The sequence below is a fragment of the Lagopus leucura genome, unplaced genomic scaffold, assembly GCF_019238085.1.
Source record: "Lagopus leucura isolate 7727_CA_CO unplaced genomic scaffold, USGS_WTPT01 Super-Scaffold_100026, whole genome shotgun sequence".
NCBI classification, from domain to species: Eukaryota; Metazoa; Chordata; class Aves; order Galliformes; family Phasianidae; genus Lagopus; species Lagopus leucura.
Window position 1 is genome coordinate 5,572,176 of NW_024962277.1, and position 258,505 is coordinate 5,830,680.

Sequence of the window (258,505 nt, forward strand, 5' to 3'; positions counted from 1 at the left end):
CGACCAAAACCTGCACAGGCCTGAGCTGATGAGCACAAATGTGCTAAATACTTGAGCATGTGTCCAGCACTGGGCACCAGAAGGCCCTCAAAAAGAAGTAATGTTTTGCAGTTTTGCAGATGCCATAAGTGCCATAAAGCCATTGAGAAAAGGACTTCAGTATATCTCCAAACTTCTGAGAAAGAAAAGCCTCCACAAAAAAACTCACTACGTAGTAATTACTGAAAGATAAAGGGGTTATTACTTAAGATTTTATAATTAAGGTAAATTATGTCAAGATTTGTAACTCATCCTTTGTGTGTGTATGTATTATTAAAGCTTTAGCAGCAGAAACCATGCTTAAATCACCAGTGCCCAAAGCAAATCACTAGTCTGTTCTGTTCAGTCCTCAATATAGCTCACACTCGTCTTCCCAGATAAGACTCAGGCACTTCTATGGAAACATTCTAGAAAGAAATAATAATAAAACCACTGAAGAGCACAGGAATTTCTTGGTTATTTTCACTTTTGAAAATTTGTTAAGTTTGATCAAATTTTGAAAACTGAAAACAGAGTCCTAAGTTAAAGGCTGTGCCAGCTGTCAAGCAGCATCCCACTTCACTTCTAGAGAGGGTATTTCATAGAGAGAACTCACACTGTTCCTTACACAATTTAACTTTGCCATTCCACTACCTGAAAATTAGTAAATAGGCTAGAGAAATTTTTAGATTTTATTTTATATGAAGACATATGAAAAGGTTCAGTTTTTACTTCCTGTTCACAAAGAGGAAGGTGGGCAGGCACCCATCCCCTGCTGCAGCCGACTTACATTCCCTTCTGCACTAAAAGGAAAATCTTGCTATGAAAAACTGGTACAGAAAATTCAAGAGAATTTATATCAATATAAAGGCTAGTTGCTAGCATTAGATTAAATGTTTTTCTGCAAGCATGCTTTAATATATGCTGGGTTTGGCTTGCTATTTATTGTCACTTTCCAAGCAGGGCATTTTGTCATTTTTTTGACGTAATATTTAGTGGAATCTCTATTGCCTCTTTCACAGTTTGCTTTCTTACCATAAATGTGGCTGTTAAGTGCTTTTAGATTTTACTAGAAAGTGATTATTCAGACCAGAAAACATATTTATTTGCAATAGCGTTTGAAGAAATAGCTTTGAAAACACTGCTGAAACAAAGCTGATCGAATGCAAAAACATAATCAAAGTTCACCAAAGTGTAACAGTATTTTTATTTCCTATATAGTTCTATAAATACAGTCCATCATTATATGCTTCCTACACTGGGGGTTAGACTTTCAAAGCACTAGGTAGGGGATTTAGCCACACAGTTTCCATCAACATCAATGAGTCACTCAGCACCACTTTGAAAGGTTACCTGGGGCGGTTATCCTTCTCTTATTGCACAGGGGTTTTATACCCCCAGCTCCTCTTAATGTTAGGAAGAATTAAGTTTGTCTCTCTTCTGTTCCCTGATCAGAGAATAGATTTTTGTAACTTCTGACTGATAAATTTATAAGTCCCAAAACTAAATGGCTGTTTTGCTCTAGGGGAAGGAGGATCAACAGGCTCAAGGCTTTCCACCTATTAAATCCCTCTTCTTAATGCTAAAGTGTGCTGAGCATATATTTTCAATATTGCTGTTGCTAAAAGTTTAATTAAAGTAACTATATGCACATGCACACAAACCAATTCTGTTTCACAATCCTTAGCCAAAGCTGCATGTCAATCTAAGAATTAAATAATGGAAAACAGACATTTAGCTTAGTTTATATAACCTGACAGTGCTCCTATCCTTCCTCTGTCTCACCTAGTGTCATCTTTCAGTGTTCCTCTCTAATTTTATTTGGAACAAAATAAAAAGATTAAGATAAAATAATTCCCAAAAGATAATTGCAAAATGATTTATGTGCAGGTGTTAAATTATTTCTGGCATTGATGTTCCACGGAGTGCAACATTACAACATTATGGTATTCAACAGAGCATCTACATTTGATAATCCTGCTAATCATCAAAAGACGCTGGATTTGAATCCCGAAGGCAATGTAACATTTTGATTAAATTTTATCACCAGTGATTCTGTTTATGGTTCACTAAGGTATGAATTTCTTTCACATTCCATCGGGTTTACCACTTACTGTGTTTGACTTGGAACACAGTCAGTTTAAGCTTTCTATAAGTCACCAGTTTCTCAGCTACTGCTTTTGCACTCTTCAGACGTACCTAGTAATCCTGAACAGGAACAATTAATCAGTTTTTCAGTGTCTCAAGTTAATGACTCTGTTCTCATAATGATTAAAATCCTAGTCACAAGAGACAAGATGGCTCAGCAGGTGGCTCGGCAAGCACTCTGAGCTACATGAGGATCATTCCCAGCTGGCTCTGCAAGAGAGAGCTCAGTCAGTAAAACATGTTCCTGAAATTGTATTGCCAAATGGTAGAACAACTTGTATAGCAGCCTGCTAGCATGTATTAGTATTGTGTGCGTTGCTGCAAGTTGGGAAGTAATATGCTTGAGAGAGTTTGTAATTAAACTCTACTCCTTTGCAATCTGAATCCCGAGGCTTTCCAATTTGTAATTCCACCTTCATGGCTGCACAACCACTTTTCTGCTCTCCAGTTACCACACAATGACTCTCCAACCCAGCCATGCTTCAAGGAGAGCAAAAGACAGGAACCTCACTTGCAAACCACACACCCAGCTGGAAGAGCCACCACTTACAAAATCTTCTTGGAGCCTGCAGGTACTGCTCACATTTATTGCTGATCAAATCCCAGCAGTTTCACCAGGTTTCACTCCCTCTCTCCTTCCCTTTCATGCTGCATTTAGCTTGATGTCACACTTCACTCCTTCCACTGATTTTACTTGCATCTGTTCTATTTCTACAAGGTTCAGAATGTACCTGGAAATTCTATAGCAGACTTGAAAGATATTCTCCTAAATCCAGCTAAGAGTGGATTTAGGAGATTAAAGAAGAGGAAGCGACTTATTGGTATGCTATGGTGCACAACTAGATATGAGCACACACTCAGAGAATAATTGTCTGTCAACAATTAGCCACTTGCAGCAGCAGTTCTTGTAAGCAGAACCACATGAAAAAAAAGCCTGCCTTCCTGGGATTCTCCCATTTATTTGTGCTAATCATAATAACACAGATCCCATTGAGCTGGCTGCCAACTGTGGATACCAAAGCACTATCACTATTTAGAGTCAAGGTACTTAACTCTAATTGTTGTCCCATCATGTTTCTGCATTGGGCTACTGCTACTGTGAGGACACAGCTGGGGCTGCATTTGTGCCATGACAAGTAATGAGAGGTGGCTGGGCTCTGGTAAGGAAGATCTTTAAGTCTGAGCTTACATTTAATGTGTCATGAGGCAACAAGAAATCCTGTAGGTAGGGGAAAATGGGAAAAAAGCTGGTTCTGACATTTACACATCTCTTTCATTTTAAAAAATAATTTCTATTTTCTCTTTTGATACAAGGACAGTTTTGATATCAAACAAAAAGAATAAGAAGGAAGGAAAATGCTTAGAGAATGAAGAAAAATGCCTTCTAGCACTACAGCTTAAAAAAATGAAAATATGACTATGAACGTTAACTTTATTTTCAGCATTCCTCACATTTTTTTTGGTGATAAATGACTTCACGTGTAGTTGCCTTCAGGGTTATATCCACAGCATTGTTTCATGTTATTCTAAATAAAATTTAAGGTGGACATTGGAACATGCTTTCCTAAAATCTAATCTTCTAATTGATACCTGCATGCGACCTACAATTAATTCACGTGTGGAAGGAAAACAGAGTGTAAAGCATTTGCTGAAAAAAGTTTGTTACAAACAAAGCTGTCATTTCCCTCTTGCCTGCAAAAGTATTATTTACATGTTTAGCCTTTCTTGTGCAGTTAAGACAAACTTCCATAGCATACAGTGAAAAGGCGAACAGTGAAAGGAATTCAGCAATTATGGGAGGGCTAGAATTTGTGGAGTAGCCTTGATTCTTTCCTACTCACAAGTAAATAATGATTTCTTGTAATGATTGAGTAGCTTTGGTTACAAGAATTGGGCAGAACTGAGCAGGGGGAATGGTAAGAGATTCTCATATTTCATCGCAATTAATGAAAAATACCAACTTAACGCCTGTAACATTCTACAAGTCAATCAATGGGGGAACACAGCCAAGCAGCGTGGGGGACATGTCATTAGTCTTTGTTTTATGAACTTGTTCAGCTCCACTTAATTGTTTCAGAGGTTCAGTTTAAAATTCACACATATTTCTTTATTTATTTTCTTTTTCATGCAAACAAAAAGTTTGGCATTGGCAGAGCGTTGTAGCTGGCACCTGACAAGCTCCAGTACACCAGCAACTAATTATTTTACTTGCAGTTGTTTTGCTTGTAGTTGCTCATAAATGGAGGAGGGGCCGAAGGGAGGGAGAGGGCAAGCTTTAGATTACATTACCTCACAGTAAATGCTTTCACCTTTAAGAAGCACTGGGATGGCAAATGCAATAGCAGTTATTTTATTTTTTTTCCCTCTGCGGAAGGGCTGGAGATTTCTATTATAAATCATAACTCACTCTACCAACTTTCTTGTGAATAATATGAGAAAGTTGGTACCTACCCAATGATTAGATCTTACTTCCTGACCCCAGCCTGGGTTACAGATTGTTAACACCCTCAGCACAACCAAGGTTGTGATCTACAAACTTCAGAGGCCTGCAGTCCCCATCAGACCAGGAGCAAAGCTACCTCAGATATTTCTCAGTTTTCTCCACCTGCAATAGCAGCTGAATATTTAGAGAAAGCTCACAGAAGGAAACAGCAAGCCAACATCCAGATAGTTATAAATCCTAAAAAAAAAAACCAAAAGTACATAAAATGAGGACATCATTTGATCCTCCACGTTCTGCATAGGAATTTACTAGAATGACACCAAAGGCTAAAGGAGATGTGCCAGCTGAGCTCTAGGATGTGCTAACACAATGACAGTATTAATCAAAGGACAAGAGAAGAACAAATGTATAGTAGTAAAATAATCCTTATTTCACTGAACTGCAGCGAGCAAAACTAGTGTGAACTGCAGATAGCTAAAATGGTTTCAATTTTCTATTAGGTATCAGTAGACAGAAACAAAACAGGAATTTCAACTTGAGATTATAGGGAAATTCCAGTGTGATCTAAGAGCTTGCTTTCTTTTTATAGCTTCCTGGTATATCTGTGTTTATAAGTAATTATTCTTTTATTCACAAATGCCATCTAATAAAGCTACCCCCTAAGGTAGACTAACACACAAGCACTCATCATAAGGCAAGCTGCAATGCAAAGTGTATATAAGATGCAAACAAGAGACCAGCTTCTCAGCTTCTATATCCCTAGAAGCACATCTTGTTCCCTTAGAAGCTGCACAGATTAGTTTAAAAGCTAATAATGCAGATCAGAATCAGGAAAGGAGGCTGTATCTTCTAACTCCTATCAATAGCTAGGGATAGCTATGGATAGCTACAGGCTCTCTCTCATAGTAAAGCAGGAGGAGGGACATCTAACTCCCGAGGCTCACCACCTGTGAGCTCTGTAGGCTCTAGCATAAGGCAGTGCAAGCACCTGCACTCTGCTGCTCAGACCAGGAATGAATACCTGTGGCTCTTCTGCAGAGCAGGCAGCCACTGCTGGTGGGAGCTTCAAGATGTTACACCAGCTTATACACAAAAGCAACATTACACGAAAGTCTGAACTAGAAATGCCTGCAGTCTGGAAACCTTTCTTTCATCTCAGTAACTTTCTCCATAGCACACATCCACACTAATGCTTTGTTTCCCACTGCAAGCCATACCATCTTGCTCTAACTGCGGGTTGTTGACACACACAAAAAGATCAGTTCAAGCCCTAGGAAGATCTAAGATCAGGGTTCTTCTAGAGTTTGTCTTGGGATGCTGACTATTAAAAAAAAAGAGAGACAGATAGAAAAAAAAACCAAACATGAGTATGAGTGGAAGATTCCACAGAAGGTTCTGCAGTAGCAGAAAACCCCACACAGCCAAGGGCATTTTACGGATTCTCTCTGAAGGCTTTCAGCACTGCTTTGCACTAGCGCTCAATTTGAGAAAGTCAGCATTTTTCTCCTCTACTTCACCCTAGAAACTTTGAATAAACAAGAATACAGCCCACACAGCTCTGCTCAGCTGTGGAAATGCCTATATTGGTTGGAAGATGCTGTTCCTTGTCATGCTATGGCAAGATAGGGCACATGTGCTCCACTTCAAAGGGCAACCTTTATATTAGTTCATTTTCAGATGTAAAAATTAATTACCACAGCATGTTTTGTTTGGAGCAGTTTATTTGAAAGCCTTAAGAGCTGAAAGAAATGATGACATTAATTATTGATCAGATACTTATCAATGCATCTTCTCCATAAATACCTCTGCATTGTTTTCTGCACATAGTGCAGATTTTATATCAAAAACACAGAAAACAGAATAGGAAGAGAGTATACAATAGATGGTAACCAGAAGCAGAAAGACCAATCTGAATTTCAAGGAGTTGCAACCATGTTATTCTTTTTTTGAGCTCTGCTGGCTCATTCTACTCTGTTTCATCCTGTATGTGCTACCAAATGTTATTCCCAGAAAATCAGTGTCATTGCTAGGCAATGCAATCTGTGTGAGACCCTTCAGCCAATAAGAACCACTGGAACTAACATAGCAACTGGAATCCCAAAGTCAGAGAACAGAAGTTAAACGTGGATATACACAGGAAAGATCAATATGTCATTAGGTGGAATTGAGGCTGCAAGCAACTACAAAGCTATTAGTCTGGTTGGTTTTGTTGGTCAAAAATAATTAACAAGGAAAAAATGCAAAAGGAAAGTGAACGCACTTGAAAGTGCAGCATCTTTGTTGAATGCACTTGAAAAAGCAGATTCTTCGAATAAGCCATTTGCCTGTTTATAGAAACAAAGTATGAATTGTGAAGCAAGATGGCAAAATTTCATCTCTGCAGGCTGCAATGCTTCAGAGGAGAGCTTTACTGCTGACAGTAGGAGAGCAAGTATAGATTGTTATCTTTGTAGTAATGGAAGGAATTACATTCATAGCAAGAAGTTTGGGAATTCATAAGAATATTATTCTTGGCTTCCTTTTTTTTTGGTGACAGAAGGAAAAAAAAGGAGAAAATAGCCCTAGGAACAAAGATCCTGGTTCTCTCTGAAAAGATTTGAGTCAGTTATGGTTGTTTTTGCTTGGTTATCTATGAACACCGGAGGGACAAAGATTATGGGATGAAAGGTACACTATTATGCTGTTTATGTGATCTGTCTTCTAATTAACTATATTGAATTCTGTAGGTAATTTTCTGAAAGACGATGCTTACTTATTTGAACAAATTTAGGAAGTCCTAAACTGCTTTCAGGCAGCTAAAATCACCATGGCATATTAGGGAGTTCTGTTGAATCTCTGTTGCTATTCATATCTGAAATCACGTTTTGAAGACGCCCAAGACAACAAGGTACTGCTCTGGGAATGGATCCCCTGCCATGGAAAGTCCTAGCTTCTGGGTCCTGTGACAGGACATCTATGCCCCTTCTGAAAACAGCTGGCAGCTACTGGCTTCAAACTTGTAGCAGTCTGCTTGCTGATGTAAAGGTAAGCAAAGAGAGGGAAACTGCAAATTATCATGTGCATAGACTTTACATAGCTGGAAGTCTATCTTGTTCTTTATGTTTCAGGAGAGTTGATTTTTGTTTTAATGCCGGTGTAACTCTGCATCTTGTTCATCAAGCTTTCATATATTAGCATAGAAAAAGAACTGTTGGTTCTGTATAACACCAACAACAAAGAGCCAAAAACCTGCAGATGTTGACATATGACTCTTGTAATTAAAAGAACATACTGGAGTAAAACAACTCTATGTCAGATTAGAAAACTGAAAAGGTCTGTTTGCTTGCACAATATATATTATTTCCAGAATGTAAAAAAAAGGCAACACAGGTCATAATTAGGCACAGTGCTACAGATGGACTTTTCTGGAAGTAGCAGTAAGTTGTGATGCAGCTACAGCATCCAACAGGCAAACCTGCTGTCCATCAGGCTGGCAGAAGTTGCAGGTGCTACAACAAACAGCAAGTCTCAGCTCCTTAGCACAGCAGTAAATGCATGAAACATTTTGTTTGATCTCACTGATAGGCTGGAAAGTGTTGAAGATCCACTACATTCTGTGAAGAGACTGGAGTGCAGTGCCTCCTGAGGTCTCTTGCATTGACATCTGTCTGCAGATCTGCAAAGGTGAAAATTGACTTCTGCTCTAAATCTGATATTATTTGAGATTTTCAATTAATTGTAGACAGCTTTGTGTGTCAAAAATGAGATGCTGTTTCTGGAATAGAAAGAAGCTTGCTAGTGAAAGAAAGGCAGAGTCTCTTTTCCCTTCAAGTCAAATTTCTGGTTTATAGCATAAGGATTGCAGATTTTAGTTTCACTATCCTGGCTTTGCTTAGGAAAGCTACAAATGCCACATGGTAAACATTTTGGATACAGGCAAACAAGATGCACTCTCACAAAGCGCTCTAATATCTATAATAAATAAATATCTATGAAGTGGGAGTACTCCTTAAGAGTAGCCCTGCTGAGAAGGACTTAGGGGTCCTGGTTGATGAAAAACTTAACATGAGCCAGCAGTGTGTGCTTGCAGCCCAGGAGGCCAATGGTATCCTGGGTTCCATCAGAATAGGGGTGGCCAGCAGGGACAGGGAAGTGATTGTTCCTCTCTACTCTGTCCTTGTAAGGCCCCATCTGGAGGATTGCAATCCAGGTCTGGGGCCCCCAACATAGGAAATTCCTGTGTCTAAAATACACCTATGTATAGATACATTTTAAAGTTATAGTAATTAAATAATTAAAAGATTTCTTAAAATTATCAGAGGTTGTTTTTTTTTTTTAATGTCTTATCTCATACTACAAGACAGGAACTTCTCTTGGAGTTATATGACTAATGCTCTTTGTATTATTTTTTATTAGCTCACTGTATGCCATATATATGTTCAATAACTCTGACTAAAATATGATGAACCAAAAACAAGACTTGTTTAAAGAATCTGATAAGAGGGAAAAGAGGATGTAAAGAAGTGAAATACAGAGGAACCTGCAATTATCAGTAGGATGGATTTTCTTCCCTTTCTGACAGGGATAGAGTTACCAAACCTATTATTACATGGTTCTAATTACATATCTCTTCAATAGATCACTCAGTTAAGGAGAAATATCTATTGACTGGGGAACATCACTAATTGTTCCTGTTTGTTGGCATACTGTCTGATTGGGGTAATTATAGAGCTGTTTCCCCATTTTCTTTGGCTCTGAAGACATATTTCTTCACAGATTGCATAGAATTTAGCAACTTGGATCTCTTCATTTTAGCTTTTATGTTCCTCTTCCCTACCCTTTCTTCACTTGGGCAGTATATTGTCTGTATTACTCTCAAAATGACCTATACAACTGTAACTTGCACATGCATGTAAGGAGGCCTATTGCAACAGTTTCAGCATCCAATCAGGCTATGCACTGTTCATAGTACACAAAGTCTTTACTTTCAATAGTTAAAAAGTTCTTCCACTGATAATATAAAAGCCTTTGACTTGCAGAATTACCACACTTAGAAAAAGGTGGGGTAAAAAAGTTTGAACTTATTAAGTGGTTCATCCCCTTAATACAGGTATGTAGCCAGTTTGCTTTGATACACTGAGATCAAGTTTTAACTGTCTGGGAGACATCTGTGATAGGTCTGCAAGTGATTTAGCAAAAATCGGCAACCTGCTGCCGCAGCACACACTTCTAGATGGATCACACATCAACACAAAAAGCTGGAGCACATCAAAACACAAGTGTACAGTAATGTAATAAGACCCTTTATTAGCCAGGATTTACAGATTTTCACTAACTGGTTCTTGCACTGAGCCCAGTAGTTTACATTTGCCTTTCAGGGGCAAGTCGTAGAAAGTCTCTCCTCCTACCTAGCCTGACAGTTCCATGCTGACCATTTATTGCCAGCCTGAATCAAGATAAACTAAATCTTCTGGCATACAGACTACTCCAACTGCATCACTTCTCACCCTGATGTGCACAGGCCATTTTATTCCAGCTGCAGATATTGATCTTTATTAATACTCCTCAAGAAAAATCTGTTCTCCAGTCATGTTTTCAGCTTCCTTTCCCCTTTCTAAAGCTATCTAAGTGGGAAGAGGGTTTCATACTAAATTTCTGGATCTTGCTGCAGAAGCAAAACAAAATCTCCTCCACTGTCAGGAGATTAATTTGAGATTCAAGGTGTATCTCTGGAAACCACCATTCCTCTGTACAGCCAGATAAGATAGATACTGTGATTTTTACAAAGGCAAGTAACAAAAGTTTACTTTCATTATCTTCTATTACAAGAAAAAGCACCAGAAGTTACTCTCTCCTCATTCTGTGCCATGGGCATAATGAACTCAAAGCATCATCATCTCCTATTCTGACTCCATGATGTAGAGTTGTATCATCCTCAGGTGCTTCTAGTCAGATATACATGAATGGAAGCAGCATAAAAAAGTAAAAATAAAAATGAAGAACCTGATCTCATTAAACAGAACTTATAAACTAGATCTAAATCCAATCTAGCCAGTAGGAAGACTCAAGTACCTCCCACGGGGTTGTGAACAAACCTCAAACCTGGGACAGTCATGTTTATTTACTGGACCTATTGCCTCAGAAATGCTGTAAATTCTCCAAACCTCTATGTAACCTGATGAAATGAAGTTTCTCTAGGAAGATTTGTATCTTTGGAGTAGTGAACGTTACACGTGATGGAACTGTTACCCTGGTTACTACAGAAATTATTCAATAACAGAGCAAATTGGTATGTAAACAGTAACACTTATCTAACCTATTGGCACAAATACACCTGCTGACAAGTGCATTCCACACACTCCAAAGACCCTGTCCTATACAGATGTACTTCCTTTTCAGTCTTCTTTATTCAGAACCTATTCTATAGTATAGAGAATTACTTCTCATCATCCCGAAAGACCAATAATACCAGCATCAAGTCTATCAGCTGTCCAAGACATTTTTCCTTGGACCAGAGCTGAATACCCTGCACATGAAATTCATGGAAATAATATCAAAGTACTGCATCTCTTATCAATCTGCTGTCAGAAAAACACTATTTGGTATCAGATTTAATCTTAAAATGAGAAGACAATTGCTCAAAAGGTCAGGCAATCAAAGCTCATTGCCCCTCGAGTGGAAATTTTTAATACAGGATTCCTGGCATTGAAAGCAATTGTCAACAGAAACATAAATTCCTTCCCTCCTCCACATAAGACTTGAAGAGTTTCTACAGTAGAGACTGGACCCGTAGTTCCTTGAAATTAATATGGTAGCCCCACGGTTGGTGGGACAATAACCACCATAGGAAACAAACGTACAGCTGTGAATGTGCAAAACTCACAGAATAAGTTACACACAGAAACAACTCCCTAGTTTAAGAGCCATTTTTTTCCCACAACCCACTGAGGAAATAAATGCTAATGCATGCTCCTGGTGCTCTACACACTGGGTTGTTGAGCTGCAATTTTTACACCATGTTGAAAGAATGTGCTTTCTATTATTCCTTCTTCAATTGCTTAAAAACAACTGTACATAAAATCATGGCCAACTACTCTGAAACTACTGCATTCATCACAGTGTATTTTTTAGCTTTAGGACTTCCCTCCTATTCAGTAGAATTTACTTTTTTATGATGTTCTCTCTAAAAAGAATTCCTTTTTTTTTTTGGTGTATGCTAATTTAAAAAAAAAGTTTCATAAAAAATCCTGCCTCATGTGCTAGTGCAATGATGTCCTACAGAATAAAACAAGTTCTGTATTAATGGATTCTAAGAGAAATATTTCCTCAAAAATTACTTTTCTGAATTTCCAGCTTCTTTCCCATTTTGTCCCTTCTGGGGACTTCACTTCTAAGCTTCCTTCAAGCAAGATAGCTTCTCTTTTTTTGTCCATTTCTCAGTGTATGAACTAGAAGTACTGCTTAAACATGCAGAGAAGGTCACGTATTGCCATCACACCATTCACAGGCAGACACAGCCCCAGCTACCTGTGATGGGGAAGGACTCTCCTTGTGAACAGGACATGACACAACATCCCATGCCAGTGCTAAAGCACATGTCAGCTGCTCTTCTGTGCCTTCTCTGCTGAGAAGCTGCATTTGATTTACAAAGCAAAGGTACCCCAGCCAACAAAGCCCCCAGGCGAGTGAACAAATGACCGCCATTCAAGCAGGAGACCTGTCCTACCACACAGCATCAAAGATGCCATGAAATTCTCCAGCACGAGCTCCACAGGAAACAAAACAAAAAAAAAACCCTATGAAAACCTGCTACAGCTACATGTATATTCATAACAGGAATTTCTATCAGTGACTGCCTTGTAACAGCCATTTCTTTGCACTGACAACTACAGCTATGACCTAGTTATACATGTAGTTGAGAGCATTATTTCTGTGTGATTTTGATCCACAAAATAAAATAATTATGGAAGTGCAGGCCTTCATTATGTTTTAGTGCTGGGGAGCCTATTTGGTGGTTGTTCTTGTTGAAAACTGAGGCATCAAGAAAGTTGCTCTTTAATCTATCAGAGGACATGAGAAACTGTGTAACACAGCACGGAAAAGTTTATTAACTATTATCTTGTGCATGCAAAGGTAGCACAGAAAATTTAAAGGTGAAGCCCAAGTTCAGACTAAGTAAGATGTTTATTTCAACTGGATAAATTTAGACTGATGGGGTAATGAAAGGGGCATTGACAACCACTTGTGAGCTCCTTTAACATATCTATTTTCAGGAAATGTAACATCTGGTGTATACTACATCCATTATCCTATCTGTCCAACTTAAGTGCACACAAATAATATATGTGCATGACTGATTTCCCTGTTGATGTCTTTATTATTACTTTGAGCAGATGAAATCTAGACCAGTCTTTTACTGTTACATTTTGTTTTCTGCATTCCAATGTCAAATTGCTTAATTATGTGATATTTGGTCACACTCTCTAAACATTTCTTGCTGTCATTGTTGTGCCCAGTAATTAGCGCAAGTGGAAAAGCAGGACAAAGTGCAGAAACTGAAACAGTTCCAATTCAAAACTTATCAATCCATAATTTCGTTATTTACAAAACTAGAAGCAAATCATTAATGATTTATCAGGACACAGTAGCTGAGACTAGAAGCTGTTAAGAACAGAAGGGCCCACTCTGACTGTGTGTCCTGACCTCCCACACCCCCAGGCCCTGACCTCCAGCCACTCATCTCCTCCTGCAGCTCCCGACTTCTGGCTGCCTTCCTGCAATTCATTCCAAAGCTGCCTAAATGTAATTGAGTAATTTCACTTGCCATGGAAGCTCATACAGCCCAGCCCAATAGGCTGCTCTGATGATGTAATATCAGCACTGGGGAGCACAAACACTTTCTCATCAAACTTCAGTTGTTACAGAGATGTTTCTTTAATTAGTAATAGAGAACATAAGTTATCTTAACCTTGTCCTCATAGATAATTTCCTAGACTGGAAATAGACTAGCCATCTACATAAGAAATCACTGTTTTACCAGAGCTGAAAAGAGCACTTGTTCTGCGCTACGGATCTGTGTGTTCAGAGCATACTGACTTCTATAGGACAGCATTTTGTACACTATTAAAATCCTTAAGAGGTAGAAAACAGCCTCAGACTCATCTTGCCTTCCCCACTGGCTATGTTTCCATTTTGGCAGGAAAACAGCTCCTAAAACAACAACTGCTTTCATACTTTGTGATGAAAGTTGCGTTTATCTCAAGCTTTGCAAGGTGGTAAAACGCACATATTTATGGAGTATTATCTCTACCATAACTAAGTCAGAGAACCCTTTTCCTTGTTTAAGAAAAAAGCACTGCTGTAGATGATGTTTTAGAGTTGGTACAAACAGCTAACCAAAAAAAGCAGCATGCTCACTGGGATGCTGAGGACCTGGAGTCCTACATGGGCAACTCCAGGCTGCGAGCAGCACTGCTGGCAGCAAGAGGGGACAGCAGCCCCAACACCTCTGGCAGCTGACACAGGGCACTGAGCTCACACTGTGGCTTGCCTGCCTGCTCTAGCACTGCTAGGGCCTCATTTAGCAGCACTGTGCCTTCAAAAATCAGATTTATAGATTAAGACTACTACTTCAGAAGTGCTTCAGCGGCCACACACAAACCTAAAGGTGGTACAATGAGAAGGAAGTGAAAGGGAGATGAAAGATTTTAATCAGCATTGAGAGCAGTATAATTTTGAATCAGCCACAGCAGTCATTTCTTGGCCGTGGAATTGAGTGCCAGAAAAAGAAACTGGAGCTCAAATCCTGAATGTCTGTCAGAGCCCAACACTTGCAAGCAAATCTTTGGAAAAGAGCAAGACTGGTTAACAGCAGTGATAGTGCATGTAGCATGAAGTGTCAAAGGGCTGCTGCCTTCTTAATCTTCACTTCCTGGGGCTGTGCACTGCTATAACTGTAACACCACTGCTTCTGCAGGACCAAGGGAAAGAAAAGAGCACATGTGGAGGCAGTGAAATGGTGGATACAGAAGATGTGCCCTTTTATTTGAGATGTACCATATTGCTGCTCCTGTGGATATCCCTCTCTCTCCTCACATCCTCCACCCAACACTCAGCTTGCAGGAGTCGTCACAAACACAAAAGGAAACTTAACCTTAATCAAGAAGAGAGAGACTGGAGGCCAAATGGATGCAAGTAGAGAAAGAGAGCTGTGTGCTGAACCTCTTCTTTGATAGATATAGGCACTGCCATGGAACCAGTGGGAGCAGAGGGCTTAATTTGGTACAAAGCAAAAAACCAATACTCACCACAGTGTCCCAGTGGCCTGAATGAAAATTGTCCCCCAAATACTTAAAAAGTGAGATCCTACAGTCAAATTCATGGCAGTATAACTAAGGACCACGAATACTTGGCCTGTTTTCACTGTAGACTTTAGTGCTTCAGAAAAACCCTTCTAAAGCATTCCCTTCACTTATCAGCTGGTGAAGCCAAGAGTTACATACTCTTTTTTCTTTTTTTTCCTGAAACAGGCTATGAAATTCCATCCTGAAACAGGATACACTTGATCTCTTAGAGCAGACACACATATCACACCACATCTTTCTTTACAAGATAGAGTGAAGAAACCAGGCACAAAAGAAGAAAAGAAAGTAACTCCTGCAGTGCCAACAGTGCCAACCTAATTCATCCCTTAGAGGCATGCCTCAGCATAGCAAGTATATTCACTGTATCCAAATACAGTGATGCTTTGCAACAGGTCTCAGAAGCTCTGAATGACAACCTTCCTCTAGCTGAACTTATCAAGAGCAATCTACAAATGGTGCACTTTTAGAGACTGGGAATATCATCCATTACCAACCCACAAAGCTGAGAAGTAGCCTTTATATGGCACCAGTTTAACTTGGGACAGAGAGAAGATACATCTCAATACAAAAAAAGAGAAAGTCTTTCTCAGAGTGAGGGAGAAAAATCTCTTTCAGTCCCCCCAAGAAATCACTCCATGATGCAGTATTATTAAGAAAACTACAGAAAGCAGGTAAACATGTGGACCAGTTACTGAAGTTCACATTTTCAGAATGTCAAACATCTTCAACCCAGCCCTTCCTCACATGTAGTTACTTTGACAATGCTTGCAGTGAGCTAGTCCAACTGACTATGCCCTCAGGGATGGAAAGACAGCATAATATTGCAAACTTGCTGTATATCTCAAACCTTCTTCTAGTTTCTCCAAAATATTGGGTATGTGTTGCCTTAACTCTTGATATCAGCCATTTGGAAACGTCAGGAAAGATGTATCAATGCTTTGGAATGTCCTAAGTTCTCTTTATGAACTCATACAGCATAATCTTCACTCTAAGAATTATTTTGATTGTCTATTTAAACCACTGGCTGTTCTATGTTACATGTGATAAAGTTAGAGTGATTTTTGAAAAACAAATCATAAATATCTGGGTCACCTGATAGTCTTAAAAGTGTTATTTTTATATTTGAAATAGCCTGAAAAGTGCTTCTGGAACAGTATAATCTCTGAATAGGTGAAATGCTATTATAAGTAATGAGAAATCAACATACACTGAATGTTGCAAGAAATCATGAGGACAGAAGATTTTAAAAGAGCAAACACTGGCCAAATACAGAAAAATAAAATAAAATAAGTGTATGTCATTACCCAAGGATCTAGTTTAGATGCACAACAGGAAAAAGTCAGCTAAGTCTCCTCACCTTCCTCAATTATCAATATGCACAGATTTTCATTTTGCTTACTTCAATATCAGTACCTCATCAGTAAGAAGAAAGGCAGCACCTGCACAGAGAAGATGCAGTTCTTTGGATCTAGGAGCACTGGACTCTGTGCTTCTGACCTCTAAATGAACAAATAACCAGCATTAAAATTGAAGTGGCTCCACAGGAGTTGGATTAGTGTGCTGCTGCAGCACCCCCCACTTTCTTACTTGATATGGAAGCTAAAGGATGCACAGAGGATTAATATTAATATTTCAAGGCACACAAAACCTCACCAAGTGTGCGTGTTGAATGCTGCTCTCAAGGAACTGTTCTGCTCTAGCCCACCCCCAATCACTCTTTCTGTAGGAAGTTGCCATGGTAATGATAATTATTCTTGATCAGCAGGATACAGTAATTATTGCAGTAAAAATCATGTAAAACTTGTCACTACATGTGCGAGACAGGGATTGTCTCCTCAATTATCCATCCTTCTTTGCCCTTATAAGGTAGGTTAGGTTTTTTGGCCTTTTTGTTGTTGCAAATTGTGGTAAAAGATATTAAATCCAATTATTTTTTGCTAATATGAACTTTGCAAGAGGTGCTTGGCAGTTGCTAGCAGCTGTTTGGATGATTCCAAGAAAGCAGTATCTGATTATTTCCACAGTAAGGAAGGTAAACAGGATTTGAGTTGAGAGAATTTACTGTAATAATTAAATGGCTTAATATTTTGAAACACTTTCTGGAATTATTTAAACAGTGGCCTAAAGGTTTTCCAAGCTACAAGTCCCTCACATCTACTATCAGTACTGAAGTTCATGGGTGTGACAACTTAAATTCAAGAGAAAAAGGCCCTATATTGGAGACGTTTTCATGGGGGATGTGTTTGCCATCAGGACAGGGCTAATTGAGCAGAAACTGGTTCTACACCAGTCCTTGGGATCTTGAACTCAGCAACTGCTTTCTCTGCTAAGAAATACAGCAACTTCTTTTAATAACTGCGTACCCTCTTTTTGCCATTTTAATTGGTAGACCTTCATTTACAAACTAGTTGCAAAAAATGATGTGACTGATGGAGAGAGTATCAATATTCTGAAGACATCCATCATGAGTACTAATCTTATATGTAACTTTACGTGGAAGCCTTTCTAGAAATAAATCTTCTCCTCCATGCACCTGAGTGCATATACAGTGTTAACCGGCACATTTATACAAAAAAATTTTTCTGTAGGATATCTGCTATATTTTGAGGCAAAATAACTCTTGGTATGCTGAGTCACTCTTGACTAGCTTTTGGGTATCTGATACTTTGGATATTGCTTACAAGCTTTGTCATGCACACTGCCCAAATGTTTCTGTTTCTCTTGGGACCATAAACAGCATCCCTTTCATTACCCATGGATCAGGGTGAATCTATCTAGATTGCATTTTATGGTATCTTGTTTCATCTCTACATTTTGTAACTACTTCAAAAGAAGTAAAGGGAAAACAATATTACACAGTATTTTCCAAAGGTCTTATTTTGGACAATAGTACAGCAGAAATCAATCAGCATTTCAGTAATGCAAGCATTTTAAAGAACAGAAAAAAGTGTTTATGCTAGTGCAAGATCTGCTGAACCAACAGGTTTTGAAACTGCCTTAGGAAGTTAACCATGTTGTGTTTTTTTTTAGTACCTATATGACACAATCTTTTGTTATACCTCTATATGACATAATGTTCTGTAGTCATTAATATGGGACTAATCTTATAGGCATCTCATCTGCTCTCAATGGAGTGGGAACAGTGCCAGGTTCTTATGTACGCAAAAATCCAAGAAAAAGATTTATCTGTCTATCAGCATGTATTCATTACACCTAAATTATTATTTGCTCACTATCAGCATAACCAACACCTCAAAATGCATAGAAGTTAGACAGACTGTAAGACACAGTCACGGCAAGCTTAAGGGAAAAAAACACAAAACACAACCAAGAAGTCTGTTTGCCTCCTTCCTTTTTATAATAATGATCAGAAGCCAAGATTGAGAAGCTTGCAGGCTGGGGTCTGCAAAGAGAATGCAAACGTGGGTTTCTTTCCATATTACAGGAGACTATGGAAATGAGGGTTGGCAAATTGCCTGCCAAACGCTTTTGATGGGTCTGCTTGGTTCCTGCATTTGACCAGCTGTAATTTTAAGTATGATAATTACAAGCCTTTCTCAAAGGAGCTAAACCCAGCATTTTTTATGAGAATCCTGGAATCGGGATTCATGGTCCACCATCAACATACCATGAGCTTTCTCTATACCTTGACCATACCACTCAAGCTTAAATTCAAAGGCCAATAATACAAAGGTTTCTAATTTTTTGTGGTTTTGACAAGGTCCCAGATCCGAATGCTGTCAAATGGAACAATGTCTATGTCCTTCTTGTGCAGTCATACATCTTAAAAGATAAAACCCCCAAGTGTTGGAACTAATATACAAGCTATCACAGCATGAATTCACACAATCTGAACAACTAGGCCACTAGAAGCTAGTATTGCTTATTCAAGTAATGTTTCTCAATTAATTTCCTAAAAACCTAAACTCAGTACAGATAGCACATTCCAAAATGAAGCCAAATACTACCTGAAAGTGTAGCCTTTCCATTATTTTGCTCTTGATAGGTGTCTCAAATTGCACTCTGACTGTTGTGATAGACTAGTTCAAAACAACCCAACATTTTTCTTGTCAAATTCACACACACAGGCACGAAGATACCTCATATACACATACATGCCAGGAGCGGCTGGCCGATTAATTAACAGCAGCTTGGCTATTGTGCCCTTCTTCTCTCCACACCCACACCCCCTGCCCGCCCCCAGGACATCTCCTAAATTTTCCTTCCACTGTGGTGTATAGAAGGTGGTCAGTTTTCCTTTCTATGTGAAGTATGCAGACCTCTCTGCCCCAACAAGACAATATTTCACTTGTTCACCTTCCGAAAGGGATGGCTGGAAGATGCACCAGCCTTCCGCTGGGAGATCAAAGAGCTGCTGAGACATGCTGGTCAAGTATTTCCCTTTCATCTCAATATATTGTTTGTGACTGTATGCCATTCTTAAAGGGTGAAGGTTTCTAATCATTGCAGAAAGAGCAATTGGACATGATAGCAAGAGAAAAGTAAAGATTAAGAACTGCTTAAAAGCAGACTACTATGCAGAAATAGCAAGTTAGATATTTGGAAAAACTGGATATAGGCTTGAGCAGCACCAAATGTTAGAAATTCATGGAACATAAAAGAAATAATCATTAAGCATTGATACTTTCTGATGTCACAGGGGTTGCTTTATTCCCAGTATAAGTATTATACTGCTAGACATGCTATTTATTGACCATTTCCAAGAATGAACACTGCCCTACAACAAAAAGGACTTAAATTATTTGCAATGCATATAATAATTCTGCAGAATGAGAGACTTGCCAAATTCATACAGCAAAGCAATGCAAAAAAATCACCTATGTTCTGATAAATCGTAGATAAACTACAAATTAAGCAAAGCTTTCTAAGTTGCAGCAAAAAAAGAACGCAGGATTTAAAGTTTCTCCTGGTGTAGCTTTTCTTTTAGGTCAGCAATTCAGTTTTAAACCACTGAGCTGAATTTTATTTGTATTTCACTTTGTTAACTCATCCCTCATGAAAAAAACAGAACTCCAACTGCAACTCATTCATTAAAGATGCGTTCTTTATCCTTAGAAGATATCCAATAAGACTTTGGTAATTCAAACAGTCAAAAAGATAAAGACTTTTTTCCAATCTTCTGGAGCAGGGCAGCACTGAAGGAATGACCAGCCAGAAGAAGTCACCTATTTGGTATCTGGTAAGGCTGCACACCTGGGATCACTGTAGTAATGCTGGAGCAAAGAGCAACAGTAAAGCCCAGCATTGTACTCTTTGCAGGACAAGAATCCCAGAGCCCAAAGCAAGCTTGCCACTTCAGCAGGCATTCTGGATGGCCCAGCAGGTAAGTGTTTGCAGAGGTATGTGACATGGCAAGGTATCTGGACAGAAATATGTTTGACCTCCAAGAATTCAAACTCATTCAAACTCACTGAGTGGTTCAAGTGTAACAAATGTACTGAATGAGGGCATAGAGGAAGGGCTGCTGCGTGCCTGACCTCCCCAAAGGAAGAAGTAAAACCTTTGCTGTTCCCTAGGTCCCCTGAGGTCAGTCCCATCCCACAGTAATGCTGCCAGTAGCCTGCGGCTCCTGGCTTCAATGCTAGGGAAGCTCTTCAGTGACCTGCTAGTGAAACATGCTCACCTCAAGGAGCAGATTGACCTGCTATGTGTAGATGAGTTGCATCGTATTTCTGCCCTATTCTATTTTAACAGTAACATTTTCACTAAACCAAAATGAAAACAAGCAGTATTAAGTGCAAGTATCTCCTATGCAAATATTTATCTAAGGAAGAAAAAGTGTTCTTGTGTGCAACCACAGGTGCACAGACAAACACTCAACACCAAATTCAGTAAAATAGCCTTTGGACAAAAAGCTGAGCCGTGTTTGGACAGATGGCCAGTTTTCCATAAATGCTTCACTTCTATTGTTTTTCAGGGCAAGGTTCTGTACCAGAAGAAAAATATCTACAACACATTTAGTACTTCCCATGGATTACACAAATAAGAGTTTACCACTATCTGCAAATAAATTGTAAGGTCTCTAAAACACTCAAGGTACGTGTTTCTTCACAGAATATGTGTAGTTCTGAAAGTATTTCTATTTACTTCCATGGAAACAACAAGAGACTCAAAGAGCACAATAACCCTATTTGATAGAGCAAATTCTCAGCTACAAAAATCTGTTTTTCAACATGTTCACCACCATTAACTGTGGTGGCATTTTTCACCAGCCATGAACAAAAGCCTGTATGCTATGCTTGTGAAAATCTGTATGTCTGTCCAGAACATTGCTAGTCTTTCACATTACTGTTGCCACTGCTGAAACATATCACCTACCTCTCACATCAAGTTTGGTCTCCATAAATGTTCAGCAAGTGTTGAATGTCAAATAGTACAATGGTTTCTGCATGGAGGAATTAAATCCCACGCCTCTGTTTCATACACACTTCCACGTCAGCCACCATTCTGTCAGACCGCCCTTCTGCTGCCATCTACCACACAGCAACAACACTTCATGGAACACTGGTGGGAAGCTTCAACCACCACCATCTGCCTTTGACTTTACAAGCCAACATCATAAAATAGGAGGCATTACTTTCAGAGCAGTCCTTGTATCTAGCAACAGGCACAAGTCCTGCTCTCAAAGAAGCAAGTAGGATAGCTGAAAGTCTCAGAGGTCCAAAACAAAGACTAAAAACATCCCATAAAGATTGTTAGATGCATATTTAAAAAGAAAAAAAGGAAAAGGAAGAGACTTCAGTGAAAAGTGTAAGTGAAATCTAAATCTTAAAACAAAAAGAATAATCTTTCAACTAGTGCAACTAGCTGAGGCAAGTTGCCTGGTATTTCTTAACCAAGAAAGTTCTTTCCCTTGGCAGCGTAGCAACTTGTGCCTGCAAAGATGCTGATAACTAGGGTTAGGTGAACCGGTTTAGATAAAGAACCAACTTGAACCTCTGCCCATGTTTGAACCTGAGGCCTTTTTTTCAAACCAATATTAGGAGATATTTTTTCTCCTTTTGATTTATCCCTGTGCTTCCTTTCCAAAACTCGCTCTTCTCCATTCTTGGCAAGAATAAGAAGACAGGCTCGGACCTTGCATCTCCAAAGTCTTTTGACGGTCCTGTAAATCCTGTAGCTCACCAATTTCCAGATCTGAGAGATTTGGCTGAGAACAAACCAGCCAGGTGGCTTGAAATTGTGAGCACCAAATCACAATGCCGCCTTGATTTTATCTTTTACTTCTTCTGTAAGCAGCTAGTGATGCTTCAGAATGTATCACAAGGAATCTTTGGATAAGATTACCACATAATATAGAAGGTGGGAAGAAAGATTTCCAAAACATATTAAGCAGAAGATCCAGGTGGTATAAGATAAGAATTCATTTTGACATCAACTGCTACACATGCACACACACCCACTGCTCTTGCTCTCTAAGCAGCACACTGTGCAAGCCAGATAATGGATGAGTTTTCCTATTGCCACACAATTGTCAATGCCAGGTGTAGGGTCAATTTTTTTCCCTCCTTCCAATAATCCATATGAAGCTGGCAAACAGCCATCCTCAAAAGAAACAAAATGTTTATACATGTGAAAAATCCAACTGCTACCGATTTTGTTAAGTTATAGCACATGCTCTTGGCAAAGCATTAATGGCAAGTTTTTTCAGTACTTAAACCCCATAATTGTTCTGAGAATAACAAGAGTACTTGTCAGGATTATTTTTTTCCCCAATGAATTAGAAGAATATCATATTTCTGCAGCAAATCTATACTGTGACTTAACTCAGTGCCATCAACAGACAAAGTAGAGATGGGGCTCATGAGTCTCCACATACTCCTGTTACTTTCTGCCTGTATTGTCACACCAAGAGTCCACTTAGAACAGTATTCTACCTTTGAAAGTAGCCATACAGCTGTTAAGTAGTTTGGGGAGGAGATGTACCAGGAACAAAACAGTTAGTTTAGGATCATTATCTGGTAGATAGTAATATATGGAAACTCACATTTTGGATATCAAGGGTTTCATCAACATTTTCCTGTTTAAAACACCTGAAGCAAACCCACCATCCAGTAGTTTATCTACCAACTCTTCCCCACGTCTTCCCAAGATATAACCTGACTGCTAGCAAAATACTCTTATATCCTTTTCACCTCAGTTTTTCTGAGTGACAAGCTAGTCTATCATACAAATTCTGGTAACAAATCATCCAGCCCTCCCATGTACTCAGTAACTAGGGACTGGGTCAGGTGAATAAGTCTGCAGATAGTGCTACACGGTAGGGATGACAAGTATGCCACATCGCATGATGGATGCAAATGCAGTTTTGGGACAAGAGTGACACTGCAACATAAGGCAGATGGTAGGAAACTTCCTTTTATCTGTGTTTCTTTCAGCAGAAGGTCTCCTTCCCCACTGGCTCCCCAGCCTTCTCCTGCTCTTTACTCCACTGGCCAGAGACAAGAGGACACTGCACAGCTATAGAAGGGTTGTGGTCTGAGAAACAGAGCAGCTATTGGAGCTATCTGTGGGAGATGATAAGGCTGAGAGGAGCAGTGCAGAATCTTTGGTGGAGATATCGCAATGAATGATGAACATTCTTCCAGAGGAAAAGAATAAGAGCCCATTCAGTGGGGAAATAGTAATAGCACATGCTGATTTTCAAAGGTTTCTATCTCTGTTCTCCATATTGGCTTGGAGTCATCATGGCAAAACAATGTTTTATGGTTTCTGGAAAGGTATTTGGTGAATTTACTTCAAACACTGGCAAAGAAGCAGCCCACTAAGCCAAATTCATTCCCAAAGGTATTTTGTTTGAGTAACATTTGCAGGAAAACAGCAGAACATCTCCCCTCTGCCCCTCACGCACCTTAAAATGGCTCTGTTTGGAGGGAAATAAAACCCAGATCCTTCCATATGAAAAAGAGAATAGCTGCATTTGAAGAAGTTTCTAATGTACCTCAGATTTTTTTTTGGCAATTTTATAATGAGCGCTATTAACAAGACAGCAGCTTTATTTCAAAAGTACTGGGAGCAAAGGTTCAGCACTACAGTGAGAGGAGCAATTCCTTAAAAACATCTCCAACACATGCACTCAGTTTGAAGATTTAAGATGAATGAATGATAAATAAGTGGGAAAAGGATACGTATTGAAGTTATCTACCTGGTGAAACATGCCTCAGAATAACTTTCTTTTCAGTGATCTCAGAAAGATTAAGCAACTGAATGGGAGTAGAACATAGCGTTGACAGGACTTCATTTGGCCACCAAAAATCTTCACAAGCAGTTTAGATACTTTGCAGATATGCCAAATAGCTTACTAATACAGGAGTAAGAAAGTTAGTCCTCTATCATGGGTACGCAGATCTTCACAGCAGCATGGAAAGTTATTTGCAGCCAGCATGTTACACTTGTGCTCTCTGTGCGCTCCTTACACCACTGAGGAAGCTCTGGTATTTATAGATCCTTAAAATCATGGGGTCATGATATTTGATTCATCCAAAAATATTCAGTACTCTGATGCTTTCAGTAGCTTCTGTAGCCACAACTTTCTCTGGACTGCCTATCAAAGACATGCATGAAAGCTATTGCAAATCAAATGCTTTCAAGAAATGTTACAAATCAAACACTTAGGCCAAGGCCCTGCTGATAGACCCCAAGATCCCATGCTGAGTGCTCTTTTAACACTCCATTCTAAAGCTGCACAATGCATATTTTGAGAAGACAAAAACTTATTTTAGTGTGTGAACATACACTTACAAAAATCCATAGAGATACCACTTGGGCATCAACCATCTATTTACAGTCTCTTTGCTAAAGCCAAGTGGATGCATCAATAAACAAAAAAAACAGAATCCTAAAATGAAGTACTCAGCCATTCGTGCTCAGTTGTTCTTTAAATATTTAGCCGGCATGAGGGGAAAGGCAAGATCAAAATAACAGATTATCCATCTGAGCTAACACAAGGCCTAGATGTTGCTAACCTTCTCTTATTTCTGTTCCAGAATATTAGAAAATTAAATACGGCTAAAAAAATGAGCAAGGTTATTATACTCTCAAATGAAAACTAAACAGCTGAAAGAAGCCCTTCATCCCATTCTTTCAAATTGCAACTAATGTGTAATCCTTGTAGCTTAAGTCATTTGAATATGAAAAGACTTCAGACAAGAGGTGCTAATAAGAACACCCCACACTTCAGATTTCAACTGACATGGCAATTTGTATTTCAATAACACACACACAAAAAAATCACTGCTAAATCTTGAGGAAAGAAATACCTTCACTCCTACACTGCGTCCATTTACAATACTTATATGCATACATTTGAGCATCACTAATGAAAGCCACGCTTCAAGAAGACAATTTAAATTGCCCTTCAAAAGGCAGAGAAAGGAACGTATCATTAGCATGACACCTCCACTGCTCTTTAATGCAAAAAAGGTTGGTTGTGCTACTTGAAATTACAGGTAGGTGTAAATGAAAAAATACATTCTTTGCTTGGTGATAAGGAAAACGTGGAAACAGAAATGTCGAGGTGACAGACTGTCTTCTGCTTTTTCTCACTTTTGAGATCTGACAGCTTCAAAATGAAGCTGCATTATAATAAAAGTTGGGATCCTTTGCCTTTTGGGAATGTGATACACATCCGCTGGTGCTATAATAAGGAAAAAAAACATGGGCACCACTACATCTTGTTGTTTCATTTCTGGTGAGCCTCATGAACGTTATCTGTTTTGCCAAAAGTGAGTTTAATTGTGATATGATGAAAAGTTTTATGGTGTTACCATCTGGTCTTCGGCCAGATCTGACTTCAATTCCAGTATACAGAAGGTATTGTATAAAGTATGTTTTGAAAACAAAATCCTTGAGAAAATTCACTTTTGGCTGTCTTGATCTTTTAATCAGATTAACTGACTACCTGAGCTTATCTGTACATCAGCTGGGCACCCAAGTCAAGCAGTCACCTTTTTAAGCCCTGCTTCTGTCACTTTCGAACTCACCAAGTCAGTCCATTTTAATTTTAAAAATAGCTCCTTCAAAGAGCATTTTAGGAGATAAGCCTCAGCAAAATTGTGTGTTAGTAGTATATATGAACAATAGCTTTAAACAGAAATTCTGATTGCAGAATACTGGAAATTAGGGGTAGGGAGTGAGGGGGAGAAGAGCACAAACTGCAAAGAACATTTCAGCCTTCAGTTTTCTTATGATATAACCCAATTGATCTAGCTTAAGATGACTGCAGATTCAGGGCACATTTTTGCTGAGGCTGGTTGAGGAAATCACACATGCCATTGGCGTTCTTAGGAAAAGAGGATAGGACATCTGCTGTATTAAAATTAGCACAGGCTGCTATGAGAACATCTTAAGCAAAAACCTCTCATGCTGCCCAGTCAAGTTTCAGGCTGCAAAGGTGAACAATAAAGATTAGTAGTTCTGAGAATATGCTGCAGAAATAAAACAATACAATAAACTCTATACTTCTTCCTTCCAGGTAAAGTGAGGAAAGGCTGAGGCTTTTAAATTGATTCTAATATCAGCTTTGTTATGATACACGTGTTCCTAAATACTGATGTGATTATCTGCACAGACCTGGATATGAGAAGGAAGAAATGGCTTCTTTTTTTCCTCCTCTAAGTGAGCTTTTTTTTTTCCTGTGACTTTTATGCTTTTGCCATTGTTCAAAAATATCTTCTAAAATCTGATGTAATAAAGACAGAATTACATCCCTAAGCCCTCAGAAAGATCAATAAGTAAGTTAATTTCCTGAGTGGCCATACAGCTCCTGGTTTCTAAGAGAGGAAAATGACTAACGGATTCAGAAATATGGGCCTGGAGAGAGACATCTCCAACAGCATGTCAGTCCCTTGCAATGCAGTCACCTGTGATGTTCATTCTAGGTAGAGTCCCTTCTCCCTTCACACTAAGAAATATCCATACCTCTCAGAAATGAGAAGCAAGTGTGCTATGCTTAGATTACATCTTTTGAGACCTGTGGAGGAGGAAGAAGGGAAGGGCAGCAGGTAAGGAACAGACGCTCTTGGGGCTTTGCCTCCCATCTCCCCACAGCTTGTTCTAGTGCAACATCACCTCAGCTGTACCAGACTGCAGCCAGACCCCTCTTGCTTAGACCAAATGTTTCTGCCCTCCTGGGCACTTATTTTTACTCCTAGGAATAACAAGTCATGCAGGAAGCAAAAATAACCATATTGAAAGGAAAAGATAACTCTGGTAGGCACTCAATCCCATATCCTCCTGCTGGATTACAGACAGGTACACACGGGGACACTGCACAAGGAGGTGATTGTTATACTCTTTTAATCAAGATACTCCCAGGCTTTCCCTGCTCTACAAAGACAGCTCCCCTTCTTCATCCTCAGCCTGCTTATGCAACCCTTACACAGCAGACAACAGCTGAGTCAGTCTCACTTGAGAACTAGACTAGCAGCCAGCACATCCTGCGTGTGAATTCAGCCCTGTTCTCAAACAGAAGCAGGCACTTCCTCCTCTTTCAGGACTACCTGAGACCTCCTGCCCATCTGCTTAGTGACCCTCTTGAAACATGGGAAGGTACCTCAGATATTGCAGACACTACAGATTGCAGGAGCCACACAGAGAGCTTTTATAGCTAAAGTACTTTCACTGTCAGTCTCCATCACGCCCATGCTCTCACTGTTGTCTGGCACTTGTGACTATCACCAGAGAAAAGGCTTCAGCTATTAAGTGCTACTATGATGGACAGAGCTCTCATTCTAATTTCTCACAGGAAATTTCTGTAAGATATAATGTCACCGTCATATTTATCTTAAAATTCTCCACTGTGGAGAATCTGATGCAACTACCAGTGTTAGCTGCTTTCAGTTCGAGCTTGTCTCCACTTGGTTTAGAGGACTGTGAGCAACTGGCTATCCTCTGCATCAACCATTTCTTAGCGCTTTCCCTTTTCTTTCCAGAGTAATGACAAAAGCAAAATAGTATGGGTTAAACCTAGTAAGATCTTGGAAACACATTTATTCAATGATTATTACCCAGTTCACAGCCAGAGGTCACACGTAAGCAGATTTTAATCCAACTTGAATGTACAAATTCCTTCTGCATTGCTCCAGTTTAATCATGGACCACCCTACCCAAAATGAACAGGTATTTTCTACTCTATACCTGCTTAACAAACCTTGTTATGTCACACAAGAGTTATACCTAGGTGTTATTTTCTTTGAAGCCACATTTGTTGGCTGACACAGAAATATTCATTTACTCAAATGCATAAATCATGTATTTTTGTGTGTGACATGCTCCATCTAGCAAAAGTCTATGGTTCCTTCTGTCATTCATTTTTGCATGTATATAATATCATGTCTTGTTGCAACTCCACAATTTCCCAGTTTTCCCAAAGCTAGGGAGGGGGATTGGGAAATGGAAAACTACATTTCCCTACTCAGCAATAGGAGTCCACAAAATTCCTTGCTGAACACTTTGAAGGCACTTGAATGGCCTGCATCTAGAGATATTATAAAGTAATATCAGCTTTGTAGCATTGCTGGTACTCCCCATTAGAGGAGCAAGTACTTCACTGTCGCAATGCATGAATGTCATCAATTTTTTCCTGCTCAGGAATATGAGCAATTGGTCTGGATGGTCAATGGTTTGATGACGATGCCATGGCATCAGACTAACATATGGACAGAATCCATTTTGTTCCCACTGCTCTCAAGTAAAAGAGAAAGTTGCCTTGTTTCATTTCATCATTTGCAACCAGGAAGCACCTTGATCATTTGTCTCAGGCTGGCACCCTGCAGTACTGCAGCAAGCAAGGAAGTGTGGAAAGAGAATGCATTAGTAAAGAAAAGGTACTCTTGTGGATGCTGGATATTAGGAAAACTTTTTCATGCACTGTGATCAGTAGAATGCAATACTCAGATAATGACTCCAGGCTTCACATAGCTTACAAATCACCCAGAACCAATGAGACAAATACTAGTATGGAAAAGCCTTGTCTCTTGATAGTTATTTCACATTCAGCTTTACCAAAGTCCAGTTCTAGTCTGAGAGTTTCCTGGAGAACCCAAGAACTAATTTCCCATGTTTGCCTCTAGAATGGAAAGTTTTAGAAACTGCCATGAACTTATGTGCCATGGAGAGAATCTAAAGAGCGACAAAACAAGATTCTATTAAACTTAAGGCAACACATACAGCTCTACATCTTAGCCTTACTTTTCAGTTAAGGTTCAAACACAGCACAATTCAAAAGTTCTGAAAGTAATCAAAACCACTTTAACAGGCTGTTAATATAAAAGGTAGCATGTATAAGCTTTCCTAAAACAGCTTTAAAAAAGTCTGCATTAAAAGATGGAACAGATACACAATTATGCTCAAATATTTTTATTTGTGTAACATATGAAATAAAACAAGTTGCAGCAAAGCATGAAATCTGATGAGGATTCTACCTTAAGGAAAAAAAAAAAAAAAAGGCTGTCTTTTGTAATAACAAATAGTTGGAACCCGTGCATTGCTTTAGCGACATTGTTCCCTTCTAGACAAGTCTAAACCGTTCAGCATTATGAAAATGCTGCCTATTGCTTTGTACCAGAAAATTTATTACCCCCAAATCATTTACAACAGACAGCATGCATTCCAAAACTGATTTGTTACTTTAGGCCACAACAACTCACTTTCAAAGCTTAAAGAATCCATTATATAGTGCAAAGGAAAGAGCAGGAACAAGACACATTAGAGATGAGTTTAAGAGGAATTCCATTAAAAAAGTTCAGGTTGAGAAAGCCTGCAAACATGGCCACACAATTCATCCCAAGTACTCTTGGCACAGGCGACTGGGGAAAGAGGGGGAATACAATTTTCATTTCATTAAGTGAGCAAGCATTTGTCACAACTTCAGCAACCTGCCTTTTTAGTTGGGAGAAGCAAGCAAGTTAGAGAAGTCAAATATGATTAACAGGAACACTTCTGTTTGGGCGATGTTATTACTTGCTTACACAATGACCATCATTTATTTTGCTTTGGTGCAGTACAGAACATTGTACATATGTTCAGCATTGCCCTATTTTGTTACAAGCGACAGTGGGCACTTGAGTCAATAGGAGCTATTTGATTAAATTGCCTTATTCCCTTTCTATCTACGGAGGTCAGTGAAGTTTAAGAGCTACTTCCCTGGCCTAATCAGTTTTCCTAAGATCAGAGTGCATTGCACCTCCCGAGACAAGTGGAGTGAGCAGCCATGGAAATGGCACAGCACCCCAAAGCTGTGAGCACAGAACCTGCTCAGGTGGCTGTCTGGACAGAGCTGATGGGGCAGCTCTGGTGCCTGTCCTCCTGGTTGCAAGTGGCAGAGGGCACGGGGCTGGCTTCATAAGGGGACATGGGCTCCAGGGTCAGCCACTGCCAGTCCTGACTGTAGCACCAGCTGAACATCTGCACGTGGAGATCAAAGAACAAAAGCAGAAAGCCAAGATGTAGCAAGTTACCTCCATGCTTTGATTTATAGCCTCTTTAATCATGAGAGACAATTCTCAGGATTTTTTTTTTTTTTTTGCTTATTTTGATCACTGAAAATTCACATCAGGAAGAATCTTTTTCTACTAGGTTATCACAAAAAAAAAAAAAAAAAAAAAAAAGTATGAAAAGTAGCACAGAAATATAGAATACAGAAGTGAAACATCAGCATTTTTAAAGTCCTGTATTTCTTAGGACTGTGGCATATCCAAATAGCTAGCCTAGGCTTTAAATCATGTGTAATTCCATACGACCAAAACACATGGAGCTGCTTTGAAAAGGACACAAAACTACACAGCACAAACATGAGTAAATGTGAGGGTAACTGAGCCACTGTCAGGCGATAGTGCTCTTCCCAGTTCAACACGTGGGTATTCACAACCTGCTCCTGTGCCCACAGCCGCAGCACTGAATGCAGTCCCAGCACTGCAGACTGGTTTGTGGCCCTTGCAGAAAAATTTTTCATAACTCTTCTCAGGGACTGATAAAACCAAAAACCATCTGGCTTCCTTTATCTGCTGTCACTCTGCCTGGAGTCATGTTCCAGTGGTTCATTCTATAATTGCTACTGTGGGAAATGGCAGGTTCTTTTTCTTTTCTTTTCTTTTCTTTTTTTTTTTTTTTTTTTAAATAGTCATTAAAACGCCCTTCTTTTCCTTCAGCTCATGTAGTTGTCTCCTGTCTTTTGTTCTACTCTAAAACACACCTATTTTGTTTTGCAGTTTTCACATGAAAGATGGATTGCTAAAAACAAGCAAACAAAAACTGGTTGAAACCCAATCCAAGCTACTCTGGGAATATAAATTACAAAATGAAGTATCATGTAAAGAAAATCATTATTATCAAATACAAATTATTTTCTAAAAGCCACCATGTAAGACTCGGCTGTTCTATAGCCTTCACCCAAGGGAAGTCACCAGTGACTTTCATGCGATTTATTTAGGCACATTTTAGGTTAACTGGAGATTTTAAGATGTGGAACTGACCCTGTTACAGGTGAGCATTTACATTCAGCAACAGCCAGAGGGGTTATCAAATGAGCTTGTATCTAGATACTTAGTGAGTTTAAGCAGTATCCACTCTATACAAGCTGCTTTTTCCTTCTTCCAGTAATACTACTACTTAGTGAAGTTAATATATTCTCGAAGAAAATGCCTTGTTTGGCTAAAGTAATGTATTTGGATTTTTGTTTCTGGGTGAACTGCCCATGTATATGCTGTAAAAAACAACAGCTCTAAACAAAGGCAATATATTAATTGTAAACTGACAAGAACACAGCAAAGGAGAACATGTGTAACCCCAGAACACCAACTCCCTGAGCTCTGGGAATCAACACACTGCAATTCAGAAACATAATTCAACAACAGAAGCACCTAAAAACAAAGTAAGTCAATGCCCTGATTCCTGTTTCCTGCCAATCACTGCCTGAAAACCTCTGTGCATTCAGATAAAGAAAATGCAGCAGCACTCCCAGTAGGAATACAGCTTCCAGGTCTTGCAATTTGTAGCATCAAGGGCTCCATGTACCCCCCCCCCCCCCTCCTTAGCTCCACAGTTTGAGCCACAGTTTGTAAACTGAGAGTCGAAAGAACATGTTTCTGGTTTCAAAAACAAACAAATTTATAGAGCTTCTTTTTCTTTTATATAAGCAGTAGCTTGCTGACAGGTAGGTGGAGATCAGCACCACACAGTGCGAATGCACAGTGATCAGTCAGCAGCTTTTGTCACACCAAAGACTTACTAAAGGTAGGTGTTGAAAGTACAGGTGAAAAGGCCAACTCTTCAAGTCCTGGAAGACTTTTTTTTATCCCTGCACCCTGACTTTGGTTCTTATTTCTGGTCTCTTAGTGCTGCAGCAGAATGTCAAAAGCAAGAAGCCTTGAATATTACCTTGGAGAAATTATTTGACAAGATGAGTGAGAAACATCTGCCGTTCACACAGACAGCTCTACTACAACAGGCTCTTGGACCCCTCTGATAGTTCACAACCACTTTCAACTGTATGCGCTTGGGAGTGCTGCGGTAGTAAAAGGACCCAATTTAGAGGATACTGAAATATAATTACATCATATATCCATTACAAAGATGGTTTCGACATCTCCCAGATAATCTGACAGCATTAAGAGCCTGTAAAAGTTGACCACAAAGCAACTGAAGGGAAGAAGAGGAAAAAAATCCCAAACTCTAAACAGCTATTTCTAGCGTTTTCACATCATTTCTTTGATCTAAAATAGATCAAAGACATACTTCTGCAATATGACTACGACAAAACAGCCAGGAAGCATCCAATATACATCTACCTTTTCCCTTTTCTCTTCCTCCCTTTCCACAACAAAAAAAACCCACTGAGGTTCATGATAGAAAACCGTCATCTCTGAAGACATTCCTACTGTTACATGTTTGTCTAGAAGGTCAGAGGAAAAGGTTCACATTCAAAGCATAAGAATGGAAAAGCTCTGTAGAAGTGGTCCTTAAAACTCCTCCAGGGAAAGCCCGAAGTGACCATCCACTTTCCTTCATTTTGAGTCTGCATGTTACTTCAAACATTTGCTCAGAGATTCTTTCTGGGACAGGAAATATGATTTATTTATTTATTTATTTTTACCAGCTTTGACTGCAACTTAATAAACACGGATTTTGATTAACTCGTATCCAAGTTGAAAGACTGAATAAGTTGTAAAAAGAAAAACAAAACACCCTTCCCCTGCTCTTCCAGTTTCTATCCCTCTCAGTGATCTCCAGCCTAACCTTAGAAACCAGCACTCAGATGTGAAGATTTTTCCTTTGAGAAAAATCTCCTTGATAGAAAACCGTCTATCTTTCTTTCTATCAATTTCCTTTGAGAGAATCTCCTCACTCATGCAAGCCTGTTAGCACTAACAGGGTTGCCATAGTTCCTGTGGTCCATTTACAGTGATCTCCATTTTCAAAAGAAGCTTGTTTTCAATGTTGCTGGAGAAGAACAGATTAACTTGTATGGCCATCACAGTTTCCTTCTCAATGGTAATACCTCCCAGTTTCTGCTTGGAGAGCTTGCTTTCTGCTTTTTTCCTAAATACTATTCTTCCTGATCTTTCTCTTCAAATGATTTTTGGTGCAAGAAAGAATAGAGAATAAAAAGATTAAATGTAAAGCTCCCTGAGTATTCTAGAAAGATTTCTTCTGAAGTTTTCCTCCATGGAGCTGCATGTTTGATTGATTTGGGTTTCATAGCTTAATAAATTGAACACCGCTCTCATGCTGGAAAGCCAGCCCTTCCTGCTCAAGTTTTAGCTGGTGTTAGTTTGCATTGCTCAGTCAGTTCAGAACAAAGCAGGTTCATGCCACCATGGGCTCTGGCTCATGCTCTGCTTTTACTAAGGCTCACTCTAAGCCTTCCTAACCAGGTTTGACTCAGAGTATACTTTGACACTTTTTCACCCCTCATGGCTTTACACTGAACTTGAACAGATTTGATTTTCTAATCCCCTCTATTGATTTCTAGACATGTTTTTGAAACGTTAAATGATTTAAATCCTTCATTTGGAACAAAGGACTTGGCATAGGGCCTTCTCACAGTGCAACCAAGCTGCTGCAAACAGCAAGTAGACTAGAAGAAAGTTGCAATGGTTATGTCAAATCCATGAACTGAAGATGTCTCAATACCAGTATCTGCCAGGTATAGAAAGGCTTTCAACCAGATGCATTCGTGGCTGAGAGGCTTACAACTGTTTATCAACAGTTACCAGAGCTTCTAAGCCAACTTTTTTAAGGATTCCCAGGGACAAGAAAGTTGGAGTAAGGCTTGTTCTAAGGAAAATTTATTCCGCATTTTCCTGCCTGAAGAGAAGATATGTAATCTAGCACTGCCATCAGTCACTAGGACTTTTGTATGAGCAGGTAGCTACACTCAGAAGAACAGAAGTACTTAAAGAACTCAACACTAGCTTTGAAATGTTAATGAATGATTTGTCATAAGCATTAGAGAGAGAAAGTGCCAGATCCTGAAAGCAAGACGGCTACAGATGACAGGATTAAGCATCTTTTCCACCCTTTGATTTTTAATATTTACTGGGATGTGTTAAGTTCAGCCATGTTCAGTACTTCTGCGTGTCTTTTTATTAGAACTGCATCTCCAGTGAGCAAACTCTTCCAAGTGCAGTGGTAAATTTTATTTTGAAATACACTTTTAAATTGGAATTATTTTATGATGTACTACTGTCTGAGTAGTATTTGCATGTTCTTTGCTCTGTAAGTTGGTCTAAAGACTGTCTTCAAAAACATGGCATCTCAATGTTGTTATATACTTCTAAACACAGAAAATATTTGACATATGTGAAATAGAAGTAATTCCCTACAGTTTCTAAATTTGTCACAGGATGAGAACAAAGGTACGTCTTCGTTCTGTCTATAGTTGCTCTCTTTCAGCAATAGCTTAAAGAATAACAGGTACTGCCTATATCTCTGTTCCTCTTCTTGTAGGGAATTTGGATCTGAAGTACTGAACCTTCCATTCGAAAATTATTACATGAGTTTCCTATTTCAGTTGGTAACTCCCCTGCTTTCCTTGAGCAGAGGCTCATCCCCAGAATTACCACACCTTTCCTTTATTTATAGAACAGACTTTCTTAAACATGAACTAACTAACCAGAGGAAACATGCAGTAACAGCAACAGAACATTCTTAATTAATTTTGTCTTGGATAATTGATATCTCAGATTTTCTGCAACAATACAGCACTGAAACGCTGAGCAAATTCCTCATTGGTTCTTAAATATAAAACAAAGAAATATAAACCCAACAAACAAAAGACAGAAAAACCACCATGACCCAAATCAAAACTTCTGTTCAACTACAGGAACTTAGATTTGCCCTCTGTGAAGGAATAAAAGAAAGAGCACTCAAGCATTGTTACTCAAAGCTAACAAGGATACTAATTCAAGTACTACTATATGTTCTTGATTCCCACTAAAAACTGTGATGGAAGCTTGAGAGAATACATTTTTACATTGGAAATCTTGAGAAAGAAGAAGAAACTCATGTGTCTTCACAGAAATCAGGGATGTTTTATACAGAGAATAAAATCAGTGTGCTGTAAGTAAAAGTTAGCAAATGCACTACCAAGATATGTTTTCTTTCAGATTTTGCTTTAGAGCTGAAGTAAATTGGCATTGCACTGAACAGATGGGAAAAGAAAAAAATACATCTCAAAAAGCAAAGAAGTTTTTAACCCAGCCTTTTAAAACCAAACCCAAGAGCTGAGGCATGTTAGCAGAGGAACAACCTGCAGCAGCTCCACTAGATGGCAACACGCAGCGTGAGCATTCCCTGCCTTGCTCTGACACTGCTTTGCTGACTCTTTCCCCCTTCTCAGTGTCTAATCAGTATCGATCCTCAGCATGAAACACACAGACTTATTTAACTGTGTGCTTCTCACATCTGCAATCATGGCTTTATTTGATCTCACTCCATTCTAAACCTACAGTTCTGCTTGCTAGACCCTGAGGTTCACTGAGTGCACTCAGAGAGCTAGAAGAGCAGAGGAGGCTCCTACTTGGAGCAGGTAATTGTGCTAGAGTGGGTGCAGGTACACAGCAAACAACAGGAGAAGGTTGCCATGTTCCCACTCATCATGCATTGCTTCAAGGATAGTTATTTTGCCTACACTAGAATGCCATATCAGTACTACCTTACCCCTTAAATCAGTACTTTTATCGCCCTGCATCCAAAATGCACAGACTTGCCTCACTGTGTCAGCTGCAGTGCGATTCAGCCCTGAAGACCTTCACCAACACTCAAACCCATCATTCAGTCCCATTTTTTAACCATCAAGAATCTCAGACATATTCTGGGACCTGACTGTAGGAAAATCTCCGTCAAAAAGTTCAAAACTAGTCCTCCTTTGAAAAACAATCAATTGTTCTCCCCTTGTCACTCTAGAAAATCTAGCAATGAGATTAGGATATAGTACTGACAACAATTTAAAGTAATTCAATACAGTTCTCTTCTTTCCTATAAAACATTCTGTTCTACATGCAAGCAAAATAGCCTTATAGATTGTACTGCTTTTGATGTCATCTTTGATCAGATCTACTCCTTAACTTCAATCGAGCTATTTCAGAGCATCACCTGCCCAAACGACTTCAGAATCAAAACCAACACATTAACTTTTAAATTTGTGCATTGACAGAGAATGTTTGTCCCTGATTGCAACAATCATAAAGAGTAAATGTTTTCCTAAAAATAGACAAAGTGCAGCATTAGCTATATGATACATCCTTCCCACAAACTGCATTTCTACTTATTAAAAATTCACAAAGTACATAAACTCACACAGCATCGTATGAGACAAACTAAGGCCCCATCTCTGCCCTGAGGAGCCATCTTACAGGCTCTTTTGCAAGCAATAGCTGTGAGAATTCATTTCACATGCTCCATTTCCATGTCAGTTTTAAAGACAGAGGAACATTAACTGACATACAGAAACATGAAGGACCTGTGTAGAGCAAACATTTGACAGAACAACAAGGAGATCCAACAACTTTGGTCCTCATGCTGCAGTATTAGCCCTGTGATGTTCCAGAGAATATTTCGTCTTGGTATGAAATGTTATGCACAATGGCTGCCCAGAAAGTTATGCCCTCCTGTTTTATGATGTTGGCCCACAATGTCAGAGGCGGATGTTGATGGGATGGCAGTAGAGGATGAACCTTCTCAATGATATTCTATGACGTTGCCATGTGATAGATTGCAGCAGAGGGGCAGTCTGACAGAATGGTGTTTCATATGTAAGTATCATGTATATGAAGCAAAGGAGTGGAACTGAGTTCCTCCCCGCAGAAACAATTGCACTCATCGATATTGCTCAACGCTTGCCAAATGTTTATGGAGATCAAACAGCAGATGTTGCACAGCAAAAGACAGAGTGCACGGGTAACATTTTCCTAGTGATGATGCCATCAAAACAGCTGTAAAACAGTGCATACATAATGGCAGTGACTATTGAAAACAGTGTTCTATAGCTGAGAATTTTCTCTATCAAATAGTGACATTGTGCTCCTTGCATCTTTCGTAGTCTCCATAGCAATAAACAGGAGGTACTAATTTCAGAGCAACCTAGTTATAGATAGGTGACTTTGTTCCATTGTCTTTGAAAAGAGCATCTTGATCATGAACCCAGAACTGTAAAACATCATGAAAGAAACACACCCAGCACAAACATGACACTAAGATGCATTCAAACTATTTAAACTGCATTCTTGGTCAGCTGATTTGGTTATGTACCAGTGCATACTGTGGAACATTTATTTCAATATAAAGCCATGTCTCTGTTTAGTTGTTTTTGGTTTGTTTGTTTTCTTTCATGCTCCTTATTCTGAGAAGACTTACAACATCCAAAGGATGAAACAATGTTAGTTAATACAAGAGACATAAGAGCAGAAATTCGAATCTGGCAAAGATCCTACCACCACCAGCTCAAGGATTTCTTGCAAGCTTTTAGTCTGGGATGCATTGTCATTAGCAGTAAAATGCTTCCTGTGCAACCACCTCTCAATTCTGCGGAGTGTAAATTTATTAACAGTTGCATTTTGATTATGGCATTTTGCCATCATGTAACACTAAAAACATTTTCTGGTTTTGAAATATTTTTTAAGAGAAGCAAGATCATGCATTACATTTCAGGCTCTACTGGTCATTACACTTCTGTTTTCTTCACAATTCCAGCACTGTGGAAAATTAACTCAGCTGATAAAGTCCTGGGGTTAACTACCAGTAATAGAGAAATCTTGATTTCTTATTTTCAAACCAGATTCCCTTGAGCAAGTAAAACTTTGCTGGTTATAACTGCTTCCCTTCTGGACCAATTCAATGACAGCAGTCTTACGCAGAGCTGAGAACATGGTCAGAATTCAACAGCAAGAAAAAAGATGTTGTATACTGAAAACTGCTGTTTCTGAGGCAAAAAAAAAAAAAAAAAAACCAACACAAAAAAAACTGCATAGAAGGTGAGAAAGCCAAATGCCAAGCCCACCCCCAAATACAAACAATAAAAAAGAAGCTTTGCACATTCTACAGTAAGAAATTTGAGGAAGAATTTTAGCTAGCGTCATTGTTATCTACTTGTAAGTGAGAACAGCGATGAATGCTGCTTTATCTCCTAAGCATCCACATCCCCTGTGAAGAATCAGACTGTGAGGCAAAGATGCAGCCCTTTCATTAATTGCAGTAGCAGATTCTTAGGTCAAGATGCACCTTCTCCAAAGGTGGTAAGCAATAGCATGCTGTGATACATTGTTAAAGCACAGAAGAAAAAGCACAGAAGAAACTTCACTTCAAAATCACAGAATCATAGAATGGTTTGGGTTGGAAGGGACCTCAAGAATCATCAAGTTCCCACCCCCTGCCACAGGCAGCGTTACCAGCCACTAGATCAAGAACTAGATCAGATTGCCCAGGGCCACACATCCAACCTGGCCTCAAATACCCCCACGCACGGGGCATCCACAGCCTCTATGGGCAGCCTGTTCAGCACCTCATCACTCACTCAGTGAAGAACTTCCCCATCACTCAATCTAAATCTCCCTTCCTTTAGATTAAAACCATTCCCCCTTGTCCTATCATTATCTACCCACGTAAAAAGTTGATTTCATCACATTTATAAACTCCCTTTAAAAATTTGAAGGTTGAAATGAAGTCTCTCCACAGCCTTCTCTTCTTCAAGATGAACAAGCCCAGTTCCTTCAGCCTGCCTTCATGGGAAAGATGCTCCAGCCCTTGAATCACCTTTGTGGCCTTCTCCAAAAGCTCTGCATCTTTCCTGTTTTGGGGGCCCCAGACCTGGATGCAATACTCCAGATGGGGCCTCACAAGGGTAGAGCAGAGAGAGACAACGGCTTCCCTGTCCCTGCTACCACTCTTCTTCTGATGGAAGTCAGGATACCATTGGCCTCCCAGGCTGCAAGTGCACACTTCTGGCTCATGTTCAGTTTTTCATGAACCAGAACCTAAGCCCTTTTCAGCAAGGCAACTCCCAAGGAGTTCTTCTCCCAGTTTGTACTTGCACTCTGCTGTGTTGGACTTCATTAGGTTCACATGGGCCTACCTTTCTATTTTATCAAGATCCCTCTGGATGGCATCCCTTCTGCTTTATCAACCGCATCACTCAGCTTGGTGTCATCACCAAACTTGCTGAGGGTGCACTCAATCTCATCAATCTAATAAACAATAAAGATCTTAGAGAATACCAGTCCCAAGACAGACCTCTGGGGGACACTGCTCACTACCAGTCTCCACTTAGACAGAGCCGTTGACCCAACCTTCCAACCAACTCCTTAACCACAGAATAGTCCACTCTTCAAATCCAAAAATGAAGAAGTGTAACAGAAAAACAGCCTTTACATAACAGTTTCTGAAGTATCCTCGAAAGCAAGATGTAGGGGAAGGGCCAAGGTTTTCATCTGCATGAGTGACAGCACCCATTTGCCTTAATCACCTTGTACATGTAGAGCAAACTTTTTTTTTTTAAATCACAATTTTTATTTTTTCAAACATCTTTTGCTCCTATTACATCTGAAGGTGCATCTGTCACTGCTGTACTCAAAGTTCTGAGACATGCTTGTTTTAACGTCCTCTGGAGTCAGACAGAACAAAACCAAAAAGTCCTACAATTTCTAGATAAGGATAAATTTGTTTGCAGAAAGACTCTGTGGACATGTAAAAGGCATGGCCAAGGAGCACTGAGGCAGGACTTTGACTTGGGGCAGAACCTGCATTGGAGAGCTTTCTGGTACAAGATTATAGAAAAGATGAGAGAAAAAGCTAACACAAAATAAAAACCCAGGAAATTGTGCTTTATGACTAAACAGGAAAGATGTATTTCCTTATTGTTTTAAAATGAGGTGATGATACAGAAATTCAGAGAAGGAGAGAGAAAACACCCTATAAATGTCTTTGCAGGAGACAGCAAAATAACAATAAAACTACTTTACCATTGGGGTCCATATCCACAGCACCACAGATACAAGATACAGTCAACAAATACTTGAGTAATCTTAGGATGACTTTGAAGGAAGCTATCACCCCTACCTTACAAATATGTTTGGTGAATATGCCCATCTAAAAAATATGAGTGGTAAACTTTCCAGACACAGGTGATCTGGCTGGAGAGTCATCAGTGTGCCTCTGCCTGCACACACATGAGTTTGGATCGAAGAGCAAGAATGCCACAGCAGAACACACAATGCATCTGGCACTCCATTATTTCAGTGCATGCACAGGGAGGTGATAAATCATTTAGAGCTTCAGGGATCAGGGACTCTTGCCAAACCCTCAAAAATGTTTGAAACTTGATAAGAAAGAAACAAAGAAAAAGTCAATACTAAGTAAGCACTATTTCTCTAACATGGGCACTATAAATCCAGAAAAATTATCAGAGCATTTTATAGAGCTTATCCCATGCTTTATTTAGCACTTTTCAGGTTATGCATAAAAATAAAACTGATACAAAATTCTATGTTTGTGCATCCAATCATTTCACTGAAATCAGAAACTTATACATAGAGATCTCCCTTTATGTTTTTCCTACTGGTATCACAAGGCAAACAGGGTGCTTGTTACATATTCATGGTGGAAATTTTAATGCCACCATAGCCCTTTTCAAGATTGAAAAATTGAAAAAAAAAAAAAGCCAAAAATACACATGTACATAATCCTCACAGCACCAATAAATAAATAAATAAAAATGCCACAACCTCTAAACCTGCCAAAGCAGCACCAATTCTTTTCTGCAAAAGCTGAAGAATTATATTAGGTAATGCTCTACTACAGTTTACGAGAATTTAATGTGGACTCCCTGTTTGGTACCTGCTAATATCTTGTGTCCAGAAATAGCCAAGTCCTGTTCAGCCATATGCTTGACTGATCTATAGCATGAAAGTAACATTGCACTGCTTGTTATTCCTGGTTTCATCTTCTGGGTGGCAAAAGCCACAGAAATTCAGAGTTGAGCTCGGCAGTAAGATTCCCCAGTACAAGGTGTGATACGTAAGGTGGTCTGATTGCTGTTTTGTTTAGTAAAGAAGTGTTATTAGGACAAAACTCAGCCAGCCCAGTCACTTGGTGCAGGTTGTTCCCCCTGCACATCTCTGACACCCACTACTGCTGTATAAAGGCTGTTAAGGAGACATCCCTGCCTTGTCCTGGTGGCTCATGCATGAATTTCTCTCTGCGTTTTTAAGCTGCTTGTGCTCCTTGTCTGCACCTCTGCTTTGGGCTGAAGATCACTACCTGCTGTGTAAGGCATTATGTCCCTTTTCAATTATTTTAGGTTTGTCTGCTAGCAGTATTTTGTTCCCAAGTATTTCCTATATTAGTGTTGCAAGATTTGGTGAACAGCTCCATGCTTGGGTCATGTGCCATGATTCAGGATGTCCTTCTGGGGTGATCTACCCTTCCCAGAAGAACTCACAGAAAGAGCAACAGCACATACAAGTGCTGCTTACAGTCCTGATCCAGCTCATACACTATATTAATTCCATAGGACCTTTCAGCACAGGAAATACCTTCAATTTTGGCAACATGAAATGGAAGCTCTGATCACCATCTATAGATATTTGACCAGAAGACCAATTCTTGAATGTCCTGCTCTTGGGGAGGATGTAGTGAACACGCACACAAAGAAATCAGTTCCAACAGAAGTATTGTGTGATTATGCATATTCTAGAATTTAAAAAAAAAAAAAAAGACAAAGAAAGAAAAGGAAATCTAGTTCTGTAACATTAGCCCTCAACAAAGACTGAACTCGGCAACGCAGTATAAAGGAGCATCCTTTAACTATACCTTTAACATAACTTCCACATACACTAAATTACAAAGTAAAGAATTGGGACTCTTCTAGAAGAGTCCTAGAAGGTACAGCTGCATATCACAGTTGTCTGGGGTGTTTTTTTTCAGCCCATCAAGCAACCTGACAGAGGGACTTGTCAAATCTCTGAACTGCTGTGTCTTTTCAAAACAATGATTCTTCTCCATTCCAAAAAAGCACAGAGAAAGTAAAGATGAAAAACCATTTAAGTGGAAATTAAAACTGTAGTAAAGCAATTTCCTTTTGAAAACTTGACAATTGCTCAAGGCATTGGAACGAAGTGGCAAACCCTATTCACCAAAGTATTGGGATCACTAGTAAAACCAAAACAACGTTGCAGATCTGCATCTATGGAGCAGCTGCCTGGCAAGTAAAGGCAACCCCTATTCCATTAGTATCAAACACCACTCAGGCACTCATCAGCCCTGTTTTCACAAGTTTGAAAATGCAGAATTCTCTCAAACCCCACCGCTGTAATCCAGCAGTCCTTAGAGTGAAAGGCACTTTTTTAGGTAGTAATGAGGCATTAGATCTTGATATAAAACCTACCTATAAATACCTTGCCTTCCAATCTCCAAAGACACCTGGGTGGACAGAGCCACGACTCAGAGGGATAGTTTGTTCTGCCACCAAGAGATATGCTTTTTCTGTTCTTCCCACACCCACACATACTTTCAAATGAGTCAGTGTATAAGATCAGTAACCAAGCACTTATCTGGACTCTACTCTGACCACATGCATTTGAGCAACCAACAAATCCTTATTCCCACTTTATCTAATAATAAAAAAAAAAGCCCTAGATTTCCTTCAACTTTCTCCTCCTTAGGAGAGCACACTTCAACAGCCAATACACTAAAGCAGAGGTCTGTTTAGCCTCAGGAAAGTGCATACAATACCTGACTGCCTCCCAACTTGCTCAATCTTGTACTGTTTTCCTCTGTGGTCATGAAATAAAATTAAAGATCAATTTAACTGCCTGGAAGAAACAAACCTATAAATAAGTAATCATAAAACCTAGAAGACAAGACAGGAAGAAACAAAATGTAACAAGCAAGAATGGCGGCTGAAAATTCAATTCCAGAACTAACTCAAAAAACAGCAAAATTTCTGTTGAATAGCTCTGGTAACGCAAGTCATTTACACTTTTTCCTGGAAGCACTTGTAAGTCAGTCATACTTACGTCCTGAAAATGGCAGATTGGTGTGTCTTAGACTATGGTTTCTTCAGTTCTAGGAAACCAAAATGTCTCTACCATGGAACGTTTAGAGTCAGTGGTGCGTTAATGTTGCTGTGTGAAACTTTCTGATATAGGCTTCCAGACAAACAGTATTTCATGAGTCAATGTCTGCACACAACTAACCATTGTCCAAGAACTCTTGACTAAGGAATTTGCACAAACTCCATGAGAATATTTGCAAAGACACGTGTGACTGCTGAAAGACATTCTTATTTAACCTGCTTTAAATTGGATCACAAAGTCATCCCAGAAAAGGCACAAAGGAACTGACCTGTAACTCAAGCTTTTCTGGGGAGAAGGCTGAACAGGGTATGCTTACGTCATTTGTTCCACTGCATATTAGAAAAGATACATTGGAAATTTAAAAACCCTGCTTCATTAAGCCAGCGACAATGTTCATATTAACTTCATTAGAAGCAGATTTCATTGTAATTAAAATAACATGGAAATCTTGCCATGAATTCTGGTTATTAATAAACAGCAACAAACAAAGACAAAAAGGCAACTCATTGCTACCAGAGTGAAAATGCACAGTAGAACTCAAAGGCACCACATGCTTATCTTTCAGCATCACAGCAATCACAGCCTCACCATCGATTAAGCAATGAGTTCAAAGAGTGGAGAAGAGAGAAATGATAATATTAAACAAATCTTATGCATAGCAATTTCTGTTCTCTAGTAATCAATGTTTGTTTTAGAGATTTAATAACAGATTTATTAAATTCCAGTTCTGAAGCTTCTGTAGCTTCATGGATAACTTATTAACCTGCTAGATAGAAAAAAAATGAACCTAAAAAAAATCATTTCTTAATTGGCCGACTGCCTGCACTCCACATTAAACTTGTACACATAGACCCCGAAGTGTCTACACATTTTGGGTGGGGAATACTCTCTAGAGTACATATCCCAAAGGGTAAACATTTGTTGCTGTTTTTACAGCTTGCTGAGTGAGTTTTTTTCGCTGCTGATTTTCAACATGAAAAAAGACAAAGAATAACTCAGAATAAGAAGTACCAGGGACAGAAACAACTTCTTTCCTTGGGGCAAAAACTCTTGACTCTGCTGAACACCATGTCTATGAAGCATCAATATTTTTCATGTTACATGCTGTGCTAATTCAAGAGAATTTTTTTTTTTAAAGTCACTTCAAATCACACCAAAAATTTTACAAGACAAATGTTTAATAAACAGATGTTGGTTTTGTAACCCCAAAAGAAAAAAAATAACACAAATAGATCAGATTTTTCCTCCTTAAGTGTATTGCACTGGGGGAAAAATGCACAATTTTTACTTCATCTTCAAGCAAATCCATATCCTTAGGTACTGAGAGGGGGCAAGGAGATGCAATATATTAAGGTTCCTTCAAGGCTCTTTCTACAAGTGCTTGATTGCAGAAAAAAAAAAGAAAACCAAAACAGAAAAGATGAATTTCTCTTGCAGTTTTTCACATGGTTTGTCTTTCCTCCTGCTGTTCTTGTCCTATCACTTACCAGAGCTCTGCTGCTATTTGCAAAAATAACAAAAAGAAACATGAAACAGAGCACCTTTCAGTTTCTACATTTGTACACCCTCAACTGATTCCTGAATATTTTTTTCCATGTTAAACTCCTAAATCAGCACTAATACCACCTTATTCAACAGCATGTAGCCATAGAAAAAAATAGAAAAGTTGCGTGCTATCACCAAACTCCCTTTGCTGCAGATTGGAGAAAGGCCCTCAGAGAAAAGTATTCTTGTTCTATGAAACAAGGTAATAATTACATATAACAGAAAGAAGCAAAACTATGCATCTAATAGGAACCACCAAAACCAGCTTTTTATTTAGGATACACTGGGATGAATTTTTCACTTCTAGTTACTAGTTCTGAACAATTCAGTCAACATCTGAAATTTTATAAATAAATAGATATATGAGGATTCATCCATAGGTAATGCTACTATAAAATACTTCTCAAATCATGTCTAGATTTTTATATTTGAAGGACATTGGGAGCCTATATTACTTCAGCATAAGAAATCTCCATTGTTCCCCAGGTGAAGCCAGTGAAGAACAGGAGTCCTGGGAGACTCTTCTTCACTTGCAGCCCTGCTGGGTTTCTGCTGTATTGAAGACAGTCAGAAATGGCTTCATTTCTGAAAAACATGTTTTTCCTCTGCCCATCTGCTTCTTGCCCCATTTGAGACACATTTCTCTCCTCATCTTCCTTGCCCCTGAAGATAATTTCAATTTTTAAAACATCATTTTCTTCCCACTCCTTCACACCCTCAATACCCAGCCAGCCCTGCTGTGTCACCCCAATAACTCTCCTGAGGAGTGCACAGCAAATCAAACTGTACAAGGCTACTGAAGTACAGAAGAACAAGAATTTGAGGAACAGACCAATCTGTGCAAAACTGTAGTTTTACAATGGAACTTTAGTTTCTCTCATCTCAAACAACTTAATAAGCTTTTTCCTAGAATATTTGTTCAAGTATCTATTTATGAAAGCAGAGGTGAGACTGAGGAGAGGCGGGAGAACTTCAAAGAGCTGAGCTACAGGTCTCTCAGATTTTTGCAAAAAAGCACCTGAGGAAATATGTCAAGTGGTGGGTGTTATGCAATGATTTTTCATTAATTTTAATTACTGTCATTCAATAGGATAGTGAGCATCCTTAGTCCTTTGCCTTCAAATTGCACTGGGACTTACGCCAAATCTCTTCTCCTTCATTGGTTCCCTCAAGCAATATTTAATAATGGAAACGCTTTAACTTGTTTAAATAAGAAGCGTAAATGCCAAACACTTCTAAATGAGAAGGAACTTGTATCTTAAATGGCATATGAAGCCTTTATTCCTAATTCTATAAACTAAAAACATGGGCTATTTGGGATCAAATAAAAGGCTTGATCAGGCTTGAGAAGAGAGTAGACAGAGCATCCTCATTTAAAGCAAAAAGCCTTTTTATAATTATAAATACTGCATACTGATGGTGAAAGGGGAGGAAGAGGTCAAAAAAAAAAAAAAACAACCTTGATAGTATCCTTTTATTTTGCATAAAACCATTACATTCTGCACTAGATACAGGTGACTTGAAAATAACAACCAACAAATAACGACCTACAGAAAAGCCATCTGATGCCTGCTCTCTCTTCTCTCCTAACATTTAGTTAGTTTTCTGGAAACTAAATTTAGGTAATTTAAATTCAACTTGAACTTAGAAACCAGCATTGTATATTGGAAGGACGCAGAAAGCACACAGAACTATTGCTACACAGATATCATCTTTCCTTCTCACAGAGCAATCACTATTGCAGTCACTTCAGGTGGATTTGATCCTGAACCTCCTTCAATTTTTGGCTGACTCAGAGCAGTGATATGAAGCCAAGCTCCACCCTGTTCCACATAGGTCTAATATCTTGCAGCAGGGCCCCAGCTGCTCATCTTCTGAGATGGAAGAGAACAAACTGATTTTGTTTATTGACAGCATGGAATGGGAAGGTCTGTGTGCTGCCTGCAATTAAACATTGGTCTGGGGAAAGCAATTAATGCTATCAGAGAGACCCTTCTGTTATTTAAATTGAAATCTGAATTGAACGTGTCTTTAGGTGAAATACCACCCAAAGGCAGAACTTACATCACTTACAACACTCCACCACCTGCCAGTTTTTCTGATAGCTTTATTTTCATTTTTCTGGTTAAAAAAATGGCACGAAAAACAGGTTGAAATGCATCTGAAATGAAATATCTGTGTTTGGATGGTTCAACTGCCCCATTACAAATAATTGAGTAACATTATTTCGGAACAACAATTACATTAATTTCACTTAACAGCTCTGGAACTTTACATTTTGATTATTCCAGAAGTTTGGCTGGTGGCACTTCTTGGTTGAAATATTTACCACTTTTGATGTAAAGTCATAAGTCACTTACACTAACTGAAAACTACTGAATCTAGCTGTGCCCTGTGTGTTGAAGTGCCCCTTGGGGATTCACTTGGTGCTGTTCACACCAGAATTCCCGCTCTGCTACTTGCTTCAGTTTTTCAGACCATGATCAGACCTAGGATTTTAAGCACCAAAGAGAAAATAGGTAATAATATAGTCAGGAAATGGAAATTCTTATAGACCTTACCACAAAGGAAAGGAGCTCCATAAAGATCTGTAGTGTCACACGATAGCAACGTCTGAGATGCAACATATGAAACTATGAAATTTGCAATATACAGAAAAAAATCTAGATGTTTCAGGAGATACAGGGAGAACAACAGAAAGTATCTTCTGTGCTCTCTTTCAGTCATATTCAATAATGCAGAAATTAATTTTCTGTAGAGTGGAAATGCTTCACAATGCAAGTATTTCATGTGAATATATGGTAGTGTAATTTAAACTGCACAAGCTGGATCTGAAATGGTTCTGTATGCTTTGTCTATTTAAAAAAGTACTGCAGATGCAGCATAGAGAATATCATCAACTTCCCCTGTTTCCATGGTGTGTTCTCTCTTTTGTAACAGTTTCTACATAGATTCACAGATAAAATACAAGTGAGAATTTTTCATATCCTGCTTATCAACTTCCAAAATCCTTGCACTAATGATGAGCATGGAGCACTTTTATATCAAGTTGTGGTATTTGTTTACCTTTGCATGACATATTAGAGCACAGCCTCCAAGAGATGTAACAAGGTCATTCCTTCACTGGTACTCTTTGTAGCTGCTTGGCACAGGGATTTGGATATGTGAAGAAACACATCTTTCAGCATCAGCAGATTTAGAAAATACATACTCTGCTTTGAAAAATGGGAAAATCGATCCTGCAGGGCTGTTTACTTCATCAACACACCTCTAAGTGCTATCAGGGCACCTGCATGTTGCATAATTGCTATTTCTCTCTCAACCAAATGTTAGTGAAATTTGTAGTAGGTAAAGCTATAATCAGAGTGAGTGCTACAGCCAATTTTCACAGATCATATTTAAAGAAAGATAACATTAGTTATCAAGATCTATTCCGGAGTCTACCTGCTGTCTTCCTTTATTACACACCCTCTGTACTGGCATTGCTTAAGAATGGTAGCTCATTTGAGCATGTGAGTTCAGCTGGTACATACTAACCAAGTTTCCAAACAAATTTCCCTTGTGTTAAACTCTCTTACAAACTGTCACTAGAAATTATACAGAAAGATTCAGTCTTCCCTACTATTTTTTGGAAGACAGATTTGTTTGCTTAAAGAAAATAATAATGATAACAAAACAACCCTTTTTCCTCCCATTGAAGCAGCAGCAGCTGAACACATAATACCACCAGAGAGGAGGAATTTCTAAAGAGCCACATATTTATAAGGACATAAAAAAAAAAGTTTTGAGATAGCTTTACATCTACAATCACAGATTCTAAGAGGTTTTAAAAGAGAATTAAGCATCACTAGTCCAAATCTCCAAAGTTAAAACAGTCTACTTTCTTGACCTTCATGAAGATAATCATCTACTTTTCTTGATCTCTAAATTGATCCTTCTCAATGTCAAAAGTTACAGCCTCCTTTCCTCAAGGCACAAGTCAAAAGCTAACCTGGCAGCACTCACTCTACATGGAATGTTACCTTTGCATTAAATGATACGTTTTCGCAGCATGACCAAGATTCTAGATTCACAGGCACAAGGGGAACGTTCTTTTCTCTTTTAGTCTGTCCACCATTTCTCAGATTTCTTTCTTTAGATGTCTTTTTTTTTTAATTTAATTATCGACATATAATGGAAACTAGAAGAGCTAACTGAAGATAAATGTAATGAGATTTCATCAAGAATTTCTTCTATATGCTCCCCAAAGAATTATGAAAGCCTTAAAATTCTTCAAAAAGACTTCTCTTTCTTACTTTTCCCCTCACATTAAGACAGTTCCCATGATCTCCTCTTTACCAATGGCTCTTTGTAAAGTCCACCAAACTCCAGGCTGAATGTTATGACCTACCCCATCAGTCACAGACTGTCTGGCTTTGGGTGGATTTTCAATTGAACACTGATAAGATGCTGCCTAACAAAATGAGCACTGCTTAACTCTTTTCATAATATAATGGTGAAACTGTAGAACAATTGCCAGAACGAACGAATAAGGATGCTGAAGGGTATACAGTGGTAAATAGATATTTTTCATGTGACTGATCAGAGTGAAAACTATATTCCAGGTTATTGCATAGCCTGCAGCCATAAAATTGAATAGCAATTGTTTGAACTAGATTCAGCAATACCTACCACAATCCAATAATGAAAAAAGACCTGTGGTGTCTTGCATTTTTGGATTAAGATTGTCGAATGTTGTATTTTTAAAATAGCAATAAAAACCTTCTAGGTTGCTCATGAAACAATTGCCAAAAGTTTAACCAGGTAAAACAGTTAGTCTGGTTAGTAAAGAACTACAGCATTCAAAAAGCTAGGGCTAATTATACTTCTGTATGGTACTAGGTATAAATCTGGTCTCATGTAAGGCTACCTTGAGTCAGTAGAGGACTTGTGCTGTCTTCACTGGATTTTACTCAAATCTATTTTTTAGTCTGGGAAGAAAAGCTTCAAAATTAACCTTTCTTCTCAGAGATTACTTTTTGATCTGTTGCTGCTTTCCTGAAAGTAATTTTATGTTTATGTTATTTTCTTATACAAGAGGCAAATACAAAAAGTACAGATCCACCTCAGAAGTTTTCGGAATGTGTACAGGAAGTCTGTGCAACCTTAAACATCTACTAAAGGTGTACACAAAGTTGATTCTTCAGGAGTAGCTGATGCAGAAAAACACCTGATGTGGTTACTGCCTTCACAATCTGCTATTAACACTAAAGCACAGGAACGTAAGCGTACATGCCAACGCACATCAGCTTTATTATTTAGAGAAAGTAGAGTATACATTTATCATGGGCAGCACTGACACATCAAAGCATAGATTACATGCCGTAGTAAGGCTACCTGAATTTGATTGCTTTGTGGTTAACATCAATACTGTAAAAAAAAAAAAAAAAGTTGTGGGCAGATCCTTGATGATTCAAACAAGAGGACACAGCAGACTCATGCATCAGAGAGAAGACAGCAAGGAGAATAATAAAGAAAAAGGAGAGATTTGGATTGCTTTCCCTGCCTGTTCTGTGTAGGCCTTGTTTTGCTCCCAACTTTTTTTTTTTAAGACATTATCTACTAATAAGAACAAGTGCACAGTACAAGAAAGGCGTTATAGTGTGACTGTGGAGTACTTGCAATTAAACTCAAGCCTTCATAAGTGGTAGTAGAGGAGCTAGGTAAAAAAAGTCTGAGCTCCTGTATCATGCTGAGATGTTGCTTAGAATTAACAGTCACTGGTCAGAACACGTGCAGAACATGCTCTGCAGAAAAAGAAGAGAACAACAAAACAAAAATCCCAGAAAACACAAATGATGTACAAGATTCATACTTCTCCTGCCACTGTGAACAGCACGTATCCAGAAACCAGGAAGAGAACGCAAAATCTGAACAAAAGCAAGATAGTATCAACTGTTTTCTGACTATATCACTTCAGAAATCATGCATGGCTCCATAACCATAAAGCAGATGATCAAAGAAGCATTATAGCCTTCACATTCACCATTCCTAAGCACTGTAGTACGGCACAAGATCATAAGTATAAGAGAAAGCTCAGGAGAGATGCATCTCTCCCTTCACACGCACTGTGGAAGAGCTTCATCACTCCTGCTGATGGTCAACTACAAATCTCATAATTACATTTTTCCTTTTAAAGGAGAGGAGTTGTACATTGTACAGTCAGAACTTTTGATGTAACTAGAACAGAAAGCTCCTCAGAACTAGATACTATAAAAACCTGGAAAAACACTACTACAGCACTAAATAACTCAAGACCTCCACTATGTGGATGTAAGGGTTGAAATTCCATTAACGCTTGGGTTTCCCACAGCCAAGGGTACATAAGGATGGAGTAGACTGCAACCCTTTCTAATCCAAAACAATATCTGACACTGAAAACCCATTCTTTGGAACACAGAGCTCAGGGAGGAAAATCACCTGAAAGATTCATTTGCTCCACCACCACCAAAACAGGCTGGTTACACACCACAGGAAGAAATCAAGCTGTTAAACTGGGCCTGCCCAAAGCACTAGAAATGCCTGCCCAGCCCTGGAAACCCCCATGCTGAAGCTCAGCTGAGGCAGCAAAGAGCACTGATTTCACCCGCACCCAGCAGCACCTGTGCCAAGAACCCATTGACTCCAGGTGCCATATTTACATCCTCCCAGCTTTCAATTAAGGAGTCGGACAGAAAGGTAAAAAGTAAAAGAGAATAAAAAGGAGAATAAAAATTGTGGTGTACAGAGGTATCTTTTTTCTCCCTATATCATTGCCAGTGGCTTGATTATAGTCAATCCATTATTAGATCAGAACATTGAGGTTCTAATGATAACTATTAAGAAATATTTTAAAACTGATGCACAGCTCAGAGCTATTCAATATTGCCCTCATAGTCTTACAAGGCTGCTTGCATAGTATGTATTTTTGTGATACATGAAAAGAGCAGAAAATGCTTTGTGAGAATATTTAAAACTGTTTTTCATTATTGTGTATTTATAGTTCAGTCTAGAAGCTAAATTTAGATTTATCTGAATTTAGGCTGATAAAATTGTGGCATCTGTAAATGTACCAGATCTGAAATTAACAGGGAACACCTAACAACTGTGTGTGCCAATTATTTTTGGAAAAAACATTGTTAGGAATTAATATGCATGGGTATTTTCAAAAGAAGACAGGGGCTTCCAAATCTACCATTTTACTGCTACTTGCACATAACCTGCAGCAGGGCTCAAGCTGCAGAATAAAATAAAGCAAGGAAATAAATGAGATGATAACAACAGAATGCAGGGTGTGGTTGGATGCTCTCCTTCCTTACGTGTAAGGCACCTGAGCAGCACCTCACGTAGTATCCTTACACAATACAACATCACACCTGAACCAGAACCCCACATAGTGTTTTAGCTCTTTGCTATGGCTCCCAAGATGCAGCAGTTACTTATATTACTATCTGTAGTATGTTTGAAATACTTTAAGAACGTCTCATTACATTACATGTAATCTATACAAAACAGATAAATGACATATCTTAATTTCTAAAGGTTGTTTCAATCATGAGATGAACTAGACAAGATTAGGTATGCAAAGTCTTGGTAGCCAGGGCCATAAATGTTTTCTCTGAAGTACAGGACTGACATGTCTGGTAGGCACAAGCTGCAGGCATATAGTTTGGCTGTAATTGCTTTCATACATGTATCTAATAAAATAGGGTTAGGATAGCTGATAATGAAACGTGGGACTTGAAATATATTTTTGGCTGTTGAATAAATATTACTTAGTCAAACAATAACATGCGTTTTTGTAGAAAACCATTAAATATTTTTTGCAATGGCCAAGGAACATTTTACAAACTAGTTACCTCCCTGACTTTATTCATAAACACTTTGTAAGTGCACCAGAATGACCTTATCCACTCTGCTAAGAGCTGCCTTTGTGTATTCACTAGCTGATGGCTCTTTCCCCAATGAGTTCTGTCTATTGGCAACTACTGAGTCAAAGCAAGGAATGTCACCCCAGTCCTTTGCATGCAATTAGCTACAGATGCTGGTGTCTGAAGTCACCACATGCATGAAGTCAGCCTCCTACAAATATCCTGGGTTTTGACATTTGTCTATGTCAATTACAAGAGAAGGAAGAATGAAAGAACTCTTGCTTCCTATTTTCAGGAGCTGGATTTAGTCAGCTCTATTTACAGAAAAATCGATGGAAAATACTGACTTGAGATGTGATTTCTGAACTCAGTGCTCTACTGTGAGAATCTCATTCAGGATAACTGTATTTTTTTTCTTTCCAATTTCATTAGCTCTCTCTTAATTGCAAACACTGAGCCAAAGCTGTGCTGTTTACATCACTGCTTAAGAGCAGTGCTCACCTCAGAGCTCACTTAATAGTAACAACATTAGCAAAGAGATCTCCAAGGGAAAACACCCTTTTGATTGCAGCAGGGGCTGTGGGGAAGCTGATGAGCAGATGAAGAAGGCTGAGAAGGAAACACATTGAAGATGATATGGCTGAGGAAAAAAAAAAAAAAGGTTCCCATTCCTTTAGCACATTTGGATTTGCAATCATATCTCACTATTTGTAGGAAGCTAAAGAACTACACGCCCTGCTGTAAGCAGGGACATGAAACTCCCAGTGACACTGTATCAGAAGACATTTGTCAACAGAAACCAGAGTCTTTCCTAAGGAGAGAAGCAAGAGGTTAGTGTTAAAGGATGACTGCAGACTAGAAACAGGGCTAGAATAGTAGGAGAGTAGAAGCGGTGGGCTATCTTAAACTTCATTGTACTGGTGTCTTTAGGAAACAAAGACAGAACAGCACTCTTGACACCCCTACCTAGTTTTTAAACAGATGAACTCCTACCCAGTCTGGGAACAAGCAGGTCAGGAGCAGCACCACCCCAGTGGCAGCAGAAAGGAAACTCCTACAATCTCCCCAGGTATCTGCTGGGGAAAGCCAGCCTTGGCAGAGTCCCACAGAGAAAGCGCCTTGCAGGGCTTACACACAGGACTGCATCCCACAGCCCCGCTGGGGACATGTCTATCCTAAAGTAGAAAGGCAGTAAACTGAACAGAACCTAGGGTTGGATCCAGCTGGCTTGCATTCACTCACAGCTCTGTGACTGATCTCACAGAAAGGTTTGCTGCCACATGGCTACTCCATCGGAAAGCTGTGTACAATGGTATTCACCTTTGCAGCTGAGTTGAGGGGCGTAGTTTCATAATTTGCACTGGAATTTTCACATTAAAAGGGCTATTAGTACGTCAGCTACAATATTCCATTTACATCTGGTTGTGAAGTGAGATAGGGAAAAAAAAAAAGTGTTAATCAAGTGCTAATCTTGCTGTTAATTATTTTAACTGCCTTCACTTTGGATTTCTGTGTATGTTTCTTTTACTTTCCTCCCCTAAATGGGAGTAAAACGTACAAAAGGGCAGGTATTTCCTCCTTCCTGGTCCTACCCCACCTATTTATTGGGCCATACCACATGCCTGGGAGTTTCATAATGGGAACTGGAAATGGAATTAAAAAAAGGAAATTGCTACAAATGAAGCAATTTCCTGGGTGTAAACAGCGCTCGTAATTTTGAAGAACACGTTTAACATGAAAACATATTTTGTTCTGTCAAGCCCGTGTGATGATTTGTTGTTAGATCTTATTTAGCTGAGAACGTTAACAAATAACCTCATTATGATCACTGATGACATAAAAGACCAAGGGCTGAACACTGAAGTCCTAATTCGGGCAAAACTCCAGAACTTCAGTGATACTTTTGTCTGAGTAATCACATTAGGATCTGGTCTTGACAAGTTCCAGCTCTAATGGATAGCACTATACTCTGGACTAAGTAATCAAAAATCTGGTAGCACGCTTTAAAAAACAAAAACCACAAGCTGAGATTCTTGGAGCCAAAACCCATTGACTTCCAACAAACAAAACTTACTGCAGGGTACTACAACACCATTTAGACAGCTCAGTGGCCGTGCTAGGTATTTCCTGGGATCTCAAATGCATGGCTTCGATAGGCACTATGCACTTGCCTCATCCGGCTTCTGTGAAAGTAATGCTCTGGAGGAATCATGTAAAACAAGCAGAAGCAGCACCTTGCTGCTGTATCCACAACCTTCAAGTCTCTAAGTAGAGCTGCCTGCTAGTGAGCAGGCAACATGTGTCACTCAGTGTGTCTCTAGTTACCCAAACTCATTTGGAAATCCACTCCCAAGTTCTTCTGGAAATAGAAATTTAGGCTTCTACTCACATAAACTTGTTTAATTTCTCTCATTCTTACTGTATATGTGTATTTTTTTTATCTCCTTTTTTTTTTTTTAGAAATTCTTTGAAGACTTTAGGTTGCATTTAAAGGTATTCAATTCCATTTTTCCATTTGTCCTTTGCCCCTCTAATGCATGTGGCCTGATGAATATGTGCACCATACAGGCATAAAACATCAACATCAAAAGCTATCCAAGAACATGCACACAGCAAAGTTTAAATGACTTTCACTACCACAGACTGATGTATCAATGAGGCACAGTATATAGTAATTTGGCCATCATTGCACTAAAACTAAATTATATTTCAGCAGTCCTGGATGTACTAGAGGTAAGAAAAATCATTCATCCAAGAATAATCAACTTTTGGAAATCATTCACTGCTGCTATAACTGAGCACAATGCACTAGCAATTAGCTGTGCATCGCTGCTTTCAAATTGCACAAAGCTGACTGCAATGGGAGTGGTGACATTTGTTAAACTAGCTTTTGTATGAAGTAAGAGATCACCTGGAGGAGGAATATTACTGGAATTTATGTTTCAGGTCGTATCTCGGAATTTACGTTTCAGTTGCAGAATGTCTCCTCTTGGCTTTCACAACTAATGATGTCATAGATCAAAGATACAGGATATCTTAGAAAGCCCTGCTAGAGACATACAATGAATAATTCAACATTTGTGGATAAGTTCCTACTCTCATTTGTACATGGATTAATAAAATCTGATTTCATTGAATTCAAAAGGAGAATTTATTCTGGTGTGAAGGCTGTCTGAATGAGACAGAAACTGCAAACATGGATTTACTGTTTTCATATCAGGTGTCAGGTTTATATTCAGTCCACTCAAATGAAATACTATAAGACTATCTTCTACAGTCCATGAAGAGAGAGAAAGAGGTACTTTGAGCAGAAAGAGCATGGCAAACTACACCAAAGACCAAGCTACAATCTTAGCTCACAAATTACAGTGCAACATTAGATGATCAGATCAGATTAATTCATCACATACACATGAACACATAGGTCAGAACAGTAATGAAGTGCCTGTATTTGGATGAAGTACTCATGAGAATGCTGTGATTTTCTTTTTTGGGAGTATTTTGCAATGGCAGGAGAAAACAAGCCTGGTAATTTTTTATAATAGACTTTTATGTACATGTAGAAAACAAACATACTTTGAAAAAAATCAGTGAAGAAGTAGATATTAAAGGCTCAGTTACAGCCACTGCAGTTGGATTACATCTGGCACTCTCCAGAGAGTGTACACAATCTCCATGCCTGGATGTACATGTCAGTCTTTGTTGCCAAATTCATTAACCACTGTGTTCTACTACATTTGGATTCAGTCCCATAGGAAAGTTTTCAGTTGATCCCCTTTGCATGTTTTCCCAGTTAGATTTGTCTCATGAGTTTCCTGAAGAAGGGAGAAAAGAGCCAGCAAAACCTGAAAAACTATTGGATGAAAACAATCTCTAGCAATGGGTCTTGTTTGCTGACATATGCAATTAAAACGCAGTTATCTTCAAACATCAGAAATTGAATTAGTTGTTTCATATGAACCTAAAGCAATTTTTGATTATGTTTTTTAAAAGAGAGGGAATCCTATGACTCTTCTTTGTATGGGGAACAGTCAAATGCAAACATTCAATAACTTCATCAGTCTGGCAGGTGTACCTCTTACACTGAGATGCTTGGACTGCTAAAACCAGTATATACCAAAATAAATAAAGTCAATATGACCATTTTGGATAACAGAGGAAATCAAACTGGGACATGATGCACCTAAATACCTTCTTTTTTTGTATTGTAAAACTGGAAGCCTCTTATAACTAGGTTTACAATACTTATATAAAGACAGACTTCAGAGATTTTTAACACAATTCAAACACAATGTAATTCATGTAATTCCTTCGTTGTTTTTTTTTTTTTTTTAAATAAAAATGTGGGAGCAAATTAATAAATGTTAATAAATGGCAATATTTTCTGCTTAAACCCTGGAGTGCATATTTAATATTCAGATTTCTGTCTCCTCTAAAATTAATAAGAACAACTGGAAATTAAATATGAAATAATTGAACTGTTTGTAAAAATACACAGGCTTGATACAAAAACAACTTCTACTCAGCAAGCTAAAAAATGGAAAATAAAGTACATGGTTATTCTCCCAGCCTCAAGTGATTTGTGGCTCAAGGTTTTACAAGCTAAGATTCAAATTCAGATCAAATGTTTGGGAAGGAACTTTGCTCATTCTGACTCCTGAGCTGACTCATCCTGTCCTGACTCACTTTACCCTGGAAGGTTGATCTGTGAAAGGCTCTTATCAGGCCTGTTTCTGGAAAACAATACGTTCTCTCTCTTACAGACCTCTGATAGCATCAATAAAACAGCAGCTCCAAGGGAATTGCCATCTGTTACTTCGAAGTTCAGGATGTCTTCACAGCTCTTGCATAAGATTTTGTGAAAGAAGTTGAAAATCATTCCTGTTTCTATAGCCAAATGACTCTTCTCTCTGACTGCTCTGGTAGGTTTCTTTTGGTCTCTATATCAACTGCACTTTTCAAACCTCTGGTGATATAACTCAGTGGTTTCTCTATCAGTTTACATCTGCACAGATTCTAACCACTGCATCCAGGGCTCTCCTCCCTGCCTTCTCTCACTTTTTCTAACACGATCTTCTCTATATCTTTCATTTTCTGTCTCCTCCTGTTCTTGTCTTTATTTCTTTTAATCCTTCTGTTTATCCTGGAGACAACCTCCCCAGTTCCTAAGCCACAGTGAATTTTAAAATCTTATTCAAATTCTTCCTTCAAACACTCTCCTTCCCTAAAGTTATCTAAGAACACTTTACTGCAACTCCTGCAACCTCCAGATGATCCTGATCTTTCATTTGCTGTTCTGTATGTTGCTTTAAAAATGGCCCGTCCCTCCATCCTAGGAAATTCCTATGTATCCCTCCGTATTACTGTGCAAGACCCACTTCACTGACACTACACAAATAAGCAATACATTTGGTAAGTTAAAAGAAAAGCCTGAAATTACTGCAGACCATTTGGTAGAAGCAGTAAATAAGGAGCAATTAATACTATTATCATTTACAGTTAGAATATATACGCTATCCAGAAGTCTGGCAGTTCAAAGGAGAGCCAAGAACTATATCAGTAGGCTGTTTTGTCTTGAATAATTAGTTTTATACAAGAACATTGATCAAAGGCATTGGTAGCAAGTTTACTGAAGTGTTCATCATGTACAAAGACCCTGGGAAATTGCTCAGACCTGAACTCAGCTCAGCCAAAATCAGGTAAGCCATAAATAATCAGAGTTAAAGATGAACTGTCAGATCTGAACAAAGGAATTCCACACACAGGAAAGAATGGCTACAGTCTCAACAGCAATGGATGTTTTTTAATTAGGACCCTTGCCGGACTTAAGAACTTCAGTACGCAAGATAGAGAAGGAGCCATCATCATACATGTTCCAAACAGCCACTTACCTTGCGGCTGCAGCTACTAATAGATGTGCTGTAGAAAACAAAGTAGTCTGGCTTCCTCATTTCATTAATCAAAATCCATAATTTTGGAGGGAGAAAGAGCAGGTCATTCGTGTGAATGCTGTCCGATGCCAAAAAGAACCTACAATGACAGAAATGCAAGCTTTCTTAATATCATAAACAAAAATAAAGTGAAATACCAGAAGTTGTGGGGAGAAGTTCATAATGTTTTGTTGAAAACAGAGAAAACAATTCAGGCTTTCTGGAAGAAGTTCTTTCCTTCTTATCCTGCTGAAGTATGGGACAAGATTAGTAAATATTTATCTTCTGTATTTTTTGCACGTCTACAACTGGATAATAAAAGGTCATCCCAAGGGGAAATAAACATAATATATTTCCCATGGAATCTTCTCTATTTGTGAACAATCTGTCACAATATGCCTTTCTGTTTTTCTGAATTGCTGGCAGAAGATTCATTGAGGACAGTTTGTGATACCAGTTCATGCTCTTCAGACACGCTTGGTACGGAAGTGAATGGAAAGCACTAATTCGTTTAAATGAGCAACTGTCAGAGGCCAGTGACTTCTGACCCTCACTGATCAGGCTGAAAGTAAAGAGACTACATACCTCTGCCAAACTTTTGAGTCACTCTGAATTATGTTCAGCACTGCACTGTTTTAACCCTGTAGAATAGCTGATTTAATGTTGATGTAGCAGCTTATAGTACATACTTTTCATACTCCTGATTAAATTAATTCAATCCTAATTGAACTAGCTTTACAAGTCCATAAGACACATTTCCAATCTAAACTAAACCAAAATGTATGTTAGTTCAACATGCACCTGCTGAAGTCACTGGAAATATATTAAGTCATTATTTCTTTTTCTGGGGATCAGGGAGGGAACCACAGAAGTTAACATCAAAACTGTTCTCTAAAAACTGTTTTTTTCCTCATGATTAGCATAAGGAAAAATAAATTAAAGGACCAACTAGAAAACTAGATATTGCTTGAATTACTTACTAGTCCCTAGTAATAGTTACACTAAGAGCAGTAATCTTTCCCTTTCCAGAAATGGAGCAAATGGTAGCATTAGTCCTCTTGCTCTTTCATGCCACCAATCAACATACTAAGTAGTGTTTGTCACTAACAAAAAGTTACACTTTTTCATTCTTTGTTAAAGTTCAAATTCAAGACAAAACTCCAAGGAACTGAATTTGACCTTGAACTGATTCCAAATATTTGCGTGTGCACTCCTAGTTGAAAGAAAAATCAGGGATCCTGGCTCAGGGGTGAAATGGAAGCCTTGTTTGAACTACAGAATTAGAGCAGCTTGAGAAAAATGATCGCATAGTATAGGAACATAAATTAAAAGTAAATCATGAAAACAATGAAGTTTAAAAAAAAATCACTTTCTGTTAAAAGTCAATTATTTTGCTAGAAGGTCAAATATATTTTCAGTAATAACACTGTTCACCAGTAGACCATGAAGACCTGTGCATGTCTGAAATATGTAGATCTTTTAATACGTGCAGCAGAAACTGAATGTTGGAACGGTGTCAAACAGCCTCTGCAAAATTACAATGCAAGTTTGACCACATGAAGTAATCAAAGTCTCAGTTTATTAAAATGTGTTATTTATGACTTACAGAAAATATTTCTTGTCTGCAGAAGAAAAATGAGTTAAGAATTAACCCTTTTTAATATTAAAAGTTTCTTTTTTACATTAAATTTACAGATAACTATTCATAAAGTGGACAAAACAGAGATGCAAAGTCTCCCACATTACCATCAACTGGATTCACTCTCTAACGAATAAATCTTCTGATGCACATAGTCTTTTTATAGAACCATAACACCCTACCCTGCTGGCTAGGCTTGCTGACATTCTGTCTGTAACGATTCCCTTGGCTGCTGGCACTGTATGACACCGTACCATAACTGCAACTGAGCAAACAGTGATTTGCAGGGTTGCCTTAAAATGGTTAATGGTTGTCTTAGACCAATGCTCCTCACGATCTTTTGTCAAAAGTAAGACAAAGTACATTGAGTTCTCCTGGATCAAGTTATTCAGCACAAATACTGCTTTCCTCAACAGCAACAACAAAACAAACAGAAAAGAACAAAACTCAAAAAACATCAGGCTTTCGTATTCTTTAGTTTTTAGTTTTAGGGTTGAGTCTTTCTGTTTACAACTATATCTTAGTCAAAAAACTAAGGACCAGTGTAACACTTCTTCAGTCTCAATGCCCCCTAAAATCTGTAAAGTTGCAAAAGCAGCATTTTGAAAAGCTTGGTTTCATCTCACCTGACATGGAAAACTCATGGCCAAAATTTGCTTCTACAAATACTTAGCAGTAAACCACTACCATGGCAGCTTACGCTTCCAGCCTGAAGGGAATGCCAGGATTTCTAGATATACATCTGAGTCTCCAATGGCTGCTTGATTAATACAGACAGGAGAAATTGAGCAAACAGTCAGTGCTTGATATGCCTCTGCAGTCTTGGACTCCTACAGGGAGCCTTACTGCATGACAATACTGCCTGATCGAGGAAGATGTGCATTACTCACACATGGACACACTCACCTTCAGCTTTTCAGCAAAAGTGGAGAAATATATTTTTACATGAAAAAATAATATAGAAAAAAAACACATTTATACTTGAACGTAATTGACAGTGCAAATCATTACAGTCCAAGATCTCCTTACTGGGGTTTCCTAATAAGGACTGCTTGGTTCTATATCACATGATAAGGTCAAGTGACAGCCAGGTTACCAATTGCATTAATACAACCAACATGTCCCACGTTCATACAGAACAAATTGAGAAAAAGTGGGAGATATTCACTGCACTCCACATTCATGCATTCAATACACAGAAAGGAATAATTCTAACTATGGAAAGTAAGTGTTAACTTACATTGCAATAAAATGAAGTTTTAAACAATTTTTCTGTTCTTGCCCACGTTGACTAATAAGTATTAGAAAAGGGAATAGCTAGATTCAGGCAGGGTTAAAAAGGCACACAGATGGCCTTAACTAGGCCTAGCACAGCAGGGTCAATGTGGCAGTGTCAGTGGTATGAAAGAACAAGGCTCCGAGCCTCCACTCACAGTTGTAAAAAGTGTCTCAAGTTAGCGTTTAATTGAACTAGTTTGGTTGTATTAAAGGCTTACATAAGAGTACACAGTTAGGCAAGGAAATATCTTCAATATAGTGATCTTGTTAGAATACAGGAAGATGCTTTTTAACAAAAACACTTTGTATTGCATCTGTTCAGTGAGGTTTTTGGGGTTCTGTTTTCATTTCAAAGGCACAATATTGAAATGATAGTGGGTTTAACGCTTTCCAAATGCTTTCAAGTCTGAATATTTCAGACCTGATGTAAGTCTTCCCTTAGGGATTTAATGTATTTAATTATCTCTGAAGTTTTATCCATCATAATAGCTAAGTGAAATCATTGCTCTTGTATAGAACAAAGAGAAGCCAAATATATAAATCAATATTTGATTTTTTAAAGTTATTTACCAGAGCAACACACGACAGTCATTGAAGCAGTAAAAGAATTCCTAATAATTATTTTTAGAAAAAGATAACAAAAGGACATTTCTGAATAATGCTAATTCTTTCAGAGAGGCAGAAATACACTCAAGCAGCAAAGTGGGAGAGAGAAAGAGAGAGAGATGAATAATGATTACTTTTAATTATTCCTGCATTCATTCCAACCACAGGATCAGGTAGGACTTGAAAGGCTGCAGCTTATATGAAAGTGATCCTAAAGTTGCCCCAGCCACAAAAGACTTTTATAGTAATCCAAGGTAGCCAGTGTTTCATGAGTATTGCTCCACTAAAAACTTCATTCTCATCATTTTCCCTGTGGTTGCCTACTAACACAGTCTCTGAAGTTCTGAAAGGACACAGGCAGACTGATCATTTTCCACTTCTACTCCTTCAACCAGTCACAGCCCTCCATCACCAAGGTGCACAGAACTACAGATCCCGACGTAATCAGTCTGAAACTAGATTCAGAATCATCTTTTTTAGCAAAGGTGTGATTTTTCTTATCATTTCCCCTACAAGTATGAAGAGGCTGGAGGAAATAAGTTCTTTCCCAGAACTTCAGTGCAGCCTGGAGCTGCACTCCTCTCTGCCTCCTGCTCTCCAAAATCCAAACTCTGATCTGTCTTAAAGACCAGCCCAGGCTCCCTTATCTTCTGCTTCTCCAGTTGTAGTTGTCCCCATCCTGTGAAGTACGTTCATCTGTAGTCTCATCCTTCATTGCCTGAACATCAGGAAACTTGTAGACTTTACCTGTGATCTGTGTGGGTGATTGCCTCTACTTCAAAGGCAAAGACCCCAGCTGCACCCCGCTTCCACTTTCCCCTGATAAATGACCTGTGTATCCCTCTCCTTGTCTCTACCTTATGAGTAGAGGTGATCCCTTGACCTCTATACGACCTGATATAACCTGTCACCTCCGGACACATCAGATAAGATCAAATGAGCACTGAACTGGAATTTGCAGTTTGTAATTTTGCCACTTCTGCCTTATGCGTAAGGATAACTTGATTAAGCCACTCCATTTTTGCACTCCAGTTTAACACAAATATTATATCACGTCTCGTTAAGCAGTAGACTGCTGCAAGTGCACTTCTATAACATTTTAATCTAAACTGTGAACTGTAAATCCATGTGGAATTTGGGTACTGAGGCTGGAGAACACATCACTTTACCTTCTAAAACTTTGCTTTGCATTACGTGCATTTCCTATCGTATTACTAAATACGTAGACTACAAGGAGTACAATTTGAATCATTTCCCAGGCAGGCATAAGAAACTGGGTTAATTCTCAAGTACATTAATCAATGGTTTACCTCTTGGCGTTAATTCCTCATTCTCCCCCACTGAGTGGTGGTGCTTGGAGCAAGCTGTCACTGGCTGCCAGCTGTACTGTCATTGAAGCTGAGAGCTGGCAGAGTAGTCAGAAAAGGAACTATTATATTAGCATTTCATGCTGACATGTCATTATTGGAGTCAATACTGGCATAAAAGTGGACTGACAAAATGGAGAACGAGGACAGGAATTCTGCTTTAATGTGGCATCTTTTCTACAGTACCTGCAAATAGATGCATTTTCCCTCCAGGATTTGAGATGCTCACAGATTAGGAGGGCCACACCCTGCTTAGAGAGAGAAAGGCAATGCCACTCCTCTGATAAGCAAATTCAAAGCATTTCCTTGGATTTATGAACTCTGTGTTTCCTGACCCATGTAGTTTTTGCCCATGCAAGGTATGATCTGGACCTCATCTTCTGTTCCAATGCAAAACATGCAAAGGCAAACGTTATTGCAGAAATACAATATGAAGATATTCAATAGATATCAGCAATTGTTGTTTCATTCTACTCCATATTATTGCACACAACTGTGAAATAGCTACTTTTTAAAAGGAGATCGATACAGAATTCCCAATTTACAAGTAAGAAAACCAAAGCACACAAAAGAGAACAACTTGCCCAAATTCCCAAAGGGAACCAGGGCTCCTCAGGGAATAGAATCCAGGGGTCCATGTCACAGAATCACTGTTTGATGTCATGCATTTGGTAAATATCATGGACAACACCAAATGGTAAACAATCTACTTCAGATATGCATCGTGAAACATCCTGATAAGCAGACTTGTTGTTTACTGTGAAAAAGATACAGTGATGCACAGTGAGACTGTGCCACACACAGTGGATCAGCTGATCAGTTCCAAATGTAGAGGCCCAACTGAGGTAAAATAATTATCCCAACAAGATTGTTAGAATCTGAGTTACTGGGCTGGACTTTTTGTTTGGTTGTTGTTTTTTTTTTTTTTAAATCTCGTTTGTTTGAAGGTAACCCTGCAGCAATTAGATACCAATCACATCACCACCACAAAGTTATAAACAGGAAGGAGGAAGATACAGTCCAACACTGCACCCAGGTTTCTCTAATCCCTTTTTCCTTTCAGGCAAATTCCAGGCTATTCTCACCTGCCTGCTGTACCCTTGCTGATCAATTATCCTGTTGAACTGAAAGTGAACCTGCTGCAAAGGGTTAAGGTGGCTGCACTCTCCTATAGTCGGTTGCATTGAAAACAAGTTGTATAAACAGTACCAGAAAAGAGAAATAATAATACAGATGTCTTCCTTAGAAAAGTTCTAACGTAGACTGTTTGTTTCTTCTCATTGAGGAAAACGATCATAATGTAATTAAGCGTAAAAATTATGATAACTCTAGAAAGGATGAAGGTTTTCTGTAAGACTACCACTTTATCAGGCCTTAAAAGCATGCAGAAGCGTGCCATGAACACAAGAGCTTTCTGAGGCATCAATTCATCTGTTTAGGGTATTTAGGGGAAGACAATGGCCAATGGAAGTCTGAAGCTCCTTTCACTACACTTAAGGAGGGATATTGAGAGCAAAGGAGAGGAGAAATTTTCGAGGCTGAGTTTTGGCTGTCCCAGTGCAGAATCACAAGCACCAAGTGGACAGGACAGTGGTCACACTTCGGAAAGCATTCTCTACTTGCCTGCTTTGTTGAAGGTGTCAGTGCCGTTTACTGGTAAAAGTAATGGCTACGCTAGGACGACTATACTCTGCAAACAGCATCCTGCCTTACCAAACTCGCTGAATACCCTTTAGAACATAAATATTTTCTGTTACTAACAACCTGGACTAATCTTGAACTGTCTATTTTTATATATGACTCAGTCTTCTGAAAAAGCCTGCAATATACAGGTTAGGACACTGAATAATTCATGCTGTTCAAAGTTTTGCATCTTGTGTTTTGCATTCAGACTCTCTCCTCTGATTTAAATTTAACAGTTTATTCTCTCACTCCTCGTCTTCCAGAAGATGATTAAATTTTTGCTTTCCAGAAAAAGATAACATTTTATTTTTACGGCAGTGCTTTGTTTTCAAGAATTCTGTCACTGGAATTTGTGAGAATTATCTTGATCTGGAAAAGATTCCCCTTTCCTTCATTCATACCTCAGGCACGTAGTAACAAGACAAGGTATTTGACGAATGTCAGAGAACAAATCTCAGCAGCATGCTGATAGAGTACTGACATACAGTGGTGACATGTGTTATCTTCTGGGCCAGACTGATGCACCGTATGATTATGCATGCCATCCTGTACCAACTCAGCTTGAACTGGAGACAATGGCAACAGAAGATGTTAACACTCATGATCTCATGAGAAAATGAACCTGCCATTTCACAACCAGGTAAAGCACTAACAAGTATTTGCACTGTCCTAGCTATAAACCTAAAAACTCTTTTCAACAGATATGATTAATTTGCTGCTTCTGCAGTATTACCAGCCCCTCACTCTTTCAAAATTCGTGAGTCGAGCCCCAAAAGCTCATGTGACAGGCTTAAAGGAGGGGGTCTTTCTCTCTCTCCATATGTGCATAAAGACACATATGGACTACCATTTGCCTTTGGGATATCAAATCTCAAGGATATATGTTAAAATTTTCAAATTTTTAGAGAATTTAAGTAGGTGTTTTTAAAAAGCATATTAAATTATGAGATGAAAGATTACATTCAAATATCCAGTTCAAATGATATTCAGATAATGCACCAGTGAAGTTCATTGTGATCATTGTGAAGTGAAAGTTTTCATTGTGAAGTGAAAGTTTTCAGTTTGATTAAATTTTCTTCACTGGTTTCAAAGATTAAGTGACAGGTTTTCTTCCATAATCAGTTTGCTTAGTGGGGAGTCTATTCTAATAAAAGATTATTCTAACAAAAGGACATCTGATCATCTTTGTTATTAAATTAGTAAGTGAAAAACCTGAAGAAACTCAGAAGCTGAGTTTGGATTTTTCTTCATAATTTGCTCAGAAACATGTTACCCTCAACAAAGCAGTAACCAGACTGGGAACTTTCTAAAGTTAGATCCTCCTCATTTTGGTTAAGACAACATACAGTACTCAACTTTTCCTTAAAGAAACATTTTTCCTTTTAAAATGTTTATGAAAACCAACATATCAATAACCAAAGTGGTTAATTGAATCCTAACTCAAATACTTCCTAAAGTTGAGAGAAGTCTACCGATTTCAATCCAGTTGCAAATGACACTGAGTTGACAGCACTCAGGATGGCCATGCACCAATTTCTGAAGAGTCCACACAAACAAAAGTGTCATCGTGTGCTTTATTTGAATTACTTTTTTTCCCAAGAAAGTACATTACCAATTTGCACTGGGTTACTGCATCATAAAATACAGCTACTTGAAATGTCAGAAGGTATCAGTGCCCAGCCTAGCCATATGAAGTAGCTCAATTACTGTTACATCTATCTGCAAGGGAGACACAGAGATCAAGCAAGAGTCCAGGAGTTATCCTTGACTTGAGTCATCATTTAAGCTCTGCACAAACTTGGCACCTCCATTTTACAAGACGTCAGTGCTTTTTGCAGTGGAGCTGAGCTGTTGGAAGAAACACAGGGAGGTAGGCTGTATTAAATTGAACTACTTGCTTTGAACATACCTTCTACATTTGTTAAAGTACAATAAATGCCTCGATGAGACTCAGTTTTAGAAGTAAAAAGATGCTAATTCTGTGTAGGTGTTAATTCTGCTCACAGAGTTTACACTTTGAACACTGCCTAACTTTCATTTTCTCAGTTTGGACAAGCCAAAAGATTACTTTTGATTTTCAAGGTGCTGAGTGCTCTTATCTTGCTTTAATTTGCTACAGCCTCCCTTTTCAATGGGAGCTGAGGGTACTCAGCACCTTTCCAAATTCATTTGGTGTCTTACAAAATCAAGGAGGTATTGTTCAGATCCATGTAGTTCAGCACAGCAACAAACAGCGATGACTATTCCATAATAGGTGCTGTTCTGCCATACATATTGATACTAACACTCAAAGAAGCCTAAGTCAGATACTGGTTTTCCTTCTCATTTGCTCCACTGTGTATCTTTAATGAGTTTTATTTTTCTTAAGGCCAAGGAAATTTCATGTACAGTGCCACATTTGCACAGGAGATGTAGGAATTTCCTACATCCATTGTGTATAATAGATATTCTGGCACTGAGACATGGAACTCCCACACTACTACTATATTAGTCTAAAACAAGCACAGGCAGATCAGAAAGACAACAAGCTGTGATAATAGAACATAATGAATGCGTAACGCAGCTTCCAAGTATTTGGAAATGCTTTCCTACAACATCTTAACTACCATGCCAGAAATGTTGCTTCTCAGACCTGTGGGGGATAATTCTCCATGTCAAATTCTGTAGTGTCAGCTCATATGAACATAGGGAAGCAAGCAAACAAACAATCAAAAAGTCGATCCAGTTAGAAAAATCACTATCTTAAACAGGGACATCATGTGTCCCTATGCAGCACGGACACATCAGAAAAATATCCGTCTGTAAAAAGATGGGGAAATTGGGGAAACAAATGCACACTTTTAATTGATAGCAGTTGGGCATAAGAAATATTCCCCTAGAATGCTAATCCCATATGCCTACTTCCACTTTTTATTAAAGCAATCATAAAACCGCCATGGTAACTTTCATTCATTACTTTCTAGCACTAAAAACAGGATCTAGCCTATAAATAATAGCCTCTAGGCCCATAAAGAGTTTTTCCCTTAAGTTTGCCTTGATCACAACAGACTGTTGACTTTGCTCTTGCATTTTTGTTTTTGCTTACAAAATCACTACATTTACACGTTAAGACAACACATGAGATATTTTCCCTCTAAGTAGAAAATGGATTCGCAACTCAACAGTGCAATCTGGCTTTTCAATACTGCTCTATGTACGAAGAAGGCAAAAAAATCACACTGAAAATTTTCGTTCTAGCAGGTTCATTCCCTTGCCTGGGCAGAAACAAGATGCAATTTATGATATTTTCATGTGATTTATCAGAATAGATAAAACAGAAGTAAATCCCTGAGTAGCAGACCTAATGCAGTTTGATTGACCTCTGATCCTTGGCTTATGGTTGGACTTCCTGTCATCTCAAAATATAAAATTGTTTTCCTGTAGTTGAAGTGTTCAGACCATTTTTCACTTGTTTCTCTAGTAAGTGCTCAGCCTCTGCTGCTGTCTGTTCCCATACACTTGACCATCTGTTTTCATAGAACTTAAAGGAAGTACTGCCACTTCACCAAATCTAGCTGGAAATAAGCTCAGAACTGGAGAGTGATGGGAGAATCCCAACAGTTCCTTGGAAAATGAGCTGAAATATAATGGTTGGGGAAACAAGAAAAATGACAACAAAAAGCCTTCCTTAGCTATTTAACTTAATTGTCTACATAGACTCTAATAGCTCACTCTCTTTTTAAAACTTAGCATATGCTGTTGTAATCATTAAATAAAAACAGGGTTCAGGTATGCAAGATAAGCTTGTGGATAGTGTGAAAGAAAAATAACTTTCAGGAATACTATACTTGAGTATTTACATTCCTGTTTTTATAATTATCTTAATTAAAAAGTAATTATTTCACTTACAGATAAGCTTATCTCTAACATGAAACTACCTGTCTACAATTTAAAAAAAAAAAAAAAAAAAGCATAAATATTGCATTTTTTTACTGTCTTTAATGGCCTCTCTTCAAATACTGTCTTCACCAGAAGGAAAATGTACTGTTATACTGAATTGGTATTCATAGTTTGTAAAAAGAAGTCAGTTTTCTAATAACGGAAGCAGGATTTCCAGAAGAACAGAATGAGCAAACAAAAACATGCTTTCACTTCGTGACAAAAACGTAAACTGCTAATACAGGGTTAGACATGAATATTTTAACTTGACAACAGTAAAGTGAAGACCCCCTCATCAAAAATGAATTGTCTTCTCCTAAATGTCTTTCTCCATCGTTGCACTGTGCTTCAGGCCTGAGGCCTTCACCTTGTCAGTCCTGGAAATGTGGAGCCAGGTGCAAGCAGGATTGCTGTTTCTGCATCTGATTAGAGTTAGCAAGCAGGCACATTATAAATTTATCTGTTTTGGTTGGCATTCATGCTCCAGGGTCCCTTTTTCAAGATGGAACTGAGTATCTTAAGACCTCTTACATGTGTTGTAATGTGACATAAATGGCTGCTTCTATTTGTAGGGAAATAAAACCAGGCAAATATGACATAGAACATGTTTAGGATATGTACTTTCACAGGGAATGATTTGTCTTCCAGTCCCTTCACACCTGAACTGTGATAAACCATAAATCAAAGTAGGAGTGAGAAAGCAAAACAGTGTAATAACCTCACAGAAGTTGCTGGGTTATTGTTCTGGATGGAGAACTGGCAGGTAGGTGGGTCTACAAAATTGGTTACTGCACAGAACTTAGCTCACATATTTTGAATACCACTTAGAAATAAATTAAGCAAGGTCTCAGGAAGCTGTCAAAGCCACACTGAGCCTTTAGTACTACTGGTTGGGTCCAGAGGAAGTATACACCATTATGAACACTGTATCTAGTACATATGCTGTTAAAGTACATCAGCTATGGCATCTTCTAAACCACTTATTCTCCCAGTCTAGACTAATCTGTTTTTTCTCTCTCTTAAAAAAAAAAAAAGAAAAAAAAAAAAAACAAAAAACCAAGCAATTGATCAAACAAACAAATCAGCAACAACAAAAACCACAGGTAAAATGCTACCCTCAGTTATCCAAATGTTTTACTTCCTAGCTGAACCTGAGCTTGTTTCTACTTCAATCACAGTAACCTGGGAACAAGAACAGTAGCTGGATTTTTAGTAAAAACACACTGTCTTCACTGGCATCAGCTGCTAAACTGCTTGCAGAGAGGGTGATGAGGCACTGCCTCCTCATATCAACAGATTTCTGCTTTCTGTTTTACATCATAGGTCCAGCGGCAGCTGCTGCTTTATATGTCATGATGGAAGGCATTACATTTGTGGCATTAAAACAAGAAACTGTAATCACAAGAAATGTGGAAGTCCCTATGACAGGTGCAAAGCAGGATGCAGAGGAGTGGCCTTTCCTGCCTTAGGGGTGACAGAGGCACAGCACACTTTGCGTTAGTGGCACTTCACCCATCTGAAACACGCTCCCTGAATGCTAACTCACACCGCTTCTGCTGCTCCTGCTTGTTCCACCACAAGAACTTCTATGTTTACTTTTATGCTTCAAAGGTTATTGCTTCTATTAGTCACAGGGAGTAGGATCAATAGCATACATTAGGCGTTTGTACTAGCAGCTACCTCATTGCAGTGATACGAACATTCACTAATTTCTGTCATGTTATGTTACCAGACTGTTGGAAGAGTGATAGTGAGGTTTTGCTCTATGTTGTTAATCATGTTACTGCTACTCAGCAGAATATACTTCCCTTAAAAACAAAACGGACACAGAAAGATTACAGCACCACTGCACCTAAGTCTGTATAAATTACACTTGTAAACAACTGGAGCTATGAGACAGAACATGACAGCACTATTTAGGCAAAGCCTGTGGACAGGATACACCGCTGACAGGATTTTTTATTTCTGCAGCATGTTATGAGATGTAGCCTCGAGGAGGAGGGCACAGGGGCTCTTATTCCAGCAGACAAATAACAAGAATTTGCTAAATATTGGCAAAGTTTTGAATGATCAAAACAACTGGATTTTTCCCCGAATTCTTTTTGCCTGAATTCTTTTCACTTGTTCAGCCTTAATTACTGCTACTAGAAATGGAGCTGAAGAACATTGAAAATAAATTACATGCATACATAGATCTCTGCAACACGCAGAAAGCCCTTTTCAAAACAGGTTTCCTTTGTCTCTATTCTGCCCTCCAGTGGTTTAAGCATAGACAGGTCGGAATAGATGTAAAAGCAGCACCAACCAGAGCATACCAACTTATTTCTCAGGCTGGCTAATGTACTGATGGATGTAAGAAACAGGAATCATTGAATGCTAAAATTGTTATATATATATATAAAACAAAACAGCACCACCTTAAAAATTAGGGAGACAAAGTTCCATCTTCTGTCCCCAACGTTAACTTACCTCCTAAATCCATGAGCTGGTTTCCAAACTACAAAACAGGTGAGTTGAACTACGTAGTCATTTTTTAAACTTCTAAGTTACATTTTCATGCCTTTGTGGTACTATGAAATTTTAAGTTCTTAAAGTATCTGATTACTTAGGATTTAATAAAGAAAAAAGCACATGCCAAGACAGCATTTGTTCCTTGCCATTACGGATAGTCTAGCTGCTGAGGAGGAGGTTAAAAAGGGAAGAAAAAAAGTATATCCTTTCCTCAGCCACAGCAAGTAGATGAATAGTGGTCATTTCTGTGCTGGTGATACAGGGACTTTTGTTTCACTTTGAGAAAGCCTGGGGGTGGGAAAGCACCTTCCACTGAAAATTAAGGACAAAATCCCCCAGTGCTCATACCACCTAGCACCCTTAACAATAAAATACTACAGCACTGTTCAGCCCAGATAAGTACTTAAATGTGATGTTGACAGAAACTCATATTCTGCTGATCAGGGAGTGCACAAGTCTTAATAGGGAGACTGCATGCTCTGCTCTTCCTTCCAGATTTCGCCTCTCCGTTTCCATTCATAGCCTAAGCAAAAACCTTGGTAAGTTCTAGTGTCTATGGCTAAAACTGTTCCCTTCTCTTGCATATCACTTGCCTCAGTTCCACAGCTACTGCATTTTTTATGCTAAAGATCCCTAGAGGTTCCTATTTCTGTCTCTGCTTATACCCAGAAAATCCCCTGCATTGAGACCTGCACTTAAACAGGACCTAGACCTCAGACCTACCCTTACAGAAAGTTGTGGTGGTAGGCATTATTAAAGAGTGCATTACACAGAAACAAGACTGAACTCTTTAGAAAATAAGTACAAATTTGTTTTAAGCTCTGATAAGCAGTAGAGGATGTTATTTTTGTAGTAGCCCGAAGTTAAGAAGTAAGAGATATGAGCTCAGCTGCCTTCCAGAGGGAGGTAGAAGGCCATAACCCTCACCTTCCCCAACAAAACTGTTCATTTGGCTGTTGTCCTGTCTGTGGAATATACACAGAGCAGCATGTAATTCAACATTCACTGGGAAAAAAACTTGTAACATACTCATCTTGGAGAGGTTAGGGTTGTGAGTAAAGTGAGATTAGTCTAAGTCCTGTTCCTGGCTCCCATATTTCCCCTTACACATTTTAGATTTTAAAAGGGCTGAGACAGAGGCTTGAAGCTCACGTGCTGCTAGAAGGGACTGTGAGCTATGAGAGAGAAGACAAGACGACCACAAATTCTTTTGCCTGGACCTTGTTCTAAGGGAACAGGAAGTCACAGAATGGAATTGCACCTAATGTATGCTTTCACCAGGCTAGGTAATACTAAAAACATACATCTAGTTAATAACATAGCTTTCCCATTCAAAAGGGAATGGCTGAAACTTAGCCAGCCCTGTTTACGCTCAGGTTGTGACTACAGCTTTTTGATACATATTAATAATTGCACAGATGAAATAAGGACTTTTCATCAGAGACCACTGACAATTACTACCAACCTTATAAAGGGAGCTTGAAAAAGGAAGCACAAAGTCAACATGAAGCTTGACAGAGGCATTGCAGCATGTGTCTTAAAGGAGCTAGGTTCCTGAATTACTTTGCAGTCCGGAGCATAACTTTTGATACATGAAGAACACCCCAACACCCTGGTGATGAGTAGTATGAAAAACCTTATAAGAGGTAAAAATCTGTTCTTGTTTCACCTCCTGCTATTTCTGAATGCTTCACTTTCAATCAGTTACATCCACTATGCAAGGTTTCATCCATGAGAGCACATGGTCCAGTTTAAGTTCAGTTTAAACTGGTCCAGTTTAAGTGCTGGTGAGGCTGACAGCACAAAGATTTGAAATTTATGAGCTAAATTTTCCTTTCTATGTCACCAAAGTAACTGAAATAGGGAAGGGAGTTTCTCTGATCTCACCAAACTAACCATGAAGGGAGGGTAGTATTTGGCTCTAACTGAGAATGTTAAAACATTTTGATTGATCCTTGTGAGCTGTTAGGAAATGCCATCAGTACCTGAGTACCAACACAATTGTTGTTTTGGGTAAACTTCTGTTGTGTCCGGAACCAAGATTATACAAAACACAATAAGAAATGGAGAATGGGGCTCCAGCTTCCCATTCCTGTCCCACCACATGACACACATTTTTCCAAAGGGAACATTTAAACATTCTCTGCTTAATGCTTAATCGCAGATGTGCGGAAAAGGAGAAGGAAAAAAGAGAATTAATAATTGTATTACTAAAATTAGTTACAACCTCCTGCAAAATTATTCCCTTAATTTACAAAACTGAGAGCAGACGTAGAGAAAGAGATGGGAACAATTCTTACTAGTTTTTAATAATTGTTAATAATAATCTCCATTGTTATTGTTACAATAAATCCCCTAAAGCAGTGCTCCTTTCATTATTAGTTCCTCCAGTGATCAGGAGAACACTGGTTTTTGTGGGGTTTTTTGTTAGTGTAATGCTAAGAACTTGTACTTTGTATGATTTTCACAATCCATAAAAATCCTGCAAATGCCATCTATTCCACTGACTCTTTTCTAGTTCATTAGGAAGTCTTCTCAGCCATTCAAACAGAATGTCTCTGGTTCATTTCCCATCACTTGGTATTACGAAAAACAGCCTGGCATTTAGTCAAACTAGGACAGCTTTACTGATAAAGCCACTGGGGGAAGCAAATAATTTGTCAAATCTCACTGCTCCTAAACATAAAGAGCACTGCAAATCAATACAAGGAAGTGTTCTCAGTTTGATTCTGACTGTAGAGAGGAAAGGGCAGCACCGTGTTCACTGTCTCCATGCTAACTGAGCAAGAGTGCATTCTCCAACATATCTACTTCTTACCAGAAAGGAAATGTGCAAGATACCATGTAAAAGTCAAGGGGCAGAAAGGAGAATTAAGAAAAGTTTTCTTGAACTGTACCTTTTTTAGGTGAACACCCCCATCCCTTCCTTAAGTCAACACTGCTGACTGTATGTCATCTGACAGATTAAGAACTGAACAGCTTCTCACTTCAATGAATCTTGGCGAACTTAAATTTGATACCAGAGTATCTGTAAATGTATTACCAAAATATAAATCTACTGAGACCCTTAGATGCATTTGCCAGTATTACATTTTATCAGACACAACAGTTGTTGATGTTTTGTAAAGAAATTCAAAGCATTCATGCAGTCCATTTGCCAAAATAACATTCAAGTCTCCAAACTGTTACTTGTGTCATTCACCAAAATGTTTACATTTGTAAACAAATATTTGTATCTGTTACTATGATATCTGAACTTTTGCCAACTCATGCACTAATACTACAACCAGGAGTGTTTACCAACCTCCTAAAGCAGAAGTGGTCTCTTCAAATATGCCTGAAGACCTTGCTGAGAGCTCTCCTGCTTCTGAAAGGACAGTGAAGGAGGTAAGTTTTATGCCACTTAATCAGCAACGAATTGTCACAACTTGTTTAGGCTTGTTGGCAGCTTGGTAGTTATGTCAAAGAGGTCAATTTTATGCCTCCTATGAATACTAACTACGATAACATGATTGAAGTGTTGACAGTTCTATCTACATCATCTAAAACTATGCAGTGAAGAAATCCAACTTTCCTGCACTTCTGCTTCCTTTTGATGTCTCAAAGCTGATCCTTGCTATGAAAAAGGAATGCAAGTGCATTCATTATTTTTTTTTTGCGTGATGACGGCCTGCAGACAAAGAGTTCAACCAATTTATACATTATGTTGGTTTCCTGTTTTTCAGAAATACACGAACCCACAAACAGGGCCTCTGTATGGCTAAAGATTTAACATAGTAATTCCTCCTCTCTGTGTCTGCTACACCTTTCTACCAAAGGCACATTTCTCAACCTCTCTGAATAGTTTGCCTCTGTCCCCTTAAAGCCACTCAGTGCTACCCTACAGTCTGTTTTCAGATTGGGCTCATAGCCATCAGACTCTTGCTGGCCCAGTGTAGCTGAGGGCAGCACATTCCATCTCCAGAACACCCCTGCCCTAGCATAGGGGCTTCTACCCTGATCTACTTTGGAAGGTAGCAACAGAACAAAGCCAGTTCACGTTCCTTTGGCACAGGTTCACTGCCAGCAGCTGGTTCTGTGTGCAGGGTTATGTAACCAGCTGTGGGCAGCCTGCCACAGCAAGACAGCTCTCATCCAGGAGGTGCAGGCTCCTTGCAATCTTTCAGCACTGAGGATTAGCCAAATTAACATAAGCCCTTTAACTTTCCTGTTTGTGGGCTCCTCTGCTCCCCTAAAGCTTCAGTAATAACAGCATTAGATTTGTATGTTTTAGTAACGTTTACAACATTTACACAAGCCAAAAAACAACATGCATACGTAACAAACATTTCACTGGGTTGAGCGTTAAGAATACCATGCAAACCACCATTTATGTACCCCCAATCCTTTGTTGCAGCAGCATACAATATTTCAGAGCTCATTGTCTTCGACAAAATCTCCTAATGCCAGAACTCTCAACCAGCCAATTAATTCTAATTCTTCCACCAGGGCAAGTACTCCAGTTTACAACACACAAAGGAGCACATTCTTAAGGAAATTTTCCCCATCTGTCATGTTTACATTTGCATTCTGAGAGGAAAAGTAGGAAAAAAAACATATTTTTTTTTTTTGTAAAAGAGAGAGCATGAAATGATTATGAGAAGAATCAGATGTACGGTTTTGTTCTTAAAGTGAACACTAGAAATGTGAACTAGAATGATTCTTTAAGGAGTGTATGTTCTGCAGTAGCTGAATATCAGCTTCTACCTAGAAGATGCAGAAGTGCTGTAATGATGACAGAGCTGTTAAGTCATCCATCCCTGTGCCCAAGGCAACTGACTTTCAGTTTGTCTGAAGAACTGAGAAACAGCTGCCTGCATGCTCTTAGGTATACTGTGAAAACTGAAGGTCTGTTCTGGATTTCAGTTGTTTCTTATAGGTCATAACCGAGAACAAGGGGCAGCAGATGAGTCTCTCTGAGGCTAGCAACAACTCAACTGGGTGTAAAAGAGTTGAAAGTGGAGGTGGAAACAGGTGGTTAGACCATTCACCCCTGCAGCAGTCCTGCTCTGTGCTCCTGTTCTCTCTCCCAGTAACGGGTCCTAACCACCACATAGCAGCTTTACTGAGTGGTCATGTTCACTTCCCTTCTGCTGGACCCAGGGCATAATTCAAAAATGCTTTTACTGAAACAGCACAGTAATGAGTCCACACTGCTGAGATTACAGTGCTTGCCTGCAAGGGAACAGTTCTGTGATCTGAACTCTGTTTCCAAGATTGCTGCTATATTTGGAACACAGAATGTAGTGCTTTAAAGGCAAAGAGCTAGTCCTGGGAGAAGGAAACTGAAATCTTTCCTCCTAAATGATTTCCCTGAGTCATGCTCACTCTGTCCCCTCTATTTGGCCCAATAAGAATTATTTACTACAGAGCTCAGCAGGAGCTGGGAAGACTGCCTGTGCCCAGGCTAGTCTGCTGGTTTTGGCATTCTCCTTCAAGATGGGACCTGGGGATGTTAATACAACCAGACAGAGGAGGAAATTCTGTATATCTCATTTCCTGACAAATCCCTTAGGACACTGAACAGCATATTGCAGAAAAACAATCGTTATTTGCTTATTTATTTTAAATAATACCAATCACTCTTTTGCATTTCTGCAAAAAGCCTGACCCTGTCCGTGCCTCAGAATACAAATTTTCCAGGTCACATTTCCCATTTAGGATGATATTTTTTTTGAACCCAGTAATCATACTGGTAGTAGCACTGAAAATGATATTTTCTAGGACAGAAAAGGATTGTAAAAATCTTTTGTCTGAAAATGATTTTTGGAACACAAAATCACTCAGTTCCAGCTTTGTGAGACTAACCTCCAAGACTGAACGTTTTAAACCAAAGTAGATGAATTGGTAAAAAAAAAAATGAAATAATGCACCACAGTATCAATTTAACCAATGTATAACATACTGCAATATGGCATCAAGGCATTTACATACCTTAGGAAAAATGTCTCCTTACTAAAGCCATAGATAATATAGTATTCCAAACAGAGACTTTACAAAGAAAAATGATGCCCATTTACCTTGAGCCAGTAACATCATTCCCGTGTTATATTTAGCTAACAGACAAAAGTTACAGGGCGTGAACAGTCTTTAGCAGGAATATCCTTTGGCAGCAAATTCACTGGGAGACATTGGTTGTGGCCTTGGGAGGAGAAGGCTGCAAGATTAGCCTTTCCCTTCTGGCAGGAGGAATGCCCACTACCTTGCTGATTGCAACAGTCACAATTAACAGTGTTAGAAAAGGTTAGTGGAGGGGCATTAATATATGCTGGAAAGTTCATGTTCGTATACTAGAAGCAAATTGGATAAGAGTAATAAATGGCTCATCATCTCTCTTCAGGACTATAAACTGTGTCCCTCTTCTTCAGCCACTTCTCTCAGACTTTGCATTCAAATAGTAATGCACTCGATGCACCCATGCCCAGTGTGCAAAACGCATGCAGAAAAGAGCTTCTACAGCTTTGCTTTGGCAGCACAATCCTCAGTGCGACTGTTAGCATGACCTGCGCTATGCATGTCCATCTGGTCTGAAACATGCCAAGTAGAAAGAGGGAGGGGGGAGAGGATAGATGTGAGATGTAAAGAAGCATCAATGAATCAGCCATCCTAATCACCCAACTGAAAGATGCCATATTTTCCTATGCAGTTATAATTTAAAAACAAACAAATGAAAAAAAAACAGTATTGGTAGAGAAAAGATGAATCAAGTTTGCTGCATTTTTTTTTTCTTCCAGCTATTGTTTAAATAGAGAACTTAAAGGTCTTCCCAGTATCAGATTATTGCTGGATTAGCATAATCATATCCAATTGCATTCATCCCTGATAAAGTGAGATAATGTATCCACATCTCTATATTTCTTTTTCTGGAGTACTGTAATGCAGCCCTATGTCTTAATCAATAGATCACAAAGATGCACCACAGTTCCAAAGTTACTGAGGAGTAACAGGTGATGTTTTCCATCTACAGTTTATGTATTCAAGAGAGAACTAAATGACGCACACAACAGGCAGACTGACTAGCTGCTGCATACACACAGATTGATGATAGAACTGACTCATGGGTCTCTGCAGCACAGCCTTAAAGAGCACTTGCCAAGCAGACAAATCCCTAAATGAAAAATAATCACTCATGCAAAGAGCATTTCGTAAGTGCATGTGTGGCTGGATATATAAAGAGACATTGAATTAGGGAAATATAATTGTTGCTAAAAATAAAGAAATGTATCTGTGCTTCTGCAAAGCTATGTTACAGTGGTAAAGTTCCACATCTGCAAGAAAACTCCCTTCCTGTCCTTTTGCAACCAGCTGACAGGGTTGGTTTGTTGCTCTTTCAGTTAGTAACAGCCATGCACAGAAACACATAGCAGTCTTGGTGCTGTTGAAAATAATTTTTTGTTTGTTTTTTTAATAACAAAAAGAAGTGTATACATTAATCTTTATCAAAAAAGGAGAAACGAGTTCTATTCCCTGAGATCTCTGATCTCATGACATGTGCAGTTTCTCTCTTGGCTGTCAGGCTTAATACTATAATGCAGAGCATTGCTACAAAACCAGTTATTCATTCCCCTAGGCAGGTATCTGAAGCCCTGAAAATGGCTGAGTTAAGTAAAAGGACTGGGCAGCATCCCAGTATTCATACCTAGCTTCCCAAGAGCGCTTGGTTTCCTGCTGTTTCCTACTTGTAAATGCTTAGGAAGGAAATGGAAAATATATCTTTTGATGTACCCAGTGGACTCTTCAGGATACCCAGTGAAGAATGCAGGAAGAATCGAACCATGGTGAGTTAGGAACTACAATGGTTTTGAGGCACACACCAGCTTAATATAGGCAGTGTTCAATCAAGATACTAAACATGTCCACTCTTGAGAACTTAAGCTGCAACTGCCTGAGAAGTGCTGCCAAGATGAGAAACCTTAAAGGAAGATCCTGGATGGAACTGCTGCAGGTTAACGAGCAGAGATGAACAGCTGGAAAAGGGCTCCTTCACCTCACATTAAGTTATCTTGGATTAACCTAAATACACGTAGGGTATGCTCTCCTTTCTACATTTATATCCAGTGGTAAATACCTGGGAAATAATCTGAGATCTGAGTACACAGTCAAGAAAGGGAAGGATGAAGACTGCTCTTAAAATGCTCTCCGAGATTCTGAAAAGGACAAATGACACCACCTTTTTCTAGCCCCCAAAGGTCTTTTGTACTTCTGCGAGCCTTCCCCAGGGAGGATATGACTGTCCCTAGAGAACTGACAGAGAGAATTTGCAGCAGGAGCATATGATAGCAGCTTCCACAGCCAGGAGAGGTTATGTCAGGGGTGATGGCCAGGACCTGGGCAGAGGAAGGAAGCATTGACAACATAGCGGGTCTCCAAGAGTCTAGAAGACATAGAATCACAGAAAGGTTTGGGCTGGAAAGGACCTTAAAGATTATCTTGTTCCAATACTCACTGATCTTCACGATTCACCCAGGACAGGCAGTCAGGGAAGTCAAATACTACCTGCCTGTTGCTAATGCTCTGAGTGCCCCAGACTTGGAAGTTACTCCAGCAGGGTTATGCATGCAGAAAGGCACAGTGATCTGACTATACTGCCTACCATGTTCAACACATCTTATGTTGAATGAGCTGTAAAACAGAAAACTTTCATGAAGGAATAGATCTGTCAAAATTGACACCTGAAAATAGCACAGACTAAAGCACATGAAACGCTGTTTTCCACTGAGACAGTGTGACAGTGGGCAAGCTCTACCTGTAGGGCAGGTTTTGGCAGTAAGCCATTAACTGTTCTAATATTTGTAATGATGATCTGCAGTCTGATATTTCTACTGAGAGAAAACAGAAGGGGATCTTGTGGAGTGGTGAAGTAAAAACAATATATTATGATGAGAGAGCAAAAAATATAATGGAAACGCACGGCAAATAAAAATTAAATTACACAGTAATAAAGGAAATTGAATTAATCGTTTATAACCAGTTATAATTTATTTTTAGTGATTCAAAAGACAATGATATTTAATAGAACTTACAGTTCCATATATATCAATGTCCAAGTCCTTTTCACACCCTTTCCTATATTTATAATTAAGAAGGAAGTCTTCCGATGACGCGCCTCAGGAAGAATGAGAAATTACTTAGGTAAGTTAAATAGCAGTTTCAAGTCCTCCTGGAAAATAAATTATGATCAGAGGTCACATTCATCAGTAGGACTAAATAGAATGAGAGAAACTCTTTGGACGTACAATTTGCTTATAAATAAGCAATTTATATATTTGTCCAGTCTCCCCAATGTATGGCACAAATAAATATCTTCAAATGGTGAGCTTCCTATGAACTGCCAAGAATTTGCTTTCAAAGGGCTGTTTTTGTTACTTGGTGAGCAGAGATCCCACAGTAAAAATACAGCAGTACAAAATGGTGGCTTCAGTTATGTTAGTGAAATAGGAGAGCCTTCAGGCATTGGATAGCATTTTCAAATATAATCCAAAAATTGGTACTCATCTGACACCTGACCCTGGCCAGTGAAGTCAGCAGAATAGCTGGCTGAATGCTGTATGCAAGCAAAAAGCATAACTCCTCCTGCTCTAAGCACAACTACATTTACCTAGGAACATCCCCCAACAGCTCACATCTCCTCGTTAATAAGATCTGAATGTAAAGCATGCACATAACGATCAGGGCTGTGTACAAAGTGTAGGCAGGGAGAAGCCAAAAATGCAATTTAACTGAAACATTCTAAAGCAATTTAATGCTAAACAGTAGCATCTAAATTTCACAGTTTTTACTTCTGTGAATGAGTTTTAATGAGTCATTATAAACAAATACATTTGACTGTTTCAATCTCTGAACATCTTAAAAATGCTTGCAGTGCAAACTCTCACAGTCTGTTTCCATTGTACTTATTGGATCCTGAATCTTATCTGGATAGAGAATTTTCTTGTCTCCTCTTAATATATTTTGTACTTGCAAATTTGTTTGTCAGTTCTGTAAACCTCCAAGGCCTCTCTTTTTCTGGAGGAGAGCAAGCCTCTGAGGAAAGAGTTTTTCAACCTATAAGTATTTTAATTCTCTAAGTTAGTCTCCTCTTGGAAAACCTGACGAAAATGAAGTGATGATAAAGAGAAGATATGGGAAATGAACTCTCAACATCACTTCATTTTCTAACCTCCAAGATCTGCCTTCTTCCTGCAGTCACAAATTATATTTTGATACTATTTACCATTCTATATGGCATCCATATTATAAATTATGGATGACTTTCACATATTATGCTAATATTCAGTTCTGTATTTTTCTGGATTTATCCACCTGAGTTACTGTTTTTCATCTTTCAGCTTCTTGCCTCTGATTGCAAATAAATAAATAAAAAGTAAAAAGTAAGAAATGGGTGTTCTTTGGGTGGATGCTGGAAATAGTTCTTTATCTTGGCCCACGCAACTGAATTTGTGGCCCTCCTGGGCAAAATGGGAATAGAAAGGTCCAGAGGAAAAAAAAAAAAAAAAGACCTGAATAGTCTTTAAGCTGTCATCGTTCACCCAGTCCAGCCCAGATTTGATAATACCATTTTGCAAGATAAGTGCTAAGAGGGGAGGTTCATGCAGTAGGGCACCAGCATCTGGGAACAGTGCCCAGTACCTCTCCCAGGTCACTATGCTACTTGGGAGACTAAGCCAGTAGCATTAGAAAACAGAACAACACCAAGGAGTTGCTATTATTGATCAAATGAACCCTGTATCTAAAATCTGCAATAGCTTTGAACTTGTATAATTTTGAACAGGGGCATCTGGATGAGTAAAGCTTGCATAAACACTGAGGAAGTCAGTTCTACTGGTGTCAGAGAGGCTGTGCAGCGTGCCTGGGTTTGCCCTTCTCAGAGCAACCCCTGGAGCCTCTGACGTGCCTAGATGTAATCTAGCTTGTTTTGGTGACGCATGCTCACAGGTCACATCTTGTGCGTAACGTGAGGTGACAGACGTAAGGAAGTAGGGCACATCAGTTATCTTGAATCAGCAGATTTCATCTTTTAAAGTTTACAGTGAAAGTTTCCTTCAGAAATACCTCCTTTTCCCTATCACTATTTTCATTTGTTAATGAAAAAAAAGTGATGTGCCAGGGTCAGCAACGTACTTGGCACATGCCTTTCCACCTCCAGGAAAGAGGTGACGCAATGACACAGATGGCCCCACAGCACGGAAAGCTGCAGATCACAGCCTGGCTCTGGCATTTGTCTCTGTGGCCATGTCCCTCTGTTTGCACTCTCCAGCCCTCCCAACTCACAGCCCTGACCCCTCAGTTTCTTTTCCCCAACCCACCCATGTTTTGCCCTTACCTCCTGTGGCCCTGGAGGAAGCCTGTCCTGTCACATCCCAGCCTCCTGCAATGCTCTCCGCTGGCTCCATGCTTTCCCCTGTCCCAAGGATATCTTACCTGGCACCAAGCAGAGAGTCTGTGCTGACCAGCTGAGGGAATGCACCCCCAGTGAGGGGGGGAACACTGCCACACACTGAGCTGTGTCATGGGACGCCTGCTGAGGGAACACAATGTGCCCCTAAAACCAGCCCTTGCCTGCTCTGTGCCAACTGCTCCTTTCCAGGTGGCTGCTGACCCCACTGTATCTAGTGGGAAGAATACCCTCAACATCCCACCCTCTCAGCACATCCCACTCACTAGGCATACCTCATCCTTGCTCCTCCCTCTGTGTGGAGCTGCAGGTCAAGCCTGGCTATGGCTGCCTCCTCTCATGCCTCTGCCATGCCTCAGTCCTAGGTCTGCAGCTCCTCAGATCCAGCCCTGCCACAGGGGGAAAGTTTTTACTTCACTTTCCCCACAAAAGGAGGTTTAAAACACCCAGAAAAATCTCAATCCCCTTCTCCACATCCCCCTGCCCCCAATCTCCTAAGAAACCCTATTGCAGGAATAAACACCTTTTGAAGTTTTAAAATTGCTGGCTTAGGATAAATGCGATACTTTCTGTTCCTTTCTCTTAGAAAGAACAGAGAGAGGAAATTGCTGGGAAAACCCTGTAAGAACCTAATGACTTTGGTGGAAGGTGCAGGGAAAATTACTGCCAGGTAATGCAAGAGGATCAGAAACCACTAGATGTCATCATCGATGCATAAAAAGCAATGGACTGTTAAAATTTGAGCTGAAAATGCCTTATGGCTTTCAGCAAAGTTACTACCTATACATGACAGCATTTTTAAAAACAGTTGGCTTACCAAAGACATTTCTATATCCAAAAATCCCAAGCATACGTGGGATGGTGGAGAGATTTTAACTTCTCTGCAACCCTACCCAAGTTCTGGGAGTGAGGACAAAATGTTTTTGAGTAATTCTGGACAGTTTCAGCTACATGCATTCTGCCAAGACTGCAACTGTCACTCAAACTTCAGCTTGAGTTGGCCACCAGGTGAAATAGAAATCTGCCTTGTTGGCAGGGCCCTCTGCTGCTTTTGAGATACTGCTCTGCAATGCCTCCTAACCCTCTGTCTTGCAAACGCCATTAAACTCTTCTACTTTCTTTAAATGAGAGTAAGCTCATGTTCCCCAAGGATGCTGAGGCAGAGGACACTTGTAGAAGCAGGTTTTCAAGGAGAGGCCAAAACTAAATGGACTATGTGTGTGTGAAGAGGTGTCTGTTCCTCAAGCAGCACAGTGAAAAAATTGTATCAGGGATGACATAGAGAGGTGGATACTGCTGTGCAGAAGAGGCAGATGGAAGAGTGGAAGTAGACAAAGAAGTATGTGCTAGTAGCCCCTCTGATGTCTTGACGGTGGAAGCAAGGATAAGGTGGCACTTTGTGTACTTCATGATAATGAAATGAAGAAGTAAAAGATAAGACTGACATCAAAAACCCTCTGTAAGATAAGAATTTACCATGTGGGAAAGAAACCTGAAAGAATTTTACATATACACACACACACCTCCATTTATACCAGTAAATCACATTAGTGGGACTAAACTGATTTTAAAGAGAAAAATGCCTTTTTTTTTTTTCTCCCCTAAAGTTACCTGAATCATGAAAATCCCTAACTGTTCTGCTTCTTGTTCTTCCCTGAAGAACCTTGTCTGCACATTAATTTGCTGAAAGCCAGAAATCTAGTAAAAATATAAGTTTTCCTCACTAACAGCTGGGAAACCAACATTAGTTTCAGCAGCTTGCTGAGTAATGGAATTAGGGGACTTAAGGTTGACAGATATGTCACACAACTGAGTTGAAGGGCAGCACTATCACTTTTATTTAACTCCCTGATTCAAGTACCCTTCAGACACAGCTCAGAAGGCACCACTTGGTGTATCTCCTTAATCTGGAAGGATATTTCTATGAAAAGATGATCACAGAAACATTGCTTTAAACTAAACTATGAGCTAGCACTGTAATACTTGCACAACTAACAAGTTCCAGGAATAGGAAAACTTCACTAAGAGAAATAAATTTACTCACCAGCATCAGCCATTAACCCAGGAAGGAGCCAGAATCAAGTGAAATGCGATTAAGGTCAATGCCAACATTTTTACCCAAATACTTTTTGGAACAAATTGGACAACTTGAATCATCATGAGTCATCATTTTTATATATATATTATATATATATAATATATATATATATAATATATATATATATATTTCCTGGGGGTTCCTTTGCAGTTCTGACATCATCATCAATCTGGGCAGAAGTTAGTGGTCAGCTACACAGTTATGGTCTACTTCCATCCCTTTTCAGAATGGAAACTGCAACTCTAAAGTGAGGCTCTTCTCTAAGGCAACTGAATTGAGTGAAACAACGGTGATAGTCACCTTACCAGCTAGCATTAAACTTCCTACTGCTGCTGACCTATCACGCTCAATAAAGCTCATGATAAAGAAATACTGAATTTGCTACTCAGTAGGTATCGGGCTGACCGATAACCTGGTTAAAGTTTGTCCACAGTCATCCAGGGGCTGTCAACACACAGAGGATGAGAATGCCCACTGTCTGAAGACTGAACTGTCTACATCACTGACTGAAGAGCCATTTCTGAATAAAACAGACTCAAGTTCTGCAGAGTAGATTATTGCAACTATCCAAAAGCAATGAAATCAATTGTTCTGAAAGTAACAGAAGGCTGATATTTGAACTTGTAATGTCCATTTTGGACAACTACAAGCAGAGGCTCTTTTAAACATGTGGTCTAGAAAGTCAACAAGTATTTTTGGATTCATTATCGTACTGCTTGTATGTGGTGTAATCCTTTCATTCAAAGGTTCTAAAGACTTTGCAATAAACTCAGCAATACATCTCAGCTGTTTGATACACAAAGATACCTAACAAGCCTGGTGAGACCTCCAGGAGAAAGGATTGTGAAAGGAATCCAGAAATACTTTCAACTCACAGAGATACAAATTTGCTTTGTTTCTTTATTAATATATGACCTATTATTCAAAAAGGCAAGAGAACATAGGATTAGAGCCCTGAAGAAGCCCTGAAACTGCATTTTCTCCTCCTTTCTGAGGTTTCTCACTGCCCTTGGTGATGTCTCTGGCTCACAGATGGACAGCTGAAGATTGACTTGAAGCATCAGCCACAAGCACAATTGAAATAAGAGCAGAAAACGTGCAGAACAAAGGCCTGGTCTTGGCTCACACAGGACAGCTTCATGTCTTCAGAGTCTTTAAGGAAGTTCGTAGTTTTCAAGAACCATTCATTCTGGGTGCTTCAGGCTTTGGCACCCAAGATACCCTGACTCCATATCCCACTCCAGAAATCACACATAAATTGTGCTTCCAGTAAAATGTGATATTCTAGTTGGCAGACCTTGAGAAATAAGGAGGAAGAAACTGATCTTTGTAATGGAATGAACTGGTTTAAATGCAAAGGAACACTGAAATACAATGACTTTCCTTACTTTTATTCTTCTGGTTTTATAGTTCATGGACAGACTTACAAATTAGAAATTCTGATACTGAAAATTGGCTGATGAAAACACCTTTTTTTTTGGAGCGGATTTTGAGTTTGATTGCTCGATACAGCAGATTATTCATTTACAACCAACATCTAAGAACTTCCTTTTGTATTTGCAATTAGTGTTGTTGATTAAATGCATACTGGGGAAATGTGCTCTTTGTGGCATGAACATGTTTATAGCTTTTAAGAAATCCACCACTTTGCCAATGGACACTGGAACTGATGGGCAAAGGAGGGCAGGGCTGGCAAATTTAATTCCAGTCATGTGATTGACGTTGGCATGGTATGGCTCATTAAAATCCATAATGTTTATTTCCAATATACAGCTGGCAGGGATCCCAAGACCCCACTCTGTCAGCAAGTATAGTTTTCTGCTGGGTTAGACCTGTGGGCCATTAGCAGACTAAAACAAGTATTTTTCCTTGCAAATGAAAAGAAGGTAAGCAGTATCTTTAAACAGGGAGAAGATATTAAAAGATGTTGAACCTTGCATCTATATAGACCACATTTTGCTGCTACCCCTTTCCCTCAGTATTGAACTAAAAAGGCGTTGGCTAGAACCAAACTCCTGACTTAGAACGCAGACTTCAAGGTAATGCAAACTGGGATGTCTTCACAGCATGGCATTTGCAGTACAAGCATCCAAAAAGCAGAAATGCTACTCCTCCTTACCTGCTGGCCAGCCTACCTCTCTTGTGCTTTTACTTCTCCGAAATAAAGTCAAGGACAGCAGTCAGTGATGGAAATCACTTTACCGACCCATCTGCGTCTGAATTTCGTGCAGGTCTTAACTGTATGTTACTTTCTCCCGTCACTTCTATTATTCCTGCCTAAAGTACAGTTCTCCCCCTTCTGCAGAAGAAATCAATTTTTAAATCCTCTGAGCTCATCTTCTAGTGATAGTACACACCAGAGCAGTACAAGCTGCATGCTACTCAGAGTACTGTGCTCCGCAGGGACTCATTTTTCCCATAAAGACAGCTTCAGACACAAAATGCCTGAGGTTATTTAGCCAGGCACTGAGAGACTAGTCTGGAGCACTAACTATCTCCATGGTGAATGCTACAAGGCAGCAAGAGGCAGAAAGCAATCAAGTTGATATTTATGTAAGAAACTGCATGAAGTTTCATGAAGGTTGCATACAACCCACATATTCTTTTTAGAACATCATGAGTACAGACACGTATGACTCAACTGCATAGAGCTCCATGCTGCTGTGACTGCAAACTGCTCAGTTTGAAGCTGGCTCATGATTAGATGCACATGTGGCAGTCACATTTTTGATTGCCATTTAAATCTAACTGAACAGTCCACACAGCATCTAACATAACATCTGCCAAGTGCTTGAATTAGAAAAGTAATAGTTTATAAAGAAATAAAATGAAGTCCCCACCTCCAAACACACAAAACACTACCAACAAGAATTTGCTTTCACTGAAAGATGATGAACAGTTATAAAGGGACTCCTGAAATTTACTATCTCAGCCTCAGTTTATTCAGCCCATTTCCAGTTTGGCTTCTTATGGCAAGATTTTCACTCCTGCCACTATTTGTGGAAGGAGCGTGCTGCCTCCATTATCTAGCCTCCTGAATAAACACCTCTTGCTCTTCTTGGAGTTTGTCCTACTGTGGAGAATCCACCCGGCCAGTGCACCTGGCTTGGCCTCCCAAGGGGAAAAAAAAACAAACTATGTTTTAAATGGAAAAAAAAATATCAGGCATTAATCTAATATAGAAAAACACAGCAAAGCACTTTAACCCTTCAGTGAAAGCAAGGAACTTGGTGCAAAGCCAAATCCTAACCGAAAATCTCTGGCTTCAATGAGAGCATGGCTAAGCTTCTTTGAAGGTACTACAAAGCACCCCATAGAAGCATCAGAACAACCTTGCTGTGACAAGAGTTGTGATTCTTTCTTAGCTTCTGGGGTAACCAAAGAAACAACAACCCACCACCAACCTGCACCAACACCTGAAACAGACATATTGTAGCAGACAGTAGGATTAATTACACAAATGAACCACTTCAGGGGAAAAACAAAGTAGAAGCAAGCGATGAAGGCACAAGGAACACATAAGTGTTAATGACTTCTGAAGGGGTAATGATGCACTCAGATATTACTTTCACAGTCATCATTCTGTGCTATTTATTTTTATGAATTTTTTAAGTTCTTTTTTTTAAATAGGCAAGAGCACACTGCACAATATTTTCCCAGTCTAATCCAGTCCACCTCAGCATTTGTATTGTAAATGATTTTTTTGGGATTGACGTGTATATATATATATTCAAAAATATGTAGGTAGAAGCTTGACACATAGGCTCACAAGGAGCTCTTAGAAAATGTTTAAAAACAAGAATCCCTTGTCTCTGTAGCTTGTAAGAAAGTACAAGCACAAAAGTTGACAAAAATGAAAATGAAGAAGCCTTTCCTTGGAATGTGGTTTTTTTTTTCTTCCCTTCACAATAATGACTGAGCAAACAGAATGAAAGACTGCAGCTCTGCATAGGGTACATACACATCACCAAGGAGCTATGCTCACTTTGGGCTTTGAACAAGGGTAGCTGATTTGCCAAATCAGGTAAACAAGCTTTGCTCTCCTCTTTCTTTCCCATACTTAGATATAGTCCCAGAAATAAGCATCTAGAGGTACAGGAGCAGCAAACTTGGAACTCTTCAAGAGCATCAAGGCCTGTGAATAGCAAGGCAAAGCTGTGCTGCTGTTACAGAATATAACTGACCTTACTCATACAAATGAAGTAGTTATTAAGCTGTCCCTCCTTAAGGCCTGAATGAGTCTACCTCCTGCCCATCAGTGCAGATTCGACCTTTTAGCAAAGGGGCTTGTGAAAAGATATGAAGTAGAGTCCCTTCTCTGTAAATTCTCTTAGTTAATGTGGAGGTGGAACTGCAGGAGACTTGCAGACCTTGTAAAAGATGGATTTATGGGGCAAGTAGGTTGTAAATGAATGCTGTGTTTTGGTAAACATGAGCATTACATTCATTGTGATTTAAGCATATTTTAATATGCATATTTGAAATTGTTCCAAGAGGAAGTTGGATTTACGTTACTCTCTTTATGATCTTCTGTGCATCATTCACTCTAGCAGCCAGTGCTTGCCAAAATTTAATCTGCCTGGGATTTAAAAAAAATAAATATTACATAAATAAGTAACTCAATAATCAGCGTGGTTGGCTAACATCCCAAGGCATGATTAACCTGCCAAAGCCATGAAGCAGAGCTGAGTGCTGAGCTGCATTCTACATAGGCCTCATCTCTTTCGAGGTCGAAGGAAACAAAAAACCTTTCATAAAATATTTCAGTAATAAGATAATTTATGTGGCTCCTTTTTTAACGAGTTGCTATAATGCTTTTTTGCCATCTAAACACAAAACTAAGCTTAACTGGCATCTCCTTTGACCTCAGGGGAGCACATACCCCAGCCCATCCTCACACTTAAACTGCACCCTCAGGACAACTTCTCACTGGAAGCAAGTGACCAGGCATGCACTTCTACAGTTAAGCTTCACCTGGTTCATGCATCCTTGAAGCACACTATGATCAGTAGATTTCAGGCTTGTAGAACTGGCTTCCATATTTTGTTTTTGCTACTGCTTCACTAGGACTCCATGCAAGTCATTTCATCTCTCTGGCATTCCATCTGACTCATCTAGACAGATCTGCATCTAGGATCAGGAGAGTCTGTAACCAGCTTTGAAGTATCTGGCCTAATTAACAAATTTTAGTTGAGAAGGGATCTGTAATCCTAGTAAACAGAAATGTCACAGTACAAAAAATAGCCTTCCACTTGCCTCTAGGGAGGGGAAAAAAAAGTCTTCCCAAGCTACTCTAGAGCACCTGAATAAAATATTTTCACTCCAGTCTGATTTCAGAAGCCTTTCATATTGATTTGTCACAGCATTGCAGCAGTTGAACTCAATTCTGCTTTAGAAGTGATCTACAGCGTACCGTAGCTCTTTTCACTTCCTTTTCTCATTTTTCAACACTAACAATACCTGTAGGATTACTAGACAGATATTCCTTGCTAACTTGCTTCTGGTGTTAACATGCCGATTGAAGTCAAAAGCTGTTCTGTGTCTGATTCTGCTGGGAGCTGTGGAAATGACTGCAGCATACCCAGATATTCAGCGTTAAATGCAGCCACTCTAGAAGAAACTTCTTGTCTCTGTGTGAAAACATCAGATTGTCATGCACAGTGCTCAGGCTTATCTCTGTTTAGGGCAAGTGTTTGTCTAGGTTTCCCCTGGCCTCACAGCGGTCTTGTGGTCAGTGTGCATCACTGCCACATGGTTTTGGTTTCTGTTGCGAGGAGTTAGTCCAAAACATTTGAAACAACGTAATGCCCTTCTTACAGGCTGCACAGGTGATCATTTCCTGGCATGAATATAAGCATATGTGCTGTTTGCCCTGAAATGCTTGAAGGTTTGAGTCAGCCTGGGATGCAAGGAGGAAGGATAGAAGGTAATTCCTGCAGCAGGGCACCCCCAAGACTGCACAGAACCCATCTGTGAAAGAGCAGAATGGTTCACAGCACAGGCAGCATCCAAAAGATGACATGAGTGAACAGACAGGGACCTCAGAACAAACCAGAAGATAAAGTTATTGCTTGCATTGACAATCCCCATTTTTCACGTTGATAAGCCTCTGCTGCAGTACCACTCACTGTTTTTGTGTCACCTGTATGTGAACAAATGAAGGACAGAAACAAGCAAACAAAAATTCCTACATCCATGGGGGGAAAAAAAAAAAAAAAAAAAGAATTGTTATGATGTAAGTATTAATTAGAACACATTTCTACAGAGATAAAAACAGATTTACTGACACCTCATGAAAAATCCTAGTGTGTGCTTGCCCTCACACTTCTTAGTTATCCTGCAAGGCTGCTGCTGCTGCTGCACAGAGGACTGAGTATTTTTTCTTAGCCATTCATCACAACCTTACACTGCAAATCAAAGCAATTCCACCCTACCAAGCAAGAACGCTGAGCAGAGCACTAGGTGGTAGCCGTGAGCCGCTGTAGAGAGCAGGGCTGGCTTCACACTGAGACCCACAGCACAGTGAAGAGAAAAATGTGAAATATGTGAAGTAATAACATATCACTGATGTGCATAGACGTTTTGGTTTGGAACAGCCCTCTGGGTCAGGGAAGGTACGTCCCATAGGTAGGGGCAGGCAGCAGCCCAGGGCTCTGTGGGTGAGGGAGTTCCAGGCACAGCCCACAGTGGTGGGCATCTCCCAAGGTCTCTGAGGGCACTGCCCCAGCAATGGTGGTGATGGATTCAGGGAAGAGATCACCTTCACCAAATCACGGTTTGGAATCTACTAGACACCACGATGAAAGAAATACCAGTAGAGTCTGCAGCTGAAAGGGGTGAAAACCCTCCATCTCCTACAGCACCCTTACATAAACTGTGAATTCTTTTCCTAGAAGCCCTAGTTTAGGAGACAATAAGCTTGGATTTTCATTGCTACTTGGAATGAAATGAATCCGAACTCTGTTTCTCTGTCAGGTAGAAAGTGATTTTCCCATCTTTTTTTTTTTTTGCTTTGCTCTTGATCTGCATTCTTTTCAAGACTGCCATACAAAACTTCAAACCTTCAAAGAAATACTTCTCAGCAAATTTCTAAACTCCTTTATTGTCTTCCTATTTCTAGAAGATATTTTGTATTAACATTATACATACATATAAATGGATACTCCCCCTAATTCATCCAAGCTATCAGTCCAAGATGAAAAAAATGAAGGTAGAAGTTGGAGCAATGCAGTGAGACTGCAGCATAAAGTTAAGTGGAAGAAAAGAAAAGGCATTAAAGGCAACAATAAACTGAAGGTCAAGAGCTGATATGCATTGTTGATGGGCAACGCATCCCCTGCCTGCTGTACACCAGCTGGGTTAGAACAGCAAGCTGATTGAGCTGCTGTACCAGCCTGCTTTGGTAACTGCAGTAACACCAGAACAGGAGATTCCAGCATTATTCTGAATCACCCACAGTTATTTATTTCTGCCCAATCCTTCTGTGGTGGTTTTCCCCACCAATCCTTCACACAGCTGATGCATTGCCTTTCAGCCCTATTGAGTGCGCCCTGTTCTACAGAGATGTACTCTTCCCAGCCACTTGACTAACGAAGCCAACTGAGAAGCCAGCAGGAGTCTAGATGTCTCAAAGCCCAACAAATATTTTCAGCAAAACAGTCTTCTGATGAACAAAATTCTGCAACAGAGCCCGCTTAGCAGCAGAAGCAGTAATGGGAGTAATAGGGTAGCACAGTGCTAACTGTGGTGCATACTGACTGTGGCTCTGCCTGACATTGATTGATTAAGAGACTGAAACTCTGACTGTGGCACTAGGCTGTTAAGAATAAAACAAACTTTCGCTTCTCATTTGCACACATCCATCACGAGCAGACAAGTGTTAGCTTCTGTAGCAAGAACTGCAGGATTTTTGGTTTTACTTTTTGGGATATGTGTAAATGATATTACTGATTTTTCTTGCTTGTTTCCTGAAGTTTTTTTTAGTTCAATTTTTTTTTTTTTCAAGGATCCTTAAAGAAGAAATGTAGAACTTGGTAACCCAGCTCAGCTATCAAGGATTCATCACCTAGTTGAGAACTTGGCAAGAGATCTGGAAGGGAGTGGCTGTCATTCCCTGGGGATGCAGTAGTCAGTCCCCACCCCAGGACAGCCATCAGCACCTACCAACGTGCCAGAATCTTGTTTGCATCACAAGACTCTGAAGCCCTGCCCTAAATGGACAACATATATGAATTCTATGAAGGGCATCTCTATGGAATCAGTATGTGTGTTTTAGGATGCTGCCAACTTCAGCTACTGCCCAGTGCATACACTTCCATCTGTGTTAGCTTTGAGATTCACAGTGGTTGTAGCTATTGTAGCTTGGTTATTGAGCATGATAGCAAGCAAAGTCTGTATTTTAGACAATGACAGCTTATAAGAGAAAAAAGAAAAAAAGACAGAAGGGTCCACCTTACTTTGGCCTCCGCTTTTGTCACTGAATATAATGCAAGCACTTCATTCAGTGACACTAGTATGAGCAGTTGTGGAAACATGACTTAGAACTTCATCAAGACATCAAACCACAAAAAATGAATCAATAGGATCAAGCAAAGTTTCTACAGTGTCAGGATTATCCTCAGGAATAACCACAATGCCACAAATTTCTGAAGAGGTAATGGCTCTCAGCAGAGGCTCAAGAATTCAATATTAAAAAGCATTTAATACTGCAATTTGAAAATGTCATCATAAGTAGAGACTGAGCATGAAAACAAGAACAACTCAGCTAAGCATTTAAGCAAGTGAATTATTATCAGTTGAATTATATCTTATCCTACACACGGCTCACCTGGGAGTGGTTTGCTAAACCCAAACTCTCAGGACCACCGACATTACCATTTAAGTATCAGATCACAATTCCAATGTAATCAGATCGTGAAGAGAGCCCATGGTTTTTTGAGAATTGAACACCACCCTCACATATATTTGGATCCAGTGTACTTCTCCTCCTTCTTTCCTAACCTTCATTTGTCTTTGAAAACAATATGGATTTCCATTACGATCAAATTGAAGTCCATTCAGAAGCTTTCCATTTTGAGATATGGCCTATTTGCCTTTCCCAAAACAGCAAAAAACTTCCACAGAAGTTTCAGGAGAACTTTACCCAACCAGGACATTTCAGTTATTTGAAACATGACAATCATCCAAAGTCTTCACCATCCTCACAGTGCTACTGCAGCACCAGTGTAAGGAGATAGCTATTGGAAAAACTCTCAGAGACTTCATCCAACAGCAGCACCTCTTGCTTTGTTCACTGTTCACTTTGTTCACTGTCTCATCCACTTACAGTATATTGTCATAACCTTGCTGCTTGGCAAACAGACAGCCCCTTTATCACATCATTGTGCATCTTTCAATGTTATGATGATCCAAAATGCTGCAGCTTTACACAGGAGCACATAATCTCCACTGCAAATGAGAAATGGAAGCTCCCAAAGGTTAAACACTGCCGTCTTTACACCTTTATTGACCTCAGAAAAAAATACTATGTAAATTTAGATATCGGTTAACAGCATTAAAATAATAAATTTAATTGCCATTGTACTGATGAGCTACCCAAATAGGTAACAGCAGCTTTGATTATTTTCAGGCTTGTGAACTATTGCAGTTCCCTAGCAGCATAAACATAATGTGTTACATTCTTGACTAAAACAGACCTCAAAAGTAAGACTAAAAGTCATCACTTGCTGGTGTCTGCACTTCCAAGTTAAAATTAGCCTGCCGCAAGCATTCTCATTGCAAAAAAAGGAGGAGAAAGAAAAAGCCTATATGTTCATGCAAGAGAAAAATACAAAAGAGTGCGAGTGTAGCCAAAGCTAATCCATTCACGAAGTCGAGCAGCTATCTGCAGAATGCTTTTTTGGAGTACTCAATCAGCTCAGACAGCTAGGATGCTTTCCTCTTCAAAGCACGCCAGCCTTTCATCTACGATGGCTTTGTGCATAAGTAAAGTATTTTTAGCAATGCATTGACTGATTTGACATTGAGAGAACTGAGGACTTTGTCAAACTGGGAAAACTTGGATTGCTAGTAGTTGTCCTGTACCAAAGACTTCCTGGGCCTGGTTTCTCCTCTGAGAGCAGCCTGGAAGCATTCATAGGCTCTATAATAATTTACATTTTTAGATCATGCATTAAAAGCAAACAACAGAAACCCAGGAAGAACAGGCTTTTATCCTTCCTTGCCCTGTTCTCCTAGAGAATATTAAAGCATTCATGCTTGGATCTCTCTCTTCCTATTGCAAATTCAGGAGTTTGACAGAGACAAGTCCAAAGACACTGCAACAGGAAAGCTGCCTGGTACTTGAGGTGATATAAAAAAAACCAAAAAGAACAAAATCTGTCCATCAATATAACCCAGCTGTCCAGTGAACACAGAACCATTGGAGCAGACGAATCCTAGCAGCATTTGCAATAGCAAAGGTAGTTTTCACAGATTTCGGATTTCTTGGCTATTCCTACTGCAGAAAACAGCTCTTTGCAGCCACAGCACTCAGGCAGCTTGGCAAGCCTGGGCAAGAAATTGTTTCAACCCAGCAGTCTTGTGATGTATAATTGAGGAAAGTGGCTGGATGGTATCCTTCTCTCACTGTCCCTGCTAACTTCCCTGTACCAGAGATACTTTATCAGCGCCTTGAACAAAGCTGATATAGGAAAGATACACTGCATACTGATATTGCACTCTACAAGAAATACCAGGATCAACATCCACACTTACAAAGTGATATTTTCACCTTCATAACCAAGGGAAGCAAGAGCTAAAGTCTTTAAGATATTATATTAGTATTCTGCAACTGCAAACCCTGAATTCAGTACCCAGCTAATTAGATGTTGAGTATTATCTACATCACATAGAAAAGATCTGCACCATTTTTTGCTATTAAGAACTGTAGGTTTTCATCATGCAAAGTACTACTGAAAGCATGACATTCTTAATGTCTAGCTGAGAAATGAGAGCTAATCAATATGCAAAGCCTTTAGTAAACCAGAAGTCTTAAATTATGACTGTTATTAACTACATATAATTGAAACAATAAACTCCCTGAGATAAATCATATGTCAGTTGTAAATCTTACAAACATTTTCCTAACATTTATAAATAAGCTCTCATTTATAGGCATTTACAGATTAATGGAGAGCTATGGCTATAACTTCTTTGTAAGTAAACTATGTCAATGTCATGGTTATTCATAAATCTCTAGCCTGCACTTTTTTTCTCTAATCAAAAGGAGCAGATTACAAATCAAGGCAATTTTTACTGTTTGTTGTATAGGTTTTAGGAATCAGAAACGGGCTTTGTAATCTCTAATTTCCCCAAAGGTTACGTAACAAAAGTGATAGAATTGCAGTTACTACAGCAATGTTTTTGATGGCTGTATTTTTCCTCCAGAAGAAAGTAATTTGAATTTAGAGTAAGACACTGTTATAACTTGCCTTATAAACTGTTGGATTAAATTTCCCAACTCCTCTGTATGAAAATTTGTCTGCATGAAACAAAATTTAAAACGTAGGAAGAGCACATGCATTTCACTGACCTTTACATTAGTTACACATTTGAATTTTAATGTATCTGTGATGCACACTTCAATTAAAGTGTAAACCAGAACTCTGAATTCAGATTCATGATCTGTGTATCACTGAAGCTTCATTCTAAACCCAGTTCTGCCAACAGGCTCCTTGGTGGTAGGAACACCGTGGCTGCACAGCCCATGGTAGAAAACAGCTTTTAAGTTAGAGGAGAGAACTTCCATTCAATTTATCAATTAAAAATAAAACCTTAACATTTTCCTCTGCTTATCTTCCTATTCAAGCAGAAGATCCAGCTGGCTTTGTAAATTGATACAGAATTCTCTTTTGCCTATACCTAATGGTTTTGTAGTATAGTTTCCCTGCAGTTTCCATCAAGTATAGGATAATACACACCTGCTCATCTTTTTGATGCAGAGATTTTACACAGTTCTTAGCGTTTGACTGAACTATTTGGAGATCAGAGGAGTTTTCCCAATTTGCTTGCTGCCACAAAAGACGAAGGCTATATTTCTCCTACCCTCAACATTTCATGGGAGGCTATTCAGTAAATAATAAAAAAAAAATCCTTCTGCACACACTACTGTGGGGTACACAAGGCTCAGAAACCAGTCTAAGTACTTTCTTCCATATAAAAATGGAAGGCAACAAGCGTAATTTTAACAAATAATCACTCTAGGGGATATTAGAAATAATAGATTCCTCAGATTGCCTCTTTATTACCTTTCCTCCTAGGTCTTTAAGAACTGTATATTTATAGTGACTGAAATACATTCATCAAAATAACCATTACTGCAATGTTTCCAACATTTTCCTTCTTTTTTTTTTCCCCCTTCCACCTTCTCCTCTACTGCAAGCTACTCAATTCCAGAAGATGATAGAAATCACCTGTTTGAGGAGATTTCACTGGGGATTTCCATTGACTTTGATTAGATTACTCATAAGAATAAATGAATTAAAGAACAAATTGGTTTCTTGGTTGCCCTGCTCCTCTTGAGAGGCCAGACCACCCTTGGAACTAAGCTTCTTCCGGAGAATGTGATGCATGGCCTACGTAGCCCTCAGGAATGAAGTAATCCAACTTGAAAAGCCTGCCTGTATCTGTATTTCATCAAGAAAGCATAATCATGACAGGAATCTCTGGTTTGCAGTTTTCTGTAAGTTTGTTTAGTTCTGAACAAAAACCTTGAGGTAGAGTACTGATATTACACTTTTCTTAGGTGTAGTGGCAGTACCCATCACGTTTTTTCTGACTATTTTGGCTGAGGAATGTAATGAACTACCTTACTTTGGATTAGTGGATACTCCTCTTTTTAAAGAGACCTTTATCCTCTGAAGCTGAGAAAGAGTTCTGGCAACAGTTTATCACAAATGACAAAAGATTTTAAGAATACTGTTCTCATTCTGGCATACCTATAATGCTTTGGTATTGTTTTCACTCAGAATGCTGTCTCAGAAGAGCCAAATTATTTGGCTTTAGTGGTGTGAACACAACCATAGAAGCCAAGCCTCGGAGCCTGACTGCTCATGCTTCAGGATCACCAGATCAGCACAGGGAAGCAAAGCTCCAAAAAGCAGAACTTTGAGAACGAGGGCCTACCTGTAACACCAGAACTAGGCATTAGCTAGCAATCTGCATTGTCCATCACCTCTGAAAGCTGTTTGCTGTCCATTGCAATTTTTGCATATTCTATTTAAAATAAATTGTGTTGGCTCAGCACATCCCTTAACTTGCACTTTGCTCCACCTCAGCAGTTTCATGCTTTTATTTTTTTTGCAGCCAGGCTACATTAGTTACATAAATTTATGCCATAACTGAAGGTAGTGGCCACCAGCCATAAATTTACCAGGACTTGTAAAAACAAAAACATTTGCACAGCTAGAAAGAATTATAGGGCCAGAAGCGGTATGACAGCTGTAATATCACCTTTCTGTAATACTGTGCAGTACACAGGCAAGTTGTGAGAACAGAGAATCATAGAATGGTTTGGGTTGGAAGGGACCTTTAAGATCATCTAGTTCCAACTCCCCTGCTATAGGCAGGGACACCTCCCTCTAGACCAGGTTACTCACAGCCCCATCCAGCCTCTCCTGGAACTTCTCCAGGGAAGGGGCATCCACAGCCTTGCTGGAAAACCCATTCATGTCTCACCACCCTCACAATAAAGAATTTTTTCTCAATACCTCTTCTAGCTTAAAACCTCTTCCCCTCCTCCTGTTGTTACACGCCTTTATAGAAAACCTCTCTCCAGCTTTTCTGTAGGCCCCCCCTTTAGGTATGGAAGGTCATCATAAGGTCTGCCCCCAGAGCCTTCTCCAGGCTGAAGAGCAGTAGCTCTCTCAGCCTGTCCTTGTAGGGGAGGCGTTCCAGCCCTCTAATCACCTTTGTAGCTGTCCTCTGTACCCCCTCCCACAAGTCCATGCCCTTCTTGTGGTGGAGACCCCAAAACTCGACACAGTACTCCAGGTGGAGTCTCACAAGAACAGAGCAGAGGGGCAGAATCACATTCCTCAACCTGCTGGTCACACTTCTCTTGATGCAACCTTCCTGGCTGCAAGCACACATTTTTGGCTCATGTTAAATCTTTCATCAAATGACACTCCCAAATCCTCCTCAGGGCTGCTCTCAAGCCATTATCTACCCAACTTGTATCTATGCTTGGGATTGCCTTGACCCAGGTGCAGGACCTTGCACATCACTAACTGCCCACTGAGAACAAAGAGCTCTACCTCAGATTTCAAACACAGCACCAGTCAAATTTCTCAACCTGATGCACTGACAATTTACACAACACAGACAGCTAATTAAGCAAGGTCATTGTGGGTATAACTCTAAACACAGTGGATTCCACAGAATGACTTGGAATCAGTGCAGGTTGTGCTAGCACATCCTGAGCCTGGCAATGTGACTGAGGCTGCAGCTGAGTGAGGTGGAGGGTGCAGGTGTGGGATGCAATTCCTGTGTAGGCACTGCAGTAAGAAAACTGCTAATTAATTCAGTACCAAAATACTTGCTTAGGTAAAAGGCTGCTTCTGTAATCTGTGCAGATTTAAACAGCCAAATTGCAGCTTCGACATTGCTCTGTTTGCATTATTTTTCTGAAAGGCTCTAAGACTTTCATCTATGAAGAAATAACTGTAAATCATCTCAGTTCAGACATATGTGGTGGCACCCCCATGAAGCCCACACAGCAGAGTTCCCACTCCTGTCCTTAAAGCTCACATATCTCTAGAAACTCTCCTACCACGCCTTTCCCTTCTCATTCATGAGAGCCCCTCTAGATCCACAATTTCAAGGGAATGGAGAGCAAAAACCAAGAATTTCCCTTTGTGTATCTGTGGGGTAAGGAGCGTGTCCCTAACACTACTTGGTGGCAGGCACCCAATAAAGTACAAAATGCAATTTCTTCCATTTCAAACAGAAAGAGAGGAAACTACGGCACAGTAGCAGCCTTTTGGGGTACCTTGCTGCAGGAACAAGGAGCAGTAGCCTGGGGCCAGGTCTGGATTAGAGCTTCATGGCACTGGTGTGATGGGCTGAGAGTTACTACAGAATCAACTTTAAGAGCTGCAATACAGAAAAAGCAAAGGACTTTTGTTGGTTTTCTACTTTATAATCTATTGTTTCACACAGTGATGGATGGTTGAGAAATTAAGGAAAAAAATCCAATGAGCACCAAATTTTTCCTATGAAATTTTGAAGAAAGTCTGACTTAGAGGATCCTCAAGACTGTCCCTTCAATCAATTTGCAAAGATTTGCATTTCTATTCCTTATTACTATTAATTTCTATTTATAGAAGTTGTATAAGATATGATTTAATTATGATCATACAGTTTTCTAGCTTAACACACAGCACATACACATATATTTTCATGGCACTTGTATGAGACAGAAGACCATTACATTTCACCACATCTAAAAAAGAAAGGTTGATGGACCTCACAGGCAACCAATACTTTTCAGGCTGAATGCTTTGACTAATTTAGGGGAAAGGAGAAAAAGAAAGAAACTTCTTGAAGATATTCTAAAGCATAAACTGGTGATCTAAGGTTACATTGAATGTTTCCATGACCACAATAAACCCTGGTGTTCTAAACCTTTTGTGCACTTATACCACATCTATCTGGCTCAACAATCTTCTACAGAAAGGGCAACTAAGTACACATAGTGTATTAAGTGTATTAAGCTTCTGCATCAACCATAGGACAACATTTAAAGAAAGAAAAGAATAAAATAAAAGAAAGGAACTGTTGGTTTTTTTTTTCCCCCTGCAATTATTCCTTGAATGCAAAATGCAGCATATCATTCACAGTCTTCTCACCCATCTGTTCTGGTATTTCCTCTGAAAGCTGCAAACAGTCCTTGACAGCAAGTGAGTTTGGTGTGGTTTTTTTTTTTTTTTTGGTTTGCTTTAGCTTATGTCAGTCCATAGTTTACAGAACAAGATCAGTGGCTGCTCTAGCTTTGCATGGTTTGTATTTGCTCTTCATAACAAGTTCTTTCTGAAGATGCTGTACGTTTCTTATAGGACAGACACATTAAACCAAAACTGGGGAGATTATCATCTCCAAAAAAATCTGCAGACTTTCTGCATTTCTCAGGATCAGCACCTGGGGAGGTCATTAGGATAAACACTGCATTCATTCGATCTGGGGGGAGGCAGCAAACAACAGAAGTTATTCTGACCCGCTCCTCTTCTAAATGAGACTTGTGTTTTCCGTCAGGAAGCTGGTAAAGGGAAACCTAAGCACTTTATTCACTGAACATATTAGGTTATTCTGCACTACAATACAGATGTGATACAGTGCAGCCCCTAAACCAGTTCTGCCTACCGATGTGGTAGGACAAGACAACAAAAGCATTGTGAGGAAGCCTGAGCATTGAACTTCTGCAAGGCTAACTTTGCCTTGCAGAACTAAAGTTACTTCAGCAAGCTTAACAGGACTCATAGGAGTATTTTTCAAATTACATTTTTATTAAGACATTTAGGTTAATATTCAGCTGCAACTTCTGTATTTTCCCCAACTATTTAGCAACTTCTCTGCATACAGTCTACATTAAAGGCATCTATTTTAGTTGGGGCTTGAATGCTTTTCAATTCCACTTCAAATAAATCACTTGATCAGTTTCCATCGCTTACTATCCTATCGCTGCCTGTCCTAATAAGTAACACATTGAATTTATCACCACCTTCTGCCACCATTTATCATAATGTCAACTGCTATCATCCTTCAACAAACCTCACCTCAACACTGAGGATACATAGGATTTTGCCCATGTGAACATAAGAGACAATTTCTGAAGCCCTTCTGATGTTAGTAACTCAGATGGCTTGTATTTTGGTTGGTTCCCTCCCCCTTCTTTTTCCAGGGGAGTTAAATGTGGCTTTACTGCCACAATAAGTAGATTTATAGATATTGGACTATTGTTTTTTTTCCACTCCTGTCTGTTACTTAAAGCCTAATAACAAACAATGAAGTTATTACTCAGTACATAGGACACCCCTAATCTAAATTAAGATCCAGTACAAATGACTGCTTATTGAAACTTGTTAGGTGAATAAACATTCAGCAACAGAACCCAGGAGGGTATCAAAATAAACTCTTCCTCTCCCATCCTTTGCTTAACCTCCCCAAAGCATCCAGGACAAAACATACGTGCCTTAGAGGTGGGTAAATGCAGACAATCTTATCAAGTAAGATAAGATTGGGAAAACAAATCTACAAGTCAAAACCTACCAGTGTAATTTTGGTCATGAAGATCTTGGGATACAAGAGAGATAAGATTTGAAAGGGAAGAAATCATATCTTTGTTGCACATAAGGATGCAGTGTTAAAAAGCAGCAAGCTACAGGCTCAAAAATGCTTTTTCAGCTTGTATGTTTTAAAGCTTGTCTGGTTTTTGTTTTGTTTTGTTTTTTTTTTTCCAGGTACATCTCAAAAGTGATGCTATCTCTCCCTGCAGGCTTATAGCGCTTAAAATGTCAACTCTTCTTCAAGATGTCTGCTTTGCACCTTTCATCTGTTTGCGCAGAAGCTCTCTCCTGTCCTCTCCCCCACACTTCTGTACATAATAGTTTCCAATTAATTGATTGTTTTTACATCAACATTAGCCTCATTTCCCTACTCAAAACTAGTGGCAGAGACCCCAGAGCATGCCATATGAAATCCTGTCTATAGGACCCAGCACACTAAGTAGGCAGAAGAAAACTTGCCAGTAAGCTCAGTGCAATATATGCATGATAAAATCAGTTTAAAAATCCTGAAGGAAAATCTAGAAAAGGATTTAAGGGTAAGACTTGTGGGTGTAGTAAAATTAGCTTCAGTTCTTCCCAGAAGAAATAAGAAAGACTAAAGCAAATTGGAAACATTCTAAACTTGTTAGATAGCATTTATTTTTATTGTATCTGAAAAAAAAGAAGTCTGTCACATGTCCATGCAGCGCATGTTAATGGACTGCACATATCCCATTCTAGAGGAAAGCAAGGTGAATGGAGCTTAGCAGATTTGTCCACTTAGTGAATTCCATAGAAGTGTAAGGAATTAAGCTCTGGTCTCTTCCCAAGGAGGTGCCCACAGCACAGCAGCTCTCTGTCCTTTGAAAAGAGCATTCCCACAAACATCCAAAGCCGAAACAGCTCTCTTGGGTGAAGTCCCACCATGGTTTTGCAGAGGGCAGAAGGGAGACTAGGCCTTTTGGCAAGCACAGCAACACACATGCTCACGCTCCTTGGCCTCACTCTGCCAGTGAGAAGTGGCCTGAATACAGATACAGCTTTTACCCACTGAAATTCATTTATACACTGCTAAGATGCATGGTGACCCCAGCAATAAAGAAAATGAGGCCCAAGAAATCCACGTTCTGGGCTAGCCTCCATCTCAGCAGCATACCAGCAGTGCCATCTTCCAAGAGGAAGGGACAAAGCCACAGATCAGGGCAACGATGCCTGCATCTAATGAAGATCACAATTTTCTCCCAGGCACAAATGGAAAAGATGCAATCTCTTGGCCACAGCTGCTACCTGAGACAGCCCAATCTTTAACAACCCACTCTCAATGTGCAGTCACATCACAAATGCTAGCCATGCTTGCGTATTCATCGCCAGCAAGAAATCCACCCACTCTTCTGGCTCCTTTCTTCAACATTATGTCAGTCTGCTATAAGCCAGTGAAGCCAGCTAGCTCTCTGCTCAAAGCCCTACGCTCATATAATCTAAAATAGTCCTTCCTTCTGTTCTTGCCAGCTTTCAGCAAGGGGGAAATCTTGCTTCTTACATTTTTTTTATTTTTATTTTTTTTTAAAGCCAGCCACATGCCACACCGCAATGACTTCATCAAAGTCTACACACTAATCTTGCCAACCCATTTGCTGGCAAGTGCATCTGCTGAACCATGGTAAGCCTCAGCACTTAAAATTTGATGGATTTCATTCCTTGCAGCAATGTCTCAAAATGGGGCTTTCCAATTCTACATAGTGGAAAGTCTCCAAGAGCACATCTCCCCTGTCTTTCAGTATCCAGCACACAGACCAAGCACACAGAAACGGGGCTCGCTGTGCAGATCAGATGGTCATAGCACAACAAATGGACTGGCCTGGAGGTGGGCTACTTCCCCAACTGCTACTCATTAGAAGTAGGTAATGAACCATACAGTTTATTGTTTTAAGGTCCTTAAGATGTTATACCATTAAAGCTAGTTTTAAATGTTTATTGTGCCTGTTAGCTAATCATTAGCTGACAACACGAGTAGGATAACTGCAACCGGTTCAGTCATGGCTTTTACCAATTGCACTTAGAAGAAAGCCTTGGTTTTGTGGAACTTTATTTTTTTTGTGGGTGATCCCCTGTTTATTTTTCTTTTTAAGTGGTTCTTCCATTTATTCCCTCCCTTCGACAAACTGATTATAGGATCTTGGCCTTTTCTTCTGAGTTGGATAGTTTGTTGTTTGCTGGAACAAGAAGAGAGGACAGTAGGACTTCTTTTAGGGAGCTCAAAAATCCTCTTTTAGTATAGTCTAGAAAATGAAGATCAAATCAGAGCATCTCCAATATTTCTAGGAGTTTTTACATGTACTACACATCTTAAGATGACTAAATACTGTTCAAGCAAACGGAGGTGTCTACAAAAAGAAAAAAATGTAAATTTTATTTAACATAGGAAATCCTTTCATCTCAGCATTGAATTGAAATGTGAGAGTTATTGAAGATGTCAGCATTTCTGCAGTAACGGTGATTGTGAATCATCAAGGAAGAGGACTCAGAACTGCACATAGCCTATCCAGCACCTTCAGACATAGGCTGCACTTCTGAGCTAACTGCCCCAGCCCAAGTTTCCTCTGGGAACCTCAGAACTCCAAGCACTGCGGTGAGCTCCTGGACCTCTGCCACAAAGCACAAAATATTCTTGGCATCAGCAATAAGGGCACTTGTTCCAAATAAGGAGAAATCTAGAAACTGGTTTGTCTCAGCACCCTTGGAGCCAAGCAAACCTAGTCAAAACTCATGGAGACGGACATGGGAAGGAAAAAAGAAAAAACAGAAGGGCCCATATGAAGCAATACAGTGAACTTATGACTGTCTGTCTAGCCGGTAACCACAGATCTCATTAAGGAGCAACAGTGATGAAATACATTGACAGCAAGCACAAAAATCTGATGAAAGACCTTGAAATGTTTATGCTGATACAACATTTCAGTTTCACATTCCACACAAGATTTTAAAATAATAGCAGTGCCAGAAAACAGAAGAATCATCTTAAAGTTTTGACTCGAAAGAAAGAAAAAAAAATCCTGGCTGCCCAGTTTTCCAGTAATGCCTGTTTTGCAGGACAGGTTAAAGAAGTGGTTCAACTTGCTTGCAAGACAAACCAGAGGTGGAGTTACACACTTCATCAGGCTGCAGCATGGCCAAAACCTTGACTTAGAGTTTGGAGAAACAAGGTCCAGGGGAGCCCCTGGCAGCCAGCAGCAGAGCTGCACAGGTGGATGTGGCACAGCCTCATTTTACACCATGGAGAAAACCAGCCCACCACATTCACAGTTACTACACAAGTATTTACCAACAAGATACTGATGTGCAGAGAAAGAACAATTTAACATCTTGAAAACAAGAACTAAAAAAATACACATGGGGAGCTCACGTGCAGTTTCAACTCCAAACAATTATTACTGAATCTGACTTGCCCCCATTCTATTTCCTCTCTGCTTTGAACAACTAATGGTCCAAGAAAAGCAATCAGCAGAAGAAAAACATATTCTCTCTATCTTCGAACTGCTGTGACAAGTTTAAATGCATCATTTTCTGTGTTCTCATAAAGCATATTTCTTCAGTGGCTAAGATAAAAAATAAGGAGAAAAACAGTAGGAGAAGGTAGGGAGGAAACTATTATTTTATTAAGTAACTAGATCAGTGTTAGAAGAAAGTGAGCCTGCCCACAAATCTTTACATTATTGATTTTCAAAAGAAAGCTGCAGTACAACTGAGATAATAAAATACCTTGATTTGCATTTGAAAATGGCAATCCCTGCCTGCAATATAGCAATTTACAAAATAATTCAGTTAGTGTAATGGCAAAAACCACTGACAAGAGGCAAGTTCAGGAAAACAGTGACTTCAGGTAACAACTAGTCTTGGACTTTTTTTTCCCCCCTCAAAATCTTCCAGTGTCAACAGGTAAAGAAAATAAATCATCCCATCAGCCCTTCACTTTCTATGACCAGTTCAATCATTACCATGCAACTACTTTCCCTGAAACGTGTCTCCACTTCAGCTGTTCAAGACTGTCAGCTATATCACCATTAAAACGAGAAGCAAAAATGAGAATAAAAATAACCAGGTCCATATCCACAACATGCCTTGAACTGAGTGAAGGGCCTGAACATCGTGCCAGACACTACCATGGCTGTGCCCACTGCCCTTCGCCAAGTTAACTGATAGAAGAGGTGATGCTTAGGGACATAAGCTGAAGAATTCAAAACCATCAAAAACTTTTACATAGAAAACATGTAAGAACAAGTATATAACATTAAACACCACATTTGATTTCTTCAACAAGTGCACTCAAAAAAAAAATTAATAAAAAGGAAAAATAAGTCATTATTTATTAATGATTTCCCAGGGCACTCGTTCAACATCATGTTCTCTGGTAATTCCCAGCAGCATCCAGAACAGCTGCCTTCAAACCTGCCACATTGCAGAGTTTAAAACTATAGTGTAATTTAAATTGCTATTCTTCAGATTCTGGACTAGCAGATCAATAGCACTGCTGTGAAACTAGCAAGCTGCTAACAATGGTGCAGTCTCTAAGCAATCAATGAAGAAAAGGTAGATGTGTTTTTGAATGATTGTGGTTTTGAACTTTTTATAGGGACAGATAGAGGAAAAATGCCTCCTACAATAGGGGGAAACCAAGAAAACTATAGGATGCAACTGCAGAAGGGAAGAGAGGCTGCAAGTGGAATTCATAAATGGAAGAGATGAAGATTGCTGCTGATTTAGAAACACAAAATACAGTGTGGAAGTCCAGAGATCTCTACAAACAGGCAGACTGTGGGCACTGCTAAGTAGGGACTTCTGCAGTCCTGAGCGGGTAAGCTTCATTTGTGCAAAGCAACTCAAGCCTCTAGGCTTGCTAGGCAGGGGGGTTGGAACTACATGATCCTTGGGGTCCCTTCCAACCTGCGTGATTCTGTGATTCTCTCTGCACTGCATGCTGAAGACTTGGGCTCTATTTAAGTGACACACACATTTCCAGCACAACATACCTACAGCAGAGATGGGGAACACTTTGTACCTCCTTTTCTCTAAACACTTATCAATCAAAACAACTAAACAACAATAACAAACCAATCCAAACCAGCAGCCCACACTCTCTTCATACAGAATAAAGGACTAATGGAAAGGTTGGAGAAGTCTTATACTGTGTGATTAATGCTAGTTGTCAGTTTTTTTTTTTTTTAAAAAGCATCTTTCCACCTCTTCCCAACTTACAAGTAAAAAGAGTCTTTAAAGAGTTGCATGGAGTAACCATAATCAAATACAGTCATCACTACCGTATGCGTCAGAATCCCTCAGATGTAATTCATGCAACACAACAGGCATCTGTCATGTACGTACCTCCCTTCCTCTCCTCAGAGAGAAAATTAAGTTGTGATTAAAGCTCTGACTTCGCTTAACTTTCACTTCAGTGGAGCTCTGCATCAACAGCTACAGAGAATATTGGTCATTATATACTTCTTTGTTTTTTAAATCAATAACTTTTCTTATGATGTCCTTATTTTCAAGGTAACTGAATTTTTTCATTGTTGTTTTGAATTTATTAGTACTACCCAAATTAGCAGAAGATGGCTAGTGGTACATGGCATAAAAACTCTTGTGACCCCACTTGATCTCACCCCTTCCATCTCTGGCATCTGCTACACAAGACTTTCTGATCACCAGGAAGAAGGAATCAGCAGAATTTATGCCAGTCTTTAACCTTGGAATAATATCTATATGACCACAACATACACAGTTGATACCACTGTTACAGAGTAAAGCAAGAGGGTTTATTTTATAACTCTTGTATTGAATGCAAGAACTTCTGGAGGCTGTAACTAAGTGCAATAGATTTGCATCCAGTTACCCACTTGGACAGAGCCCAGAACAGATTCTGGATTTTCTGTGTCCCAGTCAAGTACTCAAGCCTTTCCAATTAATGGGATCACTTGCATCAGTAACTGCTGATTTTGTATAAATAAGAACGCAGACTCTTGCATGTGCAAGTCCAGTTTGGAGAACCATCATCTAATATATGGGAAGATACAGGAGAGCGTGTGCTATAGAAAAACTCACTCTACAAATACAACTCCTGTTACAGACTCCCCTGAACTGCAAATTCAAGTGCTATGCTGATTTCAGAAATCCTTGACAATCACGACTGAGTTCCACACTTGTGCCCTCCCAACTCCAGTGATACCAAACATGAGTTACTACAGAATTACATTTTGCTCTCATCAATACCACAGCACATTCACATTAATTTACATTAGGCAGTACAATATATTGGTTATAATACTGTATACTTGGCCTAATTAGAAAAACATCTGAAGTGTAGAACATGGTTATTGTGACACATAGCTGATGATTACACTGATGGCCAGTCACAGCCCCCCTCCCTACCCGCAGTAGGTATTTGAGACAGCATTGTATATTTACTCCAGAATTATACTCTTGTACATTAGACACTCTGAAGCTGTATGAAATACTGCTGGTCAATGTGAAAGCTATTTCTCAAAGGTACACCTGAAAGATAATAAGATTAATTGTAACAGTTCTCTGCAGCAGTTAAGATTAACTAGGATTATTCTTTTATAAGCCTGTGAAGGACATTGGTAAGAAGAGAGTGAACTTCACATTCACTGCAGCAGCTCAACATTCTATCTTAACTGCAGAACACAAAAAGTTCCCTATGGCAGCAAGGGAAGACATGTTTCAATCTACCCTGAAATGCATTTGGGAGTTGAGCTTTGCCATCCCAACTTAATGAGGGAACATCTTCACTTTCAAGGTGCAGTGACCAGTATCTATTGGGTATTACAGCTACAGTCAGATGTGGCCTGTTCTGTCTCATAGTTATAACAAGGATCTCTCACTTCTATGACTTTTATCCTTTGCTTAGAGAATTTACTTTGCCATTGCTAACAAAAGCAAACTTTTCATCATGATACGTTGCCTAGAAAGATGTGTGCTTGTCAACCCCATATCACTCTTTACGTATTTGTTCAAATTCCCAAAATGGCAGCACTCTACTCCAAACATACTTCATTCTAAGATTATCAGCCTTTTTCCCAAGCTGAAAGCATTCCATGTACAACTCCTTGCCATCAGTACTTGGGAGAATCCAGAGCATGTGTCTGCAACCAGTAGTTGTATAAACACAATGAGCCAAAACCCCTGTTTGGAGCATAGCTCATTGGTGCCCACAATAACCAGAACGGCATCTCTACTCTTCCATTCTCTCAAAGCCTTAATATCTCCATTTAGCATATCTTCTCTTTAATTTAAGTGGAATCAGTTGTTGTTAGTATTTTCCACAATTACTTTCTAAAAATGATGACACAGAGAAGTTTACCACTTTGCGTGTTTTGCTATTATTCCAAAATAGAACGAGACTTCTAATTTATTGTGGGGAATTTTTGCAGTTAGCACAGTTCTTGGCTACGTCTCAGAAGACTTGTTGATGCACAAAGGATCTCCTCCCCTCCCTCCCTTCTCAGTACATAGGGCACCACACTGACATCCTTCCCTCTTCATTCCCAGCTAAAAACAGAAAATCCATAACACATGTTAGAATTTATAACCTTACTCTATCAGGAGCTTTTGCTCATGGGAAGCTAGCATTGCACCTTTCCTGAGAAGCCACATGAGCCAGGTAGGCTGAAAGACACCATTCCTCTCATGCACCAGGCAGCAATGAGCCCACAGAGCTCTGGAGCAAGGAGAAGCACCAACCTGCCATCTCTGGCAGTCCGTGTCAGGGTACATTGAACAAGAGCCCTTAAGGAACAAAAAATGAAGGACTCCTAAGCTCTGGAATGGTCCCACCCATAGATTACTATTTATAAAGCACAGGCAAATGAGAAAAAAGTGTTTTAGAAGACAAAAAGCTCAAGTCTGAGACTTTCATTTCACATGATGAAAACTGGATATAATTAAATCCTAGTTTTCAATAGCCGTTTCAAAATGAACATCTCCATCACGCAGAGAATCCTAGAAGTGGGAAGACATTTTTATTTAACCTCAGAATCTATTTTTACTCTAGCATCCTAATTCCCCCCAGCTGGAACTTTCTCTTCCTCATAGCACAAGCAGGAATAATGGAAATATGAAAAAATAGAAAACAACTGTAAAGAATAGGGAAGAAGAATCTGCAGCAGCTTCCCCCCATCCTGCAAACCAGATGAAAGCAACTTTTGCCCTTCAAAGGTCTAAAGGAAAAAAGTTACCTACCCATAAAAGGACACTGGTTTTAATCACACGCACAAGTCTTTACCTAGGACTACACAGAAACCCAGATTCATCACCACAAACATCACCAAACAACCATAAAATCTTACTTTTTTGTGTATCTTACCCTTCTTTGCTTTCCATCTTGTGCATACAGCTTCAGCACTCTCTTCTTTCTAGACACACTCTGAAAAGCAACACTTTTCAGAACACCACCACCTCCAATACCATACAAGCAAATAACAGCACAAGCACACACAGACCCAGCAGGCAAAGGAGAAATAGCCCTAGCCCAGTGCCCAGCTCCACCCAGAAGCTGATTGTAGGCAGGTGCTGGTACCAGCAAAGCACTACCAGCTGGGGACACAGAGCCAATTTGTTAGTTTCACAATGACTCCAGGCTCCCAGAGCTGTAGCAATCTACAGGTGAGCAGTGGCCCAGGTAATATCCATTAACAGGGAGCAGCTGTACCTCATCCAAAGAAGTGTGTGTGCAGGGGAGCTATCTCCTCCTCGATTGACTGCTTCTCACAGCAGAGGAATGAGGAGAAGGCTCAGGATTTCTCCTGCTCCCTGCAATATCCCCACCTTGTACTGCTAATGTTTCAAATGGGACCTTTGCAGAAGAGCACATCACGTGCCATAATATTAAAACTATTATTGCTGTTTATCCTCTATTACAGTATCAAATTCAAAAGATGATTCAAAATATAAAATCCCTAAGTTTGGAATCTTTCTCTGTCCCAACTTGCAAGAATAAAAGATACAAAGTGTTGCAGAAGTTGAACAGACCAGCAAGGCAGAGTTAGAGGCCGAGCAACACAAAGATGTAAAGAAATAAAGGCGGATAAAGTTTTGTTCATGTGATCTTGGAGCTAATAGCAGAATTTGAGTCCACTAAAATTTACAGCTGACTCTTCAGTGATGTGCAACCATACTCCTACCCACCAGTATGAACAGAACGAGAAAGGCATAAGATGAGCACTCTGATACCTGTTTTCTATATTAAACTCACAAAGGAATACTAGTACCAACTCATCAGTACCTGGAGTAATCCATATGTGTGTATTTTTACATACAAAGAGATAGGAAAATACTTCCTCCCTGGTGCAAAAAGGAAGCCATTCAAAATTCTGGCTAAAAAGCAGCTTTCTCACCCACGTACTGCTACTTACATGTTAAGAAAATTCCAGTCAAAAACACCCTTCATGTTTCAAACTGTAATTGACCCGCTCAAGTCTCCAGCACACACACAGGTTTTCATTTCTTTTTCCTTAGTTCTCAGGACTGCTGGATCACCCAAGAAATACAATCACCAAATACAAAGAGGTCATTTCATAGAGGCAGGGAGTAAATAATCTGAAAAATTAAACAGAACACCCATTGTTCAAAAAAGTCACATAAACCTCATTTCCAATCTTCCATTCTACCACCAGTCTTTTCTTTGCTTGGACCAGTTGCAACAAGCAGCCATTTCTATATGTATCAAATGCCTGCTGTACACAGTGCTAATGATGACATTTTTTAATAACATACCATTTTTCTTATAATCGTGTGCAAAGCCTTTCCTAAAACTTTCTTCATCAACTACCTGTCTATAAAATGAAAAGTCTGTGCTACAAACTGCCAGGTCCTTAATATGATTGACTGCAGTTGTTTGTAGTCAGCAGAAGGTCTCTGAGTAACAAATGCCTTGTCCGTTTGTTCTCTGACAAGAAAGGCTGTTGGTGCATGAATATCATTTACACTCAATCACATACTAATGCTGATGGAAAACTCTGGGTTTCAGTGGCTCCTATGTGTCCCACTGGGGCATGGAGAAACATATCACCACTTTACATGTATGCAGCATAATGAATCTGGAAGGCTCTCCTATTCCTTCTTACAGTTGCCTCTTCATCTTTCCAGGCCTGTAGCTGTAAGATATGCATTAATTGAGATGACAAATTGCATAAACATGTGCTTCTCTGTCAGCATTTCTTTGCTAAAAGCTTATGAAACTGGTAGCTATGGAAAACAAAAGATAGATGGAAGATCGCTTTTACAAAATTACTTTTATAGACAAAAAAAAACAAACAAACAAACAACAAAACAAACAAAAACAAACCAAGAAACTGAACGTATGCAAACGTTCAGATATCCCATATTTTACAACTGAGGAATAGCAATATTTCTTCTCTAGCAGTAAGTCTTTATGATGTGAGACACAGAAAGATTTCTGCTTTATCATCAATAAGGGAGTCTGAATTAAATAAGTAATTTACCTGGACTGGTAGAAGTTGGCCTTGGGACATAATGAACACAGTACATCTCCCCTTTCACCCTGTTGGTGGTAGTTGTAAGATTTTAAGATGTATTTCAAACAACTATTTTTACAGTATAATAGAAGTATTGATTATAGCATAAAAAGCCGTAAGATTTCTCTTTCTTTCTTTCTCTCTCTCTTTTTAAAAAAATGTTAAGTACACACCGGTCAAAATAAGAATGACTGTAGCAAAGAACAGATTATCAAAATGCAGTGTAAATATATTGTAGCTATGTTTTTCCATCAAAACATTTTACGGAGTAATTATAGCCAGAACAAAGGAAGTTCAGTGAGTTTCAACACTGGAGCTTTTTCTTTTCCCTCAGAAAAGAGACTCTCTGATGTTCATTTCTAAATTCTAACAAACACTTTGATTATACTAAGCTTTACCACATCTGGCCTTCAGCTCTGGACCTCTTCCAGTTTCCTGTGGAACTAGAGGAAATCCAACTCAAAACTTAAGTTGTGCTGTTTCTAAACGGCATAATACAAACCACCAGTTTAACTAGCATTTTCCTCTGCGTCATTTGGTAATACAACTGAAGTAATTTTCCTAAAGAACAGAAGCAACTCCCCTTTTGTTTATTTAAAATTGCAAATGATTCCTCAGCAGCACACACAGGACTTAAAATAAAGGGCAGCAGTTGATTATTTCCACATTTCCTCTTTGACTTTCCTTTAAGAATTATAATACATCTAGTCTACACATATGGTTACCTAAACACAGTGCTTTTGTGCAGAGAAGAATTCAAGAACCTATAGCAAACTATTAAGAATGGCAGTGCGAGCTTTTCCCCTGAAGCACAATATCCTCTGAAGGCCAAGGTCTTGCCAAAGTCTATCATAGGAGCAGTTCTACTAAAGCAAGGTTCAGTCATAGGCTTGTTCACTGGTGGAGTTTTCTTTTATTTATATATATTTTAAGGCAACATATTATAAAAGATGGAAGGAGGAAAACAAACCTGTAACAGGAGGTGAGTCAACTGTCAATGCATATGCACAGCCCTTGACACAGTATCTCAACAAGGAAAACTTCAGCGGCCAAACCATAAGTTTGTGTAGTAAAGAGAAACTGCTCAAGCCTTTCTTCTCCTAATGCAAAAAGCAATGCTCCTAAGTGAACATCTCTCCTCTCTAGCGTGATACCTTGCAGATGTGACTAAACCCAAAAGTAATTTCTAAGAAAAGATCCCTGCATGTAACACAATGTACGTACTGCCTTTCTAACCCTTCTTTTGCTCATTGTCAAATGATGATGTGAAGAATTACATAAGAAAGCAAAACAACAAAGAAAAAAATTAACTTAATTTACACAACCAATAAAAAAAGTTTAAAACAATGACAGAAAAATAACATAAAGGCTAGATACGTTAAATGCCAGTTCAACAATATTAAGCTTTGGTAGAACAGGTAAAGAGCATAGCACCAATAAATTCCAACGTCAATACATGCTTCAGTATGCATGAGCTGTGATGAAAATGTAAATTTTGGCAAGAAAAGTAGTGTATGTTCCCTGACGCCACAGTTTCATTTCGACATCTAACAAAAAGTCTTTAGGCTCTTTGACCTGTCGCTGAAGATAGACAATGCCCGTGTATGAGTTCAGCCTCCGGGTGCTGAAGTAGTTTTCTTCATTTCCTTTGTTGATAGTAAGGATTATGTTGTCTCCAGCATAGGCAGGCGATGGTCCAATACGGAAGATGTGCGCTGGGACCATGATGTTGGTTTGGAAGTTCAGCTGGTAATAGGTGATACGCACCGGGGTATTTTGGCAGTCCAGATAATTAAAGCAACTGATTCGTTCGCACCTCCTATGAGAAGCAAAATGAAGAACTGTCAGTGTCCATGTAATGGGTAAATCATGTATGCATTTCAGAGAACTGCAACGTCAAGGAAGTCTTCAGCCTGTGCTAGGCAAACAAAAGTCCCATCCTTCACCTGTGTAATCACCAGCTGCTTACTCTGCTTTTATAGCATCCGTAAAGAAATGGTAAATGATAAAATTGTCAGAGTACAACAGAGGAAGAAAACAATCATGGCACAACAAATATAAGCACAGAGCTTGGAGGGAGTCTAATTCATCACTGACAGCGTAAGCTTGGGGCAGTGCTCCAAGAAGATCAAAACAAGGGAAAACCAAGTCCTCAGCTTGAAAAGCTGCTAATCCTATTAGGCAGGAAAAGACTGTTTTAAGTGATAAGCAACTAAGATTTCCTACAGCAAATGCAGCTTTGCATTTCTGACGGAAAGAGATTCTCTCCAAGTTCCTCCATATTTCTGTTTCTCTTGCAACTCAACTGTTTCCCACTCTACAACCCAGGAGTTTTTTAAACTTTCCTCTGGCTTTCCAAAGTGCTGGCAGGAAATGGGCAGGGAGATGCTGGGGCTCCCATGTCTTCTTAGTGGTTTAGGAACTGGGTGCTATGGAGTCCAACAGTTCCTGAACCTGCCAGCCTTCTTATCCTACTGCCCTTCAATGTTTCAAGCATCTCTGAGGAGCTGCAACACGAATTTTAGCCAAGGAGCCCTAAAACCACTCAAGGAGTTGCAGCAGTAGATTTTTTAAAACTTAGATACAGAGTCCTTTTAGAGCTTTGGTGAGTATGGGAAAGTATGACTGAAGCTCTGGTGACTGCTGTTACAGCAGCAGGAGATAAATGGAATCTCTGGGGTCTGGAAGAAGGAAAAAGAGAAAAACTGACAATTCTGTGCATGAAAACTTTATGTGCTCCAGGGACCAAAGCAGTTTATTACAGCTCTGAGTGCTTAGAACCACTCCCACACCAAAGCACTACAGAACTCCAACATGGCTACTACTGCAGTGGCCATACTTACATATCAGACACCTTTCTGTAGTTGGAGGGGCACTCAAAGGACAGGCAGCGGAAACTGCCCTGAATGTTATAGCAAGACTCCGCAGCTGAACAGTTGTGGGTTCCTATTGCACATTCATCAATATCTGAGGAGAAGAAATCAAAGGGAAAAGACATAGTAAGTAATCACAATTTTTGGGCTATAATGTGCTTACAAGATGGACTGTGTGTGCATGAGAAGCAAGTCAGGGTTTGGTTCTGTGAGCTGAGGGCTCCCACTTCAGCTGCTTGGTTGCTGTGTCCTCAGTGATTCAGCTCACTGCCCACAGATTGGCTCTGTGAGAGCCCCAGAAGAAACACAGGATGTGAAATGCACAACAGGTAGGCTGTGTCAGGTTCACCATGTCACTTTTTGGCTTTTGTTGTTACAAGTGAAGCACATAGATTCCAATCCTGTTATAATTCATGTCTTCTGTGAGAAAAAAAAATTGCTTCCTTGACGTTATCAGTTAATAAAAGTAGTCAGTACCACTGCACATCACACACAATAAACAAGGGAGCCCACCATTCCCTTGTGCTTTTTGCAAGTCCTCTCTCTGCATTCCAAAGGCCATGGCCAGACATGGCCAGGGCTGACTTCTGCAATGGCCTAGGTTTGTTTCTTGTCTTTGCTAACATTTTTACACTTCTGTGAACCTTGCTAATCTCATTCCAAACATATCTGATGCAACATGGGGTTTAACTTCCAGTGGAGAATAACCATGAGAAAGAAAAGAGTTTTAAAACCCAGTATCTTCCTGTCTTGACACTTCCCACTGCAACAAAACAAAACATAAAAGGTTCAAATTGAACAAGAACATCTAGACAGAACCATCTGCGTTGTCATTTTCTCTCTTGGTCCTGATGCATCAGAAACTGCAGTAAGTAATGCTATAAGATAGGCTAAAAGAAACAGAATATTATAATCAGATAGTGGTAGGCTAAGGCAGCAGAAACCTTTTCAGAACAGCTAATCTGTCCATCCCCGCAGTGCTCTGTAGGATCCCCACAGCCATGTGGACTGACAATGGCTTTTAAACAGTTTCATGAGTAGTTCCATGCTCAGAGCTAGCCTATGCCTTGCAAGATGTTTCTAAATGAATGAGATGCTTGTATGGTTTGGTGTGTGAGCACAGCAATGAGCTGAATAGCTGGCAAACATCTAACTAACTAGCATTTATATGGATTAAGTTAAGATTAATGCAATTAAATTAAATATGAGGATCCCCTCTTTATAAGAAATAATGCCACAGGAGACAACAAAGAACAGTTAAAGCTCAAAGACACTTAATGGCCTAGAGCATAAATGTTGGTCCCTAAATAACACATATACCCAAGCCATGGACCTCAAAACACTGAAAACCAGACGCAATAACAGGAATCTAGCTTAAACAGAAAATATTGGCAAGGACCTCACAGTCACATTGTGTACTCCCAAATGTCTAGACAACGCACGGAGGCTTTAAAATGAAATAAATGCTAACAGACGAACCACGTGAACTGTGCAGGACTCTGCAGTTCTGCCAATTGTCACAGAGGACACAGACTCTTTGAAGGGAACCTATCACCTCCCTCTCCCCACATCGCCCCGGGATGAGAACTGATCTCATACACTGCGCTGACTGGTTTGTAAGTCTTGCAAAGAAAAGTATACAATAGGAAGTAAGAGAGAATCAAAGTAAATTAAATCCCTTGCTGATTCTCCAAAGTGCCTCTAGGTGAAAAGAAAATTTCTTCCATATTGTAATCATTGTCATGAAAACACTCACTTCACCAGTTTGGCTACGCTGCAAAATACCATACACAGTTTCTCCAAAAAGATCCATATGTCGAGATGCTTTTACATGAGACACGACTCATTTGTCTGAAAAAACAGGGTACAAAGAATGTACCACCAGTAACTCCTAGCTCAGATGATAGGCAAGTGAGGCCAAATCCTCACCTGATGGAAGCCAACATGACCTTTTTTATTATAATCCAGCTGTTATCAATTCAGACTGTTTTTCTAACCATATTTTCAGGAGGCCTCAATACCTAACCCCGCCTAGACTTGTAACTACATGCTTGCAGACCTCAGAAGTCTGTGCTGTGTGTTTATTTGTGCAAAAAAAAAATGGCAAATATCCAAGTCTTCTTTCCAGTGCCTGACAAAGTGCCAGCTTACCCAGCCGTCCACAGAGCTGCTGCACATCTGCTGAGTTCTGCAAGTAGACCAACTTCATGCTCTAAGGAGGCTGCACGTGCCAGATAGTATAGGCTCTTTGGAAATGTTTTCTGTATGTTACCATTCAACTCAGCAAGGGCAGCTCTATGTAAAAGGAGCGCTTTTCACTAAGGCTGAGCATGCAGTGAGGATTCACATGATAGACAATGCAAGTGCAATTTATATGTGTGTGTGCCAAATGTTCTTCTTCCACCTCTACGCCAGGAGCACACTGGGTATCTCTGGCTCAGGAGGGCTGTGCTGGCAGATTAAGGCAATGACTCACACCATTAGCTCTGGAACACATCCTCGTCTCCAATCTCAGTGCTGACTGAGGTGGCAACAAGCAGGCCAGCACTCAAAATTAATGGCAAACACAAAAGCCTGAAGAAAGTGACAGCTGCAGATTTTCTGGAAGGTGACTTTTACATATAAATATAAGTGCATATGGATATAACTGGAGGTGATTCTGAAGTCTTACTCAAAATCAGATTAAAAACAGTAACAGCTTGGTAAGATTCTTATTATCATTCAGTTCCTTTCTCTGGTCCAAGGCAGGTTCAAGTATGCTCATGCCATTTGTGATTTACACAGTGTAAATTCACTGCAGTTACCACCAAGAAAAGAATTTAAGCACAGGGAATACGTAACCAAATGCTATATGAAGCGTTCCTGAAAAAGTAAGAGCAGGAAATGCCTGGTAGTGAGTGTAACTGAATGCAGGAATGCGTGTAGAGTACATAGAGGTAATCAGATCTTCAATCTTCATTACAGAGTTAGTGCATCCTCTGGAAAAGGGGTATTTTTGCTTCAAAAACAGACAGCTGCACACCAGATGAAAAACATGAGGCACTCAGCATACATTTCTATGAATTTGGAGACAAGGGGTGTTGCAGGGGAGGACACATGTCAGTTACACTAATACCGAGAAACACCAACATAGTTAAGATTAGGTGGCAAACTTCACTGTGCCCACATCCCCATAACAGCTCCTACATTCACTTTCCTAGTTTTCTGGTGCAGGAAATCACAACTCACAATGAAGCCACAGATTTGCACATCTGGCACCTCCAAAAAAACAGATCTGATGAACCATGGTGCCCAGGCAAGCAACCGGATGTCTCAATTCAGGTGATGAGGTGAATTCCCATAGGAAATGATTAGCTCACATCTACAGCTAAATAGCCTCACCATTCTTCTCTAAAATAGGGGATAAATGACACTGTTAACACCAATACCTGGCAATTTTGTCAAATACTGGCATTTTAACAATGGCTAACATCCAAAATAGAGACTTGATTAAATAATCTTATGTCTCAGATCATTCTGAGGATTAAACCTTTAAGACATACTCCTTTCAGTTCCTTAAACACCTCCTTACCTCGGCAGGTTCTTCCATTTGCTGCCATGGTATATCCCTGCTCAGGACAAGCACACTGGTAACTGCCAGGAACATTCACACAGCGGAAAGTGCAAAGAATGCCCGCGCTTTGCGTGCATTCATCGATATCTGGGGAAAACGAGCAAACAAACAGCAACAAAATACAATTACAAATATGAAAAGAAAAAAAAAAACATTAGAAATCTGAAAGGAAAGGGAGTAGAATGCAAGGAAATTTGTACATCATTCATTTCTAAAATATTCTTAAAGAAAAATGCAACCATGAAGATTTGACATTGCTCTAGTATGGCCAGTGGTGCTTTTGGAAACATCAAACACTGAACTGCTCCTCGAACTCATGGAAAGGAACACTGAGTCAGGGGACATTTGGGTTTGAAAATGCCATCCCAGTACCTCAGCAATTCATCCTCCAGCATTGTTTTTGGAGCTCTCTTGTGCTTGGAAGACTGTTCACCATTTCTTAAACAGAGACTCTCTAAAGTACGTGTCAGTATTGCTAACGTTGAGAGAAAATCTAAAGCCTTCCTCACTCCATTCTGATCATTCTGCTGCTCATTCACTCCTCACCAGCAGAAGTCAGAGAAAGCCTCCATCCAGACTTGGTTGAGTGGTAGTTACAGCTGATGATACATAAGCAAACCCCTCTCCTGCCCCAAGTTTTTCAGCTGTAAGCTGTAGCCCCATGAAACAATAACATCACTGGTTGTATGGTACACTGGTACCTTCCAGCCCCAAGTGGGCATGAAAATGACTCGCAGTTACGATTTGCAGTTTCTGCAGCAGGGTGTAACTCACAATTATCCTCAGGCATCACCTGCAGCATCGGGTGCTGGTGAAATTTAGACAGCCCTTACTGTGAAGGAGTGAGACGCACTCCACTTGACCGACAAAGCAGCAGCCTTACCTTTACAAGAATGGCCATCTTCTGCTAGCTGGAATCCTTGCCTGCAGTAACACTGATAGGAACCGTAAACATTGGCACACTCCTGGCTGCAGGGACTTGTATCACATTCATTCACATCTGCACCCAAAAATAAAGGTACAGACATTGCCTTATTGGTTCAGAACATGATCTCTCGCCTCCAAAATCAGCTATCAGATTCTACTGACAGAGTGGATAAAGATAAGCCAATATGTCCCAAGAAGACATGTCTGCTCCCTGGACAGAAAACCAGGAGCACGAGGATGTACAGTGCACCTGAATTTCATTTATGTATATGTCAATGTAAGCATGGAAACTCTGGTATATGTATATGCCAATGTAAGCATGCCAACATTTGTTTCGAACTTTATATGCTACAGTTAATTAAAAATAGGTTAAAAATAAACAACTCTTTTCATTCTATCGTTTTTTTTTTTTAAGTTTTGTCACTACTAAGATTCATTTGTATTAAAATTTGAATGAAATCTCTTCTATTCTAACACTACCATTCTTTCCTTTTTCTCTCCTCTGGAAGGAAAGGAAAAGGTGTTTGAGGGAAAAGAAGAAATTGCAGAAACAAAAATGAAACAATCAAAGCTTTGTTTTAGCTGAAATATTTTAAACGGGATCCAAAAGATTCTACAGAATTTTTGGTTGCTTTTTAAGTCACGGCAAAAGTGACTGTGGGACAAAAGATGTTCTACTATAACATTTCAGTTGCAGCACTCCTATCTTTTGCAACAACAGAAATTTACAATAGCTCCAGATTTTTGATAAAAGAAAATAAATATTAAGAGAAGTTTTACTCATAGTGAGCACCAGTGAATTTGTAAAAGTAATGCATCCAAATCATATATACTGGAAGGTTTGTCATAAGAGATGTTCTTTAGTTGGAGAAGAGTATGTTGGTATGCATTAAAACCATAATCCCCTCTGCTTTGATACACCAATGTTTTCCAAAGCCTAAACAAAATGCTAATTGTGTTGCATAAGGCAGAGATGTCCAAAGCCAAGGCTGAACAATGGCCAATCACTTCTCACTCTATTGAAAAAAAAAGAAAAAAAAAGAAAAAAAAAGGAAGCTTAAGAGATTATAGCTGTACAATGAATTATTAATATAAGATGGGGTAGGAAAAGGTGCCCAGAATGATTTGTGTGTCTTAATCTTGTAAGGATATGCTGGGAATCAGTTTTGCAAACCTGGCAGCTTTGCCCAGCTCCTGGGGAACAGTGCTTGTGTGGGAGCTATGGGGAAGACTTTCAGGTGCATTGCTGACTGGGTAAGTACAAGGCAGTAGGATGTGTCTGCTCCAATCTGAGTTTGAATGTTTAATTCAGTGCCATGCATTTCAGCATGCATACATCATAGGCTTCCTGTATTTACACTTCATCTCAACTTCTCTAGAGCTCCTTGATTCACACTGCAAATTCACCCTCGTGGAAAACAAGTCTCATACCTTCACAATGCTTTCCATCATAAGACAAGTGGAAACCAGAAGAACAAGTGCAATGGTAGGAGCCGGGGGTGTTCTCACACGTGTGCTGACACAGGCGTCCAGGGTAATTCCAGCATTCATTTATATCTGACAAGATAACAAGCAAATATACAATTGACTTAGAAACAAAAGCATTAAAAGAGATGCAGGATATTTTTTTAAGTGTCAGAGATTGATTTGCAGAGCAGGAAATGCTGCAACCTCAGATTTTTTTCTGTTTGTGCTCTAATTGGTGTATAGCAGTGATAAAATACAAAATGCTCTATCATGGTCTCTTACGAAGGAAGTTGAGAAGACTTTAGAAAGACAAATTTCCTCAGCAGGAGAAGCATAACCTGCAGGAAAATACTTTGCAGATGACTTTAACTGATAACCTGCAGCCAAACTAAACCAAGGACACCTGGTCCACACCCATTGCAGAGGGGCAGAGCTCTAAATAGCTGGTCGACTGAGCGGCGGCTGCTTTGGAGTTGAATCCATTATCTTCTGAGGCACTGCATTGCAGAACTAATAACTGCACACTACAATGGTGCTAAATACTGCCTTGAGGTCCAAGGCTCAATCAATCAGTTTTTTCATCTCAGCCTGCACCTTACATACCAATGCAGCTCCTGCTGAATGCATCATACTGATAGCCCATCTTGCAGTCACAGCGATAAGCCCCAGGAAGGTTATGACAAATCTGTCCTTCGCCACAGCGGTGCACGCCAGTCTGACATTCATCCACATCTGCAGAACCAGAGAAAGCAATTAGTTTAAATAAAGTTTGCTAAACGTCACAATTTGTGGAAAGAAAATAAAAACAGAAGTAAACAACAAGGACAGAAAGTATACGATTCGTCTAATTGACGGCAGAGAGAGTACTGTTTTGCCCACTCAGTTCTTCTCAGAATCAGACTCACTTATCTCTAAGCCAAACTTTTGAAAAGCAATGTTATTTTAGAAGTGAAAGTGGCAACTTTCAACGCAGTGGAGCTTTTCAGCACCTTCTGCATTTCAGTGTAAACACGTTTTAATTCTGATCACACCACACTATTTAAACACCCTGTTCTGATGCTCTGCCATTGTGTGAATCACCGCGAGCTTTCTAAAGCAAACCAAGAACCAGCCAGAAATTCTGCTCATCCCTTAAACAAAAGCAATTGCTGTTGTCAATTCCTGTTGTCCTTTCAATCCTGCTTCTGTTGTGTACCTTTTGCTCTTCCCCACTGTTGATCTTTTTTACTTATCCCAGTCAACTCACACTTTTATTCCCCATAGTTTCTCATCTGAAATCCAACACCAACAAATTAGCTGCTTCTGCACTCACATGCACCACTTCCAATCTCATTTTAAAAACTCACAGATGGAGATGAAAGTTTTCAATACAGGCTGATTTACAAGACTCGCAACATGGCTAAATAGCTCATCAGTATTTAACAATTCTCTGTAACCATCTGTGACAAGAAGCATCAGAAAGTGTGATTAATCCACAGAAACTTGTATTTCTTCAAGTATTATGAGTACCGCCATTTCCTAAGCCATCAGATCCTGCTTCCTTCCTATTATCCACATCTTCAGTTACTTTGACAATCCAAGTCACTGTTCATGTAAAATTATTTGGAGTGTCAGTTTAAGGTAGGAGGATCTCCTTACTGCAGTGCTTTCAGTTACTGCCCTATTTCAACTCATAAATTCAAGCACTATTTCATTTCAAAGGGTTCCTGGACAGTTCTTCACCACGCAACAGCCTTCAGCTCTGGAAAGCAGTCACTTTCTATAGAATGATAGGGAAATGGGAGCAAGCTCCTTATAACAGAATCCTGGATTTGGAGAAACAGAAACTGTACCAACCATGGTGAGATGTGCAAATACTTCAGCAGAGATTCCTACCAATGCAGCCCCTGCCTGCACTGGGGCCGGTGATGGCAGAAATGCCAGTCACCCAGGAAAGGATTCCTCATAGGCTCATTTCTGCTGAAATGCTGTCTTCTCATTTTTTTTGTAAGATCAAAGGTAGTATCACTAGTATCACCACAAAGAAGTTTTAAATTGTGGATAAACATTTGTAAATTAGCAGTTTTATTTGCAATGAATTTGTGAGTGCAACCACCTCATTAGTTTATCCAAACTATATCTCCTGCTGCATTCAGTCTTTAACTAGTGCTCATACATCATCCCATCAGAACTATGATGTACCTCATGATAGTTACAGTGCTTTTCAGTTAAATCTAAGAGGTAGCTTTTAATAATTCATTTACTGGATCAGAAGAACGATCATTTTGAAGAGAGGAGAATCCTCTAAACAGAGATGACCACAGAAGCTTAGTTCTGCTGGAGAGGCATGTCCAGATGGTGAATTTACTACAGTGACTACATCTGAACTGGGAATCTAGTTAACCATTGTAATACCTTGATGAAAATAGCTTTTAGCATACAGATGGGAAGCTAGGGACACATGTTCTTCATTTTCATCCCCATGCTTTCCACCTCCCCAAAGGAAGTCACACCAATAAATATGGAAAGAGACTGCAGACAGAGTTCACACAGCAGAAATCACCAGTCAACCTCAATCATTAGTTTTCCCAAACTAGAGCAGCACCCTCATAAAACCTCCTTAAAAAGACTGTCAGTCACGTAATTTAAAGAAAAATGTATCATCAGTAATTAGAGTGGTAGCCCCAGAACCCTTGGATTCACCACGCTTCAAGTGGAGCAAATGTACCCAGTCTTATTGTCTTTGCTGAAACAGGACTAATAAAAATTAGAGGAAGAACTCTTTTTACACAACAGCTGGGACAGATGTTCATTTCATAACACTCAGAATATTTCAGGCTACTGTATAACAAGACAGCAAATGAGACCACACTGCTGTCCTAAGTTTAAGAAGCAACTCCATAGAGCTGTATTAGGAAGCTTTCTCAGTTTCCTCAGGTACATTTTAACTGTCCCTGGCATCCCCCACTTAATTTTTTCCTATTTTCTCACTGGCAAAGGAGAGCTTGGATGGCCCTGGGGGAAAAATCATGAAGGATAATAAAAAGAAAATTTGAGAAAGAGAAAATTTTTTTTTGCTTGGGGTCTTCTATCTATTCCAGCAGTTTTCACTGCAGGTCAGTAGACACAGCCAAGTTAGCAGATAGCCTCAGACATGGCTACCACCCACCTCCAGAATCATAAAAACAAATTTTATTTGCCATCCTTCCTTTCATTCAAAGGGAACTTAAGTAGAAATCATTAAGATTTCATCACTCTCATGTGATCACAACAAGTGACATTACAAGTGTTAATGCCATTTGTTACAAATGTTAATTTGCCATTTATGTTTCCAGCTCTTGTTTTATGACTTCCAACCCCATGCAGGACAGGACACAGGGATTCAGACATACAAAGACAGCCTTACCAAGGATCAAGCTTTCAGCCTTCTTGTTCCTAATAGGGTCATTTATGGAACAAATGCTACTAAGACAGGACATATACTATTCTGACTAAGTAACTCCATACACCCACTGGAACAAATACAAGACAGTATCAAGCTGCATGCCAGTATATGTGAATATTCCAATATCCTCTTCACAAGACAATTAGAATTTATCCTAAATGTGCACAACTGAGTGTGAATGGGGAACACCTGTAGTGCCACAAAGAACATTCACTCCTGAGTCCACAAAGTCATTCTTTCCAATATGCTGCATTGCACAGATTCAGGTCATACTGCTTACAGTGAGATACTGTGCAAAACAGTGAAGGATCATGATTCGAGTGGCAGAATGAGATTAAAAAGCAAATAAATCATATTCACTCCAGAAAGAAAGTCAGTAAATCTCATCAGCAGCTGAAAGCAAAGTCACTCATGGTACCCAGAATTCCCTGCAGCAGTGAAGCATCCTCGAGTGCAAACAAACCACTAAGCCCCTTGGACAGCAAATGCATGTAACAAATTCCTATTGTTGGAAGTAACTCAAGACAGTTGTTTTAGACCTGAAATTTACTTCTTCCTCTGAGAAGGCACCTGGGTGGAGACTGGAGCTTGGTCTTACCAACACATCGAGTTCCATCCTCATTGGAGTGGTAGCCTCTGCTGCATGTCAACATGTTCCTCTGGCAGGTGTAAGACCCAACAGTATTGATGCAGTTGAACCCTGGCTTACATGGCTCAGGAAGAGATGTGCATTCATTAATATCTAGTGGGGAAAAAAAAAAAGAAAAAAGCATTAGAATAGTGAGAGAAGCTATTTAACCTTTCAGGTCTGTTTTCTTCCAGCTGTCACTTCTTTTCCTTCATTTCAATTTATTGTTCTCTGAAGATAAAAGCTGAAGGAGGTCTGCTATGATAGCAGTTTAAAATTCAATATGCAAGTGTGCGTATCTCAAAAAGAGCAGCAATGTTTAACTTCACAGCGGATGTAAAGAAAAATACATGCAGTCAATGCACACCCCTTGAACAGGCCAAAAGGGAGAGAAGTTTGGCAGTGCTGCTTTACGTGTGATTGGTCAAACTTACCAACACAGTTTCCTTCAGGATCTTGTAAAAACCCATCCATGCAACGCTGCTTTGACTCACAGTAGAATGACCCTTCTGTATTCTGACAAACGAAGTTTACTTTGCAGCTGTGAGTTCCGCTCTCGCACTCATCAATATCTGTTAAGCAGATCACAACACCAAATTGTGACTAGTCATTTTCAATAGACTTCCTGGCTTGTTTTTAACTTTACTCAGAAAGGAAGTTAGGAGGCATCATTTAAATAAAATATCCAAAACTGCCTTAGGGAGAATTGCTGAGTTTGTTCTTCAACAGCCACTTCAGCACAAGCTTCAGAACTTGGTAGGTTGTGCCACGGTTTGGTGCAGGTCCCTGCTGCTGTGTTCACAGCATCTGTTGCAAACTACAAATTCTGAAACGTCTGCAGATTTCAATCATGAAGGCTCAAATTAAAACTGAGTGTGAATAAAACATATACAACACTATTTCAAAAGCAAAATAGTCTCATACAGTTTACATACCTCAAAAATTCTAGGTACAAGCAGCTTCCACTTATTCTGATAATAAAAGAGAACCTCACTTGAACAGGGCTAGGACTTCATTTTGTATACAGGCACACATGAGGAACTCCTCGTCCTCCAAGCAAACAAGGGGAGAACCACCAGCCCCCTCTCTTTCCATTCCAACTCTTCAGTCAAATGTTAAGGTCACAAGAGAACATCACCAACCTCCCAGAAGATAATTATATGAATAACTCTTTCCATTACATGTATAGACTGAGATAAAGAAAAATGTGGAATTGGTGATTTCATAAAACTGCAGAACAAACAGTTACATGTGGGCAGTTTTACACTGAGTAGATCTGAAATTGAACTTTCCCGTAACTTATTAATTTTAAGGCTACTTATAATAACAAATTGTAAATTTTGTAACTTGCTGCAACCTAGCTTTAGGATTAGGGAACAATTTAGAATGGTAATAAACGTTAGATACGCCATATTGGTAATAAATGTTTGATATGTCACAGACTCTAATGGAATATAACTGACAGCCCAAGAAATCCCAAGTTTACTTATGAGTGCTATAAATAAAGCAAGAGTTCAGATTATTTCTATTTTACAATGTTGAGCTACATGCCAGGAGCTAAGTTCTTTCCTTAGGTACCTCCTACTCCAGCTGGCAGGAAGCTCTTGTGTAAAAATAATTAAAACTCTGATTTTGTCCTGGAAAGCAGGGCGCACGTGTCTTATGCACACTCATATACTGCAGAGCAACTTCTGCCAGGCTATTGCTGCTGAGCTTAGATCCTCCATTAGATCCACATACAGACCAAGAAGGGGGGGTGAGGGGAGGGGGTTAAAGAATAACTTCTTGACCCCATGACCATTCACAATGTAAATAAATGCAGACAGACATCCTAAACACAGGAAGGCCCGCACTGAGCCAGCCCCATGATCTGTTCAGGCTGTGATTCAGTCCGACAGCAAACAGCATCAGACCCTTCAGAGAAGAGCAGAGCTTCCCAGAGTAGCACAGTATGAATTCCTTCATTACTGAGATCTCACTCTAACCCCCTGAAAACAGTGCAAATCCTACTTCACAAGGTTTCCTATATTTTCCAAATTATTTACAGTTATTGTTGGAAATTGCTTCAAATAAGTGAAAGTATTGAACAGACTTAAAAAGCCAAACATTTCCATGAAGTTCAGCCTTTTTTTAGTTCAATCCTGATATCATAGACCAGCAACAATAAAATGCCTTGTAATCCCCTCCCTTCCCTTCCTGATAAAAGCAATTGCTTCAGTGCAAAAACACTTGTCTTACCAACACATTCTCCATCCTTAAGTTCATAACCTGGCTGACAGCTCAGTTCCTGGAGACATTTAAATGATCCCATCGTGTTGACGCAGTATTCTCTCCGTTGGCAGGTATGCGCATCCGTTACACATTCGTTGATGTCTACAAGAAATGGTTAAACAATTCAGTGCCTCATGTTTATGAAGAAGTTTGTCTCTTCCTGCTCTTGTTTGGAAGAAGTCAAAAGCTCAAGTCAAATCATTTATTGCATAAGATATGCAGTGCGGACGTTGCTGCAGCATTCTGATGAAGGACCTTCTGCTAATGGAGAGTAACATTAAGAGATACAATGGCAGAGAGATTTCCTTCTTCTCCCTCCTCCCCAGACATTCAGGGAATAGTGCTGGACAGGGCATGGAGAAGAGGGAATGGCTTTAAACTGAAAGAGGAGAGATTTAGGCTAGATGCTAGGAAGAATTTTTTACTCAGAGGTGGTGCAGTGCTGGCACTGCTGCCCAGAGATGTTGTTGCTGCCCCACCGCTGGAGGACTCAGGGCCAGGTTGGATGGGGCCCTGGGCAGCCTGAGCTGATGGAGGCAGTCAGCCCATGGCAGGGGGTTGGGGCTGGATGAGCTTTCAAGCTCCTTCAACCTAAGCCATTCTATGATTCTATGAGAGAAATGATGAAATACAGTGATGGGCAGAGGGCTTCCAAATTAACTGGATAGAAACCTCTTGGATAACTGAGAGTGAAAGCACTGATTGCTCATTACCATGTTTTCATAGCTCAGACTATGTATCAGTCCTGCTCCTTCTTGCTACACAGAGGAGCTGCTGGTGTGGAACTGCTGTGAGAGATAGGTACTGAAACCTCCTGCCTTTCTGCAGGTGGAGTCATGGAATGGATTTACCTCCCAAGGAATAATGTAATTGTAACTGGATAAACATGAACACATGGAGGGAGGACCCCAAAGGCTAAATCAACTTCATAAATTTGTATGTACATCCTTTAAAAGATCTGATTTCAGCAGGTAGAGCACTGGAAAAGTTATTTAAAGAATCACTTAAATACTAGATTTTGGAATGTAGGATACAGTTTGAAAAAAATGTGCCACACGTTGTGATAGCTCCGATAAAATAATTTCCAATTCAGGTTTTGCTTGTTTTAATAGTGAAAGTGAGGGACATCAAGATGAGCAAATAAAAGCAACAAGGAGAAGTAGAATTTGGGAAGAGAAACTTTCTCCCCATTCCGCACACAATCAAACACTTTCAGAGATCTCCATACAGCTAAGATGCATTTCTAGAACAAAGAGATGCTGAACACAACCAAAGCTACCACCAATCATCTGACTGCCCTGCACACAGAGCTGTTTACACGCCACACAATAAAGCAAGCATTGTTTAAATAAGATTTTTGCTTTGGCTGTAGAACATCATTCCCAGATAAGTACAGCATCAGAGATATTACTTCCCCTTGAGGAGAATGAAAACAGGAAAAGCCCTGTTAGAAGCTTTTGTCTTCAAAAATGTGTCAGCTTGTTCTCTGCCAAACAAATGAAGAGCGGCACCACGATGTTTCTGTTCCTGCTGAAGTCAGCTAACGGGTGATGTGCACTGAGATTTGTAAAACCAATGTTAGCTTGGGGTCAATCCACTTTTCACTCATTTATGGGTTTGTTTCTTGGTTTTGTTGATGGGTATTCTATTTGTTGGGGTTTGTGTGTGTGTGCGTGTTTGTTTTGTTGTTGTTAGCTATTGCTATTCACATGCTGTTGTCTTGCTTTCCAAAGTCAGCTTCTGCAGCAAGGTCACTGCTGTCGGCTGGATATCTTTCTGCCTGTCCCACATGATGGTTCTTCATTCATTGGCAGGTACTATTCCAAAGCCTTTGCAAGGTTATGTCTCCCTTGCAGTTTCCCAGTTTTTAACCAATACCATGAAGAGTAGACATCAGCATTCTCAAAAGTGATCATGGGGAAAAAATCAAAATAAAAGAAACTCACATGCTGAGAGAAGAACATCAACTGTGTGGACCTTTCCCACCTAACTAGACTTAGTTCTCAAATAAACTTGAAATTAAAAAAGAGGACAAAAATACCAATAAAGAGCCACTCAACACCATGTATTGGAGCAAGACTTGACACTGATTTAAAAGACTTTACAATGCTTTTCTTGCCAGCCACAAAAAGTCCCATATAAATACACTGTCAGCAGTGCACTGCATTTTACAAACTTAGATCACTTCAGTATGAAAATTGCAGCAAGGATGAAAGCATGTTTGAAATACAACTTGAACCTATAAGAAGTCTTCCACCTGAGCAGTGCATGCAGGCAGGTAAAAAGAGGGTTAAGATTTCACACACACACACCAAAAAAAAAAAAAAAAAAAAAAAAAAAAAAAAAAAAAAAAAGAAAAAAAATTAAATTTCTTGTTTTGTCTGGTTTTTTTATTTAATTTCCAAAATCCTGAGTACTTGAGAAACCAAACGGAGCTGGTCAGAACGCAACTTAGGAAATCAAAATCACAGAAATGTAGAAGACTGTACGCAGAATCTTTACTTTCAATGAAAGTTTTGTGCACAAGTCATACCCTGCCAACATCTGAAACCTAATGATTGTGACATGGGCTGAGATGCAAAGACTAAACTAGGAGCCATGCCACAGAAGGAGAGAAAAACTGCAGCATCTTTCCCATGCATTTCCGTCAATCCATGCTGTTGCTATCACCATCAAAGCCTATCACAAAACAGTGTCCCTTCACCTGAGGGTGGGAAAAGGCATCTTTGGTTAATTATGGTCCCAGTTTGTGTTGTGGTAAGCACACAAGCTTCTGAAGTAGCTTTTTTCAGCCCAGGCTGGACCCAGTATTGTTCTGCTCCATCCTTATGGCACAAGGTAGAGGGAAGTGAGGTCTGACTATGTTTAGTTACAACCCTACCAGTTACCCATAAAATCAAAAGTGCCCATAACTGATCTGACTCCAGTATCAGAAACAACTCAACAAGTCTATAAGATGTTTGGCAGAACACTGGGAAAAAAAGTATATTTTCAGTTTCAAACAAATTTAATGGCCAACACTGAACAAGCACTACCTTCCAGCATGATTAAGACTGTGAGTTAGGACAAGGTTTTATATATAAAAATGGGAAAGAAGAAAAAGTAATTTAGTAAAATATTAAAAACAAGTTTTACAGTTAATTTTTGAGAAATATTAACTCTATGTGTGTGGCAACATTCCTCACCTTATGTCAGTAAAAGCCAAAATGAAATTTAATCATATAATACTTCTCTTTCTCCTGGAACTGTTGTTGAGCACTGGGACGTATAAAATAGATATGCTTAGCTTTCATGCATCTAAGAAACTGACATTTTTGCAAAGGAGTATCAGCATTTACCTACTGCTGTGTTGGGTTTTTTTCAGCACTTCCTTCCACATTAGAGTAACATTTTTGCACCTTTTTTTTTGTTTGTTTGTTCTTGCATCTCTAGCTTATCATGAATTCTTTCTCTTCAAATACCATCAGCTCAATTTGTTTTATGGAACACACCTGTTTTATTTAGATCTGTCATTATTTTGCCACCATTTCTTAGTGGCTTTGCTGAAGTATAGTCCGTACGAGTCAGCAAAAAAATGACCACTCGCTGCTCACTCCAGTGGGAGGAAACGTTTGCATGGAAATAGCACAGAAAATACATCAGTAGTCTCTCATCAGTGTATCTGGGTGGCAGTAACGACTTTGCCTGAAAGTCACCAGGAAAAGCAACCCTTGTTGAAATCTCCCAGCCTGGCTCTGAGGAAGAGGGGCTTTCATCCTTAAAGATATTTTAATGTCTTTTCACAGCATCACACAAAACTGGTGTGAGCGATTCAAGCAGCTGGTGGCTCTTCATTGTGCATGACTGGCTTTAGGGAATTCTGGATGCCTGCTCCTGAGTGCACCTGGAATTATCAGCTTACAGAGTTTGACTAAAGGAAACTCAACAAAGAAAAGGTTATCAGCTCTTCTGTCGCTGTGCAAGGGCTGTTCTTCCCATCCCTCAAGTGTGCAGCTACATAATGAAAACAACAATTTGCAAACAAATGAAGAAATCTTTCCTCCCGTGTTTGAGACAGTTCAAGATGGAGCACAGATCAGCTAAGCTGGAAAAAGATCCCTTGGGGAAATATAGCTACAAATGAAGCAGTTGAAAAAATTAGGAGGCACAAAGTGCATGTGGCATTCCTGTTTGACCAGAAAAGTAGGAAAAGTGCCAAATACAGCAAGCGTTCTCCAGGCAACACTCACAGAGCAGAGCTGCATAGGAGCAGGGAGAACATGGAGTGAATCTAGCCAGCAGGAAGTGAAACATCATCATTTCCTAGGTTGTTTAACAAGGAAACCTCTTAAAGAACTGACCTGCATCAAAGAAGCACAGAGCTTTGCTATTTAGTGAAGCAGAAGAGGATCTTTAGCTTTACAAATGGCAGCTGTAGCTTTTGTTTTATTAGCAATGCCTGAGGTGTGCCTTGCATTAGTCACAATAAAACTCGATAATAATGTCATGAGATAGAGGACAGGAAAGGAAGATAGTGAGTGGAAGGAAGCACTTGGCATCTGCTGCAGCACCTTCTGCTTAAGCTGCTGACAAGGGTGAATCAACTTAGCTTCAAAACACCACTGACAGATGCAGAAAAGGACAGATATGTCACTAATGAATAGTCCAGGAAAAACACCGGGGGATTAATGGCAAGATCTTCAGAAGCAGAACGCAAGGTGAGGCAGCTCCTTCAGCTGCTCACTTGCCAGACCTTACGCTCAGAAGCGTGGTACCAGCAGCAGGCTCTGTGAAGCCATGAAGACGCCGTGCAGACCAGCCAACTGCAAGTACCGCAGTCCATCTCAGAAGCCAGTATTTTATTACAAAACGTATCCTTCCTTCCAGTGGCATTCTCTCAGCCATTTATTCTGAACAAAGCAATTTCATTAATTTTGCATGCTTATCAGTGTACCTTATTTTAAAAATCAAATTAATCCAATTTTCACAGTTTAAGGAAACCCAGAAGCTAGTAAGTCAAATTTCTACTCTAAACTATGAATCTGTATAAACTTCCCCTTCACATCCTCATGCCATATGATGCTCATTACTACACTGAGATCACAGAGCTTTAAAGGATAGGAAAGAAACTGAAGCTGTGACACTGTGAGAGTGTGATGGTGATAAAAAGAATGTTAAAAAATTGGGAGAAGGACACAGATGGAAGAAGGTGAATGCATTCTCCCATGACATTGTAGCTATAGACACCACTGCTTTCATTAGTGACAGGTCTCCAAGTGCTCTGTTTTTCCAGGCATTACTATATAACACTACAGCAGCTCAGGCCTGTGGAAAAGTACCCCCAAAAGAAATTCTTTCATAAGCACAGGTCCTGCCTTCTTAAATAAAAATCTCCCAAACACACTTTTAAAAATAGATTAGTTTCCTACAAGAACATTAATAGCAGGGATGATATAGCAAAAGTATGATGCATCTTTGACTTTTATACAAGAAATCTGTGCCAGAATTATCAGAGGACTAATCCGAATTTTAGAATTCCAACATACTTGAACAGATCTTTTCCACTGCCTGGGCCTACTCAGACTTCTTTAGCTTTATTTATGAAGTTTTGCTGTTTCCTACGTCTGGGAATTTGACAGTACGGACACTGTGCAAGGAGATCAACTGCTATGCAGTCAGTCCACTTCAACAGCCATCGGTACAGCCGTGTTCATCAAGGTTATGAACTTTTATGATTTTCAAGGAAAGTTGTTTGTATCCTGAGGATGTACTGCTAAGGAAAAAGCTGAACAGCATACAACTCATGATGTTAAGTGGCTGAGCAAGCCGTGCACATGTGTTTTTACTAACTCATATTGAAATGTCATATGCAAAGATGGCTAGAGAAAATGTTAGCACAAATGGTTTAAATGCATTGCAGAGCATGGAGAATTATGATGCTGTGGTGAACCGTTTATACCTATCATCTTACCAACACATTCTCTATGCCTGTTGAGTATAAAGCCCTCTGAACAGATTACTCTGTGGTTGACACAGTAGAATGATCCCAATGTGTTCACACATAATTGTCCTCTGGAACAAGCGTGAGCACCTGTGAGGCACTCATCCAAATCTGTATCAACATGTTGCAACCAAAAGGGAGAAACAGCATTCTATTAGAACAGTTCCTGAAATGAAACAACATTACTTTCACACTGGAGATCTCTAAATGAAGTGTCTTGGAGCTACCACATCAGCACTTGCTATAAAAAAACACAGTGTTAGGCTGAACATACAGCTGGAATAAACCATCAGAGATCATCTAGTGCTTGCTCATGCCTCTGCACCCTTGTCATCCCAGAAGGAGCCCTTAAAACAGGTTGCCCACAGAGGTTGTGGATGCCCCAGCCCTGGAGGCATTTAAAGCCAGGCTGGATGTGGCTCTGGGCAGCCTGGTCTGGTGGTTGGCGACCCTGCACATAGCAGGGGGTTGAAACTAGGTGAGCATTGTGGTCCTTTTCAACCCAGGCCAATCTATGACTCTATGATTAAAAGTAGGCAGTGACACAGATGTAACACACATACTTCCCAGGTAACATATTCCAGTGCATTATCACCTTTACCATCAAATACTTTTTAAAATGTAGATTATAAATGTTTCCTGCTAAAATTTAAACCCATTACTTCCAGTGACATTCCAGAATTTCTTCACCTCCTGCAGGAAAGTGACTGCCTTGAAATGTCCCTTTTGATTCTGACATTAATTAATCAAATTAGCTTCCACCACACTTGAGTAAGCAATGCACAGTGAATATTTATCTGGCGATATTAAATTCCCATTTTCTTCACAGGGTATCTGGAATTCCATCAAAATGATTTGTTATTCAATAAGATATGAGATTAAGAGGGATGTGGATCACTTGTGAGCAATTCTAAGTTCAGAAACTTCTACTTGCATTTCACTGCTGGCTGTTACTGTTCTCATACTTACAGATTTATAATGATGGTATGTCACAGGGTGTTGCTTCTGACTCCAAAATCTTTCTGGAGCAAAGACATCCTTTGTGACTACACAAACATGTCAATTTAAAATTTATATAATGTGAATTATAATGGTGCAGCCTTGAAATTCAATGTTCATCAGGTGGATGCCTAAATTTCAGTGTCAAGTGAAACCCAGGGAACTGCACCAGCTCACAACAGCACTTTCATCCTACCAGTGAAGCCTCAAATTTTCAAGGTAAGCAAAAAAAACCCAGCAACAACAAAAAACCCAACAGTCAAAACAGAAAACTCAGCAGATCTGTAGCTCTGGGAGGGTTCCTCAAGGAAGCAACATGCCTACATTTTGCCAGCTACTATTCTCAGGAAGAGAAGCTGCACATCTTCAGCTGAACAGACATAGCCTGGGGAGAAGAGGCAGTGGGAAGAGACACCTAGGAGGGCTCAGAATAAGTCTGAGACATCAGGGGAAAAGAGCACAATACCAGGCTTGTCTTCATCTGATAATAGGCAGACTGGATAGACATGCTTCAGAAGTTAGTTGAGAAGCAGTCCTGGTACTCCTTCTGCCAAATGCTCTCAAAGGATGTAGTTTTCTCTGTACTGCAATTCACAATACTGAAAATAAAGACTCCTTAAGGAAATACCTTGAGGTCAAAGACCATTGACCTCACTGACAGCATTGGTGGACAAAGTAAGGGCAACTGGTGTCATCTAGCTGGCCTTGTGTAAGGCTTCTGGCATGGTCACAGACCACATCCCTACCTCTAAATTGGAGATGGATGGATATGAAGGATGGAATTCAGGGCTGTGGTCAATGGATCTATGTCCAGGTGGAGCCCTGTCACAAGTGGTGTCCCCAAGGGTTCCATCTTGGGACTGGTGCTCTTCAACATCTTCATCAAGTACACAGACTGTGGAAATGGATTTAAACTGAAAAAAAAGGATATTTGGGTTGGATGGTAGGTGGAAATTCTCTATTCAGGGTGGTAAGGCACTGGCAAAGGTTGCCCACAGAAGCTGTGGATACCTCATCCCTGGAGATTTTCAAGACCAAGATAGATGGGTCCCTACGCAGCCTAATCTGCTGGGGGCCAACCCTGCCCGTGGCAGGGGTTGGAAGTAGATGATCTTTAAGGTCTCCTCCAACCTAAGCCATTCTATGATTCTATGATTTAAAAATCTTTTAGCCATGTTGTTGTTGAACCTCAACCACTTACCTTCACAAGAAATCCCATCAGCCATGATAGTATATCCAGACAAACATGAGCATACAACATTTCCTTCCACAACACTGCAGATATGCTTGCAGGGGCCATTATCTATACAAAATAAAATTGCAAAATACATTAATATCCACAATGCAGATCAGCTGAAGTTACAAACGGCTGGGTCATCAGAATATACTCCCATCTTAGACAAAGGGGAGTGCAGTTTATAAACAACCTGTCCAGGAATCTCTAACCACTACTTACAATCCTCCTATTACACAGAAACACACCTGTGCCACCTCTATTGTTTAAGTTACACTGCACAGCTGAGGTGGTTACTTTAAACTAAATAGCAGGTGTGTAATAACCCTGAATTCAGAGTACAGCCTCCAATTACCTCCTCAGGTTTCCCTTGATAATTCCTCAGGCTTATACCAGAGGTAAATAACCGAGGATGTGCACTGAAAACAGATCAGTGAAGGGATGTGCAGAATTTTATTCTGGCTCTTCAAACATTCCTCACCCATTTGCATCTGCAATTTATCCCTCTGACATACCTTTACATTTATCCTGCTCTTCTTGTAAGGACACAATGAGAAGAGGCTGAGAAGGAGAGGCTGCTGGGGGGATAGTGGCTTCTACTTCCAGCCTTGCTACCTGTCCTCGCTCAGGATCTGTAAGGAAGGGAGGCAGATGTGGGTTAGGGATGGCATCATATCCTCCAGGAACCCCACAGTAAGGGTACCAGTTGCATTCATCCCATTTCATCATGGTTTGTAGGAGAAAACACTTTGATGACATGAACAACTGTCTATGAATGGAGCTGAACAGTTTGTTTTGCAGGATGCCAAGTGTTTGATGTGAACAAGTGTAACAGTGCACACATGCAGAGAGCTGCAAGTTAATGGAGATGCTCACAAACACCACAGATACGGACTAAGGAGTTAGGTTGGATAACTTCCATAGAGTAAAATACATCCACATCTAATGAATCAAAATGCTAATTTTTTCAAATAATGATTTATTTTAAGGATAGTGGCTGTTCTTCATTTGGAATAAGAGGGGAAAAATGCAGAACCCAAAGCAAGTTCAAACTCTTTCTGTATTTCAATAAAAAATGAAAAGCAGATGCTCACCTTTAAAAGGATACCCTGCAATGGCTTTTACAAAACCAAGAAAGAAACACGACAGCTGCTGTCATCAAGATTTCTAGCAAACAATAACTTCAAAGGTATCAGAATGGGATTTTGGTTTGTTGGTTCTTTTTTTTTAAATTATTATTTTAAAGAAGCTCTGTTACATTGCTAAGAGTAATCCAGTTTCTAAATATCATCAAAATGTAAACTTAAATCCGTATTTCTCATCACCTAGAGAAAAACATGACCCAATAAACAATGACAACACTAAATGAATAAGTGCAAATGCTATACAAGTTTTAGGTTGGGAAGGGTGATTTCATGACAAAACAAACCACAGGCAATGGGCCACAGTACAAGAAAGACCAATGAAAGACACACAATTATGGTCTATCCAAATGCCACGAGGCACTGGGGCAGCTAGAAACACAAAACATAATATCTACCCACAGGACAGCAGAGTGAGATTTAAAGATGTCTGATGAAGGCCTTCACACTCAGAACATGACAGATGTGCACATACACAGGGGAATGATGAGGAGCAAAAGGCCAGAATGCCACACCGCCAGGAAGAGCACGTATGCTTTAGACATGGATCATGAGGGAAGTGCCCTGCCATCTCCCTTGCCCAGACTTTAATTGGACTCTACACGACACGATGACAGTTGCAACCCTTCTACACTTCACTCTTCCTATGCATCTCAGCTGTGTCATTCGCAGTTCTCTACATTTGTGTCTCAACTCAGCTCTCAGCTGAGCTCTGTAAACCCCTCTGCACCTCTTGGCACAGCCATAAGCACTGCAGTCTTGCAGGTCTGCCAAGAATACTGACTCCTTAGATACAAGATTAACCCAAATCCGCGTTTCAACGGAGTTAGTAATAAGAGAAGCAAAGCAAAGCAAAACAAAAAACAAAGATAAGCTCCAGGTGGATGATCAAGCCAAATTTTGCAGAACTAATATAAGAACCACTTTCTTTACCTCTTTTGGATCAGGCTCTTTCCCCAAAATTTTAATACACATAACAGAGCAGACAGCTGCTGCAGAAATGCTGTCAAACACATTATTGATGTAAGTGCTGTAACATCATGTTGAGAAGAATGACATAATGAATGCTCATTATTTGGCTTGGGCAGAAAGAATTTGAAGTCTGAGGAATTCTGTCATGGGATAGCAACACTTCTTTTGCGTGTTAAGTAATTGAAAACACTTGTAACTAATCTAAGGTTTCAACTTTTTGGGTTATCTGATTTGAAATCTTGCCATTGGAGAAGTCCAGACATCAATACAGTTACTACACTATAAATGCTTTTTTCATGACTTCCTCTGCAATTGGCATATTTGGATTTTAATGATTTAAGATAAAAATTGAAGTTCGGGAAGTAATGCTGTGTGTCTGAAGCGAATAAAGTTTGTCTAAGGGAAAGCTAACTGTGAAATAGAGAATTACTCTAAGGAGAAAAGATACTCTATTAACAATCTTCACAATTCCCTGTCTGAAAAGTGGAAACAGTCTTGCTTTGAACACAGTAAATGCCCACCCTGATATTATGCCATAGATACACAAAAAATGAAACACAATCTAAGTTTCCTAGGGTGTTGTTTTTCTTGACATCTTTAACCAGCACAATTTCCAGGGAAAATATCCCTGTTACAAACTTCAGCATCTACAAAGAAGATAAAAAAAAAAAGCAACCCTTGGTAGACCAGTAAAGGCAGAAGAAGGCCACCATTATTCAGTGTTTCCTGCTCACATTCCTCACCTGGAGAACAGCTGGTCCCATCTTCTTGCAAAGTAAATTCTGGGAAACACGAACACTTGTAGGACCCCACAGTGTTTATACACAAATGCTGACAGAGCTCCCCACCATACAGAAGACATTCATCCAGGTCATCTCCAGGCAGGTTATTTGACAGTTCGGCTTCATTACTGATGGACAGAGCTTCATTGTGATCTTCCATCTCTGAAACTAACACAGAACAAAACATGCAGGTTCTCTACCAAGTGCTCTGGCATTAGGTCTGCACAGTGTGGAGCATTTGTTTATGCAAACTCCAGATACAGTAAAATCTACCCAAAATAGTCAGTTACTTCATGGACAGGAGAAAATGCATCCATCCTGAAGATAAGCCCAGTGTTGAATGCCCACTGTGTCTTTCAGTAGAGATGTATGGACAGACATTTCACAGGAGCCACAGAGAAAAAGACTGATGCTGCGAGGTCACAAGCTCCCCTTTCACCCTAACAAACACCACTATCACTATTTGTAACACTGTGCCACACTGAAGCCCCATCTGAACTGCCTCCATTGCAGAACCTCACTGATATTTTTTTAATTTCAGGAGCAAAGGTTAACCAGTTAGTCTGGAAACTTTTCAACGCCACTACCTACTTATTTATTAGTTAATTCTGCAGCCAGCATTACAAATATTCTGGGGCCCACTTAAAAATGACATCTTATCTATTGTTTTTGATCACTGGCAAAAGCACTCGCCATCTTTCATCTCTTGACCAAGTTTGGGGAGACTTCGTGATATTCAAATGAATTCTCCAGTGAGTTTCGCAGTCAGCTTGTCTTAAACACTTACGCATGAATTTCATTGCTCAGTGAAATCTCTGCTAAGTTGAAATAAATCATTACTTATTTTGACAAGAGAAAAAAAAAAAAAGAACAGCAGCACCATTTATCTCATGAGAAGAGAATGGACAAAATGTGAACCCTAGCCTATCCAGGAGGTTACAAAACAATTCATGCATGACAGGTGGCTGCAGAGTGATGCTGGAAGGAGCGTGATCTTGGGCTCAGGGAGAAAGCATAGCTGTTTGAGTTCCACGTTTGTCATGCTTCCTTTGTCACACTTCATTTGCTGCAGGGATTTGACTTAGTTCTTCAGCACTGTTAACTTCACATGTTGAAAGAACAAACTAAACTTTGCAGTGCTTTGGGACTTCTCCAGTGTGTGCACCAGGAAAGCTCCTGTAACGTTCAGTAGCAAAGTAGGAAATCTCTTCTCTGCAGGTTTGATTGCTATCATAATGGATGGGACTACTTTGTCTGGAAAAAACTCATAGTTCATTTCACACAAAAGCTTTCAGGACAGCTTCTGCAAAAAGGCAATGACAAACTTCAGCTTTGGTTCTTACAAAGGATTGGTGGCTTCCTGTCCACCAATGGTCAAAAAAGATCTTTGAGATTAACAAAGAAAAGGAAAAAAAAAGAAAAAGAAAAAGCTACCATACAGGTTGCACTCAGCTAGTCTACACGTTACACTCTGCATGTCACCTAGAAGAAGCAGCACTTCTGTTTGATGTGCAGCAGATCTCTGTACTGAGCAGTTCGGGGGAATAAATCGCTAATGGGAAGGTATGTTTTGAGGATTAGAAACACCTACATACATGTTTTTCTACTTCAAAACAGTTTTTAAGAACAAGTCTTGCTTCTGAGAGGAAAGGCAACTTGTATACTTGGTCTGAGAGGAAAGGCAACTGCGCTGCTACAGCATTACTATTTGCAGCACCTCCCCAAGTGGCAGCATGAGATGGAGCCTGCATTTGCAACGTCTTCAAATTAAAAATGGACACTTACTCTTCTCAGGTGTTGCAGTTGGCGAAGGTTCAGGATGCTTTTTTATTTCTGGATGGATGAAGTGATCACCGCCTTCACAGCAGGACAGCATCACATGGCTGCAGGGGTAGCCCAGATTTATGTTGGACTCACAAGTTTTCCCCTCACTCCTTAATCGCAGGCCCAGATTGCAGCAATCACAGCATTGCTGAAAAAGAAAGAGATCATTAGTAATGAGGGTTTCATAAAGTCTGCTTCAGGGAAGAGCCCCCCCACACACCTGGAACTGATCTTCACTTTCTTTAACAGTGGAACATCTGGAAAAGCACTTAGGTTGCAAACATCAAAGCTTTACTTGTGCTTGTTTTTGCCATTCTTGCACAAGTGGATCAGTCATAATTAAGATACCCAGTTTTGCTGTTGCACCAATTTCAGCCTTTCCCATGGAAGGATGTAGCAGTGCTACAGACTGCCTTTTTCCAGCTCTTACATGTTGCTTTGTTTACAGTATATTAGTACCAAAATAATACAGATACATACATCTTTGCATTAGATCTTGAAAGATGGCCTGTTGCTTGAAGCAATGTGAAAGAACTGTAAACACATTCCATAGACATGAGGAGCAGCAGCAGCCCCTGAGCTCTGTCAGCGACACTATTTCCCTTACAGCACATTGCTCTGCAGAACCACTGTGACCTTTACTTACCTGACTGTCCTGGACCCCATCCCACCAAAACGACACCCAGAGAAAGGCCAGGAAGTATTTTACGACCTATTTGCCTTCTGTTTCTTCCCGAGTGAATCCAAAGCAGCAGCTTCACTGCTAGGCTGATGCAATGAGGCACCCCTTAAATGCAGTCTCTCCTGCAGCTTCTGCTGCTGCAGGCTGCAGACAAAAACAGCCTCGTGCTTTACTCCAGCATGTATAAGCAGTCCATACTGTATGCAAAGTGGATCCTTAAGCAAGCAAGGAAGCTGAGGAACTGTCTGATATAGAGACATACAGAGGTCATAAGTGAATTGAAAATATTTGTCTGGATTTAAATAGAAGTGTCCTGACATCCCTAGCACAGAGATTTAAGATGCCTTCACTCTGATTGAATGGTTATAAAATTCAGGCTCCTTCCCTCTGCAGCACGTCTGCTAATCAACACACCCAGCTCAGCAGCGCTCATTTAGAGTTTGCAGCTAAACTCCAAGCACCTCTCTGAACCAAGAGAAGTGATTTCAGCCTACTCAAACATTCAGTCTCTGAGCAGACGTCAGACACATAAAATGAAGGCCATAACTCAAACTGGCACCAGTTAGCTATGTCAACGGAAAGTCCAAGGGCTGAACAGAAGAAACTGAACTAAGCTCTTCCTTCCCAAGAGAGAGATCTCTGACTTGAGGAGAGCGAGTAAGAAAAGCACTGTTGTAAGGGTTGGGCGCAGTATGGGAATGGAAAAGAATCGTGTTTCATGATTAACAATCCTAGATTGGCATCCGCATTAAAACCAAGTCTGTCTCCACCAAGGAGACAGGAAAACTTGCTCACCAGCAGCGTGACCTGCACACACTCTTCTGCTGAGTCACTTTCTTCAAGAGTCAAACACTGCAGCTTCAGAGTTTCTTGGGCATTTCACTGTGTGCCCTTGAAAACAGCTCATGCTTTATGTCCATGATTTTTATTCTGAAAGCTCCCCAAACATCATTGATAGTAGAAGTTATTCAGTGCTCATGTTTGCAGACTTGCGCTCCCCTGAAGATTTGGCATTTTTCCCCAAGATCAGGCTGACATCTGCACTCAAATGCGTCTGTGAGAAGTTTACAGCACAACTCCTGAAGATGCTAAATTACTTTTTGACTCTGAAGGGAGTAAACCATATGTCCAAATTAATCATTTAAAAAAAATCTAACTATCATAAGCTATGGTCATGATAGAAGGTTAGGGTTAAGAAAAACCCTGTTTTCATCCAGAATCTTCACATTCAACTCAATTCAAAACTCTATTTTCTGTAAATATATTTAGTTTTCATATATGCATTTCAACTTCCATATTCAGAATAAAAGGAGTTACATATAGTATATATTTCACCAAAGTGCTGTGAAATGTTGTAATTTTTGCCATGAAAAATGTGGTTTTTTTCAGACACTTTTGATTCACAGTTATCCCATGTGCAGGCATCACAGAGGGCACTAAATCAGTCATACACTTTCGGGTTCACATATTTTCCAGATGAATACAGATGTCTCATTTTCCAGTAGAAAAATATATGCACCAAAAAGTTTCTTCCAAAAAGCAAAAACTTGAGCAGCTTTGACTTTCTGTACCCAACTTAGGGATTTCACCAGAATTCTACAACTCATTTAATAACAGATACAACCGTTTGTTCACTGACATGGTGAATCATATCTTGAGAACTGTTGTGTCATTCACAACTTGCTCTGCTCCCACACGTTTATTACCTGGAAGTAAAAACCCTGAGAACATTACACTGGACTGGCACAAAGGACTGTTCTGTAAGAATATTTTGTGACTCGCTTCAGCTAAAACAGGAACGATGCAGTTTTCCCTCCCCACTCACTCCTAGGAATGGCACATGCAATAAGACTTACTGCATGCCCTACGCTCTGCCTGGTATGCAAAAAACCCTTGGTGAAAACCTAATAATTCTATCACACTTCAGAATTATTTTGTCTGCTTCCAAATGCAGAAATTCTCTTTGTATGCTAATGGTAAACTCCAGGCTTAAGTAGACAGTAGTTTTGAAAATGACAAATTGGCAAAACTAATTAAACTTTAAACTCTGGAGTAGATGTTCATGCATTTTGCTTTTCCAGTGAACAGCTATCCACAAGAATCACCAGCATATAAGAACAGACAGAACTAATGAGTTTCCTGCTGAGACAACAGAAGCTGCACTTAAACTTAGATATAGCCATGTAAATTATTATCAGAGTGAAATTAATTCTGAAATGTAACCTTCTGGTAAAAACAAGACAAGCAAGATGCTGAATCTTCAAACTGGTTTAAATTGGTTTGGCTCCAGTGATTCTCATAAAGCAAATTTCATTTATACAAGCTGAGGCTGTGGCTTGTGATTTGTGATTTGAATCGCTGGTTAATGGCCTGCCATGGCTTATGAACAAAAGCCTCCATCATCATCTAAAACACTTGTTCATCCAGTTCATCGTTTTGTTTAAATGAGAAATGAGGCTGCAATTCAATATTGTACCCAAGCAAACTGTTCAATAATGGGTTTTCCCATTATATCTCGACTGAGTTTTGCCCTGTCATTTTCTAAAGTCTTCCACCACCATAAAAATCAAAATGGTCTTTTCCGTTATTTGCAAAGAAGGGAGGCACAAGTAATACAGCAAGTTAAACCTTAAAAGTAGAGATGAATGTAGTTCATACCAACATTACCACAAAGTTCTAAAAGGGGCTGCATCATCAGGCAATTGAAACCTCAACACTAACAGCCAAAAACCTGCTGTTCTGCGTAATTCCCTTGTCTCACTCCTGCAACTTTATAGATTACTGAGCTCCATAATAATGCATCAAGAAGTTACTGCTAAATGCATGAAATGAAGTCAACTCATATTCAGAAGAAAGCTCCAGAAGCAACACTGCAGCTCACCTTATATGATGATCCTCCGCAGGTATCGCTTTCCTCTGGTCCACATGCATCTCCCTCCTTTGCAGCAATCATGCCAGCCAGGCAGCTGTTCTCCTTGACGGTGGAGATGCAGCACTGCTTCTGAGCGATTCTGCAAAGGATCACAGAGGGCAAATGCTCACTGATGTTCAGAGGACATCAGGATAGGATGTAAAAAAAGCTACTGGATTCACAATACATTCCACACATTCAATGCCTCTTTGACATAAATGTCAATATTAATACAGTGCAGTTTATGCCATTGAGCTTTGCAGGATGAATTTTTTCTCCTTTCTAATAAAAAGACACGCTGATAAAGGCTCATAAGGTCAAGTGCTGAGGTCACTGTCTCTCAGTGTCTGGCCATCAACATACCTTACATCTCATGCTTGTGCAACAGTCCCTCACTCCCTTCTCAGGGGCCTTCAGAAGGTTTCAGAAAAGGAAACAGATACCTTTTTCTCTAAAAATCAAGGAAAGGAAAATGTACCTGCACACACCTCTTCAACAGCCACAGGACAGAAGCTCTGGATAGTACTAAGGACTGAGAACCTAAATTTCCTATGCATGTAGCTCTTCAATCAAACATGTAACAAGATTCACTGAAGGTCAAAATGAAACAGATTTGAATCACAAACAACAAAATTCCCAAATGAAATTTAATTAAATTGAGTTCATTACCTACTGACTTTGCTAGAGCCTATTTTAAAATCTACAGTGGCTTTTCTACCCCCTATCAGAGAGATACCTGTTTGTTTTTTTTTTCCATTCACATACAAAAGGCAGACAAAATGATCACCCTTTTCCTTTGGCTTTGCTCCCTGGATCAGCCCATTGACCCACACACCATGCAGACCGGTGCACCTCAGGAGGGATGCCTGGTCTTGTGATAGCAAAGGGCTCTACGATGGGAAAAGTGAGAACTGGGAGATGCAAGCTACAGGGAGTCTCCTTGATAGGTTATATTGAAAAGATGAGCTGTACTTTGGGCATTTCTGAGAGTGAAATCATCAAACCTCAAATGAAATCCTGTATTTTCTTACAAGTAAGGGTAGGCTCTTGGTTTTGGGCAGATTTGGTGGTATGAAGGAATTGGGTGGTTTTTCTTTTCCCAAGAACAACATGGATGTCTGTTTGTTGCTGATGCAGAGTAACAGGGCATACTGCCTCATGGGGGTCCCTCATACTGGTGAATGAAACGTTTACAAATTCCAACAACCAGTCTCTCAAAGCAAAGCAACTGTCCTGCAAGAGAAATATTTGCAAGCAAACAATTTTTGTCAGTCAGATACTATTATCACTGCTACAAAATACGGTAATCCTTGGAAACAAAAGCTATTCTTTTCTAAGCATTGCCAATTCAGAGCTTTCAATCTAATGGTTCAATGAAAAAAAATTAAAAAAATAATAAAAAAGAAAGCCATATCTTTTCTTCCAGTTGGAACCAACTGGTGACAGCCACTTGGCTACTTTCAGAATGCCAGTGGTTGGTTTGTCTGCTTTACAACCATATGCTTATTCTGGATTCCATAAGAAAAGCATAACCAGGCAGTGGTGTTTTGAGTTTGATTACAGGAAGGGGATTACCACCACCACCACATGTTTTGCATTCTCATCTAGTATTAATTGCCAGCTAGAGAAATATATGTATTTTTTTGAGTTATATGAATGCTTATTATCCAAATACATTCAAGAACAAGCAACTTACCTATTACAGCTTACCAGTGCAGCAATGCCACTGTACTAAAGTGATATGAGTTGCTAACTGCAATGAAGGGGTCAGCAAAGTCACGACCTGTACACCTGATGCTGGTACCACACAAACAAACATTGCTCTGCTCTGATAACACACTGCAGTCATGAGATAAAAACAACTAAATGGGGTCAGATGACATTTCATCCAGACTGACATCCTGTCCTTAATACAGCCAGTGGTGCATGCGAATAATTTTAGATCTGGCTATCAGTGTCCCAGGGTTTCCTGTAACTTGCCTTTTTAAGTTCATTCATCTAGATGAATTTCTACTCTTTCAACTTTTTCCTGGTAATCCCAGTTACAACAAACATCTCCTACATTCCTATGTAATGACTTCCCACTGTTTAACAGTACCAACATTGTCTGTATCATCAATGAAAACAGACAAATCACATTAAATAAAGATTTCAGATAAGAAATGTTTGTTTTACTGCATGACATTTAAGAGTTCTGGGTAAAATGGAAAGACCACAAAATTCACACCACTGTGCAATGAGGTTTTGTATGAAACCTTTGTGCAGATCAAAAAAATCAGCGTGTCCAAGACTGAGAAACACTTCACATTCTACTGCTCAAAGGAAGTAGGGCATTGCACTTTACACATCACTTGCCCCTACCTGCCTGCTCTTAAGCTCTCTGCAAACCCTAGCCTGAACACTTCCAAAGGCTCACCTTCATCAGTTCCAATTAACACATTTCCCACTCTGCAGTTAGTGTTGTTCACTACACAAGATAGGCTAAGTCAGGACATGAATAGAAATGTCCAGAGCCATTGAGATACATCAACAGGTAGCTTCAACATTTACATTTTTGCCATGTGAAGACTCCATGTGGAAAAATTCATCTTTCAGTGCACTGAGGTCACCTATAAAACGCAGATTTAGATATCAACTACCCTGGAAGAACAGTGACTAATTCTTGCAATTAGTATCTGTTGTCTGCTTCTTAAACTGTAGGCACTGAGCTGAGTTAGCAGCAGCTCAGGAGCTTGTGCTACTGCAGGGATTCTGGCACACAAGATGGAACACTGGGCATACAGATATGTGAATGGTGAGCAGCTCCGTGTGCTGGCACAGATTCTAATGAAAGCAGCAAGATTTTTCTCTGCTTTGAAGTTTTTCAAATACTTCTCTACATTAAATGTACCTTTAAACAGGATATTTAGAGGTGTTTCTTAAATCCTTAAAACTGGGACAGAACAGAAATTCTGAAGTAAAACAAACAAACTTCTGCTCGCATATTCTTTTAAATCCTAGGGATTCAAAGGGACTGAAACATTTAGGATATGACTTTTTCATCTAAGCTCAGCTTCAGATGTGCAGGTGCAACTCATTAATGTATTGGATTTGCACTTACGCTGAGGCTGGAATTTTTTAATCTACCTTTGCTTTGTGGACAGTTGGTGTGTATGGGTTATGTCATGTCAACTCCCAGTGGGGGCAGATTTTGATCTCCCAGTAACTTCACAAAGGTGCAGTGATACAAACTTTGATTAAAAAAAAAAGAAAAAAAGATTTTGCCAAACTTCTTTAATGCTGAGAACACTGGGATCACTCTTAGAGGAATCTACTTGCTTATGTTGGATCTTTGGAGTCTCTGATAGCTTTGCAGTCAGCTCTCCCTGAAGCATGTTTCAGTGGCAGGGGCAAGAACAACAGATGGATGAACTGCAGCTAGCGTAATACATTGTTCACATTACTTTGCACCCATCCTCCTTTTCTTAATGAGTTCAAACCTGGCACCCTTGCTCAGACCAGATGCTACTGATAGCAGCAGTGTTATCAATGGCTGAAGTAGCAGCCATTCAAACTGGAAAGTAAACACGCCATTTAATGGTACAGATAATCGCTGCCTTTAGCACTTGCCAAATGGAATACAAACACATTTAGATACTTTGCTCTTCTATTTATCTGCAACTCCACAGATGTGCACAGAACTCGGAAACAAAAATATGTGCTCTGCTCGCATGAGAGGAAGAAGAAACCTTATTAAAAGGCTTTTGCTCTGATTAGATTTTGAGGAAAGGGAGGAAGAAATCCTTCTCCCTGTGCTACCATGGTATGTTGCAGTCTATCAATAACTTACATCAAAAAATAAAACAGTTCCCAGTTTCTTGGACATTCCATTAACTGGAAAATCATCTAATTTATTCCAAAAGGCTGCTCCCTACATCAGTACTACATGATTGGTTTTGACTTACGTACCTGCAAATATCACCATCCGCTCCACTGATAGGAGTTTCTGTGCACTCCCCGTTGTCTATAGCCCACTGCTGTCCAGCTCCACAGCAGCTCTCAATCAGTTCCTTTGTAGAACCTGTACAAAACACACACAGTGAATATTTGGTGTAGAATGTATCGTGTTTGGCTCTGCTTTCTTAGTTGAGAAGATATTTTAAATAACAACTTCTTAGTTGAGAAGATATTTTAAATAACAACGGGTACGGATTTTTATACATTTTATTTGATCGTATGCAAAACAATTTCTTTTTAAAATATCAAAGAATTACATGATATTAGCAAGGAAAGGAAACAGAGTTCTCAGCAAGTGGCTGTCTGCTCACTGACTCTGTTTGAATCAACAGAATTTGGCCTTAATCAACCTTGGAGTATCCAAGCTCAAGCCTAACTGTACTCAGCTGCATTCTTAGAAGACAGAAATCCAAGTTACTTAAAATAGAAACTTGCATTCATTCTTACATATCATTAATATTACTTACAGTAAAATCCACTGGACTGGATTTTAATCTGCAGTGTAACTCTCCTCACTGCGGAATAATAACTTGGCCAATGGCCACTATCATAACATAATTCTTAACGTGCTGGAATTGTATGCATACTACTGCAAGAGATATTTTAGTAGTATGTGGTGTGCTTAGTTATATATCATACCTCGCAAATTCATTCTACTAGTGGCAGATATGGAATCACCAGCCCTTTGCCCCAGAAACACAACAAATGATCGAAAGACAACATTGATACTAGCAGTTCCTTGATAGAATGATCACCTGCTCATGTCTTTCAGTGTAGCATTAGAGAAATAAGACAGTTTTAAATAGAAGAAAAGACATAACTGCCCTGTAGACAACTCAATCTGATGCAGTTGAAAAAATAAACTGAAAAATGTTGTTTGGCCAGCTCCAACCCGGAGCACATGGCCCTGCTTCCAACTACCAGATCCCAAACTTTGGGAGCAGTTATACACTGTTGGGCAAGAATACAGTTAAGTGATTCCTTTCAGAGAGACAGGAGCCATGCTATAAATGCTTCAGGGCTGTGATTTCACAGTATTGATATACATGTCAGCACACATAATAAAGACAGTGCTTCAGACTAAGAGGCAGTGGCACTGTGCTGACGAGTTGGAGCAGTGCCTGTTCCCTTCCATCCGAAGTGCTTTAAAATCCATTTATATGGAGATAAGGAACAATTTGTGCATGTTATTAATCCTCCCAGGCCTGTCTATGGCATGGATTGTTACCATGAAGAGGAACCAAGACAAAAGCACCCTGAAGCTGTGCCTCAAGTTGAGATGTAGATGCGTGGAACGACATAATTCCAAGGTCATCCCTCAGCCTCTTTTTAAGTTAACCTCTACCAAGTCAGTTCTGCCTACAATGGCAGAGCAGGCCTCTTTCTCTACAAGGGCTTGGGGAAAAATGACCCTGCTACAGAATGGCACTGCTGAAGATAATCTGCTCCCTGATCTATACCATTTACACCCTGATTTTTACACCAACAAAACTAAACATTTGGAAAACAGTCTCAACTAGACTGGCCTTGCACTGTGTTGATCTTAATAGGGAACTAGGGAACTGCATTCAGGCTCACAGAACATCTCTGCTGCTATCCATCCTAATAGAGAACTCTCTCATCCTGCATTTATGTTAGATGGCAACCTCTCCAATAGGCCAAATTTGTTGAAGTTAGCTGAATCCTCTCTTTTGTCTGCATTTGGTATGTTGCATCATATATATATAAATTTTATATATATATATATATATATATTATATTTATTTATATATATATTTTATATATTTTACTTATATATTTTATATATATATTTAAATCTAACACAAGTATAAATGTTGGCTGAACTGGTTACAGTTCAGCACTTTATGTATAATCTTATAGAGCTAAATGGCCACTGGATATCAAGATCAAGGAGTTTAAATGATGTATAGTGCTATCTTCAACGTTAAGAAAGTTGGTACATCTGCAAATAATAGAAAACTCCTCAATGATAAACTATTACTTTGTACTTGCTGCAGTTAATTTAGGAGACAGTATTACATTTTGGAAACTGTAAAGTTCTCATCACCAGCATGGCTTGCTTTAGAAGAAGCAACTAGAAAAATTAAATATATATTCAAAACATGATACTTGCTATCACAACACATCTGTTTATGAGAAAACCACTTTAGAAAACTGTATCTAAAGGAAAAAAAAAAAAAAGAGAGAAAGAAAAAGAAAGTATGCATGTTGTATTAGTGACTGAGATCTTGCAAGACAAAAATGAGCAAGTTGCATTTCCTTTGGCATGCTTTGATGCCTATGAGGTTCATTTTGCACACAGTGTAGCTGTGCCATAACAGTCCTGAGCACAATGGAGAGGAGCAGCTCTGAGCACTCCAGTTGCCAGATGGAGCCCTGTTGGGGATGGTCTCGCCATGTGCCTGTGCCACAGCACGAAGGATGGGCAGGATGAGAGGAGCTCAGGGCTGAACCTGAGCTGCCTTGGAAGTGAGGGGGCTCTGCACGGCTGCTGCCAGGTGTTCTGCTTCTGCTGAGCAGAAAGGACCCAGAATCTTGCTTCCAACAAGGAGCCCACTTGGGTTACCCACTTGGGGTAAAAATATTTCCATTTTTTAATTACAGTTTCCAGTGAGAAGGGAAGATGGTCCATGGAAAATAACTTTTTGTCACTAACTCCAATGGATGGAACAGCAGCAGTCTCATGGCCCATAGCAGCAAACACTGTGCCACGTATCGCCCAACCCTTCGCTATGCTTTGGCAGTGAATCAACCAACAGAGACTCCAGAAAAGCAGTTAACCAGTTTTAATAATGGACAAGAGGCATGGTTGTGCTTCCACAAAAAAGAAACCATGCTTTTTGTGCCCACAAAATCCAATCATGATATTCCATATGTTTACAAGAAGTGAAGAGGCACAAAAAAATTCCTGTGCACAGATCCTGAGTCTTGAAGGGGAAACAAGGCTGCACCTCACATTTTTATAAGTTTTACCTTGTTTTCTTGAAGTTTTAGGGGGAGAGGCAACCCAAAGCAGACTCAATGCTGTCCTTAAGAGTCTTGAAAGCTGTGTTACATGTAAGAGTTGCTACATGACATGAGAAGAAGGAAATACGCATTCAGAGTAAGCAGAAAATACAGCTGGTACCAGATAATTACAGAACATTACTACAGAACAGTTTTTCAACACAGTTTTAATTCACTTCCTGGTAGAAACACCATTAATTTTACCAAGTGTTGAAACACATTCATAGCTACAGTGTTGCTAGTTTAAGAACACAGCAGAATTACTAATCTATATTGCACTATTCTACTTGATTTATAATTCAAATAAAAATGAGCTACTAATTCCTCACTAAAGATTCAATATCAGATTGCCTCATTGAAGTGCCATAATATTAAGCAGTCATATTTACAAAATATATTGCCTCTTGTTATGATCTTGCAAATAATTAAATCTAGAATGCAGTTACAATAAAATGAACAAGCTATTGCATTTCATCTCAATCAAGAATTTTAAAAAACTGAATAATTCATAAGAGTTCTTGTAGTCATTAGCATGGATTTATGAGATTTTGATTGTACATTAGAGAGAACAAATACGTACAACTAGATACTCGCACAAGACTGAAGATCACAAACCACTGGTTGGAAACTTAAAGCTGGGTGTATTACAGACTTTAAAATACCTAGAATTTCGATGGGATCTTTGTTTATTTGGGGCTTTCATGATTTAGAAGTAAATTTGCCTCTCTCATGGAAAGCAAACTCATTTGAGAAAACCATAATCCTGAATATTTGCTATACTGTGTGCATTTTCAATACTTCATGAAGTCATTTAAGAAGATACCTCTTAACAGATAATTTACTATTTATGCATTTCTTCACTGGAAAAAAAAAAAAAAAGGTAATTTATTTCAGGCTGTACTGCAAGATGGCATCGTGTCTCCTCGCTTGTTTTCAATTTACTAACTTATCTTCTACAATTATCATTCTACATCACTCTAAAGATATGAAACTAAAGCACATTTTGGCCTAATCTCAAAACACTGTTTATTGCCTTTTAGAGACATTTATAATTTAATGCAAATATTTACAGAAACGTTTCTCCCTCCAAAGAATTTTAACTCATCCATCTCTGTGCCTTAAAATGTCATGCTGTCCCAGCCCCCAGCCCCAACCTGATAGGCAGTGGGATGACTTCTTATTGACCTGGGGTCACATTAAGGTTTTCCATACCCATGCAGCTCTTATGTGCTGCTTCCAAGGAAGCACATGTTCAATTCAGAAAAAATCTGACATATGTGCTTTTTTAAGAACTGAAGCTCAAACATTACACTAAGGAAAACACACAGTTAAAGGTTACTAGATTATATTTTCCCTGCACAGTGAACCATAAATTTGTTAGAATAGTAAAGCAGACAAAAGAGATTTTCAAGAAACATTCCCCACCAAATTTTATTCCCCAGTATTCACAAACTATGCTCCATGAATTGTGAAACATCAGCCAGCTGTATGGCTGATCAAGCAGGAAAAGAATATTTCAGCTTTTCTTTTTTTCCAGAGGTTTTTGACATTAAATCAAGTTTTACTGATTTCAGCTTCACCTGAATTTCCACTCAGAGCACTAACACAATTTAACACCTCTGATTTCTTCCATTCTTACTTGGGTTTTGCAGAACATTTGCACCAATTAATCACTCCAGTCGTGCAGATACCCATTCTTTCAGCAAAGGCCCAGACTCACTGACTGAGCTGTTACTATATTCTTGTCCACCATTCCCCTGCTCATAATGGGTTTTTTGTCTACCCAGCACAAGGCAGATGAACCTTAAGTCTTCTGCTTTTCCTCAGGGCAGATGAACCTTCATAGCTTTTCCTCACAATCACACCAACCAACTCATCCACCTCTCCACTCAAGAGCAGCACACGCATTACATTTTGGCTATTAGCTTTAACATTACCCAGATTTGATTCATTTAAAATAAGCAATGATTTCCCTCCCTACTAAAAATAACTGTAGGAACCATAACACATTAAAGAGCTTTAGATGATAATTATTGTCAACAGACAGATAAGCATACATATTGCAGGGGCTTGGTACATCCATTTGATCCAAGACACAGCTCAAGTTCAATGGTAACACTGTTCACAAATAAAGATTTCCATTATATAAAGTCACTGCCCCATGTTCCAGATGAAGCACAAATCACTGAGATGAGCAGCATTTCAGAGGCTGAGCAACGTGTTAGGCCCTGACTCCAAGCAGCTCTCTCCTTAACATTGGCTTCAATTTATGCTGCTAATTGTTGGACTCAGGTACTCATGTGTGAAACAGGCAACAGTCACAACTGAGCTTAGTGCTTGTTCTTTTAAAGAAGCATGCTGTTCAGCTGCTATAGCAGAGGAAAACAATATTCCTTAAAATTATTGTACTCACTTTTTTGGGGAAAATAAAAACAACACCAAAAATGTAATCAGAAAACAAACAAGAAACAAATGAAATAAGGAAATTAGTTTGTGCACTATGAGTAATAACAAGGATGTAGAGCCTTCCAGAAAATAAGAACTCAAATTAGAACACGTTTTCATTTTGAAGGACCTCATTGCTCATCCAGACGGGAACCTGACAGCCGCAGCCCTTAAGCTGGAAAGAAATGTTGAAAAAGCAACTGCACAAACTGCCCATCTGCAGACAGGGCATAAACCAGCCACAGCCACATCACCTGCAGCAGGCCAAGGGAACAGCACAGCTGCTGGGTGCAGGCAGTCAGTGAGTCTGTCCAGTGACACCCATGACTTCCTCAGTGGCCATGCACGAAGGCTGGCTCCCGATTCACTGGAGTACAGCACCAGCGTTTATTAACATCTTATTTGGTGTCAAAGCTCATCTGGTGGGATAGATTGCCTTCTAATCATTGTCACTCACCAGAAATGAGTGCAAAAGGACCAAAACACAATTAGCTCAGAACAGGAGTGGTTTCCACCGCCTTTACATCAGCACACGTGGCTGAGGAGGGGATCAAAGCACAGTGATGCTTTTCCTGCCTAGTCAATGCTCAGGACTTGCTTCCCTCTTCGTTATTAGAAGAAAAAAAGTGCTAAGACTTTTATAGCTTTATGTCTATCTCCCCTTTTAAAGGAAAGGATATCTATAGACCTGTATACACATATCACAAGAATTATTTGCTTGCACAGGAGAAATAAGGCATTGTATTTCTTTATCAAATAATTTTCTGAGAACACAAAATCATATATTACAGCAAATAAAGAAGAACTTCAGACAATGACTAACTTCAAGCACTTTTTGAAATACTGAAAAATACATGTTTGCAGCGGGACTTTTATCCTCTCCAACTTCTTCCTCATTTAAAGATTTAATAAATTAAAAAATGTACTCTAGCTTTACCTCCTAATAGGTTGTCATTTCTTATCTTATCAATAGTTTGAGAGACTTTATTAAATTCCCTCATTGAATTTCACCATTTGGTTGTGTGGTGTAACATGTTCTTCTCTTGATTTATCTGAGACAGCTAAGAAGACATTTTCATGGAGGAAAGGTAAGGTGGAGAAGAATATTTATCTTGGCAAAAATAGGGGAGGGAGGGAAGGGTGACAACACAGCCCTAAATCCAGCTGCTTTCACTTGAAACAGAACTATCACTTACATCATGAGGACTGGTTAAGCTTTCTTCAGGACCCGTTCCCAGATACATTAGTGTAGGGGTCATTCTGTGCAGCTTGCTGCAGGCTCCTCAAAATCACTCTGTTCAGGAGCATACTTGACCCTAAATCTTACTGAAATGAAAGTTGCTCCTGAGTGTTTCCATGACCAAACCCTCAGTTAGCCCATTGGTGGGGAGGAGGTTTAACCCACCTGTGCTCATTAGGCTTTTAGGCTCCTCTCATTGCAAATAACGAATAAAGCAGATTGCAAGAAAAATATAGGCTGAGCTGAGAGTTCAACACACATCTCATGGCTTCAGTCCAGTTCCTAATCCTTCTCTCCTCTTTTCCATCATCTTCTTCCATTCCTACTGGGCTCAATTTGCCATGCCATCACCACAGTAATGTAAGAGTTGCCCACCACACTTGCAGCAACCTGCCTTCATTTTGAACATTGTGCAACAAAGCATTTTTCTGCCTTTTCCTACTTCCTCTTCAGTCACCTGTGTCTCTTTAGAAATCCTTCCCACCATCCACCCATGTTCCTGTTATATTGCCTTTACTCCTTGGGAGGCATCTGCTTTCCATTTCAATCTGAAAACGCTCTGTTTCCTACATTATTCTTTTTTCATGAATTCCTTATGCTGGCTTGCTTGGCAAAATATGAAGAGTTGTGTCTGCCCAAAGGCACAATGAAAAACTGGATAAAACAAACTGAATGTTCTCATTTTACTATGCACTGTACAATACAGACATACATCAACATAACCTCAGCCAGGATTGTTTGGCAGATTTTGCTCAAAGTGTGAATGAACAGCAACCTTATATTCCCTCTGGCTTTAGTTCTGGATAATCCTAGTAAGTCAAAACTTGCCAGAGGTCAGATAATTTAGACTATGTTTGGTCTTTAATGTTTCCATGACAGCACCCTTTATTAGCTCCAGGTTGAAAGGGGGGAGGGGTCCCAAAAAACCTAGCTACATACATTCTTTAACCTTTCCTCACCAGCTGCAAACTTAAACAATTTCGTTCTGCCTTTAAAAATTTGACTTATTTGGATTTATCCTTCTGTCATTGAATTTAAAGTGCAGCAGCTCATACACAATCATCCTTCAATTAGCTACTACAGTAACTCAAAGGAGGTATAATGTTTCTTGCCCTTCAGAGTACCCTCGGCTGTATTTACCTCCTCAATGTTTTTTTCTCCAGATATTGCACAGAGTGTATTTGTGCTGTCTGTTAGCTTTCAAAAGAGCTGGGGCTAGGGAAAGCCTGGTTCTGATTATTCTTGCAATTCCCGTGTAGAGAATTTTATCTTGGGTAAAGAATGTTTTTTGCGTGCTCCTTTTTGTGGCTGGGTAGGCTCCTTCCTTCAAAGCTGGCATTTCCACCAGTCCTACCAAATTTAAAGTTAAAATTAAGAGGTGTAGGACTAATGATGTAGTCAGGGACAGACTGACAGAGCACCTGGGAAACTTGGGTAGGATCACTTAATCTACTGTTTAGTAATGAAAGCACTTTCAAACGTGTTCTTAGTTACAGATTGACCTGAAGTTGTAATAAATTACAGAAAAAAAATGCCCCTGTATTATTTTAAATTAAAAAAAAATATTAAAAAAGCAAACAAAAATAAAGAAGCAAATGGATGTGTATGTAAGGTTTTAATTTCAGGTTATGTGCTCTCCTACTTCTGTGTGTTAAAATCATTTATTTCACCAAGCAACTGTTAAAACCCCCACACTGTTCCTGTAGGGACAGCTACCCATCAAGACACACTGATGCATGAGAATGTAACAGTGAAAAATGTCTGGGGTCTATGGACTGGGACAAGGACAAACCAAACTACTTTGCTATTCTGGAGTTCAGTTCCCTAAAAGTGCCAGCAAAGCTTAATTGCAAAGAGCCAAGGCACAAGGGAGCTCATTACAAAGAGTCACATGAGGCCAAACCCACAGTCACTCATCTTTCGTGATGCAGTTGTAGGCTGTCAGGTAGTTGCATACTGAAAACATACATCCCAAGCAGATAACCAAGCTTTATCTGCTTTGATCAGGACACCTGCACACAGCACGGACTCTGAATACGCACTGAGCAGCATTGTAGGAGACCCTGTGCAGAAACTGTTCACCATAAGCACTCTTAGATTATTTTGTGGAAAAAAGGCCAAAATTTTCTCTCTTCACAACCAACTCATGCGAAGAAGAAAAAAAAAGTGAAGTCTATCATAGAAGCCATTCACTGTGAATTGAATGCTCATCTCTATTAAGAACCACGCTGAAACAAACCGGGGAGATGCATTCACTGACTCATCACCAGCTGCTGGTGTCAGCTCATTTTCTCCGCTACATTTTTCAATACAACTTTGAAAGTAACTTAATAAAGTACATTAACAGCATACACAGCAGGCCCAGCCAAGCAGCCTTGCACACCTTCAGAAGGTTAGAAACAGTGAGATTACATACTTCAGGAGCCTGCCTGCTACCCATGAAGCACGTGCCCTCCATCTCTCTTAGAACACAGCTGAGGATTGCTCACCAAAAAATTCAGAACGTAGGAGTAAGGAAACCACTGAGTTTCTAATTAGTGCATAGGGATCCTTAAACTGAGTAGAAGAGTCGCAGGGCTCCAGCCTTCCTTATTTGGGTATCCTACTGTACTCCTTGCTAGTCCTTGTCAGGTTTATAATTATAAATTAGATTGTTTATTTATTTTATGGTGTTCTGAAGAGCTCTCTCATTTCCTTTGGCTTTTCTTTATGAAGTTCTGCAATCAGTGTTTGTGCAAGACTTTCAGCAATAATGATGGCAGCCCAGGGCATTTCCTGGATTAATGATGGGCTGGAAGAGCTGATGGCCCATGGTTCTGCCTTGATCCATTAACCCCAAGGAGGTTTAAATTCTCCAGGAAGCACTCTGTGCCAGAGCGGTTATTGCAATGGAAATTCAGCAGCATATTTTAGTCAACAACATAACAAACTTCCTTTTATCCCCCACAAATGTAGGAGGAAATACTAATTTGGATGGGTGAATAATGATGTTCAGAATCTTTTAGGGGAATTCAGCAGCCAGCAGCAGGAAGTGCACTGGTTAATTTCTCTTTTGCCATGCAATATGCATCAGATTTTTAGAAATTAAAGATTTGGGATTTTCAAGTTGTAAACGAAGCACCTTGTTTGATATTGCTACCGTGGTTTTACAGGGGAGGCACTGCGTGACTCATTTTGCTCATCTCCAGGCTAAGCGACCTGCTCACCCTGTTGCAGAACTGTGTGTCCCCACTGAGCCTTTGGCCACCACATACTGAAAGAAATGCAATGACACAGAGAGTTTAATTCTCTCTTGTCAAAAAGTAATGCCTCCCAGATCACACACAAAACTCACATTTTTTGTTTCACCTCCATTTTGCTGATTAAAATGAGCAAGTAGTTCTTCTTTCTGCTCATCAAGAAAAAAGATACCACTGTATATTTGCAAGCACTGTTCCTGAAGTCACCTTGAAATAAGGTCACTATTACTGCAAGCTGTGGCAAAGGTGGATGTTTTCACTTAACTCTGTAGGGTTTTGACCAGCACCCAAGGCAACCTACAAGATGTATCTGATCTTTATTGAAAGGAGAGCACAAAGCCCTTCAATATGCAGAATAACTTATAAGCATGCCTATTTTACAGTAAGTCCTTAGATCCATGGCACTGATAAAGCTTGTCCACATGGTGAATGAAGCCCTTTGCTTACTCAAGTCCTGTACAAGGCACAGTGGGAACAAGTATGACAGTGCTTCCTACAGGGAACATTCAACAAGTTAACATCTGTCTCCTTCAAAGCATGAAATAAACATAAGAATGCTGTGAATTGATTAGCATTTCATTAGCTGACAGCTTCTATCTGTCTCTCCAGAAACTACTTCTTCAGCAGACTCAGCATTTTATGGATTCTGTGAGCTGTAGAGATAGCTGCCATGCTTTTCCTTCTCAAGATTTTACATGCACATTGATTTAAACAAGCACAAACACAGCTGGAAAGGCTCTAGCTTGGCCACACAGTCAGTACAGAGCTGAGATCCTGGCCAGCTCAGCAGGGCTGAGTGCTGCAGAAGCACTGGTGCAGGCTCAGCATCCTGCACACAGCACCTGAGATGGCTGCAAGTTAACTCTCAGCTGGAACTGCATCTCCTGCAATGGACTCTGGCTACATTTCCTACTTGGAAACTACGGACTGCAGCCAATTTTAAAGGAATTTACATTCCTGAACATACTTTACTTTGGAACCAGAGATGAAGAGAGAGAAAAGGGACTGACTTGTGAAGAGCTCTGTGATTTGAATGTTTTGGAACATTGAGGAAAAGATGGCAAATTCTAATGATGGGTGGAGGAGTCTTCTCACCTCTCCCACAAAGACTCTATACAGTTACTGTGAGAGACATCCAAAAGAGAGAGAACAAGAGAATATTTTAAAAAAAGGCAGAACTTCATATACTGCTTCAGCTATATATTTCCAAAATACTGGGTTTGTAACTTGTACACAAGAAAGTAAAGAGTCAAGTGTTCTTTTTCTTTCCTTTCTGATATTCGAACACAAGCAGGGAAAGCAACATCTATGTATGGACAGCAATAGTTCAGGGTGACAAAACAGAAGGTAGATAAGGGAGGAGATGATGGAGAACAGAAGTAGGTGAAAATCAAAGCAGGGGAGTAGTCTTACTGGTCTGTTCAAAGATCAAATTATAGCTAAATGATAACATTAGGATGGTTCAATTTTGAAAATTATTGTCCACATTTCTTGTTCCAGTCAGCCTACAAATAGGTAGTAATAATATGTGTAGGGTTTTAGTTCTGTATCAGAGGCTGTTGGCTATACAATCTACACAAAGCAATTCTCAGTGATAGAAACCTCTTGGGGGAGCACTTAAGAAAGGAACTAAGTGTCTATATACTGAAAGCCAGAAAAATCTGGATGTAGCTGCAAATGGAAAATAACTTGCTGAGTCATAACCCAAGAAACTGGGACCTGGGAAGGGATTGAAACATCAGGCTCTTGGTGGCTGAGAGACTGTGGAGTACTACCAAATCATGCAAGTCCACGTAGACAAGCACAATGCTGAGGAAGATAAGGATCCCTTATAATATTCTTTGAATTCTGGTTGTTGTTAGCTTAACAACTGTGCTCCCTTAGCTGAATTAGCCAATAGTTCCAAATGGGACATTGCTCATTTATAGTCCCATTCTGCAAGATGTTGATGCAGAGTCAAGCTTTGTAATGTTTGCATGTGTTTAAAATAAAAGATTTTCTATCACCTCTCTAGAGTTCTCAGTGGCCAAATAATTTCTAAGGAAAATGAGTACAATCCTTACATCTTCACTTAGAAGCCCATGTTTTTCTGGATGAAGGAAAAATACACTCACAGCCCAATAAAACACAAGTAATATCTTCATGTAATCCCAGTAATTACTTCATACAAAGCTTCTTGTATGCTCAAGAGCTACAAGCACGATCACAGTAACCACTGACATCATTAAAAGCCAGTTACATAGACTGCCTTCACTCTAAAAGCGGCTCCGCAGTCTGAGCTTGGTCTCAAGTGTGTGGTTACCACCTTACTGTGCTTCAGTCATCCAGCTGCATTACCACCCTTGGAATCAAAAGGATGTATTTATAACCCGCACAGCGACCAAAAAGCACTGGGCAGGTATTTTCTTCAGTGCTTTTAGTTCCTTCATCAATACACTTCCTGAGAAACAGGTTGTCTAAGCAAGGTCAGAGCACCAGAAGACGAGTGAAAGATAAACTCACCCCCTCCCATTCTTTTAATAGAACCAGGACAAGGAGAGAAACATCTCAGTGCCGAGTTCTCATATGCTGTCTAGGCACACTGGCTGTACTATTTATACACACTGACATCATTCTGTGTAAGGCACTGTAACGCAGATTTTTAATTCTGTAGATGACAGCCTGATTTATTTTGTTAGTTATGTACATGAAGGTACTCAGCAAAAAATAGCTCTTTTACAAACTACCCCATAGAAGCAGTGCTCTACACATAATAGCAGGATTCTCAGACACTTTTAAATGATGACTTTTCTCTGAGGTCTAATCTGCTTTTCCTTGCATTTGCCAATTACACCTTTATATGCTGTGTCTGCAGTCTCAAATGGATTTGAAATAAAGCTTAAAAGCCAAATACAACACTACAGAGTATCCAAAGGAAATCCATAGCACTTAGGAGGGTACCAGCAGCATCCCCTTATGTTCTCTCTCTGATTTTCCTCTGCAGATGCAACTTCACTCCAACTTCTCATTTTCAGAAAGGCCTATGAGGATCCACGCAGCATATCCTGCACATCCCAGAGGGGATCTTGGTGGTGGGAAAGGAGGTGAGGTTCTGTGGCAAGGACCCTCCTCACCTTCAGAAGGCCCCAGCTCACATTAAAACCAAGTAAATCAGTAAGCCCAATACCTGACTAACTTGTGTGAGCAGAAATCCTCTTATAAAGAGCTCAGCAGGGAGCACAGTGGGAGCAATGTGTGACACAGAGCAGGATGGGACAGCACGTTCTTTTCAATGGCTGGGCACCAGCCAGATCCCTCCCCCAGCAAGGAATGTATCTTTCTTCATCAAGGAGAGGTTCAGCTTTGAATCTGCTGCTTCTCCCAGCCAACAAGCACTCTTTGTTAGCTGCCAGCTGTTTTCTAATCACTGGGAGACACTGGCTTGCATGTATTACAAGCACCAAGCAGGCCTGAGAGGTGGTGAATTATTCCCTCCCCAACCATGCAGTTGGAAATACAGGGTCAAATTCAGACTTCTGGTGTGGATTTGCCAATGTGGGTAAACATGCCACAAAGAAGTGTGGAATGAAGATGGGACATATATGCCTACAGCAGAGCATTAGCACACGTCTATACAGTGCATGGCAAACCAGGAAGAAAATAAATAAATAAAACCCAGAAATCATTATTACATCAGAGACATGAAGCTTATAAAAAACTGAAGACAAGTGTACCAGTACCTGTTTCCAACAAAGAAGCACTCTGGGAAGTCCCAACCCAACCAACCCAAGCTGCATTCTGTTCCAAAGGATTCTCCAGTCCTTTCCTCAGACGAGACACAAAGCTTTCTGAGGCCTAACACCGTCCTTGTGACTGATGTGCAGTCTGCGAGCACAGTTGAAGGGCATTCTGTAGGGGCAGCGCAGCCAAAGGCAGGAGCTGCCATGCTGGGGGGAGCCCTGGAGCTCCAGGAGAAGCACCCGCACTGAGCCACATACCCTTCAGCAAGGTTAGGACCACCAGCAGAGTTTATTGGCAACAGGGAGGCGTTGTTTGTTTTAAAATTCAAGTGAAATGCATTGCAACCACACTGTAATGAAAGATCGGCTATAGGGCAAAAGGCAGGAAGAAAGCTCTTGGGAACATCAGTTTTCTAGGCAGTTCGTTACAAATTCAGCTTTTGTCAACAGAAAAGCACCATCCACATGTTGGCAGGTTAGGTGTGCTCTCTCCAACCTTCTTGCTTCATCCACATTACACTGGCTATTGCAGTGATGTGCAAACAGCTGTGACCAGGAGCTGAGTGCCACTCCCATGGCACAGTACTGAGCAGATAAGAGCACTGGCAGCCCAGCTGCAGAAGCAGACACAGGTAACTACAGCACCAGTCCCCTACAACACGAAGTGATGCCATCTGAGCCCAGCTGGTTTCCTTTGGCTCTTACCCTGGAAGGTTTCTACCTTTCACTACTGGTTTTCATCTCTAAGTTCCTTAGTCTTCTCCCTTTGCTGACTGCACACGTACTTCCTATTTCCTCTTTTCTTATCTCCCTGAAAATGCTATTACTTTTCCTGTGTCTTTTTGGAAACACTACAACAGAAAATAAAATAAAATCGCTCCCCTTCTGTGTCAGGACCCCAAACAAATAACCATCTAGCAAACCCTCAATTACTGACATTATGTTGATGGGGCACCACGCTGCTTACAGGATCCATCTGCTCCCCTCAGCCCTTAGTCACTCTTAAACCCTTTTGCACATTCACTCCCTGACTCAGCAAAGCTGCCGATTGCAGTCAGGGCTCCCAGTGCTCGGAGTGCTCAAAGTGCTCTCAGCCCTGAGCTCATTCCCAGCAGGCATGGAGGGCCTGGGAAGAGGCGATCCATCACACTGCAGGCAGTACCAGCATGCGCTGTGTCCCTCTGCACCAACCAATGGATGAAATGGAAGTGATATGATAATTACATTGAATCCATACAATTGGAAAATATTATATTCAGGTGCAGCAGTTCACTGATTTAATATGACTTTTAATCTCCACAGTGCGCACATGAACTGACTGGCACTATATCTGAGTGAATAGCATTTCAAGAAGCTGGAAGAACATGGAAAACTGAGTTAACAGCTTTCATGCATTCATAACGATTTTAAGATTACTTACATTTGCAGCATATGAGGTATAAAGCAAAACCATCTGACTTGGCATGACAATTTGTTGTTTGAGGCTAATTACTTTCCCACACCATCATCTGTTAAACTAATAATTAGTGCAACTCTATGCACTTGATTTGCAGATTATAGTTATCCAGAGGGGAAGCAATCTTAAACACTGAAAGAAGTGAAAAGAAGCCTTCTGAATACAATTTTGCTTTCTACCTTCCCTTCCTCTGTAAAATTTCTCCCATGTTACTGTTGCTGAATTGCCTAGGATTAGGGAAACTTTTGTCTCACAGCTTCCCAAGGCTTTGTGTCAATTTGCATCTAAGACAAAAAGTTGGATGACATCAGCTGTCACTGAGAATCAGTGATTAAAAAAAGATGTACAAACATCTGTACCAGGAGATTGGCACATAAAGCAAGCAAACAAACAAAAACCAAAAACTGCAAACGAGAACAATGCATTGGCATTTAAACCCAAAAGATTACATTAATCCCCAAGAGCCAACATCTGGCTTCAAACAGTCTCAGCCCAAGAGCAGCAAGAGCCCAAATTGCCCAATTCTCTGCCAACAACTTACAGATCCAACTCGAACAGTAACAGTGCCGGCAGGTAAGACTTTCTAAATGTTATTTCCATGGAATAGTTCCAAAACACTTCATGTTTAAGAAGTCAATTAAATTTGATATGTTTTCTTGACATCCAGTGATATTTGCTAAAAAGAAAGACTTGACATTTTTAACTCTTGAGGTAATATTTTCACAATCCAGGCCAACATAAGAAAAGAAGTTATAAGCTGAGTTTGTGAACCATATTGCCAGCACCATCCACTCAACTGTTGCAGGAGTGCAAGTGATCCAAAACCTGACAAGGCTATACCTGCAATCAGCAATTTAAAAAGTGATTCTGATAATAACTACAGTCATATCCCAGCAAATGTTCCCACTGCAATATGTCCACGTCCTCAGCAACTATTTGTATTTAACTTCTAAGGTCGGCCTGACCTGACACCAACTAGAATGACTTCCAGCTGAAGATGCTTTCCCTTCAATAAAGCCATAAATTTGAATCCTAGCAGTCTAACTCACAATAACCTCTCTTTATCCATAATCTTGAAAATCTTCCCAATGCCTTAAGAATGGCTTTGCCTGCTAAAATGAGGCATTGCTCCCATTAATGAAGTTGTTTGTAGCATGGTTGAGGTAATCTTCATTTTATCTTCATTGCTCACGTGACTCTTTTCTTCCTTTGTTACCTCAGTGAAACAAATACGTCCATCACACATCACCTTTACAGAATGTTCTTGGGTTTTTTTAGATGTAGAGTCCCAGCTAACATGCAGCTTTATTTTTGTTTTGTTTTTACCATCTTAAGAAGGTCTTTTGCTTTTAATAGCGGCAGTCTCCACTTTCCATAGCTACGGCAATGCAAGTCCCCCTCCTATCCTCCTTCTTTCATAAAGAAAAGATTATCTTTTTTTTTTTTTAATGAAAAAAACACATTCATTTTCTTTTTATAACTGGCAGGGTTTAAGGAAACTACATTAGAGAAATCATGATAAAAGATAACGCAGTGAGCGAGGTTAATATCTCCCAGTTCTCCTGGCAACAGCTCCTCTAAAAAGACTCCTCTAACAAGAAGGCTAAACTTTTAAACCAAGCTCCTGCTCCATGTCACTCTCCCAAGCAAAGTCTGCCAGCCAAAGCTTTCGCTGGTGCCAAGTCACTTTGGCTGCCAAGCCAAAGGGAGAGGAGGTGCAGCACGGCTGCTACCTGCGAGGTGCCAGCAAATTCCCTCAAGTCGGATGAACAGTCAAAACAACTGGGTGCTGGGATGACCCCACAACACCAAGAGGAGCCCCAGGCACTGCTCATGTGAGGCAGGGCCCCACTGCTGGTGCCCAGTGGCAGAGCCCAGGGCTGCAGCTCTGCCTGGAGCAGCCTACATCACTCCTTCCTCTGGGAAGAAGCCAGCAGATCGTCCTATCCAGGCAGAAATTATCCTTTGAGTATTCCCCACCTCTGCTAACACTGAGAAGTTCACGCAAACTGTGTGCATTGTTCACTTGATTTACTATATCTATGCAATGTGCTCCCAACTCCCCCAGGCAGACTTGGCTCGACTAGCTCTGGCTCACAGGTATGAGCATTATTGTAGTAATGATTTACTTACATAGAAGAGAAACAAGTTGCATAGTTGCAAGTTTATTTCAGCTGGCAAAAAAAACCCCAAACAAAACAACAAGACCGGCCATATGTCTCATTAGATCTCGTGTATGGCACTTTCTACAGCTTAATCTGATAGCTTAAAAAAATCAGAAGGGCGTAGATATGCAGTGTCTTATAGAACATGGCACTTGAATAACACTGTCAAGGTTTGTATTTGTGAATAAGCCATGGACTATGGACTAAGTTGAAAATCATCTCTGGAGGACTTCTTCTGAAATATCTCCCTCCCAAAACTCTGCTTGCACAACCAGTATTTAGGACAACTAAGACTATATTTAAGTGAAGCAATAAATGTTGATAATTTTTAAATGGGTAGACCTACATCTTCTTACACAAATACTTCTCAGTGCAGAAACTGCAAGAGGAAAACGCCTGTGAGATTCCTTCTCCCACAGAGGCATCTCAGAGCTCTGGAGGAAAATGTGTTGGGCTGAGCTGGTTGGGCTGATGGAATGGAGGCCATCCTCTCACCGGTTCTGCAGAACCCAAAGGTGCCTGGTGCTGATTTCCTGCTTAGGGAGCTCAGGCACCCCACCCCCAGGTGCTGCCTTTACCTCACTTTTCTTCCTTCCCTCTTTCCTTCCTTACAGAAAACTTCAGCTGAAATATGAACTGTTGGAGCATTACGTAAGTCTATTAGTTAACTAAAACTATTTTTATTCCCCCCTCACACACACAGTGTTGCTCATCCTGTTCCGATCACAGCAATCCTGATCACATAGGATCACAAGGCACAAAAATAATCTAAGTTCAGTGGGGAACCACTCACAGTTATTTTCTAGCAATTCTGTTTTCTTAAGGTATCAAATCTACAGTAGAAGAAAATGCCTCTAAAACAAACAAGAAAGTTTCCTCCTCTTCTGTCAGCTAATAGGGATATTTAAAATTAACTCCTTTAAAATCGAAGAAGCTGCCACAGCTGCCTGCTGCCTCGCCTAGAGATAACAAACCTACTACATCTGTAAAAACACAGACATGAAGTGACAGACTGAAGTTTTGGAGCGATACAGAAACCCACTCATCTGCTCATTAAAAGACAATTCAAAAATAAATTTCTCATCTTGTTGAATCAAATTACTAGCAAACAGTCATTAATGCCACTAAATAAATCTTGCAGCCTCAGACTCTTTAATTTCTTGATTGCATATGTAATACATACCAGGAGCTTGAGGTAATACAATAAGCAAGAGGACTGAATCATTTTTTGGCTATATAAAGAGGAGATAATTTAAAAACGTAATTTCAACAGACTGACAGCTGAGGTAACCACCTCAAGTGACAGATTTATCTCAGAACTGTCTGAGGCATGGCCCTGTGCCACAGCTCCTCATTCATGGAGGGAGTGCTGTTATCAGCATGCAACTTTACTACTCGGACTTCTCCTCAGTACAGAAATAAAATCTTAACCCAAACACAATGTATGAAGCTTAATACCTGCCAACAATATGAGGAGTGGGAAAGACAATTAAAACTAAAGATCTTCCGTAGAGAATCACACAGATATGCAGCCCAGGAGTCATGTTGCCATACAACTAATAACAGCACAACTCTAAGGACCTGTGGGCCAATTCGGAGTACTTAGCTCAAGCAGTGAGGGCTCAACAAACCAAAACAAATTGTGTATTCATGGCACTGCGCTGTGTCAGACATCAAATTCCATCAGAGGCTGAGCATGACGAGCTACCAACAGGACTCCTGGCAAACAATCTGGTGGTGTTTCACAATCAAACATAATCATAGCATTAAACCTCAAGAAGAGCACCCTTCCAGCTAACTCTCACATGTATTCTGCCCTTAAGACACCTGTGCCTCATGCCTTCAGCCCCAGGGGCACATGAGGGTTACACGAGGCTGTGCTGCACAACAGATTCAAGATGTGAACAGATTCAAGATGTGAAAACGCAAAATTTGAATTTTTAACTCACAACCTTTCTTAAAACTTGATTTAAATTTGAAAGTGCAGCCAGAGCTGCCAGTCACTTGTATGCCAGAAGGAGAATGAAAGTCCTTAGCAAGGCATACGTTCTTACAGCACAATAGCTTTGAGAGGGGAGGATAATGATAAAGAAGCTGACTCAGATTGGGAATAGACATCTTGAGAGCATCTGCAAAGGAGAATGGTCGAGATCTCCGCTGTGATGAGTCACCAGAGAGATGCAGGAAGTAAGGATCACTCAAAACAGGAACAATTATCACAGCAACATAATGTTGCTTAATGGGAAATTAATGTTTTATTCAAGTGATGTTTGCTGGATGTAATTCCTTGCATCCAAGCATGTCTAGAACTCCAGCTCCACCTTTTAGGCTTCGATTTGACTTTCTGCTCCATTATGGTCTCCCAGAGTTGCACAGACAACAGACTGTGCCTCCTGACAAGGAGGAAAGCTGCACAGAATAAATTAAATGTATCATACACAATGTATATGGTTTGGCTGTGGGTTTCTTGTTTCCAGTTTGTTGCTTTTTTGTTTTGTTTTTTTTTTTTTAATACATAAATAAAAGCTTTTTAGAAGCAAACATGTATGTTATAAAAGATAAAAAAAAGAAGTGCTATAAAGCCTTCCATAGAGTTTGAGAAAGACCAACCCACAAAGAACACTCAGCTCCAGCCTTACCCACAAATGTAAACAGTTCAAGGGGGTTGGTTGTTGTCCACAGCCTGCAAGTAATTAAGCACTAATTCTCTACCACCTACTGAGCAAGAAATTGGAGAGGATATATGACACAGTGTTAAGCATGCACTTTTTAGGCCAGGCTCAGCTGATGTATTCTGTGCATCTCCAGCATCTTCACCAGACTGGTACCGATTTGCCCTCCCATCTGAAAATGAACAGATGGAACTAGGAATTTCCAAAAGCAGAGCCACAGACTTTTATCTCAAAGTGAGAGATTTCCAGTGCAAACTGCGGTAAGTTGTCCTGGTAATTCCAGTGCCACCCACAGAGCAGAAGGATAGGAGGAAACACTTCCATTCCCTCCAGCGGGACTCATTTGCAATAGCCAAATCCTTGAAAAGACCTTCATCTCATTTCACCAAAACACATTAGTGTTTCCACTTTACTTGCAGATTCTTTTTCACTGAAAGAAGATGAAAGGCTTAGAGGCCTTATCTGTAATTAGACACACATTTGCCACACATTCCTGGGACAAATACACTGAATTTACCTTAATGGGATGCTTTTATCTATCTGAACTACTTTAAATTTGCTGCTGCTTTGTTGCACGGTAACATCTGCAAAATAAAAATCATTCACAGCAGAGCAGCATTATGGCATTTTTTCTGAGCTTTCCAGACCTCCTGGGGCAAGAAAAAAAGAGGAAAACGTTTGAAGCTTGAAGGATTTTTCCCTTTGCAGTGTCTCCAGGCCCATGTGAACCCATGCTGGAGCTGCTCGGTGACGTCAAGCACAGCCGCGTGCTCTGAATCACCGACTGCAGCAGCGCGAGCTTCGGCGTGACTCCTCAAACCCACTCAGGTTTCATCACTCAGGTCCAAGTTTTGCTTTGGCGGACAGACTATAAGCTTAGTCCAGACCTCTATTTTCAATTTAGACGAGTAACCATGGCAACTATGATACTATTTTAAACCATTCCTATTTAGCCGCCTCCGGGTTGAAAGTAAAATAGAAAAACGACCAAGCCCACCCTGTCACCCACCCCCCTCTGACAGCTCATAGTGTGTGACAACATAGGACACACCTGCCTGCTGATTTACTTACTTAAAATTTCGACAGCGCTCTGTTTACCCTTTTGTGGGTCTCAGCAAAAGAAATGCCTTAATTTGGCTTTCATGCTCATTTACCTGGCTCCTCTGCAGGTGTTCTTTGTCCCAGCGACCTTCCTATGAACGTGCTCCTAGGCTTGAGGGTAACCAGGTGCACAACTGAGGTCCCTCACAAAGGCAGTTTCCCTCCACTCCCAGCCACCACACCATGCCTGGGACACCCCAGGTGTGCAGCTCTATGCTGGAGCAGAGGATGGTGTTAATTTGTCTCCTCTACATGTGGGGCACAATGCTTGATAAGCAACTTAGTCACATGCTAGAGTTTCACTTTGTCCTTGTTCTATGCAATACTTGTGATGAAAGGCAGAAGTTTGTTAAATCCATCAGTTTGCATAACTGGCAGTTATGGAAGAAAAATCCAGGCAAGAACAAGCTGTGAGCAATGGTGCCCTGAAACACAGTGCCAGGTGAAGCCTGTTTACATAGTCACTGCTGTTAGCAAGCTGCAGTTAGAAACGCAGAGCCCCACACATGTTGGTTTTGCAAACCAGGACCTACTTTGCATTGCTGTGAGGATTTACTGAATCTCTGGGCTCAAAAGTTACAGAACAAACAGCTTCCTGCATCCCTAGGGGTGCCTCGTGCTGTGGCCCGACCTCCAGTTGCCAAACCTATGGGGACCTCAGCAACACTACACTTTTTCGGAACAAGACTGGGTTTTCCATGTGTTTATATCTTAAGTCTTTTCATTCAGCTAGCAAGCATTCCTGCGGCACTGTGCAAACCCATGGGTAATGCTGCAGTTAAACACTGCTGCTTACAAAACGCCGACTCTCAGTTACATAAATGGTGGCAGTGGCCACCACCACCACAGAGCTAACCTCTCCATTTGGGACAGCCTGACACAGGCAACATGCTTGGAAGTGCTTCAGTGTCAGGAAGAGAAGGATTTGGTTTGGGTTTGTTTTTTGTTTTCTAAAGCATGTACAAGGGACTAAAAGTTGCCCAGCAGTTTGAAAGTCAGTAACTAAGACTTTCTACCTGGGAATCAGAAAAGAAGGCAAGCAAAACAAGGGCATTTTCCAGCCTTATCTAAAGCTCCCCAACACACAGCTGGAAGTCACAGCACCTTTTAAAAAGCATTTGACACCCAACAGAGTCATGTGCCATCCATACACCAGCACTGGCTGCATTTGCACATTCATCCCGCATGTTGTGTAACTTCTGGAATGAACACCAGTTTGAAATTCTAGGCTCCAGCTCAGCCTGCATCCCTCTGCATGCAGGTACAGCTTTGTCTACTCTTCTTACTGGCTGCACACACAGTGCCAGCCCAAAGCTGCTCTGCAGGAGCCTGCGTGCTGCATCTTCTCCTAATTAGATCAAGATACAGCACAGATAAAACCTCAACTTCACCCCTTCAGTCCCATGTGAGACAATGCTGATAAACCTGCTTTGTATCACTAGCTCTGCCAGAAGGAAGGGCATGAAAGCAGATAATCTGTTTTCCACTCTTGGGAGAATGGCAACACGTACCCACAGCACTGAGCATACCACAGGCTACAGTGCCAGAGATATCAGTGCTCTTTACTCCATGGCTGACTGGCATTTTCCTCGCACTGCAGCTACACTCTCTCCCTTGTATTCATCATCAGCTTTGGCAGTTTCCAGGTTCTGATGACTCTGGAGTAGATTCAAGCAGCCAAAGAAAACCTCAGCAAGGTGGCAGCAAACAGCCAGCCAAAACAAACAAGGCAGGGCTAGAAAGCCTCTCCACTTCATCTCTGAGAATAGATTCAAGCACCACTTCAGCACAGTGGCCCTCTGGCCTTCCAGAATATGGGCTAATTCCTTTATTTTGCAGCATATATATATTTTTTTTTTCTCGGCATTAAAGGATATAAAATATGAAAGTGCTGTGAAGGTTTCTGCACTAGTACAAATGCCTACTTGTGTTGCAATTGCACCAAAATAGGGCAAGATTTGCTCCAGGAACTACAGTATTCCAACCTAGTATGAAGGCAGTACACAAGGACAATCCTCACGCTAATATATTTATGAGATAACACAAATACTCTAGGCTTATCAAATATAACAATGATTTGGTCTCTCTCTCAATGGAAAAATAGAGCTACAGTCATCTGAAAAACTGACTTTAATCCATGTGCTTGTGGTCAGGCACATGATTAACTCCATGGGGGAGCATGGGCTTTTCCACACCAGACATAAAACAAAGCAGTGTGAACATCAGTTCTGTTGCACTAGCATGGATGGGAGAAGTCTGTTCATCCATCAACACCAGCACTTTTTTTCCTAAAGGAAAGGGTTTGCAGTGCCAGATGAGATGCACTGAGCCCCCCCTGCCTGCCATACATAAGGTGGCTCGCTCGTGACCTCGGTGCCACGTTGTGCTGTGTGCTCTCAATGCTATTGACTGCATCTCCATAAACATCCATTATCCAGACATTCAATTTGGGGAATTTACAAACAAAAAGACAAATGGCTCTAATAACGTATTTGTATAATGATCAGACATTTCACGAGGTATTTGCTTGCTATAAATTAACTGTAAGATCTGGGAGAGGAATTTGAGCCTGACAGGAAATATAACGGACAGAAACAAATACGGGTTTTTTGCTGCAAAGAAAGCCTTGTGGAGTGAGAGCAGCTCACTTCACCAATGCACACATGAAACGTAAGGAGGTCTTCTTTAAAGAGGGTACTTTGTTTCCAGGATTTCTAATGGTTAACAGTTGCCCTTTACTATTTCACAGTAATATAGGAAGAAGTAATAAAACTGAAATGAGTATATACCTTACTGGAAGTAATGGGGTTAATATGGCACTGACAGAACAGGATTTGACCTTCAAAGTCTTATTTCAAGAAATGTTACTGACTCCATTTAGAAGCTGAATGGGTAAACTCCCTGAAATCTCAGGGTCAGATTTCAAAACTGCATAAAGCCGCTACACCACACTACGAAGGGAATTCAGTGTTCCTAATAAAGGTCAGATCTCATAGCCTGTAGTGGTGCAGACAAGCAGCAGTGCAGGTGAAGCATCCCACCATCCTGCTGCAGATGAGCAGCGTGCCCCGCCAGGCTGTGCTGGCATGCTGGGAGGTCGGCACTCACCCAAGTGAGAACAGTAAGACAGTGCTGAAGGTTAAAGGTGGATCCGTTTCTGCACCAAAGAGTTTAATTAATTTAACCTTTGCACTTGAGTGTGAGAATAAATAGTAAACTTAACTGGCATCTGCTGCACCATACCAGAATTTTTCAGGATACCAATCTATTCACACTGAAAGGCAAACATTGGTTGACTCTAAAGGCTTCCACTGACTTGAACTGGTCAGTTATATCCATCAGAAACAGCAAAGAAAAAAGTTGTATAACTCTTTTTCATCTAGATTGGCCAACTTTCACCTAATGCCAAGGTGGTGGGAGCTTCTGCCTGTCCCACAGTGGATTCCAGGCATGCTGCAGCACAAGTTGTCTCCTGTTGTGCCTGGGGCCAAGCACAAAGGAGAAGGGGTGCATGCAGTCCAGAGAGCATTGCTGCCCACTGCCATACCTGGGCAAGACACAACTCTGTATTTCAAGAATATATTTAAAGCACGTTAATTAGTTTACTGCCACAACCCAAAGTCTGAGACATGTACACAAGATCTTGGAAAGCCTACGCATTTATCTCCAATCTCACTTAAAGATACAAGCAAAACCACAACTTGCTTGTGACTACACATAAGCCAAACCAATTGAAATTAAACATTTATGTAACCTGGTAATGTAAAACAGACTTTGTACCGAACTCTCTTTTGATTTCAATGCCATAAGTTAAGACAATGCTTATCAGCTTTGACTGAGAACCAGTAAAAGTTTTACCATTAATACACGAGACGTTACTTAAGTGTGTGTTATCTTCAACAAAAACAGTTACTCAGAGTAAATATCTTACAAAATCCCTTGGCTAGAATAGTGTAGTTTTGAACCTGGAAATGGCAACTACTGGTAGTTTCATGAAACAAGCAATTCCAACACAAGAAAACTTAATGCAAATTGCAGATGAAAATTCTTGGATAAGGGAAAATTATACTAATCCGGAGCAGCTTATAGGCCATAAACAAGATGTTTTACAGCGGTATCTGAAGAATTGCAATTGTGCCTGCTTGTGCACTGCAGAGAAATAGCCACCAACTTGCTAGTTCCTTGAGCAAGTACCAAGTAGGGCCTTCCGTGCCACCAAACAGATAATTAATTGACTTTATATTCTTATCTACAAGTCTTCCTGCTAGTGATTTCTCAGGACCATTATTTAAAGACTTTTTAAATATCTTTAAACCAATTCAAAAGTTTCTCATTCTGCTTTCAATGCAAACCACCACTTTAACCTTAAGAAAAGAGTTGTAACAAATGACTTTTTCATATAGCAATCTCTGCTTTCATTAAAAAGACACTTTTTCAGTAAGGAACTATACTTTCTGGAATTCCCTTTGCATGTGTCATGCACTTATTGACTCGCAGGAGGTTTGGTATTATGTATAACACATTCTGTTACAAATCCCTGGCAACGAAAAATGATTGTTTTCTAAGACTCTTTAGGATGATGTCTCACTCAGAACACGAATACAAGAAATATTTTTGATTCTTCATACAAGGTGCATAACCTTATAATGTTAACCCATTTAATCTGTGCTCGAAAAAGCATTCCAGTAAGTAACATGCACAGCACATCTCAAAACTCCAACAGGAAGTAACATACATAGAGTGAGAGGTACGACAAAGAACCTGAAGTATCCCCAGAAGTTTTGCTGCAAGAGCTGATTTTTCTCCTCAGTTCTGTTCTCTGCAAATAAGCCAGCTCTCTGGCAGGTGACTAACACAGGTGAAAGGATGCTTCCTTAACCACAAGACCACAAAAGTTGGCTCTTCCAAGCCTATCGGAAGGGAAAGAACTGACAGGCAGCACAGGTGGAGGGGATAAATCCACTATGATGTTCTGTGATAACCAAGAAAAGTATGAAAGGTAAAGATGCAGCACAGTTGCTCACCAACATAAGGGAGAAGATGCACCTTTTTCTTGAAATTAAATTTTTACATATTGACATCATACAAAATAAAGTTCATCCTAAAAAATGTATTTATCCATGAGACACATTCACATGCTCAACTTAAATTACCTTAGTGGAAAGGTATTTAACACTGTAAACAAACCTAACTCTTTTGCAATACAGGCTGCCCAAGATGCAAGCAGAAGCTTGCCATAGGGTTGGTAACAGCAAAAGGGGAGATTTAGGTAAGAAGCTGGGAGGATGTTTTTTTACTCAGAGGACAGTAAGGCTGCCCAGAGAGGTTGTGGGTGCACCAACTCTGGAGGCATTCAGGGCCAGATTGGATGGGGCCCTGGGCAGCCTGATCTAGTGTGTGACAACCCTGCCTAAGGTAGAGGGGTTGGAAATGGATGGGCTTTATAGCTCCACCAACATAAGCCATTCTGTAATTTTGTTAGTAGTTTTTAAACCCAGAACTGCTGGAACCATAAACATGTAATTTAGTATTCAGTAATTCAAAACTACAAATATCTCTGAGCCCTTGTAAATGCAAGCAGCATCCTTATAGCTCACAAAAGCAAGACAAAAGCAGCTAGCACTTGCGACAAGGAAGGAGAAGGAATTACAGTTCCACATTTTTACTTTTTACCTTTTTGGTATCCAAACTGCACTCAGCATGAGCAGTCTGCCATGGGCAGCTGGACACATCTAACCTCATCTACATGCTCCTATCTGTGCACCTCATTTGCCCCTTGGTCTCCAGACAGATTGCAGTGAGCAGCTGCCTCCCTGTTAATACCCAGAGCTCCCGTGTTAGCCACTGTCCGCCACCTAATGAGGTACATCACCATCAGCAGGGTCCATTGATGGAGTAAATCCCAAAGCTCCATCAGGCAGTGAGCAACTGCAGACCCTCAGGCTCTATAACATCACTGCTTGCAGACCTGTTCCCTGCAATGTGCTTGTAGCAGCAGGGCAAAGGGCTCTGTGAGGCAACACAGCCCCCTGCCCCAAGTACTGGCAGGGCAACATGCAGCAGGGTGTGCTGATCCAAATGATAGCATGACTGCTTTTTTCCTGTCCTTCCCTCAGACTTGGGCTTGGTGTCTGCAACACCAGTGCTTTGGGGTAGGAGTTTTCGACTTTCTGGTAGATTTAGAAGACAATCAGTCATCTCAGACACAGCACAGACAGATTGGGAATAGTCAATAAAACATAAAACCCACTCACACATAAGGAGATCTTTATAAAATCCCAATTACTGCTGGCTTGTTACCTAAGAATCCCTCAGAGGTAAGAGATATGGCTTGCTGAGAGGCCTGGGGTAATGAAATTACAAATCCTTTCATGAGTAAGCATATGCTACGTTCCTCTGGCCCACATATTTGAAACTGTTCAAAAGGTTATTGTCTGACAAAATTTGGAACAGAAATTACTACTTCTATTTGCTTCCCTCTAACAAGCTATACTCTGTGTCAATACCTCAGTGATTGATTATAACACCACAAACAATACTCCAAATAAGTCTCATTTTAATTCTGTTTCTTAAGAGAAGTACTCTCAGATACGTACTATAAAGGTGCCATCATCTGAGATACCCAGGAGCCCAGGGTTCTTGTGTTTTCAAGCGCTTAATTAAGTGGCACAAGACGACCCCCATCTCAATTCCACAGTTTGTCTCCAGCACATTTTAATTTCATAACTGAGATCAAACGTTCTTGCAAACCACAGATGAAACTAACTTATCACAAAAGATGGATGATGTTTACCTCCACAAAATAGGTACAGAGAGTGAGTTTCCAAAGATATTTTGATGCCCAGGGGTTTTAGGTGATAACATGTTATAATAAATTAGATGCTCAACTCCAGTCACATTTATTATTTCAACATATTGGATTTAAACTGTCTTGGTACCCAAATCTCATGAAGTTAAAGGATGCCTGAGAATACCTGCCTGTGTCCCATGTCACTGCGGAAAACCTGTCCCAGGCAAACACTGCCTTTTGAGTTCACATCAGGGCCAGCAGTGAGGCATGCACTTTCATCCCATTTCACTCCTTCTTCAAACATTGTCTGCGGGTGCCCTAGGTGCCAACACTTAGCACAGTACATTCCCTTATAAGAAAAAGTGCTCCAGTCAGCTGAATGAGTAATAAATAGTACTTGTGCTTCAGGAAGAAGAGCACAGTGTATAAAACGTGTGTCAGTGGATGAAAACCTGACCAACCCACATCATCGCACCAAGTGCTGAGAAAAAGATTCTGCTCTTCAGGCAAGATTAACAAGACCTGAAGGAACGTACAAGTTCATCCCCCCTTGTATCATACATTGTAGCTGCCAGCCATTGTCCCCAGGAGTTCAGAGCCTTATGAATAAGATCACACTGACGTGAGCAGCTGCTCTGTTCAACTTTATGGAAGACAAAAGAAAACAAGAGACCCATCTTCTCCAACAGCTCAACTTGCAAGGTCAACTTGCAACAGCTTGTGACCTTTGGTAGGTATCTCCATTCCATTAAAGGGACAGATGATGACTGGAACAAGGTCTGTGGTGAGAAAGGCTTGGGTGAGGCTCACAAGGAGGATTCTTGCAAAAGAAAAGAAAGAAAAGAAAAAAAAAAGCAGAAAGAAGAATGCACTAAACTCAGAGCTTTGTGGATCACGTGGAACCTTGCCAGTTGGAAAGCCAGCAACAGCCTGACCTGCAGCAGCTCCCAAAACACACACAGGCGAGCAGCAGTCATGCAGCAACTTGTCTAGAGAAATCAACTAGGCACAAACACAAAAACATCAACACTGACCTAGAAAGTGTGCCCCTGGCTAGGGCAAATCTGGATAGTCACAATTCAGCTGCTGCAGACATGCCCAGGCCGGTAGGTTAGGTCAGCTCCTGGTTTGTGCTCAAATTCCTTAAGAGGAACCGTTCAGAGCACTTCACATGAGCTCAGTGGTGCATCCACTGAAAGCAGGAGCTCAGTCACATGTGGCAGAGCAGCACCTGGAGATTTGATACCTTTGGCTACTGTTTATTTCAAAGTCTGCAAACAATTAGTGTGAATGCTCTCCTTTTAGGTGGCTGGGGCAGGGTTTGGTTTGCTGTGCTGTGTTCACAGTCCTGTGCCATGAGCAGTGTCAAATGCACACCAGCCTGAAGTTACTGCTCTCATTAACATAGGAATGTAGCAAGAGATGAGCAAGGGGAGAGGACTAACAAGAGAAGCCCCTGGTACAGGGTAGCATTCAGATACCATCTGGTAAGGTGGGAATGACATTTTGGGCAGAACATCTATTTTGTGGTTCTCTCTTAAAAAGCTTCTCTATTTTATTGCATTTTCATCCCTTTCTTTCTGTAAGTACTCTTGCCTGTCTTACACTCATTGAAGCAATCTTCCTCCATTATCCCTCTCAAAGCTGTGCCTACCCAAGAGACAGCTGAACACTCGCCTGGGGCTGTAGCTCAGCCCAATTCATACTGCTGGCCTGGAGGCTTTTTTCTCCCTACATCCCACTCTCCCCGGGTTTATTTTTATTCTGCAGTTATCTTAGTTTGAGGTTTCAGAGCTGATTTCTTCCTGCTGCAGAGAGAGCTGGGACCAAGTATATAATACAGATTTAAGCCTGAGGTACTGCAAGTAAACATGAAAAAACACATCACCTAATATTTAAAAGTACAAAGTAATTGCAGTTTGAGATTGTGCTTCCAAAGTTTCACTCTTTCCCACCCTCTGTGCCTTTTGCAGCAGCAGCAGGATGAAGGGGTGAAGAGTCGGTGTGCTCAGGGAAGCCCTCAGTGCAGGTGTGCTCCACAGATCTCTTGTTTCCCATCTGTCCTCAGTTACTAAAAGCGAGGTCTTTCTTCATAAGCCTCAGTCCCTGAGCAAACATGCAGTAGGTGGATAGCTGAAAAACCTGCCTACATCCTCAGGAGTTGCACAAGAGCCTCCCAGTGCCTCCTTCTGATAAGGATTCACTTGCAATGACTGCTATTTTCCAATCCACTGATCTTGTCTCACGAATTTACTTCAGTTGGAGAGCAATTATCCTTATCTCTGAAAATGACCATGATAAACTCATCCACAACTGGTGATTTTTTTTAAGTGGAAAAATACCTCTGTTCTGAAACACAATAGTTCCAGCTAGACACAAATTGCTATTCAGGCTGCCAAAAGCAGAATGCAAATCATAAAACATTCACATCGAGGCTGCTCGCTACCTGAGCTACATTTATCCAAGGAACAGCACTGCTCTGGCAGAGCATGGGGAAATGGAAACAAGTAGGAAAAAAATAATAAAAACCTGACAGTAAGATCTTTAAATATGTTTTATTAAGCCCTTCCCTGTTCAGGGCATTTTTATTATGAGGAAATAGGAAATACAGAAATTAAAACTCCCTCTGTTGCTCCTGCAGTAAATGACAGGATAAGATCAATGTTTGGAAAGAGACTGTATCAAGACTATAGTCTCTATCAATCTCATCCTTTCCCTCGGTAACAGTATTTAATTTACACTTTCTCAGCTGAGTAATTACCTCTACTTTACGCTTACTATTCCTTTAGGAGTGGATTAATTAGCATTTGCCACAGCAGCTTCAATAGGTCTGCATGTGGCTGGAGAACTCTTCAGTGTACAAATGGGAACTATGACAAGTGCACTCAGTTTGAAGACAGAAGTGTTTCTACAGCAGAGTGGTGCGGGCTGACACAGAGCACAGGATGGTGAACCCCTGTGCAGCAACAGCCACCAGCCCTGCTGGGGCAGGTACCATCTGCTGGGCTTAGCTCCCCAGAGCCACCAGTGTTCCCTTGGGCCTGCTGCGGGGCCACTGGGGTTGACAACAGCAGTGCCCTCTCCCTCCCTTGGCGCTGTGAGTGCTGGGCTGCCATAGGGAGCCATGGGGCCCAACCCCATGTAGCACCCAGGTAATCAGCAGAACTGCTGCTTGAGGAAAGCTCAGAACAGCTTTCCAGTATCTAGAGGGGGGCTGTAAGAAAGAAAGGGACAGACTCTTTAGCAGGGTTTGCTGTGACAGCACAAGGGGAAATCGTTTCAAACTAAAGGAGGGGAGATTTAGATTGGATATAAGGAAGAAGTTTTTTTACACTAAGGGTGGTGAGGCACTGGCACAGATTGCCTGGAGAGGCAATGGTGCCCCGACCGTGGAGACATTCAAGGTCAGGATGGAGCAGGTTCTGAGCACCTAATAGAACTGTAGGTATCCCTGTTCAGTGCAGTGGACTAGATGGCCTTTAAGAGTCCTTCAAGCAATTCTATGATTCTAAAACAGTAATGAGGAAGAAATCCTGAAAGAAACAGCAGTTTGCTGGAGAACATGAGTGAAAATGCTAAATAGATAGCTTTGCTGGAGGTTGTGAAACACAATGCGATAGCACACCTCATTGTACACACCTGTATCTGACAGCAGCAGCAGCACGCAGACAGATTTGGCCCAGCCCAGACCTCACAGCCTCCAGCTGACATACAGATGGACAATGGAGCACAAAAGGAGAATGCGCATCAAAAGGCAAAATTAATCCGAGCACCTACTCACGTTGTTTCTATCATAAGATTGCATAAGAGGCAGCAGAGACTTGGCAGATGAAAAGCTCAGCTACATGTAATACTGGAGTGAGATACAGAAAATATAAGTCACAAAGCCAAGTGATTAACCAGAGGCATCAGGGATCCAACCACTGATTCCAGGACACAGCCAATAGGAAGGGAAAAAAAATGCAATAGCAATCTACTCTAGGATGAATTTTCAGTGGCAACAAATGTTTCTGTGAAGACCCTTATACTTCTCTAAGCTCCCGGGAGAAAGAAATACTAAAATAAATAACACAGTATGTAGAAAGTCCCCAGAGACACAAAAAAATGTATCACTTGGGGACTTGGGAACCCAAATAAAGACAGGGGAAAAAAAGCAATTAAGATGAAATTTTAGTAAGCGTACTGAAGATTTCAAGGAAGGACAACCTAAAATAAAGCAAGTCCACCCCCACACACAGACTGATGAGAAAAGCAGGAGAAGTCAATTAAGTGCAAAAAGAACGGAAGCAATCCCCTAGGCCAGCCTGCTTTGCAGGGCAGCCAATGCTGGGCACACACAGCCTGGGGGCTCCCGCATCCCCATGCAGCCAGGCTGGAGAAGATCCTCCCCAGAGCTGCAGGCAATGAGGCTCACATTGCAATCCCAGAGCTGGGCTTACCCACATCCCTTGTAGGGCTAACTGTGTGCAGCCCCCAAGGGGAGGCTGAATGCAGCTGGAGGTGTGGCGGCACTTTGTTACGATAGCAGCAGCCCTGCTGGGGAACAGCAACATGGCCACGCAGGTTTTAAAGATGAGAGGAAAAGATATTTGGCAATTCGAGCAGATTACACCACTTCGTAGTTAGAAATAACATGCACAAAATTTATGCTTTCATTCTACATCTGCAGGCAGAATTAATGTTCCTTTCAAGGCTGACTAATGTCTTCACTTGCCCTCTATCACCAGCTCAGGAATCACCAAAGAGACAGAAGATGTATGTGTTTTATTACATGGAACATATGGATCTGCTCACATGAGTCACAACCACATCAATTAAAAGAACATCGCCACCACAAGAGAAAATCCAGCAGTCCTTAGGCACAAGCACTGCAACTAGTCAGGTCCAGGGAGACTTCTGGTTTTGGGAAAGGTTCTGCAGCTCCCTCATAGCATATGGGCATCAGTTTTTGTTACTATCCAGCAAGAACCTCAGCTAGTCCTGTGCCAGCCAAGCAGTTCCCATGGATGACAGATTGAAAGCATCCTAAGGAGACTCCAAAATGTGGCAGCTAGTTTTATAGAAGACCTCTTTCACCCCAAAAGCCTTTCTTAAACTCTATTACTGAAAATTTAGGAATGTTTCACCAATGTCTCATTTTTGAGAAGGGGAAAAAAAAAAACAAACAAAAAAAAACAATTTAAGTAGACTGGATTAAAATATCATCAGAAGATAGGTTCTTGTTCAGTGGTACTAACTCAGACCTATGTATAACACAACCTTGATACACAGCTCGGAAGAGATGTTGCGGTAGGCTGCAAGAAATGAGGGAAGAGCTTTAAGCATAGCCTGGCAGTGTAAATCTGAGCACAGGTGAACTCAGTGCACAATCTGGACACCTACTTTTCGCCACTCACATTTCACAGAGTAGACACAGGTGTTATGCTTTCATTCAGGTTAGACAAACTGGAAGGTTGGAACCAGTTTACCCCTTGGATCATCAGTCAGCCAGGCCTAGGAGATTCATCTTTCACAGAACAAACGTATCTAGATGTGAAATAAAACAGGCATCTATGAAGAGAAGGTAGCACAGAGGTAAGGCTTGAAGCATGTAAACTATCCATCACATCACATTTGACAGCCTCCATCTGTTAATGACATCCCTCTGCATGGTATGTGTGTTCAGCCAATGTTTTCTCATTTCAAGGCACTGGGTTCAAGCTGCCTTCTTGGAAGCTGCCTGGCTTACTGTAAAGTTCTGCAGGTAGAACTGATCTGTAGAGCACTGTTCTGCTGAAATCAAGACATCAAGGTCTGACGGATTACGGCTGCTATCGCTGACTATGAAGTCAATTTTTACAATAAAAACACACATGAAAGAGAAAGAAGGGGCCATCATCTCCATTCATGGACCTCATACCCCTTTAATTTGGTAAACAAGGCATGCTGCTTACACGGGGACCGAGAGCCTCCGCTCTTTCTCAAACCTACCACCTCCTATCTCCCGTAAACTTCTCGAGTAGATGGACTAACACGTAGAAGGGCTACCTAGGTAACCCAGGAAGAAATATCACTGTCTAGGGAGTAATCAGTATTCTCGACTCAGACTGCAAGTATTATACATTTGAGTTCTCATAAGAACATTTTGTGCCACATCTTGAAAATGGAGATATTACTCTTGATTTGATGAAAAATGAATTGAAAATATGAGCTGTATACGTGCTAATTTATAGCGATGAAGTTTGCATTCATTACTGTAATGAGCACTGCATAAAGCGTATAATCAACATTCACTGAAGATGTCAAGAGGAATCCAGAGGCAGAGAGGAAATGCATACACTTGCCACAGTTGATCATAAACATCATCAACTTCCAGCCCCCTAAAAAATCCAAAGCAGGAGGCAGTCCTTTCTCTGTACTAGTCCTCAGTGGTGTTTGAATGTATCTACCAAGTTCTTCTACTAATGAGCTTAGACAGCCTTTCAGCCATAGGATAAATATTACAACAAGTGCTGTAAATGTTTGTGTAGGATGCACGCTGTGCCCTAGAAGCATAACCATCTCACTCCTTCCTCTAGTAAATGATGAAAGCTACAAATATGATTACATTCAGCTGGTAACTGGAGAATCCAAACAGATAAATAATTAAATCCAATTTCTTTCCTGTACAGTAAAAGATTTCTCTGACCTTGCACTAGAAATGAAGAAAATAATGAAAGGTAAAATCATTATCTGAAATAAAGTTAAAACACACGAAAAAAGCATCCACAGTCTGCGAAATCAAAATAAGGCAAGCAGTAGTGAAACAGTAGCAGTGGAGTCATATGAAAGACAAACCACCTTCTGAAAGAGCTAAAAGAAGATAACTGGAGATTTGCTTGACTTCATATTCGTGTGGAGTGAAAATAAGAGAAACGCCACTGCAAGTAAGTGTTACATAGACATCTACATATCTACACTGGAAATAGTCCTTACCTTCTGGTAATCTGGGGTTAGCGTGAATAGAGTTGGGGTCCCCAACTTCCTCAGGATGGTAACGATAAAGTGTCTGTGACTGCTTTTGGGATGACTGACTACGGTCTTCATTTAGAGCAACAGGGGGAGAGGTTGTTGCACTGAACTTTACCTTGGGAAAGGCATTTCCCTCATGTGTTTCATGGGAAGATTTTGCTGAACTTGGCTCTGTTAAATTCACCTCTTTCAAGTCTAGATGAATACTGTTCCCCGGGTCTTCTTTTCTGGCATGCTTTTTCATTTTAGAATGGGGTGCTCTTTCATGCTCATTCCTTTCCTTGTCCCCCTGCTTCCCCTTTTGTCTCCTCTCCAGTTTCCCCAGCTGTTTGGGTGTCTCGGTTGTAGCTGTGGTGTGCTCCAGAGGAGCAATGGTTGTTACTGGGGCTTCCTTATATGTTGTTTGCTGGGGAGGTGCTGCAGTGGTGCTGGGCACCCTCTTTCGCTCAGTTCTTTCTGTGGCACTGCGAAATTCAGAGAGGAGCTTTGGTGCTGGTGTGGTGAGAGGAGTGGTTGTTTCCTCAGCATATGTATCAGCCACAGCTGAACTTGAAGGGGCAATGCTGGCTGGTAGGTAGTCGTAATCCTCGCTTTGCTCTTGGCTGATGCTCTCCTGCTCGAAATGGGAAGAATAGCTCCTGTATTTTTTTGGAGATTCCACTTGGGCGTTGTCTCCTTCCGGTGCCTCCTGGTCATAGCTGTACGGATCATCGTAGTGCCTCTCTGGTTCGTTGTCTTCAGCATCCATGGGACTCACGGTGTTTAAGGCGAACGTGTTACAGTCAGGAAGCTGGTAGCACATCAGCTCACCACCAGCATTTGGACAATGGCAGACCTTGCACGGGGGCATGTGGAAGGTATGTCCTGCTACGTATTTCTGCCCCTCGTGGAGGCAGCCTATTCTTCCACACTGAGGGCACCCGTCCGCTGGCACCACCGCATCAATGCAATTTGGGGGCAACTCTGGGCACAGCATGAACTGGCAGCTGATCTTACCCCCTCCCTTGGGGCACGAACACTCAGTGCTTCCAAAGTCCACGAAGTAAGACTGCCCTTCGGGTACTTTGCCATTGACGAAGCCCACGTTGACACAGTCATAGTACTGGTAGCCCTCACATGTGCAGCCGTGCTGCAGACACGTGGCACAGCACTCACCAGGCTCCAGCACATCGTCGATGCAGTTGTCCAGGGGCTGGCACTCCACACCTGTGCAGTCCCTCTGTGAATGGGAAACGCCGCTCCACAGCAGCATGAAGAAGGCTGCATTCAGACAGCTCCGCTGCCAGCTCTGGTGCCTATCCATAGTCTTCCCAAAAACACAGCTCCAGTCCAAAGCTGCACTCTTAAGCGTTGCTGGTTTCTTTCCTAGAAGGCTGTATATTCAGCTCCAATTCCGCAGCGTTTTCCCGAGTTACCTTTTCTCATGGACCCTAGAATTATGAAAGAAAACTCTGTTAAAGACTACACTCAGCACATATCCTGTTAAACATTAGAGGTCTTTAAAAGTTGGGATGAAATCCAACATCTGGAAACCTAAGTATGAAATTAATCACAAAGTCTTCCGAGCATTGTAGGCACCAAGTTTGGAGTTACAAGCTCCCCCCCCTGCTACTCCAATGCCTATTTCTAAAAAGAAAAAAGGCTTTTACTATTCTATTTTTAATCTGCTCAGAATATATGTGCGTATTAAAATAAAAATAAGGTCCTTATACTTCGTGTCCCTTTGTTAAATCATTCTTTCTAGGAAAAAAAAAAATGAGAGAGATTTTTTTGGCAGATAATAAACAAATGGACAGTTGCTCCTCTGTAGATACAAATTTAAGATATTTAATCTTTTTGTTTTAATTAGAAAGATCCAAATCTTAAAGATCTTTCATGGCCAAAACTCAGCCTGAGAATTTGTCTGTTAACACATGTGAACTCAAAATAACAGGAGTTTTGTTCTGCCTCCTTCCTCCATTTAGCAATCATTTGCACTTCAGTTCTCAGCATTAACAGTTATTTTCTTGCCCCAGCGGTGCTAAAATAGAACTTCTTTGTATACTGCTGTTACCGAGTGGTTAAACATCATATTAGCTATCCTGCAATACATATTAGAGGCCGGATCCTCAGCTCAGAAGTTGGCTCAGTTCCACAGCAGGCCTGCAGTGCACGGGGGATTGATTGCATGCACTGGAGTTACAACCAATGCACAACCAACAGGCGTTCACTCCGGTTCAGGATGCACCACCAGTGGGAACCGCTTTTCTTTTTGACAGCACGACTGTTCCTTTATACAGAACTTCTACACTGTGAATAGAATGGCTATTTAAAAATCAAATGAATTGGCACGATAAAACTTTGCTAAAATGGGTTGAGGAAAAGAAAGTTGTTGTTATTTAATCATTCAATCCTTTGACTGTGGAAAAGTCCAAGGAAATAATCTGTTGGCCTTTACATCAAAAGCATGCTCAAAATGCTATACTACTAGCATGGAAAAGTAGATAAAACAGAAAAAAAAAGTTTGTGTATAAGATTCTATAGAATTTACAATCTGATTATTTTTCCAGAACCCCTCCCAAAAAAAAGAAGAAAAAGAAAAACCCTGAAACTTTTATCTAGCGGGTTAAACGTAGACACACCACCAAGAACAATAAACCACACACGCAACAGGAACCCTGCCAGAAAATCCATTCAGAAAGATTACTTCTCCCATTCAAACCGGGCTTCCAACAAGTCTGCTTAGGCACTGCTGGAAAGCAGCCAGGCCGTGGGAAAAGCGTGCCTGTTCTGATAAGATATGGACAAACTGTGCTGAGAATTTCCACAGCTCTGTCCTGGAATCTGAATTACTTCAGTGCGTCGTACAGAGATACAGTTCTTATAAATGAAAGGTTTTTACTACTATTTGAGTATATTAGTTCAGCATGCTAACGGACACCAACAATGAGAAATAAAAGCTTCAGAATGTATGCTAATGGCTTGGAAGAAGCTCACTTTTTCAGAACTGTTCCCAGAAGAAGGATATTTTGTCCAAGGGAGTATTTTGCAATAGGTGGTGCTGAAATTAATTTTTCAGGGTGCAGTCTGGGAATCAATAATTTATCCTACTTCCAGCAGCTTTTGCGGGTAGTCAAAGTGTGTAATTATTACCTTGCTTTAGCCAGGGAACAAAGAATTGAAGGTCAGTTAAAAATAAGCTCCCTCAGAAAGGTTCCCACAGCAGCCTTTTGTCATCATTCCCTCCCATTGGTACCTCCTGGTGTTAATGCTTTGGCACATGGAAGTCAGTTCTGTTCCTGTGGGATCACTGCTGATGCAGCTGTGCCCAGCCCTGCTCGCTGTTCCTCTCCCATCCCAGTTCTTCCCAGGTGCTTTGGGTGTCGCATCCCCACATTTGGCCATGCATGCAGGCAGGGCACTAGTTGCCTACAGCTTGTGTACAACATCCACTTTTTACATCCAAACAGTAACTGTTCACAGTCCAAAACAGAAACTCCAAACAAGAAACCCCCAAATTAGCTCCTGTCTTGAGGTAAGAAGCACAAAGCCATTGATCCAGCTTGCCTAGAAGCTCAAGCACTGCTGAAGACTTACCAAGATAAACCTAGGAATAGCAGATTGTTTCCCCCTCTGCATTCTTCCCATCACCTCACAAATACAGTCCCATTTTCCTGAAGGACGTCCCTGACTGCCCTACCTGGTCCAGCTGCCTCCACCTCCTTGCTGCCCGAGGGTTTGCATGTTTGCCCAGGCACTTCCAGTTTTTCTTCTGTTATTTCCTTGCTTCCTTTCCTCTCACTCACGCAGAGGGCTGGAATGATCAGGGCCATGATGAGCACCATCTCTGCTCCCCACCTTCCATACTTGCTGCTCAATGCCTTGTTCAGTCACTCAGACACCTTGTATCCTTTCTTGTTTGATACCCTGAATATTCAGTTTTCAAGCTACCAACCTCAAACTGATAAGGTCCAAATCCTTACAAAGCCTTTTTCTGTTGATAACATCACAATTTTCCTTATCCTCAAGCTCATTTTCTTTCATCAGAGACTTCTTGTTTCTGACTCCAACAAAAGCATTTCTTTTTATTCCTCTAAAGCACTGCATTTTCCCTGTACTTTCTCCATCTGTTCTCCACACCCATGGCTCCCCTCCGCGAACCCATAAACTTGCATATCATAGAAACAGCCTCTATATCAGGCACAGAGAAAAAAATTGGAGTGAAGCAGGCAGATGCAACTGTTGAGCACCATTGAGGAAATGCTCCCACCTGAGCGAGAGAGCCCTGCCCAACCCACACAGCAGATGTGGGACAGCCTCTGGATCCTTGCTGCTGGAAGGGGCTCTGGGGACAGCAGCTAATTACTAGCTAACAGCATCAAAAGCTATAGCAGTGAAATCGTAATGTCATACAATGATTCCTCAGCTCCTTCTTTCCACACGATACCTAGGAAAGGCAAAGCACTTCATAGCAGCTTTAAAGAAGTGAGATTTTAGATGAACATGAAGGGCAAGCACATGTCTTCATGGAAAAGGGAATGAGAATGCCTCACGCTGCAGATGAAACCACTACCTGTGCACCATGACCTTGAAGGCTAACATCAGCAGCCACCAGAACTGCAACCAGCACTTTTATTCAGTCTGGGGACAGAAATTTACAAATACTGAGATTTCTGCAAAACAATATCTCAGAAAGTGATTTTCTTGAATCAAAGTCATAACATAAAGTCAAAATGAAGAATGTTGACTTGATTAGTTTGGTATTACTTGAAAATGCTGATGAAACCAATGTGTTCCACACAACATCCAGACATTTCAAATGTGCAAGATCTTTAAATTATGAGGAGTACTTTACTGGGAGATTTTTTTCCAGATGGTTTCATTTCAGTGCTAAACCATAAGGCTCACTGTAAGTAAGCAGAGGTGACAAGAGGTGCTTTGCTTCAAAGCCTTTACAGGAACATGATCTCTCCTGGTGAAGGTTGTTCCTGAGACAGCAGAACAAATGCAGAAGGTGTACATGTGTGAAAGGGATACCGCAGGATCAAGAGCATTCTTTCAAACGTTCATGGAAAAAAAAAAAAAAGACAGAAGTTTATAAACAAAAAGCAATAAGCAGAATAAATTCAGCCCACTGCAGAGAACACCTGCATGAGATCCCACTGATGTCCAGCTTTGAAGAAGCATCTGTGATTTAGCCAGTCAGAGCTATGACAAACAGTATAAGCAGAATTATTTTTCTCTCTATCCTACCTCTATGTCCCTCACTAAATGGCTCTTTGCTGGAATAGTAAAACCAGTAGTAATGTTCTGCTATGCATTTTCTCCTTTGGAGCAGCACGTGGGGCCAGATGCAACCAAATGAAGGCAGAAAATGGCAGACAACTGCCCGACTTGTCCTGCGCTGTGCCAGGGAGCACAGTCCCTGCAGGGAAGAGCTGTGAGTGAGATGCTCTGCTTGTCTGTCCATCTATACAATCAGATCTCATGCATATAGAGAAGGAAGCCCACATGTACACTAATATGGTTAGATAGCAAGAAGGGAATGCAGTAGTGGCACTCACCACCTGTGCACAAATCAAGACAGCAATGCTATCAAGGATTCTCCTGGCCTCCTGGTGCAACCCAGTACAATCTGGCTCAAGTTGCACAAAGCCATGACCAAACACAGGCCCATTCTCTGATGCTGAACCTCTTCCCTATCACATTGGTAAGAGCGTTGCAGTAGGTACAGTAGAGGCTGAAGCACAAGTGCACACCCATATCGTACACACAACAAGGCATTCTGCTTGTGTATTTAGCACCTCTCCCCAGCCAGACCTCGCTGCTCTGCTGCAGCTGCCAGCAGCTCTTAAATGGCTGCAGTCATAGCTTAGACTACGAGTGGAAGAAGGGAGGGAATGGAAGGAAATATCAATTTTAAAACAATCCCTTTAAAATGCAGGAGAAAAATGGAAATTTTTGAGAGGTTTTTCATGTATGAGAAACAGAAAAACCCTAAGCCCAGTAACTCCTGGCTGGGCTGTGCCAGCTCGTGGATTAAACCCTCCTTTCACACCCTTTCAATCCGGAAACTTGTGATCTCACCAGGCACTGGAAGTGATTGCTGCTGGCTGCTCCCAGCCCATCTTGCTAGCAGAGGTAACTACAGTGCTATTCACCAGATGGATGAATGAAAAGCAAAGATTTCCTTTACTGCTCTTATGCAACATACAGTGTGCAGAGCCATTCCCTTCTGCCTAATTAATGAAACCTGAGATGAGCTGGAGCCAACCTCCTCATTTGGGGCAGCTGGGCTGGGTGAAAAGACAAGTACGATAAACCCCAGTGAAAATTCAATTTGAAGGAGCTGCCCTTTTCTTATTGAAAGTAAAGCACAAGATACTTAGTCACTTCAGAGTTGTCAACGCTCCAGTTCTTGGCAAAATCAGACAGTTTTCAAGAGTCATAGCTTTTGCAGGTGGTTTTCCTTAGCTTTATTTTCAATAAGAAATAAGTTACTGCAAACCTTCTTTTCATGGAAAAGCTTAAAAAAATGGACATTTGGGAGCCCAGAGGATCATTACTTAATTCAACAGAGAACTCAAGTGTGAGACAAACAAGGAGTGAGAAGCACAAAATCATAACTCACGTGGATTCCTGAGAGCGGTTCCGACAAGACCTCCCTGCCCAGCACAGGCGCCCTGCAGAGATGCTCCTGATGCTCTCCAGGACGCTGCCCGTGCTCAAATCCAAACAGGAACCCAACACGCCAGAGTAATGGAAAAGTATCGCCCAAGGTATTTCAGCTGAAGCAGCCAAGCGTTAGGAATAGTGACCAGGCAGCTCTGGGACATATTCCTCCAGAATGTGTAGCTTTCAAATCCATTTTTGAAGAACTGGAGACTAAATGCAGCCTTGTTCCAAGTGAATGACGGGACAAAGCTGTGGAAGGGAGAGTCATGTCTTGGGTGTAGCGCTCCAATGCTCCCCCTTGCTCCAGCCCAGCCCAAAACAACAGGGCAGGTATTTGGCTCACTGAACAGCAAAATTCTATGTCATTGGGAGTCACCACTGCAGTAGATCCAAAGTGACTCAGTGGGAGGATGGCAGCTGCATGGAGCGATAGAGAAACGACTCACATGGGGGAAAGGAGGGGAACGGCAACAGCATCCCGCCCAGCACACGTGGAGGAGCTGGTCCTCGTCCCAACTCTGACACACTGGCAATGGATTGCTCAGCAAAGGGGCTGTGTGTGGACGGGGGGCTGGAGCAGCCAAAACACGTGGAGTGCTGCTATGGCTGCAGAAAGCCTGCGCCACACGGAGGAGAGGATCATGGGTCCTGGAGCAGCGCAGACAGGCAGAGACATGCAGGCTCTTAAGCCAGCCCTACCCACCATTTTTTAAAACCTATTTCCCCATTGTAGGGCTGCAGGGCTTCCTAAAGCACAAGAGATCGAGTCTCTGTCAGTCCAGTGAAGATTTGGTTTCCTTCAGGACAATGTAAATGCCATGTCTGTGTACAGCAGGATCAGCATGCACTTGCAGCCAGACCAGGGCCATGCAGCTATGCAGCAGCCTAAGTATTTACTTTTAGTGAAAAGGTGTTTAATATCAATATACTTTTTTTTTTTAATTATTACTTTAACATCACTAAGTTTCAGCTGACTGTATATGAACCTCCAGAACACAATTAAATAATCCACCTATTTCCACAGCAGCCAAAAAAATCTGGGAACAGATTAAAGCAGAGCCAACAACAGCCATTCAAAAACATTTCCCAAGGCGCAGCCAACAAAAACGTGTCAAAGCTCATAAGTTATGAACTAATTAGCACAGGGAGAGCTCTTCTGGCAGCGCTCAGGCAGAGTGTGTCCCTGGGTTCCCCAGCACCAGGAGCAGCCACACATGGAGATACAGCTCTGCCACTGAAGCATCACCAGCACTGCCTCAGTGCTCCAGGCTCAGGTTAGCACTGTAACTACTGGTAGCTGCTTTGATGAAAGGAGGAAAGAAATTTTTAACATTTGCCTGCCTAACGAGTGATACTCTTCAGTTTTCACTCAGGAGAAAAAGTCCCTAGTTTTCACAGTACTCCCCATTATGGAGAACATTCTGATGGAAGCCATAACTAACCAAAGCAGATCTTGTGCCTGTGTTTGGTCTCATAACCTGACTCCTCAAAAATAATCCTTTCAGGTCATGAGATACACTTCTTCACTTCCCTGACTTTCTCCAGGTTAATCCAGCCCTCTGCCTCCTCTCTCTGCTTCCCAGCACTCACACATTTTCAGGGCTGCTGCTCACTGTTACTAAGGAATCATAGATATAATATGGCTGGAAAAGACCACCAAGATCATTGAGTCCAAAGGCCAACCCATCCCCAGCATGCCCATGTCACTCAGTGCCAGATCTACATATTTTTGAAACACCTGTGGGGATGGCATCTCTACCACCTCCCTGGGCAGCCCTTTCCATGCCCTGGGAAAACCCAGCTGCGGTCTCAATGACATTAACATGCAAAATCTGAATACCTTGTTTTCACACACATCTCCATCCCCTTTCACCGTATCCAACAGTAGCATGTGATGATACCTAGAACTTTCTTTAAAGAACGGATTCAAGCTTTGGGTTTGTTTCCTTAATCCAGTGTTCTGCTCTGTGGGAGCCCGGCCAGCACTTTGAACGTCACAAGCCTTTGCAGTGAAAGTCAGTACAGACCTTTTATCTGGAACAGCCAAAATGTTTCCCCACCCTAAAACATAAATTAGTCAAAAGAAAACCTACTATTTAACCAACAGCAGTGTTTTTTCACATGTACCAATTTGGAAATAATTAACAACTGTTCTCATTGAGAGAAGAGTGAAGGGAATGGCAACACTATTTTCCGTACTTTATCTGTAAGGCAGGACCTCTCACCAGCCTGTACTTTAACTTCAGAACTGAAGAATTTGGTTTGAAGCCCTCCAGAGTAACACAGAGGGGTTTACTTCATCTGCAAATTAATTTCAAATGAATGTCAAAACAAAATACTAATACTATAATTTTGTAGTAAGTAATTTTTCAGTACGTGTCTTGGCCTTGTCATTGACATGATTAATAGTGAAACCCTATCTGCTGAGTTGAAAATAACCCTGACTGCAGAGTGAACATTTCATAGTCTCCTACTATTTGGGGTTCACAGTTTCTGCACATCTTCTATACAGAGTTCTGTCAATGTACATCTTTTGGTCCGTAACACATACAGTTGCTGTCTGCAATCAGGATTTTCCTAGGAGAAGGCCATGCACGACATCTTCCAGACAAAATGCACAATGATTTTTTACATTGTACTGAAGTCCCCCAGAAAGGCCTGGGATCAAACCTTTTCCCTTTGTGACTCAACGGGATCCAAATCTGTCCCTCAAGGGAGCAAACAGGCTTTCAGTAACAACTGTAGCAACAAACCAACTCCTTTCATTAGCTACATTCAGCTCCACAGCTGAGAAAATACTCCTGCTCTCCCAGCTGCAGCACGCACCTAGCTGAGCCTCACAGGACACAAGGTGAACTTCTGCACACCCACTGCTCTGCCTGTGCTCCAGCTCTTAAATTAATAACACATAAGGACAGCACAGGAGGCCATCACTGACTTTGTTCCATACAGAGAGGGCAATATTTGCCCTCTTACTCTGGATAAACGCTGTGGGAGAAAAACCAGGATAGGGAGCGGACGAAAAGCTAGCTCAAATTTACTCATTGAAAGCACGCAGTTCGAGATCTTTGCTGGGTTTTAGAGGCATTGCTCTTGAAGGCTGCTGTCCTCTTCACCTCACATTTCAAGGAAATGTCTTTGTCTCGAGTCATTGAGATTACAGCAAATCTTCCCAGAATTCTTCATTTCCCACATCTTCACAACCCTGGAACAGCCCTGAGCACAGCTGGAATCACCCCAGATTTGCTAGTTCTGCTCCTGACGTTGATCCTGAGAGTTTGCTGCACTCTATTCAGAACAGAGAAGGGACGAGAATAAGCAACACGAGAAAAAACAATTGCCCTCACCATCACTTCTGTGTCCAAGGCTTACCAGGAGAGCGAGCCCAGGATGAACTACAAGCTCCACAACACAGCACATTGCACGTATCTTTTGGTATGACAAAGATAAATGGGGTTTATTTCAGCACTCACAAACATACCATCTCTCCACCCACATATGAGACGACGGACTGCAGACAGAGCACATCTGTGGTGAATGCATGTACCACGAGCCACATTGCCTATCATAAAATTAATAAAGTCCAGAGAAAGAAACAATGATCAATCCTCCAGCAACAGTTTCCTATCATATGGTGACAAAACAAATCCCAAATCAGTTATTATATATACACCAATTAAATTCTTTTGCTAGAGAAAAAAAATCATTGTAATGTAGGAAAAACTGGAACATTTGGTTAAAATGTTCTCACAGAAATGTTAATTACCACAGGCATTAAGCAAACGAAAATCAAAGTCTACCATTTGTTGAGTACTTTTCAAAGTTTTAATGCAAAAAATGTGCTTGAAAGAAACCTTCAATTTTTCCTCATGAATGAAAGCAAATCCCTGCAAATGAAGCCTACATCTATCATGCTGCTAATCAGTCAGCAGCCACAGATGCAATCCATCAAAACCATTCCTGTGCAAACTTTCCATAGAAGATAATGAAATTAATTTGTTTTGTTGGATATCAAGATGTGAAAAGATGCCCACTCTGTTATGTCATCTTGGAGTCCCTCATTCAGACAACAACAAAGCCATGCATAACTAATAGAAGTTACTCTCACAATATCACCCATCTTCAACCCTGTGTTTATTCTTTGCTGATCCTCTAAGACTGAAGAGTTGAGTAAGAGAACTTGAGGACTGCTGTATGATTCTTGGTTTTGGAAAGTAAACCACAGATACATGGGCTGAGCAGGAGGGAGGGAAGTTTTGCTTCTCAGAGGGCAACAAATCCTCGAGGTGACACAACAAGCAGGTTTGGGGCCCAGGCACCCAACTCACAGACAATGCTTGAGACCTCTTATGGTATCTTCTGCAGCACACAGTGATGGGAAACAAACTGGATGTTGCCCAGTAGATGTCTACTTCCTACAGACACAGCGAACCAGCACCCTGCCAGAGGAGACCCGGGTGGGCAATGCCCTGAGCCATGCTAATCCTCTGGGAGGCACCAAGGCCAGTAATACTGCCTCATTCACTGAAGATTAAGATCTAGAGGCGTTCTAGATGAAATAGCCTCATTAAAACTCACTGACAACCAACCTGACACAGAGTTAAAGCTTTTCAGGGGCTGCCATAAAATAAAAGCAATGTACTTTGAAACTCGTGTAAGTAGAATACCTAGTATTATTTCAGTCTGAAAGGTGTCAACATGCAAACACACACACACACGCACACACACACACACAAATAAATACACATATTTACTGTACTCCCCTCACATGTGAGGATACTTTCTTGGAGAGAAGAGCAGTGCTTTTTTCAGCAGACTGTACAGAATTTCATGCAAACATACTCAGTCATCACAGATAATTTGTTCTTCATCTAAACACTTTTAGTCAATTTGTGCCCCTGGATGCACCTATTCAGCTCTTGTGATCACAGTGATTTGTGGTTCTGTACACTATTTACCCTACAGACCAGAACAATATTAGAAGAGCAAGTGTTGTTTACTTTGTAAGTTATGAATTACATTTTCCATTACCGCAGGAAGTTAGTATAGATTGCTGTGCAAGTAAGCTACCCATAGACCTGAATATTTATCATCAACAAATATAAGCAAGCCCATCATAACTTGCAACTAAAGACAGGGTACTCAAAACTAAAAATTTTAGCAATCCAGAAATGCTGACAACACAAAGCCTGATTTTGTTCCAGTGAGGAACATGCTATATTTTAAAAGATATTTAACAACAAGGAGATTGGGCATCAACTGCCACCCACAAGAAAACAGGTCTTATCACTGAAAGAACCAAGCGGACTTACTATAATATTTATGCAAGGAAGTCAAATATTTCCACATAAAATAAGAAGTAGCATATACCCATCTTCTTGCATAGAATTTTTGGAAAATTAGAACACTGCTGATTTAATTTTCATGTCAGACAGCACCCAGATATTCCTCCTAAGATGGAAAGAGAATCCAGAGCAATCCACTGCTCAGAGTTCTATTTTTGCATTAAATCACATGCGTTCAGCTAACTCTCACTAACACAAAATGCAAACTGATTATTTTTTTTCATATATTACTTGGTAGATTTAAATAACAGGAATACTTCTTTTCCTTTGACAAAATTTTTGTTGCTGTTTTTGTTCTTGGTACATTAAGATACGTACGCGTCCTTTGGTCAATGTTTCTCCTGTGATGGGAGGAAAGTATTTTATTTTCCAACTGAAGACAGCCTGCAACTCTAATATGATTTATGTATGGGGAAAGAAACTATTAACAGAGGGGAAGAAGAATGAGAAGATAACCACATCCCTGCTCCATGCTCATTATGCACAGGCCAGAACAAGACTGGCAAGAGGAATTAAGATAGAAAAGTTGCTAGCACATACAAGACAAAATAAAGTCTCCCAAAATCACAGGACACTTGGTTAAAAGGAAAAAAATATATATATTTTTTTTAATGTGAACCCAAGTGATTAGGATTCTTCACAGTGCGAGGAGAGGTATTCCAGCTGTCCAGCCTTCCCTCAAATTCCTCTGCTAGAGTTCCACGGACGCCGGCTCTGAGCCTGCGGTAACGTGCAGCCATCCGGCAGAAACGGCACCTGCAGAGAGCCTTCCTGTGGCACGACCCCGCCGCTCCCCACAACGATTTTAAACGCTTTGGCAGCCCAGTCAGACGTTCACAACCATCTGACTGCCTGGGGAGGCTGGGAGAGGGAGGATTTTCATCTGATAGCCAATCGTTGTAAGAGTGCTACAACTTTGGCAGAATCGTTTTCAAACAAGTTGATGATACCGTCTTAGGTACAAAAAGCACAAAGCCAGATGGGTCCATGAATCTAAAGCCTCTACAGATCAATGCTTTAGTTTAACTTCAGTTTTATAAAAGTTACTTCACTGATGAAGTTTCTTCTAGTCTGTAGAGACATGAGCAGAACTTTAGAGAGCAATTAATATTACCAACTATCCATTTTAGAATGGTACTGATCCCCCCCCCCCCAGATGCGAGCTTGTCTTTACGTGCCTTATGGGAACATTCGGTGATTAATTTCCTTATTTTCACGTAGATAAGGCTGAAGAACACAGGATTTTTTAATCAGCAAAGGAAAACTTTACAAAGAATATGACCAAATTTTACAGAATTGTTAGAAGGAGAAATTCTCACCAAACCCGAACAGCAGAAGTATGTAGGCCAGTGAGGAGAAAGGAATAATTCCCCCAAATGCTAGCTGGTAGAATTGCACTCAAGCTATGAAAAAATGATGGAGGTTCATCATCCCTAAGAGATTCTGGACACTTAGGAGAATAGCAAATGAAACTTCTTGCAGTGTTAGCATTCCAGTGTTTGGCTTTAGGACACACTTTTGCAGGAGGTGCAAGATGTGAATCACAATGGAGATGTTCTACTCAGTTCTACTGGGATAGCTACATTATACACCAATACCATAAAGACTGTCAGGATTCCATTTTTCCATCACTTCAACAGTATTCTCAGAAAACAGCCAAAGTTCTATAAATCAAATAAGACAGAACTTTATTGCATGGAGACAAGATGAGAAGACATAGCTAATCTGTTTGATTGTAAGCGTAATGTTCTTTTTATAAAGAGACTACTGTCAGTATATATTGCCCATGTTCCATTCTTACCACTGCCTTCCAGATCCTCATATATATGATTTCCCAGTTGGGATATTTAAGTGAAGAAAATGTTCACCTTTAAACTAACATTAAGCAGTAGTTCTCCATGTTACCTCCCAATGCACACTACCACTTTAGATTACACACACTTTTTTTTCATTCATCAGAGAATGTCAAGATGTTTGACGGTACCCTGTTTATTTTACACAAATGTTATTCCTTTCTTACAGATGGATACGATCCATTGAAGACCTGAAACATTTTCTTCCATAGCAAAACTCATTCAGTGTACCATCTGTTCTTCCTGCAGGGGCACAGAAATGCCAGAAACTGTTTAACATTCCATAAATTAAGACTATATAATGGATAGCTCATTGCTAAAGTGAAGCAAGGAATCATTTAGAACCTGATGACAGATATTTATTTATCTGGGATTTTGCCCTAAAAATAATGTCCAATATATTGCTTTGTGTTTGGTTCTTTAAAAACACTGCACACAACATCAAGCAGCAAAAGCATGTCACAGCCTAGACCACCTTAATTCTTGACTTTATCTCCACTTTCATCAGGGTCAGCAGGGTCCTTTCTAATGACTCCAGGGGGTTTGTGCTGGTCCAATGGGTTAGAACAACTTCACTGAAAATCCACATTCTGTTCTCATTTACCCTGGGATATGTCTGTTCCACGTGCAAGATGAACTCCCCAAGAGAACAGAATTCAATCCTTGAGTTTAAGAGTTTGTAAAATATGTCTTACTTTGTAGGTGTTGCACTAATATGAAACACAAACACATACATACATCTTTTCATTTATTTGTAAGAAACACCACTCAAAAACAAACCATTATTTCTTATTCCTATCTACATCCAAATGCTAAGAGATGCAGAATTTTAATCAATAGAAGGGCTGGACATAAAATCCTGTTACGAATATGCATCATTTTGCCATCCATACAGAGAAATGACAGATTAAATACAAGTCGATAACCAAGAAAATAAAACACGCAAAAGAAATCAATGGTGCCTAATTGGAAAAAAATGGCCCTACGAGGTCCTCCGCCCAAGAGGGGCTCAGTGGCACGCTGCCCAGTGCTGCGGGTTCCTGGGGACACGGCATCCTCCTGAGCATGCAACCCTCGTCCCACGCCAGGAGCTGAGTGCCAGCTCTGCTCCCCCGGCTCAAGGCACAAGTTGCCCTTCTTAAACCACAAAGCTACGATCTATCAGTGTGTTTCAAAACATGTTAGCGAAACGGAGCAACCAGTGACCCTTACACACTCTAAGTGGTTAAGGCTCTGTAAAGCAAGCATATAGAATTATTGCCATCCCTTTGTGAAGCTCTCACTGTGCTATAATCAAATTCACAGAAAGAAAGCACTTTTAACCCAAGCCTCACCATTTCCAGAGACAATGCATATATATTTCTATCCCATCAGATCCCTGACGGCGGGGGAAGGGCAGAAGTGGTGGGAGGGGGGAAATGCAACTTGAGTAGTGGTAAGTGTGTCAAAAATTTGAATTACTTGGAGATATTTTGCAGCACAATCATCCTTTATGCTTGTGCAGCTCAGCTCATATGGCTCACATTCAGCCTGTCACACCGAATCACTGCTATTTCTTGACTTACATTAACAAAAACCGAACTTTCGCTTCAGTATGTGAGGTAAAATGCTCTCTGAATTCACAGTCAAAAGGCCAGAAGCAACATTAAAAATAACTGTTTTTGTAAGAAGCTCCCTTCTGAGGAGAGGCAAGAAAAGCCTGTGAAGATGTGACTAATAGCACTAACACACATGTGGTGCTTATGGAGAATTTTGCAGAAAAACGTACTGTAAAAAGCTTTGTCCCTGAGCAGAGTAGGCACAGCTTTAGCAGCCTTAACTAACAAAGCAAACCCGCCTCTACCTACTTAAGTCTTTAAACTCAGTTAAACGAAGGTATTAATCAAGAGTTTTAGAGTCTGATGAGCAGACAGAAAGTAAATCTGGAAAACAAAGTATGAAATCAGAGAGTAAACAGCCAGACACAATCTTTGCAACTAGCAGAACGTAAGGCATAAAGCAAAGCCAGCACTCAAACAAAGTTATCTCATGCTTCTCCCAACAAATCTGCAACAAACATCCAGTTAGGAAAAATTTCTGCTGACCTGTGGATGCGCAGCACTGTAGATGCAGAGAGTTTTCCTATCACCTTTTGTTCCCAGCCATGTCAGCTGTGCTCTGCTCCAAGTGCTGCTCACACTCCCAAATCCCCTTTTCCAGCTCTATCTTAGGAACTGCCCAGATTTTGTAGTGTAATCTGAGCAGGGAAGTACCATGTGCCTATGATATGGTCAATTCACGTTTTACCCCCTGCAGTGCTAAGGAAGCTGCTTCGCATTTCAAAGCCGTGTGACCGCCTGACCCAGGTATGGCCGGAGCACACAGGGCTGCCTCCTCCACCCAGATGGGGCTGATAAGCAGCTCGTTCCCAAACACCAGTCCCTGGGACAGGGACTTGCCCGGCTGCTGAGGACCACAGCTCCCTTTCCCCAGGGTGCAGCGCGCAGTGGGAGCACAGTCCCTACCTGAAGGAGCCAGCTCCCTGCCCAAGACCACCACCGCAGTGCTTTGGCCACTGCCAACCCCACAGCCAACACAAAGCACTGCACTGAGAGCCTGGTGAGATCCAGCGAGTCCCAGTGAAGCTCAGGTCTGGGACCTCTGGCAGTGAGGACACTAAATAGGGCGTACTGCAAGACCCCAACCACTTCACTCCAGCGTGGCCACCAACTAAATGAGAAGCCATGTCAGTTTCTTCTGTTAATAGAAGAAAGCTTTCCATCACAAAAACACACACACAAAAATAAAACCACCCTCAAAACTTTCTTCTATTAATTCTTTCATCAGTGTTCTTCTATTTTTATTGATCTATTTTTGTTCCCTGTTCACAGTCATTATCACCTTCAAACCTGCACTGCAAAGGATGAAATCTCTCTTCTTCCCAAATTCTGCACTGAGAAGAGTTAAACCAGTGGTGAAACTGACAAACACGTACAGTACTGTGGTTCAGAGGAGGCAGAGTACTCTTTGAGTCTCATCGCTCCCACTCGTCCACACCCAACAACACTGTCAGGTCCTAAAACCCAGGTGGTTTACAAAGACACCAATCTGGTGTAGATTTTCCTTCAGTGTTTAGATCTTGAAAAGCATGAAGCACAAGCAGTCAATGGCTGCGCTAATCCCCAACTTTCTTGAAAGAAAATTCTATGTAATCCCAATGTCAACACTGTCAAAGTTTCAAACATTTCTAAATCAAATTACACTGGGAGGTTGAAAGAGCATCCAGCCTCACTAGGCAAGGGCTTGCCAAAGAAAGGAGAGGTTTTTACTGACTTTTTTGGCCAAGCCTCAGCAGATGGAGGGAGAAGCTATAGCTGCATTCAAACAGGTGAGAAAGAGCTCTTAGAAAACATTAAAGGGAAGCAACAATTGGGGATCTTGGAAAAGGAAGGATCTGAGACAGAAAGATGGCTCAAAAGAAGAAAAGCTCTCAGGGAACTTCAACTTTTGGCCAGAAGAATGCCAAACAATATCAGGCAAGGAATCTGCTTTTTAAATGTTCAGCCTTGTGACTAACACCTGCAAATACCTTGTGTGGGATTTTCAGTGCTCCTATAATGAATCTGCAGTTTCCCTTTCTTCTATTGACTATTAGATAAACCACTTTATTCTATAGCAAAGGTGCAAATTCCATCTTCCCTGCTGAATAACATAACTAAAATCAGTTATATTTAAAATCAGAATGTATATAAGTTAAAAATAACATACTATATTGGACTATTTTAGAGAAAAACATACAGTCTTCAATAATGTATTCAAGATCTCAATCAGCTTGGAAATTTGATCTTAATCAGTTGCAATGACTATTGCTTACAGAAATAAAACCAACAACAACAACAAAAAGGAAGTGATCTCAAAGATTAGGAATTAGGGCCAACACACTCTCCTTTGCCATCTGTCTGCATTTGTGTTCACATGTAGCTCTGCCAAGCACTGTAATCTCCACTGTGACATGGGCAGCACTCTCTGGTCCTCACTCCATGAACAGCCCGGACTGATGCCAGTGGCCCCTCCAGTTTCCATACAGCCCAAGGACCCAGGGTCAGCGATGGGTGCTGAGCGCTGTGCAGGTAGGGCAGGTCACAGCTAGCTGCAGAAAGCCAGCTCTTTGCTGCTTCATTCCATTTGTCTGTACAACAGGCTCTAATTTGCTGAAATGACAATTAATCAAATCTTATTTTTGTCTGAGGCAGTTAATGAACAGGCAATTAAGTGTCTCAGTAATTCTGAAATAACAGAAGGATGCTCTCCAATTGACAACTAGCACCTACTTTACCACGATGTTGTCTTGTGTTGTTAACCATGTCTGACTGAAGAGGCTGTAGATACACCACTAAAAGGTCCTTGCACCCACACTATCACTAGGCCACCATTTTTCTTCTGCCTCAGAGTGCCTTCAAGCCCTGATGCCTGTCCTGAGCAATGTGCAGACACTAAGTGCAATGTGTAGGTCACTGCTATGCCCCTGCTGCTACTGCTGCTTCCTCCCAGGCCTTTACTCTTCCTGCACCCCAGACTGCAGACATCCCCTTCCAGCTGCAGCTCCATCTGCCTACTCACACCAGTCCTTGTGCCCTTCACTGTTCCTCATGTCTGTAGGTGGAGGGCAGGGTCAGGGAAAGGGTATGGGGCAGGGGAAGGGGTAGCACAGCCCTGAGCAGCACAGCACACCCACAGCCTGCAAGCCCATGGGGTATCACTGGCATCTGGTGGCCCAGCTCCTATCTTTTCAGACTCCAGACAAATCCAAGAAAGCTTAGTTCTGATCATATAAATCAGGATAAGACTAAGACATATAAACATAACTTAATGCAGTACTAAAGACACAAGGAAAGACATTTTTAAAACAAGCCGTAATTTTTTTTTTTTTTTTTAAAAGCATTTCTTCAGTGGGAATTGTGCTGGAGCAAAGAATGCAAAACGTAGAAGCTTCCAAGAGAGGGTCATGTGAAATTACAGTATTTCAAGATTTTTCCAAATCACTAACATTTTGATTCCGAGTGCATTTATAAGAACCTGCCAACAAGCAATTTTTCATCATCACATCAGGCAACTTTCTGGACAGCTTGTAAATGACCCTCTCTGTTTCAGGTACAAAAAAGAAACCAAAACAACCATCTCAACACTGTGGAGAACTCATGCCATTTCTGTAGAAACCCTAGTGATCCACAATGACACTGCAGATTTTTTTGAAATAAAATCCATTTCCCCTCCCACCTCTCCAGATAAGAACAAAGAACATCCTTTGTTTCAGACAAAGAATTTCAGGAGAAACCACAAAATGTTCAAGCAAAACATTTAACGTTTGATTTTCCACCCGTTTTGCCAGCACTGTAACTTTTCCCATAGTTCTAATATCAGTGTCAGTTAAGGAGGGGAGGGGAAGCAGGTCAGAAGGACTACAGCCACTCTGCAAAAAAAAAAAAAGCATTTTATATTAGTTTTTACTTGTTTGAAAAAACAAGACATACCTCATTTGCACATCAGCAAATATCTCATTGAAAACCAGCTAGAAAAAGTTAGTAAGCATTGTTAAACAAATGTCTGCTGCCCAGGTGCTTGTCAGGAGCACCCAACCCTGCACCCCATCCTGATGGCCAACCCAAATGTCAGAGGCTTTGTGCTCTGAGGGCGAGGGCCCAAGGAAGTCACTGATGGCAGATGTTATTTAGTCTCTTTAAATGAGTTTTAGAAAAGTAGGCTTAAAAAGAAATGGAAACATTTCATTTTAAACCCAGTGGAGACTGGTTTATTTAAAACACACACATGCTTGCCTGACACACACTTTGTTGCCTGTTTGAGTGGTTTTTTCCAATGCAGAGATGTATCCCACTTAGCAGCACCTGGAACCTTAGCTGCACATTAGGACATCACAGTAGCCAGTAGTGCTCGAGCAAGGAAGAAAAAGGCATTTCCAGCCTCAGAGTCGACCTTAGACCACAGCAGCCAAACCAGGAAATATAATTCACTGTGACACTGTCTAGTCTGGAGGTACACTTCAGCTTCATGATAAACTGCTAACTTATTTTTTCTACTGCACTGTACATGAGGATAGCTTTTTGTAAACATAAATCTACTGGTGAATATCCTTACTGATTACTAGCTCACCTTGTTTGAATGTAAGAATAAAAGCAATGCTCTAAAGGTTACCTGCTTGCCCAGACTGAGGGGATGTTATTGCACAGTCGTGTTCTTTTACACATCCTAAATACTCAGACACTTGCAGTACCCCAGGGCATAGTGTACTAAATTGACACTTCAAAAAGAATGCCAAAATCTTAATAAAAAGGAAGAGAGATCACTTCTTGTGCACTCCTGCTATTCTCGCTTGCATTTTACAAAAGCCTGCAGATTATTTCAGACACTTTCCACAGAGCAAATCCTTCTGGCTGAGAGCAAGCAACCATGCCAAAAAACCAAACAGCATGTCAGAGAGCAGAGTGCAGTTTTGGTTTTCTCTAAAGGCAAGCTGTAATGTTTCAGAGCACGCTGCAGTTCCTCTGAGCACATGGACCCATCTATGCTATTCCCCCAAATCAATCTGCTCTCTCCAATATCAGATTATATCCTTTCCAAGTGGCCATCCAATTGTAATACATTAATCATACTCAGTCTTTCAAGATAATCAGACAGCGCATTATATTGATTATTCAACAGAGCTCCACGCTTGAGTTAGATTAGTTTAGGAAACTAAAAAGTGAAATAGGAAGAAGATGACATGCTACCAGATGTAAGTGTTTCAGTAACAAGAATTGAATAAAAGAAAAAAAAAGACCTGTTGGAACCAGTGGGTGAGCTTTGTCAGATGAGGAAGAAAGATCTCTGTAGATGAATGACTTCCTGAAGCCTCAGCTGAGGCCATGGTGCCTGCTGTCCCCCAGCTGCAGCTGTGCTGGTGTGAAGCTCTGCACTGCCCAGATCCCTTCTCACGTGGCCACTGAGCAGCTCTCACCATCCTCCCCACTGCATTTCAGGAAGAAAAAGACAAACCCAAAAGCCAGCAGGATTATCTTCGATAGTCTAATTAGTGGCTTGAGATAATCCACTTGATTTTGCCTAAAGCAAACTAGGCAGCACTCACTGGAAGAATGCAGCCAGTAGATAGAAGGCTGCTGCCTCCTGCCAAGAGGCAGTGACAGCAATGGGAACCAGTGAGCAGGCACTGCTGCTGCCAGGGGAGATGTGGCTGTGCTCAGAGGGGACAGGTAAGATCACCACTCAGATGCCCATGCTTGCTCTCAGCTTCAAACCCTTCCACATGTGGAAACCAGGCCCAGCCTCAGTGCAAGAAGAGTAGCCAGCATCTTCTCCACCAACTCCATTAAAGGCCAGTAGCATATTCTGCAAAGCAAAATTGTTTTAAAACTGAAACAAAATTGGGCTTTGGTATCAAGACTGAAATCTGGCAGCCTGTTCTCACGCAAAATCCATCACAAGCAGTACATGTGTGGAGGACAGCTGGAACAAATCCATGACATCTAGTGACACAGTAAAAGCAAACCCTGAACAAACAACTTTAAATCATTTGAAATACTACTGTGAATGGATGAAACCTTACCGTGCTCACATGCTACAATAATTAATCATTTCTGAACAGTTGTTTTTAATTCTTAGAAAAAATCATCATCATTGGCAGAAACATTTGGGTTTTTTGTTGTTGTCATTGTCAGGGTTGGGTTTTTTTTTTCCCCCTTTTCAGTGATACATTTAAGGCAGCATTCATCTGGGAAAAGATCTCGGGTTCTAAATGTATTCTGTCTCCTTTGTATCTCAAGTATTTGTGATATACTAGCAAAACTTCTTTACTAGCTCCCATCATTATATTAGTAACCTGGTATCCAAAGTCCAGTGAGCCATAAGGAAGAGCAGGAGTCCTAGAAGTTGCTTCTATAAAATGCTTAGAATGGGATTGTCACAGAAACATACACACCAAATTGCCTTTAATTTAAACAGCAATTCAAATCTTATAGGCATCCTTTAAATCACTCTATGCGTGCATATCCAGTATCATCTTAAATGATTCACAGATCATCAGGTAACTAAGCAGGCCTGTTCTTTCAGGGGTAAATCAGCAAATCAAACACCAAACTATTCCATCTGCACCATGCAGACCCTCTTAAGCAGTGATCCCACCCCTGCTGACTGCCACAGAGCTCTGGTGATCTGTGAAATTTCCCAGAAAGGACTGTTAATGAGACCTGAACTAGGACTAGGGGATATATGCTGAGCTGAAGGTGAAGGACAGCATGAATGTGAGTGTATAGGGCACATTTTAAGCTAATTCTGCCTGACAAACGTTTTAAACTGGCGCTGGGCAAATGGCTCAGCTCTGATTTAAGCGAAGCCCACAGGACACAGACGGCCTCTCCTGGACCTGGCTGCAGCAGGAGTTGGCTGAGGACCAGCAGCTGGCTGGTAGTCCCCCACCACACGTCTGGCAGGAGGGACAGAAGGAACATTCACAGCGCTACTGCAGACTCAGCTAATTTAAGTCAAAACAAAGGTGGTTTGAGCTAACCTGGCTGACTTTGCAGCAAGGTAGATTAAGAACACCCAGAAGATCCCTCCCGCCAGCTCTTTTGGGGATATAACTTTTGCTGGTCGTATTTTCTGTTTCCAAAAAGTATCCATGCCCCAGGAATTACTTTTTCTCCTTCCATCACCAGTCTAGACAAAATCAGGCTAAGATCCTTCTTTCACCAGACGTGTACAGGTGTAAGGGGTTAGCAGTTACTAAAAAGTTTTGCTGATACAGGAAAAAGTGAGCTCCTTGTCTCCAGGGTTTGTTCACCAAATAGCAACAAGAGTAAAAACCAGAACTGAACTGAAGGAAGCTTCATTCTAAGGATCCAAGAAAATAAAATCCTACCAAAATCAGCAGGGAAGAAGTCTCTGAAATAGAAGGTACAATTTTTAAACCTTCACTTTGCTGAAGAGTGTGACTTACACTTCTCCATGGCTTTCTCTCCCCAGTGTCCCCTGAGCCCAGCCCACCCCACAGCAGCAGTGCAGCCGTATACAGGCATCCCATGGTGGGACCAGGGACTGCCTCCAACAGTGCCTCCACCCAGTCCTCACAACACCAGGCTCCTGGCACCAGTCTGGACAGCTCGACACTCATTGCCTGCCTTCATTCATAAAAACGAGACCACACTGAGGAAAGCCACAGGATTCAGTGCACTCAGCAATAAAAGTCAGTGACATCTCCTGGCCACTGGAGGATGCCTGGAGGACACATCTGGACAAGGACACGAGAGTGAGCTGCATGCATGGATTGTGACAGCGCTTTAACTTCTGTCTGGGTTTGGATTCAGTCCACAATGTTCATTAGCAAGCAAGTCAGACAGGAATGTATGTCTCACATAAAGCAGAACAGGAGATGTAATTAGCACAACTTAATTTTCATGAATAATACAGTAGGTTTGTAACAAGAATTGAAAGGTAAGTCAAAAGGTCTGATCTTACTCTAAGCATGTTCAAAAGAAGGAGCACAAATGGGCCTCGAATGAGCTGCAATTTCATAGACCAATTTCATATTTAAGTGGGATATACGTTTCTTTCAAGAGTTTGATTTCTTAAAGGAAGACCACAGTAATGTAAGCAGGAGAAAACAAACCAGCCTTTGGAAAGCCCCTCTCATAAAACTCTTTCAGCTCCTAATCAATGTGAACATAGAACTGGAAAGGACCCTTGGGACATTAAATCCAAGCCTCTGTTATTGAAGGCAGCATGTCACATCCAGCAAAAAGAAAGGTTAATATTGTGCCAATGAGCTGGCAGGAAATCCAAATTTCTAATGCAAGAGAATGAGGGGAAAAGCTAAACAAAAGTGAATACATGAAACCATAAAACTATATCAGAGCCTTATTCTAAACATATGGGCTGCTGGTACCTCTAAGAAGAGATAAGAAGTAGAATAATTAAGAGTCAAGGTTCTTTCTGCCACTAGGGATCTGCATACGATTTAAAAAAGAAACGCGTAGGTACAGTTCAGCCCTGGGACAGGAGAGGAAGGAGAGATCCCAGCAGGCACAGCCCTCTTCCTGGGTAGCTTAAGGCACCTGTGACTATGGCCACCTCCAGAAAAGATGGGAGCATTCTCCAAGGCTGCTGGCTCAGAAGGGAGTCAAGCAATCCCAAAACACTCTAGGGCCAGCTAGCCACACTCTGGTTCCCTCAGGATATGATGCTGAAAAGCCAGAAGGCAGCTGTAGGAAAGCTTGTGCCCAGTGAAGTCTCAACAACCACAAGAATCTCTGGATAACATAAGGAACTCTTCTGGTTTTGCCAGAAGCAGTTAAATTTCAGCTTTTACCCACAGACCAGGTGAAGAAACTCCAAAGCATGGGAAAATTCCCAAACAGCAGTTTGAAAGAAACTAGCATTGTAAATATTTGTCATGTCCCAGAATAAAAGAAAGCAGCTGTGAAGGGCAGGGCTCAGTTTGATTCACAAAAGATATAAAATCCAAGGGCATGAGGATGACAATCAGGTTACTCTCCATACCCAAGAGCCTCCACGTAGGCTTTGAGAACTGTGAGCAGATACCAAACACTACAGCAATGAGAACCATGGAACCCCTTAGAGGTAAAGTGCAAAAAGCAGTATTTCCAACACAGAGAAAGCAGGTCACAGCATGGATTTGCATGGAGCTACTTTATGCTTTTGCAGATCCTGAGGAATAGGGATCCCCAGGACTAGGGCAGTTCTGGCCACATGGAAGTGCCCCAGCACCTCCCTTTTCATTGTTGAGGAACTATCCAGTAAAACAAAATATTTTATAAACTAACAAACAAACCACAATAACAGGGTTGAATACCAACCAGAGCCACAGCAGGTGGGAAGATGCCATCTCCTTGCACTACTGCTCCAGAGCTATCTGCCATTAGAGTCAAAAGCCAGTCTGGGGTGCCTGGAGGGCTTTGTGTTGCCCACCTACAGCATAAAGCCATTCCCATAGCACTCCAGTGCAGACTCCTGCACGGTCATGGGTCTTTTCCAGTGGGTCCACGGGTTCCCAGCTATGCACCCCCAACCAGCTCTCACGTACACAAGTTACTGCTGCTCTCCAATGCTGCAGGTGTGACCAGGACAGAAGGTACAGATGACACTGAATGTAATTCCTGGTGCTGTTAGGTATCATGAGACTTGCTATCCATCATCACCCTTGTAAGGCTACCAACCACTCAGTGCACAAGTTCAAATAAACACAGCTTCTGCCAGTTTTATGTAGATCAGATACATTTATAAGACTATAACGACGTATAACCACCTAATGCAACTGAAAAGATGTTAAAGTGAGTGGACAGGTGGACGGTCAGAAAGAAGGAAAAATGTGAAGGATCTCTCTATTCAAGGAAATACCTGAATTTAAAGAAAAAAAACACATTTTTCCTACTACTTAAATACACTGAGAGGCTAGTGTTTGCCTACTCACTATCTTAGTGCAGCCTGCAAAGCAGCTTTGTGCAGTGGTCCCAGTCCAGGAGCTCCACAAGAGTGGAATCACTGAGATGTTACCAAGACTGAAGGGCTCAGCTCCTTTGCCACTGGCTTCTTGTCTTCACTGGAGAAGGTGAAAGGGAAGTGGAGTTCAAACCGGTGGATGTTTAACCTCTCTTCCAACCCAAACCACTCTATGATTCTACAATTTCAGTCGTCACACTGAACTCAACAAATCCTGCCCAGAGCCTTTGCCCATGAGGCACAGCACATGATACAGTCACAATAATATGGCTGTTGAAGGGTAAGGCACCACTGGAAAAGGTCTGCCAACACACTAATGCCAATTAAAGGTGTGATTTTTGGATGGTATTTTTATGTCAACACCATCTCTATTGATGCTAGAGTAGCTGCGTCTTCAAAGCGATTTCACAGGTCCAATTGATAACCCTTGGGAAAATAAGTAGTTTAAAAAGTAGGTAAGCCTTCTTTGGCCTCCATAGGCCTCATTCTGCCACTTCAGGAAAAATCTTTTGTATTGAAATTAGTTTCACCCACCCAAATAACAAAGGTGATTTACTACTATAAAGTTGCATCTTTCTCAAATATTTTTATACCTGCAAATTATATTGCCACAATCTACAGCTTTTACTGTTGTTAAATCACAGTTGAGCCAAGCTAAAAGTAAAGCCGTATCCATCACCTGTGCCCAGAGCCTCCCACCCAGCATCAGGGCAAGGATGCCTTTGTTTTAGCAAAGCCCTCCATGAGAAGGAGGTGCATTCAGGTGCTGATGATCCTTTACAAAGCCAGAGGCACAGACACGCCCTCCATCACCACCTCTCTGCTCAACACCTGCGGGTGCAAAAAAACCCAAGAACTCATCTGTAATAACATCTTTTCCTTTGGTACCAAAGGAAGAAGCCGGTCCCGCTATGGCACCAGTGAGCTCAAGGGATCTTCCTGCAGGCAGCACAAACCACGCACCCAGCCCTACTTCCTCGGCCCCGCTCAGAGCGGACAGTGGGCTCCAGCACAAGGCTTGGTGCAACAGGAGAGCGCTAAGGTGAGGGGAAGCATGGGGCAGAGAGCAGGCTGGCTCTCGCTCGAGTTTCAAGACAATACCGCCTGCGGCTTAATTGCTCCACCAGTGCTTCAAGGCTGCTCCCCATAACTTGACACAGACCCACGCTCTGCTCTCCTTAGGAGGCAGCAAGTGAGTGCTCGCATCCAGCTTCAGGAATCAAAAAACACCAGCAAAACCCGGCAGCGAGCACTTCTCTTAGTCATCCCATGCATTTTCTCCTCTTCCTTGCAAACTTCCCGTTGGTTTTCGTTAAGCTCACATGAGGCGAGCGAGCCTGCACGGCTTGCAGACCGCGTTCACAGAGTAGTTTTGCCAGATTTCCCCTACCTCCAAGTGACATCTGATTTGCAAACACTCCCACCGAACCGCAAGCTGCTCTCGCCTCCACCCAGGGAGTTGTTTTCCATAAAGCAACAGCTCCAAAACATCTACAGCAACTTTTTGTTATTGTTGTTTGACGATTTGCCACTTTCAGAACAACAAGAAAAAAAGAGAGAGACGGAGAGAAACGAAACAGCATAAGGAAATATTTGCATATTTGTCCCGGTAGCCAGGAAACGGCTTTTGGATCGCGTCCCCCGTTCCGAGGGGCTGCAGCCGGCTCCTCTCCGCCCGGCACCGGCGGGCGCCCTGGACGGTAACGCGCCGCACTTACCGTGCTGCTCCGCTCCGCTCCGCCGGGGAAGGGGCGAGGGGACCCCGGGAGGCGGAGGGAGGGGCCGGAAAGCTGCGGCGGGGCTGCCCCTCTCGCCCGGGAGCGGAGCCGCTCCGCAGCGCGGCCAGCCGCAGCCCGAGGAGCCCGCGGAGCGGGGCTGGGCAGCCCGTAACAAGGAGGGAGGCTGTTTTGTAAAGCTCACGTGAGGAGAAAGGTCTGCATCCCATTTCCTGGGTTTCCATTAAGAGAAATTAAAAATGAGCTGGGAGTGAAAACCGAGCCCTGCGCCTGCCGAGGGGGCAGAGGTGCTTTGCCACCTGGGTTTGCCCACTTTAAGCCCGCTCAGTCAATCAAAGTCGGCTTCAAAATCGTGCTAAGGAGGGCTTTTCACTTCCTTTCTGCCCCACTGCTGCTGACTGAGATCTAAGCCATCCGTCTCTTATCTCGTTGCAACCTGTCACAGGAGCATTTTGGTCATTTTGAGCCAAATTTTTCCATCAGGATGGCCCAGTTGTCATATTATACGACCCGAGACCTGGTACAAATCAGAGACTAGACTTTGGGAAGAACCAAGTCAGCAGCACTACGCACTGAGAAAACATCCCTCAGAGGGTCGTAAGAATAACCCCGGTATCTTTCCCTCACCAAGCAGCAGGGCTGTGCCTGCAGGCCTCCCAGAAGCACCCTGGTTGAGCCACAGGCAGCCCGTCCCACCCTGTATGGCACACCAGGCTCAACCCCCCTGCCCTTATGCTTGTGCAACACAAGCCACTGCCAGCTTTTGGTCTGGCTCTAGGGCTGAGCTCAAGCTCCTGTGTGATGTCTTGGGACAGGCAGCAGAGGGACACCCAGACAGGCTGGCATAATAGTAAAGAGCTCATCCATCTCCAGCATTTAGTTATGGAAAAAAGGGACTGCCCAAACATCCCAGACATCCAGACCTGACCACTCATCCTGCCTGAAGCCTGCTGGAGAGGTTGGCAGCCCACTGCTCTGCCCAGTCCTGCACAGGCAGGGCCAGAGAAACCCAGCACTTGGTGCCCCACCAAGACCTTCAGTGAAAGGGCTCTGTCCCAGCAGCCTGGCCCCAGCACAGGTAACTGAGACAGCTATCTGCAGATGGGTATAGCTGAGCATCCACAGCCTGGCTGCTGGCTTACGCTTTCCTGGTGACCGTGAGATAGAGCAACAGGTTTGCTGGCTTCTAGCAGCGCTGACTTGCTTCCCCCAATCTCTGCCACAGCAGGGGAAATGCCTCAGCATGCCCTCCCCTCTCGTTCTAGCGAACATAGCCCAGCCCACTCTCACTGGCAGTAAAAACAGAACTTTACCTAGCAATTGGAGAAACTTGGGCTGCCTCTGGCCCTCAACAGCTCCCATTCACAGGCAAGTTTGAGATCTGCACTGACAAAATGCGTGTACAATTATGGAAAAGTAGCAGGGTAAGAATTTCCATTTCTGAATAATGTGGTATCCTGTCTCTGACACGGCCAAAGCTTGGGAAAGTGGGACTGCCTTATTGTGCAATGCAGCAATGTGTATGGGGAGAGGGGTTGCTGCCAGTCACTGCTGGACACCCTCAAGGCATGCACAACTGCACAAAACTGTTGAGCAACTTTAGCTAAAGAGAAAAAAGCTATTTACTTTGTGAGGAAACAATCAACACTCCAAAAATGATCCTACACAGTCTTGAATTTCATCTGACTGAAGAAGGAAGCAGAGAACGAACAGATGAATAACTTGCTGGAGGACTTGCATTTCTCTCCACCTCAGCAAAAACGCACCATGAGCACTGCTGCTCTGAAGGTGGCATTTACAGCCTCCTTAAATCTTCTGGTGATAATCTATGTGTGCCACTTGCTGCCACCCTGCTGTGCCACAGGCAGATGTGAGGCAGCAGTCAGATGTTTCATCTGTACTTTGCACCGTAGGTTTGTGGCTGAGGTGGGAGAAGCCCACATCTGCTGGCACTGTGTGCCAGGGTTCGAGTCACACTGGTTTGGGAAAGCACACAAAAGTCCACCCTGTGGCTGTGATAGTCTAGAACAGGAATTAAGGGGACTCCTGGAATCGCTCCAGCAGTTTTCACTGTTAGGGCTGTGATGGTTTCAGCAAGACGTAGCCTAGGACTGACATGTATAATCAGACCGATTCATACCTATGGAAAAAATTCAGCAAGCTTTCAGGCACAAAGATTCTTCTCAGATCCAAGAGGGGATCTGACCATACCCCCATCTCCATCAGATCTTCAGCATGAAATTTCCTCACTCTGAAAACGTCCACTGACTGTTACCACCATTTCTGTTCTATCAACACAGACAGAGGCAGCAGGAGATCCTGCTAGCCAGACCCATTAAAGACAAAAGTTAAATGTCTTTCTCACCACTTGTGCAACAGCATGCCTAGTGCCCTTGCTGTACCCAGAGGTGAACGTGTGAACATACTGCAGTGAGGGACACCACTCAGTGGTGGAGGAAACAAACATGGATGCAGCACAAGTTGGTGCACCTTCAGGTGGGAGAAGACGCAGAGAATTTGTGCTCAGGGTCTCAGGCTGAAGCCTTAACTGGAAGATGGAGTCCTATGCTGTGGCCCATCCTTAGGCATTGCCATCACTCCATCTTTCTGAGTAAAAATATGGTTCAGAAATAGAGTAATTATTTTTTCTAAGATGTTCAGATCTTTTCAAATATTCTGCTTTGTATTCAAGTGACACTGAAGAACTGATACATCCAGGACTTAATAAAATGAAGCTAAAAGGAAATATTCATCATCTCCAAATGAAAGAAAACTGACAAAAGGCAGTGTTCAGGGACCTAAAGGGTAAGGCAGGCCGTGTGAGTCCATGCAGGATACAGAGTGGCCTTCACCATGGGTGGGATTAGCACATATCCACTTAGGGACTAGCTTTGGAAAGCTGAGCTAGCTCTTTGGAAGTCTGACTCAGGGAGGAAAAATGTTCTTTTGGACTTTCATTTGTCCATTTTTCACATCCTCAGCAATCCTGCAGCTCTCTCTGCACGGGGCACCAAATGGGAGAAAGCTGGTGTTGCATTTTCCTTCCATGAAACAGTCAGGAAAGGTGGACACAGAAGCCTCTATATGTGGCATTGTTGGGCCTAGAGAACTTGACCCAATAACAAGCAAATGGAGCTTTTCCACAAGAAAGCCCCAAAGCAGAGGAACTCTCTCATCTGACATAAGGGGTTATATTTCAGAATCCAAGACCTTACACACAAACAAAAAAAGCCATAAGCAATGATTTCCTAATTGCAGACCAGTGGGGACCCTACCAGCAGCATCCTCTACCCCTTTTTTCCTGCCTCTGTATATTGTAGGAGCTATTTGGCCACACCGACTCCATAACTATCTCTTCCACATGGCTATAGCATTCCCACTGCAAAGCAGTGCTACTCTGAACAACCACAGAGCAGGGCTGAAAAACTGTCAAGTGTGGGCAGACTCAGACTGAAATATTTTCTCACAGGTTCTCATCCAACCACAGTTTTTTGTTTTTCCAGAGTTCAGAAAGATATCATAAAGCAACAGAAAAACAATGCCTACTTGGACTAAGACAGCCATTTAGCAGCATGCCTTTTATTGCAACATAGGGTTGGGAAACACGAGAAATGTGTAGGTCACATAGGAACAGCTTTAAGCAGATGTGGCTGCTTTGAAATATCAGTGCATCAGTATTCTAACTCATTTAAATCAGAAGAAAACAGTGCCATTTTAAGACCAGCCCCATCCAAACAAAGCCAATGTACTTCTGCTCTGAACATCCCAGTGGAGTCTCATACTGCTCTGGAAATTTTTATCACCGAGGCTTGCCAAGTCTTGCCATGACCTGCATGGTTGAACTCTTACAGTGGGAAGCTAAAGAAATGGCTTACGAGAGGATTCCCACTGTAGTGGGTGAACATGGTGTGAGAATTGTTTACTCTAACAGTTTATCATAAACTGTTTTTTCTGCAGTTGTTTGGCCAAACCCTTCACTCTCTTACACTCATTCAGTGCCCTTGGAGGAAGCTGCACATGTGAAACAGAGCAATGAAGCATAATTCTTTGAACGAGGAGCAAAAGTGCCCTGCTGTGGTGCGCTCTTAATTTAATGAACTGATAAACTAAGAGCACTCACAAGCAGCATTCAGGAAGGCATTCATTCAGATTAATGCAAGTATCTGAAAGTTGTACATAAAGCAAACAAGAAATGGCTCCTCAGGAAAAATGGCAGGAAAACAATCTTTGTCTTAGAACTTGACTGGAAACTATTCTTTGTTCTCAGCCTTCTGCACCATCAACTAATCGACAAAAGAAGCCATGGCTCTCATGGCAGACATGACTACAGGCACTGCTGACAGATTTTCAGAAGAAAACATGTCTGCGGCTACTGTGCCAGCATGCAGAGCCCCTCTGTGAAGGAGCACCCTAACATCTACAAACATCAGCTGGTCTGTGAACTTTTGGACTACTTGGCTACAGAGACAAACCCTCTGCCAAGATCAGCCTTTTCCTTTGCCCTCTGACCACAGAGGCAGGTATGACATGCTCTCTTCCAGGGCTCATTGCCTTCATTTTCGTAATGTACAGTAAAGTTCCCAAGAAACTTTGGCTGAGTGCATCAGACATGCTTCAGTTCGGACTGATTTCTCATTATGCAGTAGTAGACAGACTTAAATCTGACAATAGAGGCATGCAGAGAGCAGGCAGATTTGCATTTTCCCATTACCCCCACTGGCCTCTCCTGTTTCCTCCTGGCAATCTTCATTCCTCTCAGAGGATCTCCTGAACATTTTGACAGTGAAAAAATTGAGGATAAAATTGAAACAATGAGCTCCTGCTTTCTTTTCCGAAAATGTTTCACTATTGACCTTGAAAGTCATGGGGAAAAAAAATAAAATAAAAATGAAGCTTTATCTCCTTTGGTGGTGAATGAGATGATTAATGTCCATTGTTCAAATCCTCTTCAGATTTGCTGCATTGAATTATGTGCAGGTTGTAAACCAAACAAAGCAAATATCCAAGATAAGAATGACCGCCAACATGCTGCATCATGTGCAGTTACCCTCCAAGTAGTTCTTCATGTTTGGATTCTAAAAAACACTCTTAAATTAAGAAGGGATAACAGTATTGAAATGTCAGCAGAACATTACAAACATTGAAGGTTCCCTGCTAGGACCCAGAGCCCACGGGCTCCTCCTGTGTGGGCTCTTTTGATGTGGGTTTCTGCACCCACATCCAGCCCTGCAAACGTCAGTGGGACTCTGTGGGTGCAGAGATCTGTCAACACTGCACCCAGCCTTGCTGGATATAGCAGTAGGTAGGATGCAGGAGAGCAGTCAGTGTGAAAGACAAGATGGCTGCAGGTTGCAAGAGGAAAGTAAATGAGCAGAAGCCTGGCAGCTGAACCATGAGCGGGGCTGAAGCACCCAGTGAAGCTGCATACACACTGCTGCACTGTGTGACAATAGATGGCACAGTCCAGAATAATTCAGAGGTCAGGAGGAATTAAAAAGCGTCTTTCAAAGAGCATCGACTGAGCAACTGACAGGCAGTAAAATCACCGAGGGACTGACAGCAATGGAAACACAGGCAGCAAAGTGCCCCCATTGGGCTACACCAGACCACTGTCTCCTGATCCTGTTAATATCTGAGCCCAGGGTAGGGATACGGGGCTCTGCTGAAGGAGTGGGGCTGCCCAGCTCTGTGCCCTGAGCAGCAGCCCTGCAGCAAGGGGATGGGCAGCAGCTGGGGCTGAGGAGGGATGTACAGCCCACCTGTCAGGGATGGAACTGGAGAGGCTGCAGGGGCAGGCGGGCAGCCAGCCAGCGTGACCAACTTTAAGCTTTCTCTCAAGTTTGTGTGGGGCTTGCTTTTTTTTTTTTTTTTTTTTTTTTTTTTTTTTAATTCCCTGCACTTTCAGCACAAGCGAGGACTTGCCGAGCTTTCAACCCAAAGTAAATTGTATCTTCTGTCATTCCTTTAGTTTACATACTTGCCAACTACTGAATTTTACCTTTTCAACTTCAGCAGCCAGGAGCTTTTCTCTTCACGACAGTATTTCTGCTCTCATCAGTGTGGGGACTCATATTTGTATATCCACCTTCAAATAAATATTTCTTCCATTTGCTTCCAAGATGAGCACATATGCACCTCAGGCTGCAGTACCCTCTAACAACTCGATGGAGCTGTTGTTGCTAGAGGCAGTGTCTCTGCCCATGTGTGCAGTGCTCACACCACAGAACTTTACAAAAATAGAGTATGTGTGCTTGCCATGGCACAGACTGACCTGCAGACAGGTCACAATACACTCATATTTCTGTTCTTGAAAAACCAGTGGTTAACTCCCATGTACACAACGTTAGTTATCTGTGGGCTTTTCACATGCAGCAGCCTCTGTAAGATTCCCTTATTTCCTAAGAATAAATTATTTTTTCAATGTTTAATTGTGGTCCTAAATATTCCCAATCACAAGCTCTTTTCTTCCCCCATCACGTTTCATTATCAGTACAGGGAAGACTGTAGCCTCACCCCTGAGACAAAGCAATATTTCCATCTGATATTCTGTGTTTCACGTCCCTGAAGTACCATTTTACCATTTCCCAGGTTTCTGCTTTCCCATATGGAGTTGCCCACTTTTCACACTCCCTGAGTTTTCAGAAAGCTGCTGAAAACATGTGGGTCTTCACAACCAAGCAGAATCATAAATGAAACTACCTCGGTCTCATCTTCAGTGCTCAGAAACACAGAGGGAAATGCTGTTGAAGCCTTCCCCAGTTCTTCACCTTCCATCAGGATCTCAAATCCCCAGCAGCACTTTCTGTCACTTCACTTGTTAAGTGGAGTTGTTGCTTTGTCCCATCTACTCTGTTATTCTACTCTATTAATCTACTACTATTTATCAGGCATTGCTCACTCCTCATACACAACTTGCACTCAGAAGCCTGTTCTAACCAGCATCCAGATTTTCACAAGGAATCTGGTGTAACCTCAGCCACTGTGACCCACCAGACCAGGACAGAGACCACCGCTCTGATGAGAGCTTTCCAGCTCAGCCTTTCCAAGCAGAGACCCACTGCCAATATGCACAGGAGGGCCCTGTGCATTTTGGAGATACAGCATGGTCTCCTCTGATAAAGAAGCATGTAAACTTTCATAATTACTTCACACAGACTATAGTTTTCCTCTCGTGGGTGAATCAAATAGAAACACTTGCCTACTGCCCAAGATACTGGGGTCTGTGCCTTGATGTCACCCTGGGCTCCTAATACCTGCTGTACAAATAAACTACCCAGATGGCCATTCCCTCAGCTGGTACAATGTTACCCTGCACAGAACTTGTTACCTGATGCTGTCTACTGTTTGGAAAGGGCATGACAGACAATTCCTTGCCGTAACACCTTTCAGTAGCTATTGCAAACCATTACCATTATCAGCTCTAGTCTACCCTAGTCCAGGAGTGGATCCAGCCTTGAGGCTGGCAGAGCTGCATCACACCACCTGGCTCTGTTCACCAACAATAGACAAAAGTGGAAACGGATGTGGCACAGGCTGCTAGTTTTACTGCTGCCTTCTGATCCCACAAGGAAAGAGCGGGTATCACCAAAGCAATCATTAATTTTCCCCAAAGCTATTCTCTATTAACAGCCTCAGCACTTTTTGCACGAGAAATTAGCATTATGTTGACTTAAACTCACTGTGTTGACAACCAACTCCAGCCTTATTTAACATACAATTGTTATTACTGATTTTCTTGCTTGCTTTAATGTGTAAACGATCCAAAGCAATAACAAAATTGCATTTTGACAGCCATGTGGACGTGGGCAACTGTCACTAAGGTCTGGTAGACCATATTTCTTATCCAGCTAGGACCAAAGTCTCACATTAGAGGCTTCCAAAATTGAATAACATGTAAAGCTAATAAAACCTTGAATCAATGTGGAGGCCTGATGATTCAGTCTTGGAAAACTGAAGGCCATGTGAGCCAGTGAGTACTGACTCCTGCCATAATGCATTTATAAAACGTGCAAAAGTTATAATCTACTGAGGCAAAGCATCCTTGCTGTTGTTGAGCAGCATAGACATGCAGCCAGCCAAGTTAGCAAAACTACCTCATGAGACCCACAAGGACTGCTTGGAGATGTCATCTTGCATAAATACACCTAGTTCACACAAAATCAGCTCAGTTAAAGGTTAAGTAGCACAACAGTTACCTGCTCTGGAAAATCCTGCTGAGGTTTTTCCTTTTCTTTTTTTCCTCTGTAGTTAAAACTACAGCTGAAGCTGAATCCATACAACAGATATCCCTTTTACAGCACGTGTTTCTGTGCTGAATTTATGGATGCTGCTGCATAGGGAAGTAACAAGACTATAATACTATGTGGCACTAGTCAGTTCACAACCACAGACCAACTCACAACTGCCTTGGAAATAGTTCTCCTGTTACTACTGAAAGGAATAGATGACCCCTTAAGACAGACAGCAGCAACACCCCCTTCACAGCTGTCTCCAGTTTCTCTCCTGAAAATTGGCTGGGTGTTTTCTTCGAGATTCAGAGCACAGATGTAAACTATTTAGGGATATCCCCGTTTTTCCTTAACAATGCCAGAGAGAATGAAAATGAAGCCTGTTAGTTTTACAGCCATTAGGGAAAAAAATCTCTACCGTGAGTTCTGACCTGCAGCAGATGGGTCTGTCTTATTAGTGCAGTTTCTGGGGGAACGTTGCTCTGAAGTTTTCAGGCAGCAGTGGGCAGATCCTCAGCTGTGCACGGATCCTATTCTGGTGGTCTCCAGAGTAAGCCATGCACCTTCAAAGGAATGCAAAAATAAAGGGTCACAGAGGGTCTTTTCTCTCTATAGATGCATATGTGCATATTCAAGATAAAATCTGTCAACTGAAAACTGGTATTACCAAGATACTATGGCAGCAGCTCATCAGAACAGCCCCACTCACCCATGTGTCACCTGCTGGCCCTCTGGGCTTTTCCAGAGAAGTTACAGCTGGCCCAGGCTTCACTCTTGCGTGAGGAATAGCAGAGAGAAAACCTGGAGCCCACTTGGATTCCAGCCTGTGCCAGCTTCTTCCACCAGGGAAGGACCCAGGCCGCCCCTATTTTCAGCACAAGCCCTGTGTGGGGTTCTGGTGAAGCCGGCCCAAGGCCAGCAGCTGCCTGCAGGACCCATCACAGCCATGGCTCACCCCTCAGCACACCGCTACTGAATTTCACCCTGAGCTGTTTGCTGGGTGCAGACAGTCCCTCCTGTGTCTGACAGGGAGCTGTGACATTTCAGCAGCCTGCAGGCCCCAGGTGACGCCACCAGCTCTGCACCGAAGTGCTGCCTGCCGTTCAGAAGTTTCCCAGCAGAACTTTAGTCATCTCTGCACAAGATTCAGCAGGGCTGAATTTAAGCTTGCAAGCTGTTAGTTACAACTTTTTTTTTTTTTTTTTTTTTTTTTTTTTTTTAAGAGAGAAAGAGAGAGAAAGAGATCTGTGCAGAAAACACTTCATGCAAAGTGCATGTGGGTTTGAGGAGTGGGAGAGAACTGCAAATAGATTCACTTCTTCACCGGTTACCAAAATCCTGCTTGAGACATAAATTCACGCTTAGACCTCAATACAGGTTGTCTTAGAAACATGCGGAGACTTGAACTGATGTCTTCTTTATTTATGTAGACCTTTATCTTCAAATAAACCAGTGCCTTGCCTTACGCAACACAGCACTGTAAAGAGAATGTCTTTCATCTCCAGCATTTGCTGTTATGTGGCAATAACAGTGTTTGCTGAAAAGCATCTTGATGTAATAGTAGTTTAAAGTTTATTTTCTAAACAGAGCCGTTGTTTGCCCATAAGAATGTAAATTTGCAATTCTCCTTTACACTTCACATACGATGAGAGACAGAGACTTAAAATCTTCCCGCAGGAGAGAATTAATTGTAAAGTAAAGCACTAAGTATGGCATTTATCTGAGATCGTAAAGGCTACAGTAATTAAAAAAGACTAAAACATATGGTGCACCTCATAAGGATGGATAGTGCGATCTCCCAGACGGAACCTTTTTTGGTTACTGAGAAAAAACAAGAAAAATGCAGCTATTCTCCCCAGTGTTGAAACGTAAAATGAGCTTTAGTTGTGGTGAAGCAGGAATGGCATTCCCATTTTAACTCTGCCAATCTGGAGGAGAATGATTTCCTTTCATCTGGTGAGCAAGATATGATCTCCAGTTTGGATCTATTAGTGCCTTTACAATCGGATATGAGGGAAGGAAGTTGTCATTAGTGGCTTGTAGCAGTCTGGCAGCTGATGTCAGCACATGACAGCACCATGCTGCAGCCAAAGGAATGTCACATAACCCTTATGTTGCACTGAGAGCACTCTCCCCAGTGCTAGGTTGTATTTCAGTGATGTTATGGATGTAATGTGGACCACAAACAAACCTTGGTCAGCTGACTGTATCGGGTTGAAGGAATGCAATCTGATCTCAGAACAACAGACTTGGAAGTTGAAAATAAACAAACAAGAAAACAATTGCAAAACAACAGCAAATACTTGAGTAATCAGATAGTGCACAGAAGGTGAAAGACAATACTTCAGCTGGCATTAAAGACCAGTATAGCTCCAGTACATCATTACCCATTTCTCTCCATTCTGGGCTCAGTTCTTGTTTCATAGCTGCTAAGATCTGTATTCTCACTTCAGAGCGCAGAAAAAACAAGACTAAAAACTTTGTGCACAAGTTTAAAAAGATGTTTTGTGAAAATCAATCCCCAGTTAGAGCTCTCAAGTATGCATCGAGTGGGGACACACAGCTTGGGCTGGCAAAGTGTCCCTTTTGAGGGGAAGTCACCTGCTGGCTATTTAAGCCTTCCATTGAGAGGGCACTATTAATTAAATAAACACGATGAATATTCACAGCTTTTAGCCTTTCAGGACGGTAGTTTAAAAGGAAGTCAATCTAATGAGAATTACTGTGGCAGTGATAAGGAAAGTGAAGTTCTAGCAACTATGAATTTCCAAGGCATTTCATAGGTGATTTTAAGTGCCCTATATGAAACCATATGGACAGTATCAACACATTGACAAAGTGCTGCTGCTCAGTGCTTTGCTGCTGCTGGGTAAAGGAATATTTACATTAACCCAGGCATGAAAAGCAGAGCACAAACCTGATAAGATATTGAAATGCGTCCTACCCAAGGAGAGGGAAAACAGAAGGCAGGTAAGGAAAAAAAGGGCACTTTTCTTCTTTGCTCTCCCTAAAAAGGAAATCAGAAATTTAAGGTTATTAGAAAAAAGCAAGAAATATTGTGACAAAATATATGATACATACAAAAAGAAAATCAGATAACAAAACACACCCAACACCACTCAGCCAAGCATTACTTAGTGCCTGGTACATTATATATATATCACTATGTGTGAGGGGTTTCACAAGAAAACTGAGTCTACACACATGCTGCTTCCCAGATCACTTCCCAGTATCACTGGGGAAGTTGGCATCTATTGCAGAAATATGTGAATATGGCATTGACCAAGAACCATTTTCCTCAACCCAAACAGCCATCGTCACATAGAACTTCTTCCCATGTCTCCTTTTGCAATGGATCCAAACTTACCATTCAGTTACTTTGTTCTTAACAGTACACATTAGCACCCAGGAGCATGCACTGTATTAACTGCACGCAATGTAACTGCAGCCTCCATCCTTGCACCTCAGCTGGAACAGGGAGCTGAGGCCTGATGAGAGGCACGGTTTGGGGTGAGGGGCAGGAAGGTCCATCTCACACAAATTGAGTTTGTAGCTTCATTAATTCAAAGTGACACCTTCAAAGGGAAGGAGAGGAATTTTGGCATACTTTTTGTTGGAGAGAAGCCTGAAACTCATAGCCCTCAGCCAGAAGTATTTCTAAGATGTAATTTGCCCAATTAAATGACATCACTGGTGGAGAAAAATGGGCTAATCTGTTAGACCTGCAAACCAACAACTATTAGTGACAGCAGCAGCTAAGCAGCTAGAACTGCAACAGTGCAGCTAAGTAGCCCAAACCTTTAGCAAAGGAACCAAAATTCTTCCCTGAGGAAGAATAAAAATATACAATGTTTCTTTAGAATTTATATGATAATATATATATTAAAAATATCTTTTCAGCAGAAGTAACATCAATCTCATAAGAAAATGAGATTTGTTTTTCCTTTCCTTTTTTCTTCTTCTGGGTAACCTGGAAGCAGTATGATTTCTCTGGTATTAAAGTGCTTTCCGACTACAACTATTTCTGGAGTCCTGAAATCCTACATTTTTAGTTTTATACCAGGAGAAAAATGCGTGTCTTGCATTTTTAGAAAAAGCTTCTCAAATGAATCTTTGTAGATCTGAATATAAATTAAGGCTCAGCTTCCTACATGATGGCAAATCTGTTCTGTAACTCCCCAACTGTCTGCAGTCTCCAGTAACTATAGCAGCCAGTAGGTATTCTCTCAAGTTCAGTTTGCTGCATTCACCCGAGTATGAGCTCAAAGGCAAAACGTGTTTTCTTCCATCAGATGCCTTCTTTAGATTTGATTTACATAAGGGAAAAGTGTGTGAGAAATATCAACATTTGCATTTTAAACGTGATCTTGGGATGTCCGTGGTGGTTCATTCATCTGCTTTTTGGCTCTTCAGTACATTCAGTTCACTTTTATTTGACTATAAAAACATATGGGACTCATTAGCTTAATGGTAAGCTTATTTATTTTTCATCCACTTGCTGGCACTTATTAAACTTCTAACTGCAGCAGGAGGGTAGGTGAATTCTGTTCATATTCAATTTTTTCCATATCATAGGGAGTAACTGATCATAGCTAAATACCCAAGAAAAATGATATTCATCTTGATTTTTAGCTTTTCTGGTAAGATGCTGTATCTTTCTCCTAAGCAGAAGCCTTGGAGAAAGAAGGCCAGCAAGGATAGTTGGAAGTACTTCATGAAGATGCCCGAGGAACTCAGGAATTCATGATCTGAGTGGAATGTCTTGTGCCTGTACAGACCCACACAAAAAGAGAATGAAGTATTCTTACTGCAAATGGACAGTGAGAGCACACATTCTTGCCTGAGCAACCAGGCAAAATGCCAGAGAGAAGCAGACCCTTTGTAGGGGCTGGATGCCCCTAGCTTGGCACAGGCATTCAGCCTGTGTAGCAGCCCTCAGTGATGCTGGGCTGCTACAGACTCCTCCTTGCAACCCAGGGCAACCTCCACTATGGGAGCACAGTCATTGCATAGGTCCAGTTCTGGCTTCCAATTGTAGCTCCACCACAGAGTTCCTTAGAAATCTGTGCAGGTAACCTAACCCCCACAGTGAGTTCATTGGGAGCATCCCTTTAAACTGAATACTGTAATTTGACATCTTTCACCTTTTCGCATCCCTGAAGGAAAAATTTGCATATATGTAAATATATGTAAAATCATTAAACAACTAAGCCAGCTCCTTAGACACTGAAAAGACATTCAGCAGTCTGTGAGCTCCTCAGAGAGACAGTGGGAAGGAAGGCTGGCTGCTTGGAAAAGCTTCTGAGAAAAATGAAGCAGCTGTCTTTGCTAGGGAAGGACTACAGCAGCTATTTAACACTCCTAGCTAAGATCTCATGTCTAGAAAATGCACCACTTACCAAGTGTTACCGCTGCATCAAGCCCAGTAGTTCATAACCACAGACCTGTTATACCATTGCAAAACCACTCCAAGCATATCCCAATTTCCACTCTAGTTCAATTGACAAAAATAACAAAGCAGTTTTTGCCTCCCTTGTGACATTTATGTCACTGCTTCCATCATCATTTGTGCTTCTCCCCACTTCCTCCCACCATGGGCGATGTCTGACTGTTGCAGGACTGTGGTTCCCTTCCTGCACCACATAGTGCCCACAGTCCAGTTCCCGTGGTGTCGTGCTGAGGCTTTTCTGCATCACGATTCCCCGCAGTGCTAACAACTTGAAAATGCTAACACCCACCTGATGTGCCAGAGATGAGACAATTGTTGAAAAATAAAGCGACTGAATTTCTAGTTTATCAAGCAGCCTTTCCTCTCTTCGGATTTCATAAAGACTCATGCTTTATCTTGCCATTGTTCCATCAACACTGACCAGCTTTAAAAGCAAAGCAGGTAGCAGTGATACAGGGCTTGTTTTCAAGCTCAGGAAGACCCCAGCACTGGAAATCAGCCGGCTCAGCTCACCTGCCTCCAATCTGCTTCCCAGAACTGCATCTCCTCACAGCTCACCTTAGCAAATTTAACCCTACACTCTGTCAAAAGTACTTTCTTATTTAAAGCCTGCCTTTTGCATTATACACAAGGGTCTAATTTCTGTGCACTATTTTTCACGTTGTAGAAAGAGAAATAACATGTGAGAAGGATTAAATTAAAAAATGGTGTTGCTTCAAGAAATCAGTTCTGTGACAAAGAATAATCACCTTCTAAAAGCAAATACAATGTTTCATTTCAAATTTGTGTGTATAGCCAGCATGAATATCTAAAATAATTCCATTAAAATAGAAAAAAAAGTCTTTCCAAGATAAACTACCCTGTATGCAAGAGAAGGGGAAGCTGGTCAACTCTTACATGCAAATTCTGTCTGCTGGAGAATGAATGTCCCCAGGGCCCAGAGATTACCTGGCTTCTCCACCTAGCCTTGCTTCTCATTCCCTCCTGCCTCTGCATCTTCCAAACCAGGGGCCCCATTGGAGCTCAGGGAGTTGGAGCTGGCAGAAGCTTGTGTCATTCCATGGAAATTAGGAGGATGCTGAGAGAGCAAATTCTATTTAGCTCCAAAAGATAAAGCAGAAATCCAAACGTTTCTTTAGAGGGATTTTGGTTTTGCATAAATCAATGGTCCTAAAGGGATCCCAGAGGCAGAAGTGCCCTGCTCTCTGTGGGGTGCAGTGGGAGCCAGGCAGTGCTGGGCAGGACACGTGTACCACAAGGCTCCTCCTCCTGCCAGCCTGGGCATCACGCTCCTTGTCATTACCTGACTTCCTCTAATTGCACACGTGGCCTTTGCCATTTCTGCAGCCTTCCGTGTCCACTTGGGCTGCAATTTCAAACAGTGTCTACATACTTACAAACCATCTGTAAAGGATCATTAGTGGAGAAAGCCATGAACTACAACACTTAATATACAGTAAAGTAAGAGAGTGAGCTAGTTGCTGTAAGTCAGCCTGTCATCAAAAATGTCACCCTGGCAGCCAGGTCACCCAGTGGAGATTAAGAGCTCAGGAGTAACAGGACAGAGGGTCTGGAGAGCGATAAAAAGGCAGGTGCAGTCTCTGAGCTGCCCATCTATCCTGCCAACATCACGCTCCAGCCCCCAAGCCAAAATTAAAATGCAGGGAACAGCATCGCCTGTCCAGAAAAACTGTTCAAGTTAGTAGTTTGTTGCTGACATGCTGAAAATTTTTCCAATCGCAAAAAGTTGTGCACAACTATTGATTTCACAGGAGCTGGGATACAAGCAGTTAAGTAGTAGGTACAGTAATTATATACCAGTAGAGAGAAGGTCGGAAACAAGGCTCACTCAACATTTTGTTTGTACTTCTGGCATGTCAGTAACAAATGCAGCAAAAATGCCAGGGCAGTGCTAAGTCTGGAACAGAGCAGAATCTGCTGGAATGGCAGAAACTGAAGAACGGATTTAATGATTGCAGCTGCAGTCCCAATACCATCAGTACTGAGGCTGCGTTTTCATCATACTCAGACATGCAGGCAAAGTTAGTAGTGGTCTTAGTTATTAAAGGAATGCCAAATGAAGCTGAAATTAGTCTGCTGTGAGAACAGAAAAGACTGTGTAAAAGTTAAGCAATACAAGCATTCACTATGAGATCTAGCAGTTCTGGAGTAATAAAACATGGACACACCACAGTGTGTAGTAGAAAAATCCATGTTTCCTCATGAACTTAGGCCCCACAACTCTTTTCTGCCCCAGCTTTGGTTTCCTGCCTATCCTTATATGGGGGATTGTCTTGGTGTGTGTTGCATCATGGTTCAGATCAAGCAAGATGCTTTGTACCTCTTTAACGGAATAGGGCCCAATACGAATAAATGTTCCCTTAATATTTTGAGAATTAATGATGCATGAGTAATGCTGAAGTCTGATCCAAGAAATGTTCCAGTATACTTGAATATTATCGAGTTTTTCCAAACACCTAATTTCACAAACTGCCCACAGAGCACTGGAAGCGACCAGTAGCCATCCACTGCAGCCCTGGGATCACCAAGCTGCAGACAGGGGGGCTGATGGGGCACCTTTCACACACACACCCTTGCTGCAGGCATCTGAAACACACTCAAACAAGTTATTTGCATTAATGTGGAGTTTGCAAAGAAACACTCCCTACAAGGCAGCCAGAAAGCCATGCACCAGCCTGCTCACATTGTGCCTGCAGCAGACCCCAGCACCGGCTGACAGCAGCATGGAGCAGAGTTTGCAGCCTTGCTTTCTCCTGCTGACAACCACACGATTTCTGCTAGCTAAAAGTCTCCTCCTAACCAGTGCTTTCTGGAGTTGAAGAGTTCTTGGAACTCAGATGATCATATGGTGTGGCTTAATGAATTGCATGTTTTGTCTTGCTTCTGCAAGTTGATTCTTTTTGACTCGCCCAGTAGCGTTTGTCAACACTGCCTCTCACCAAAAAGTTAACTGTGGTTGGGTTACTGCGTATGCAAATCTGAAGGTTGTTACCAGGAGAAGGGTGGAAGATGCTTCAGAAGCCCAATATCCCTTCTTTGAAGTAGTAACCAGAAAAGAACTATTACTTAGAGTGCGTTAACACAGAGACAGCCAGTAACTGATCCCCTCCAGGTCAGCTGTAGCCTCCTTCCTTCACAGCCATCACCAGTAGCTGCTAAATTTTGCGGCCAGGACAGCAGCAGTGCCTGTACGATCTTGCACGCATGTTTTCAAGAATGGATAGACTGGAGCCCTTTGAAAGGCGTTAGCAATTTTCTAAGGCTCTTTCCACGCACTACTTCAAATTGATCTCCCTGAGCCTGTTTTGTGGCAGAACTGGAGGTGATGGACACAAGAGGTGTGGTTGGGGCAGGACCAGCTACGTGCCCTCCGTGCTGCTCTACTCCGCAGCTGAAACTCGCCTCGGTGACCTCTCCTTCCCAACATAACTCCACTCTGCAGTGCAATGGGAAGCTGGCCTGGCATGGTTTCCTAATGATCTGGAAATCCGTGGGAAATGATAATGTGTCGTGCACAGTTCACGGGGTGAATATTTTTATTATTTATTTATTGCTAAGGGTATGAAACCAAAGGCAAGACAAGCTGAGCTCCCTCTGTCTTTGTCAAATACTAGCAATAAGGAGCTGTAGAAAAAACTCGCTTCATCCTTCTGCCTAATGAAAACCATGCAGAACTCTGCCTCCTGCAGCTCTTGGGAGTGAGGGGAGGGAAGGCAGGGCTGCAGCACTGCCTGAGGTTGGACCTTCAAAACCAATTTTTTAAAAAATGTGTGTTTCTTAGCGAGGGAAAAAATAAGTATTTCTAAGTAAAATTCACATTATTTTGGTGGATTTGCAGAATCACTGCTAGATTCTCTGCAGTAACTTGAACTGACTGGACAAAAGCCTTTAACAGAGCAAACTCAGAGCTTCATTCAGTTCCCTCATTTCCCTTCTTTGGTCCCAGTCTCACTTTCCAATCTCTGCAGCACCTCCCAAAACTTTATCTGCCACACAACAACCAGCATTTTGATTTTTGCTTTCTCTGTTTCTGACAAAGTTACCTACAGTAAGTCTCTTGGGCACTTACTGCTCTAATCCCCAGCTCTGCATTCTCAGCGCTTCTGTCTCCTCCTGACTGCAGACATTTAATGCACACAATCATCTTTCAAACCCTTATCATTTACAAAGGTAAATGCTACAGCTGTGCTGGCACCTGCCCTGCTCCAACTGCCAGACTGTCCGAGCAGTAAATAGGCAAATATTTTGCTTGGCTGTACTGGTTGCAATTGGAACAGTTTTGTAAACTGTATGTAAAACCTTGAGCAATTAGTTCCTTTCTCTAAAACAGGAAAAAGTATACAAGAAAGTATACTGACTTTTTCTACCTTTTATGGAAAGAAAACTACTATTAAAAATAATAATTCACTGTATCAGCTGGTGACATTGCTCCCATAGGATAAGGGCCACTCTGGTAGCTGTAGTTTTGAGTATATATGTATGAAAATCACACCTGATTGTATTCATCAATAAGGGGACGAGATTACTTAAATAGATCCCTGAGGTGAAAAAGCAAGACTGTCCCTCCCTTGTTCTAAGAGAAAAGATGACAAATCAGTAAACAGTTGTATTTTAAAACTGTGTGTCCAAAAAAAAAAGCTGAATCTGCTACTGTCACCTTGACAGATGGACATAATCATGTCAATATTTCACATAAATCCACATGTGATGGGGGAAGTATATGTAGTTTATTCTGTTCCTCTACACCTAAATAAAAAATTGCTCCATCTCTATCCCATCTCTACCAGCACAGCTCAGTGTGCTGTTGTGCAACAGAAAGACATTTCAGCCAAGTATAAACCTAGAACTGGATTTCAAAAATGTTGGCTTTTTCCCTTCATGTTTCATGCTGCCCTTACACAGGAAACAATTAATAGTTTGCAGGTACCCGAGATCCTGCTGGCTTCACAGATGGGGATGCTTTGTATAGGCAACACATAGTGTGTCATATCACCCAAACACACGCTCCCCTCATTTACTTTTCACTTGGATGCCAAGAACTGGGAGATTTGGTAAGCAGGAACATGGCATGGAGACACAAATAGCCATGCTACAGACCTGCTTTCCATAGGCAAAAATCATACTGGGTTGCTTCCCTGCAGTGGGGATGTAAAGCCCTGCAGCCATTTGCATCTGCTCCTGGTGTCAGAAATCCCCATGCTCCTGCTGGGCTGAGAAGCTCCTACTGGGGATGAGATTCAAAGGCACAGCTCTCCTCCCACCCATGTTACTAAGGGAATGTTTTCAGCATTCCCGTAAATGCCAATGGGTTTTCCCAAGTGGCAGTAGTGGTCTCCTTGTCTATCCTTTGGTTGAGCCGCAAAGAATCATAACTTACAGGTGTCTGCTTACAGTTCAGGCAGCCGGAGGAAATGTTTTGTGGCTGCAAAAGATTTAACACAACTTGACTGAGGTCACTGGGCTTGTTCCTGCTTATTAGTTCATGTGGTATATGGGAAGCAAGAGCTAAGAGAAGTATGATATCTCAGAATGAGGTTGGCTACAGGAGAAGATTTACCACGCAGCCGATTCTGGAGCCATACTGGCTTCTGGAGGCAGGAAAGAGCTGATGCTTTGCATTCAGTGTGCTCTGAAATTCCTTATCACGTTCCCATCCCCACGAACAACAGAGGCATTTCTGACACAGCAGCAGCCAACTGGGAGGAGCACAGGAGATCAAAGTTGTCGACTCGCACCCGGCAGCTCGGGCCAATGCTGTGCTGTGAACTATGTGACCCCCCTGAACCTGCTGGACCTCGACCAAAAAGCATTTGTCCCATCCCTGCATCTGTGAAGTCTTCAAAGAGCAAAGCTGGTTTTCATTAATTGCCAACTATTACTTTTTGTGAGCTAGTTTTCCTCCCACTTTTCTTCACTCTAAAAATTACCAAGAGTCCATTCACTCCATCACTACAGTGGGGCTGAGGGGATAACTCCAGCTTCTCTTCCAAATTCCCTGTACTGTCAGATGTTGGCACATGGCAACCCATCCAGCACATTGCCTACCTGAAATCCGAGACAGCTGTGTTCTGAAAGAGGCTGTTCAGGAGCACTCAGCAGTCAGTGCCATGCCTCAAAATGAGCTGCGAGCCCAGGTGCATTCAGGCCTTGAAGAAATGCAGTCATCCCACCTCTTATCTGCGGGAGGAGAGAGCTTCTGTGATGGCTGTGTTGACACACGGCTGTCTTCTAGTGTTCCTGATGAGCTCATCAGCAGTCAGCTTGAGCCAGGAGCAGCTACTGCCACCATGTTGTGGGTGTGGGGCAGCCACTGCCGCCATGTTGTGGGCACAACGAAACCTCAGCTGCCATGCTGTGGGCACAGGGAAACTGCAGCTGCCATGTTGAGGGCTTGGGGCAGCCACTGCTGCCATGTCGTGGGTGCACAGCAAACACTATTGTCATGTCGTGGGCATGGAGCAACAGCTGCTGCCATGTTGTGGGCGCAGGGCAGACACTGCTGCCATGATGTGGGCATGAGGCAGTGCAGCGCTGTGCTCCGGAAGGAATGAAGAAGCTGCGTACATGGCCCAAATGGTGACACCAGCATGCCTCTGGAGATTGGTTGAAACATCTTGATCTTAGTCCATGGATGTCTCTTCAGCCAACATATTCTCCGTGCTGGTGATCTGAACTCTTTTGGCCTCCTCTGTTTTCAGCAAATACCACAGGCAAGGACCCAGCTGAGAGCTTTCCAACAATTTCTTTATCTTGTTTTTCTTTTTCAGTCCAGAAATGGTTTATCAGTCAAAATCAATCCACTTTGTAAAAAATGTGCCTGGTTTGATGAACCTTGGATGAATTGCAGTCCAAACTCAGTTTTCCCACCAGTTCACCTGCACAGCTTCAGGACCACAGGCTTCTCTGTGTGCCCAAGTTGTGCAATGCAGACGCGTTTGCACCTGTGGCTTCCTGGGGCCCTGCGGGCCCTGAGGCAGCCGTGTGCTATGGGCTGACCCTGAGCAGAGGCAGCTGCAGGCCCTGGCATCTGGAGCTCCAACTTTACATTGCCCCTGTGCCCTGCTTCCCACAGACTGCACAGGGTGAGCAGGAAACTCTCAGCTGAGAAACGCTGGGACTGTATTTCAATGAGAGCCCATTCCTGGTACCTACAAACTATCCTCTTCCTCCACAGTTTTCAAGATGAAATGAATTGAGTGTCTCTGGTACTTTCCTGCCAACGCAGAAATAGAAAAAAATAAATCTGTTAATTGTGCTAAAACAGAATTTCAAGCTCTGCAGCTTCCCCTGCAGCGGAAGTGCTGACTCGTGATCGCTTTTAGGCACAGCCCTATATGTTGGCCTGCGACTATGTTTCTGATATAAAATGTAAATATCTTCTTTTCTAAATTTTATGCTAATTTGCCTTTTTGCTTTACATAATTAGTTTCTTCTCAGTGGTATTTAAGAATTTAAAATATTTGTTCCATTTTAGTCATCCATTAAATAACTGGTTTGCCTTTATTGGGTGGAAATCAGCACAACCATTTCCTTGTTGCCTAGGAAACTCATCTCAGGGTTTTCATCAAGTTAAAATGTCAGCAAGGTCCTCCTTTAGATGCTACCCAAAAATCACTGAGGACTGTAGCATAAGGACAGCATTTGTCTGAAATCCCCCCTCCCACTGTGAGTCCTCCAGACAAGGGATGAAGAGAAGGCAGATCGACATCAAAAAGTCTAAGCCACAGTATTGTAATCAGAACAGGGACAGCCTAACCCACAATATCTTGCAGATTTTTTTTCCCCCTTTCTCTTACCAGAATATTTAAATCACAGCATGCAGAACAGGTTGGGTGCTGTAGAAGTGGTGCCTCCTAATCCTCCCCACTCCTTGAAAAGGGTGGGCTTGCAGCTTCACTGCATTCCATACAACGTACGAGCTTTGTTTTCAATTTATTTCTTTTTATTCAGCAGATAGTTCTTCTTAACATCTTTCACATCTTGAAGAAATGTCATATAAGTACAGCATGCATGGCTGAGTGGTCGTTTCCTCTCCCACATTCACAAGTTGTTCCTGGATTACAGGGCTCTTCACATAGCAATCACACCTTCAGCGATGACAGAATGGGGTTTTCTTTCTCCCAGCATTCAGAGCTGAAGTTCTGATTCTAATTTGGTAAACCTGGGAGAAGCACTTCTATTTTCATTTATAAAAACTTGAGAGGAAAAGAACCAAAAACATTAATTAATAATCACATATTTCAAATCCCTCATGAGGCACATGGTAAACATATCCTCACTGAAGCAGGCAGGCAGAGAGAATTATCCACTCTTTCTTCAGTGGTTTGCTGCTCTTTTCACTGATGTGTCAATTCAAATAAAGGTCACAAAAAAACAATGACCCAAGATGAATGCATAATTAGAAATAATGTCTGCTTACAAAATGGTATTTGATATTTCTGAGAGACAGATGCAATATGGTCTCTTCTTTAAAACAACAGTGCAAATGATCTTCTCATTGCTTGGTAACATTGACGTACTGGTGGGATTCGTGTCTCTCATATTTAATACTATGGTAGGATCCACTAGAAAGAGTAAAACCTCTCTAAATTTTAAGACAACCGTAAAGAGAATTTCCTCAGTATGTGTATTGAATGATGAAAATAATTCAAATAGGATATAGCAAAATACTACACAGAACATAATTATGTAAAAAATACACTAGCAAATAATGCACAGTGTTATTACTACATGTGCCAAAAGCACAGCACAATTTTTCAGAGCATATTGTGTGCAAGTGTACCAGCCTGCCCTGAACATGTTGGGGGACATAAAAGGTCTGCCAGAACACAGGACAGCATTCAGCAGCAACCTTTGAGCACTTCTGCATGTTGTTGTCTAGTTTTATATTAGATATATTGTACCTGGGGGATGAGAAATATATTAGAAAAAAACCCTTATGATTAAAAAAATAAAAGTTATATGAAATGCCTGCAAGGCCTCTACTTTAATTCTGTGGTACGAAGTTGGATGTCCATGAAGCTAACACCCCATATAGCCATTAGAGATCCCAAGACAGGCATTAGTAGACAAGGGTGGTTTGGGACTTTTTTTATTTTTAATTCCTTTAGTTTTCTCCTACAGCCACCCGATCTTGTGCTCTTTAGAGCACATTGCTGCAGGGCGACAGGAGCTCCTGCTTGTGTCCCTTCTCACAGCAGTGCTGTCCTGTTTTTGCAAGGCAGCACAAGAGGATTTCTTTAGAGACCCTGACCATCCTTAAAAAATAAAATAACAGTCCACAACCAGACTTTTTCTATCAATTAGACTTGTGAAGACAAACTGGAGGGCAAGGTTCATTCCAAGAAACTCCCAGTGAAACAGGTGGCATCAACACGTTTTACCAGTGCACAAGGGAGCTGTTGCTGTTGTGTTTGTAACAACAATTAGAAGGCCTTAGCAGGTTTTTTCCAGTAGTGGGAAAACAGGCAAAGGATACAGAAACGTGCCTGGGGATGAAGCTCAGCTTGTTGCATTCCTGATAGTCAAGGGTATGTCCCCAGTACAGGCCAAGAGGCTTAGTATCTTTAGCAGCACTATTACTTCTTTTCAATCGCCTCCAACCAAGTTACCCAATTAAACTGAATTCAGATTACAGTGCAGGCAAATGCTTTTGTTCCACAAATGGTCTTCAGCCCTTCTCTCCTGCGGTGTCTGCAGCAGCTCAGAGCAGGGAGCCCCACACGCCATGTGTGTGCCTTGAAGTGGTTGTGGTGCTGCCCAGGACAAAGGCATTCTTATCCCTCGGCGCACTACACTGAGGAATTCTGTCTACCAGATGGACTGCAGAGTGAAGAGCCAACAAGAGACAAGCTGTAATTCATAGTTTCCTTGAATTCCTCCCACCAACCACAGTAACTGGCATTTGTCAACAAGGAGTCGATGAACAATTGGTCACGGGAATAAAAAGAGCAGATTCTTGAAATGAAAAGAGGATTGCTACTGTATAAAAATATCAAAATTAGATTGGATCCGTCTTCTGAGAAGCAAGTGAAAAATTTAGAGACCATGATAAATGTTCAAATGTGAACCTGCTTAACTGTGGGAAAAGGCTACAGTTTGTGTTTGTGCTTTGACAGATGCTGTCAGTCTCCTTCTAAAATGAGTCATTCTTCCAAGACTCGAGCTATGAGGAGGCATTGCTTTCAATCCTTATTGCTAAACAGTCATTAATTTGTACGGTTCTACTATGAATGTGAATATAAGAGCAAGATGAAATTTAGGGATAGGCAAGAACCACAGCAGCAGCCCTTCTGTGTTTCTGCATAGCTCAGGTTCCCAAGATTACCACTCAGAAAGGGATGTGTTCAAATTCTGCTACACTTGAAGGCACTTTAATATGGCTCTGCAGATCAGAACACTTACTTTAAACCACTCAGCTCATTCAAAACCTGGTGTCAGCACCCCTCACCTCCCTGCAGCGCTGGGCTTCAAACACACATGTGGTTGTCTCCAGGGCCCTGTTGCTTCACAGACTGTGCTCAGAACACAGGGCTTCCAGGTCAAAGATTATATCTATAGAAACAATTTTGATATGAGAGAAGTATTCCCTGCAGGCTTTAAAAATATACAGTCTTTCCCTGAACTATGGTTCGTATCTTTCTTAATAGAACACAGCTGGCTTAAGGAGTAGAAACATTCAAGAACAATTACTTCAGTGAGTGGTGGAAGTACCTCCCAAAAATGTATTTATATTCTATAAAATTGATTTATTAATGAAGGCATTTATTCATAAGAAACATACTCAGTAATGATAGTGACAATTAATCAAACACCCTATTTGGAATTACTATTCTCCCAATTCTAATTGAGAGATAAAATGTCCTTTATATTTTTTATATAAAGTGCACAGTGAAGCAATTATTCAGGTACCTGTGCCAGAAATAGTTCAGCAGATTTCAGGGGCAAATGGATGCATCAAACAATATTAATTAAACTCATTTCGGCTAAAAAAAATGCAATGTTCTCCTTGGGGTTTCTGCAACTTTCTAGTTATTTTGCATTATTAATTTGGAGTAATGCTTACACAGAATACCAAGAGGAGTTTGACAGAAAATTAACACAGAGACTCCCCCATAGATGTGAGATTTTTCTAAGCCAATTTTTCCTTATCCCCCATTAATGAATAATCATCTCCTTGGCAATGGTTCCCAGAGTAAAGGCTTGTACTTTGGATCCTGTTGAATATAGAAAAGCAAGAAGTGTCAGATAACATAGTATCAGGGGGCTTTATCTAAAGAAACTTTAGCGAGTAAATATCCTCCAGTGCACTGAGTCAATTACTTGTTTCAAACTGTTAGGGATATTAATATAGCTAGCTTCACTATAAGGGGAGTTGTACGGAAAAGTAACATTAATTCTGGTCCTTCTAAAAATACCTTGATACCTTTTTCACATCCCTGCACATCCCCCACATCCATCCACACACTCTTCTGTCAGCCCTACAACCAATTAGTAAGATCAGGGAGTTCTTTTGTCCTTCCTTTCCCAAACTGCGGGACAATGACTTCCACAGGGGCTTTCCTTGGATTTCATCACTCCATTTATCACAGGCATGGAAGGTGAGCGCTGGAAGACATTTTCCTGTTGCCCTTGTGCTAACAGGAAGCTGACCCCAGGGCAGCCTCTCATGAAGAGAGATTTCCTTGGGAAAATCTGAAACAGAGCTACAGCTCAATGCCCTTCAGAGAACTGATGAACTCGCTCCCTTTGCTGATAACTGCAGAGCAGGGGCTGTGGCTCTGGGAGCATGCTCAGCTTGTCCCTCCTCAAGCTGCAAACCCTGCACTGCGTTTCTGCATAGCTGCCCCAGCATGGCCCTGCACAGGAGACCCAGAAGCAGTAGGGAAAGGTTCTCAGGACCTGGAATGGTGAGAGACTGAGTCTGACAGCTCCACCAGCACGGCATGGCCAAAGCCATTTCCCAGGAAGCAGGAGGTCTGTGCCCATGGCCAAAGGGCTCAGAGCATCCCATGTGAGACTATTAACAATAACCAAGTGGGTTTTCCTAGCTACAAAACACTATTTTTCAATATAGTCACCACTGTTAGCTTTGCATTTTTGCCAGCAATGAAGAAGAGCCTGTATGCTGTACTTGTAACAACATGCACCAGTAGCACTGTCGCCACCACCAAAACACAGCCCACTGCCTCGCTGTACTCATATCCACTCCATAAATGTTCAGCAAGCATTGATGAAGTCAGTGGGTGCCATTTCAATTCCACTCTTTTGCTTTACCTGCAGTTCCCTATCAAACACCATTGTATCAGCAAGAAAATGCAATGGAAAACTGGTGGGAAGTTAAACTTCCACTGCCATACCACCAACACCTGCTGCTGATGCTATAGGCCACCCTAATAAAATGGGAGGCAATATTTTTCAAGCAGTTCTCAAACTCTAGAAACCATAGTATTTTTAGTGCACACCATAAATAGCTTGTTAAAAGTAAACCTCTAGAAAAATTGCCCTGTCATACAGAAAGTTCTGTTTACAACACCTCCATACCCACCATTTACCACACTCAAAGTCATCAGTCTGAGCAAGGACTGCAGCAGTACGTCTGAGAAAACACCATGGAAAGCCAGTGCCAGCCCACACCTCTCACCAGGCACAGCTGGGGCTGGGGGAGAAGACCAAGAAATAATGAAGGCAAATTGTGCCCAGTGACCACTGTTACCCAAACACACATCACCTTTTGTAGGACACAAACAAGCATGGCTTTGAGGCTCAGCCATTCCTCAAACAGGTGTATCTGTAAATTCAGCATCTTAATTATGAATAACGATAAAAAGACCAATCTGCTGCGGGCAAACCATCAGCTGTGGGCATCACCCAGTGTTTGATAAGCTCTCATTGACATCACTAAGCCCAGGATTCTGTTTGAGCAGTTTTGTCTTCTCCTAGAATAAAAGGCATACCAAACAGAAGAGGTAAATGTACCAAGGAATCTGGCTTACGACAGGCCCTGTGTGGGCTCTGTATTGCAGAGGGCAGCTCTCCCCAGCTGCCAGCATTTCTCACTCTAGGCACGGGCTGAGGAGCCATCAGCAGGACATAATACTCTGAATTAGGGCAATATTTCCATCCTATCTCAGATTCTCAAAAGTATTAGTAAGTTCAGGGCAAAAATGGCATTTTTTTTCTTTTTTTGCAAGGACTGCAAGATGAGTTTGTTACAGACTGCAGAGATGGGGGATATAAGTTACAAACTAAAATGGCTCTTTTGAGGGAGCTCCAGCCGAAGTGCAACTGGAGGTGGTATTTAGCCAAAGCTTATCAATCCAATTCATAAGAGCTTCATAATTCATAGGAGCTTCATAAGAGAGGCTCATGTGTTGCAATATACCTACCACTTCACTTGGGTGTTTATGTTATCACCATCTTTTTGCCAAAGCAGCCTGGGGAATTAGAAGACAATGAGAGCACAGAAAGTGCTTTCAAGTACTGCCTGTCTGAATGTAGATCATTTCTCCTCGATTCAGGTGAAAACAAAGATGTTTTAAATAATATTTGCATCCCATAAAGGCTCCCTTCATGCCTATGCACACCAAGGAAGCAAATGGAGGCTTTGATAAGAGAAGTAATTGCGTAGAAGTAGTGTTGGGAATAGAAGAGGTAGAAAAGCACAGAGTATGCACGATATTTGCATATTATAATATTTATAATATTTATAATATAAATATAAATATATAATATATAAATATAAATTTATAATATTATATAATATAATATTTGCATATTATAAGATATGCACGAATTATTGTATTTTTTACTTGATTTAGTACAGGATATTGTTCTAATAGTAAGGGGTAAAAAGAAATAATGATCAGTTAACTTATTATTAATGCTCATTTTCTTTTCCAGAATTGCCACTGGGTTGAGTCAATTATTAAACATGACAGCAGGGCTTTAATATATCAGCTATAGATTCCAATCACAGCAGTCTAGTTCAATAACTGTTTTTTTTCTGCTTCATTTTAACTAATGGCATACTGCAGAAATTATTAAAATTCATCTTAGCACAAAAACCATTTAAAACCCCCTGAAAAAAAATGGCAGCACAGCAGACCTCTGCTCATTATTTACCACAGAATTCAAAACAGCTACTGAGGAAACATCGAGCAGCTTCTCTGAAAACTTTTCAACAGCCACAACGTGACCATGGAAGTTCAGTCAATGCCAAGAGTGCCTCTGACGAGCTGAGGCCCCATCTGTTGCCAATAAAGTGCATTCAGGCTTTACAGGAAAATAAACTTCCCTCTGACAATGTGAATTCCTATGTGGGCCTTTGCCTACAGACAGCTCGGCTGAGCTGTGGAACATCACGAGCATTGCAGCAGCCTGGCACCGATCCAGTGGGACTGGATCAGGCACTGCGGCCTCGCTGCATGCAAGCTGCCCCTCGGGTAATGCAGGGAGGATGGGCTTCTGTAGCCAGGACAGTGTCACCAAAACAATAGCAGCAGAAGGGAGAACGTTTCCATTGGCACCTTGAAGCCAAGAAAGGGTCATCTTGTGTCCAAATAACATTTTGCCTCTAAACTATCGAGAGCAAAAGCACAAGACATAGTAATTAGCCCACTCACATGTTAATAGTTGAGAAAACTAAAGAATTAAGTAATAGCAAAGACTTTACAAGATCATTTAGGGGAACGCCACTTGAGAACCAAGTCAGAGCAAATCACAGAACAACATTTTAACATCACCTCTGGACACCGTTTAAAAGCCAGTAAGAGAAGATCATGGAAGTGACCGACACCAGTTTGTTAGAAATTTCAGTCCAAATCAAAACGCTTTTGGCAAAATTCCTTTTGGCTAGAGGAGGCCAAGTTTTCACTGATGGTGCTTTATCATTCCATGACACTGCTAAAAGCTTTGTTCTGTGTGCTCAGTTGTTGCACAAACCAGCCTTTGGCTAACCAGGCCAAGATTCAGTGCACAGGAAAACATTACTATAAACAGTGGAAATGATGCTCTAATTGTTGGTTTGCATATCTATCTGGTTAAATGACCATCTGGGGAAAGAAGTAGTACATATGTTAAACTAATCTACTTCATTTTCTTCAAGTAAATTAATCACATGGTATTATAAAATATTCCCTATTCACACATTGAGAAATAAAATTATTCCTCATTATTTTCATTCTAGCCTTATGAGAAATGATAAAGCCAGGCTTTGATATCTATCTCTACTGTTATTACCTATTATACTGCCAAAAGAGTGCTAAGGAAGAGAACTGCAAATTCCCTGTCACAGAGAGCTGATCTTTAGGACTCTGATACACGTGTGCCAGCAAGACAAGCACAGCTTCTTTGGTGCTAAAATCTTGTGTTTGGGGAGCACAGCAGTCACTGCCAGCAAGGAGGTGGGCAGCCAAACAAAGTGACCACAACCACTTGTCTGCGTGCTATGAGAGAAGTTAAGGATCCCCTGTCTAGAGCTGCTTTGTTATTTCTAGTTCTTTCAGTTTTCAGGTTGAAGTTTTGCACTGCTGATAGTGGCTGACTGCAAGACTCCTGTAAGCGAGAGTCTTCATGAGGGATGCAAAGGAGACAGTGAAACAACAGGGATGGAGATACTGGTCAGGAAGACCAGGGGATGAGCAAAGTAGAAGCCCGTGCAGCACCAAAGGAGGGAGATCATGGCCCATAGTAGTGAGCTGTAATAGTCAAGTCTTACTGGTTCTGAGGGTGGCAAGGTGGACCTGTGTGAAAAACCCTGGTGTCTCTTTTACTCCCCTTGTATTTCTCACCTGCTAAAGGAGCTGAGAAGGAAATAGCACAGAGCATACCAGAACATACTGTGTATCTTGTATAAATACAGCACATATGTACATATGGCTCTGCGTGTTGACACTTGGTAGATTTCTATTTTAAAATAAATTTAGAAAATGATGACCAAACATACTGCATTATGCTGAAAAAAAAACACCATGAACTGCTAACAGAACTGCAGGCAGTGAAGCCATAAGGGAAATGGAGTTAAAGGAGCAAACGTAATAACACGTGCGCAGTCAATACACGTGCACAGTATTTTGAATTCCCCATCTGGTGAGACTTAAGTAAACAAGTCCTAAGATCTGCAATAAAAGATGCAAGGCTTGTTTCAAGTACAACTGTTCTTAAGCACAGAGTTTGTGCCAACTACGTGCAAAAACCTGGTCCAGACAACGTTGTGACAAGAGTTTGAGTTCTTCTATAGCAGTGAGCTCTCTAGATGTTCACTAAAATACATGTGGTTTTAGGTGGAAAAAAAACCACAAAAAACAATATATATAGCACTCACTTTTGTTTCTTACCACTTGGAGGCAGTTGCTTTCACCCGTGTACTGTTCCTGGCTCCCCAAGAAACATATGCTCTCCACAAACTGTCTGAAAGGAGGTTGTGGTGAGGTGGGAGTCTGCCTATCATCCCAGGTAACAGTGGTAGGACAAGAAAGAATGGCCTCAGGTTGTGCCAAGGGAGGTTCACAGTTGGTTTTAGGAAAAACTTCTTCTCCAAAAGCATTAGGGCACTGGCATGGGCTGCCCAGGCACGTGGTGGGGTCACTGTCCCTGGAGGTGTTCAAGAAACACATAGATGCAGCACCGAAGGATGTGGTTTAGTGGGCAATACTGGCGGTAGGCAGAGGGCAGGACTGGATGATCTCAGCGTTCTTTTTCCAACCTTAATGATTCTGTGATTTTATTCCTGGCTTTCTAAGTCTCTGCTTGGGGTCAAGCGCCCAGTACATGCTGTGAGGACAGCATAGGGCAGCCAGTTTCTACCCACAGTCTGCACAGCCCCAGCAGCACAAGCACCACATGGAGAAGTGCTGCAGCACAGGATTAATAACCTCAACACTGAGCATCTTAAGGCAGGATCAACATCCCTACTCAAATCTCAGTCCTGCACTTAGGGCAAAAGCAGGTATGTTGAGAACCCCATCAAGTTCTGGCTGGCACTAGCACCTTTAATTAGCTGTTTGCATTCAATTTGCAAATTTCAGTTTGAAAAAAAAATTGAATTAATAAAAAGTAATACATTATTCATGAATCTACTCAGGCAATTTTATACCCTGCCATTCTAATTAACAGTAGCAATTAGAAAATAATAAATTGGATTCAGACAGTACTCCAGTCTCGGTTAATGTGAAACTTTCAAACAAAGTTTACAGGTGCTCCTTGTCTTTAATATTAAAATACTATAGAAATTAAATGGTGATGCCCAAGGCCAGAACACTGTGGGGGTTGCTGCTGTCTGTTTCCCACCCAGCCATACCGCAGGTTGCATATCTGATCTTAAAGGCAAAGCAGCAGTTGAGAAGAATGCCAAAGAAGCCATGCAGGATGGCATTCGAGACTCAGTTAAGCTTTGAAATACACAGTTTGATTCACATTTCAAAACTGGGCTCGTTTCCTCCTCTCATCCTGCAGATTACATACCCACCCGGACATGCTCAACGCATTTGACAGTATCTGACACAACACCCTTGTCTCTAAGCTGGAGAGAAATGGATTTGATGGATGGACCACACTTAGGCAGTTCTTTACTCAGAGGAAATTGAGGCACTGTCACGGCTGCCCAGAGAGCTGTGGGTGCCCCATCCCTGGAGTACCTAATGCCAGGCTGGATGGGGCCCTGTGTAGCCCCGGGCTGGTGGGGGTTGGGGATGGACGGGCTTTGAGGACCCTTCCAACTCACACCGTCCTATGATTCTAGGGTTTGGACTTGTTACGATGGCTCTTGCTGTTTTGAGACACCTCTTTCTTGAGAATCTCCACAAATACACTTTTTAATTCCTTTTTCACATGTTTGGTAATAGATTAGATGTTTGTTGCAGATGTATCACTCCACTGGACTTGTAATATGTTTGTGTGTGTTTGTGGTGTCAACAGTTTGTGTAGTGATACAGTGCAGAAGTGTAGATATAACCAAAGCTGTCCTTTTGCTCATGTTGATGTCTGGTTCAGCGTTTCCACATCAATCAGAGCATTGAGTAACTAAAAAAACATTGTGAAATAGCTTGCCTTCCAACACGCCAGTGATAAGTGCAATGGGAACAACAAAATGCTTTTAAAAAGGCACATATATTCTTGGATAATTTCAGAATTACTCAATGCTCAAAGGCATTTCAGCTTTGAAATAGCACCTCATCCTTACAAATTCTGCGATGCAAATTGGTTGCTGAATGCCATCTATATATCAATTAGCAACCAATTAGCCAAAAAGCACCCCTTCTTGTCAATAACCCATCTTTAACTACAACTGCACATTTAGGAATCATACGTTAATGAAACATTTTCTCCTCTTTATAGTAATAAGTCAAGATTGCAACAGGCCATTTACATTTTAGTTAAAATCTGTGGTACCTGGGGCTGCTCCAGCAGTACCTGGCTGCTTAAATGGTTCTCAGGTTCCCCTACGCAGACCTGAGCCAGTCCAGGAACATTTTGTAGCCCTGGCAGCAAGAATGCTGCGATTGCTGTGCTCTGAAGCCTGAGGTCCATGCACTGAACAGAGCATTCTCCCCTCTCCCTTTGCTAAAGGCAGTCTTTGGCAGGTAAGAGCTCTGACTTGAGCTTATCTGAAGCTTCTCAATAACAGCTCTACAGAACGGTCTTCATAGAATCACAGAATCATTAAGGTTGGAAAAGGCCTCTAAGCTCATCTAGTCCAACCGTTTTGCTTTCTCCCCTTCAGCCCCTCTGTCCCGCAGCCACCCAGTCCCTGTCCAGCAGGGTCTTGCCAGGCACCCTGGGGACACCTCCTGGTGCACACACACCTTGTAAAAGCATCACAGACCGCTTGCACGATAGCAGCGTGTTTACATTGCTTGAAAGTTATGTCACTGCTTCCACCATAAAGTTATTTCAGGGGGCTGTAAGTTAGGTGCAAAAACTCACTTTGAGCTGGAACTTGGCACGCACAGGCATGCAGACATACACAGCCAGATTTCTGGGAAGTGGGCAGAGATTTTGCATTACTTCTGAACTGTGCAGGTGCACAGGGTTTCCTGTGTGAGATTTCCACAGGGAGAAGCTGCAAAGCTCCTGTAGGACAGGGCCTGCAAGGTGGCTGGAGACTAAAACCACTGCCATTGCCTCCTTCCTGCCTCACAGCTCTGCAAACAAAAGGCAGAAGCAGCCCACCTGCTGGCTGCAGGGGCCCTTAGCTGAGATTTCCCAAGCTCAGTCTAAAATTATGAGGGCATAGGGATGCTTCAGAGGCTCTACCACATACCAATGCCACACTGGGGACTTTTTGGAAGCCTAAAAAAACTTGAGACAGATTGAAGCGATCCTTGAAGCAAGCTTTGTTTCAGATGAGTTTGGATATACCACCCAAATGCTACTCAAACTGCTGTGGAAAAATGCCTTCATGTAGCCAGGACCTGAGTCACACACGGCCACAAACAGTGCAAAACCATTTGGCAGAGGTCCTTCCTGCAGGACACTGCAATTCCCGTGCTGGCACTGCAAGAAGTGCTGGTGGGTCTGCATGGGATTTCTTCCATCTCAGTGGAGAGAGCGTAGGAATTTATAAGAAGCATAAGGGAAAAGCTATTCTCTAACAACCTCTTAAAACTTTCTGCAGAACAGAGCACGGATCAACTCTAACCGCAGTAACCTTTAGATCATTTGCTGTTTAAGGTGTTTAGTATACTTGATCTTTTATAATGAAACAATAAGCACATTTTCCTCACTTACTTCACAGCCTACAAGTCTGTTGAAAAATAGACCAGAGTCGAAGCAGTTATTTGCCATGACATTTTTTTCCTCCAGTAGCTCCACCTTCATGTCATTTTTCCTGTGCTTTGCTGGGTTGAAAATCCATGTCTAGCCCCTGGGAGGTGAGTCATTTTCTCATGTGCTTCCACTTCTGCTGCAGCTGCAGCCTTCCTAGACTAGAGACAATGAACATATATAAAGGAGAAACACATAGAAAGAACAGTAATCATCTGGTAATAGAAGGAATGTGGTTGACAATAAGGGTATTCTTAACTAATCTCTTGCAACCTTAGTTGGTGATGTTAGTGGTTTAAGCATTACTATCTATCATCCCAACTGGAAATTATCTGAATTCCTGGTTCCACACATTGCTGGAGTTCAGGAACACATCACAGCCACTTCTTCCCACGGCACTATTAGAAGCATAAATGCAGCAGGAATTCTGTTGGTTATCATGAGATAATCATCACACATCTGTATTTGTAAGACACAGGGCACAGTTTGGTGCTTCCTGGTCCCGAGTGACATGATCTCATAGCCACACACCCCTGGAGCTGTACTGAGCCCTTTATGGTGGGGAAGTATGCGTTTCTGTGCTGGAAGAACATGCACTTGGCAGCTCCTAGCTGTAGTGCAAAGTTTACGCAAAGCTGTTTGTTTCTTGTAAACAGATTTGTTTTCCTTCGGTGGTAGGGACCCAAGAGAATGCAATCTAGCAGCAAACAGAGAGTGCGTTCTTGCAGAGCATTAGCAGGGGACAAACAGACCTCCCGGCACGGGCAGAGTGCTGCCATGATGGCTTTTACACAAAGAGGTGTGGTGAGTATGTAAGGCTAGCTAAGGTCAGGAAATCTTTCACTACATGCATGAACTCCCTGATGTTCGTTTTGCAGCATTTTCCAAGTGCCCTGCTCTGAGGCTGGGTGACAAATCCATGCTGCTTATTATTCCCAGAATCTCTCTGTAACTACCTGGTCATTCCTCACAAGCTACAGCTGTGACCCAGTTCTCTGCCCTCTCATCAGTAGCAGGAAAGATTAAAGTCGTTATTACTCTCCCCACTCAGGTAGTTTTACTGATACAGACCCAGACTTCACAAGGAACTACGGAAAACATCCATACCCAAAATATCCATCTGATAATACTCAAATCAACACATGCCCCACGCATCAGACCCCAAAAGGAGAAGCAAGGGCTGAGGCCCAAAACCAAACCCTCACAGGACTTCTCAGCGGATGTGGGGCACAGGAGGTTCTCAGGAAGGAAGGATGGTGCCCACTCACCACCCACACTGTGGTCAGAAGGCAGCTGGAGCCTTGCAGGCATTTCAGCTCTTGCTGCTCCAGTCAGGTCGATGTCTGGGAACAGCATAACCACATCCATAAGTGTAATACTCAGAATGGCCTGCAAAACCTTCTGGAAACATATGGAAATACTTAGGCAATTTTTTGCACTGCCTTCAGTTTTTCTCTGATACCCTGGTACCTGCACCAGGTGTCTCAACTCAACCATGTCTGCCCTTTGGCAGGAGCAGAAACAAACCTTTGGGGCCAGCTGCCCAACAGCAAGGGCACAACGAGTCCTTCAGAGCTGCAGGTAGCCACCAGCCATTGATCTCCCCTCTTGGTTCCTCCCCCTCTCCCCACAGCCAACACACCAGCTCCTTGCCCCTTCTTCCATCCCTCACCTCCTCTAAAGTCACAAGCTTTTCTGTCCTCATAGCCCAGGGAACGCCCTTCTGCACACCCACTGTAGCCCTTCCACTTACTGGGGTGCAGTGGACAGTGGAGGTGGAGAACACAGCAGACATCAAGTTAAGCTTTTTACACAAAAGAGAGAAAGTAGAAGGGTAGTTAGTTACTGGGCTTCTTTTCATTCTTGTTTTCCCTCTTCCTTCTCCAGCAGCTGAGGGAGAACTGTGGAGGCTGTGACCCCTTTTTCTTTCACCCACGTAAAACCCCTCCATGCTCCTGAGAGAAGCAAGCAGATCTCTGATCCAGGCTCAAGCACACATGATCCTTCTGAGCCCTCACAAAAACAGCACAGTGGGACCTCAAAGCAGTGCCACAGCACCTTGTGCCTGCATGCCAGCCCAGCCAAACTGCTGCTGCTTGTGGTGCCACTGCGAAAACTGGGGGCTACAGAAACCCTGCACCATTCCCATGGCACAGAGCACCCTTCTGTACTGCCACAGCCACCTGGCAGTGTGCCACCAGGAGCAAGGCAGAGCACAGTCCTAAGGAGAGAAACCAGCACCAGAGACAGGCAGAGAGACCCAGATGAGAGAGCAGAAAGCTGTGGTGCTGGAGCTGGACAGGGTGCAGAGCTGGCTAACAGCACCGATCTCTTCATGGTGCCCATCTCTAAAAACCACTTACAAGCTTCTACAAAAGTGTGGTTATGTGATCACTGCTTTGTTTGATTTCATTCAGGGAAGAAGCAAATCTGTTTCACACGTCTCAAAACCTTGTTGAGGCTGCCCAGCACACTGGGTGGCCGCTCCTATTGCAGTCAATAAAATATCAGCAAACAAACACAATATGCCCAGCAACTCGATGTGGTGCTTCCTGCAGAAAGGATGCCAGCTCCTGATTCATGGGGCACACACACCAGTGCCGATTTTCATCTGGGAGAGCCACAGTGAATTCATAATGCACTTTTCCAGCTGAAATAATATGCAGATCTGTGTGAACCAAATGTTCACAGTGGGCACATTTTTCCTCTTACTGTTTCCAAATAAAAATCAAATATAAATAGCAAGAAACCAGCCCATCTCTAATAATGAATGGCAGCGTGAGAACATCAGCAGCCTTTCAAGTGAACAACTTTCTGGTACAGTGAACTAGGCTTTTCCTGGAGAGGAATAGAAACCTTTGTGCTTGAGAAATTCACTTTTTGACAAATCCATAGGCGATAAAGAGGAGCACATGTATACTTTCCTCTTTAAATCCTGACTCAGCTTTTCATTCAGCCTTCCATTCCTCTTAAAAAGCAAACATTCTGTGAAGCTCTGTAAGCCTGTGGTTGATCACTGATGTGAATCGCCCTGCCAGCAAGGAGACACGAGCTGAAGGGGCACATTCACCCTAAGGCCCTCGCTGTCCTCCTTTCCCTCAGCCTGCCCTGCCCCAGGCCTGGCCCCAGCACCTGGAGAGCAGCAGGATGGTCTCTCCCTATCACACTCTGGGCAGTGTGGCCAAAAAAAAAAAACACAGGAAAAGGATGAGTGAGGAGGATGAATGAACTGTGGTATGTTCTGCATAGAAGGAATCCCAAGCATAGCAGCTGCTGTCGTTTACAGGCTGCTGGTGGGTTCAGTAACACATGGGAGCAGCACAGGCCATAGAGAAGATCCAGAGATGCCACTCAGTGAGAGACAGCAATGAGAGGACACCTCTACAGGTGGATCTAATAAACCATTCTCACTTCAGAACAGCAGTTTTCCTTGCTGTGCCAGCCATCCCCTTTTCAGGAGCACAGGAGGGGAGGAGGACATGCAGACAAACAAGAGCCCAGCTTATCCATGGGCAAACAATGTGCTTCAGGTGTTAGCTGAAGAGGAGATACTGTCATTTTCCTTTAGCTACTATTTGCCTATGGAAGTCTGCCTTTCATAGAATCACAGAAAGCAACTAAAAAACAGAACCACAGAATCACTTGAGCTGGAAGGGACCCTTAAAGGCCATCTAATCCAACAGCAACCTGATGGGATTCTGACCAAATCACTCTGGCGTTGTTTGTTTCCCTTTTGCAAAGCCACGAGCAGTAGTGCTTTCAAAGATCATTTACTTCTTAAGGTAGATGTTTCTGGGATGGTTGGGTTTGGGTTTTTTTGTTTTTTTTTTTTTTTTTTTTTTTTTTTTTTTTGGTCTTTTGTATTTGAAAAACAGGAGCCAAAAATAATAGGGGAAAAAAAAAGTCTTTAAAAAGATGAAGTTAGCTACTATCTTTGTTTTTGTTTTTGTTTTTTTCCAAAGAAATGACAAAACAACTATTTTTCATGATAAAAACGAAACTGTTGTCCCACTTTTCCTCACCAGTGTCATTATCAAACTATTTCTACTTTTCTGGAAAATCAAAATTATTCTGAGATTTTCTGCAGAACATAAAATTGCATCTAATTCAAAATTTCTACTGTAGGACACACTAAGACAGGGTAGTGAGAATTAACCTGCTGGAAATTTGCACCTGGTCACAGCCAAGGAATTTACAATCTCTACAATTCAAGTCACTTTTAAGGATATTTGAGGATATTTGTCACGGATGCGTTTGCAAATACGCTTCACCCACTGCATATTTCTGGCCAGGTAATGCTTTCCAACACAGCATGATTGAGGCTACCCAGGCCGGGGCAGCCCCAGCCCTACCTCCCAGAGGAGGCAGCTGCCCACATGCACTTCCCAGCTTGCTTTCCCATGGAACTTGCTTTAGTGCTGTAAAAGACATTACTTCTGCAAAAACAGCTCAGCAGGATTCGAGAAGCTTTATGTCCTTGTTTACATTAGCTTGTTAGATTCTCTGAATAAGGGTTTAGCTTTTGTTGAATGATATATTTCACCTGGCAGAAGAACTGATGCTCCATTTCTTTCAGAGGCTGAACTTCCATTGACTTTAATAGCTGTCTGGCCAGCTTAAGACCTGGAAAACCATTTAATGGAGCCATTTAGCACAGAAAAGGGCCTAATAGATGTATGAAAAGAAGCTTGTTTGAACGTTGGAGACAATTAGAAGACCCCTTAAATAGTCAAAGGCAATTTTTTCTCCCTCCCTCCTTTCCACAGCTTGCAAGCAGCAGGTCTGAAGAGTTCTGTTCTCCAGAAATGAACCAATGCTTTCACCCTGGAGAAAAGTAAATGCATTGTATGTTCCGATCGTCATAAGAATGAGTTACTTAATAAAAATATGCTAACAACTTGAACTGTAGAACTGTTTCCTCAGATTGCAACACTATCTGAAGGATTTTTGTAAACTGCCATCCCTTGAAAGAGAAGCAGCACCATAATCTTTAAAGGCAGCAAGATACAACAGCAGCCTGTAGATATCACTCTGGAGCCATGCAAAGCCACATGATAACCCTCATTTTTAAGACTTTTGATTAGGTCTAAACTGATATTGCTGTGTGCCTGGCATTCAGAGCCAGCTACAAAATGTTCTCAATCTGAACAGGGAAACTACTGATGAAAAAAGCAGCCTGAAGGAAGGCCCTTGCTGCAGGTAACCCATCACTTCCAGGATAACTGTACCACGCTGTAATGCAGCTGTGTGCACACAGGGATCAGAAATAACACCTGGCAAGGCACAAGGAGGGCAGCAAGCTCCCTTACAGGCTGAACAAGAACGTGCCTTGCAGTGAGGCATTGCCAGCTGGAGCCAGGATTGCTGCTGGTGGGCCACGACTCATGCAGAGCTGCTGCCTTATTCCATGACTGCAGCAGCCACAATGGTTAAATACAAGTAGCATTTGGCCATCAAGAAGTGGTCAAACTCAGTTGCCTTGCAGCCTTGCTGTTCTGGTCCCTGTCCTGCCTAAAGCCGGTTGCACCCTGCTGTGTTGTAAATTTAGAGGACAAAGTGCTCTTATTTTCTCCATCCAGTCAGCTAGGGTTGTGACACCAGAATTCTTAAGAGAGCAGATCAGAGCAAGCAGAGGGCGGTAGCCCAGCTCTGAGGTGCAGAATACAAAGCTCCTTTCTTGGGAGATAACCTCAGGGTATTTTGAGAGCACTGAGTAGCAGCCCTGAGCAGCATGAAGCCCAGGGACACACTGTCTCTCACCTTATCAAAATATGTTGAACAGGGATGAGGAAGTTGCATGCTTTGCAACCAAAGTGCCCCTGCCGATGAGGGCAGCAGCTTTCTCTTTGTTCCTCAGACAAGTTCTGTACACTGGAAAAGACAAGAGGGATCAAACTCCCTGGGTGACTTCAGAAACCGAGCGGAGTCAGTTGTGTATCTCCAGTTAACACTGGTTTTCAGGAGGCTCACCTTGACTGTTTTCCTGTATTGCAGAAGATGAGCAGCCCTCATGATGCTGCTATCTGGAATGGAACAAACCTCATACATAGGAATGCTCAACTCTTGTTCTGGGTTGCAAACGCAGACTGAGATAAGGGCTCTGCATATGACTGAAAATAATGCCTAAAGCAAATATAAAACACACTGCTATCCACATTCTTGCAGCATGGTGCTTGTTGCTTACAGAATGCCCTCTATCATTTTATTCCTACTGTTTAATTTTCTCTACCAAAGAGATGGCAGTATGAGCTGGAAGCCCCAGCACAGCATCTGCAAAAGGTGTCAGGTATAGAAAATCCTGTATTACCTGCTCAGCTGCGCATGGACTGACTCACATGGTCAAAAGGGGATGTGTGCTTCAGGGCACAACACTGCTGTTCATACATACAGCCTAGCCTTTTTCTTTTCAATATGTGTTAAACATCGCTAAAAAGGAAATTCATATTTTAAGGTTGAAATATCCTCCAACTGTCCCAGAGATAAGAAAAATTCCCTTACGTATATACAATTAAAAAACTACAAATTTCCAGAATCAAATGAAACGTTCTGCTCATTAGCCTTTTCTGTAGGAAACATTTCCCTTTCCTTGTACATTAAAAGCTGAATCATTTCCTTAAGACAAACAAGCAAACTCAAGTCAAGGACAAAGAGAAACCCCCGCCCTACTTGCAGCAGCAAGACCTCTTGCTCACACAGCCCTGAGCAGCGCGGGGCTCCTCTGCCTGCCTGAGCAGAGCAGGAGCAAGGGGAGATGTACCTGTAGCACATCCCAGATGCAACACTGAGGCGGTGCCATGATAATTGCTCAGGACATACTGCACTCTTACCATTGCAGACTACGTATTCTTTGTTACGCCTTTGTTATATCCTTCTTTTGGAAAGCAGATCAGGTCCTATGCTCAGCTCCGGCATCGCAGAGGAAGACGCACAACTGATACCATGTGATACAAAAGGGGGAAAGAGAGGTCAAATTTTTGATGCTACGTGTCTCTGTTTTAAAGTTTTTCATGTTATACTTCACATTTCTTCAAAGCTTAGATAGTTTTTTCACTTGGGTGTAAAAAAATTGAAACGTCTGTGACACCTTAACTGGAAAGGAGAAAATCCCCAACATGACCATGCTGTCCATGCAAGGTCCTAACACAACCCTTGAGCAGATGTGCTCAGTACACCAGTGCTGGGTTCCCTGCCAGTTGCACATCATCCATCCAGGCTAACTCAAAGAATTTCTTCAATAAAAGCAAATCCATAATTCTGATAGAAACCTGCTTAGTTGCAACCAAGGTAAAACATAGGCATGGAACAGGAAACAGTGTTGTAGTTGGACTCAACCACATGGTCAAATCACCTGAAACAAATCCCTCCCAGCTATCGTGGGCATTCTGAAACACGTTTGTTAACTTTGAAATGGATAATGAAAAATATCTCTTTTCCTAAAAGGACAGCTATATTGTTGTGTAATAAAGAACAGATGTCAAAAAGTATTTCAAAGACTTGAAAAATATATATATGCTAAAAAAACAGTATATAAAGGCAAGAGCTCAGAGCTCTGCAGTGCAGCCCCACAGCACTGTGCCATGTGTGCCATCAGGGCTCTGGCTGCCAGACCCCAAGGCTAGCACACATAGCTGGGCAAAGCCCCACTGGAGTGACCACAGCACAGCTGGGAATTGTTTCCCCACTGTAGCAGATTTCTCCTGGTGCCTCTGGTCACATGCAGGAACTCAGATGTTGAGAGAAGCTTGCCTCAAAATGTGCAATGCGGGGCACAGCCAAGCCCTGGAGGTGTAAAGAAGTGTGGTGCAACCACAACTGTAGTGCTCAGGAGAGCCAGGGCAGCGGGGCTGAGGAGCACTGCCAGCTTACAGCACCGAGCAACCAGCTCACTGCTTAAGCATGTGCTCAAAGAGCAAAGCTAAGATCCAGTTTCATGTACAGTTTTATTAGAGGCCAGGACTGAGGCCAACTGTTTATCTGGTGTCTGGCCTAAGAGCTGATAAAGACTTGGCTGAAATTTATATAATCTGCCATTAATAAAGGCAATTTATGATAGTTTGAAGCAAACACATGACCACCGCTGGCTTCAGTCATGGTACACTTAGCAGAGGCCAAACATTAGGCAGCACAGAGATGAGACTGAATTCACTTCTTGTCCTTAAGTGCTGATGCCATAGGTCAGCCTGAGACAAAAGATGGCGTAAAAGGTTCTGAGTTGGAATTGCCAGGCTCTGCTCATATAAGCTGCGCTGCTTTAGTACAACCCAGTACTGCACTCCATTCCACCCAGTGCACATCCACAGTGTCGGCTCCAGGAACCACCCTCCCATTGCAGTGATAAACCTGAACCTGAAGTGATAGATGGATGAGTTAAACGCTACACACTACAAGTAGTTATGCTGCTGTGCAGCGGGATGAGTCACAGCCCATAAACACCTTTTCAGAATTAGAAACATCCAGATCAGAGACAGAAAAGCTATTGCATTGCTGCTGCATTGTGGTAATTTGTGAACAGGCAGAGAGGCTGTTGCGCTTTACATTTGCACTGCTCTTAGCCCAGGTGCCAGGATCCCAAGGATCCCAGCACTCCCTGTAAGAGTACTGGGTACTGCTGAACTCAGTACAACTGCTGGACACCCCAGTACAAAACACAGGAAAAACAGCAGAAACGAGCTGACAGAACTGAATGCACAGAAACACTTTTGATTTTTATTCATAACCAAAACAGAATTCAAGGAAATATATTTGCCAAATATTACCCTATATAAACCCAGCTTAATACAAAGGTGCATATTCCATTGCCTGCAAAATATTAAAATTTTCACTTACCTATAATACACAAATCTGATGCTTACATAAGCTCTGCGTATTTAAGGAATGCATATTGAAATGTACATGCACATTTACAGTTCAAATTCATCATTTAAAGGGCTTCCAGATAGGGACATGGAACTAAGACATTTCTTTTCAAGATCTGTAATGAATGAGATCCAGATACAGGGTTGTTTCACATCAAGTATCATCAGTGCCAAAAGTTTCATCCAGAGAAAAATTCCAAGAACAATTATGCTGATCTCAATATCAAAGACCTGGTTCTGCTGTATTCCAAGCAAAGAAGGCATCTATGAACACATGGATAAATCACTTTAAAAGTACATGTCAGAGGATATTAAAGGCAGGCACATAAAATAATCTCTAGAATATTGCTAAATGAGTAATTTTTCAATCGTCTTTTCAGGGCCTAATATAATGTCACCATGATTTAATGCTAAAGGATTCTAATATGTTTACTTATTTAAACATGGAATTTAATCATCAGAGCTCGATCTCTCCAGATCATCTGGCTCTATAGCAAAATTTCACTGAAAAGCATTTTAAAATTCATCTGGGTTCATTCCTCTCACCATCTCCACCTACTTTGAATTACTCCCATACATCAAATCAATGCCAAAATTCTTGGCAGTGGAAGTTACACCATGCTAAGATCTGGCTCCAGGTACGAAGCTGTCAGGAGTGAAATGTCAGCACTTTCTCCAACAGCTCTTCTGAAGCACCTGGCTCAGGTTCTGCTGGTTTGCCCACCCTGCTCCCCTGCTGAGCTCCCCAAGCACCTACAGCCATTGGGGTTGAGGCCAAGCACATCCAACATGTGGTACTACTGCTGGAGAGAGACAAGAAGTCAAGACTCATGGGTTTGTCTACTTGGCATCTATTCACTCGTTGAGGCTCAAGTCCTTCATGAATGGATGGCTTTTATTGATCTCAGGACAAAACAAGAGAGGAGTCAGCAGCAGTGCTGGAAGCTGAGGATGCAGTGCGGCACCACCAAGGGCAGGCACCACGTGTAGCAGGAGGCTCTGCTGTCATTAATGTTCATTTGACAGAGTGAAGTTTAAGCAGAATCCAGTAGCGTATACCCAAACCTGAGTTTCATGTGCCTCTTGGTGAGGTTGCATACTCACTGCTGGCCTGGTGCTTACAGAGAACCGAGGGCCATGAATACAGGCAATGCAGAGCTGGGCCAGGAATGCCTGTGGTTGATTCATGGATTTGAACAAATGCCAAGCATAGAGGCCACAGGGAAGCTGCAGCTCTGACCTCTGGGAGGAAGGGATGTGGTTGAAGGTGGAGCTGGCAGGCAACATCTGAAGCACTTGCAGCACCTGAAGTTCCCACAGGAACCACAGTACTGAGAAACCTGGGTTGTCTCTGGGCTCTGTTTTAATCTGCAATTCATGGCAGTTGGTGAGACACTGAGCTGATTCCAGCCACAAGCAGAAAAGAATTTAATTCAGCCTTTGTTGAAACAACGGCTATTAGCCAGTGATGCTATCTGCTTCAAGAACAAAAACATTAAATAGAACTTGGATGATCTGTAATACATATGTCATAATTTAAATTATAAGCACGTAATTTGTGACAATAGGCTTCACCAAGGGAAGATAGGGCCTTACCAATCGAGTGGCCTTCTATGATGGAGTAACAGGATTGGTGGGCAAAGGGAAGGCAACTGATGTCATCCACCTGGAATTCTGCATGGTCTTTGACATGACCCCCCATCACATCTTGCCTCTATGTGGGACAGATATGGATTTGAAGGAGGGACTTTTCGATGCATAAGGAATTGGTTGGAATATTGCAGTCAGAAGGTGGTGATCGATGGCTCTATCCAGGTGGAAGCCAGTGACAAGCAGTGTATCCAATGGATCTGTCTTGGGACCTTTAAGATCTTTATCAATGACACAGATGACGGGATTGAGTGCACCCTCAGCAAGTTTGCTGATGACCTCAAGCTGAGTGGTGCAGTTGATGCAGCAGAAGGAGAGGATGCCATCCAGAGGAACCTTCATAAACCTAAAGGTGACCCCACATGAATCTAAAGAGGTCCAAGCAAAGTGCAAGGTTTTGCACACAGGTTGAGATAATCCCAGATATGTATACAAAATGGGAGAAGAACTGGAGAGCAGTCCTGCTGAGAAGGACCAAGGGATCTTAGTTGATGAAAAACTGAACATGAGCCAGCAGTGTGCACTTGCAGCCTGGAAGGCTGATTGTATCCCAGATTCCGTCAGAAGAGGAGAGGGAGGTGATTGCCCCCTTCTCCTCTGCCCTCATGAGACTCATCTGGAGTATTACATCCTGGTTTGGGGCCCCCAGCTCAGGAAAGATGTGGAGTTTTTGAAGAGGGTCCAGAGCAGGGCTACAAAGATGCTCAGAGGGCTGGAGCACCTCTCCTATACAGATAGGTTGAAGGAGCTGGGACTGTTCAGCCTGAAGAAGGGAAGGCTGCGGGAAGACCTCATTGCAGCCTTACAATTTTTAAAGGGAGTTTATAAACAGGAGGGAAGTCAACTTTTTATGCTGGTAGATAGAGATAGGACAAGGGGGAATAGTTTTAAACTACAGGAAGGGAGATTTAGATTGGATGTTAGTGGGAAGTTCTTTACTGAGAGTGATGAGGTGCTTAACAGGCTGCCCATAGAGGTTGTGGATACCCCATCCCTGGAGGTGTTCAAGGCCAGGTTGGACATTGCCCTGGGCAATCTGATCTAGTGTTGATCTAATGACTAGCAATCCTACCTGTGGCAGGGGGGTTGGAACTTCACGATCCTGAGGTCTCTTCCAACCCAAGCCATTCTATTCTATGAAATGGCTGGTAGCAGCACCGCAGTTGAAAAAGACATTCCATGATTTCAATAGTGAGTACAATATAAAAATATTCTGCTTCTAAATGACAAGATAATTAAAAATTGCTTTGTAACATCTTGCCACATATAGCATAGCACACCTGGCTTTCACTCACACACTGCATGGATCCGGTTTGCTCCCTGGCAGCACACGGGCATCCCTCAGTTAGACACACAAGACAATCACAGTCCTGGAGAGAATTACAGCTGTCCTTAATCCAAAGGGAAAGAAGAGCCCTCTAAATGATACAGAAAATTAATCACCACGAGCAGCAGAACTGCTTTGACAGCAGAAAGCAACAGAACCCAATGAAGGCCCATCCTTTCTCCACCAGGTGTGTCAGACACCAAGCCAGGGCTCAACCCCCAGCAGCCCAGCCTACCCCAGCCCAGTCCCACAGTGCAGCCAACATCTTCCTTACTGGATGATCTGCTCCAGGTGTGGCATGCTGAGGTCTTACAGCTCGTCTACCCAGTTGTACTGAGCTGGGCTGCTTACTGACTTCTTTTCTATTATTATGTTATTATTAATTCTATGAACATATGCAGAATCTAACAAACATTCGATTATGGCTGCTTTCACCACAGATTTCACTGAGTTCGCTGCACTCAGGCTCACTCCTTTAACATTATTCCCACTGAAATGGAAGAAGATACAGCACTACATATTAGTGAAACTGCAGAGATCGTATTAGCAGCTGGGGGCTGTGCTAACTCCGGAAGCGACACCCCCAGAGAGAAGAGCTGATTCAAGACAAAAACACCAGCTTGTGTGAGCAGGCCTGGGAGGTATAACTAGAGGTCAAACTGCAGAGAGTACTGACCTCACAACAACAAAAAAAAACCCCACCACGTTATTCGATGTAACACAGAAGAGAATTTGATGCAGTCCTATAGCAAGTCTTAGAGACAAACCCAAGTGCTCTCCTAATAACGTGAGCACAAACTATTTACATTTTTCATTGCTTATGCAGCTGGTTTGGATCTCCAGCTGTATAGAACTGATTGAGCTCTGTATGCACATCTGGACTGTAAGAGTCATTTATAGAGGACAAAATTCTTTTTTTTTCCTTCTAGGCTCCTCTTTTAGGTTCTTTGCATCACTATTATTAATAAAATACAAGATTTTCCACATAAAGTGAACATTTTGGAGATCTTGTACAGAGGGAGATGCTGAAAATCAGCAAGATGCATTGCAGATAAATGTAAGCAGTTCCTATACAATGCACATGGGCATACCAGTATTGACACAGCATAGGAATTGACTGCTGAATACTTCCAGACCATCATATTTCCTCACTGCTATAACACCACTTTATCAGAGCTGAATTCAATCTTAGACATCTCAGTGATTCATGACAACATAACGGAGCCAGCTCTGTAATTTAACCAGCAAATTACCTCTTTCCAATCTGCAGGGGAAGTGATGCACAGTATACAAGAAAATAGGCAGCTCGTGGAGGAGATGCATTTATCTGATTCATGAGGAAAGACGTACAAACTCGGTAAGTTCTTGGTACAACAGGAATGAGCTGTAGGATTGAACACAAGAATATTTACTACTTTTTGAGATATTCCTCATTGTTGGAGCAGTTATTTGAACGTAATCGTGGTGTTTAAAGTCTAGATGCAGTCCTGCTGCTACCATGGGATCAGTTTATAATTACTGGAGTCAATGAAAGGAGCAGCAAATTCTGTCAGTTTTCCCTGAAATGTCTCTGTATTCCCATTTGGCTCAGATTCAGAAAAAAAAAAACAAAAACCACCAAACACTATTTGCCAGACAGCCTAGTTTGGAAGCTGTTAAAGTTGTCTGCGATGAAGACAGAAGAACAAAAATTGTACCTTCTTCCTTCCCAAAGGAAGCAAAGCTATGCCCCCAAAGGCACTTTTTCAGAGACACAGAGCAGTAAGACAAGGCATTTGTTTTCACCTGGGGAAGAGCAGCAGAGCTGCCTTTCTCTGGGCATCGATTCAGCTCTTAAAGTAGAACCTGAGCATATGGCAGCACTGTAAATAGTTAGGGCACAAAACAAATAAATAGTATCTGATAGTATCTGAGATTAACTTAAGCCAGCAGGAGGAAAACCTCTGCCATTTGGCATTAAACATGTAATGATTAATTTCCCCAGTAACAATGAGGCAGTGTCCCCTAGTGGTTATAGCACTGGACAGAGCCATGAGCCCAGCAGGATGCTCCTTGTCATACAGATCCTCATGGCACAACTTCTGGCAGCTCCCTCTGCATGAGTTCCACAACATCACTACGGTGCCTCACACATGACTTAACAGGAACTAAACAGGCCCAAGATGCCCAAACATTAGGTCCCAGTTAACGTTTATTGATGTCCTATTAGCTACATTTAAGACCTTTTATATTTTTTAAGAAGCCATGAAGTCAAAAACCATCT

General features: G+C 41.2%; 1 protein-coding gene and 1 long non-coding RNA gene across 6 annotated transcripts; both read right to left on the reverse strand.

Moving 5' to 3' along the window:
- Window positions 1-83,339: 83,339 nt before the first annotated feature.
- Window positions 83,340-111,581, reverse strand: LOC122184931. Its single transcript, XR_006180678.1, has 3 exons — window positions 111,117-111,581; window positions 83,617-83,730; window positions 83,340-83,367 (listed from the first exon to the last, which is right to left on the reverse strand). It is a non-coding gene; the product is annotated as an uncharacterized LOC122184931 (long non-coding RNA).
- Window positions 111,582-112,194: 613 nt separating this feature from the next.
- Window positions 112,195-210,984, reverse strand: FBLN2 (fibulin 2). 5 transcript variants are annotated; one of them, XM_042880403.1, is made up of 17 exons: window positions 210,931-210,984; window positions 183,820-185,285; window positions 148,964-149,075; window positions 144,986-145,115; window positions 141,384-141,570; window positions 139,560-139,766; window positions 137,218-137,334; window positions 136,670-136,771; window positions 128,457-128,591; window positions 126,653-126,790; window positions 126,189-126,332; window positions 122,770-122,898; window positions 122,131-122,256; window positions 120,656-120,772; window positions 119,731-119,859; window positions 116,130-116,253; window positions 112,195-115,105 (listed from the first exon to the last, which is right to left on the reverse strand). In XM_042880403.1, exons 2-17 carry the CDS (start codon window positions 185,156-185,158, stop codon window positions 114,748-114,750), a joined length of 3,594 nt encoding a protein of 1,197 aa, XP_042736337.1. In that variant the 5' UTR covers window positions 185,159-185,285; window positions 210,931-210,984; the 3' UTR covers window positions 112,195-114,747. The 5 variants fall into 5 exon arrangements, with proteins under 5 accessions (XP_042736337.1, XP_042736338.1, XP_042736339.1 ...); XM_042880404.1 differs by lacking the exon at window positions 210,931-210,984 and adding an exon at window positions 210,603-210,669; XM_042880405.1 differs by lacking the exon at window positions 210,931-210,984 and adding an exon at window positions 204,522-204,610.
- Between the last annotated feature and the right edge of the window lie 47,521 nt (window positions 210,985-258,505).

Coding starts and splice junctions, on each gene's coding strand:
- FBLN2 (XM_042880403.1), bottom strand. CDS start 185,158: ATGGATAGGCACCAGAGCTGGCAGCGGAGCTGTCTGAATGCAGCCTTC. Junction 141,571..144,985: donor GCGGAGGATCATCATATAAG/GTGAGCTGCAGT, acceptor TTTCTTTTTCAG/CAATGCTGTGATTGCTGCAA. Junction 126,791..128,456: donor TAAGGATGGAGAATGTGTTG/GTAAGACAAGTG, acceptor TCTGCTTAACAG/ATATTGATGAGTGCGAGAGC.